The following is a 288,358-nucleotide window of genomic DNA, read 5'->3' as shown; positions in this document are numbered from 1 at the left end:
TATCGCACCATACTTCACGTGCAGATGCTGTAATTTGTCAAACAAAGCCCCTGAAACACCCACCAAGGGGGAAAAAAAATCACACATGCACACATAAGAAACACAACACCTGTTGATTTACTCTTTCTGACTGTAAACTGGTGAAACACGACGCGAATAAGATGGAATGAATGCGACATGTGTGTGTCTCTGGGTGTTTAACAGAGCACGTACCTCTATTAAAGTCTTCCTTTTTTTTGAAAGATTAATTTAAATGCAGCTATAACTATCATGAAAGAAAAAATACACAAATCTACCTCCTGGAATTTAATATTTAAAGTAATCTTTATCATTTTGGCATCATTTTGGCATGTTTTCCCTAGAATTCTTCCAATAGTATATTAACTTTTTACCTTTTCTTGAAGTTCTAAAAACTCTTCTTATTTAATACATGTGAATCTGATACATGTACAACGAGAAGAAACTGTAATCATTAGTGTTTTTTCTTCCTATTGGGCAATTGCCCAACGTGTATGACGTGTGCAGATGCCGTCACGCAGACAGACGCTGGTTCTAACACCTGGTGATATCTCCCCTTCCGGCATGCTAGATGCTAGATATTATCACAGCCCAAACATCTAGGCTGACACACCAGAATGCTATTCTTATGAAATTCTTTCGAGTTCTGGATAATGCTGTCTTAAAGAAAACCTTTATGTCTGCTAAACTTTATTCACTTTTGGGTGCTCAGACATTTGTCTGTAACACAGCCTTCATCTCCTTATAATACTTGAATATAAGTGTATGAAACTAAGTGACAGGTTGCCCAATCAAATGTGCCAGCAAATAATTTGTCGAATAATTACAGCACCTTCTACAATTTTTTTTTTTTTTGCAGGAACATCACGTTAGATTGAAAACTGTGCTGCAATTCTCAGACTGTAAGATATTTTCCTTCCTTAACATTCTCCTCATGTGGTAACAATATAAATAAAAGTCCTTGTCAAGCCTTATTTGTCAAAGCTCCAACTGTTTTAAGCTTTTTAATTATTTCTTTTATTGTAGTTATGAGCAGGTTTGGGTGAGCAGATATCTCCTTCATGTCCTGACTTATGAAGAACAACAGAGCACTGCTTCTCTAATTTCATGTTCCTTTGTCTTTCTCAGTTTTGAATAAGTTTGATCATATTTTTATCCCTGTGGAAATTAAAGCTATGGATTGCTGATTAAGTGTTCCAAGACACACTTCATCCACCCATCCATTTTCTGTACACCTTTGTCCCTGACAAAAATGCTCATTTCTACGTTTTCACAAACAGAACCCAAAATCTCAAATCACGTTTTGAAGAATATCAGCTCAGTTTTTCATATACACTACATTATACCTCCAAGTAAGGCTTAGCCAGTTAAAATGTTTCAGATTTTGTTCCAAAAGAAATCAAATATGGAAATATGGTTTTGACTAATTAAAAAATGTTATAACAAAAGGGCTTTGATTCATCACAAAATAATAAGCTGCAAATCCAAAGCCAGTTTCAAAGTTGTCAGGTAGAAATGTCTACAAAAATATTGTCTTTCAGAGCTTCCACTCTGCACACTACAAGAGCGCATCATTTCCACAAATAACCAGAACCAAGACTTATTGCCCACATCAGTCCATATTGCCAGCACATGTAATTTTCTGAAAATGTTCACTTATTTGATTGCTGTGTTTTTCAAAATCATTTTGAAAATCACAGCAGTTCTAGAGACTCACTTTTTGTCTACAATTGTCTTGCATCAGATCCACTTAGGCAATTAAAATGGGACCATTATGTGAAGTGTGGACAAGTCCATGTTGGGGTGAAATGTGGGCTGAAAAGACAAATCTGTCATGGGTAAAAGTTCTGTCAACAGTTCTTCAAGTACTGTATTTAAACTATTCCTGATCTTCATGAGTACCAAATTATAATCAAATTTGAGTGTCTTTTTGAATTCTCAGCCTCATATCAGTGCTGTGACTCAGCAAAGACACAAGTCTTGCTTTTATTGTTGCATTCACTGGAATTCAAAGTAATCAAATTACAGAGGAAAACACTTCCCAAAGTAAATCCAGATATGCCAGAAGAACACAATATCCTCGCAGGCTCCTGTACTTTCAGAGGCAGTTTCAATCTTTCGTAATAATATTTAATGCTGGATTGGGTTTTTAGAGCCTTGGAATTTAACGTTTTGCCGAAAAAATAAAAAATAAAAAGCTTCAGTCAAAGCAGAATAAAAAATAATTGCTATAATTGCTCTTGCTTGTACAGCGTCTTCGATCTTCAGACGTTTGATTCTTGCATTTCTGTTTTGCTCTGCTATCTTTTGTCTGCTCCATCCACGTTTCCCCATATGTTCTCGTCACCATCTACTTTTTCTTTTTCATAACTCACCTGCATTTATCCAGCCCTCTCAGTAACACACACCTTGAGATTTTTTGTTCTCTGCCAGCTGCATTGTTGATATGACTGTTGTGAGAACATTTGTTTTACTTACAGAAGGGTCCAAGTGCATGTCTCAACATGCAGGAGAGACAAGTTCAAGAGCTTCATTCAACAAAAGAAAACAACATCAAAAGTAAACAGTAGAAAAAATTAAAGGGAGGACCAAATAAATCTGTCCCCTCAAAAAGACTAATTTATAGCTTCAAATGCTACAGATTTACCTTCAAATTGCTTTAGAGACCAAATGTTTTGTGGTCAGACAAGAAAAAAAGAACATGAGAGTATTTGTCACATTTTTACATAAAAAAACTATGTTTAAATTGCTCAAAATGCAGGCCTGCATATATATATAAAAGAGTCTATGGATTTGAGAGGATCCAGAAACTGAAACATGTAATAAATAATTCACATTTCATTTTCACATTGAAAAAAAGAAACCATGTCTTTAAAACACCTTGAATTACATGACATTCATGCTTCAGAAGCGTTTTCTCACCATTAAAGATCTGCAGTAGGATTACAAAAATACTGCAAGATTAAAAAAGGGAAACATTTTGTGAGAAACATTTCAAGCGTTTTGTACTTTGACACCTTTCACAACATTGAATGCCTCTTGAACATCTTGGCAAAAGTTTCTTTGAAGCCTGCTGACATTTCATGTTATTTGAACTATGAATGTAGGAGAGGCTTTATTCTTTAAGAACAAAGGTTGCTTCCTTTGACAGTATATGGACAAAAAGTGCAGCTACGAAAGGGAGGGTAAAATTACAATGGAGCTTAAAATACAATGGAGGTAATGAGCTTTACACAGGTATGAAGGGTGGAGTACAAACAGATGATGGGTTGGAGAAGTAATGTTAGGCTCATCACTGCTTCATTATTTTACTAAAAATATCCTTCAGTAAAACACAACTCCCCGTTTCTTAAAGGGGAAAACATGAGCAAAATGGGTCTGGAGGTTAAGAAAAAGAAACTCTTCCGAAATACTGGTTGGTGCAAATTGTGGTGTGTTCAGATGCTTAGAGATTCATTTGTGGAGGCGGCGTAGGCATGGTTCCTCATAATGCCTTTGTAGTTTTGGTTTTACGTCGATTCGTGATTTCTTCTTGCTGACAGTAAATAAGTCATTTTACTAAAAGGATATGAAATGTCACTGACTGATACTTTCCTCTTGCAACCTTTTAAAATGAAACTTTCTCTAGTTTCAGGTCTTTAGTTTCCTTTTCTTCACATCATTTGTTTTTCTTGTAATAGCAAAGCATATTTTTGTGTCCACAATTCCAACAGTGGTGTTTTAATATGTAGCTGTTTTACAAAATGAACAACAAACTGTACTTTTAAAAAAAACGTGATTAAAATTAAATTAGAAACAATAGATTGTTTTTTCCTTTGTGTTGTGTTTTCCTCTCCCTTGTAGTTTTACATTATGTACATTAAGACTAATTATTATAGTAACTAGCCTTAAAGAGCAAAAGATTTTGCTGTGACCAGCCTCTAAAATGTGTAATTCTCAAGTTAACTGGGTTGTTAGTACTGCTATCTTGCAGCAATAAGTATCATGTTTGTTATTGGAAATGACAATGAAGCAGAACAAACTAATGGAAAAGAATAATTTTAATATAACTTACGAAATATGGTAACACATAAAGTAACAAAGTAATGAAAAGATCCAGTGACAAACAATGAAAATCCAGGTGTTTAAATATAGGGGCAGAGAGGAAATGGAGAAAGAACCAGGAGAAGGAGAGGAAGCTGAGGGAAGGAGAGTAATTAACATACAGGAAGTGGAAAAAATATTAAATGATCTTCAAACCAAAAGGGGAAAGCCCAATAGTAATCTGAGAAAATAAATTCACATACTGAAAGGACAAAACCCAAGACTTAACTAAAAAAGATAAACACAAATGAATAAACTCGTGACAATGCCTTGCTGGCACTAATGAATTAAGAAAACTGAAAAAAAATATCACAACATCTATATCCTCCAAATTATGGATCTGGTCAACCAATCTCTCAATGCAATTGATCAAATTTTCTCGACCAGGAAACTGGGCACATTAGAGGCCTCTTGTCCTGCAGGGACACACCTGGCGGGATTCACCCTGGATTTATTTATGATAAAACCACGATTTCTGCTGTTTGGAGCTTGTGGATTTCTGGCTTATCGACACATTTGCAACAGACTTGACCGAACTAGTGAACACTCAGGCTGTCGGTGTGGACAGAGACCCAAGTTGGATGTGAGTCTTGCTGAGACTCACAGCCCAACTGAGGACTCTATTTACAGTAAATGTCTGAATGCGCCCCAAAAACTCACCAACTGGCTAGAATTGATCTTGGAGAGGTTGCTAGTTTCAGTTCAGTGGACCGACCAAACTAATTTGGATGATTGGGAACTGAGATGTATCGGAGAGACTTTAGGAAAGATTAAAATTTATAATCTACCCAACCTAAGACTTTTTATATCTGAATTGGCTTTTCCCGTGCTGCCTTGGAAGGGCTGCATGTTTCCAATCTCCTTGAAGATATGTGAGCAGATGTAAACACCCCCTCCTGTTATCCATGCAGCTGTGGAGCTGAGCTAACCCAAGGACATCATGCCTTGATTACAACATCTTATCGGACTTCTGCCGGCAGGCTGAGCAACGTGGTTTCATGGCCCTGTGATGTCACCACCTTCACTCATGTCTTTGTTTTATCCTTTGTTTTGTCTGAATGTTGCCATTTGCCCTAATGTGTCCTTTCCTCTTTTAATTTTATTAGAAACTGTGGAGTACTCACTTTTAACCCAGAAAAGAAATTAGAACAAACTTGGAATCCAGAGTCTCAGTTTATTGTGAGAAACTGTAGAGTACTCACTATTTAGATCAATATTAGATTATTTTTTTTAGATTATTATGCAGAGAGACTCCTATTATTGCAACCCAGAAAAGGAATTACAACAAACTTAGAATCCAGAATAAATTCTTCCAGAACATGAACACTTACTTTTTATTATTACTTAGAAACGGTGGAGTATTCATTACTTTTACAAATTTAGAGCACACTTACAAAGTCCAGAGAATAATTACTTATACTTATCTACCAACCCTGAACAGGAGTATCTAGTTTATTTACTTTGGATCAACATTATTAGCTTTTTCTTCTTTTGCTCTTTCCTTTGGTTTGTTATTTTGTTTGTATTTCCTTTTAATTCCTCTAAAGCACTTTGTATTGCCAGCTCAGCTTGCTGCTGAAAATGTGCTACATAAATAAAACTATCTTTACCTTTACCTTTATATAGAATCAAACCACATATAAATGATCTCCCATGATCCAAATATATGAATATATGTACCAAAAAGGTCATTGTGAAGGAATCTAGTGCAGGCACAGGTGGGTGCAAATATAAAAGGTCTAAGAGTTCAACAGAATTTTTTACGAGAACTGATTCCAATTACAAATCCAAACACAGAAACAGAAATTTAAACAACCTGTCCAGGGTGTCCCCCACCTCTTTCTCAATGACCTCTGGAGAGAGACACCAACCCATTGTGACCTTGGGTATAGACGATGGACGGACTCATCTGTCCTCAGCTAAATTCAATAATGGCATTTGGAAAATTCTTAGTACTTCTTTTACTTTCTGTGATTTTCCTTTTCTAAACTGTTACAAATTGCAGCTTTTCATCTGACCTTTTCTCATCGTAAAACAGGCACAGAGGGGAATATTATGAGAGCATTCACACAAGTGGAGTGTTAAATAGTTTGAAAACGTAAACACCCAGTCTTTTTATGGTTTTTGGACTTTAGCACATGTATAAATTTACTGTTTGTATATTCCTGTTCATTTCCAGACCTCCTGCTTGTTCTTTTTTATTAGATTCTAACTTGTTAGCGAAATCCCATTACACATTATGACTGCTTGATCACCTAGAAATAAATATGCATATGCATAAACCTTACCATCCAGTTCTTTTTGCTCAGATAATATACTGAGAATATAAAAATAAAACTCTGTGCAGATAGAACAGAAACGTCCACACAATCCCTCTTTATCCTGCTCTGGGTCATGAAACCTGAATGTCTCAGGCAAAGTTTCTGAAATGTCCAGCACAATGTGGCTAAAAACTACAAAATCCTACTATAACATTTGGTCAGTGATATTGCATAAATGAGCAGAAAGGCTGTGAGAAACCTCTAGAAAATGTGTTAACAGTGAGTTTACTTATCTTATTAAACACTTTCCCTTTGTTAAAGGCTTTTGCAATGGCCTTACGCAATATCTTATTGGGTGTTAATCTCAGTTTATTTTTCTGTTAAATGTCAGGGTTTGCCCTTAAAAACCAGATTTTTTTTGTTACTAAACAGGTGATTATAAAGATATTTCTGGATTTGTCACAAACCCAGAGGAGAAGCAAGGATTCAGTTTTTGTTTTACTCATATGGTTGCCGAATAGGTTTAACATAATTTTAACTTTCTGAAGGGTTTGGTGAGGTGAAGATCACCTTGGGGGATCAGACAGTGTTGCTGGCAGGAAGTAGCCTAACTTGTTGTGGTTTTGTTTGTGTGGGGGCTTGGGCCAAGTTGTGGCACGGTGTGTTCCTGGCTGGCGGCCCTAAGGTTTTGCTCTAGTGGGGGTCCCTTCCTCTTGGCCTTCCTGGGGTTGTTTCACCAGCAATGCCATGCTGCCCTTTGTCTTTCTGATTTCTGGATGGAGCCTCTGGTGGTGAAGGAGGCCCCTACTGGGTGCTGGGTGGTCTCGCTATACCAGGGGCTTGAGTGGGTGCCTAACCCCCAAGAGGACCAGGTTCTGGGCTTGGCCTGGACTTGGTGAGGTGTTAGCGGTGCCCTGTGTTTCTGCCTGGGGCTTTTTGGCATGGGGACTGCCAAAGAGGCATGGGGACTTTCTGGTATGCCTCTTTGTAATTCAAGACCAATCTACCTCTGTGTCGGATGTATGGCTATTCTGTTTTAAAAACTAGCATCTACCTGCAACCTGCAGAGGCTACCTGGCTTTCAAAAAAATTTAAATTTACTCAGAAATCTTCACACGGGTGCTGTGGTGGCACAGGGGTAAAACACAACCCATGTATGGAGGCCTTATTCCTCAATGCGACCACCACAGGTTCATGTCCTGGCCTGATGACCTTTGCACCCTCATCCATCTTTTGTTAGCCACTTTCCTGTCTGGCCACTCTCAAATAAAGGCCACTCAAACCAATAAAACCTTCTTTCAGATGCCTTTTGTGTTTTTTGACAGTCAACATGTGACTACTCTACCCTTTTGTGTCTGTACGTGTGTTTTTTTTTATTTCTTAAAGTTATATTTTCTTATTATTTTATTCAGTTCTGGGGATTTTCTTGCAGCAAAAACACGGAGGCTCCTCTCTGTTGAGGGTGAATCCCATGACCCTCCTGGAAATGTCAGCATGCCTGAGGCTGAGCTCAGTTTGGGAAATGTTGCTGCTGTCTTTTTTCTCACCCTTTACCATAGAAATTTATATCAGACAGCACAGTTGAGTCATTAACTTTTCGCCTGCAGACTCTTGATGTGTTTGTTCCCATGGGGGTTTGTCTGGAATCTGCAGAAAAAAAGTTCAGTCTTAAACAATCAGCTTTGGGACATATTCAAGGCACCATTGAACAGTTTCTCATTCAATGCCTGGAATATTCTGTCAGGGTTTCAAATATAGAAATGAAAGAAAAAGCAAATAACAATTGAAAGGAACCATATGACCTTGCTCTGAGAAAAAATGACTGTATTCCTGGGCTATGGTATTTGATAGTATTTAATGTTGTGAAAAGAATTATCGTAGCTGGACGCTGCCCTCAAAAGAAAAGAAAAGCAAACAGAAGGATCTAAATTACACATACCACACTCTGGATATCCCGTGTTTGCCCCAAAGCTGGTGCGTGAGTGTGAACCATTAAAAAAGCTTAAGACTGGTTCAGATTCTTGAATGGCTGTGGAAGGGGTGTTAGATCTCACACACCTTATAAACCATCTATTAAAGACAAATTTTGCCAAACAATCACCAAATAATTTTGTCTGACTTTTATTTGACCACTTCTGCCTTGATGGTCTCTGAAACAAGCTATGTTTTAGAAATGGTCAACAGGTTTAGAACAAGAAGGAAGAATGCAAGTGTGGTAGTCAGGGTGTCAGGTAGTAGCATATCTAGCACTCTGTCGTATGACCATGTGACCCACTGTGCAGGGAATGCTAGCTGAAGTGAAGATCTTTGGGTTTGGGAGGCCTCATGCCAACAGTCAAATGGAGGTAGCATTGAATGATAGGAAGAACTTTCAGTTATCAGCCTTTTCTACCGAGGAACTAGCACCCAGTTGTTGTCTGTAGGTTAGATATAATGTCTTCTTGAAGACTGAATCTAAAATTCAGTCTTCCTATTGTTCAACCTATGTCTGTGCTTGTGTGCTTTGGTTACATCTGTTGCTAATGCTACTTTTGTGAAGTAAAACGTAAATGTTTTTTGTTGACAGTGCTCTTTGGGGGTAGCTTTGTGGTCAGACTCTGCAGAAGAAACAGGATGACAGGATGGTGACTAGCGCTACAACCAGGAAGGAACGTTCAAACAAGAAGTAGTGGTTTTCCAGGGAGTACTGGTTTCCCATGATTTCTTTTTCCGCAGCTCCAGAGCTTGTTTGACTGGAATCAATAGTGAAAGAGTGAACCATTCAGGTTTCCAGGGAATTGTTTCACCCACAGGACTGCTTAGAGAATACACTGGAGAGCAGCAGGTAAAAGTCAGCCATGGACTGGCAACCTGTCCAGGGTGAACCCTGCCTCTAGCCCGAAATGTCTCGCTGGAGATAGGCACCAACGCCCCTCCCAAGCCCACTAGGGACAAAAGTGTAAGAAAATGGATGGATGGATATCGTCAAAGTGTCTAAATACATGACTAATTATATTAATTAAATGAAATTACATTTTGGGGTTTCTAAATTTATTTCTAAGGCTGAAACCTTTGCAAAATAGTCAAGCTTGGGAATCTTTTTTAAAAATAGATTGCTGAAGATGTGCATCACTGAGCATGCCAGAAGGAGAAACCCCAGCTTGTCCATAAGCTGACCTTTGGAGAGCAAATGTACTGTTTGACCCCTGGTGTTAGTTTCACAGGCAAGTTGTGCTTCTTAATCAGGCTGAAGACGTCATTTTATGTTTGTACAACACTGTATTTGTTTGAAGGACACTTTCAAGTGGTCTCGCTGGGCACTGCAGGGAGTTATGCAGTTATTTCTCAGTTCCCAAGGTCGGCATTCAGGTCACTTTCGGCAACATTTCGCAGGGCTCAGCCAGACAGTGTCGTACTTGTGTTCAAATAGGTCAAATTAGTATTCAGTTCTCAGCTAAACAGATGCATACTATTGAGCCAGCTGGAAGTTTTTCTTGAACGCTGCTTATTCATGGGACACAAATACAGTGCGTGGCAGACACATTTAAAACCCATTATCTCTTCATATTTTGTCACCTAAGAACCACAAACATATGCACCTTACTGGGATTCATATGATAAACCAATACTAAATAGTGTATATTTGTGAAGTGGAAAGGAAATAACACGTTGTTTTTTTTTAAACATTTGTACTAATATGAAAAACTACCTCACTTTCAGAGGTAATTGTTTGCTCTGGATTTTCTTTTGGGATATCGTTGAAAGGGAGTTAGAAAATACACTGACATTGAATCTGCAGTAAACTTTATCCTCACTACTTCTCAAATGTTAGTCTGGTTTTAGAAGGATTAGTTTATGAATACTGAGAAATTTCACACAGGTTCAGCAGATCTGACTCTTTTTTTTCTGAGAGTGAAATCCAACAGCAAGATAAGTTGTAGTTTGAGCATAGAACAACTGTAATGTTAGAAATGTAGCACAGACTGGTGAACTGTCAGTTTTGGCCTACTTAGGTTTGCTTTTGATTTAAAGCAGTTTGTGTGTTTTTCCGTGAAGGCTGGGAGAATTCACAAGATCACGTTACATACTGCTAACTTACAAGCTTTCCACAGAAGTTGAGTCAGTTTGCTTTCTTTCCACAAAATAACAATGAAAAATAAAAGTGCATGTCTGTTTATGCTTTCACGCAAATATCACATTCTCCACTTTGCATGCATTTTTATTCCCACAGCTTTAGACTTCCATCTTTTTAGAGTCTGAAAATTCTCCAATCTGCATGTTAGCAGGGAAGTCTTTGCTTCTGTCAGTTCATTTAGCACCTAAAGGAAATATGAAGCACTGAAACTGGACTCCTTCCTCTCCACACCGAGCTGCGACTAAATTAAGATTTACAAGGCCGTCCATCTGAACCCCTCAACCTGCAACCACACGCGCACAAACACTCGCAGACATGCACGTTCAGAGCTATGTAATGCCCCCACCAACTACCTTACTTTTGCCAAACTTTTCCCACATTTTTCTTTAAGAAATAAACCCAGAGCATCTTCACAGCCTTGTTAGCATTCATCAGATGCATTTAACAAGAATGGCCCCTCTGTTCCCTCCAATCAATCAGAGGGCCAAATGAAAAACCACAGCAGTCTGAACGCCAACACCTCTGCCTTCACTGCTCTTCTGGCGTCGGTGGGACTCGAAGTGTGATTCCGGATACCAACATATTCTGAACTGAGGGTGTGTTGTTGGTGCCAGTTTCCATGGCTCCCGTCTTTGTCACTGGGTTGTTCTTCCTCGGCCTCGTGTGCTTTTGTGGGGTCCAAGGGAAAAGATGGCTCTGTGTCCAGAGGTCTCGAGAGCAGAATTCCTCTGCAAGTCCAGAGCTGCGCTGGACAGAAGATAGGGGAGAAAGTGGGGGAAAAGTAACACAGAAGCAGCAAGTTTGGATCCTGGCTCAGGGCCGAGCATCACTAAGGAGTTCAGGGGGACTGGGTCACCGAGGGGGTAAGCAGAGGGGAAGTAAACAGGCCTAATCAATGCAGGAAACATATGGTCAAATTGCAAAGATAAACACTAAATAGTTGCAGTTAGTTGCAGAATTTTCAACTGAATAGAAAGTGTGTTGAATGAATCAACAAAATGTTTTAAGGGACGTTCATGAAGGTGAGACATAATTATTAAAAATAAATGGGCAAGCAAAAGGGAGCCACTCACACGTTTGCCATGAAGGAATAATGTTATGTTTGGAACACCAATCTCAGCCATCAGAGAGGAACAAAATGTCCAAGAGGAAAGTGAAGCGTTGCACTCCAATGTGAGTTCATGGGGTGAACATATATATGTTAATATACCCAGGGAGAAGGAAACATGTGATGAAGTGGCTGTAAAAAGCATTCAGAGACCTAACAGACTACCAATTGATTTAAAACTGTTCTATGAAGAGTCAAGTTCACTTGTAGTTCACCAAATATTGAGTGACCACTCAAAACTAACATGCTATTTGAAACAGATGCAGTTCTGGGATCATTCAGGTACATGTAATTTCTGCTTCAGATCTGACCTGCATTGTTACACTAAAATACATTAATGTATGTAAAGAGTTTTATTTATCACAGCTGGGTCACCGGGATACTGATACTGTGTGTCATAAATTTCATAATATGACGCACAGACAAGAATTATTATAACATTTACATTTATTTAATTTTTTTCTTGTTAAACAATCTACACCAGCAGCGAAAAAACCACTAAGCGAACACAATAATCAATTGTTGCTTATCTTGCAAATTGAAGAAGAAAAATGGTTCTCAGCTGCTCAAGTAATTATCAGTAGAAGCAGATTCTCCAGTAAGCAGCAAGCACCGGGTTATCAATAATCCAAACCAGAGTTACACTCCCCCAAAAACTTTATCAAAAGCAAAACAAAAACTCTTTTTCTGGGAATTAGATAAAGTGCAATCTGGATTTCTATAACGGCTTCTGGTTTTATGAAGAAATTACCCCACATCCGTTTGAGTGGACCTTTTCTGAGAAAACTGTGTCTGCTCTTTGGTCCATCTGGTAAAAAGCACACAAATACCAAGATTTAACTGGATTTGAGGATTCCTAGCATAGTATCTCATTAGAATGAGCAATGACCTTAGAAGCAATATGATTTTTTTAGGTTGAAATAAGAGAAGTGATTATTGTGCAACTTTTGCATTTCAGTGATGAGGGCAGTTTTACGCTTTTCCAGGGAATATTGATGACAACTCATTACTACTGATGCCAATAGTAATGAGTCAAACAAAATTGAGGAAATTTAACTCAGACATACTACCAATCTTACCAAATAAGCATTTCCATGTACATTTTTTTTTTAATTTAAAAATTCTTTTTCTTAATATATTTGATTCCTTAAGTGATAATTAGTTTGTTTTTAGGAGTAACAGCTCCATCTCAATGACACGAATGAAACTGGTCAGAGATGTTTCTTCAACACTGGACAATACTGAATTTACTCTGGGGATATTTGTTGATAAAAAAAAAAAGACATTTGACATTAATTAACATAATTTTGTCAAAATTACGCTGTGTTGATCTGGGAATCTAGATTTCTGGAGAAGATTGAACTGAAGGATGAAGGTCTTTGAAGAAGCTCGAACTGGAGCAATGAAGTGAATACAAAGTAAGTGCACTGCAGGCAACAGATATCTGAAGACGGCTATGCTGAGGAGGTCCAGGGAGCCAGCTCCTCTGAATGACTGCTCATGTCTGGAACCAGCCGGAGGCCGCACCCGCCAGTCTCACCTAGCAGGAAGAAGATAGGAACAAACATTCACTCCCAGCACACAAGAGAAATTCATTGCTAAAAAAAATAAATAAACATGGTGTCAGAAAAAGAGAACACTGAATATCAGCTGTGGTCTTACTCAAAGTCCATCCTTGGTCCTATAATATTTATATTGTACATTAATGACATCTGTAAAGTTTCTAAAATATAGTTTTATCTGCAAATGACGTTAATTTGTACAGCTCTTAGAAATACTTACACTTTTAACGCAGTGGAGAGGCTCGACTTCAACAGGTAACTTTTTATTAAAGGTAACTTATCGATGTTAAAAATAACATGGAATTAAAGGTCATGTAATAGACATGATTAAATAAGTCCATTCTGAGTTGCGTAGGAAAAGTTATGAAGTGTATGATGGAGCTGTGATATTTACAGCTAACGAACATTAACAGTGTTTATGAACATAGTGATTTGATCAATTTCCTTTCTCAGCCTGGAAAACTGTAGAAAAAAAATGTCATAACTGATTTCTCACCATGCTGCTATGATGACCTGAGGGCAAGTTTTCCAGCTGATAAACATACAGAGCAACGGTTCAGTTTTGTTTTCTGCAGCGTTAAAGAAATTATTGGGCTGAAACGCTCATGGAGCAACAAAAAAAAAGCCAGCCGTAACATTTTGTCAGTGCTTTTCAGCTTTCTTTTGCAACTAATGCATAAATGTAGGTTGACATTAGTGGAGTTTTGCTGCTTTGTGCTCAAGCTATTTTGCAGCTGACTGCAAAATACAAGATCATGAAGAACTACTTAGGTTTACACACGCTTCATGTCCTCGTGGAATAAATTGAGGCGCATGTTTAACTGTGTTATCTTAATACCGCTATGTATAAATTTATTGCCTGGAAAGATTCCAGTGTTTAACAGGAAACAGGTCAAAGCTATGACTTCTTACCACCATAATTGTTCCAGTTGGGGCTGACTCTGCTCATATTAGCCACTGAATGGCTGCCTTTCACAGAATTAGTGCATTTCCACTGTGGTTTTGTTTGAAAAAAAAAGAAAGAAAAGAAAAACACCTGGGACTCCCCACATCGTGGCAGATGGAGGAACAACCTCACACCCACTCATGGCTGGTTCCTCCGCTCCTTGTTGCCAAACACAATAATAAACCCTCGGTGTGGTCAGCAGCACTCATCCACTTCTCTGCTTTCCATGAATGTGCAGTGCTGAATCCAGAGAAACCTTTGTCCTTCTCACGTATTTACTGAGGTTTGGAAGTGATCGGCAGGCCTTGGTGAAACTAAGAGGTGTAATAATTGGAAATATTTCTGCAGTTATTTTTACAGCTTTACCTCAATGAGGCCACTTAGAGACAGCACATCTTAAACCCTTGGTGCTTTTTTTTTTCACTGGTGTGTGCTGATTTATAAAACCCTAAGACTATCAATCCCTGTTAAAATGTTTATTACTGTTATTAGCATTTCCAATAGCTTAGCAGCGGTCAGTCCTCCAGAGCCTGCATTCTACATGTTTTAGTTCTTTCCCTATTTCAGAACACCTTAATCAAGTAATGGCATATCAGAAGGCCTCTTTAAAACTTTATGGTGAGGACATAGTTGGTCCATTTGAATGAGCTGTGTCAGAGCAGATGAAGTCCATCTAAACCTGGCAGGACACTGGCCTTGAGGACTGGAGCTGGACACCTATGGTTTGGTGCATCTCATGTCTGTATCTTCTGATTCATGTTGGCAAAGTGTTGATTATTTTGTAATTTTTGTTTAAATTAATCATTCAATTTGAGTCATTTGGGTTCAAAGCTGAGTTTTTCCCCAATATTCCACAAATGTAAGAGGTTATCTACCTTAACTATAGAGATCAAAAGACGACATGTTTTATGGAAAATACATTTAATTACAGATGATGGAGATCTTCCTCCCCCTGCTGAATATTTGCTGTATGTGCTGCTGATTTCTTGAGCACAGGCTTACATGTCATCCTATTACTCATGATGCCTCTATCTGCCATTGTATAGGATTTTTCTACAAGGTGTGAAGGCTATTTTTCAGGGGGTGAAGGGTTGTTTCTTTGTTTGTTTTTTGCATTAAGGCCATTCGTTTTAAAGTAAAATATATTGTTGATTTTTGTGAGCTCCAAACAACCAGCATTTATCCATGACAACATATGAAAACATTTTCTAAATTCAACACACTATGCACAAACTTCCCCGCAAGTGTTATTTTTAACACATTTAAAATAACAATGTTATATAATAAAACAGTAATCAGCAAACAGCAGACAAATAAACAAAAAAGAAAAACAAGAAAGCACAACAAAATTTTGTTTACAAAAACAAAATTGAAGTTTTTGGAATAAAAGTCTGTTTTTTTACTTGGCTTTACGTTTTTTTTTCTTCTCTGTGTGTGTATGTGTATGTTTTTTTATCATTATTATTTATTTATTTCACCTTTTATTTGTACATGTAAACTTTAGTGAGAAGTGAGGTATCATTATTAAGAGCCAGCCAATTTTTAAACAGACAATAACGTATTAGAATACATTCAAGGTATTTTAACATGTAGTGAAATGCATTCCAACTTGATTGCCTGATTTCTTTTTATTCACAAAAACTGTTTCCGGAGCGCCAGTACAAATATAAACAAGCTCAAGATAAGTACTCTCTCCTTTTATATCTCAATTAAACAACATTTCCTTTAAATCTTACATTTTTGCAGATAGCTGAATCTGAGGGTTAAATATTTATTTTATTACTTTTTAAAGGTTTTGTTGGCTCTAGTGGCCTTTATTTGAAAGTAGTTTGACAGGAAAGAGGGGGAAGACATGCGGCCAATTTCACCAGGCTGGGAATCGAACCTGCAACCACCAGCACAAGGGCTAAGGCCTCAATAGATGGGTTGTGCTTTGCCCCTCCGCCACCACAACACGTCTGGGTTAAATATTTTTTAAAATTTCACTTTCATCTATATAATCCCTCAAGACAAGCAGATTTTAAATAATTTCAATTTACTTGTTACAAAAGTCTTTCGACCTTGAAACCTGAAGTGGAAGTTAGCAGAAGGAGACCTCTTGACAAATCTCGCGAGTCTTTGTTCACATATCAGTAGAAAGTTTAAGCTTGCTTTGGATGTGCTTTGATAAGGTAAGTCCTTCTTCTATCTATACATTTAAGGATTTACTAAATCTCTAACTCTTTACTAAATTAATTACTTCATGAGTGAGTTTCAAATAAAGAAACGTTGTTTTTGTCTGTCATATTTTTACTTTGGCTTTATATTTTTTAAGGAAAGTTTCACACAAAGACACATTAATCAGTTTATATTTCGAGTCTATCTCTGTAAGGAGAAACTAGTCCCTTGCTCTTCTTAAGTTTGATTTTCTTTTGTTTTTTTTGTCCTCACAAACTGTCTTTAAGTCCTGAATGCTATGGATGGGATGCCTTAAGGTGAACTCATCTTCAGTTCTTTCCATTGTTCTTCATTTAGATTGAAGGTGTTTTCACTGTATCATTTTAGCAATCCTAAGGGAAGTAAACTTAAAAAAAAAAATCATTGGGATTGTGGTCTTGCTGAAAACTTTGCCCTGAAAATTTTGATTCAGATTTAAATGTAATTTCAAATGTTTTAATCTTAATTTAGCAATTGATTTACTTGCAATTAAAGTCTTTTATTTAGGGTGAGATTTTTCCAAGAACGCTCATTACAATCCGATATCGAATATTAAATCAAATTTACTAGATGATAAAACTAGTTCAGTTGTTTGGGCCGCTTTACAGTGGAAACTGAATGTTCAGCTCACTGGAAATGAGCGGAGAAGTAAAAAAGCAGACATAGAGGTGTATTAATATTCTTCCTAATCTGCAACATGGACTGCCAACATTTTGGATGATTAATAATTTGTTTGGTTTCAGTTCGTTTTGCTTCATGGAGATTGTGACATTGTTGTTGTAGCTGATTCTTCTGTGAAGTCCTACGAGCTCCTCGCCTCTCTGTCTGTAAAGGTGTCGCTCCATCTGCTTGGTGGAGTCCACCACAATGAGTTGGTCATCGACCTCATGCTGCCACGCAGACCCTACTACCAGCCCATCTTCAAATGTATCCAACAGGAGTTCAGGAAACTTCTGGGTCCCTCTTAACCATTTATTTATAGTCTTAGTTTGTAAATAAATGATTATTACAGCACATTTGTTTTATTTGTAATTCTTGGACTGAGTACTTTTTAAATACAGCTTTGGGAAAAAATTAAGAAACCACTGCAGTGAACCTCATAGTTATCCTCCATATATTGATTTCTGAACTCCATCCATTTTCCTTACACCCTTGTCCCTTAGTGGGGTTGGGAGAGTTGCTGGTGCCCATCTCCAGCTGGCGTGCCGGGCGAGAGGCGGGGTCACCCTGGACAGGTCGCCAGTCTGTTGCAGGGCAACACAGAGACACACAACCATGCACACACACACTCACACCAGGGGACAATTTAGACAATTAACCTGACAGTCATGTTTTTGGACTGTGTGAGGAAACCAGAGTACCTGGAGAAAACCCACGCATGCACAGGGAGAACATGCAAACTCCATGCAGAAAGACTGGGGCCGGGAATCAAACCCAGAACCTTCTTGCTACAAGGCAACAGCTCTACCAACTGCGCCACTGTGCAGCCCGATTTCTGAACTCTTCCTGAGATAAAGCGTTAGTATTCTTGTTTCTAACTGAATATGAACTTGTTTACTTTGCATTATTTGAGGTCTGAAAGCATTGCATCTTTTTTGTTATTTTGACCATTTCTTATTTTCCGCATATAAATACAAATGTTTTGTTTGGAATTTAGTACTTAAATTCTAAATTATATTAACCATTAACTGTTATTAATGGTTAATATAATGTTTTATTTTAAACATTATAAGACATGTTGTCAGTAGTTCATAGAATAAAAGAACAATGTTAATTTTACTCAAACATAAACCTGTCAGAAGTAAAATCAGATAAACTGATCATTTTAAGTCGTCTCTTAATTTTTTGAAGGTGTATGAAGGTTAGTAAATTAGGATTACTTGTACATCAAATAATCCTAATTTATCCAGTTGTGGCGGGAGGGTAATGGTAAAAATAAATAATACATTTCACATTGAGCCCTGAGCGGTGTTTCTCATTCACACTCCAGTTCCAGCAGACTGTCAGTTTGACTCAGAGTTTAGTTATGAGGGTGTGGACTGAACCATGAACCAGCACGGCCCTGAAGATAACAATACAACCCTACCTGAGCCACTGCTGCCCATTTATGGAAACAGACTGCACTAAAAGAAATTAAACAGAATAGAGAGTGATAACAACCTCCACTGTATGTCTTTTATTAACCATAATAAGCACTAATACTACAGAAGTCCACATAAAAAGATGTAGCCATGACTTTAAATTGACTAGAGAAAAGCCTAAACACTTGATATTTGCAGTGGGAATAATATTTCAGTAGCTGACGCATTTTGAACAGACTGGATCTTTGTCAGGTCAACAGTGTGAAGTGGCCACAGGCCAGACCCTCACATAGACGTTTCACAGGTACAACAGGTGGTGTGGCAATCAGCATTCCCATCTTCACTGTAAAGACATTGCAAACACTGCAAGAATTAATTAATCAGATGTAGTGAGTAATAACACATGGTCAGAGTTCACCTGGATGGAAAAATAATGCTGAACTGAAAAAGAAGAAAAGTAAAAGTTTTGTTTTTCACTCAGATGTGATTTTGAATGACACACTAGAAAAGTTATATTTAATAAAGAATATATATTCTATTATTTATAATATATTTTATTTTAAATGCTTAAATGTTGAATTTATGGAATTTAATAGGGTTAGAGTCCGCAGTGTACAGCTATGGAAATCAAATATGATTTGCCTACTTAGTCAAAATGCCAAAATTGTGGGTGCATCTATATTTGAAAATTAATATCGAATCTTTTTTAAATAACTTACATATTACGTACTCCATCAGACTAAATATTCCAACGAAATGAAAGAAAATATTAAAAATATATTTTCAATATTTATTTTGTTTTTTTATGGGCACATTTATTTATTTATTTGACTGTGTGGGTATTTATAATTATTATTTTATTATTATTTATTGATTGAAACTGCTTTACATGGTAAAACACTTAATAGAAAAGATTCCATAGAGATAAGTTTGAACTTATTTATTCACCATCTCATTCACTCCAACAATGATTTCCGGTGCGCCAATACAGAGATGTGAATACGTTCAAGATAGTAATCCGCCTTTTCGTCCAGAATCACTAAATTACATTTAATTCATCCAGCGAAACCTGAAGTGTTTCCAGATTATTGAGCTGAGTGGAGATAGCAGTTTGAGAAATCCGAACAGTTTTACCGAACTGTGCGCAAACTTTGAAACACTGAACCGATGCAAAAGAAGGTAAATTCATTTCTGACCTCGTCCGCTTCCAAGCCGGAAGTTAAATATGATTTATCTATTGTCAGATCAGCCAGGAAGCCCCAACAACGGACTTTGACCGTTGACGCATCCTTTGACAGCTATTTAAGAAGTTACCGTGTATTTTGGTTCAGACAGTAGGAACAGTCTCTGACAGCAAAGAGTTATATTTAGTCAGCTCCTCGGGTGTTACTATTTCTCAGACGTGAGCCAGCGGAAGCTTGCAAACACTGAGCGGGAGATCCAACCGTTCAGTTTGTCAGGTGAGCCTAAACAGAGACCTGCTTTGTAAAAAGCAGGTGACGAGATTAAGTTACTTTTACAGAAACTTGGTGGCTTTTTTTTTTTTTCAAACTCCTGCTGCGCCTGTCCTTACAAAGTTGTAAATGTGTTATTGTTATTTTGTTAGATCTAACTGCAACTTTTAATACTATCTGTCCACGATTCACTGGATATCAGGCTGGGATTCAGAGCGTTTCGGTTCGTCTGTGACGGACACCCTTTCAAAACAATAGATTCATCTCTGAAATTAATCTTTCTCAGCAGGTCTCAGTTTTGGGGTCTGACTATTTTTGCTCTCCTTATATCATAAATGTAACATTTCATCCTACTTACTATAATACACATAGTTCTAATAGTACATTTCATTGTCATTTTATGTTGCCTCAGGGATCTGTTTGGGATTTAGGGTGTTATCCATCACTGGTTGTTCTCTGTTGAAATTGGAGTTCTGCAAGGCTCAATCAGTTTTAATTAAACTGTTCATTCTCTTACATCATAGATTTTATAAATATAACTTTTCTTTCAACTCTTCTGCAAATTATACACATCTTTAAATGTCCTTTGTCCTGAAAACACATCCAGGGTTGCATACTATCTGTTACATTGATCCACAGCAAATCTCCCATTTTGCCTCCAGAAAGAAAAGTTTTTCTGTTAACTTATCTCTACATTTATTGATAAAGCAGTTATAATCCCATTGTTTAACTACTAGATTAAACTGTAACTCATTTTATTTTAGCATCAGTCAGCCCCCCGTAGCCACAGTTGGTGCGTTGTTGATTTTACTGCTAGATTTCTTTCTGTGATTTTGTATTCATTTGGTTTTTATATTCCCTTTTGATTGTTGCATATTTTCAGATGCTATTCTTATTACTTGGACTAATCCTACAGAACTTTGGTCCACTGTTTGTTTTTAAATCTGCTGTTGAAAATAAAGCTGAATAATTTAACTGAAGAGATGGTTTGACCAATTCTTGTTTGCCTAGATGAGTGATAATGTAAAATACCGCTAGAGGGCATACTAGGGCAGTTTTCATCAAAGGTTAGGTTTTCTCAAACATTTTAGGTTCATTATTGCAGTCTTCTCTTCTTACCACTGATCAGTTAATAGACGTAATTAAGTAAATTATATCTCTCATTGTCCTGTTTTGTAGCCTCAGTTTTCTGTTCTTAGCTGACAAGAGGCACCCAATGTGGTAAACATGTTTTGCATTTTGATATAATATTCAAAAAAGCTTTTTTTTTCTTTTTTTTTATTGAGCTGCTGTCTTTCTGTCCTCTAGCACTCAGCTCATTCTCCTCAAACAACATCAAGACCGTGTCCATCTACCCAGCTGCTGCTCACAGGATATTTTCTTACCTTTGAACAATTCTTTGTAGATCTGAGAAATTGGCATCCTGCAAAAGCTTGTATAGTAGTACTCAGGTAGAGCTTTATCATGTGCAGAGGACCCCAGAGGGCTTGACACTGCATTCACATGCACATTCACACTAATCGTGGTCAGCTACGTTGTAGCTACAGCTGCCCTGCAGCAGTCTGACGGAAGCAAGGCTGCAATGCACCGGCTCCCTCAGACCACTACCTGCAGCCAAAGTGGGAGAAGTGACTTTAATTTTTAAAGTAAAATAAACAAATTGGAGAGCTTATCTCTTTATCAAATATAAATGATTTACTTCACATAAGTTGAGCCTGAAATTGCAATTGAAGCCATTTGTAAAGTTGTATTTTGCTTATTTCAGCTGCAGGAAAATGTTCCTGAATTGAATGTTCTTTGTCTTTTTTTATGTTTGCAGAAGAAGGAGTAGACTTATCCGCAATATGTAAGTCTTTCTAAATACAGAATGTTAAACATCAATAATTACTTTTGTTAAATAACTGAAATGTGTTTATATAATTATATTTCTTTGAAAGGTGTTGGTGTTTGCCTGTTATTGTGGGTTTCCTGGTTGTGGGCCTCCCGTACTTTGTCTGTTTTGTGGTCCAGTGGTTCTGTGGCTGGCCAGACATGCCTGGGTACAAAAAGTACATAGAAGCTCTAAATCCAAGGTAATTTGTGTAATTCTTTTTGTTTAGGGCTTAACACCCATCTAATGTCCTTTGGTACAACATTTTTGGTTGTTTAGAAGAGGTTTAATTGTATTTTTAAAATCTTTTATCATTCAATCAGGCGGATATACCGTTTGACCTTTGCTACGTTGGATCTTCTTAAATACTTTCAGTATTGGAAATTGCATTTTCAGATTAAGGCCTGGTATAGAAACGAGGAGAACATCAAGCACTGCAAAAAGGTGTGAACATTATAAAAAATGTACTTGTTAGTTTTGTACTTAATCGTAATGAATATGGTAAGTTTTTGCAAAATCTTATCAGTAACCTCTGGTTTTCTTGCTTTCCTTTTGGAAGGGCATTGTTTATGGGCGTCGAGGCAACAAGCTGGACTTGTATTACCCCCCTATACAGAATACAGATGAGCTTCCTCCTCTGGTCGTGTTTATCTATGGTGGTGGATGGAGCACTGGACACAGATCTACTTACTGTTTACTGGCGAGGCAGATGGCTGAAGAACTGGATGCAGCTGTTGTTTGTCCAGATTACTGTACTTATCCAAAGGTAATAAAGGCACGATGTCAGTTTCTGATCATTTTTTTTGTGCAATAAATGCAAATGAAAGGCTCCAACTGCAACATACTTCAGTAATAATGGCTCTTTGGGGAAGCAGCAATAAACCAAGATTCGTCACTGAACTGGTTTGTAATTTCAGGGAAATGTTCTAATGATGATTCAAGATATTGCAGACTGTTTGATTTGGGCACAAGAGAACGGACAGAAGTTCAGCTTTGACAAGGTAAGATGCTCTCTAAGTTTCAAAGAAAGCAGATCAGACTTGATAATCCTTGCATAAATCGTAGAATATCCTGACTCCATATCTATTTATTAAATTAAGCTCAGGTCAGATACACTTATCTTGGCTAAGGATCAAATTTATTTATCATTTTAGTTGAGAATGGTAAAAAAAAAAGAAGCATCAGTGATGTCAAAAACAGGTATTCGGTATTTGAAATTACAAAACCAACACAAAGTGGTTTTCTTTCCATTTTATTTTATACCGCAGCATTCATTAAACTTGACAAAGTACTGAAAGAAATTTCCAAGAAAGTTGCAGGAAATTGACAAAAACATTTCATTGACTAACAAAATAGAGAACATTTTACCCAAATGTTAGGAAACTACGGAAACTACACTTTTCTTCAATGTAAGCAAAAACCTTGTGTCAGACAGATTTGTTCCATTCTTTGTTTCATTGAAAGATTACAGCAACAGTAAGTGGTCCCGCTGCAGATTGCTGCGTGTAACGTCTTTGAGCAACTCGGAGAAAACCAAAAACAAATTCAAACAATATTTATTCAATTCTTGTTTCTAATATTTGGTGCAGCTGCAACAAATGCCACAAAAATAGTTTAAATAAAACAATAAAAGTATAATGACAAAATTATATTCATGTCCACATTTTTGTAATTATTTTCTCTCAAGTAGCATGAGTCCTATTTGATCTGTTATTTATCGACAACTTCTAATACTGATGTTTTCTTTGAGAGTTATTATAGTTATGATTGTCATAATATATTATGTTAAATTCAAGGGTCTTGATGTGAAATATGCTTTAATAAACCCTGTTTTTTGTCTTTTTAGGACAACATTGTTTTAGTTGGCCATTCAGCAGGTGCTCATTTGGGTGCGATGACTGCACTATTTCTCCTCGACACACGAGAGGAGCTGGTGATAGAGTCAAAGAAACAGCAGCAGATTTTACAGTCAATACGAGGAGTTATTGGTATGACCATCCGTATGTCTTTTTTTAAACCAAATATGTGTTTTAAAAGGAGCCAAAATAAAAATAACCATCTGACTATTTCATGTTTTTATATTTTTTTTCTGCAATTGACATCATTATGAGTTAATTATAAGTCCATTTTAGTAATTTATTTCTTTTTACCTTTATTATTTCCCTTTTTATGCGTAACTGTTTGTCTTTTTGTGCTTACTAAATAGGGATGAGTGGTGTTTACAGTGTCATGGACCATTATGAGCATGAGAAGAAGCGAGGAATTGAGTACGTCTCTTGTATGTCAAGAGCCATGAATGGGGAGAAAAACTTTCCACACTACTCACCCATGCATATAGTACAGAACCTTAGTGGTGACAAGTTGAGCAGGTGAGATGCAAACTCAAGAAGTATCCTGAAATGTGTTTCTTGTGTTATGTTTTCGACTGCTGCAGCAAAAACGTCTTTCCTGACATTTTCCTTTCTCCAGAGCTCCGCGGTTCATTTTGCTTCACGGGAATTGTGACATCATTGTTCCGGTTGAGTCTTCTATAAAGTTCTACAAGCTCCTCTCTTCGCTGTCCGGAAATGTGTCGCTCCACCTGCTTCCTACCATCAACCACACTGAGATGGTTACTGACCTCATGCTGTCAAGCAGGCGCTTCTACCATCCGATCTTCAGATGCATCGAACGTGAGTTCAGGAAACTCCTAGGTACCTGTTAACAGCCTATCAGGGCAGTGTCTGGGTCTGGAAACATCAGCTGCCAGGGACACGCATATTGCACAGCATCTGCTCTAATGCCACAAAAATATATATATATTTTTGTTTTGATTTTATAAATGTAATAAAAAGAAAATTATTATTTAGCTGCTTTCTATCCAAAATCAGAAAACCTGAAGAATAAATGGTCTGTTTGTGCCTTCACAGCCCTAAGCAGTGTTTCTTTTTCACGCTGCATTCACCAGACAGCCAGTACGTCTCAGAGTTCAGCACAGAAAACGTCCTTCACCACCTGAGCCACAGCTGCCTGTTATGAAATCAAGACTGAAAAAGATTAGCTGAATACAAAGTGAGGTCAAACTTCACATACCAGCTGTTTTATTAAGAGACGTGCGTATAATACTATGTTAAAATATTATTATTATTATTACTACTGGAGTCAAATTGCAGAAGCAGTACCTCTTATTCTTAGGCTACTGGTTTTGAAGTGAATGCAGATGCACAACATTGATCATATTATTTGTTGTGTTAAATATAATTTATTTTGTATGGTAAAATCAGCTTGAATGTTGTGATGTTTAATTTAATACCAATAGAATAACATTTATGTTATTGATATTAAATGCACCTTAAGAAATGTTGAAGATATTTGTTTTTTGTTTGTTTTTTATGGGTTGTGCTTTTTTTTCTGTGGTCCTTCATATTTATGTGCAGTTAAGCTCAAAATTGTTGATACTCCATGCAGAATTAGTTTTAAAGTAACCAACATGTTTCTTCTGATTTGAAGTAATATTAATGTTTCAGTGGGGCTCAGCCAGAGTGCATACTTGAATCTTGTGCTAGGATGATGAAGGCCATCCGGCCTCAACAATTTGGAGTTTCTTACAAAAGATAAATGAAATCAAAATACCAGTGAAAAAATACAAACACAACGTGAGCAATGAATGCTTTGTTACAATGACACCAATAAAGATTTTTTCTATAGATTACTGAAAAGGGTATAAATGATTTTTGGTATGCAGTTTTTGAGTAAAATGTAAGCGGTTTTACTACGACATTTAGTTCATGAAAACACAAAATTCTGTTTCTCAGAAATGTAATGCAGACATTGTGGAGAAGACTTCTGACTTGACAGTTTCCCAGCAGACAGTTACTGACACTGTCCACAATGAGGGTAAGCCAGGAAGGGTCACTGATAAAGAATTTGACTGTGTTCAAGAATATTAAAGAACATAGAAAGTTGCGTGAAAAGAAAAAATGTCATAGATAAGTCTGAATAAGTAACAGGTGCTAGCAGGATTGTGAATCAGTCCATTTAATAGTTTGGAGGCATTTCAAGATGTATGGACTACAGATAGAGTCAATGTTTCTTGAGTCATCGTAAATGGATGTGTCAAGGACATGGGCTGTACTTCTCATGTTTATACTGTCACGGCACTTCTGGATCACATGTATTATAAGTATCTTATGGCTAGTCAGGAGAAAATGGACAGGACTCTTCTGCAGCTATCCAAAGATTTCTTTTCGGTTGAAAGCAGATTTTGCATTTCATTTGAAAATCGATGTTGAAGAGTCTGGAGGAAGAGTTAAGAGGCACAGAATCCACAGAAACACTTCCATGTTTCCCTCTACTGACAAGCTTTATAGCTTGTCAGTAGAGGGAAGCTACATAGATGAAATCATCTATGTAGCTGATTTCATTTTCCGGCACGACTTGGCTCTTTACACTCGTAAAACTACCAATATCTGGTTTAGTGACTATGGTATAATATCCTTGTGCTTAATGGTGTGACCTAAACCTAGTGGGGAATCTATCCTGTGTTGTCAAGAAGAAGATGAGACACCAGCTGACAATATAAATGAGATGAAGGTCACTGTTAAAACAAGCTTGGCTTCCTTAGCAGGCTGATGTGGCATATACTAATACTACACATTAAACTGACCTATTTTCTTAGTAGGCCAATGGATCCTTATGGTTTTACATAATACGGATTTTTTTCCTAGTTTTTTAAATAAATCTCAGTAATCCTTCGTGTTTACATCCTTGCTATTTGCACAGAGTTGTTTCTTTCAAACATTATCCATATAGTTGTTGTTTCAAATAACATTCTTGATGGTATTGTCGTTTTTTTTTTTTTTTACATTTCTTGGAAATAGTCTGTTTTATGCACAAAAAACATTTTGTACATTTTTGAACAACTATTTAATTGCACATTCCTTTCAAACGGAGCTATTTTAATGATAACTGTGCACTCTCATTCTTATTTTTCAGCTTTTATGGGTATATTTTTGATTTAAGTCTGAATGTGCAAGCTTCTATTTACCTTTAATCTGCTGCTGTTACTTCTGAATTTCTATTCTATACTATTCCGCTTTTATTTTGAAATTTCACGCCTATGGTTCGCGCACGAGGCGGAGTTCTGAGAGGGTCCGCTTCTGCAGAGCTGCGAAAGGGACATACACTCCATTCCGCTCTGTTTAAGTGTTTTGTTGATCATCTGGACGGAACCGAAGCACGAAGGAGAGAACAACATTCGGTAAAAATGTGAATACAAATGTCTTTGAAAGCAACTGTGTCCAAAGAGACAGTAAACATGGACTCTAGTGGGAACAACACCAAGAAGAAGTTGTGGTTCTGCGGTCTCCTTTGGTGGTCGCTCCTGCTCGAGCTGTCGTCTGGAGGTAACAATATTCCTACTTTTAGACTTTTCTGTCAATGAAAACAATGACTAAATTAGACACTTGGTGTCACATTTAGAGTCAATGTGTAAAAATGTATGTTTGTGCTAAAAAGTTTTACGTGTTTTTTTTTAATTATTATTTTAATTGTCAATGCGTTACATGAAAATGCCTGTTAAAACTAACTTAAGCATGAAAATAACCAAACATCCTCCAAAACAAAAGTGATAATGACTTTTTTAAAGCACAACATAAATAAGCTTGTCTCCAACAGCAGGTTTATCATTACAAAAGATGATTAAACGATTTTTGTTGCTATTGTTTATTGTTTGTTTTTTGTCGTCACTGCAAAGGTTCACTGGACTTAAATTGTTGACCTCAGTGTTACCAAACAGGATTAAGTGAAATATGTATGGAGACATGTTGGTGGGGGGTAAGGCTGCAGTCATTAGTCCCTTTCCAGCATCAGCACAAACTCCACTCTCTTTCTTAATTTGGATGTTATGAGGGCTAATAAATGCAGTTTTCCTCTCCTGTAAAAACACATTTGGTGATTTTTGCATGCATGGATACCCAATGTGCAGAAATAGACTTTCAAATGTAAACGGAGTCAAAGGATTTCCTAGTTTTTGCACTGAGACATCTAAGGGAGAGAGATGTCTTTGTTTCACAATTGAGCATTATTAAATCTATGTAGGCATCCCTTAGCTATTCTCCTTTATTTGAGCCTGACATGTGTCATCTAAATTCAGCTTTCATCCAGGCACTGCCCTCGGGGGATCATCACAAATTATTTCACTTTGTCATTCATTGAAAATGGCCACAATGGAGGCATTTCCCTTCATGTCATTGTCTTTCTGATTCTGTTTTGCCTTTGCACCATGTACCAAGCCTTTGGTCAAAAGATCTGCATCTCGGGGTTTTGACAGTGCATCGGCTTCAGATACAATTCAGTCATGTTGCATCTCCGGTCTGCTGAATAAACTGAATGCACAGGCAGTGACAAGCACTGGTCTACCCCTCAAATTAACTACAGGCCTGTGTTCTGTAAAAAGGTCACAGGCTTTGTTGTTAAGGTAGATGTTTGAGAAGTGTTTCAAAAAATGTCACTGCTGCAAAGAAACTTGCCCCTGTTGACATGTAGATTACAGGATGGTGCTCCAAACAACCTCCTGTTTGTTCTTGTAAGGGACACATTAAGGTTGGTGGGTTTTTGTCTGATCTGCTGTGTACTCTTTCATTTACATACCTGCCAAAAATAGACATGTTGCAACACTTCTGTCATGTGAAAAAGTCTAAATTATGGGAAAGAATATGGAGGAAAGAGCTTCTGTCATCACCAAATATTTTTGTCTATGCAAATGCAGTTTTAATGGCGACTCCAGAAGACACAATTAAGCATGCATTTCTGCCTCTGTGAATTTAGAGCAAGACATTTTGTCACCTTCTTCTTGACTAGTTTAGTCTTTATTTTGTACATAAAGCCACTTTTATGAAGGAAAATTAAGTACAAATAAAAAAGGACAGGCACCCACAGCGGTGGTTACGCTTTACTCATTTATTTATGTTTTTTTTAATGCCTGCAAGCCTGATATTTGCACATACTTCCAGCCACATTAACCCATCTAGATGATATTATACCTAAAAAAACAAAACAAAGCAAACATTGTGCTCTTAAGTTATTGTCCTGATCCAAAGATCAGTGATATGGGATACTGCCTTGCAGCAAGAAGATGTGGTATGAAGTGAGTGAAGCAGCTGGTCAGCTGAGGTCTTTCTCTGTGTAGTGGTGTATGAGGCTTTTCTCCAACTGTCTTTCTCTCACCGTCAAGTTCAGTGTTTTTTAGTTGATTTTGTTTATACTAAATTGTTCATTGTGCATGTTTGTTTAACCTTTAGCACATTACCTGCTTCTCTTTTAGTGCACACATTTTAATGCTCACTTACATTCTAAATGTTTCTAACCACACCAATAAATATGAAACCCTCTAAGTATTTCTGAAGTATTTTTGAATAAATCAATATTATCTTGAATATTCTGGTTAGTGCAAAATATATCCTTCCGAACTATCTATGAAGAGTAATACGGCATGTTTATTTATTGTTAACTTGATTTTTGTAGATAGACTTAACCAAAAGTATACAGCAATGTATACCAGGTTAATTTATTAGTAGCTTTTAAGTACTTAATTTGCAGAATATTGGACCCTATAATAATTTTTCTCTTTTTAGATCAGCAGTAAACATAGCATTTTCTACATGTCCACACATGTAGAAAATGCATGAGACAATGCAAATGTTGTAGAGACGTTCCTGCAGACTTGGAAAGAGAGTGAGATGTAATAGAGATAACAGGAAGGATAAGTATAACAGTAAGGGTGGTCTGCTTCATCCTTTATCAGATTTCAACATCTGAAATTTCAACATGATAAACGAATCAATCAGTTTATTTATACCAATATTTGGAATTGAATTTGGAAAAGTTGGCTATGTTTTGGAAATATCAGAGAAAAGTAAGGATCTGTATCCTCGGGGGCAGTGTTTCCCAACCCTGGTCCTCAAGGCACTCTCATGGGTGATTAACAGGCTTTTGCTGAACTGCAATCATCTCAATCAGTTAGAGCACAGAAGCATCTAAAACATGCAGGGTGGTTCGTGTCCTTGAAGACCAGGGTTTGGAAACACTGCCCTAGGGAATAGATCCTGGAAAACAATGCAAGCTATGCTAATATGCTCACGCTGATTTAAAATGTCTGCTTTGTTATGTTGAAAAATAGTAAAATATATTTGATGTTTGTGAAAAAGCTTCATTCCATTTGCTTGTAATCTCAGTTTGTACAACAAATTGAAGATTCTGTAATGTAGCTGGCTTAAATGTCAGTTGCTTTGACTTACAGATGTTGAGATTTTTATAGATCAGATTATTTATGTTTATTTTTTTATCTTTCCTTCCATGTTGTGTTGGGTCCTGTAATTGACATACCTTCATTTAATCCTTTCCATTACAGACTCAGCTGTGCTATGAGATTGAGCTTAGAAACATTGCATGTACCCACACTAAGTTTGTCCAGCCCAGTGATTCTCTCTAACCCATTATAGACTCCCCCCCCCTGGCTTGTAAACTGCAAATGAATGAAAATGTGAAACGGGCGCTTTTCTCCACAGAGGCAGAGATGTATGTTGACCTTTCAATATGTGTGGTGCTCCGCAGCTTGTTAAAAACTGGTGGTGCCTGGGCATGGAGGCACATGAGAATGCTTCAGAGCACGTTTGTGCAGATTACAGAGCGAGGAAAATGGCAGGGAAGTGAGGTAGAAGAAACAGCTGGGTCCGTCTGCCACGCCATTTCTAGAACAAGAGGCCGCAGACAATGTGGGGACGTCAGAGCCTTTTATGTTCCAGTTGATGGTTTCTGTCAGTGCAACGCAGGCCTGAACATGTCTGACTCTTTCCAAGTCACTTCCACTTCCAGTGTGTCCCTTTGTTTCCCGCTATTATGGCATTAAAGTCAAATACTTTAAATATAGCATACATATGTCGTCCTTACAGCACCAGAGAGCTCATGAACAACTTTCTACTGAAGCTACAAATAAAACTGCAGTTCAGTCTCGAACTGTGTTTATGACAAAGGTGCTTATTAGTTTAAAGGTAAATCCTCAAACCAGTATTTTAATGCATGTTAATCATAATGGTTTTGCTCAAACATTAAGCCCAACTGGCCCACCTTGAAGGAAAAATTTAGAAAACCCCCCTATAAAAACTGTTTTTAAATCAGGAACGCTGTAATATCTGAACAGCCTATGTTGTAACTCTCAGTGAATGTGTCTGATTTGTATTTACAGTCTCTGCTTTACTTATCAAGTACTTACTAACAATTATAATTAGCCTGGTTTTATATCTAAAGTAGGACTAGGCTTCCTCTCAGTTTGTTGTTGTCACTCTGACTCTGCCTTTTATATATATATATATATATATATATATATATATATATATATATATATATATTTCTTGCAATTTGATCTCACTTTTCCTATGATTGTGTATTTATTTACTTTAAAAAAAATCTACCAAATGTGTTTCTTGCAGCTTCCTTTTATGGGGATGGCTTCATACAGCTTAAGGCAACAGAATCGTCCGACCATAACATTCTCCGTGTTCGCTTCCGGACCTCCAGCACCAACAGCCTGATGTTTCTCGCTGCTGGCCAGGCCAACTACTTCCTGCTAGAGCTCCATGCTGGTCGCCTGCAGGTCGGTACAACTGTGGCTGCAATACATCAACATATGTGTGCCTTTACATTCTGAAAATGCATTTCTTTGGGTTTTGCTACAATCAGCCCCCCCAAACATTGGCTACTATAAGCTGTAAGTCTCTTATTTTTCTCTTGTAGAAAAATAAAATTATTTTGCTTTTTGCTCCATCATCACAGTGTCTGCACCACTTTATTTGATCCTTAGCATCTTTATCACTGATATCTGTTTAAAGTGTAATAAGGAAAGAAAGTCCATCTATTTGACTGCATAGCCCTTGAAACATAATCTGTATATGCAAGTAATTGTGATTGTGATATTACTTGATTACATCAACTTGTCCAGAAGCTGCAGGTGGAATTTAGCATTTTTTGCTAGAAACTGGTGCCATGCATCTCATCTTAATAAAATGTTCTACATTTTCTCTGTAAATAAACGATATAAACAGTATTGCACATATTGCAATTGCAGTCACAGTTGTGACTTGATGTAGTTAGACTTACTTTAGTAAACAAAAGAAACTCTGGGATTTACCTGACAGTTTTGTGCATTTGACTAAAATATCCTTAAGACTAAGCTCATATTAGTTACATTTTAACTGTTGTGAAAGAATCACACTGACAAATGTGTTGAATTTTTGCACTTCACTGAGCACAAAGGGTGAGCTATACTTCATGGGCTGTACAGTGGTAGTGTTGACCATTTTTCAAGCTTGGGGTCTCACTGTGTGAGTCAGACATGAGTTGCTCCCTGGAAGCTCATACATGTTTAGCTCCCCAGCAAGCCTTGACAAGCATGTCATCTAAATGCAGCATTATTCTGAGACAGTGTTGTGATGCTCGGCGGTCGTAGCCCAGGGCAAATGGATAATGGTGCTCTTCCTGTTCTCAAACCCAGACAGAGTTCACTGTTTTGACAACAGGTGACATCATAAGCAGTCTGAATCCTACATTTCTTATCCCAGGTGTCACTGTATCTACAGCTTATCTTTCTGCAAACTCTTGCAATGTATGCTATTATTCTTTATATAAGAGTGAGTGTTTTGATATGATAAAATTTAAGAATATAGATGTCATCTTGCATTTGGTAAAGTAATTCCATTTCATCAAATACTGAAGCATAATCTGTTGCATATAGGGCTGCAGTGCCTTTATATCACTGAAATTCTAATTACAATCTTCAATGTATGGGATTAGATTTACTCCACTGTAATTGGAAGAAAAATATGCAATAATATTTAACTTTGTGTTTTTAAAACACATCTTTCTTTGCTGCTATTACCGTTGTAACCCATTTCAGACTGAAATCTTTTGTCTGTTTTTCTCAGTTGAAGCTCAGGCTGATTAGCCAAAGAGCATCTGTGTACATCAACTTTCAATCCTTGCTCCATGTTTTCAGTAGTAGATTAATCATATTATTTAAAATTGTCTTTGTTTCTTTTAGGTGAGATTGGATCTTGGATCAGGGGAGCAGGTTTTAGAGTCAGAGAGAGGGGTCCAGCTCAACGATTTGGCCTGGCACTCAGTGGAGGTCCACCATGTGCAGCTAAATGTCACACTGACTGTCGACAAAAACTCTCATACAAGTGTAAAGATGCCTGGCTCTCATCATCATCTCCACATTAAAGATGGTCTTTTTGTTGGAGGCTCAGGAGGTTTGGACAAAATCTACCTTCCCAGAAACTTAATCGGCTTCCGAGGCTGCTTGGATGAGCTAGTGTTCAATCAGCATGACTTGGTGTCATCACTGAGGCCGTACACTGGATACAAAAACATTTATGAAGTCTCTTTAGGCTGCAGCCCCCAGTTCTTTGCTACTGAGGAAGATCCTATTAGTTTTTTCAGTTCCAGAGCCTATATCTCCCTTCCAACTTGGAATCATCATCATCATCAGGCTGCATTTGAGTGTGTTGTGCACACCTCAGCCAATGAGGGTGTAATCCTCTACAGTTCAGCCAGGGATGGAGGCTTTGTGGCTCTGGAGATACAGGAAGGTTTTCCAGTTGCTGTTGTAGGGAAGAATGGAGTCAAAACTGAACTACGTTCTCAAACATCCATCAATGACAGAAAATGGCATTCTCTCAAGTTGCATTTTAGTTCCAGAAACCTTGAGCTAACCGTGGACAAGGAAATGGTGAAGAGTAGCCTTAGTTCTCACTCAAAGAGGCTTCATCTTAAAGGTTTTCTTTATGTTGGAGGTATTGATGATGGTACCAGATTAGAGGTGAGAAAGGTCGGTCTTGCCTCTGTATCAGGAAGGCGTGCCAGAGGAGGTTCCTTCAAAGGATGTTTAAGGAACATTGAAATAAACAGAGTTAAGATGGGTCTCTCTAATGCAGTAGTCACCAAAGATATTTCAGTAGGTTGTGAACCAGAAAAACCGTCAGAGGAATCAACTCATGTCAGTCCTACAAGTACACCAAGATCAGTTTTGTATTTTGTAACTCCAACATCGTCTCTTCAGATGTCCACCCTTGCAGTTGGTTTGGACAAAAGGTACGGCTCAGATTTTGTGCATTTCAAAAATCTTGTTGTCCAGGAAGGTGGTCGAGCCTCTCTTGACGCCAAACATATCAAGGTATTCCTGGACTTCAAGGCACTTGGCATTCGACAATCTCAAATTATGTTTAGAATTGAAGAGCAGCCAGTTAGAGGTCAGATAAGACTTGATGTTGATGATGACCAAGAGGAGAACACCTTTGGCATGTTGGATCTTTGGCATGGAAGAGTGATGTATGTCCATGGAGGCTCCGAGGAGCCAGATGACTTCATCATGTTCTCAATATATTGTAGTAGCAGAAAACTGGTTCCAGATTATCTGAAAAGCAACAAATTATACCGCTACAACATAACTGTGACACCAACTAATGATGCACCTGAATTAAGCCTCCCTGAAGGAAATCTCTTTGTCTTATTAGAAAGATCTAAGAAACATCTCACCACAGAGGTTTTGAAAGTAACAGACATAGACAGCAATTACACAGACCTTGTTTTCTCAGTACTAGGAAATCTGAATGCTGATGCAGGCTATTTGGAAATAGAGGGCAACCCAGGCAAGGCAGAGACTTCATTTTCATATGTTGACCTAGATGAAATGAGGGTATATTATGTCCACACGGGTGTGAGAAACTCAAGGATAGCTCTGAGAGTTAGCGATGGAGACAAGGTCAGCAACACTGTGGTTTTAAGGATCATGGCCATAGCGCTTGAGTATAAGATTGCCAACAACACTGGTCTTGAGCTCACTCAAGGAGAAACTGCTATTATTAGTTCAAAGCAGTTGGCCATGCAAACAAATGCAATGAAACAAACTGTAGACATTCGCTATGATATCATTGAACCACCACAGTTTGGAGAACTCCAGAGACTTCACTCAAGTGGTGAATGGAGGCACACGGAGTCATTCTCGCAAAGACTTCTTGAGAAAGAGCGCCTTAGGTACGTTAGCACCTTTCAAGACATCCAGACCTCAAATATCAGTGATTACTTTAAATGCAAGGTTAATGTGGCTGCAAGAGCAAACACTGAAATACTTTTCCCAATTGCTGTTAAGTGGGTGAGGTATCATTTGACAAGGAATGTCATGATAAATATGGATAAAGTTAGAAAAGTGACTCTAAGCTCGGAGTGCCTTGTGGCGAGAGCTGATGGTGTCACCCTCCCAGATGAGGACCTTTATTTTCGGGTCCTCACTACACCAAAAAAAGGAAGACTCCTGCTTGACTCCACAGTCTTGATGAAGAACTCAACCTTTAGCCAAAAGGATATATCAGATGAAAGAGTCCATTATGAGCTGGTCGACAGACCTCACGAGGACACAACGGACAGATTCAAATTTCAGCTGATCTCCAAACATGCTCAGTCTGAAAATTATGATTTTCAGTTTTCAATCAAAGCCGATATAAACACTGTGTTCATGAAAAATGAAGGCCTCTCGATTCAGGAGGGAGAGAGTAAACTCATCACCAAAGATGAGCTCTTTGCAGAGACTTTAAGCACAAGGGACATGTTCTACACCGTCATAAGCAGTCCTAAACATGGAAGGCTGGCACGCATTAGTCAGTCAAATTCCAATGCCAGCTATGATAAGATCTTGACCTTCAGTAATCAGGATATAATGCAGGAGCGATTAATGTACATCCACGACGATAGTGAAACTACACAAGATGATTTTGCTTTTATAGCCTCTACCAACCAAGGATTCAAATCTTCCATTTTGGATAACGAAATTGGCTCCAAAAAAGGAACATTCAACATCACGGTTCAGCTAGTGAATGATCAAAAACCGATTCGAATCATTGATAAAGTTTTCCATGTTGTAAGAAATGGACAGAAAATACTCACTACAGAGGATTTGCTTTATCACGATAATGACTCTGACTTTGATGACGACCAGCTGATCTACACCCGACGTGGAATCCCAATTGGAGACCTCGTGCTGGTCAATGACACAACTCATCGGCTGTTTCAGTTTGCACAGAAGGATTTGGAGGAGAAGCGGGTGTTGTTCATTCACAGAGGTGCTAGTATCGGCAGGTTTGTTCTCTTTGTGTCAGATGGAAAAAATTTTGTGTCAGGTCTTTTAGATGTTAGTGCTCATGACCCTTTCCTGAAGGCTGACAACAACACAGGTCTGTTGGTTCAGAAAGGACAGTCGGCAACGTTTACCAACAACAATTTCAGCGTTGTATCAAATATGGATATCCGGGATGACCGGGAGGTCATTATCAAGTTGGAGGAGCCTCCCAGATATGGCAGTATTTATCGTGATAAGACAAAGGTTGAGTCATTCACTCAGTCTGACCTAAGGGACGGGTTAATCTCCTACAGCCACGATGACAGCAAACACCTGGCAGACCATTTCAACTTGACTGTGAAAGCTAAAGTTCTGCAAATTACAGAGAGAGTTAATGTGAAGGTTTATCTTGAAAGTCATCAGAGGCCACCCATCATACAGCATCAGGAGACTTTACTGGTGGAAGAGGGAAAACCAGTGAAAATTGATGAGACTAAACTGGAGGTAAGTGGTACGATAATACACTTTTCTGTCAGAGATTGGATTTGTCATAACTTTTAATAAATGTTAGGGGTTTCATGGATTTAAAAGAAATGAGAAACATGTTAGTGTTAATAAATTTGTCAATGTTTGTAGATTCATCCATTACTTTGTCTTTGGCCTATTCTTGTCACCCTACCTAAAAATATGGGTTTTTAATAGCAGCGTAGGAATAAACATTGAGCCCAAAAGGTTTTTGCACTGAAATTACTTGATGTATCCTTATAAGGATTTCAAAGAGAAGTAAATCTTAGTTGGCAATGTGACATTTTAAATCTAACCAGGGAATGTTTTTGGATTGGGACAGGTCACACACGAGGACAACCTGCCATCTGAGATTGTGTTTGCAGTCAAAGTAGCTCCATCTCATGGCTTTCTCCGGCGCTTTTTCGAAGCTGATGAGCGCTATATCGGAACCAAGCAGTCGCCTGTCAAGACGTTTACCCAGGATGACATTAACAAAGGGAACATCCAGTATGTTCAGGTGGAGCCAAACATAGTAAACGACACCTTTGTCCTGGATGCCACCAATGGAATCACTGACGTCAGCAACATCAGGATAACTGTTGACATCATCCCACTGCTCATTCCTCTGCACGTCACCAATTTCACCATTAATGAGGGCGCTTCAAAAGCACTGACGGAGGATGTACTGAGAGTCACCAATAGACACTTTTCTGGATTGAACTTCTTTTATAATTTGACAAAACCCCCTCTCCACGGTCACATTGAGCACTCTCGACATCCTGGTGTGCCTATAACCACTTTCACCAGGAGACAGGTGAGAAAGGTTACAATGGCGAAAAAAATGTTTTATACCTCTTGAACATTTTAACATTTTATGTCTCTGCAATAACAGGTTTTAATGCATTTCGGAAATAACTTTGATTCTACATTTAAAGTTTCATTTTTAAAATCTTTTTAAGGATCTTTTTGCTAACACTTCACAATTATGCACTACTTTGTGCTGTTCATTCACATAAAATCCCATTGAAATGCATTGAAGTTTGTGGGTGCGAAGAGAGAAAATGTGAAACGGTTAAGGAGTATCAGTCATTTTTTGCAAGGCTGGCAGAAATATTTTCTAAAACTGGATAAGATTTTTTTCTGTCTTTGCTATATCACTTAAACATCCTGCTATTTCTTCAAAGTAATTAGACTTCTAGTTATTATTGCAGTAATTACTTTCTTAGCTTAAACTGTGGAGTTCTTATCTTAAATGCTTGCATATTTTCAGACTTGGAAACAAAGCAGTCTTACAGAATTAAATTACTTCAGTGAAGAAAGCTGTTGCCCTGGCTTGATCTGGCTTATTTGACATGACCTCCTGCTCTAGCTGGAATTTATTCACCTTAATCATTTAAACTAAAGATTATGTGCAAAATAAGTTTCTGAAATGCCTTTTGTTTTCTTTTCCTTTTTTAAAGTGTCAACTCTTCCCTATATTTTGACATATTTTCGTTTTTATATTTTGTTTTAAATGACCAGTACTTTCCATTTTCCTAGATGATTTCTTTGACTTTGTCCACAGGTGGAACATGAATTTATTTACTATGTCCATGACAGCAGCGAAACCATAGTGGATAATTTTACAGTGGAAGCCAACGACACAGGCTTGAGGAAGCACAGTGCCGCCCAGACGGTTTACATCGAGCTTACAGCTGTTAATGATGAGTCTCCTGTCATTACCACCAACAGGGTCCTCAGGGTGAGTCTGTAGCTCTATATTTAAACTCTGCACACTTTTTTTCTGCCAGTCGATCTGGCACCACTGTCAAAAGATTTTCATGGGGTCGTTTACTGTAGTTGCCATGTTTGGGGTGTGGAAGAGCAGGGAGGCGTACTATGTTTGCTATCTGGGATCCCACGGCTCTGCTAACACAGAGCTGATAATGACATGCATAAAGAGGAGGCCAAATCTTGTGGGGAAGTAATAAAAGCTGTTTTACATTAAAATAGTTTATTTAACGTTAGTGGGCTGGACAATACCTCTTTATGCTGCATGATAATCCAAATACAAATCCATCAGATTTCATAGGCAGAGCTGGATGGGATCCATCTCAAAAAATAATTAGTATTATTAGTATTGTGTCTTTTGGGACCAGTTTTGTCCCAGTTGCAACAAATTCCTTTGAGGTAATTCAGAATAGAGCCACCCCTGAAATTTCTAATATGAAATATTATATGAAAGCCAGTTTTTATGTAGTTAGGAAACTCTTACAAGGGCACAGTAGTAGTTTTATTTTAGATTTTTTGTTTATTTTATTTCATAGTGATTGAGACCTGATTTTTACATGACAATTTAACACTAATAGATATTGTGTTAATGCTAATGAAGGTCAGTTTTCAACATATCATGTTTACATTAGTAGGTGGTGAAAGTCAAACTTTTTAGACAGAAATAATATATCAGTGGCCACAAGGTGGCGGTCTGCCACTGTCTGACAATAAACTGTGCAACAGGACTATGTACTATACATGCATAATATATATCTTCTTGATGCTGTATATAGCTGTTCACAATTGAGGCTCAGTTTTAGTTGAAAGGGCTTTGCCTTGGAATAAAAAAAGAATGATAAGATCAACCTGTAATTTGATAAAGTTACGGTATTCTCTTTACTGCTGGTACAGATGTGAAGATAAAGATAATTAAAACCGTCTCTCAACAACAACGCATCAAAGCTGTAAAGGTTTAGCAGTTTAGACTTGCTCAATTGCAACAAAAATGAATCCAAAAGTCAAGTATAGTCACGTCCTTTGTGCTTATTATGCTCTCCTCTGAAGATGTAGCCTGATGAACATCAAACATCCTGCTGTAATTAAGAAGCAATCTTGACTCCAGGAGGCTTTTCATACAAACCGATCTCATGTGTCGTTTTTCTTTTAATCTTGTGAGTCATCCTGGTGCTGTTTATCAGTCCTGCTGTGACTTCCTGCTAAAGGTGGGATTACCGGAGGTGTACTTGCTCCCCTCCAGAGCAACACTCACTCATATGTGAGAAAAGCTTTCTCATGTGGGGGGCTGTTCTGCTGTAGGGCTGGTGCGACAAGTGTGATGGGTAGTTGTGCATGTCCTCACTGAAGAAGTCCCTTAGGCTTCTATTCTGATAATCTGCATATAAAACCAAGTTTAAGAGCACTTTACTGTTGGTAATATCTGACAGTTTGTGTGTTTAGAATGTAGTTTATCCCAAAATAAACTACATTCTAAACTACAACATGAAAAGTAAGTACAGGCTATGGCAATAACAGTTTTTTTTTATCAAATAAATCAACCAGCAAAAATAGCTTGGTCCTCACCACATGTTAATCTGGGGTAAAGTAAAAAAGCGTAACATGCAAATATCAGAAAATAACTCCACTTATTTATCTAATACTATAATGCAACAGTTTAAGATTATCTGAAAAACTGTTTAGTATTCAATGCCAAAAAAAACAAAAAAAACAAGACCTATATGTCAAACTTCAGAGAATTCATGATTCAGCATGTTAAATACAGTCAATAACAGTACACACTAAAAATTTTATGTTTGACCTTAATGCACAGTGTCACTTTTGGTAATATAGACGAAAATGGTACATTAGGACAAACACACCATATCAAGCATGGTGGTGGAGGGATGATGATTTGGGCTCTTTTGCAGTCACAACACACCTGAGTGTTTTCTTGACCAAAACTTTCTCGATAGACATAAGTATATTGGAGTCAGTATTATGCAATTTAAAATTGAACTGGAAAGCATGGCACTCGGTGAGACTGTTTGGGATTCCCAGAGATTAAATGATTTCTCAAACATCTATGAAAGGCAACACTCTAGGTATGTTTTTGATGAGGGAATAACATTATAACATGATGTAAAGGTCATAAAAGTCATAATATTGCCCCTTTAAAAGACAGAAATCTAAGGAAAATCAATCACAACCACTTGTTTTTGATTCCTTCTGACTGTGTCTTCCTGTCTGCTGTATCAATTGTTTGGGGCATTTTGTATTTATCACCAATCACACTTCGTCTGTTGTTGAAGTTTCTCACTTTACCCACCTGTCAGAAATCAGGCGATGCCTTGTCACATCCACAAGCTTCCAGTAAACTTGCTGTTTGCTAGGTGTGAACAATGTGACAACTGACAGATCAGACTCTTAATTTACAATGTCACACTTTTACACCCTGAACTTTTTCAAATTTTGTCATGCAAGAAATGGAAACTTCTAGCGTTGTGGCACTTGAGTACTTTAAAAGTGTTGAGTACCACATTTTCATTGTCTTGTCTCTGGATGTGCTGCTTTTCCACGATCAAGACAACAACGTAGTGTGAAACTCCTTCCTCCGTTCAAAAACAACCAATGAAGTTTTGCAACGCTTTTATTTTACTGCTGCAATCTGCACCCTTACGTGCTTCAGATGAGAGAAATGAGAAGATAAGATGGAGAAACATTTTCCAGTTCCAGGATATGGATGTTTCTCTGACTGTGGAACACACAGAAAGAACCCTATCCTCCCTTTTTCACTTGTTGCCTCCATTCACTGTGTCTGCACCTAGTTCTAAGTTGGTTATTTTTTACCTGGATGTATACACTCTTCAGAGTTATCTGGTTTGTCTGTATAACTTATTACCTGCTTGTCAGATTTAGCGGACAAGCAGCATGTTGGTTTGCAAAATGCCACAGGAGCTCCTTTATTGACTAGCTTGCTAATGAAATTAGCTGCTACAGACAGTGTGGTTTTCTTTTTTTTTTTTTTTTTTTTGCTGTTTATATTTTTTTTCTGATTGCTTAAAAGTAAATTGTGTTAACAGTCTAATGAATGATTTAATTTTTTTTCAGATTTTTCTTAATTTCAGGATTCTGGCACCATTACGACAATTCTTACATATTTTAACCATTGCAGTTTCTTCGTTTCATAGTTTAAATGATGCCTATGCCATTTTCCTTTAATAATATAAGCTGATACCCTGGCTCCTGTGAAAATGGCATAATGACTGAGTTGCAGGGATTTTTTTTCAGGCCTACATGCTGTTTATATCACCCTGTTGCATTAATTTAGGAAATGACAACCTGTCCAAGCAACAGTAGCTCCTCTGGCTCGAGGTCTACAGGCTTATTCTTCACTGTCAAGGACCTGCATGCTTCAGTAGTTTTGTGCTCTGTGTGTCAGTTACTTCCTCTGTTACTTTGTGGTAGCCCAAGGCTCTTTGGTGTGCATGGAAGCAGGAATTTACCTCAGCTTGTCAGCACTCTGAAGTGCTCTGAAAAGTGTTTACAGTCTGTACAGCTATTTTTAGTCTGGGGTGTCCTTGATTTAGGCAGGGTTCAAGTGTTTTTATCATTTTTTCCTTTTATTTTTTGCCTTAGGCCAGTATTGCTCTAATATCTGTATTGTCTAAGTTAGAAATTATTTGTATAGTAATTAAACTGCAGTACATGCTGTACTTGCAAATGTATTCTTGTCCTTTTTATGTTTTATTTTACCTTGATGCCAAATGTCAATGGACCTGTTGGGATTTCATGCAACTGAACAACAGAAAGCAGTGTCTAATGATGAACTGGAAGTGAAAGGATACTGAAGGAGGAGCAGAGATTCACTTTATGGAAGAGTAGTAAGAAGTAAGACATGGTTGTAAAAAGACAGATCCAACAAGGCACAGCAAACATGATCTAGTCAGATAAAACCAAATTTTGACTTTTTCTCCAAAATGTCAAATGCTGTGTGTGATCACACCATCCCCAAGCTGAAAGCACTTTGAACTGCCTTGTTGCTGAAATGTGCTATAAGCATTAAACTGACTTGAAAGATAGTGCTGGCAGCATTATGCTGGGTGCTTTTTTTTTAAGCAGGGAAAGAAAAGTAGGTCAGAGTTGATCGGAAGATGGATGGAGTTAAACACAGAATATGACTTAAAATGAGTGTTTATAGGCTCTCTTCATAAAAAAAGCCATTTTTAAGAAAAAATTGTAAATTATTTAAGTCTCTATTATTTAAGACTAAAGCTGCAGGAGACATGTCCAGATTGGGTTAGGGTTAGGGTTAGAGACATGTCCATATTTCCTATATGCCAGTACTTTTACCCGACTGCTGGAGATAGGCGCTGCCACACTAAACCCTACGAGATTATTTATAGATGGATGGGTGGATTTCCAATCAGCTCATTTTATTTCAGCTTTATCCCCTCTTAAGAACCAAATATAGTTGTAAATAATAGTAGTTAAATCATGTAGGGCATAATGAGTCACATGAAATGAAACTTTCCAAGTAATATGGCACTTGTTGTTTGTAATCTCTCCAGGTGTGGGTGTCGTCGATCACAGAAATCAGACCGGAGGATCTTAGAGTCGAGGATCTTGATACACCAGCAGATGAGCTACAATTCATGGTCACCCCACCCAGCAATGGACACCTGGCCCTTAAAAGCAGCCCCATGAAGGCAGTGTTGAACTTCACACAGGCCCACATAGACCAGGGACAGCTGCTGTTTGTCCACAAAGGTAAAGTGATTTAAAAGACAGAGAATGACTTCTTTAATAGCTTAGTTTTGTTTTGTCTCCCATCTGCACAGTATTTCTCACTGTGAAGTTGTTAGTCCAAAAACTGATTTCTGAGTTGTTTATTCTGTTCCTTTTACCTCCACTAGAGGGTGCTCTTGGAAGGTCTGATTTGGTTTTCACTCATATCAGGGGCAGCTGATCTAAATCATCATCAGTTTTTGTCATGATGTTTATTGTGATTCCTGTTTTGATATAACTTCTTACGTTTTGTTTTCTTGTAAATGCAGAGAAAGTTGAAACCTTACCTAAACATCACACTCATGGAATCATGTTTTAAAGGTTTTGTTTGGGGGATTTAAACAGATATTCTTGTTTTTTCTTGACAGTTTCTGACTTTAATTGATGTTTTGATGTCTTTTCTAGGAGCCATGTCTGGGGGATTTAACTTCCAAGTCAATGACGGTGTGAATTTTACTCCCAGGCAGATCTTCAGCATCACCGCCAAAGCTTTAGTTGTGAATTTGGAGAAAAACCGCCCACTCAAGGTGTTTCCTGGTAAGCATAGCCACTGACTACAGCAAAATCAGCAAATTGCCTTTTCTGCTCCTCCTGTACAGTGACCTCACTGATAATAAAAAAGTAAGTGTTTTCATAACGTGAGTGAGCAGCTATTACATTGCCTGCAGTGATTTAAAGCATAATTTAATTAACAACGCTCTCATCATTAAAGCACTCCCAGAAATACTTTATTGATGCTATGATTACTTGGATTAAAAAGACAGGTGTTGCAAAATTAATCATTATGGCACGACAGAAATAACTGTTTTAGGCTTATGCAGTTATACAGATGGTATTGTCAGCAGAAATATTCTAAACTCAAAACTTGTTTAATTTCCCAGTTATAAAACAATACCATCAAATTAAGTTTATAATCCAAATTAATCAACAATTTTAAAAGGACACCCAGCAGTTTGCAGTGAGCTGACCTTCCAAACAGTGAAGTTTGTTTAACTTTAAAACAGTCCCTCATACGAAAGAAATCATGTGGTGAGAGTAGAAAGGAACAATTTCCTCTCAACAGGAAGAAACCTCAAACATAACCAGGCTCAATATGAGTCGTATAATCATATTTAGATTCACTTACATACTGTCCAAATTCATTAAAATGTGCACTCTGCCTCAACAAGAAAGGTAAAATAAATTATTTTTGTCATTTACAATTGAAACATATGTGTTGGTCTGACACGTTTGGTCTCTAGTTAGCTTTACCTTTTAAACTATGACACTGTCGTGTGTTCAGCCCGCCTGCTGCTGTGCTTTTCAGATTTCTTTTGGTTTAATAATTCAGCGCCTTTCCAAGAGCAGGGTCATTAAATCATTAAATGGGTGTAGTCTGTATTTGCAAACGCTTTTCATAGTTTTCCATAGGTTTCCACTACTTCTCTTTGTGAATTAGAAAGAACTGATATTGTTCTGTGGGTGTAGCAAACAGCCAGCTGGCACGCTTTACTGAGCCTCTCAGCCACAGGGTGAGTGGGTACTTAAAAAACTGTGCCACTGTCTGTTCCAGGCAGCCATGTTGGTGCTTTGTGCCAACCAGGACAGACGGGGGAAGCTAGGATGGCAGCTTTGGCTGACAATTAGGGGTTTTTTTTGTTTTTTTTAAAGGAGAGAGTGGCGACGTAAAGCCCTTTCACATTGCGGTGGGAAAATGAATGTTTTTCCCCCTTTTTCTCACAAACATCTAGACTGTCTGGGGGATTTTTGTCAAACTTGAGAGAGGAAACACTGCTTTCTAATCAACTGCATGTGTCTCTTTAAATTAGTTCACTAAAAAGGTCATGCAAAATACATGTTTAATATGAGTAAGATAAAAATTGTGGAATGTAGTCAGGACAAGTTGGTTATTCTAGCTATATTATCCGGAATCTACCGTACATGTTTATTATTATTAAGAGCATATAACGCAAAATTATTTTCCTGCAGCGCGAGTATAAAAGAGGGATTTTTACTTTAGTATGAAACCGTTTCTCTCCCTCTTCCTCCAAGGTAGACGTTTCCCTTGGGTGATGAAAATGGTGGGAGCGCAGCTTACAAGTGAGGAATGAATTTCCTCTATATTTCCCTGCCTTCCATTATTTATCAGCAGCCATTTTTCAAAGCCCTCAAAATATTCAGAGTTGCCACAGGAATCTGCACTGCAAAAAAAAAAAAATCTTACTAGATAATTTTGTCTAGTTTCTAGTGTAAATATCTTTGTACATTTGACATAAAGACAAAACTAACTTATATGTAACATATTCAGCAAGATATAGGAGCTTGCTTTAAGTCAATAATTCCTTCATATTTATCAAAAGAGGTAGTGCTTCCACTGGCAGACTATTTTAATTTTAACAAGACATCTATCGTATTTTATAAGTGAAATAATCTACTAATGGAACAAGTACCTTTTCATCAATATTAAAAAGTTATTGATTTAAAACAATCTCCTATATCTTACTGAAAAGTTACGTGTAAGTTAGTTTTGTCTTATTCCAGGTGTATGAAGATATTTGCGCCAGTAACTAGACCCAAAATGCTTGGTAAGATGTTGTATTTTTGCAGTGTACACAATTTATTTTGGAATAAAACTTCTTGATTATTCCCAGCTGTTTTTGTTGATGTCTCTATTTTTTTTTCCCCAAGTGGCGTATTTGTGTCTGTGAGGAGCTTTTAATGTGTTGTTAGGGGTTTATGTAACACCCCCACTCTTTCGTTGGACATGGTGTTGTAAAACGTCTCTGGTGTCTGCGTGGCAGCTTTAATTTAGCACATCAAAAGGCGGTCGTCACTCTATCCCAGGCTTTGTTTTTAAGAGTTTAAAATGTTGTGCGGCACAAAGGAAGAATAACACAAGATGTAACTGCCTTGAACGGTTCAACACTACCTTTTACAAATTCTCTCCAGGATCTTCCAGCCCGATCACCAGTGATGATTTACAGGCTGTGACCAATGACATTGGAAGCACCTCTAACCGCACCATTATGTTCAATGTGATTCGCCATCCTAAACTGGGACACCTGGTGAAGAGGCAGCTTGATAACTCTACTGTGGAGATCTCAACTTTTACACAAGATATGGTAAGTGCACACAAGATCACATAAAAACTGTCTTGTTTTAAAACATGTGCGTCACTGAAATAGAAATCAAGGGTGTGTGTGTGTGTGTGTGTGTGTGTGTGTGTGTGTGAGAGAGATTTTTTATTAGGCTTCCTCCATTTATGTGGAAGGCTATGCCAGATTTCCACTGTTCTGCATGAATAATGCATGTCCTCCATCCTTGTTGAAGATACTGACTCTCCATTTTCTGCTGAATGAGCCATCGTAAACTGTTTTGCTTTGATTTATTATGGATTTTGATCTGACATAATTAAAGTCAAGATGATTGTTCTGTATTCACTGCAGAACAAATAATATTTAAATTATTAATTATATCTGATTCATTCATTCTTAGTCTGTGGGAAAATTGCTGAGCAATTCAGTCCCATAGACTCAACTTATACAGGTGCATCTCACCAAACCGGAACATGAAAAATAATGATTTATTTTACTGATTCAAGTTATAAAGTACAAGTTCAGTTTTTCAATTATTTAAGTTTGAAGAAAAGAAAAAAAAACACAAAAATATGTCATAACACTAATTTCATACATCAGCAAGGATACGCCACAAAAAGTCATGGCCAAAGAAGCCGTTAATATCCAAGCATATGGAAAGTTAAGTGGAAGGAAAAAGTCACATGATTGTTATTGGGATAACCTTGTATGTTTGAATCAGTCACATTTTTATTGACTTGAGAGCTTTTCCACTGTGCGGACCACTGCAGTAACTGAAATGTTTCTGTATTGCAGGTGAACAGAAATGAAGTCACCTACATTCAAACACCCATTGAGTCGGTGGGCTGGGAAGCTATGGATTCAATAACCTTTTCTGTATCATCACCGCCTGCCTCTATAGATGGTCAGACTTTCAAAATAGACATTTCCTATGAAAATACAGGACCCGAACACAATACAGTACTCCTCAAAAACACAGGTATGAACTATATTTTCAGTTCATTAGCTACTATATTTGATTACACCTCATTAGGCCTGCATTTTGCTTTACATTCGGTCAATAGTTTCACATACTGATCTTTCACATTTCTTTTGGACTCTATCTCCTTTATTGAAAGTAATCTTCTGTCTTGTCCTCAACCATGATAGCAGGGTTGGTGGTGTATGCCTAAAACAGTGGAGGGTAAAATAAGTATCAGACCTAAAACACTGTCTGTAGCAGATAAACATAACAGTTTTTCCTGTCACAACCACATTACAAACCTAAAAGTGTGTCTACTTGTGTTTTTTGCATATTTACATGATGGGACCAAACCAAAGTTGTGCACAATTATAAAATGGAAGGAGAACGACACATAGTTTTCAAACTTCTTTATAAATAAAAACCAGAAGAAATATGTTGGGTATTTGTATTTGTATTTAGCCTTAAGCCATTTTTTAAAATAAAAAAAACAACCAAATAAATAAAAAAGAAAACAATACATCCTAGCTTAGTTTGCCAAGGTTGGGGTGAAAAAGGAAGCTACCTCTGTTGGGGATTTTAAAATTAGCTCAAGACCTGTAAAGAACCAGACACAAGACCAATGAGGTTTTTATGCCTTCCTTTGCCAAGGGAGAAATCCACAACCTCTAACCCGCTCAGGGACCAAAGTTTGGTGAGCTCTGCTCAACTCTGCTTGGAAATTGGCTTTTATTATGATGACCTTCTTCAGTGGAACAATGCTGAGATAACAAAACAGATGGACCCCTTGAGTAGGAAATTACATTATAGATAAAGAAAGAACCTTAAAGAATAACTGGTCAGAGCCAGTTAGGTAACTGAACACATTTAGATAAAACACTCAAATAAAATGATAAAACAATGATTAATTTTACCCAACAACCTCCTTGCAGATGTAGGGTGTCGTCTGGCAGCAGCATTTTAATAAAGGCGTAAAACATTTATTGAAATCAATGAATGAAAACCAAAACGTTTATCTAAAAGCAGTCATGTTCTGTACAGAAAGCTATGACAAAGCAGCATGTTTGTGAAAGATCACAAAAATTACATTATAGAGAAAAGAAAGAATGGTGTAAAACTGCAAATTCTGCATCCAGATTTACTCTATGTTTATTTTGTGGTAGGTGCTGAGGTATCAGAAGGGGAGAGTGTTGTCATAGATGAATTCAAGCTGGATGCCTCCAACCTGATGTCAAAGCTGTCCACGCCGCAGCGGAGCTCCTATGAGGTCTGGTTTCAGGTGACGGATCTTCCCCAGCATGGCGTTATCGTGGTAGGTGAGAGAAATCTCACCAAAGAGAAACCAAACTTCTCCCAGTTTATCGTCACCAAATACGGCATCATTTACAGCCATGACAACTCTGAGTCGACTCGTGATTCTTTTGTGTTCAGTGCCTGGCTGAACCCAAAAGGCAGGACTGCCCAACAGCCTCAAGATGAGAAGGATGTTGTTGTTGAGCGTTTTAACATCACTGTCAGGCCTGTGAACGATCAACCACCTGTGCTAAAAACTAAAGCTCCAGGTCTAAAAGTGGTACAGGGAGACAAGGTAGCTATCGGGCCTGAGGATCTCAGAGTCGAAGACTTGGATGATCCTCCAGAGGATATTACGTTTTCTGTTATTAGCAAACCAAGCAACGGTTACATAGCTCTGCAAGGAGGTTTGAATGAGTCAGTAGTTGCCTTCACTCAAGCTCAAATCAACAGCAGAAGTTTGTACTTTATCCATGATGGAAGCTCTGCCTCAGGCGTGTTTTACTTCAGCGTCACAGACGGACATCACAAACCAGTATATAAACTTTTTAACATAGATGTGTCAGAGATTACCATCACTCTACTCAATTACACTGGATTGTCACTTCTACAAGGGAAGACAGTAGTACCTCTGACCCAGGACAACCTTGCTGCAGAGACAAATGGCAAAAGCGCCAAAATTCACTACATGATTACAAAATCTCCCACTTTTGGCAAAATTCTGAAAGAAAACCAGGAAGTTACACATTTTACACAAGAGGATCTTCAGACTGGAAGCTTGGCCTATCACATGATCTCGCTGTCCTCCACAGAGGACAGCTTTGAGTTCACCGTCTTCACTTCTGAGGCAAATCTTACCGGTCAAGTCCTTAATGTGACAGTCAGACCTCTAATCAACATTGGCCAAGGATTGAAAATTCCCAATGGGATCACTGTCAGGCTCAACACTAGCTCTTTTAATGCCTCTGAACTGGCTGCTGTAAGTGACAATGACCCTGTCTTTGACATTTTGTCCCATCCAAAGTACGGAAAGGTGCTTCAGACAAGTTCTAAAAGGTCCAGGAAGTTTGCCCCAGCTGCATCCTTCACATTTCAGGAAGTGGTGCAGCAGAAAGTTGCAATGGAGCTGAATGCCAACATGACTGGAGTAGAGGAGCTGAATGATTCCCTTGTTTTTGTGCTGAAAGCCGATAATGTCCAACCTGCTAAAGGGGAATTACACTTTACAGTTGTCCCATATGACCCAGCAGTTTTTCCAACCTCAAAAAGCCCAGTCCCGACCACGTCACCCATTCCTCAGACACCAATCAAGATCTCTAGGAATGGAACTGTCTCCCCAGTCCCGTCTACAGTTCTCCATTCCACCCACCAACCGAGCAAAAATCAGCAAAAATTCAGGGGCCGTAACCGCTGGGGGAACTCAAACGGAACTAGCTTTTTCAGCACAACACTCGGGAAGCCGCCTCGAACGGAGGAGTTTCCCTTTCGGAACACACCGGTCCGTGTGGAGTCCTACCCTCAGAAAACCTCCAACCCACTCCTCATCATCCTGCCACTTCTGGCCCTCCTGCTGCTCATTATCATCTTTGTAGTTGTGGTCGTCTATTTTCGACACCACAGACAAACGAAGCAGAACACCTCTTCACCTCAGGAGAATCCTCCCACTGCTTCACCCTGCAGTGAGTCCCAAAACGACCTAACCCAGAGGAGCACCACAGTTCCCACTGTTACCGTCACTCCTTTAAGTCCCTCCTACCCTTCCAGCCCTGTGCTTAGTAGGTTTTTGCCACCGAACCAGGCTTCACCTTTTGACACAGCTCACTCAAATGTACTCGTCAGTTCTTGGAGTAACAGTTCTCTGGAACCAACTTCCCAAATTGTTCACACCGTTACCCCAACTTTGCAGAAGAATCAGTACTGGGTATGAAGACAGTGATTGATGCAAGATAATGTTGCTACATGTCTATGTAGTGAATGAATGATACAATTGATTACTTGCTGTTGCAGTTACTTGCTATAGATTTTTAGAGCTGTTTTGACCCATTGTGTGCTTTGTTCCATTAAATGGAGAACTGTATCGTACTATCTATCACTTTAACTCTCATGAGCTCCCTTTCTGGAAGGCAGCAGCTGCTGAAAGAGGAAAGAAACAGCTTTTATAAAGTGTTTCTTTTTTTGTTTAACAGGTCCTATATATTTAGAAAGCTGCTAATGTTCATGTCAGAGAAAGTTTTCCCAAAATCATAAGTCACCAGCTATCTTTAGGCAAGATGTCAGTCTCGTCTAAAGATGGGGTTGTGTCTATACATGTTAGTGCCACGTTTTTGCTGTGCAAACACTACTGAAGTGAGCAGCTGGCTTTAGAAGAAAATGAGATGTTCCCATTTTATTGGCGGATGCTAAATCATGACCTCAAAGATTACCCTGTGCCCAGGAATGCTTGTGCATGGATGTTCCAAATTTGGGGGAAATAATCCTGCATGTGCAGCACTTTTGACACTTATTGGCACTTCGGTTTGAGAAGTGCATAAGTAGCATAATCTGATACTATGACATTTAGATCAATACACCATTTTGTTAAAACACATTTTAAAAGTCAGGGGGGGGATCTTGCATCAGGAAAAGCTTGTGTTCAACAATCATCAGTGGCACAATTACTGGTACGCCAACCAGTTCCTTTAAGATGAACGTTGTGATAGCTTTTTTCAGATTTGTTCTTTAATTAGGAACTTCCTATTAATCTTGCTTCCCTGGTGTAAAAATATGACATGACAGAGGTTTATCTCATTTAGAAACTGGCCATTAAGGATGTGAAGGAACCAAGTATATCTTATCACCGCAGACATTGAGGAAGTTAACAAATGAAATCAAAAGCTCACTGAAAGTGGCAACTTAGGAACTGTGTGCTCCGATCAAATCAGATTGAAACCTGACCTTTTCTAAACATCTGGCGTAAAACACAGGATCATATGTGGGAAGCACCTCATTAACATAAAGCATGGTGGAAAACCTGTGATGCTGTGGGCCTCTTTTTTTCCAAGTGCTCTAAAAATCTGCACTGCAACATGAACTGTTTTTTTTTTTTTTAAAAAAAAGGCTGTGTCTCCGAGAATAAAACTGAAAATAGGTCATTTTTGAGTATTTAAGTTGATTGAAATTAACACAGTTCAAATCAACACAGGGAAAGTTCAAACTTAAAGAAAATCTGTGGACTGATGTGAAATGAATCCAGATCCCTCTCAATATGCTCCAACCTTTCTTAAGTTATTTTGTGCACTTGGTGAAAGATGGTTTGTATAAAATAATACCGCCAACATCACAGTTTATTTTGTAAAAAAAATGTTTATTGAAGTGAGACATTTTACCCCCCATTAAATAAATTAAATTAAAAGTTTAACTTTTCTTACTTTCACAGTGCAGGATCAGGCTGTTGCAATAAAAGAAGAGTTTATTTTAAGGCCATTTACCCATTTTTACCAGAGGTGCCGATAAGCGAGGACAACGCTGTACATTGAATGAAGCAGATTTCAGTGTTCCTTCAGTTTAGTCGCTCACTGAAAACCTACATGTACCTCTTCTTTATATCGGGAAGAAATTAGACATTTATGGAATTAAATATTAGAGGGAGATTAGCATAATAACAACCAGATACTGTGAATTACTGAAGCTGGCATAAGATTTATGGTCAAAATATTTCAATCGATTGTTTAGATTTATATAATTTCTATGCATTATACAAGTATATAGAAGTATAGTTTATTTTGTTAGCTCTGGGTTTTTTTTTTAACACAAAGTGTGCGCTACATTTATCAAAGGCAGCATGTAGTCAGTAATCATTGAAGCCTACATAACATAATTGGCAGGTTTTTGCAGGTATTCTATAACTTAAATATGCCCATTAATGTGGTTTTACAGTTTTTACCTCTATTTCAAAAGCATATAGGCACTGACCAAATCCTGCAGATTTAACCTCATAGCACTACACTCCTATTTAAAAATAAATATCAAAGTATGATCCACAACTGGTAAATAATCTTTACATGTGGGGTTTTATATTTCTGTAATAGAAAAGGATGTTTTATTTAAATGAACAAAACTACTGAAACGTCTTGGCGAGAGAAAGCGGAAAGAAGCCTTTGATGACTGAAGGGAGCTCTTGTTTCATCTTATTTTATCCAAGTCGGGATCAATTCTGTCAAGTTCTTTTCTGCGGATGAACTCTGACCGCTGTAAACTAGCGGTTCTGCTGTGATCTGCTCTAAGGCGAGTTGTGAATTTTCGGGGAAAGGAAACCACTGCAAATATATTAGTCGTGAAATAATTTTGTACTGAAAAGAATCACTTGTGTCCCAGTCTAATCTAAGTGTTAAAATTTAATTTGTAACAGAAGTGTTGTATTTATTTATACTGTATTTTTTAATAAACCACTTTAAAAATCTTCTCAGTCTCTGCTTTTTTTTTTCTTTCAAATCTCATTCAATCGTCTACATTCTTTTATCTTGTAGAAGATTTAGCATCCCCTCACTGAATCCCTTTTTCTTCCTCATAGACATTTTGTGGCTCTCACTGTAATTGAAACTGTCCTGCTGCCACGACAACAAAAGACCCATTACAGTAGGGGACCAATTAAAAAACAAAAAAAAAGATTATCATCATTTCTCCCAGTTTCCTGCAATTAGCTCAGCTTTAGTTTTCGCACAACCAAAAGTCACTAAGCCTGCAGCACTTTGTTGTGATCGGCACCGAGACGCGTTTCCACCCCATCAGCAAGACAAAAACAAATTGTTCATCTCCCCGCCAGCAAATACTGGAGACTTCATATGTGTAAACTAAAGCTGACTGAGCAGTGCTGTTGGGGTGTTTTAGTCTTTCACATAAAATTTTTTTTTTCCATTAATTTTATCCACACCTATAATAAGCTAACTAACAATAGTTTGGCTTCATCCACACAGGTAGCCTGAACCTGCTGCGTTTCTCATTTCTCATTTCCCAAATAGCTTGTCTGTTTTTTAGAAATTGTGATGGTTACACTTCTTTTTCAGACATGTTCAAGTTTATTCTGTTGGTCCTAATGACTGGCTCGGATACTTTGCTTTGTCTTCTCCTTGACTCCGTGGAGCGCTTAACACAAAATCCTGTATTTTATCCTTCAAATGATTAAAAATATATTTTTTTCTTTTATAACAGAAGGAAGTATTTCAGAGCTATATGGTTTAATAGGACCTGGAACTAATAAAAGAGAAACCAAACCTTAAATTAAAATTTAATTAAACTGCTTTTTTTTATTTAGATTTATGTCCCTTACGAATTTAATAATTTGTACAAACAGGAAATTGTATGTGGTGTAAACCAGGTTCTGCAAATTAAACCGCAATCATCAGTAGGTTTTTTAATGTATAAAACACCTTTTTTCTTGTACTCATTTACCACTTCTTGATTTTCTTCGTTTTAGTGAAGAAACATCAAACATCTACTTTATTTTTTTGTTGTTTTAATTGTATGACACAGTCAGACTTGTTGAATTTTTCCAAATTAAAGCAGTGATCTTACCTCCGTCTCACAACTGGCGAAGCAACGTTGTTTCTTTTCATGAAACGCCTTTTTTCTTGGTTTCTTTCATTCCCACAAGAGTAAAGATGAAATCATAGAAAAACATTACTGGTGAGACCACCCAACATCATGGAACAATTTAGAGTTCCCTTATGTGTTTAGAAATGCTGATTACCTAAAAGAAAAATGATACACCAACAGATAAAACTCTGTTGATTGGAATAGTTTGAAGCAAATCCGTTGTGAATATTTTAAATATATTTTTATAATATAACATAGATGTGTTTGGTGAACTACATTGTGGTGAGTGTTTGTCTGGGCTGTATTGTAGCAGCACTGGTTTTCTATTTATGTCATGTGGCGTGCATGTATTTGCATGACTTTGACAACAGAGAATCTTAGGAAGTGATCACGCTGGCCTCTTCTCAAAGTTACAAAACTCAACATACCCAGATCAGGCTTCAGTACTCATCAGTAATCATCTTAACACTGTTGGGAGACGCTCTGTCCCTGTGCCGCGCTGTGCACATCGGGTTTTGATACATTTCTGGAACATGTATATTTTCATGTAACGGTGAAGTAGGAAACTTAGAAGTGGAAAAGCACACACACCTCCAAATTGTACAAGGCCTTGTTGATTGAACTCTGATAGTCTTTTTGGCAGGGTTTATGAAGTAATTACACAAAACCTAGGGTTTCAGAGACTGGTTTAATTAACATTAAGGCTCATAGCCCAATGTGAAGGAAGCCTTTACAGCTGAGCCTTTATAGCTGAGCTATAACACAAACTTTGAAGTTCACACTCAACTTTTGGCTCTAAATGAGAACTCAGGGTTAACAAATGTTATTTTTAGGATTTAATATAGTATTTATGCACCAACAATCCCCCTGACTCTACAGAATTCAGAAGCTGTCATTTTATCCTTTACACAACCAGGGAAGACGCCAGGATTAACTTCACATTCATAATAGAGGCCTGGTGTCAAGACTGAGGAGGTGAAGAAATAGGTAACCAATACCCTGCTGACAAGCCTGACTGCAAAGCATGCAGATAAACATCACGTCAGAGCGTGACTGAATCTGAGTAAACCCGCATGAAGCTCCTACTTTCCCGTGATAACTTATCAAATGTGTTTGATTGTAGCTCAAGATGATCTATTCATCTTTTATCACACATTTCTATTACAGCATTAAAATTATTAAACTTATTTCATTACTCAGTCCTGCAAAGGTCATGTTTTAAATACTCCAAAAAGTTTCCAGTTTTAAAAAACCATACTTGAAGATCTACCCAATCTTTGGCAGGCTTACATTTAAGATAAAAAAAAACTGCTGGCATTAACAAAACCAGGGCATTGCCCACTGTCCTGTCATATTATTACTGTCATATGAATGTCATGTCTAACTTCACAACTGTTTTATTTTTTATTTTTTTTGAAGAGGACTGGTGCAGTGAAATTGCTGACACCAAGTTTCAAACAAATGCCTGAGAAGATGTAGCCAAGGCTTCAACGATCTTTACGGCAAATGTCTGGAGTGTTGTGCTTTCAGTTTTTCAGTCGAACATTTAAACACCAAGATTTAAACGGGAGCTAATGCATTCTGTAGCACAGCTATTGTACGAGTGAGGGTTAGATACATCTGATAGGCTCTTGGCGTCGATAGAAGATCTTACAGTAATCGCTGTAATTTGGGGGCTGGAAATTGTGGGCCTCAGGGTTTAAGAACAATGGCACCCTTCCCTTTAAGACAAGGCTGCCTGAGACAATGGCTTCTTGGTTCATTTGTTGTAATAGGGTTCCATATAGATGATCCCAGATGGCTAATTAAACCACAAAGTGCATGTTTAAGTTGAAAAGAACTATTTTGTAGTGGGACTGCAAGAGGAACAACGTCGATGCACCAAAGAAGGAACCAAATGACATTTACTGTATTTGTTATCGCTAATTGGGGCTTGTAAAATTCAGTCTGCGGTGTTAGAATTTGTCACAATGGTGCTGAAAAGTTTGACGGTTCTGTTGTTAGGAGGAAGCCTTGTCACGCAAACAACATAATATAGCAAAACACCTTATTGTCGTCCTGCTGAATGGGATGCGCTTAGTGCTCATTGTCTGACATTCAATCAGACTAAACTTTTCCTAACTGCCCGAAAACTGGGAACATTTAATTGTGTTTAATGTAGTTGTGTCTTCTTCTCTAGGGTATATAATCTGGCTTCAATTGGTTTAGGCCTTCTGTTAAACTCACACATAAGCTTTTCCAAAGCAACATCAACACTGTTTTGTGGATGCTTTATGTGATCTAAATGAGTAGGAAAATAATTTGAAATGGTGAATTTGAAGCATATTTTATATATAATCTTCATCTGCTGTTTTTTTTTTTTTTTTTGCTGAAAGCAGAAGGCTATATTTTAAGCAATTTTGTTTTATTAGTCAATTTAGGTGTAATTTTCACTTATTTTGCTTTTCTGTGATGTCTAACTTAAGTTAAATAATAACTTTATCAGCATCCTGACAGATAGTCTCACATACACTGGGTGTAGTAGTTATCTTCCACCCACATTGTTCTGACAGGCATCTAAGGAGTTATCCACTACTAGGTCATAGATAAATGTCAGACAGCAGAAGAGAAGTCATATGATTAAACTGGAATAATAATGTGGGAGAAGGATCACGGACAAAATGCAAATTTGGTTAAAATCAGTTTTACAAAACGCCAGTTTACAATACTCAAAGGTTTTACAGTTGAAATTGGACGTTTTCATGCACAAAATAACAAGATGCACACCCATTTGTTTTTCACTGTCTGAAGTTTCATCAGACCATGTATCTCTCTTGTTTTAGGTCAATAAGAATTATGAAAAAAAATTCTATTTGCGAACTGTCACAATAATGAGAGAATATGTCAGATTTATTTACTTATCACAGTATAATTATCTCTTTAAAAAATGAGCATAAGGTCAGAATTGTGGAGCAGCACAAGTCTGGTTCATCATTGGGAACAATTTAAAGATGCTTGAAGGTGCTGCTGCATTAATCAGTTCAAACAGTTATATGCAAGCATAGACGTGTTGGGAACATCCAACCATCATACTGCTCAGGAAGGACAGGAGGGGGATTTTTATCCAAAATGTCCAGAACAGACCTTGTGAAAATGCTGGCTGAAGCTGGTAAGACAGCGTCGTTATCCGTCATTATGTGTCCTAATCTTGTCAGCAAGTAGTGGTCTGACAAATGTAAAGTGAAACCATCTGGCCACAATGACCGTCATTACATTTGGAGGAAAACCGGTGGACACGCGCAAGCCTGGAAACACCATTCCTGCTGTGACGTATGGGGGCGGCAGCATCATGCTGTGGGGCTGTTTTGCTGCATGAGAAACTTGTATACCTCAAAAACAGGTTCCATCACGAGGGATGGATATTAAATGTGAATATTAAAGCATCGTCTAAAAACACAAATGGGTTATTGAAATGGACAAAGATACAACATGAAGCAGAGATCGGACTGAGATTGAGGAACTGTAGGATCTCAATCCTACAGAGAATTTGTGGGTAGATCTGAAAAGACAAGCCTGACTCAGTTACACCAGTCCTGTCAAAAGGAATGGGCCAAAACTCCAGCAAACTGTTCTGGGAAGCTTGTGGAAGGAAACCCAAAACGTTTTGACTGAAGTCATACAGCTTAAAGGCAATGCTACCAAATACCGAGGAAGTAGAAGAATCTTTTCACATAGTACATGAAACCTGATTCTGCAGGTTTTAATCTTTTAAATATTGCATGAAATAAGCCTGATTTTCAGTCTCAAATGTTTTTAAGTGATTAAAACGTGAAAAAAGTCAGAGTTTAAAACCTATTTGACAAACTTATAAAATCTTTGTGTATGTGGCCTCTTCCTCTTAAATGTCCTCTTGTTTATTGTAATCAGAGCTGTAAATGAATCTCTGTGATGCTGGGGGAGGGGAGAATGTGCAGACACACACAAACCAACAAAAATGTATGTTGTGTATCTGTGTGTGTGTGTATGCGTGTGTGTGTGTTTGTTGGAGGGCAGCCAGAGAGCCGATGGGGTGGGAGGGCAGTCAGCGTTTTTCAGACAACATGAATGAGGCCCCGCCAGAGCGAGCTTCCTGTGTGAGGGCTATAAAAACAAAACCAGAGTAAAGGCTCTCACATTCCTGAATACTCTGCCAGGTACAAGATACATGACATGTCTTCATCAAGTTTTCTTTTTTTTACTCCTAGAAGAAGAAAAGGAAAAAATGCAACACTATATCGCCTTGTCATGAATATGAAAACACTTGAATGTCCATATATGTAGGTCAAAGCTGTAGCAGTGTTTGTTTTGATGTTCCTTAGAGGCTCATTAGATCTCAAAAACACCAGAACGTTTCACAGGACAGAAATTGGGATCAGCTTTCTGAGCATTAGTGGGTCAAATAATGAACCCACAAAGAAGACAACATCGTGTATGTGTGCGTCTACAACCATGTCCATTGATTATATCTATTACTATAAGCTGTGGGAAAAGTTTCTTTGGAGTGATGAAGATTTTACTGTTGCAATGCTTAACTTGACTGGAGGCCGAGATTCTTATGAGTGATAAATATTGTGTGAGAACATGTTTAAAGCCTTATCAGGATACTTTTACTACTAGGTAATATTTTGTCTAGACCATCCATGGATCCTTCTTAAAGAGAAGGATCCATGAAGTAAGGTTCACTCAATATCTCATTGATTTAATACTTTTGATGTCTTTAGAAACAAAACTCTAATTAGTTGGTCCCAGAGGCTGAAGCTATCATCTAGTTCAAGATGGACTGACATCAAAGCAGATTTCCTCAAGACAGGACAGTCTCAAAATAATCAAAGCAATTTTATACAAACCCTCTTTTGTGAGCTTTTTAATGATACTCAACTTTGCAATTGATGGTTATTTAGACAGAAGAATGCAGGTAGGAGGCGGTGCACCACCAATAACCTTCCTGTTTGAAACATGTAAAGCATTTTAGATCAGAGTGATCATCTCAACTGCCCCCATCTTGGATATTGTTCTTCCTGACTTTGCAAAATGAACATCTCAATATGATTGTTCACATTTTCTAGATTAAGAGACAGATGACAGTGAAAAGGGTTATGAACATCAAAAAGCACAGAATTCCAGAAACACAATGCATGTGAAGAAAGTGATGCAACATTGTGGTGAGCTTCTTTAAATAGATGTTTTTTTTTTAGAAAAGCAAAGGTCAGCAAAAGCAGGTTTCTTTCCCAAGAGCTTCTGGAAACGTCACTGGAAGAAAAACACAAGTTGCTACTTGAAGAGACAAAAACAACTCAGATAACAGCTGAGTTCAGACAGTGTGGCTCTGAATCCTTTAAACAAGCAGAGATTAGTATTAGGGTTCAGTAATAATAACAACAGGCGTGGCAGGATGCCGATTTCTCCACACAAACCTAAAGGGGGCATCTTGTGTTTGTGTTTGTCCTATTTCAAACCGCAGCCGCCCATAGAAACTGCCATAACAAAGTGGTCTGAGCCCTGTTAAATACTGTCTTTGCTGTATAAAATTGTGCTTTTAGCCAACAATACTCATTTCTAACACTGGGTGTAGTGTGTATTTCCCGGTATTAGAGGTCTCGCCCTCCGGAGAGGGCTGCACTGAGGTCAGTGGATGATCTAATGGGAGCTGCTGCTGCTCACCAGACCCACATTTTTGTCTAATCTTACTTCCTGCATGGCTGACATGGACTGGCAGTGCCGCTGCATTACAGCAAAATTAAACAGGATACCCAGTTTACACCAAACAAACTCGCAAAAATAGAGGAAAACATTTTACTGGAAAGTGAAAAAGTATCTACCCGCTTACAGATTTAATTAGTTTTTACATTTTTGCCACACTTAAATGTCTAAGTTATTATCAAACAAAAATAATCTTAATAATTACAATGGCAGCATTCAGAGTCATTGATGAAGTCCTGGAGTAATTTGGGCATATTTTCAACATTGCTCCATCATCCATTTCTGGATAAAAGCTCTTTAGAAAGGCTTTAGAGATGACTTTATGACCATTTCCAGTTTTCATTTCCTTCCGCTCTTGAATTTCTTCAGATTACAGAACAATGTGTTGCTTTTCAGGACCATTCAACCTACTTCGTGTCGTCAGGAAGGTTCCATTCAACCACTTAAAATCTGGCAGTAACCAGGCCTGGGTGTGGCTCGTGAAATTTAACCAAACACATTTAGTTAATCGCTCTGTGATTGAGTGTATAAGAGCATCAAAAAAGTTGACTCTGACGGTTTTCAGACAGGCATCCTGTTTCCTGGGTGTGACAGAGTTCGATTTACTGAAAACACACAGCACATGTTGTACATTCGACCTAAGAGCTTAACAGTTAGTTAGCTTCACGTTGTTTTGTAAGAAGATAAATATCTCAGGTACAGGGTGTGCTAAGCAATGCACAGCAACAGGTCACCGATGCTATCATTCTAAAGGGAGGAACTTGTTTGACAGTTCTCCACTCGTCAGCAGATTTCTGCGCTGACAAAACCTTCCAGGGGTCACGAGACAAAAAAGAGGGGAGCAGTCATGTGAGGACGGCCTGGTGTTTGTGACTCAGCATGAAAAAGCTGAAGTGAGACTCTTTTGGTTGTTTTGAAGTGGCAAAAAGGGAAACAACCCTAAAACAAGACAGGTGGAGGTCAGGAGGAGCTGAGGGTTTTTCACCCCCGGCTGAAACATGAAGCCTGTGAAAACGGTGCTCCGGCTGTGACTGCTCTTTAACCCTGTCCGTACCTGAACCTGTCGGCTGCGTCAGGAATCTGTCAGGACTGGGTCTCTGTTTGCCGATCAAACGGCTGTACGAGCTGGGCCGTAATTAAAAACAGAATCAGACAGAGCCCCCCTTCAACCACCCATCCCTTCCCCGCCTTCAGCAGGGAAATTGCTGACTGCAGGCAAACGCTGCACATTCCTAAAGCATGAACTCTGAAAAACAGAAGACATTTTTCCCCCTGGTCATACCTTCACAGACAAAGGGAAGGAACAGCAGTAAATGGTTGTATGTTTTAGCACACAATGAGGATGCGTGTAATTGTTTTTGTCGCTTTGATGAAGTGAAGTCCCGTACGTGACTGAGCCGTCTGATCTGATGGGATGACGAGAACAGATAGGAACTAACTCAAAATAACCTGAATCAGTTTGGAAGAGCATTTTACTTGTAGTGGAATTCGTGACAAGAAACTTAGTAAATGTAGTGTCTTGAATTATTTTGAAAATATGTTTAGATGTAAATATCCCGGTAGACTGGGATATTTCCTGTCAGTCTGAGTTTTCCTTTAAAATACAGTTTTTGAAAACGTCTGGTCCTTTTAAATGACATGGCAACCTCCTGACCTGTGTTGTAGCTGGGGAATTTCAAGAATGGCATCCAGTTATTCCTACCAAGGAAACTTTCCACTGAGCATGTCATATATTTCTATACATTGTTTGTGCCACTTTTCACATTTGTGCTCTGCTAAAATTTGAGAATAATTGAGATCCCTTCTAAAATGCTTAGAACAGCTCGTTTTAATAGTTCAAACTTGAAATATATCCTAATATGCATTAATTCTCAGCTAATATCTAGAGTCTTCATCTGTGCTCTTGCTCTTGGGGATACAGCCAATCAGCACCAAGGAAAATAAATTACACTCCTGGTGTTTCAGATTTCTGCATTTTCTTTCAAATCCCTCAGATTTGCTCTCCAAAAATTCCACAGACAGATTATTCTCAAACAATTTGAAGTTATGTTCCACAGAAAAAGCAATGAATATGTGGATCCAATAATAAAGAAGGGTCCACTATATCCTACTGTACTTGCATTTGCTATGGTTGTTTTTACCCAGAAAGCCTTGTGTAGTTTTGTTCCTGTATTTAGTTCACTTGAAGTGGATTGAAACCTGTGATTTTAGGCGGACCGGTGTTCTCATGTTTTCCACACCAAAGTTTGATTGCTCATTCACAAACCAGCTACAGTTCATCTCATACAGTTTGATATGGATCCATCCTCAGTCATTCCAAACCCCAACTTTAGGAATCTGTCTCCTGAAAGGCGGTAGTGTGTGGAAAACCTTTCATAGACGAGGAAAGTGCATCTGCTGTGCATAGGTTGATTAATGCATTCCTGTAACATGTCAAGTCATTACGCAAACTTATTGACAAAGAGAATAAGGACAACATGTCTCCTTTATGTAAGATCAGTCTGGCTATACTGACAGTTATTGCATAGGAGGTATTAGCAAACAAAAGGCAACACCAGACAGACAAACATGATTTCAACACAAGCAAGAACTGCACGTTCTTTTTCTCAAATCAGCACCTCCACTTGAAATATTGTTCATCCACCTAAAACAAACCATTTCCTTTTAACAGAAATCCTGTTTGGTCTGGTGACTTCCTCTTTTATTGTAGAAATACTAGAAGAAGAAACATAAAGGATGAAATCTTTTCGGTTGGACTCGGGTCATTTCCTGCCATTATAGCTTAACATTTGGAAGACTTTAATCAGCTGAGGCAGATGAGGGAAGTTGGGGTCAGTTACATAGTGGTGATTTGTGGGATATTGTGTCATAAAAATGGATATGATGTGGTTATTAGGAGGATATACTCAGGATTTTAAGCAACGTATATGTGGAGTTTCAGTGAAACATTGCATAAACTCACCATGAGCAAAAATGTCAGATTAATTTTTGAGCTATTTATAATTTAACTGAACTGTATGTTCTAGAACTGACAATAAACAGCTACAATAAATGTTTAAAACCAAGAATTAGGTGCACAAGTTACCCTTTTATTTTTGCTTGAATTGTAAAATGGGCTCAAATGTTCAGAAAGATCGTCACTACTAACTGGGTGAAAACCATTACCAAGTTGCAGGGAAACCACATACCTGACTTTTTTCTGCTTGGAGATTTGGAGGTTGTCATCCTTCATTATTTGGTTCATTTTATCCACTGTTACCACATGTAGTAAAAAAAAACCCAAAACAAAACAACAACTCTGTATGAGGCCACTACCAAGCATAACAGTTGCTACAGACTTCTTCGTTTTTAAATCCTTATCTTGATTATCCAAAACACACATCTTGACATTGCAGTCAGTCGGTCTTTGCTTTGACGGATCTTCAGACATTTCTTTGGAAGGCATTTGGTTTGTGGGGCAGCTGCGAATGTCAGTCAAATCTTAAAATGTTTAATTTGATTCAGGGAGTTGGCTCCCTCTTAGTCTGTTATCTAAATCATTTCTCTCTGAACAGTGAAACTGGATTTTCCAGAAGTTTCACAGCAGGCTTGAGGCAAGTCGGTTCTTGTGTTGATCCTGAAGATCCTAACCTATTTTATGTTTGTCTGTGGGTGACAGTTTTCATCAGATGGTAGAAATCTGGTCACAAGCAGGAATTCCAACATGATAATGATCCCAAACAAACATCAGAAATGCTTTTTAAACACACCAGGCAGCAGACATTTAACTTCTGGAATGGCCTCCTGAATATTACAAATCTGTGAGCAGTACCTAAAGGCATAATAGTATTCAGCTAGAAATATGATAGAAGTTTGTTAATGATTGGGGAAAAAATACGACTTGCCAAGAGAAATTATACCCAAAGAGGTTTGTGGGGTTTATATTAGATATGAATTATATGCATTTCTGTCCTAGGCTAATCTCTATTTTCTGAGCAGGAAGTGGGAGATTTGATACACAAAGTTATATTTTTCCATCTGATGCTGCCTTGGGCATTAGCCCAAGTAAAAAAATCTCTGCTGAGAAAAATCACGGCCATGGTGAGTATAATTCTGATGGGGACCGCATGTGTTATAGAAGAAGATAAGTCCAAAATGATATATTAATTAAATTCTTTGCAAAAATATTTGTTTCAAATCCTACATCAATGCTGTCTTATTAAAAGGAACCTATTTCCAAAACTGATTTTCTGCATCCGAGAAAACAAACCAGGACTCTTCTGAAAAGAGAAAACAGGTGAACTGTGCAAACTCTGCTGTTTCTCTGCGATATGCATTCATCATCCCGTCTCTAGAGGAGGCATGTGGAGATATTCTCATCTGCAAGGTATCAGCACTCTGATTAAAAATGTACAAAATGTTTCTGGGTTGCATTCAGTGAATTCCTGAGAGCTGCTGCGCATCCAAAAGAGAGATGAGCCAAGTCTCATGAGCGCAGTAATAACATTTGTGAACGTGATGTTCCTTATAAGCACTGAAAGGCTACAAGGGTTGTTTGTGCGCTCTGATGGGACGACTCCTGCAGAAAACCTTGTATCCTAATGTTTATCGCTCATCGGCAGTGGGAGCCTTATCAGGCTCTTCTGCTGAATCTGGAGGGCATTTCTGGTGTTGCTCTAATGGCCGATTCTCCTAAATACTCGACGTTTGTGTCTGTGACATGTAGCCAGCAGCTGACAGCGCTCTACCTCATAAATAAATCTGTTTCATGTAAAACTGTAGTTTTTTGCTAAGCAACACCAAACATTGTGACTGAAACTATGCTTGACAAACACTAAAAAATAGTCGTTCGCATAAGCATTTAATATCATGTGAAATTCAAATGTTGACACTGCAAATACCTTAAAAACATGTGACATTTCAAGAGTTTTACAAATTTAGAACAATGCAAGCTGTAGGCTGGAGAGAGCGAATGCATAAATAGGAGCACCCATTTCCTAAAGGGTTGGACGTGTCGGACATGAAGCCTGAGGGATGAATGTTAAAGTCTGCAAGAATCCAGTCGAATCTGATGAAGTGGGGAAAAAAAACAAAAACAAAAAGATCTGAAAGCAGCCAGACACTAATATGTATGTCACTGTGGCAACAGAAGGCTCATTAACTGAAGCACCACATTAATGAATCCACAAGCACTTCATATTTAATGTTTTTAAATGAATGTTTGATACTTATAAAGGTTAGGATAAAAAGAGTGACCAACAGAGCTTAGGCGAACCAGTTGTTGACAAGTTTAAGAAATTGTTTCCAGTCAGGATAAAGTAATTTCTCACTGCTCACATTGGATTTAATAGAGAAAGCAGCAGCCATATGCTACTTATCAGATGTTTTTGGTTAAGTACGACAGTAAAAGTTTCTATAGCACCTGGTTTTACAGACACACCTCTCAAAGTGCTTCATGCTTAAGAAAATAGTATGAAGCACTATTTTTCATTAACTCCTAGTTTGGTCAAATAGGCATATCTTCACCAGTGGAGGTTTATTAAAATGGCCAGCATGGTCATCAGCAGGAACCTTTAGAGAACCAACTGTTGCTCACCCTCAATCTGAAAGGAGTTGTATATCTATTTTCAAACTATTTGAAGTATTTTATTCTACAAGAACAATGGTTATAAGTGGAAAACATTTAAGGCGGTTGCTGATCTTCCCAAGAGATGTCCCAAAAAACTCACCAGTTTCAAAGTCAGATATGGTCAGAAACACAAGAGATCCTGCATTAACTTAAAACGAGCAGGAGAAAAACATTTACTATCTAAAAATAATAAGAATATTATAGGTTTGCAAAGTTGCATATGGATAATCATTAAATAACTGAGACTAAAATGAAGATGTTTGGCCATAATGGAGAGTACTATCTATAGAATAAATTAGCATATAAACACGTTCTGGTGTCAGTCAGACAAGGTGGTGAAGTGTTGATGATTTGGCCCTGTTTTCCATCCACAGTCACATGAATCCATGAATCAACAGTGAGGCTGTCTGTCTGTCTGTCTGACAGAAAAAACCTGGATATCAGCAGAACAATGATCCCAAACACAGAACGAGTTTAACAGCAGAATGCCTGAGAAGCATTAGGGTCAGTCAGAAACCAGACCTCCACCTGACTGTAAAGATGCGTCGGGTCTTCAGACACGCTGCATGAACAAATGTCTGAAAGTGAACAGAAGCAATGTGGCAAAGAGACGATGGTTATTGCTGCAGTGGTTCTACAAACTGGTTTACTTTGTTTTATATTATGACTTTATTTAATGTGAGACTGTTTATTTCTTCAGAGGCTGTTTATATGCAAGTGCTTTTGCCAGGTGGTTTTTAGTTGTTTGTGCATCGTAGTTGATAGGTTTTTTCTCCAAAAAAACAAAAAAACATTTTAAATCCTATTTTACAATTCCAGATCTTCTCGTTTCAAATGGCCTCTTTTTGAAATTCAAAGTCTCAGAACATTTGATTACCTTTATAAACACACTGTTTAGACTCAGAGTAAAATTTAACTAACTTGTGTCTGACAGGCTGTTTTTTGTAATCTGTATATAACTATGTCAATTATAATAACAAATTAACATAATTAAGATATTTAAAAGTCTCAAAACAACTTTACATCTAAAAATAACAATTTTACATTGATAATGCATCTATTTGTCCCATACGTTAGACTAATGAATGATAATTCAAAGCTTTTTCAAATTTTAGAAGACTGCGCGAGATCCAGAGCCTTTGTTTCTCTTCTAAATACTTTGCATTGCAGATTTACCTTGATAGTCAAGGTTTAAGAAATAACAAAGATCTTTTCACTGAGCAAATGTCTAAAATGAAACATCAGCAAGTTGAAAATGAAACTACCTGCCTGCTATGCTTAAGAAAATGCCGACATTGCTTCAAACCTTCAAAGTTATGAGATTAACGCCTGATGGTGCCAAAACATTGTCATGCAAACAGTTCTGCTTTGGCTTAGAGTTCATTAACTTCCTCTTTTAATCTCCTGCTCAGTGTTACATCTATGAGACTGCAAATATCATTTTTCAGTTCGTCATATCTTTACATCTAGGTAGCAAACCGAGGCCAGCAGGAAGAGCGAACATTTCTCCAATAACTTGTCATCCTGCACAAGCAGAAAATGTGAGGTCAGATAACCTCTTGGCTTTCAGTGATGGCGACGAAAGCTAATGAAAACCTGTCGGTGTGACCTTTTCCTGTTCACGCCGTGTTCACCGTCGTTCGCTCTGACATTTCTAACATGGACCAGCTGTCTCAGATGGCTGACCTCTGTGCTGTCAGCAGATCTGTGAGCATAACGTGAACCACAGACACAGCACAGCCGTCCTCCAGGGACAGAGCCTGCAAAAAGCTGTGCAGCGTTCTGCTGCCTTTGTCTTTTTTAGCGTCATAAAGCTCCGCTGTGACCACATTACTGATGCTGTTGTTTGCATTCATTTAATGGTTTGTTTGATTTGTACAAAATGTGTTTGCTTTATATTGTGAGTTAGAATAATAACTCATAATATGGCAAATAACTTTAAAAAAGGCTTTAGAATAATGCTTAAATGCATTGAAAGTGCTACCTTTGGATTCTGAAGTCTTCTAGCCCACTTAGACATCCAAAATGTTTTCAGTTTATTTTATAACTTTTATCTTTTTATTTCGTAACATTTCATGCTATTTGGTGTTTCCTGTTTTAGCTCTTTGTTGCTCTTCTTTGTTTTTCCAGAGTTTCTTTGTATTATTTCTGTTATTTTGTCATTTTCCATCAGCTTAAGCCCCTGTCGCTTACAGCTGTTGTTCATCCACCATTTAGACTCGCCTGTGTTGCACTTCACTAATCAGCCTCCACAGAATTTAAGCCCCTAAGTTCATGCAGCCCTTTGTCAGACCTTTCTGTTTTCTGCTTGTCTCATGCTGGTTTCTGCTTTGCGGTTTCCCCTCTTGCATCCTTTTTAAAGTTTGTTTTCATCATCAAACCATTTACAATGTTAGTATGCCTGTGTTGGGCCTATAAACACAGTTTTCAGCAGAGCACATTTTCTGTCTCTATCAAGCACTTTTCCTTATTTCCTCCTCTCCTCGACAGAGGACCACAGGGCTACCTACTGGAGACTTGTTTTTTTGCTTATGTACATGAAACTGAATAATGACAAAATTACTAACATTATTGCTGCTCCGGCTCTTACCAGAAATACTCTAATGACCAAACTATGAATCATTGTTTCTGATGTGTCAAGATGTGTAGGTAGCCATTCATGTCTTCCATTCCATTCAAGCTGTTGCGATGAAGGAATAAATTAATAATTTTTCCACATCTGTAACGGCGGTGCCAATATGTCATGTGTTTTTCTATTTCGAAAAAAAAAAAAATACAAAACAGGACAAGCTAATATATTTCTGTGAAGGATAAATTTAATCTGCATCTCTTCTACAATCATAACTTCATGATACAATCATCATAAAGTTTAAAAACATCAGTAATGCTGCTTTTAAAAAGGTCGGCATTATAGAAACTGGTAAGAAACGCTCTACTCCCAGCAGCCTGCTTCTGTTAACCTTGAGCCTTCCGACCAACATTTTTCTGACACAAATAGAAACAAACATAAGGTGTAAAAAGTGTTTACCATTGTCATTTAAGCTGTGCATGCTGAAACATGATATTAGTGCTTGCTGTGAGCAGGATGTTAAAAATCTAATCCCAGAACAACTTAGAAAAAGAAATGGCACAATTCGATAACATAGGCTGGAATTCATAGAGTGGAGCCTTGTAAAAACAAATGGATTGTATGTCTGCATTATCAGCACATAAGAGTCGTTAGAAATAAGTAACAAAAATGACCAGAGAGACAAAGTCAGAAGGCACAGAGAAGCAGCAGTGACAGTCGCTGCTCGGTGAGGAGCCTGTAAACATTCTGTCCTGTTTGTCTGAGAATAAATATTTCCTGAAGGCAGGCAGGCAGTGTGTTGGCCACAGGAGTGTTGCTGCTGCTGGAGAGGCGCTGAGACCAAAAATTGTTTTTGAAAACTGTCCTGTAAGGTTAAAAACTCCTGATATAGGAAGTCTTGCACCAGATGTCTAGGCAACAGTGAAAACAGGCTTCTCTCTCTGCTCTTCGTCTTCCCAAGATTAATCCGTTTATTATTATTATTGATCCCTATAAACTCTAGGCAACTGTGTTTGCACTTAAAACTGGCTTAATTTTCTAAAAATACACGTGTAAACGTCCCAGACAAAGAAATGCAAACGGAATTTCGTTTGGTGTCCTCCCCATAAACGTCCCGTCCTGCTCTGACGTCAGCTCCCAGCAGTCTCTGCGAGGTATCGCCCTTTTCTAGCCAAAACCCCACTGACCAATCACGGGAGCGGCACGGCCGTTTGTCGTCGAGACCCAAAAACGGGATCGGGTGATCCGTTACGCGTTGTCGTACTTTTGCAGAGCCTCTTCCAGTTTGCCCGTGATCTTCTGGAAGAAGGCGATCTGCTGCTGGAGATGGTGCTGCATCTGGGCCTTGAAGTCTCTCACGCGGATGTGGTGGAAGTGCTGGATCTCAGCCAGCGTGGCGCAGGAGATGATGTTGCAGCGGTCGTTGATGCCGTCTGCCTGCGCCCGGTCCATCTTGCCCTCCTCCACGTGCTTCTGGCTCTCCTTCACCTTCGTCAAGGCTCCTGTTAGGAGATGATGAAAAACACAAAAATTAGTATTTCTATGCTTGCTGGTTGCTCTTAAAACTAGAAAAAAAAGAAGAAAGAAATGAGCTGACTGATCCAACAGATTTAACATTTTCAACGTAAGTACCTGAAAGCTTTTGCTCCAAGCTTCCTGGGAACCAGGCAGAGCCTCATATCTGTTTATAGTTAGAAAATCTGGGGCCCACACTCAAAACATATAAATGACATGATGTCACCCTGGAGCCTTCAACCATTTAAGGGACTTTTTGCGGCATTCCTGATGCCAACTACCAGAGTTAAACAAACACACACTGTCCTTATTAGGGTATTCTGCAGCCAAAATCTATTCCCACTTTAGCTATCACACACATCTGTACATATAATCCTAATAAAATAACTTTGAAATGTGAGGAGGAAATTTGACAAGATGCAAAAAAAAAAAAAAAAAATTGCATGGAGTTACCAAATGTTTTACAGAACTACATTTTAGTCATTCTAAATGAAACTAAAATTTTACTTCAAGATAAAAATCCAATTTACTGTTATTGTCAATAAAATATAAAAGAGTTTAAATTATTATTGTGGTTAATTTAGTTGTGCAGCTGTACTTCGAGTTTTGTCTTTGCTTCACTGTTGTGCTTTCTGGCTCATTATTAAGTCTCAAAAACCACCGATCAACAGAAAAATTTACCACCTTCCACCAATGTCCTCGGGTTGAACGTCCTGCTACACTTTAACCCAAGGCACTGGTTGATGAACAGCAGATAAAAAAACACGTTGTTCTAAATTCAATAAATAGATGATTTCTGATATAATGAAGCTACCACATCCAGCACCTTTAACTCCTACGAACTTACAGAAACAAACTTTATCTTTATCCCATTAAGAACATCTGATATGTCTGTTTGATTCTCTTGAAGAGAAATCAGAGAAGTTATCATCAATATTGTGTGGCTCATTTTCCTACCAGAAAAAGTCAAGTATAAAACTAACAAAAACTGCAAAGGAGCAAAACAACGTCACCTGTTGCAGCAGCCTGAATAAACAGTCAGCATGCCATCGTAGAAATGATAATATATTGTCATATCTCTGTGCTTCCTCTGGCATCATTTTTGTTACTGCTTCCCACAGTAACGACTTTCTCACTGAAGAGTGTCGACAGCATGTCTTGGAAGGGGTTATGTATATATGGTGTATTCAGTGATTAGAAAATGTGATGATTTTTGACTTTCAGGTCAAACTATCAGCAGACCAGCTTTAGTTCTCACCGTTTTCCAATCTATTCAATTTAAAGTCTCTTGGACTACATTATTGTACTTATAAGGTTTTTTACCCTAGAACAGCTCTACAGGGAGTAAAAAATGCCCCGAAATCAACCATACAAGGATTGATAAATTTAGGAAAGGAAGTGAAAATTGTGAGCATGACACTCATGCTAAGAGACCGAGCAACGTTTGCTCTGAGTGTTCGCACATACTGAATGCTCCTCTCGTCACTGTGGTGGGTTCTTGTGGTGTAAGTGAACCGAGACAAAGGTTTAAAAAACGGCATTTTCACACACCGCCTCAAACTTCCTGCAGAGCAAGCCTTTAGATAAGAACGTGCAAACACTGAAAAGTTCCTTTCTGTCATTTTCAAAAAATCACAAGTTGTGCGAAACAAACATCACAAATGAAAACCTGCTCGACAGGAACATGACACTACCAAATAAGGCATAAATGTATGATTTATGAACTTTTCTCCTTATTAGAACTTTTCTGACGCACCTAAAACTGTGCAGGTTAAACAGAGGAGGTGTGATTGTGTTTTTAAATGTCTACGCCAATATACATAGTGAATTGTTTGTTCAAAGGGCAAGAGAAGAAACATGAGCTCACTCGGGGGTTGAAGCTGATGTGAAGCAATTTTTAAATAAATAAAAAAACGGCAGTCAACATAAATTAAGAATAGTTAACAATGACAGGTGAACAGGTTTTCAGAGGAGATTGGCGTCTGTGAGGCATGAAGCGAAACATCTCACATTGTCGTGGGATTTTTTTTTTTTGAGTCACCAGGCCTGAGCAGAGACTCTGACGATTCCTGGAACATGACGCCAGAGAATGCCTAACACACACACACATCACTTTTTTCCCCTTAAAGTTTGCATGCAAGTTCCTGTGTTGTCTTTTTTCTTTCCAATGCACAAGATTCTAACAAAAGGTAGCACGAACGACAAGCTAAGGACGTGAGCACAACAACAGAGGGATGCATGTGCAGGACCAAACTGATAAAAGAGAAACTTCATGGGAAGAAAAATAACTGAGGCTCAGAGGATGATGTTAGCACTTTGCAGTATGCTGAGCCACATCATGCTGCACACAGCTGCCGCACAACCTGCCAAAAAATACTTTGGGTTTGAGTATCTGTGAACCTCGAGCAACAGAAAAATACTTTAAACCATGCTGCATTTGCTGTATCTTAGATGTGGTATACCGAAACAAAAATCTTCATTTCTCTTGCTTTTGTTTTGCTGTCATCCACAGTTCAACCTGGCAGCTAAAATAAGCTACAGCAAAGAAACAAACCTCAACCTGAAGACTGGTTAAAATCCTGGCCAGATTATAATAATTTTCAATCTACTCTCTTTGATTTTTGTCACAAGTTTAAGATAGAATTTGTAATTTACATTTGCTCATCCCAGTCCTAACAAACTGAGGCCCTCTATAAATAGCTCAGCTCATTGCTGAGGTACAGCGACCGCCCTGTGGGCTCGTTGGACCGAATAAACATCATTCTGAGTGATCAACCCTGGTAATTGTATTCTTTTAATCATCACAGTCAGCTGAAACCTGGTTTACAAACTTGGAATGAGCAGCTTTACCCTAAGGCTGAGCATTCTGTTTGACAGACAGGGGAAGAGTTTTCAGCTGCACCTGAAAACGCAGCTGACTCTGTCAATCAAATGTAATTCAGGCACAAGTGGGACTAGATTGTGTCTGTTTAATTATGTAACTTTTATTAGCAACACTGGCAAATATGTCCAAAATAATCCTTAAATTAACCTTTAATCGCAGAACTCACCGTCATTTTATAGCAAAAATACTTCCATTTAGAAATATAAAGATATTTTTTGCTCTTTTCAGTGTTGCGACATTACGTATACCTCAAAATGTATAACTTACTTTATGTTTTTAAAAGGGTGCAAAATCTTTTACAGGTGCCACCTAATAATTTCTACATATTTTTGACAAAAATACCTGTAATGAAAACAAATTCAAAACTGAATTCCCAGACTCTTCTCTTTGACCAGCTGAGCTGTCTTTGATGTTCAACTGTAAAAATAAAAAAAACTCACTTCTGTTCCTTCTCTAACTTCCTCTTTTACAGTTGGCAGCTGTGTTAGAGATGCAAGCTGCTATTTTTAAGCACATACATTTGCAGACGTTTAACACACAAACGCAGTAGAACTACGTGCAGCGTGCAGATGAGCAGCGCTCCAAACAGGAGTTTTTCCTGATGACTGTTTTGTTAAAAAAGTTCTGACTGTGGAGCGTGAACGTGGCACAGAGTTCCCTTGCGCAGGGAGCCTTTTCAGCCCTTACGTAATCCCCATTTATGCAACGACCTGAGCCAGAGCGGACGAGCCAGAGACAATCCCCGTCTCATCGCTCCACCGCCTCTGGTGGAGCTGCAGAGGACATTCAAATAAGCTGCTATGATGCCTCAGGTGTTTACACGGCAATGTGAGGCTGACTCAGCAGGATGAACCAGCCTCCTGGTATATTGCTGCTTTCTTTCACTTTCCTTGTCGTTTTTTTTTTTTATCACTTCCTGTTCTAATATGACTGATAAGACATGAAAACGTTTGCTCGGGGTATTGGGGATCCCTGAGTGAATAAAATGTAGGAAAGTCTTTTTCTTGTTTTTTGCCCTAATTAAGACACATGCAAATGCAGCCATGTGTTCTAATGTTCCATTTGAAACTTTAAATTAAAATACTAGCTACACAGAAGTACTTTTCATTTTAGCAGCAGTTCTGCTGTGTCTTTTGACACTGCCATTTCTAAACTCGATCAATCTTCCTTCCACTTTTTCCACAGCTTAAAATAAAAAGGAAATGTCACACCCCAGTGCTGTCAGAGCCTCAAAATGATTTTTTAGACAAAAATAGAGAACTGAAAGGTTTTCCAAAGCCAGTCAATAGCATGAGTTGGTGTTGTCCCCTTAAAGCTGCAGGGTAATGACTAATGGGATCTTTGTGAAGGTGGAGATCAATACTATGACAGCTAAGGTTCTCTTGCAGGAAAGCTCGCATTTCACTGGTGACCAGGACATAAAACATCCTGTCTGATGTTTACGGGTCCACAAAGCTAAAAATGGCCACACTAAATAAACATTTCCGGAAACATGAATTTGAAGACAGAAAATGGACTTGAAACCCTGTGGAATATTTCAATTACATCTAAGTTTCAACGATTGTTTCCGTTAGTCATTGTCGTTGAATCATTCAATCCCCGACAACAGTTTCTGTTCAACCACTTATGTGGAGGAAATGTATACTTTGGTTTTATGACAAAGGATGTGGCCATGTTTCTCGACTTGTGCACAGATGAGTGTAGCAATAAAACCTCCCTGCACAGAACATTTGAACAATACTTGGGTGGACGCTTGCTTTGCATGTAACAGATGGGGACCAAGCTACAAACAAACCGCCATCTATGGGATTCAGAGTTAAAACAGAAACACACTCGTTTTAGCTAAGTACTTTATAAGAATCCTAGATATTGAGGCAAGTAGTAAACATGAACTGACTTCAGTGAGTTTACGTGGCCCAAAGTAATCCCATATGTCACCTTCATTGTGGAAACATGTTTGTTTATCACGTCCTAGAAGAGCATGTCTGTCTCTTGCCTCTTCCACATTCCCTATAAAAAGAATAGAATTAACAATGTGTTTCCACTTGCATAATGACCCAAACAAGAAAGGATTCATGAATGGGAAAAACAAAGATAAATGAACTGAACTCAAAGTAATACGAAAGACTAGACCGCCCCAGTCAGTATGAAAAACAAGAGATCAAAGTGCTTTTACAGACAATATGCTCCCTGTGGCGCACCTCTCTTCGACTGCACACACTGTCTTCTCCTTCAGTGCATGATGGGATTGTGCCTAAAAAGCAGTTCCCCAAATCGCTCAGTCGTTAACATAAACTTGCTTTAGCACAATAGCCTGTGCAGATAGGATGCACCGCTGTTTTGGTTACGTTTGTGAATCTGTGTTTGTAGTCTACGTGGCAAACTTGGCTTGAGTGGACTGGGAGGTTTGTGTGTTACTGCAGCCAAAACACAGTCTGTCCTGCTTCCTCTGCACAATCTATTGTGGAGTAAATGGTCCAATTTTTTGCAGGGACCCATCCGACGGAGGTATCCACAGGCTTTGTCATCAGCATAATGCAAAACACAAGGTATTCGGTGAGCAGCAGCAGGAAGCAAGAGGAGGAAACAAACTCAGACTGGTGCAAGTTTTGCATGGATTGATTGAGTTTAGACTAGGACAGAGTGCAAGCCTATACAGTCGCATGTTTTGCATCACAAAGATTTCACATTTTACTCTGTCACAATGGAATTACTTTAACAGTTGCATATATTGGGAGGTACTGATGTTCAGAAAACTGTCAGTCAAGTTTTACCAGGAGTAACGAGGAGTCGTTACGTTTAAACTGCGTGTTATTCAGTTGTCTATACAGATAACATCAAATTACTTTTCCAAGCATCTTCTAAAAAGTCATGCCAGTGAAGCAGGACGTTCTTCTCACACAAACTCTCTTGGTTAAATTGGACCATCTACCGCTACTCAAGACAACCTTCGCTTAATATTCTAAACATTCTCACTAGGGATGCACAGATTGATCAGCCACGATTTCCTTAATTTTGAGTGATAGACAATCGATTGATACTTATATGTGAAACCGCTGTTATCCACCAATCTTACGTATGGGTCTATGTCCTCAAAGGTTTGAAAATCTGCCACTGTCCTCTCTTGCTAGGCTGTGAGAGGCAAGAGGCGGACAGACCCACCCATTCGCTCATGTCTGCATGTGCTCAGATAACAATAGTGACCCCACAGTAGCCAACTTAGCGACTTTGTCGAATCCTGCAAACATTGCTACCACGGTCATATGTCCGTACAAATACCACAAGACTAATTCCCTCCCCCAGTCACATCACATGCACAAACGACAAGATATCGAAATGAACATTGGTTATTAACATCAGCACAGTTTCATCTAAGGGATATGACACCAATGCATTAAAAATAATGCTGACATCGTGTGCTGTCAAAATACAGATATATCCTGCATTACAAATAAAAACAGAACTATAGCGGCAAACCACAAGGACCAGATTTGGGTCACTGTGGTGTTATCTATGACAACTTTTCACATTAGATTTTCACCAGTCTAATCCGAAATATATTGGCATTGGAACTAAAATAAATAGAAATAAATTTTAAAAATGCCTAACTCATGTTGGTTTATATCCCATTTTAGCAAAAAAAAAAAAAAAAAGACATGTTACTACCAAACTATATTGTAGTTCATAAAGCAGTCCAACCAGTTTAACCTCCTGAGAAAAGGAGTGGTTGAAATTGTAAGTTTTTATGTTTGTTTTTTATGTGGAAATATAAAGAGATGATGTCACATTTGAAGACATTATTTCATAACACCCCTCTGCCTGCACACTGTGGAACACGTCGACATGGTGGAATATAGGCTGTCCTTCTTAACTTAAAGAAACCCTTTAAGTATGTTAATAAATAGATTCTTAGTGCGAGGTTGTGTACTTTCTTCATTTAAATAATTTGAAAGGTAAAACATTCCTTCCCCACAGAAAACTACACATTCACAAAGGTAGGACTTCACAAATCATCTTCAGAATATCATTTGCTGTAATGTTTTTAACTTGTCAGACATACGAGAGTGATTTGGTCTCACACTTACATTCTATTAAAGAAAGCTGCAAAGGTCAAATATTATTATTCAGATAATTTTGTACTTGATTTAGTAGTAGTAATAATAGCAGAAGGTATAAATGTTTTGCTTGGCACCAGATTACAACTCACATTCAAATTCTTAATATTTTAAGCAGTTTAAATCCTAAGCATTAAATAACACTACCATGAATCTTTAATGCGAAAATCTATCACAAAGATAAGCAGATTCATGTAAAAGGATATAATTAATCTTTAATCTATCTTACAAACTTTCTACTCAAAACTTTTTCCATTAACTTTAAATGGTAATTAAGTATGAGACGATCTCTCATCATTATTCTGGAGATAAACAGCTGGTACCATGAAATGGCTGTAGTGGAGGTAAAAGGGCAGAAAGGACTCAGAATACTTTGGGGAATCATTGAGTTCCTCTTTGCTACCAGAGAACGATAAACTCTTTCAGATAATTTCCATTCCAGGTGAATGGATTGGAAATTGTGGTAAATGTTAGGTTGCTACTTCCTACTACGTTGCACGCTTTCTGTAAATAAGGACTTTTTTTCAGAGATATGCCTCGAAAGTTTTTAACAATAGGAGAGTGCCCATGAGCAACCAGTACATACTAAGAACACAGGTGTTTACATCTCAGTTTTTTTGCTTCAAAAATAGAAAACAGTGGTTACTGGATTATCAAACACTTGGGTCAAACGTTTTGGGTGTCCTCACACTGAATCTCTGAAATTTTGGGCCATTTTCTCCTGACAGAACTGGTTTAACTGAGTCAGGTTTGTGGGATGCCTCCCTCTTACACACCTTCTGAGCTCTGCCCACATATTTTTTTTTAATGGGACTGAGCTCAGAGCTTTGTGATGCTCCAAAACACCGACTTTACTGTCCTTAACTCCCTTTGTAACTAATGCATAGGTACGATTAGGCTCACTGTCCTTCTAAAAGAACCATTTATGCCTAAGCTTTAGCTTCCTCCCTCATGCCTTGAGATGTTTCTTCATTATTAGGCCATAATCTTTTCTTTTAATATTTCCCCTTATGTAATGGCTTCTTCTCCACTGAGTGGAATTTCAGGCCAAGTCAGCAAGACTTGTTTTGTTTGGATCATAACACGTTTAGCAGTTTCAGTCAGCATCTACATAATTTAATTTGACTTTCTTCTGGGCTTGACACGGACAATTCGAAGCAAAGCAAATCTCTAGAACACTGAGCCTTTCTCCGTCCAGGATGTTATGATGGCTGGACATGTCCATGCTGTTTATACTTAATTTAATAGCTTGAACATATGAATTGGAACATTCAGTTGTATAGTATCTGAAAATATATATATATATATATATATATATATTGTACCCGAGGATGAACCAAACTGTTCAGAGTCCACAGTTCTCTTCTTGGAAATCCTGTCTGATTCATTCTGATTTTCCCAGAAAAATAATGTATAAAGCATGACATCATCGTATTGGCTTTTACAAATTGTTTAAAGGCAGAGTAATCTTAGTGTATGTAAACTTCTGACTTTAAAAGAAGTGACATGAGAGCCTCAAAAAAATAGAACACGTATATGTGCGTGTCTGCTTTATGTGCTTCTGCATTTTTAAAAAGCTTCAATAAAGCTAATGTCCATAGCATTGTTAGTATTTTCTCTTTTCTAAGAAGGAAGCAGGTGTTAGATGGATTATTAATACTTCTGCTGTGCCGACTATTGTCCTTCTAAACTTCACCTCAAATCATGACTGACACTTTGACACGTTGTGTTAAAGAATGAAACAGTTGGTGACACTTATATGGACAGCGCCCTAAGTCAGTCTGAAGTTTTAGTGTAGAAAACACAATCATTTGTGAAGGATAAACCTGCAAATATACCTGCAACATGTAAAATGACATTTTCTCAATGTCAATAAGCCACCGCCAGTCACAGAACATTAAGCACAGGTAAATAACTACCCTGTTCATGGAGCAGGTGAGTCAAACAGGAGCAGCAGCAGTTGCATGTTAACAAGTCTTCAAGTGCAAACACAACTTCTGTTTATTCTGGGAACTGACCTAAGTTCTGTTGCTGACTTGTGTGAATGACATTTCAGACTAGAAGTTATTTGTTTATCCAAATCTGACCATTAGAGACGCTTAAAGTGAAACGATTACTCATTTACAAATCATTTATAAACTATTTATTGGTGGTTTATAAATGGAATAAGACATTGGTGTTATGATATAACAACGGTAAAGTACAAATTTAACTATATTACCCAGTAACATGTAATATTTTACATCAGAAAAAAATCTGACCACATACGGTTGGCCATGTAATTCCTGAAATTGGGATGCATAAGTGGCCAAAAATAACCCTGAGAATATATATATATATATATATATATATATATATATATATATATATATATATATATATATATATATACATATATTATATATATATATATATATTTTTTTTTTTTTTCTGAAAAATATAGAGCAATGACAACATTAATTCCCTATCAATGTGTTTGAAAGGTGAAAAGATGTTCAGTTAAATGTGCTTCTTGTTGTCTGACTGTGGTTGGAAAGTTGTTGGGGTTGATAATGTGGGCTAGCCAACACCGGACTTTGCTAAATTAGGACAGGCCACATGGAATTAAAAAAGTCCAGACTTCAAAGTGTTCTTTTTGGGTTAGCAGAGGCTTAAAAAGGTCATAACAAGATGGTGGCCATAGAGGTCAGTTGTTTAGAGAGCATGTGTCAAACTCAAGGCTGTGGGCCAAATCTGGCCCTCCATGGACATTTCTGTGGCATTTATTATTTTATCAGTCAAGGCAAATAAACCGTTCATTTGTATAGTGCCACATTAACGTGAAAAGATGTTAAATCTTATTTAAAACTCCTTGTTTTGAGGGATAGTGCTGATATAAAGCAAGGTTTCTGACTTGAGCTTTGATTCTCCTCACAATTTTAGTAAATTAAGTAGGAGTAGTAAATCTGCTGCCAAGAACAAATGTCTATTTCTCTGAGCTACTGTACTGTTGATGCTAAAATTACAAGAACTTTATTCGGTATAGGAAAAAAGTTTTACAAATAAGTAGGCAGGTGCTGACTCATTTGTGAACCAAAGTGGGAAACTGACCACCGCAGCTTTAGTGTCAGATTAAGACTACATGATGAGTTTTAAACAATGCAAAGAAAAAAAAGGACTGATTACATATTTTGTTATTGAAATGAATAATTTCAATCCTTTAGAAGGGCTTTTTAAATTCAGAAAGATATATCTGTTCTAACTGTTTTATCAATTTCATTAGAAATGAATAAAGTCAGCAGTTGAACAAGGGTTTTGAAACTCCAGGACGGTATTAGTGACTCTTTTAATGTAATGTCTGTTCAGACTTTCAAATACAAAACCCCGAAGCCCATTAAACAAAACCACTCCTACTCTCTACAAGTTAAACCTGCTTACCTGCCCTTTGAACATCAGTGTGATGTGTTCATGTGTAATTTTGCACTTTGTAAGTTTATCACATAAACACAGCTACCACGTTGGGGGAAGCTCCTTAAAGCATTATTTCATTTTAAAGGATTGACTGAGTGAGAAGTTTGTAAAATGCCTCAGTGTAGTTGGTTTTACCTTTTTGGACATGGATGACATCTGGAAAGTTTGCCAGGTGACCTTGGTAAAGAGCTAACAAATCCATAACTGGGTCCAGATCTTTTCTGGGCTGTTCATAAAAATACTCTCCAATCGCTTCGTAGGTATCTCCAGTGAAGGAGATGGCGTGGTTGAGTCCTGATGAATATGTCTGCTGGTCCATCTCAAAGGCCTGGCTCAGAGCCTTAAATGACATCCCCACCTTCTGGTACTCCTTCTTAAATCCACCCATCTGCTTGCGAGCAAACTCATTAACGGTGGCGTTGAGCTGCATGGTGCTGTCGTCCATCCTCTTGGTGAAGGTCTTGAACCCGTCAATTTTGCTCTCCACCTCCTGGAAGTCGAGGGGAGCCGGTGGAGTGCTGATGGTGAGGAAGAAGTTGGCTCCCACTAGCTCGTCCTTCTCAGCCTTCCTCTTCCCCTGCTTCCAGGCCTTCTCGTCTGTGCAGGTCAGAAAGTGCTGGAAGACGTCACACTTGGACAGGACAGGGTGGCTGGTCATGTGGTTCATCCACCATATGAGACCCTTCCTCCTCTTGGAGATGAAGTCCTCCTCGAAGCGGCCTGTGGCCTGCTTCTCTGGGAGGTGTGGCACGGAGATGACTGGGAACTTCTCCGCCAGGCGAGCGTAGAGCCAGTCGAAGTGCTTGTACCTCCTGCTCACAGGGTTCTGGGTGTGCGTGGGGGTCAGCTTGTAGGAGATGTAGCTCTTCATCCCTTTGAACTTGGTCTGCTTGGTGGGATCGTCAATGGTGCAGGAGAAGGGGTAAGGATTCTCCTGCCACGCCGGACCGTACTGACCCATCACCACACACAGCTTGTCCCCATCCTTCACAAAGCCGGACGCCTCTCCGAGCACAAACGCCTCTCCTCCTGACTTCACAAAGGTAGAGAACCTGTTCAGGTTCCTGCCCACTGTGGCTGAGCTCTTCGCCTGCCCTACATTCCCTCTTGGACCAATGTGTGTTGTCATTCTGTATGTGGAGCCCTCGGAGTCCTGGTACCTTCCTCCCACATTCCCTGGCTCATCTGCTGCAGTGGAGCTGTCATCCCAGTCATCATCCCAGTCATCATCGCTGCCTTGGATGTGGTGTTTGTTGTTGTGATGCTCTTGTATCGGCGCCGTGTATGCGGTTAGCCCTACTGGGGGCGGCTTAGAGAAGTTCTGGAGTTTGTCCAAGCCTCCAGCTGGGATATTGGAGTACCGAGGCTCCGCGTTGATGTTGTAGCTGTTCAGCGCAGCCTCGCTCCTCAGGATCTCCACGTACGAGGCGGGTACCAGTCCTCTGTCCCCTTTGCTGTTGGAGCCCTCCAGCCAGCCATCAATGTCCTGCTCGCTGATCAAAGTTAGGATTTCGCTCTCCTTCACCGACAGCTCCCCCGGGTTTTCAGAGTTGAAGTCGTAGATCACTCTGGCTTGGAGCGCCATGGCTCACACGGCAGCTGGAAGCGGGACAGCGGGATCACTTACGGGGGCAGGAGGGGAACACAGCAGTCAACCCACCTCCCCAAAAATATGTCTTTAAAATCCTCCTCAAGCTCAACGTTGGAGCTTTAAACTGCCTTTCTGCCTCCCCTGGACTCCGACCTGATCGGAAGCGGCGGTGTTTTAAATCCAGCGGTTGCAGCGTGTGAACACGGACTGATCTGCGCTGCGCTGCAGCCTCCGTCCTGCTCCCACCGACGCTTCTTCTGCCTTTAAGCGCTGCGCAGCAATCCGACGGAGACCAGGCGAGACCAGTCGAGGGCGGAGCAACGACAACATGCAGCAGCTGCAGACAACATGAATCAAACCTCCTGCGCTGCTTGTGTTGGGCGTTTCAAACCTCCCAAACCCGCCACGGACTACTTAAAGGTGAGTGGTGGTAATGGTGACAACTCATTAAAAATGCATTCTTCATATAAATTAAAAATAAAATAAATTAAAAGAAAATAATAAATAAATAAATAAATTAATAATAATAATAATAATAATAATAATAATAATAATAATAATAATAATAATAATAATAATAATAATAAACAGATACGGAATCTATGAAATTTCCGTTCAGGGCCGGTCCAAGTATCTTTAAGGCCCTAAGCAGAATTGCGTTTCTTACTCTGGTTGAGCCCCCTCCTTTTTAGCTCATTAGTGCTGTGGAAAAAAAACAAAAAATGTTTCTTCTGTTTTCACTCTTTCGTCTTGCTTCATTTTTTTCCAGATCATTAAAAAGATTTTAATAATAAATAAATAATTTCCAAATATCTATGTTTGAGCCCATTACCAGATGATTTAGAGAGTGATCAAAAATAATTAGTAAGAATTATAATATAATTAATCTGAAGGAATTCACAAGGGAAATAATTTAAACTAATCTTTTCATGTTAAACCTCCCAAACCCACCACCCTGTGGATAAAACTGCTTAATTACAAATGCTAAATCCTAATTTAGGGAAATAATATCAAAATGCTGTCATTTGTCTGGTACGACCTCTCTCGTTTAAACATGAATATACATTGATTTTAATTAGACAAAACTTACTATAATGTGGAAAGTCATAACTTCTCATGTCATGAGAAGTTATGACATGACTTCTCATGAAGTCAATCATAACTTCATGAGAAGTCATGAAGTTATGATAACTTCTCATGAAGTCATCATAACTTCATGATGGCTACTAGCCATATCAAGTAGCCATGATATGGCTACTTGTTGAATTAATATTAAAACAGGGCATGGCTGTGCTCAACCACAATTTGACTTGGACAGTCGATCTTTGGTATCTTCCGGTTCCTTTCTTCTACAACTCTTTGAATTAAAACTATAGTAAAGAAATAATTTGGTAAGTCTGTTAGGTCTCACTTCAGCTGGATATGACACAAAATGTTAATCTTTTTCAATCTTGAGTTCAAGAGTTCAGTCAGTCAAATAGTGACTAGCTGATGTATTCGATTTAATCAAGGCGCAAGCTGACTTGGACTGTTCCCAACCTTGTGTCATCATTCATCAGCTCAAAGGAATGACAGACATCCCGATGACAAAGGAATTTTTCATTCTTCTATCCATTAGTGCAGTCAGGTGAGTTGCTGACTCAGCTCACTGTAGGTCACTGAAAGTCTATTTTTAAGTCTTTTACAATTACATTAATGAGTTAGGAGTCATCCTTCTAAAAATACACTTTTCATTCAATCAAGAGAGACGTAAATCTCATCTGTGTGTGGGGATTTTAGAGTGGAATTTCCACACTCCTCTCACATGGAACAGTGGGGTTTTTTTTCTCTGAGTATTTAATTTTCCATTTCCATCCACTGGAACACTGTCATGTTATTTGACAACTTGTTAATGACTGTAAGAGTGAGTGTGTATGTGCAAAGTTAACTGTTTCCATTGTTTCTGTGTTGTCTATGTAATGGACTAGAACTTCTGTTTCACAGAGCAATTGCTAATTTTTCCTTCTACAACATAAACAGAGGTAACTCCTTTAGGAAATCATACAAAATGAATGGAATAGCTCAAACCTCGAAACAACCAGATGTGTTTCACTTTGGTAGGTGCTTCCCCCTAGTGGATACTTTTATTCACGGCAAAAGTGGAATTCCTAACATGTTTAAGTATTATGGTTTTAAATATTTTTGAACATCTAAACAAACTATTTTGTGTGAATTATGATCTCAGTCTGTACTGTTTTCACTAAAGTGTCAGCTCTCTATATAATGTGAAATTTGACCTTTTTATACGTATGTAGAGTAGGTATTTCAGTCAAGAAGGTTATACTGAAACAAAACCGCCTTCAAATACATTCGGTATTGTTTGCTCAACCGCCATACTCCTAGTGGCCACCAGAGGTCTCCATTGTCACATTTGACTGATTCAGATCGCCTAAGGGAAACAAACTTCTCAGTTCAGTGACTCAAAACACTGTAGATGCTAAAGCTCATGCTTCAGCGTCTGTTGTCCTTCTAAAGGAAGCCTGTAGCTTTCAGATGTGAACGCATGTCACCCAGTTCACCTTCCACTTGACCTATTTCACAGAGATTGCATTTATAGAAAGTCCTATGAAATATTAAAGACCAGGGCACTCTTCAGGGAACAGGAATTATATCACACTGCATTGCCTGAGAAAACCTGTGATTTTCAGCCTTACGTAACCAGGGGAAAATAGCATGATTCTGTACTTTTAGTTCTAATTTTGTTCTTCCTGCATAACTCCTGCATACTGTAATTATCTGACCTTTCTGTCGACTGAATTTATCTGTGTTAGATTAGATTTGCCTGCAAACTCTTTTGAAGGTGATGGGAGTTCAGATCAGAGCTAACAATGATGCCAGTACTAGCACATCCAATAGGGTTGAAATCTTTTGCATACACATTCATCTTTCTATTTACCCTGTCCCTTCTATATTAACAATAGAAATACGAAATTAGGCTAATCTAAAACCATTTCCAGCAGAATTATACTCTGTAAAAGCCAAGTCTTCAAAGAAATGGGGAGTAGCTTCTTCTTACTACAAGGAGTTCACCAAAGCATATTTGGATGCAAGACACAAACACATTGGAACAAGGACAGTCAGGATCTGGCCTCAATAGAGCATAGGGCTCCACTGTAACAAAGCATTTTGGTAAGGAACTGAACAAACAAACAAACTAAAATCCAACAGAAAATGAAAACAAAACTTTTCTGAAAGATTGTTCTGAAGAATAACAGTTGTCATAAAAAAACAACGATTTATTAGAGCTACGATTAGAAAAACAAAAAACAAAGTCTTCAGCAAAAAGAAAGTCATTAATGAAAGGTTTGGCTACTAAAGATACATTACATTTGATAAAAACATTCTTATGAATTCTTTTACCATCGTCTAAAAAAAATGTTTTAATAAATAAATCTTCCGTGGCAGTAGCATATTCTTGCATTAAGAAATAATGAAAATTGCAGTCTTTAATTTGAGCATAAAAAGAATTATAATAATAATGAAAAAAAAATGCAATTTAGAAAATCCACAGTCCCAGAATTTTGGCATCCACAACAATTCCGATAAAAAAGTTGTTTTCAAAATCTCAATGTTAGTTCTATGTTCAATACACTTCTCTGTCTGTTTCCCTAGGGTCTAAGTCTCTTGGGCTGTTCTGAAAATGTGAAAGTAAGAGAATATGCCATTGATCATAATAGAAAATCATGGGTAAAAGGGTTTATGTAGTTTGAGGATCAAAGTCAATATTTCACAAATACTAACTAGCAGGATTTCACAAAACTATGAAAAAAGAAAGCATGCTGAACTCCCATTGTGAAGCTAAAGCAAATAAGATTGACAAAATCTGGTTTTAGGAGTTTACCTAAAACAGATTCAGGTATTAAATCTTTTTATTATAATGTGTCTAGCCCTATATTTCCATCTAACTGGCAGGATTTCTCAAGGCTCCCGTTCCAATTTGGGCCAGTCAAATTCAGCTAAATATATCCCTTAGAAGATTATGACCGCTTAGATTATAACCGCTTACAAACCCAAAAATAAGTGTGACCCTCTGTCACTGCATATAATTTGAAGACATAAACACGTCATTGCAGACTAGGCAGATTATAGAAAATACTTTATATTAGTTGCTTAAGCACGTGAAAAGTCTGTATAATGAATTGAAGCAATGTTCAAGTGTAACCCAGTTTAAAAACCTGCCTTTACCTTCCTTTACGTAAGGTAAAGGCAGAAAGAATAACATTGACTGGGTATTCTCACTCATTCTTCATATATTATATGTAGAAAAACACTGTCCAGTCACATCATTAAGTGCATTACATCCTTTTTAACACCAGTAACAACGACCAATCACAGGGCAGGAATACCATCTACTCAAACCATATTGACATCGACGTTCTTCTTACTCCGCTTCTTATTTTACAATTATTATTATTATTAGTAGTAGTAGCAGAAGCACTCTGTTTCTTTTAGTTTTGTAATAATATAAACCTAGAGATCAACTTTTATTGTTCTGAGTGTAATGTTCCACAGCTGTATAAATAAATAATTCATAATAACAACATCCAAACCCTATTTAATGTCCTCTATCGAAATGTTAGCGTTTTAGCAACTGATTTGTTATCAAAGAAACGTCGTATTTAATCGTCCCTCCTCAGATTGGGCAACGAAAATAGCCTCCATGTGTTTGGTCACGTGATCGCGCTGCGTGCGTAAAGAGAAAGGACGACGTGCGTGACGTAACGCGAACGCTTTCGTTAGTTTCCTCAACCAAACACTGTCTCTACTGATATTATTGTGTGATAAAAACTGGAAAGCAGCCGGTGGAAAGGGAGCTGTTTGTTCAGACAAAGACCAGCTAAACACAGCGGGGTTCCCCCCCTTTGTGAAGGAAACCGAGTTGCTGCTTCTGAAATGGAACTTGTCTTATAGAGGGGAAGGAGACGGCGATTTGTTTAAAAAAAACAACACTTTTTAAACCCAAGAAAAGCTCGTTTTTAGTCTTCTAGCCATTGCTGTCGGAAAGGAGGCGGGGAATACAAAGAGACGCCTGCTAAAACCCTCAGAAATTTGGACTCACTCAAGCAAAAACGGGATTATTACGAAGCTAGGTCGTGCTGCTGTGACTGGTCAGCGATAGTACATGGATTATCTGGTGAGTAAACGAATAAAAAGGTTGTTTTTGTTGCTCACAGCAATCAAGCAAGCTGCTGCTTCCAGTATCTTTGCAGCTGACAAGTCCAGGTCTAGCAACAGTTTGCTGTAGGTGTATTACTATTGTACAACTCATAATTAGCATTAGCTTTTATTAGTTGTCAAGTGAAGCTCCTAGCTTCCCTCCTCCATCAGTACTTTGGAAATAGGTCTAACTGGTTGATCCAGACCCCAACGTGTTTGTATGCAAAACAGCGTCAGATGTCAAACAGCTGCACACTTTGAACACCTCTGTTGCTGAGGATGAATCTGCGTCCTGTTTTTTATTAAGGTTATTTTTCAAATACAAGCCGTCTGCATGTTTATAACTGTCCTGTGCAAAACAATAACTTCCCTCCAGGCTGTTGGCTCCAGCTTTTGGCTTGGAGATCACTGGTTTTTGGGCCCTTTGCCCACATTGTGCAGATGGGATGGGTGCTGCTGGGGGAAAAAAAAACAACCAAAAAACAAAAAAAAAACAGCAACAATAAAAGAGGAAACTGGTGGAATTGAAAAGCCTTCCCTTGGGATTTATAAAAAAGTTTACCAGTACATTGTGCTGTCATTTCACTGGTGGGGACAGAGTGACACTGTGGAGTGCAGAGGAACTCGCCCACCCAGTGTTATCAGCTTGTTTATAAATGGGCCTCCCAAGACGTGAGACCTAAAAGAAACTTTGAACTTTGGCTTTACTGGAACTTTTTTTTTTAATGTCCTTAACATGACCAAAACTGCTGCAATATCTTGCATCACAGGGACCAATTTTCTCTGGAACAAAAGGAGTGTGTTCATAGTTAACTTAGGTTATAATGTAAACTGTGCCAGGCATGGATGGAAAAATATTGACACTAAAGGGTAAACCAATAAGCCAGTGATGTCAAAGCAGCCCCGTGTGACAGGAAACGAATAAAATAAACTGGTTGGCTTTCTGTACGGACAGACTTCACATTTATTCCTTTAATATCTATAATACATCCCAATAAGCGCAGATAAACTCTGTGAGCTTCAGTACCTTACTGACTTGGGGCTGTTTCTACCACACTCTTAACCCATTCTTTTGTAATAAATATTCAATAAATAGTTTTAGTGATTTTTGAAATATACAGTCATTTGTCCATATGACTGTATATTTTAAATCTATTGTGAATTGTCTTTTTGTATGTATAGATCAATATAAAATATTAATATTGCTCTTACATAAGATAAATATAAGATTTATACCTTATATCTAATATTAGATATATTAATATGTCAAAATATTAATATATCAATCTAATATTTGCCAATATTATATATAGAGGATAAATATCCTTACCAACAACCATGTGAAAAGATGACCACACTTTTCTTTTAGATTGCTTCTGCTAAACACCCCACAGTGCTGCGCTGCATCACTATCACTGTAACATTGTCAAACAAATAACACATGGCCAAACCCCTGTCCCTCCCTAAACACACACAAACAGTCACAAAGTTGATATGATTTCTAATATTTTAATATTGTCCCAGTTTTAGTTATGGGACCGAAACGATAGATATGTTAAAAAAAGGACTAGAAATGGCCGATATCGATGTAGATGCATCAAAACCTATGTGAAATTTTGTACAAGCTGTTAGTAAACCCAGTAATTTAAGTGCGAGTCCAAAAGGTTATCCAAAGTTATGTTTGGCCCTTGTTTATGGTATCAAAATGTTTGGCTTTCCTTTAACTCTCTAGAAGACATCAGTCCAAGTGCATGTATAATTTTGACCAAATGTGGGTTAGAGAACTGTAATTGCTCAGTGAATTCTGTCCACTGTGCCCAAACCATTTTGAAACTCATTGCAGTTTGTTTTGTGTTCAGTCTGTATTGAGAAAAGAACAGTTGGATTGTTTCTTTAAAAGCTCTAAATTAGAATAATGTTCAAGTTGGGTGTAGGCATCCTTCATTTTGACACACCTTCTCACTCTTAGCATTAACAGAAACGAGATTTTTTTTTTGCAGCCCGCATGTTTGAGGGGTTTTAGGATTTTCCATGGTAGTTTTTATTTTGTGTGCAAAGCACAGCTGTAACTCTGGACTGTTGGGACAGAGTGCTTGGCTGTCCTCTAAGGTCAGGCACTCAACAGGCGTCGGGCTGTTGCGATCCTGCTGTGCGACACTGAAGATGTGGTGCAAAGCTCTGAACCACAACTATAATCTCCTCAGATTTAATGAATCCTTCCTGTTCAGTCCTTTTTATTGATTTTAGTGAGGCCTCGTTTTGTGTTTGTGATGGGAATCACCTTTAAAAGATGGGGGATTATTATGTCCTATTAAATTACAGGCTAATCACGGTAGTTTGAATTATGACAGTAGCTGACATCTGATCTGGGACAGATTCTTTCAACTGGGATGTGGTGCATGTTAAATCAACTTCTGCATGCTCAGCATTGTGTCAAAAAGAACATTCAAAAACTGCAGCACCGAGACAGGGATTTGATCCCATGAGCTGTTGCCATAGTACAGCCTTACCAAATTACTGCTGCACTGTGTTGCCACCTCCTGAGACCTAACCTGATTTTGACTGACTCAGACAAGATGCTTTCTGGGGACAAAATATATTCTGTTTATTAATGTGTGCAGGCTATTTCAGTATCTGCACAACAAGTACTACTGCTGCTAAAGTAATGCATGTTTAAAACGTTTTTTAATCTGTAAAATGTTTGAACTGGGTGCACAGATTTAATCAGAAATATTGAGAAAACACATGCTAAGTATTTCAATAATTTACAACCTTCACCCTTTTTACTGTGCACCTCTTTATAGAGTTTAGAACAACTTTACCTTAAGAGTGATAGATGGGACTCTAGTGGTTTTCAATCACTCACAGTAATTACAAACAGCTGAATTCATCTTGCAGGTGAGGGAAAAGTGTAGTATACTCCCTTCAGCCAGCTGGTCAGCAGTGTGCAGCAACGAGAGATACAACAGTATTTTTGTTATTCTATTTCATATGGTCAGAAAACAACTTAACGTCAGAAACTATTAACAGTTTTTAATCCGCAGCTTTTTAAAACCTTAGTCCTGCTACTTTGTGCTTGAACCTGTATTTACTTATTTTTTTAAACTAAATTGGGGGCATTCAGCTGCACCTGCAGACTTTATGTCTATCACATTCTAGTCCAGTCTGTAAGGAAGTCAGCCTGTCTCAACAACCAGAAAGTTCCTGTTGTGGAATCTGAACTATGTGAAATACTCACTGACAACGATTGGCAGGCATTGACTTGAGGCCATGGTAACAATGGAAAAACCTAACTGAGCTGCTTCATCTGCTCAAATACTGCTCCACACCTTCATTCGTCTGGGTCAGGATCAGGATAAACAAACAGCTGCAACACAGAGAAATGACCTAAAAAGGTAGCTGCATGTTAAACCGCAGTAAAAGGAGTCAAAGTTGAGCGTAAAGTGCAGCTTATGTAACTAAAAGCCACACAAATATGATGTTATGAACATCTCATAAAATGAGATATTCTGTCATTTTATTGTTTAAAGAAACTTGTAGTTGTATAGGGATCATTTTTATATTCTGCTTAATCTAGAATTATATCAAATTGCAGTCTTATTATCCTAACTGTGGTTGTCAAAAAAAAAAATTGTGACATTTGGTTTAAATATTACGTGTGGAAAGGAAAAGACAGGCTAATGGTTAATTTCTTTTATGTCTAGGTGATATTTAAAACTGATACTTTGTCCTTAAACCATTTCTCCCCTTTCAGATAGCAAATTTGACACATTCAATAGGCGTAGATTTAAATTTTAACTTGCAGATAAAAGCCATGGTTTATCTTTCTGTATCAGCTACGCAGTACTTATTTCATGTTTCACAGCTGTAGTATCAAATAATAAACATTTGTGAGATACAATCATCTATGCTTTCTTTGCAAATTACAATAATACATTGCAAAAGGATATGAAATGTGAAGAACGCAGCCATAGTGAAGACTGATGACCAGACAGTTCTTCTGTGACACAATCCACAAGGAGGTTAGGCCACAAAAGACCATTTCTAAAAGAAGCTGACTGTTCAGAGTGGTGTATCACAGCATAGCAATAGAAAGTGGGGTGGAGGAAAAAAAGTTTGTTAGGAAAAGAATGCAAACATTAGGAATTACCACCACCATGATTCTAAAGCATAACCAATTTAAGTGTTTGGAGGCAAGGTGTGGACTGTGGCTAGAGGCAAAGCTTCCAGAGCTGCCACTTAAAGTGATGTCCTTGGGCTTATGACACAAATACCTGGACTGCTGATCAGTCATTCAAAGTCCTCTTTTCAGATGAAACTAAAGTTTGGGGGACCAACTAAAATGCAGTGTATGAGAATAAAGTCCATTGTGATGATTCGGTGTGGCATGTCACCTGCTGATGGTTGTCCATGGAAGTTTTATCAAGTCCGCAGTCCACATCTACCAGGATGATGTAGAGGAGTTCATGCTTCCCAAGCTCTATGGAGATGCAGGTTGGTTTTTCCTGCAGGACACAGCACAGTCCGCACTGTCAGTACCAGGTTTAATGACCACACAGTCACTGCTGGATTTGCCAGCAACCTGCCCTGACCTAAACCAGGCAGAAAATCCTTTTATATTACAATCTGTATGTAATCAATCTATATAATGTGAGTTTTTCCTGTCGAATTGAATTATTGAAGTAAATCGACTTAGTATGATATTCTAATTAATTGACATGTAATTCTATTTAGGGGGGTTCAAAAATGATTCGATGTTGTTTTGGTGCTCACCAAATTCACACGGTCAGTTATGTCTAATTTTTATTGTGCACAATGAAAACAGGTAGAGCAGAGCTAAGAGCAGACGCTTTAGCCATACTCCCATCCTGCTGGCAAACAGCAGATGTTATCTTTGTCCTCTACTTGACAGTGCTACACAGCTTTGCTTCTCCCGGTGTAGCACTGCCAAATTCCTTTTTCTGTTGTAAGCAACATGGTATTTCAGCAATGTGAATGGTTTAGTTAATTTGAATATCTGTGATATTCTAGGTACTGATGCTTATCAAGGATGAGTGCAGGCCCTTTACGTCCCTGGAAATATTCACATTCAAGGAATTTTGAATGTGAATACAGTTGAAGAAACATAAGTATTCAGCTTGTCGAACGTAAGAAGACTGAACTGGAAAAAAGAAAATCTAGACCTTTAAAGAGGCAGCAGTGAACCTTTTGTATTTTGTTGCTTTTCAGTTGTAGTTTCTTTTTGCTCACAAGTTCTATTTAGCTCTGACCTGCAGTGTTGTGAATTTATTTTCAAGATTTTATTATTTTACAAATATTTAGAATATATTTTTCAAAATGGTCTAGAACATATAAGATGTTTGAGTCCCTAAACACATTCTCTGGTGATGATCTTGCTGCATTGAACTGAATACATGTCCAAAGATGTATAAAACTGATGTACAATAGACTTTTTTTAATTTTAATTTTTAATTTTAATTTGATCCCTTTGGTGTTGTAGTTTCTATTACTAAACAAGGGCTGCCCTACCTTTTTTTTTTTACAATTAATCTATCGGCTTTATTCTAGTAATCTAATCTTATTATTTTTGTCCAAAAAAATCACAAATTTCTTTTTGATCACATCTTTTCATCATAATGGCCTCCCATAAAATGAAAACTAAGCACATATGTTCAATTAAAGTTGTGACATCTCCAGTATTACAAAATAAATAGAAGGAAGTTCGTCTTATTTATATATTTACAGTTAAAGAAACATAAGTATTCAGCTTGTCCAACGTAAGAAGACTGAACTGGAAAAAATAAAAACTAGACTGTGTTGAAGTCCTGGATTCAAGCATATTTTCTGAAACTTTTTAAACTTAAAAAAATAAAGTTGTCCTAGGCTATTACCCTGAGGTCCTTGTGTATATGAAGAATTTAGTGTCCTTTTTTTAAATTATAAGAATATAAAAGTTCACTATCTAACACATCAACTGTAATTTGTCAAAGTGTAAATGTGAAGCAGGACATCTGATGTAGTAAATCAGATGCAGGAGTGACAAGCATTAAAAGTGAAGGTTGCAAGGACACAGTTTCCCCTCCAATTTGAGACGAATGAAGCAGAGCAACAAAGCCGTACTAGTTTAAGATTTACAACAGACACCTTGAAAATCTCGTTTTTTTACCAAATTAAATTTTAAATTAAATCTGTAATAGTTTAGCAACCTGCCAGTGATTTAGTTCACCCACTACCCCAATGGTAGCTAATTTTAAATTGTATATTATACCTGTCAGCAGGAGGCAATGCCAGCCCCTACTAGACAAACAAGCTATTCAAACATGACTCACAGTTCTCATAAAGGCATTCGACAAGACGTCCCACAGCATTTGCTGAAATCCTTGCGACCACAGGAAGCTCAAGTGGTCAATCTTTTCATCCTACTCCATGCAGAAAGCAATGGTTTTCATACCTGCTATAGCTCTGCTTGCAGTACGGACATTGTGTGTGGGTGGGTAATGGTGACTAATCCAATTTGCAGTCTTATTCTGGATCTCTAGTTGCCGTTCAGTCCTTAATCTCTGTGGAGAGTGAGAGAAAAAGAGATACACTCAGTCTTAAGCTTGCGTCTGTCTGTTGATCCCTGTGGTAATAGTTTCTTATCTTTCTATGAATGAGCATGGTGGGTAAACAAAAGGTCCTCCTCATCTAACACTTGCAAAGCAAGGCAGTGTGAATGTTGGGATTTAAACGAAGAACCAGAGTGAGGCTATTGACAGCTGACTGCAAGACAGGGAAGAGCTGCGACTCATGCTGTCGGTCTGACACTGTTGTGTTCAGCTACTCCTGATCCTCCTTCGTCCATTCACTTATTCCCGAGGCTTGCTGGTTGCCGGGGGTTACGCTTGTTGTCGAGCACAATGTCGGAGCACATGCAGCTTTCCCTCGCCTTGTGCAGGATTGGGCTTTATACGGTAAGAAAATGCAAGAAATGTGTGGCTTTCTTCTCACTTTTACAGCAACACGGATGTGTTATATTTTTTTCATGTGAGCTGGATTTAACCCCGTCCAGTTTTAGCGTGGTTTAATCTTGTGTTTTGAAATGGGGACTGATCAGATAAAAGTGTCTGCCGCTTCTCTGCTGCTTGGCCCCTGACAGAGGATTTCGCTGCGTTTCATTCAAGCGGTTGTTGTCTATAATTTAACGTAAGAAAGGTGAAGGTGAGCGCAATTATATTCTGCTTTCTGTAGCAGCTCACAGCAACTGTCCTCAGGCAGTGTTGTAGGTGCCTCTGGATCTATTAATATTTTCCTAAGTGGGCCATGGTGGAAATTATTGTCAGAGTTTTTGCTGTGTTTTATTAGTAAGACTTGTGTAAGAGTAATATACATGTATTGGCATTGTCCAGTGAGAGTGCAGTATGCAACAAGTTTCAAATCAAACGTATTTTCGCTACAGCTGATGACTCAAATAACATATTGTGAGGTTTGATTTTTATTCCTGTAAATATGTTAAATGTTTTGGTCTACATCAACAAATCCAAATTGTGGAGCGGGAATATTACACAGGTAGCACTTGTTTGGTTTAAAATCTCAACCGTGACTCATCATTTTAGCCATGCAAGCATCATAATTTTCGCTGTCATGATTTCAGTGGTGAAATCAATTTAAGAGGAAGATTGAATGTGTGTCTTACTAAGTTGTTAGGTTCCACCTCTCCAACAAGCGAATGGTGATGTGACATCTTTTTTTACAAATAAAGTCACAATCTAACTGCAATAACAAAGGTTCAATGAACGGAAAATATCTTGTAAAGAAATGCGGGCAAATATTTCTCCTCTGTGATGTGAGAAACTGCAGTTGCTGAGAGGTATTGCTGTTTAAGGTGTTTCTACAAGCTCTTGGGTGATGTTGTGCACGTTTTGTTTTGGCTTTGTCATTGTTTAATCAGCAATGACAGTCTGGAGTGTTCTCATACTCTTGATGTCAGATTTAAGTGAGAATTTTGTTGCAGAAACATGTGGGGAACTAAACTGCAGGCTGACATTTCACTCAGAAGCAAAGTGATGTCTTGACGTCCCTTTCAGCCCACTGTAAAAGACATTGCGTGGGAAATCTTGCTGGTTTTGAAATTAGGACAATTGAAAGTACTGACTACTTAACAGAACTACAGAGGCATGATTTCTTCTTTTTGTGCATTGCAGGGATTCACTAAGATTTAAACCCTTGCTGAATCACCATCACAACATCCGGACCAGCTGTTTATCTGGCCTTTAACATATGTGTTTCTCTGACGGATTAAAGAAACATCACACTTGTATAAACACACACACACACACACACACACACACACACACACACACACACACACACACACACACACACACACACACACACACACACACACACACACACACACACACACACACACACACACACACTGGCCCCTACTTCCTTTTGGTGTTCATTAATACTGATGATCTTCCATTAGATTTTCAGCTTAATACACATATGTATTGCATCAAGATAAAATATATAGGATAAAATATATGGTTATTAATTAAAAAATAACATTTAAGAAATAAACATGTCAAGATTCATGGGCATTTGTTGATGGATAATGGATCTGTACTACAATTACAGCTCCAATAAAATAATTATTGTTGAAAACTATTTTGTACTCATTTCACAAAATAAAACTCATGAGTTACACACAAAGTAAAATGTTTCAAATCTTTAATTGTATATTTTCAACAGGGAGTTTGAATCTCCTGGTTGCTTAGATGTGCTACACAACAACTTGTAATTCGGTTGTTAATGGCTTTCAGCTAATAAAAACCCAAACTATCGCATGATGTGCAATGGAACATGATCAAAACGTCCCACGTGTAGAGGTTACTGGAACTGTTACCCTTTTGGTCTTTTAACTATTAGCAAACTATGTGATTGTGATTAGCCTCTTTGTGTTCCTCTCATTATGTCATTAATGGACTGGAAAGCGTTGACTTTAACCCTGAGGGGCTGGCCAAACCATCAAGAGTCTCAAGGCATGAGTAAGCATGACCTACTTTAAGTGAAAATGCAGAAAATGGCACTCTGCAGTTTACCTGAATTGGCTACCAGACCGGGCCACATTAAATGATGCAGAATTTGAAAAAATAAAAGACATAGTCCAAATCATTCACTGTGAATACAAATGAATAATAAAAATGTCCCTAAATGTATTTGCTACAAAAAAATGTTAGACATGATATTATACATTTGTTTTAATAGCCATTAACTGATAAATGGAGGTAAATATGTCTGCATGTTCTGTCTGACTTATTTTGATTAATTGTTTTGGCTGTCCTGGTTGTTTGGTTACAGGTTGTAAGGAGACTTTGATCTTGACAGATTGTGCAGCCCCTATCACACAGGTTACACCTTCACCCGCTTTCCCCTCTCAAGAGTAAGATATTGGATCATTAAATCAAAGCTTTCCGGTCTGGTATGTAATGTTTTTCAGAAATGCAACTTGCCACCAGTAAATCCTTTTTGCTTAGTGAAAACATACATTTTATGGAACTTCATATTTCTTTGTTGCTACATATAGCTAACACTTTTTCCCAGCTGATTGTTGCTTTTGTCATATTGCCAAACGTCCTCACTGCTTTTGTCCACAAGCTGTCCTTTAGGCTTGTGACAAGACCACTGTGGTGCAGTTCAACACTGTTCTACTCAGCTTGTGTATTATTCTTACTGATAAGAAAACATCAGAATAGTTTCTGCTTGTGCAGCGTTAGGTTATGGTGTTCATAATTCAGCCACTTTTCTGTGAAGTCAATAAATAAGAAAGTATTTGTGAATTTGATGTCTGTTTGCATACTCTGCAGCACTTTTAATATTCACTTGCACTGCTCAGTTCTCAGTGCAAACTGAGATGCTTACATTGAGAACTTAATTCATTCAGAATATTCAGATAGTCCTTATGATGGGTGCAACACTTCGTCTGCTTTTCTTCTTTAGCTGATGCCCCCATCTCTCTGGTAGAGGATAACTCTAGACTCGTCACACCTTCTTCCATTTCTCCAGAGACCAATCTTTATGGTCCCTGACATATTGAAAACATTTTCTCCAGTTAGCCTAAACCATTAGTGGTTTTCTTAAAGCTACGCAGTATTTCAGTCCCAATTCCTTGAATTTCTTTCACATTCTTTGTGTTTGGAAATGCTTTATTGTATTTCTCTAAATGTGTAATGAAATCTAATCAAGCTACCACTGATCACGATAATTCGGGATTTTTTTTCTGACCACATTATTTCCACAAAGACCGAGATTCTCCACTATCCTTTCAGTTTTTAATAATGTGTTGAACAGTTCGTAATACACTTTTAGTCGTTTCTGTGATCTCCTTCGATGTTTTCTTTGCTTGATGCCAATGTTTTGACCCTTCTTAAACAGACTAACAGCTTCTCCATGACCACAGGATATGTTTCAACATGTTTGTTTAGGAAATGAGAAGCTATTCAATGCATCAGTTGGGATTACATAACTTGTTGCTAGCTCAAAGATAATTGCCCATGCACTAATTATCCAATAGGAGGCTTGTACCCATGTGCTTAGTTAAATCCAGACCTGTGCAATTTTTTATCTGGCCAGGCAGTATATAATATATATCACTCACCGCTCTGTGTTCTTGACTTTCATTGGGCTACGACAGTCTTTTTTCCCCCAATTTTTGGTGACTAGTTAAGTCTAGATAGTTTCAATAATTATTGAAATGATCAACTAACACTTGATTGTATGTTTAAATTCTACGTTTTTAGAAATTTGAGAGCCATTTGTAGTTTTCCAAACAGTTCCACCATCTTTTTTTTGACAAAAAGCTTAATGCCAAATATAACCTTTGAAAAAAAGTTTCCAGTGAAAACTTCTAAAGGAAATCCTAAGGCTCATCCATGTATTTCACCCTGCTTTCAGATTTATCCTTTCAGCTTGGTTATCTACATATATTTTCACTCTTTTTATCTAGGCTGCACAATAACAAAACTTTTATTCAGATTATTTTAAGTTTTACAGCTTCTAGGAACTCTGATAGACTGTTACTCTTCACCACAAATATTAATATTTAACTGAAGTTATTTTCTAGCCCTTGGGACTCATAAATATGTTATTGTTTTTTTTCTTCTGGTGCCTGTTATGTCACCGTAAAGTTCTCACACAGCAAATAAACCTTTCTTCTTGTAGCGTGTGAGCAGCGAACATATCCAACCTGCTTCCGTCTTTTCTGAAAGACAGGATGGGAGCAGCCATTGCGCCATCCTGGGCCACGAATATCCCACATTTCAAAATAAACATACAGTGAAATGATGACTAAGAGGCCATGGAAGGCCACCCTAGTGACTGTCGAGTACTGTTCACTGTTTCACGGCTGCCACTCTTCTGCAATTTGTTTTGTTTGTCCAAAGCCATTCTGAGAAAGTGTTTGGCTCTGGTCGCCAAGGAAAGAAGAAAGGGAAGGTTTCTGTTGGAAATTCACTAGCAGGCAGAGAAGGGCTATGCCACATTGTACTTCTGTTTAGACCATGGCTAGAACAATTCAAAATAATGTGCTTTTGTTGTAAACAATATTGAGTATTTATATCAAGGAGCATCGGATTTTGTGTTTAATTGAAGATGCAATAATATTGGCTGGATTTTCTTTATGTTGATGATCAGTTATAGAAAAAGGATGAGTTGCAGAACAGATTTAAAGCAACATTTTAAAAGTTTGGGTCACTGGAGCCACATAATGACTGTTGCATGCTTGACTAATCTGCCTACCTTATTAAAGCTGCAGGATGTAACTTTTATTAAAAAAAAAAAACCTATTTGTTGAGACTATGTTGTGACACATTGGTATGTGATAGATGGTATTTGAGGAAAATGAGCACCTTTGCCCCTTCCAGGTGCTAACTAAAAACAACCAATCAGGACCAAGAGGAGGGTCCTGATTGGCCCCTCCTCTGTCATTTAGGTGCTGTCATTATGACAGAGGAGCGCCGTCATTTAAGCTTGTGAATGTGTTGCTCACCCACCCATGCCACTCAAAAAACAATAAAAATTTTAATGTCAAAGAAAATCTGAGTGATGCAACATTCAGTTGTCAGAAAGGGAGGAGCTATTTTGATTTTGGAGTTTTCAAACATCAATGGACTATTTTCCTTAACTTTTTTTTTGAGACCATTCATAAGTGGATTTTCTAGCATGCTGTGGATCATTGTCCTTCTGCTTAAGCTCTCTACTAGCTGGCTGAGATTTTCTGGTACAAAGCAGATTTAACGGTTCCATCAATTACAACAAGTCATTCATATTCTGAAGCAGCAGAATGAGTTTGACTGTCATATGATGTTGTTTTTCCAGCAGATGTTGTGTTGGTTTAACACCTGACGTAACCAAAAACACTGTTCTGGGTTTTTTTTTGTCTTGGTTCATAGAATATTGTAAGATGTCTTTGTCTGATATGAGGCAGGCATTTGGCCTTGGCTTAGTTCTTGTTTTGATCAGCTTTGTTGGAACTCTCCCATGAATGGCATCTTTGCACAGTCTCTTGTGTTTCAGTGTTTCTTTTGTGACCTCCTGGAGGAGTTGTTGATGCACGCTTAGAGTAATTCTGGTGGTCCGGCTGCTCCATTATTCCGCATTTTCTCCATTTGGTGTGGTATGGTTCTCTGAAGACTCAAAGCTTTAATTCTCCGTAGGTTGTAAATGTCAATGTCTTCTCCATTAATTGACTCTTGTCAATTATTTCCTCAGAAATAATGAATGATGCAGAATCTTATTATAGTCTGCAGTGCTGCAGTGCATGGTTTTTATTAGGATGCCTTATCATTTTTTGTTCTTAAAATTGCTGTGTGTTCAATGTTCATTTGCCTTTCTGTTTTGCTCCATTAGTATAAAACTTTTTTTTCAAACCAAAAGGAGTTGTAAATTATAGCAAAACATCGACAGAGAGAAATAAGTTGCCATGATTGTGGGTGTTTGAGCTTGCGGTACTTTGTCAGTCTTGTTTATAACTTCTCCCTCACATTTCTGGTTGCAGGTGTTTTTGTCATTATTTATTTAATAATCTATTGGTGCTCTCATCTGAAATGGATAAATCATGGCTTTTAGGCCGTTAAGCTAGAACGCCACACTGCTTTGTTAAACTGATAAATAATGTAACAAAAATATGTATTTTATTTTTTTGCTAGACGGAAACTCTACAGTCAAATAAGTGATGGTGTAACGTCATCCTTGCAAATGGAAAGTTGCACTGTTGTTCAGTCCACTGTAAAAATATGTCTGTACAAACCTCTTCATTTTTTTAAGCACATGACATAAGATTGTGTACGCAAATGATTCCCATTGACAGAGTCACTACTCAATGTAATAAATGGAAAAATCTGGGGTTGCTAGATCGAGATAAAACATATTAAGGAAAAAAAAAGTGTTGCCAAACTTTTCTTTTGTTCCATTTCTAAAAAGATTCAACTCTACACTTTAAAAAAAAAATGCAGATGACTCAAAACAGCAACTCACACACACTGAAGTGAAAGGCATCTTGAAACCCTCAAAAAACATCATATATTTAATTCAGTTTGATCTAGTTAATTTGTATTGCCCTGATTCACCGCAAATCTCATGTTGAAGGACAGATCATATGCAGAGTGTGTTATCAATTCAGTCCAATCGTGGACACTTACTTATGGTCAACTGCAAATATTTATTAATTACTATTGCAACAATCCTGCATGTAGCAACAGGGGACAATAACTTGTCACAGATGATGTCTGTCCTTTGATTGCAGACAGATTAGCCAGAGAAACATCACATTTTATCAAGGCAGTCTCTATTTAGACCATTAACAATAGTATAAACTAATACTGATGTTTGTCCTTAAAGTAGATCTGAATAGTAGTTAAAAAAAAACTTAAGAAGAAACTTAAGCTTAACCTGCTTTTCATTGGTTATTTTGATTGGAGAGCATTTTTGCAGTGTTTTTGTAAGTAAATTTGACAATTTTTGCGCTGAATCATACTTGTTCCTTTCTGCCTTTAAGTTCAAGCTAATGAAATCTATATCTGCTATACCACAATAACAAAAAATCAAATTTCAGCTTGTTCATTCAAACATTTTTCAAATGCTACGAAATGCCAAAACGGTGGAGCTGGAGGTTCTCAATTTGCTGGCTGTCATGGCTGAGAAATGAAAATGTTGTGCATTCCTTGTGATCGAGCCAATCCTGTCCACCGAGGCCTGATCCGCCCACAAATGTAATCCGCTTTGATACGAATGGCGAGAGAGCGACACAATCAGCTTCCTTTTTCCTCAAATGCAGATATTTCTGTTGTCATGCAGGGGCAGCATGAGGAGATGGAGACAGCTGTGTTTTACCATCTGGCCATCAATGATTTAAATCACATTTAGCTGAAAGCAGTATTTTTAAAGATTCATAACAAAAAGCATTCAAGGCAGGAATAATTGCCTGCCTTGAGTGCAGGCAATTCATACATAAGGTTGATTGAACTGCTTTAAAAAGAAGAAAGACACTCAAGATTAAGCACTGGATAAAAATGATTAAAATGCAGATTTAAAATGAATAAAACCCTAAGACAAGACGGACGTCGATAAGGCAACCATTGACTTTTATAAGTAAGCTGCAGTGAACTGTTTTTCCACTCCAGATTTAAAGAAGCCAACAGTTTCTGCAAATCTTAGAAGTTTAAGCGGCTGTTTCTACAGCTGAAGAGCACAGAACCAACCTGTGTATTTAGGCCTGTGATTGTTCAGTGCTTTATAGACTATCCATAGGATTTTAAATGATTTCATTTGACAAACAGAATGTTAGTGTATTGATTTAATGACTGGCATAAACACATTCTGGTTTAGAGAAACCTCTAAAGGCACATTGCAATAATCTAACATATAGTAAAAATGAAAGAATGTAGATTTTTTTTGTGTGTGTGTATGTGTCCTGTTTTGACAGGAAACGTTATTGTGGTAATACTTGGAAGTATGGTGACACAAAAGAATAAAGTTGTAGGTCATTAGCATTGGTATAAGAGAGATGACAACTCTACACCTTTCCACTCTTAAGTTCAGAATGTTAACCGTCTTGAATGCGGTTTTGAGATCCAGTAAAATCAAGACAAATGTTTTCTTTTTAAACATTTTTAAACAGGTGAAAAGATGCAAGCCATTCAAAACCTTCACTAATAGACTCAATGCTGTTGTTGGCTCTGTTAGACCGTTTTCTTAAAATGTTTTTAAAATGAACATTTTTTCGTCTAAGATCCTTATCAGATCAAATCATTTAGGACACAATTTAGGAAAAAAATAAAATAAAATATAGGTAAAGTATAGCAGAATGAAACTATCTAGGTCATTCTAATTTAGTTATGTTGAAACCCTTTTTGTGCCACAAGAGTTTCTTATCTTAGATCAACTTTTCTCTGACAGCTTTATTGTCCTTAAACAGAAGAAATGCTGCAGATTCTGGTTAAGTTTTCAAGTCAGACATGCTTATAAATATCTAAAACTCATATTGTTTAGGATTACTGGAGATTTCTAAATTTTACTGAACATGCACCTTGACAATCTGATGCTTTTGGCTTCTTTATGCCAGCTGGTTATTTAAAGCAGCTGTGTCCAAACTCAGTCCTCGAAGGCCGGCATCCTGCAGGTTTTAGTTCTCTACCTGGTGGTGGTAGTAAGCTTTTCAGCATGTCAATGTTCTTCTTAGGCCTTTAATGAGCCATCATTTGATCCAAGTGCATTAAAACAGGGAGAGAACTAAAACATGCAGGATGCCGGCCCTCAAGGACTGACTTTGGGCATCACTGATTTAAAGAAAGGATAGTGGCGCCCTCTGCTGAAATTAAGCAGACACTGCTTCGGATTATCAAAACCAACTGACTGTAATAGTGAACGGATCACAAACATTACTGAAGTTTTGAGCGGAGTAAACTTTGTCAAATACAGCAAGCGGATGAAAGAGTGAGCCAGTTGCTGCTCACTCTTTCAGGTCCTACATCTTTAGGACCTGATGCACAGCAATAATAATTTAATTTAATTTAATAATATGCAATTATAAAAAAAAAAGACTTGTATGACTTTCATTAAAATACTGCATATTTTTATACAGCTAATAATGAAAATTCATATCAAAATGATTTTTTTACATTTTTACTTTAAAAACGTGTATGGTGAAGAGTACTTTAAACGTGAGGATTTTGACCCTTAAAAGAAAAAGTTGAACCAACTTAATTGAATTGCTTCTATGGGTAACAAGCAATTAAATTAAGCATATCCAACTTAATTTATTAAGTTTAACCAATTCAATATATTTAATCATCCAACTCAATTTGTTAATTTTTTAAACATATTTATTAAGTATGTTTAAGATAACAGATTTAAGTCAGTCTTACTCAAATCATTTAGTTTACTTCAAAAAATGGTAAATGGACTGAACTTACACAGCACTTTTCCAGTCACTTTGACTACTCAAAGCACTTCACATTAGAGTCACATTCACACACCAATATCCATATCGATATGTGGCAGGAGGAAGCTGGAATTGAACCTACAACCTTCTGATCTCAAGATGACTACGCTACCCACGGAGCCACAGTCGCTTACCAGGGAATCTGTCCCTGGTCAGCTTGAGTCATGGTCAGACGTGGGATACAAATCTGGCATTGAACTTAATTATTTCAAGTAAAAAGTTCATATAAGGAAAAGATTTGTAACTTTTAAATTAGAGTATATTTAGAGGACACTGTAAAAAGAGTTTTAGGCTGCAAACTAAGAAGTTTGCAGCCCAAAATATTTAGTTTGGAACTACTTAAAAGTTTGAGTTGACTTTCTATAGAATTAAGTCAAAGAGATTTTAAATGTTTATTAGAAGAAAATAAATGATTTGAGTAAGAGTCACTTAAATCTGTTATCTTAAACATGATAAATTTGTTAAATAAAATTAACAAATTGAGTTGGATGATTAGAATATATTGAATTGGTTAAACTTAATAAATTAAGTTGGATAAACTTAATTACCTATGGAAGCAATTCAATTAAGTTGGTTGAACTATTTTCTTTTCGGAGTGTAAGTTTTGAGTTAAATGAACACAAAAAAGTAAGTTGGCATAGCAAAAGCAAAAGAATTAAGTTAAATTAATGTAAATAAATCCATAAGATGAACTTCAGCCCAAAAACACTTCATGGCAGAACACTTGGACTCTATTGTCCTATCCTCTGTAAAAATATAATGCTATCAATAATCTTTAAAAAAATCCTGTTTTGCTGCCATCTTCAGCAAAACTTTGGGGTATTTCATTAAAAGATAGAAATTTAGGTCGATTTGCGTAGAATAAAACTGTCCAAAAATGTAAAATTTTTGATCTTATGTCAGATAACTGTAACATCTAGATCATTGGAGCAGCTGGACAATACCTGTATTAGCAAGGGAAGATTGTCTGAATATTTTCAACCTCAACAAAGAACTCAACCCAGCCCAGATTCAGATGTCACAGCTTCTTTTTGCAAGGGAACAGTAACAAAACTGCCACTGTCCAGCTGCTCTCTTTTATTGTTTTTGTTCTATCTCAAGTTAAATGTGGATTAAAATTGTTTGCTACATTTTCTTGGTAAACTAATGCACTTTGAATATCCAAGCTTGGAAACTCACTCTCTCTAGAAAACAAATAAGAAAACATAAAACATGCAAGACCTGATTAAAGTTGCTTTGCTCGTATATAATGCTTTATAATGTAGCCACCCTTTTGTAATATCTCCCAAGGTGAGTGCCGTGTCACGTTATAGATCTTAAAAAAATAGTTTAGACTGAGGACTTTCATCTAAAAGAAAAACTCAGGAGTGTTGTGTTTTTTTTTACATTCATCTCTCATGATCACTAATTTTATAATAAACCCATACTCTCCCTCACAAAAGTCTGAATAGCTGACATTCCTCATTTCTAATATAGAGTATTTATAGAAGTTTTCAGTGCTCATACTGATAAAGCTTTCCTTCTGTTTTTAACTTTGTGTAGCTATTTATCCAATGATTATCATCTGCTTTTCTGCGTTGTTTTGTGTGCTTTTTAAAACCATGAAATGTTTTATTCATACTTGAAAATTCTCAGTAATTTCCCGTCTCTAATGACGGAAAACAGGGAGAAAACAGGAAATTCTTCTGCTTCAAAGCCCGAAGCAAGAAATGTAATATGTGCACCTGATAAATGACTTACTCACATTCAGGCAGCAAAACCACTGATCAAATAAAAAAATAAAACAGTTCTCTTGGGGGATGATTGTTTATAAACATAATCAGTTTTGGCGCTATCATTCTTTCTCCTTTCTCCAGGGGAATTTGAAAGCAGCCTTTCCGGAAAGCTGCTGCATTGGGTAATGTGAAGCAATAAATATCCAGCCTTTTTTTTAATTTTTCATCTGTACCAGATCTGCACACACTGTTGCAATTTAGAAGCATAAGTACAGTAATCATCAGTAGTATTACCTCATGTGAGCCAAGAATTATTCAGAAAACTTTACTTATCTGTCCTCTAGGGGGAGCCATCTAATCATTGTTTTACTTTCCAGCTCATCTGTTCATTTATTGCTAAAGAGGATTACAGTAATATCTACAGAAAAAAAAAACAGTTGCTTCTGGATGTCCTGCATGATTTATTGTTTTCACAAGCCACACCACCCACATCTCTGCATATAGACTATTCTAATTATTACATTGTTATTGAAATATGTAATATTTACAGTAAAGTATTAAGGGGAAAATGGGACTGCATAAAAGTTGAATAAACAAATAAAAAAAACTTATTTGATCAAAAACCAGATTAAAAAACAGTTTTAGATTCATCATTGATGTAAATTGGGAATGCCTTAAACCTCTCCTGTCTGACCTGTTGAAGGTTAACCTTAGGCCCATTTTTTTTAGACCCTGCTTGACTTTTTGATGTGCAGATCTAGTTTATACACATCCATCCCGATAGATGCTTTCTCTTCATGAAAGCAGGCCTCAGGAAGGGCATAGGCTGCGTATGAACCACATTGGCGCTGTTCGTCGGCTTTATGTCGGCCTGTGATGGATCATGGCACAGTTGGCCTCTAACTGTTCTTTCCTGTTTTTGACTAAGTAAATGTTTCCCTCTGTGCTTAGTCATTTATGAAAGCTGCTTTGCGCAATACTTCCATACGCACAACATCTGTCCATCAGACTCAACTCTGACACCACGAGCGTGTGTGTGTGTGTGTGGTCACATATGTCTTTTTTCCATTCTTTTACTCTAGTGTCCGTCTCTTTTGCTACGTTTTTAGATCATAATCTGACTGGATCACATTGAGCTGTTTCAAGTCTCACATGGTGTTAATTTGCAGTTATATTATTTATGTAGTCATTTCCCTGAAGCATTGCATTAGTAGACTTTTATATAAGCTGTAAAAAATAGCTATCTATATGTACACATATAAATATATATTTCTGGCAGATTTGCTGTTTATCCTATAAAACATTAAACATCTTTATTCATAGTATGTGTAAGATTACTCAGATCAATTTTGAACCGCATGCAAAATTGCAAATCACCGGATTGGATCTTAAAGTACTAAAGTATTTCCTTTTTATAAGCAGCAGACCTTGATGTAAATTGGTGTTTCCATATATTGATAGTCCATGTAACGTGAAAATCTTTGGCTATATTATATGATTTTCTTTGGTTCCCTTTGAAGTAGAAGCGACATGTGGAGTCTATTTGCTTTAGTCATGCGCTGCCTGTGTGGGATTTAGTCATACATTTTGCATAGTTGCAGTCCACACACTAATATCCCCTCAGCCTTTTCGATCTTCTTCATGTTTCACACACATGCGCGCACACATGCATTTGGCTGTTAAAAAAGCATTAGCTCCACATGTGTTTGTGGTGTTGACTCTGCTTCAGTGCATCAGCTTTGAGGCAAAACTCAGACTATAGAGGTAAAGTTCTGAAGGTGACTGGAGGCGTGTAAGTGTATAGCTTATGATCCACGTCTTTGTCTTGATGTAAAATCTAATATTGGGCTAAACAGAAGAAGCAGAAGTTCGCCAGATTTTCACCGGTAATGATCTGCCATGCATTTTCTGCAGCCCTCACAAACTGCTGCTGAAATAGTATTTGTGTTTTTGTTTTCAACAGTACGTAAAGCGCGTGGCTGGTTCAACTGAGGCTAGGCAGACCACTGTGGCAAACAAAACATCTTTAATTTTGCTCTTGAAAATTAATAAAAATGTTGCTAAAGGCTAAGAGACCTCACATACCTGTAATTCAGTGTAACCTAGTTGCTACTCCAAGAAATCATTACTGTTTAAACTTAACCTTTAATAACATAAAGTTACCTAATTTTTAAAGTGCAATCAGTAATACTTTTATAACAAATTTATATCAGTAATGATTTATTGGTTAATGTCAAGTTGTCATAACAAAGACATTTTGAATTATGTCAACTTTGTATTAAAAGTATAATTTACCGAATGACGCTTTATGACAACAGTCATAAAGCGTCAATATTCATGAAGACTTATTCATGTTCATGACAGGTGCTAATGTCATGTTCATGACAGTGTCATGTCAGTCTTATTCACCCCCCTTCAAATAAAAGTGTTACCCTACAATCTAATATTCTGTGCTCAGTCAAAATGATGAATGTTACCTTTTTTTTGTCAAAGTCTCAGGTGAGTAAAGTTGTACCAAGCTCAATCCTGTCTTGTGACTGAAGCCAAAGTTTAGGACAAATTATTACTTAAACTCCCATCAAAGCTTAACTTGCCTTATTGAAAAAGTGGTTTGTATTTTGGTAAAAATGTGAAGAAATTAAGCACATTTTGTGAAACATCAAGTGCCACCATGTTTATGTGTATTTATTTATGATGTAGTGTTGTTGCATATATTTAATCTACATTTTGATTAACAATGTAAAACTGAATGCTACTTTTTGCCACAATATAACATTTGTTTTTTTTCCTCCTACATAAACAATGCTCATCTGACCATCTTGAGCTGAAAGTTCAGTCCTCTACATAAGGTCTGAGTCCCGTTAACTGGTGAAATAATTATTTGGCAGAACATTTAAGTTATGTGGAAACCTGAATGCTGCTTTTTCAGCCTCTCCAAGCAGCCATCATATCATGGCGATTAAATCTTTATTGGTGCAGACGAAGTGTCTACATGGTGTTTGAATAAGAAAATGTTTTATTTGGACATTGTCGCAATATTTGTGCAGGATTTTGTGGTAGCCTGGCTGTACAGGAGCACTATCAGATGCATAGAGGATTGGGATTGGCTTAAATCTTTACGCTCCATTGAAATGCAAGGCCTGCGCCCATCATTTAAATGGAGATGTTTCACCTAAAACATGGTCTTGAATCCAGATGTAGGATAAAATGCACAGTGAGACATTTTTTTCTGTCTTTTAGATTTTGATTCTATTAGATTTTGATTCTATTGCTCACACATGGTCATGTGTACAACAATTATAAGGCACCATGTCTTCTAGACATCCTTCCTCATCCTATTCTAGTTTCATATGGAAAAGACCTTCACATTATGTGAAGTACGTATGAATCGTTTTTTTATTTTTTATTTTTTTATTTTTATCTGGTTGTGCAAGACTCCCACTTGTATATCTAAATGAAAACCAGTCATGTGAGCAACATTGCTCAATTTGGCTTTTGGGGAACTACGGAGGTATAAACTGCTGAGGGTCCATGGGCTTGTTGAAAGATGCTCTTTCTTGTATCAAAAGAAAATATGACAATTGCATCACATGGTGACGGAGTAAAACCAGCCGGGATCACAATCTGGTGGTCGTTTTAAAATTACATAACCATTGTGATACTCTAATTTAAAAGAGAAAATGCTATGAAAAGAGCAAAGTAGGGTTTGGAGGCTCGTTACCAGTTCTCGGTTCATTTCAGGGCAAAGGTCACATGTTTTCCTCCCAGCCCTTCAAAAGCAGAAGGCGATAAAAGTTTGATAGTGTAATACAGTACAGGGTATAGCATTTTAAGAGCAACTTAAGAGCTAAAGATTGGGCAGTGTGGATCCCTGCAGTTCCTCCAGAGTTACCATAAGGTGCATATCTGATTAACCCTCATCTAGCCTGGTTTATAGCCAGTTTATAGCCATGATTTAGTAGGTTTGAAGTTGCCCCAAACTGCCTAAATATTCAGATTATGGGGTGATTTATAAGGAACAGTGTGTTCAAGGCTGCATGTAGTAGTAGTTTACCAAAAAGTTACATTTTGATCTCAGTTGATCCAGAGTCTTGTTGTAAATTGCAAACATGAGTTCTTAGCTTATTGTAAACAGTGGTTTCCTCGGGGCAGTGCGTGGTGTGAGGACATTTCGTGGTGTGAGGACATTTCATGGTGTGAGGACATTTCGTGGGAGCTCCATGTATGCAGGCTATTAGTTCTCACCGCAGCCACCTGTGGTTCCATTCCTGTCAGTGGGATCTTCGCTACATGTCTTTGGCTAGTTTTTCTCTCTTATCATTTTCTGTTCTCATTCCAGTCAATAAAACCAAGAAGTAAGTTGAAAAAAAATTTTAAAGAAAAAAGAAAAAGTTTATCCTCCCAGCCCTTCAAAAGCAGAAGGAGATAAACGTTTGATAGTGTAATACAGTACAGGGTATAGCATTTTCCCTGGAAAGTGTTTAGACATTTTGTCAAGTTACACACCAGAAACTTTAATATACCTTGTAATTTTGTGTGACATATCAAAAGAGTAAAGTAGAGAATTAATTCACTGTTTTCAAAAATCTTTTGCAACTTAAGAGCTAAAAATTGGGCAGTGTGGATCCCTGCAGCTCCTCCAGAGTTACCATAAGGAGCATCTCTGATTAACCCTCATCTAGCCTGGTCTGAGTTTATAGCCATGATTTAGTAGGTTTGAAGTTGCCACAAACTGCCTAAATATTCAGATTATGGGGTGATTTATAAGGAACAGTGTGTTCAAGGTTGTATGTAGTAGTAGTTTACGTGCAAAACACATGGTGTTTTGCACGTAAACTATCTATTGTGGATAGACCAAAAAGTTACATTTTGATCTCTTGATCCAGAGCACCTTGTTGTAAATTGCAAACATGAGTTCTTAGCTTATTGTAAACAGTGGTTTCCTTCGGGGCGGTGCGTGGTGTGAGGACATTTCGTGGTGTGAGGACATTTCGTGGGAGCTCCATGTATGCAGGCTATTAGTTCTCAGCGCAGCCACCCGTGGTTTGATTCTTGTCAGTGGGATCTTCGCTGCATGTCTTCGCTTAGTTTTTCTCTCTCATCATTATCTGTTCTCATTCCAGTCAATAAAACCAAGAAGTGAGTCAAAAAAATGTTTTAAAGAAAAAAGAAAAAGTTTTCCTCTTGCCACTTTCTCATAAAGGTCAGCTTAGTGGGGTAAAATACTTGATTTTTTTCTATTGACAGATTCTGCCACCACTGTTTCTTGGTTGCTACTTTCATCAATGCCTTCTGTATGAGCGAATAAAGGAGGTTATTAAATATTGACTGAAGAGTGCTCAGTTTTGTCAGATGTTCAAAGCTGTGGATATTGTCTTTTAACCTTACTCGGCTTTAAATATCTCCAGAATTTTATCTCTGACCTGTCTGACCTATCTATAAACACGGTGTGTGTGTGTGTGTGTGTGTGTGTGTGTGTGTGTGTGTGTGTGTGTGTGTGTGTGTGTGTGTGCGTGTGCGTGCGGGGGTGTGCATGTGTGTGTGCGTGTGTTTGGGTGTGTGTGTGTGTTTTACGCTACAATCAATCAACCAACCATATATAAAAAGGGCCTAGAGTATGTGATTGATAATTCCCAATGATTTCCAAGGCCTTAAAACTTCCACACGGAGGTTTTAAATATTAAGAAGTGAGTTGTCATTGTTAAACTACTCAGGCTTTGCTTAATTGGCTGTTTTAGTGCTGATTTGTTCTTCACATTTTAGCAACTTCATGATACCTTCTGCTCAGGGGTTTCATGGGACTCTGTTTAAGTATCAGAACCATAAACCTCCAATTTGGATCTTTAAATGAGTGAGGAGGGGAGGAGTGCTTGACTGACATGTGGGATGGGCTGTGCGCAGTGTTTATGGTCTCGCAGTACGGCGTGTTTTTTTTTGGTGAGAGGCCACAATGAAAGGAAGAGGCCATAGATCCACAACCTACAAGAGGGGTCTCCTAATTTCCATAATTAACTGTTGACACTAACTGTGCTTAATGAAGGCCTATTAAAGAGATTGACCCTTTTACTCAGCCAGTCCCTGGGAATGAAGCTGAAGGTTCTTCAGCAAAGGTTAAAACTATGTGTCTGGTTAACGTCTAACAAATGTGCTATAATGCTTTCAAGTCTTAGCTTCTGTCTCAGTGGAAAGGGTTTTGGGACAGAAAGACCTGAGATTCTGAAGAAAGCTCCACTGGAATGAGCAACACTTTCTGATAAATATCTAAGGCATGAATACAGTATTCTGGAAGAGCACAAGCACAATGGAATCCGAACAAGGTAATTGTCAATATGGAAATTGTCTTTCCAAACTTTCTACCATCTTTGCAAGATTTTCCTTTCATTGAGTTTGTTAATATGTTCATGTCCTGTTTGATATCTAGTTTATTTAAATTTAATTTTATTTATTCTTAGCTCGCTGTATTTTTATCTTGTTTGGTTTTCTTCTTTTATTCAACACTCTATACAGACCCTTTACTGAACTCTGCTAATGAATAACAGCAGTCTAGTGAACTGGAGTTCAAAAGCAAACTTGTCCAAAAAGAAACGGAAAATCTTCTGACATATCAAAGCTTCAAATCTTATTTATCTCAGATAATAAAAATGTTAGGTACTCATTTCACTTTCACATTAGAGCCTGGCATGTGCAAATGAATTATGGCTTTCAAGTAACACAGATGATGCTTTTTTTTTTAAAGCGCTGACATCTCCTGATTAAAAGAGAAAGTTTGAGAATGTAGCGTTTCATTTTTGACAATACATGGACTCAAAGTATCACTACAATATCAGTGTACAGGTTAATACATGAATATATACTTTGTATAAAATATTCAGTCTGTCAGATGTTGGCAAATAATCATACCCAAGAAACTAAATGTTACAGTGTAAGTAATGGCGTACGAATCATCATTATCGTTAATTTTCGAGTATTGTACAAACCTACCACTAAGCATATATTTACTGGGGTTCGAGGTAAAGAGTTTATATGACGTTTCATGTTTTAGTAAGGTTTGCCATACCATGGCCAATGCCTTCCTTCATAATTTCACTTGCTTCTCATCTCCCTTCATTGCTCTGTCAGGGATTCCTCCCATTGAGTTTGATTTCTTTGTTACATATCATTCACCCTTCTCACTCTTCCTATTTCTTTTTTAGTAACTATTCATAAAATCCCCTATTGGTAAAAAACAGACTGTAGTCAATAATATGGACAATCATGATTTTCATAATTTACTTTTCATTTTGTCTTATAGCAAATGAGGAGATCCTTCATTACATGTTTCAGAGGAAAGAGAGTTGTATGACATTTTTTTTCTATTTAGTTCGCTGTCAGTAGATTCATTCTGTATGAAAATGGGCTACAAATGATGCAAGTAAGACAGTACCCTCCCCACCCACTTATTGTTATCATGTCTGTGAGATGAGGCCCCTCACACTCCCCCGGTTTGGTTCATGCACACTAGTTTCAGGGCCTTCAAAAGGGGGCCCCTCAAGCTTTGATCCCTTGTATGTGTGCAGCAAAACATCTTTTTGCCCTACACTGTCCCCATGAAAGTTTTTGCTGCAGCCACATGCTAATGTAAGCAAGCAAATTGCCTGTCCCAATTTTAAAATTTATACATTTTAACATTCCCAAGGGGTACTTCTTGAACCCCTAAGTTCTATTTACCGTTTTATCTACCCTCTGGCTGTCTCATTGAGTAAAGGTCTCCCTGTCTGAGTGCAGATGCCTTTTCATTTCCTCAGATTTTTGCTTTCTTGTAAGCTGCTGTTGTGCTTTTCTCTATCTTGCTATTTATGTGGATGTACTGAAAACACATAGTTTGGTGGGAATAACTGTGAGGATATGACGGGTAATTTATTGAGTATTAAGTCCATGTCACATCTTCAAGCTATTTGTGTTCTCTGATGGGATCCTGTTCTGAACATTGCATGTGTAATTGGGATCAAGGGTGTGGAATTAAGTCAGTTAACTAAGGCTTAACCTGGTACATTGTCCTGCTGTGACAACAGGATCTCATTTTATGTATTTATTTGTTCCTGTTAAAGGTCCAACTGACTAACTGGCAAGATAGTTTAATGCAGGTACAGTTAAGCCCAAAACTATTTATATGTCTGACAGAATTAGGTCTCAGTTTGTCAGTTAACCAACATTTTTCTTTTTAACAGGAACAATATTAAGCTTTTGGAGGAGCTCAGTCAGAGTCCCGACTAAAATCTCTCAGAGAATCTGGGGAAGTAGCTAAACATTAGTGTAGAAGGAAGCAGGCCTTCCAACCTCAAAGACGTAGAGCTTATCACCAAGATAAATTGTCAAAATACCAGTGGAAACATGCACAAAAAATTTTCTATTATACATAGGAAAAAGTATATATAAGCTTAGCAATGGAAATTGCGCCAACATTTGAGTCAAGGTAGCAATTCTGTAGCATGTGCTAATTTCTGTTGTACAGCAACTTAGAGCTCTCAAACACCCCCAGGTGTGGGTCCCTTACTGCTGGTGTTCTTGTTTTCTGTCTGTAGTAATTTTCCAGGAAATGTCAGAAAACACAGTAGCTTCTAGTTGGGATACTACATGTACTGATCAAGACAAAGAGGGTTGTTTTGGTTGCTTGTTTTGACAGGATCTGGTCTCTGAATTTGTGCTGAATGTAAGTGGATCTGCTTCTTGCTTTGATTGCTTTCTCTCTGTCATGCACATTAAAACCTGCTTAATATTTAGCCTACTGTCCAGTTACCTCCATCTGTGTGACTTATTTTCATACATTGGCAAACAGCATTGCTTCTCTGTTTTTTGTTTTTTTTTTGGGGGGGAGGGGGGGCAATTAACATTTCAGTCTCAATTGTGTGGGAGATAGAAGGTTATGAACTTTGTTGATGAGGGTACACTTGAGCAATTCTGTAAAAAAAAAATAGGGAATGTAATAAACCATCATGAAAGCCCCCAGGCTTTGCTGTGACCCCCTCATGGCCTCACCGAAGGGGAGTTGATGTAGAACCCACACAGTTCTGGTTGGAATCTTGGATCAGACCCAGTTTCTCTTCAGGTGGACTCAGATGGCTTTGTTGCAAGAAAAAGTTATTTTGTTATGCAAACCCTGTTGTATAAGAAGAACACATTTAAGCCTGTGACAGCAGTTTTGAATCTGAATAAACTTCAAAGTGAGATACTTAAAAGCATCTGACACTGCACAGTTTTGTACATTTCTTTGATCCATGTCATTTATTCTCTTTTTGGATGCCAAATTGGCATCTGTAGCATTATCCTGTTTCTTATATCATGTCATGAACAGTTCATATCCTTGTAGACATGCAGAATTTGGAGACCTTATGTGGCTCATGGCTGCTTAAGTTATGGTTAATAGGTTACAGAAGACAACTTGTAATTCTGCTATCGTATGTCATCTCACTTTGCACTTTTAAAACCGTTTTTGTATTTAGTTCTTTGTGTATGGTTAGTTTATTTGAAATAATCTTGACCAAATTTTAGGAGTGCAACAAGGTTTTGTGGCAAAGGTCTTATTATATTAAATTGCTGTTATATTTTAGTGAATTGTTTTTTTAGAAAGCACAGTTAGGATTATAATCCACTGTTTCTGTCATACATTCTCTGGTGAAATAAATGTAAGATAATTATACAAACACTGACAAGACTATCTATTTGTTATTTAACTGATACATCCAACTCATGGGACAAGATAACGAGATGACAAGATGAGAAATAATTTCTGATTAAACTTTAGCTTTAATAACATAAAGTTACCTAATTTTTAAAGCGCAATCAGTAATACTTTTATAACAAATTTATATCAGTAATGATTTCTTGGTTAATGTCAAGTTGTCATAACAAAGACATTTTGAATAATGTCAACCTTGTATTAAAAGTGTCATGATTTACCGAATGACGCTTTATGACAACAATCATAAATATTCATGAAGGCTTACTGATGTTCATGACAGGTGTTATGTCATGTTTATGAAAGTGTCATGACAGTCTTATTCACACCCCTTCAAATAAAGTGTTACCTATAGTTCTTTAAAGAAATTGGAAAGTTTGAATCACCAAATATTGTGGAATTCTGACAACAAACTACATAACAAATTCTTCACATCTCATCTGTCATGCAATCAATGTTTTTTTTAATCAAGTATCCAAAATGTTGCCTGACAAATGATATAAAAGTATGCAGATGTCTTTATGTGGATGTGTGTGTGTTACCTGCCAGTCTGACAAAAAGCCTTTATTCAGCAAATCTGTCAATATAACAAAGCCACACCTCCTTCTTACTTGACAGAAATATTCTCAAACAGACTTAATTTTCAGGATTCATGCTTTATATGCTACACACGCTGCTTTGAACATCATTAAATTGAATTACTTGGTTTTCAGCTGCTCTTTGCATTCTTCACCAGGGACAGCTGATGTTATTTGAGGATAGGTAGGGCAAGTCACATGACACAGGGAGCTCCAGCAGTCAATTCAGTCTCTCACTCAATGAATGTCATTGTAAGGGATTCAAACGATATAGATTGTTGAGGGAAATCCCAGATTTGTTAGATCTTCAAATATATTTGACAGCCTATTACTTGGTTTTGTTAGATGTGTACATGAAAATAGTCTACATGTGTTCAAAAAGTGGTTTTCAAAAAACATGATCAAACAAGACAAGGCATAGCCAGACAATTCACAGAAAGCAAATCTAAAAACAGATATCAGGAGATGAGTTTTGACAGAGACTGATGGTGGTCATTTAAAAACACTGTGATCAGGTCTGGGATTGTTTAAGAAACCAAATTTTTATTTCTTTTAGGAGATGATTTATTTCTACTATTGTATTTAGATATCATTAGTTTACAGTCTTACGTATTTCAATACCTGTTTCTTAAGGACTGGAGTTGGAAACCCCCTGCTCAGATGCAGCTGTAGTAATGGCCAAATTACGTCCTCGGCAACAAACTCTGCAGATGTCTGGTAATGAACCATCAATTAATCATTCTTTTTTTCAGGACATGGATTCTTCAAGACCGAAATTGGACACCCTTGTTCTATACATCTAGTTTTTCCACAGCTGTGTTGACCAAATTCCAAAAGATTTACAGGAATTTGATTTTACATAATAGCTTTTTGAAAATTCTTACATTGGGCTATAAAAAGTCTGGGCAAAGACCCAGAAATACCACTATTGCTGTGGTATTGAGAAGGGTGTGTGTATGTGTGTGAACTGTAGCAGCGGGCACTTACTGCCACATCCAGATGGTGCAGCAAACTAACAAGGCTACACTGCTGGACCCCTCAATAGGAGCGTCTAGACTGGTCCCTTACCAGACAGATACAGCCTCCCATCAACCCGGCGTTTGTCAGATTTATGGTAATGGTCCTGCAACAGTCTTCCTGTTATTGACGTCCAGATTTACAGCACTGACAGCCGCCCCCACCCCACTGCCACACACACGCGCGCACACCCACACACACACACGCCCACGCACGCACGCACACACACACACACACACACGCACGCACGCACGCACGCACGCACACACACACACACACACACACACACACACACACACACACACACACACACACACACACACACACACACACACACACACACACACACACACACACACACACACACACTTACCGTCCTTGTCTCAAATACTCCCATTATCTTACAGACTTCAAAAAATGCACCATCCGCTGCTCCAGCGTCTTTATCGCTGCGTCCTTCTTTTCTTAGACACGGCATGTTATTGCCAGCATCTGTCCCTTGTCTGTGGAGCTGAAACCTAAAGTTGTGTGTTTAGGACTGTGCGGTTGGTAAGGAAGCTCAGGGCATGAAGTCCTCTAGGATCCTTTTCTGAAAACATCTCAAACCCTGTGGAAGAGAATAGATAAAGACCCTCTTGGGGTGGCAAAACCACCCAAGCCCCCTGTATCTCCTCCACAATAGATTGTGTCAGGGTTTCCTGTTAATCCTCTGTGATGAAGGATGAGCGTTTCTCTTTTTCTGAGGGTGGGGGGGTGAAGACTTTGGGAGCAGGGTGCACAGAGGACTTGTGGACCAGCTACGTTGTTGTGGTTTGGCAGTGGCTCAAAGATGGGCAGTGTTGGAGAAGCACAAGGGGGAAGGAGAGGAATAGATTGGTGGTGGAGTGCAAGTAGAGGACAGACATAGTCCGATGTATGTGGATTAGAGCATAGCCCCACTTTCAAGTCGGCATTTTCGGGGTGGTAACCCGATCTCTGGGCTCTAGCACTTGTGAGCCCAGTGGGAAAGGCTTCCTGACAGATATCCCGTCCATTCTCAGCCCAAGTGTTTTTCCAAGGCTCCCTCTCTGCCTTTGATCTGGCCTCCTCATCAGCCACACAGGGTCACAAGCTACCATGTTGGCCGAGATAGGAGAGGGCTAACCCTGGGACCGCTTATAGAAACAGGAAGCTCCAACCTGTTGGTCGAATTATCCACAATATAAACATGTCTTGGTTTGACATTTAAAATGAGATGAAGATTTTAGATTGTCAGTCGCAACAACTTTTTTTATCCATACTAATGTGGTGATAATATATTTATTTGGTAGAAGTGGCAGTTGTCTTTTTTTTTTGTTTTAGTTCTCTTGTCTAAAATTGATTCCTGTTGTAATTTTCTTTTATTTTCTGCAAGACTTTGTATTCAGTGTATGAAGAAAGAAATAGTACAAAGAAAATTCAATAATATATCTTTTATTTCCACTCACTTTTTTTTAAGATAAAACATTGCTTCTTGCCTCTTCAGCTTAGTTGATGCAGTGTGTTTCGTCAAAAAGCTGGGGGCGCTCTAACTTCACTTTAGGGCAGTGTGTGTGCGTGTGCTTGTGTGTGTTCAAGCTTGTCTCCTTGTCCAGACACCTTAGCGTCAGGGCAAAAGTGTTGGAGCTCTGAAATGAGGGCCAGACAGACAGAAGTGGGATGAATGAATTGGTTTGCAGGGGATGATAAAGAAGGAGGGAGTGTGTGTGTGTTGGGGTGGGGGGAGAGATGCATCTTGCTTTAGAATGAAAAGATGATGTGCCTGCAAAGCAGTTTTAAAGCTGGGTTTTCCCTTTTTTTGCACACGTTATGCACCTTGGGTTAGATTCTGCCTGCTGCACCACACGGGTGTTGGAGTTGCTGCAGACGGGGATATAACCACATTCTAAAATTATTAATATAGCTGCTTTACGTATTTGTGCATTTGTGGAGACGATCTATTTTTGATGTTCTGGGTAATGAATGAATGCCACCTGTTTGGTGTCCCTAACGTGTTTTTTTTTTTTTTTTTTTTTTCATTTTGTTTTGTTTAGTTGAATCAAAGTAAATCTTGGATTTCATCACCTGCGGCTACGGTTGAAGGCACGTCGGAGTTTATCAATGCCAAATCCACTTTTTGTGTTATTTATTCTGCTGTCGGGATGTTAAGAAAACAGTCTGTGGTGCCTGCAGTAACAAGCACAATACCCTCTGTGTCATTTTTTTTTTCTCCACCCTCAGGGAAATTCTCCTTTCAGGCGGGCGATGATTGTAATAGTGGTTTATAAAAAAAACTGCATAGAGGATTTTAGAAAAAAACCTGCAGATCTGCTAATGACAATAAAATGTATGGCAGAGATCCAGTCTGGTTGAAAACATGGGAAGAGTCCCGAGTGTCTACCATGCCTCTCTCACCCCTTAACGAGAATGGCATGCATAGTCCCCCCCCCAACTCCCACCCCTCTTCACTCACTGTAACCATACTGTGTCCCACCATTCACTCCCCCTGCCCCGAACTGGCTTCAAAGCGGCAAATAACAACAACAACTGAAGGGGGTGGGAGGTTGTTGGGGGGTGACTGAGGATGAATGAATGTTGCCATCCATCCTCCCCCCTCTTTCCGTCTTGCTCTCTCTCTACCTCTTCTGCCCCCCCCTCTACGTTTTCCTTCATCCCTGATAGCCTACTTTCTTGTATGTCCTCCTCTGCCGCACACCCGTGTTATGACTGTGGATGGTGTGTATTACACACATAGCTGTTAGCGCTGCTCCTCCGCTGGGAGGCCCATATAAAGGACTGTCATTTGCAAAGGTCAAGAGTGAGCCCTGCACGCAAGTGTTGTCCCGACACTTGGTCTGGAAAAATAAAAACGGCCTGCTCGCCCATCAGTGTCCTGTGTCTGTCTGGCTGTAGTGGCCATGTGTACTCGGGCCGGTGTCTTAGATGTCCTCGTTTTTTTTGTTTTTTTTATGTCTTCGTCTCTTCTTTCCTCTGTTGTCAGGAAGGCACATCCAGCAAGGAAACATCTGTTTGCTTTTTGTTGTGTTCTCTGGGATTGCCTTTGGTTCTTATGAAGTTGTTTGGATTCGTTAGCTTCGTTTCCACAGTGAGAACTAAATGCAACCAATTTAAGCTATTCAACACATGTGACATCGTCCTTGAATGTGTGAAAGAAATTCCTAAGAAAGATTCAACTTTTTATCGATTGATGCACATCATGTTGTTTATTGGAAATGTTGTCATCTTTATTCAGAAAACTCTAGATCTATGGAACTGTTATGAGTAAAGCTTTGTTTTTATAGTCTGACCAACTGATTTTATTTTTCTTTCTAAAGTCTGTTGAAACATATTTGTGTAAACTTTTTTTATTTTAACATACTGTACGCAGCAAACACTGACAGAAAAAGTTAATTTTTGGGGAATAGGGTAGTAGTTTGTATTAAAACAATTAATAAAGAGACATCAAAGTGTATCCATATAAATGACTGGTTAATTGGTTAACTATGTGGATACGTTAGTCAGTCAACTCAGCCAGCTTACCAAATTACCAACCAGACAACTAACTAATCATTAATCCAACTAACTGACCAAGCACCACCCACCCAGACAGAAGGTCAGTTAAGGACTCAATCCAACCCTTATGGTTGGGTTAGATCTGCTGGTCATCACCCTGCCAACCTGTCAGCCAATCACCAAACCACATTAATATAAGAGTTCATGTAAGGAATAGCAGAAACACTTTGACTTACCTATAGCCTCTCAGAGCCAATCAAGCAAACCTAGTGTTTGTTGCATCACTTTTAAAACCATGCGATAACAAATTGTTTACCAACATTTCTGTTTCTCCTTCTCATTGTGCCTTATTATTGTTATTGTTCATATTCAAAGGTAATTTGCGATCACATATCTTCTGATGTGGCTTTTTAGTTTAATGCCAACTCCCACAACTCATGGTATAAAATCATACTCATCCAGAAAATATGGGTTGATATTTTGATTAGTTTGGATGAGGTTTGCCAAACATCTGTATAAACTTACTATTAGTGAATGATTCTAATTGTCTGAAGTGCTTTGTCTTTTTTAATAGGAGGTCTTCTGTGGTTTCCAGCAGTATTGGTAGATGTCGTGCTTCAACAGAGACAGGGAAAACATAGTCCACACAATCTGGGAGCTTGTTAGGAGTTCCTCAGTTTGGAACATGCTGTCATCAAGCCTCTGCCTATATTCCTGTCCTGTGGTGTCTCGACTCCAGCCACAGAGTATGAGAGTGAAACATGAACTAGACTGCTGCTCTGGTGATTGTGGTTTCCCTCTAACCCACATTTATTACCTCTAAAAATACAGAGCGGTTTTCTCTAAAAGAGCCTGTCCAACTGCAGCCAATGAATTTTCACAATGATGGATGGCAATTAATTGACTTCATGTGAACCTTGTTTCTAAAGTTCTTAAGTTGATTTACTTTGGAAATATTTGTGGAATAATGTACGTTAGCCGCTTTTGTATTGACAGACTTGAGTTCCCAAGACTCCGCCATGATTGAAAGACATCAGTGGCGGTAGCCAAGAGACATGTAACGACAGCGCTCATGCCATCTGTGTCTTTCTTTTTTAGGTAGTAGGTTCTCCTTTGTTGAAGCATTGCCATGTCTTAATAAAATCAGCGTCTACTTGATATCTGGTTCGTTGCCAGCAAGCTCAGTTATATCACCCATTAAATGTCTTGGAACCCAAGAGCTCATTTTTCTTTTGTCAGCCATGCATCAGTTTCATTCAGAATATAAGGGAGTAGAAAACACTTTGCTTTTGGCCTTAAACAATATGATTCTCATTTTCATTTAGTCCAGCGAATAAGCTTCCACAACAGTGAGGTAATGTCTCAGCAGGTCTTTCAGGGAAGTACGGGTGAAACAAATCCACAAGAGGCAGCTAATCAATAATGTCTAGGGATGGCAGACTTTTTATATGTGGAGTTGTTTTAGCTGCATGGTTGTCCCTTCTTTATTGCACTCTCTTGCTCTTACAAGGGTTTGATAATAGCTTCAGTAAAGGCACTTGATTTTCAGTTATGCTAAATCATTTACTTTTGGCAATGCATATTTAATTTCTTTTGATTTCACATAATAGAATAACAAAATATTGCACACGTTGTTAAATGAAAGGAAATTATATGTTTTTTTCCACATTTAATATATTTTTGATTAAAAAAAATAAAAGTATGAGAACTGTGGCTTCCCCTTTTAATCAGTTTTGACTTTTGAAGCAAATTCAACTACATATTTAGACACAGAAATGTTTTATTCCTTGCCAAATGCTTCATATTCAATTAATTTGATTATGAACATGATATTTTAAGTCCTTCATCAGATTCTCAATAATGTTTAGGCTCATGAAACAAAAAAAAACTTCAGTTTAAATGTTTCTATTTTAGCCCTGGCCAACACTTTTGGGTTGTTCTGCGGAGATGTTAAACCTCTATTTCAAGTGTTTTTCAGTCTCTAACATTTTTTTTCTTTTAGCACTACCTTGTATTTAGCTCTATCTGTTTTCCCATCAACTCTGACCAGGTTCTCAGGAGCTGCTAAGAAAAGCATTGCCACAGCAGGAGGCTTACACCACATTTAATGGTGGGGATTGTTTCTTCAAGCTTTACGGGTAGGGTAATATTTCCGTTCCACTTAGTGTGTTTTCAACGTAGGCTATTTTTGGTCCCATCTGAGCGGAGCACCTTCTTCCACCCATTTTGCCGTTTCCCCTACATGGCTTGTTGGCAAACTGCAAAGAGGACATTTTATTTGTCCCAAAATGAGAGGTATGAGCTGGGGATCTCTGCACCTCCTCTATTGTTAAAATGGATCTCTTGACTGCTTCTCTGATAAAGCCTCTCCTTACCTAGCATATCAGCTTGGTGGACTGCCATGTCTCGGCAGGTTTGCAATAGTGGTATTCTCTTTTAATTTTGATGTGGATGATTTAAGAATACTCCACGAGATGTTCAAAGCTTCTGAAAGTTTTTTTGACTGAATTAAAATCTATTGGTGGTTGTGAAAGGACAAAAAAAAAATCTGAAAGCTTCAGGGGTTTGTGTACTTTTTCAAGGCAGTGTACACGTTGCATATAATCTCAGCTGTTTGTCTGGATGACTTGGAGATTTATGGGGGTAGTTACGGGGCAGACTGATTTGAGCGCTCTGTCTCGGTGACACAGCACACTGCCTCTCAAATCATCAACTGTGGGGGTGACGGGGCAGGGGCAAGCCTTGAGGTAAGCAAAAGCCTTTCGACATATTTATTTTTCCCCTTTGAGGCTTTTGAGCAGCTCTCCTCGTCAATCTTGTGCTGTCAAAGAAGGCCAGAGGTGGGAGCTGCCATCTCTTTCTCTCACAGGGGCCACTGTGTTCATGAGGACCCCAGGGTCAGGCCCTGGAAGCTCCTTTAGTTACTGTTGTGAAATCCTCTCTGTTTCCTCCCACGCAGCCAGTAAGGCCGCAACCTTCTTTGTTGCCTTTGTTGTGATTTACACTCGAAGGAGGGTGGATAAATAAGTCGTATAGCTTACTATACGCCTACCACCCTTTTCCACATTAATGTCAACTTTTGGCTCACAGAATTGACATCAGAGAAGTTGATTTAATCTTCCACAGAAGCCTGTAACATGTAGCTGCAAGGAAAGGGGGTGACACTAAGAGGTGAGCAACCAACAGAGTAGAAGGACCTAATTAAACCAAGTTTGTACATGTGCTCGCCCATCTGACATGCGTGTGTTTCTGATCTTACCCGTTTTCTGGAACAGGAGAATGTTTCCTGTTTAAGCAGACGCGTGGGTTCACGGAGGAGTCGGGGGGTCGGGTTCCTCCGCCGACGTCTGGTTCTGCTGAAGCAGATTCCCCACATCCCCATCAAACAGCAGCCCTGAAAACTGACCCTGGTGGGTGCTGATATTTTGGGGGGTATGATGAAGAACCGAGGGTTGGAACACGGTTGCTGTTGATCTGTTGCCGCCTTCTGCATGCCACATTTATCTGAAATCGAGATTGTGCATTTTCCAAAATATCATACTGATCAAACACAGTAAAGATGTGCATGCTAAGTTGTTTATTTTTTATTTTTTGATATTTGCCTAATTTCTAGTCACTACTGGTCATAAACAGGAGCCCCTATGTGGCCCTGGAGACGGATGGACAGATGTTAGCAAATTTATGGTAGAATTATCCTTAATAAATAGAGCTACACAAGTACCATCACATCAGCTTTTACGTGCACAGAAGTTCACGTGCCCTTATGGGTTTTTCTTCTTGTTACAGTCTTTGGTAGAACAGGGTCATCTGCTGACATGAGCAGTAAAAAACCCGTGTTGATGTTCCACCTGAAATGTGATATACAAGATGGATGGGGTGCTGTGTGTGTGTGTGCTCTGCCTTGTCCAGACCGGTTCCTGTCTTGCTAATAAAAGAGATCTCTCTTTAGTTTTGGATACTGATCTCTTCACACACAAGTTTAAGGATCTCATTCACGGTTCTCACTGCGTTTGCTCCCTAATGTCTCACAGCAGGGGACTCTGTCCCAGGCCGTGATTCATGGAGTGACAGGGTCTGCCCTCAGTGACCGTAATGGTCCAGTCAGACAGGGTGCAGCATGCAGATGAAAACGTCTTGGGTCACCACTTAGCTACATCTGTCTTAATGGTTGGTTTGTTCTTGTGTATATATCACCAGGTTATAATAATTTGTACAAATTAAGTACATATTTTTCATTATGACTTTTACTGAACTTTTAATTTAACTGCCCTTGACAAAATTTTCAAGTTTATAACACATTTCAGCAACAAGGCAGTTCAAAGTGCTTTACACCATAGAAACATAATAACCAATTATGACACAAGTCATAAACAGACACAAAATAAATGGAATTTTGTAAAATTCTATTATCTAGCAAATATACACTAAATATTTTGATTAATGCCCCGGTTATTATTAATCAAAACCAGGTGAGTTTTAAGATTTTATTTAAATGAACTCAGTGTTTTGGCTGTTTTTCAGTTTTCTGGAAGTTTTGATCCAGATTTGAGGAGCATAAAAACTGGAATCTGTTTTTCTGTTTTTGGTTCTGACTCTGGAGAGGTAGAATAGACTTGAACCAAAATACTTGAGTGGTCTTCAAGGTTGATGTAACGACAACAGCCCTATAATGTATTTTTGTGCTAATCCATTTGGAGATTTATAAAATAATACAAATATTTTCTCCCAAGTCTATTCTCTGAGCTGCAGGGAGTTCAGAGAAGGACTTTATAATTGGGGTGATGTGCTATATCTTCCTAGTTTTAGTGAGATTGTGGATCAGCTGCGGCTGTCTGATTCATTTTTTGAGGAAAACTTGTGAATAAACATAAGAACGAGTTTCTCTAGATCTTTTTGGGACATTAGTCCTCTAACCCTAGAAATGTACTTCAGGTGATACGACGACTTTGCAGTTGTCTTTAAACATCTCTGAAGGTTCATGTCTGAGTTCATCATTGCACCCAGATTTCTGATCAGTAGCTTTGAGTTATAATTACTGATGCTGTGCACTGACTCGTGATTGTTCCTCTTTTATGATTAGGGTAGTTATACTAACTGAAGCTTAGTGTTGGTAGTTACTTATTGCATAAATAACCACATACAGCTTAAGCAAATACACAAATATACACAACAGCTCTTTGAAGCCCCTCACTTTGAAACCCTTTTTATTTGTACAGTTGCTATTATGCACAAATAAAGACCTGTCCAACTTCTTCTGCATTACAACTCATTCTAAAATTATCTAAAATATGACAACTTATAAATCTAGTTTTTGATTAAGGTTAAATTAAGGGGCCAGAGTTATGTGTCAGTCTTAGTTTTGTTGGGGAAGGGATCTGAAAAAGGCCTGGGAGTGGAGGGGGCCAGAGATACAACAGTTAGCAACCAGAGAAACAAAACATACCAGAACCTGTTCCTGATTCACTGTCAGCTGCTCCTCATTGTACTGGAAGTTCTTCAAATATCCCCCCTTTCATTTCTCTTTTGAAGAACTTTCTGATTAAGCAGAAATCAGTGCTACTCATTTTTCCAGTCATTGATGCTTATTAGTTCTTCATCATAGTTAATTCATTAATAACTTACAATTAACTCATGTCAGAATTGGTACTATTGGTAGATTATGAAACCTCCCAAAAGGGAGCTACGACTTGATAGCTATGTTTTTTGTAGCCAGAAAAGTATCGCACAAATCACCCAGCACCAAAAAGTACGAAATGGTAAAGAGGTGAGACTGACAGTATTTATTCCTCTCATTAAGACCAGCACCTCCCTATCTCCTCAGTGTGTACGGAATGCTTCACATTCTTTGATTTCTGTACTTTATTTCAGTGTTTTCGGGCACTGTGCTGTAAAGGACCCCCACCACCTAGACCAGAATATGATGTGGTGTGCATCGGCCTGACAGGAGCTGGGAAGACCAGCCTGCTCTCGCGGCTCTGCGGTGAGAGCACTGACAACATCGTTCCTACAACAGGTATGTGCTAAGTGCACATCACAGTGCACCGATGGAATATAAAGATTGTCTTGTTTGGGTGGGGAGATGCTTGTAGGAAATGTATTTCCCTTTTAACAGACGAGGGAGCTTTCCACAAAGGGAAAGAACGTTCCCAGTGTTTGTTCCAGGAGAGTATGCTAGGATGTCACCAGCCCAAGTTTTGTTTCTTTCTTCCAGTCACCTTGGAGGCTGGTGTTGTATGTGCATCTAGGAGGACAGGAGGATCTTGTCTTGGTACACATAATTTTCCTGGTAGTGAACGTCGCTTTCCTTATATGCATTGCAGTCCCTTAGGAACAACGACGTTCCCTCCCACCTCCCTGTGTCTTTGACAGCAGCCACGTTGAGCTGTTGCAGAAGTCCCATCTTAAATTTAGTCTGTCCCATTGAAGTTAAACATAAAGCAGCTCCCAAATGTGCAGCTTATAACCATAAGTCTCTGCTTTTCTGGGGGTTTGAACCTTTGTGCCTCCTGCTTGGTACCCCGCACCAGATCAAGTATGGTAATTATCTACCTTAGCGAAGAGACATTTCAGTGAACGTTTCTCAAAGAAGAGTTAGCTGTCGTTGCCTCCTGCATCTGCCAACGTTTACAAGAGCAGAAACATGAAGACAGAAATCTCCTGTGGCTTTGCTCACTTTTCACTCAAATATTTCTCTCTGTTGCAATTTGCTCTGAAATGAAACTTGGCAATAAATTTAGCTTTGTAGAAAATCATAGTCTTCGATTTCCTGCATCTCTGCCTCCATGTGTTTGAGTTGTTTTGAAAAGTCAAGTTAAATCTATTTCTTGTCTAAGTTTCTTCACTGGGCTCTTCTGTTTCCCATTCACACCCACAAAGAAGGACCACATAACTCAGAGAAATGCTTTAGATATTAACTCTGTTCTTCAATAAACCCAACATAATGCTTTTCTGCTTGGCGTTTCATCTCTCTTTCTTCTCTGGACCACCAAAAATGGGGTTCTTGTTTATGACTCAGATATGTTTTTTTTTTGTTTTTTTTGTCTGAGTGTAGATTTTAGAAAAATCTACACTCAGCCTTCTCAGCCAATTTGATTATGTAGTGAGTTTCTATTATTAGTATTATTTATTTGTAAATAATGTAGCAAAATTTTTATGTAGAAAATCTTAAACGACCTTTTCTGTTACATGTTTCCTGTTTCCAGGTTTCAGCATCAAGGCAGTGCCATTTCCAAATGCCATCTTAAATGTAAAAGAACTTGGAGGTAAGGAACACATTCTCCTTAAGAGCCTTTAAAGTAAGGATGTACGATAATTATCAACCCAATATCAAGAAATTATGACATCATTCCTACCTGTTCAATATCATAACGAATAGCAATGATGACATGTTCGGTGGTGTGGGTGATTTTGTATTTTTTTAAATGAAGGGCTCCCACTCCTCTAGATTTCCTCTGAAATCTGCTCGGAGTTTAAGTAGCGTCAATATAATTGCAGAAAATACATTTCTGACTGGAAATAAATCATTTTAAAAGACCCTCATGTCAGAAAACAACTTGGTCATAAGTTTTTAAAAACATAACAAGTACCCCGCGGTGTTACACACAAACAACATAAATATAAACATTAAAAGGTCAGAATGACTCCCAAACTGGGAATTCCCAGCAGCATGTGAATGCAGTCCAGCTTGCCAGTAAACAGAAAACATAAAGGCTGTATAGTTTAAGGTTTTGGAGGAAGACAATATGCTGGCTTTGTGTATCAAATGCAGAAAGAAAGTTCCATGAGGAGAAAAACAGCACACCACTTAACGCATCATATTTCATCAGTCACTTTAAACACAACCATCGCTTTGACAGAGTATTCAAAGCGTTTGAGAAGGCTTGCAATGCTAAAGACGGTAGCATTAAGCCAGTCTTCTAGAATCCATCAGGACTCAAATCCATTGGCAAAAACGTTTGATGAAACAAGGAAATTTGCACAGGAGGACACAAGCGATTGAGGATCTCATAATGCTTATCTAGCCTGTGGTCAGGACGACAGCCTCTCTTGCTTCGTCAGTACTGCAGTCAGTCTGGCACTCACACCATATCTTCACCAATAGTCAGAGTAGAGGAGACCCATTCGACTCTGTTCACATTGCAAATAAATTGCACATTTTTAACTCTTAAGGAAAGCTATCGATTAATGGTTGCCAGTCACCGTGGCAGCCCTTGCTACTCTAACTGAGGGGGGGGGCTGTGCTTTTATTGTGCAACTTCTATGATGAAGTTGTACCAAGCTGTAATGCTCCAACCAATACGAAAATTCAACCAATACGAAAAGCACTGTTGGACAGAAGGAGGCTAGTAGTGAGACGGTTTTAAGCAAACATATTGCCAAACTAAAAGAATTGCATAAGAATGTCATAATTCAGATTTTCTTTTTCTAAAAAAGTTAAAATAAATAAATTAATTAATTAATTGTGACCACTAATGCACATGCAAGCTTGTCTGTAGCTTTGGTAGAAATTGAAGACCCACCTTCTGAACAGGCATGTGTGCACATGCATCCCACCTTGTTAGGGTTTTCTGAAGTGGTTGTACAATCTGCACGCTGTTATTCCTGGAAATGTACAGCTTTCACAGAAACTGTTTAACAAGCGGAGATGCAGGTTCAAATACACGACCAAAACAAATGCAGTTTTTCAAGGAAGCCTGAAGAAAGTTCGGTCTCTCTGAAAAGCACCACAGCTGGAAGATAAATTAGATTAGTTAGTTTGGTTCAGAGTTTTAAAAAAAATAGTGTTTTTTTCACTGTATGACAGGTGCAGTGGATATTTATATAAGACTCAACTTGAACTAGCCTCCTGAATAGAAAGGGTGAAACTCAGACTCGCATATACACAAAGAGGCACTGCAGGGACCACCAACAAGGATGCTACCAAATTTGGACAGAGCACATTAGGCGGTTTTCAAAAGGAGTTTTACTGGATTGAGTTGAGCCTAGTCTGGTGGTGGTAACATTATTGTGGTTGGCAAAACACTCATTCCACGGATGACAGTTCTGATTTAGAGATGATGGTATAGGCTGCCACCACAGCAAAGAAAGATGAAATCGGTTCTCTTTTTCTGTTTGCCAGCCCCCTGCTGAATATCCACGGTTCTGCTCCTCCTCATGTAAATAACACAGAGCACAGAAATTTCGGGGATTTATGGTGCTGTGTGTGCATTGGAGAGAGTAGAAGCAAGCACATGATGCACATGAGTATGACAGCTTAACTGGCTACTGTTTATTTGGAGCTGACTGCTGGGTTTAGTTTCAGTGTGAAGATAAATGTTGACATCTTTTGCACACACTTCTTTTTCCGTTTGTACGTGACGTAAATGTGAAGTGGAGAGTGTTGGCGCTGTTGCATAACGTTCAAAAAGTTTTCACAATGAACTCCTCAGGCTGTTTTCTGACTAAACGGACGTGTTTTTGTACATTTTGATGCTCAACTCTCGGTGTACTACAATGTTCTTGTAAAGCAAGCGAGATGGCAGGTTAATTTTATGCTGTTTTGCATTTCAGCAAGTATAGGAACAAGAAGTTCATACTGAAGTATTCCTCAATGTGTTTTTTTTTTTTTTCCTGACCCACTTTGAGAAAAGAAGGGTGGAAGGGTTTCCGAGGTACGGAAAAACAGAGTTTTAAAAGCAGTGTTTTTTATTTTTTTTTATTTTGTCACACCTATTCTACATATGTTTTTGTTTTAGATAGAATAAAATAGTGGACACAATCTAAAAGCACTACAAGTTAATGGCTGGCATTGCACCCGTGATCCGTGACATAAAGTCTCTAACCGGGCTCTACATCTGTTTTGATTTGTCTTGGAGTTTTTAGACTCTTCATAGCTTCTATGATGGCAAATCCAATCTAATCCGATGTTTGAAAGACTATTGAAATACTCTGTTTAAGATCTTTGATCCACATTAGCTTTGCAAAGAACCATTTGTTTACATATACGTGGGAACCCAGATATGGTGTGCCAGCGTGCATGTTTTAAAGTGAGAACGTATTGAAAGCATCATAACAGAAATGTGTATTTTGCTCTAATATAGTTACCCATTTATACCCATAGGTAACGGTCCAACAATAAGAAACGGATATAAATTGCTTACTAAATCAAAATGAATTTATTATACCATAAAAAATTTCACAATGTGAATATTTTACACAACTTCAACATAAAAGCTTAACATTCTTTCTTCACATCTTCACTTAAGATGGATTTAAAATATATTTGTCATAAGAATCAAACAATATTTTGAGAAATCAATCTCAATTAAGAGTTTGTGGGTCAAATATAAACGTGTACATCGCAGAAGAAGAGCAGCTAGGGAGGCATGGACGTATTAACATTTCATAGTGTTGACGCTCCTGAAACTAACAGGTCCAAAAGAAATGGCTGCCATGGAGGTCAGAAATCTTTGATCAGAGCAGCTATACTCCTTATTAACTGCTCTAACTGGACACATGTACATATGCTAAAATATTAAGCAGAAATTATTTGGTTATTTGTTTATTATTATATTTTACATAGATTATAATGGTAGTACTGGTGATTTTAAAATACCAGGGCTAAATAAATGTACGTAATTGAAAGGTGGAAGTCTTTATTTTTCTCAGTGTAAGGTTGTGTGCTTATGTATTTTAATGCTATATGCATTCTGTGAACATTTGTACTCGTAGAAGACATTTGGATTTTTCAAAAATGTTGATCTTGATCTAAGAAAATTTTTTGAACAATGTACAGCTGCCATGTATCTTTCATTGTGTTTATTTCATGAAAATTTAATTTGATTGTTTCATTAGCTTCACGCTGAGAATTTGAATCTGCTGATCTTTTGTCCCACAAGCATTTGTTACTCTGCTGGTGTCAGGTATAAGGATTAGGTGGGAAGGGCACCTCTGGTGTGAGTGTGTGTGTGTGTGTGTGTGTGGGGATAGTGATATGACGTCAAGTCTAGACGGGCAATTTCACAGTGTGCATTCATGTCACGCAGTGACAGCTGATAACGTGGTCCTAATAATCACAACTCACTGCTGTTGTTCTTTAGTGCTGTGGCTGTGGTTGGGAGTTGCGCTCTGGGATTTAAGGAGGATTGATTTGTTTAAATAAACCCCACAATATTTGCACCTGGTTGTTTAAGAAAACATTTGTAGGTAGAACAAAATAGCTTTGCCATGTCATTTTAAGCCTGTTATTTGATTTTATTTTTGGATGAACACATGCATGTCTGATGTCAGTGAAGAATGCATTCAGGGCTGGTGAAGCATACGGAGTCGGAATATGTTAAGACTTAACTTGCCACTGCAAATCTAACCACAAAGAACACAGGAAGAGACGAGGAGGATGCAGTGAGATGACAGACGATCCATCAGCTCCCTGTAACTAACAGCAGGCGATGAAAGTATGCAGGCCCGTCTTTAAACAAAACCAGTGCAAGGTAGTCATCACAGATCAAATGTGACTCTTTAACACTATCATGTATCCTGACAGTGTGGGCTCGTATGCCTAGCAGGGAAGCTATTCAAACTGTAAAGTAATTTGTAAATTGCCACATTGGTTTAAAGCCGATGACTAAAGTTGCTGTTCTGAATTTCACAGTTCTGAGGATTTGAACGAAACTGATCTCAGTTTCAGGGCCTCTCTCAAGGATTTCGTCGTCTTTGATGTAGTTCACCCTGTTGATGCTGACCGAATGATGCGAGACAGATACTACTATTATTACTACTAGTATCTTGGGAGGGATTTGTCAAACCGGCTCTCGGTGGTCAGATTTCTGAAACATCCCGAAACGGTGATGTTTCAGGTTTTGATGTTGCGTCTGCAAGGTTTAAAGTTCAAATCACGGGAAACGTGTAAACGTGCTTTTAATTTTCTGTCCACACTGGCTTAACAGGAAAAGTGTTAAATGGAGCTGTGTAGCATGTTTTATAAATATCAATAATGTGGTGAAGTATCATTACACTTTCAGCCGGTCACATTTCCTAACTACGAACAGCTGTAGTAGTCATGGTTACACGTGATGAAAATGGCTCAACTTTGCAGAGTTGGGGTTTGAATGACGAGCAGTGAATAAACAGCCAAATTGTTTGCATAAACAGTTGTTGGCAGTTATGTGCATGGATGAGAAGGACTGAGGTATGATCTGAGCTAAGCTCCGCTCAGGAAACGTTTACTCTAAATCAACTTGACGTCTGAATCTACAGCTGAGGTGGTTTCTCTTCACTTTACAAGCAAACTTTGCTTTATTCCAAATTCTCACTAAAAGTTACCAGCTTTTCATCCATTTTTCATGTTCTGTGGGAAGCAAATCTGGTTTTCATTAAAGTGCCTGCAGTGTTTTTTTTTCTTTTTTTTAGCATTTTTAGCTTTTGACGTTATAAACATAAAGGCATTTGCAGCATACTTGTTAAAGTAGAAACGGCCAAAAACTAGCACTTGGAGGCAGAGTATTGACTTAGTAAATCTCATTTTGAATCTAAAAAACAGCTGCCAGCATTCCAGCTTGTTATGACTTTCAGAGTTAAGCAAAGTTTTAAAAAGTTATGCTTTCAGAATCTTCAAATGGTTCCCAACTGCTTAAAGTCCTTTTTTCATTATATTCTAGAAAATGTTAGATTAACCAGCACACGGCCCTACCCCTCACAACATGTCAGCACACCGCTGGTCAGCTGACTGAAAAATATGACAACTGCATTTTTTTCCCTCTCTTACAATTAGACTCTGTAGTGCTCTTTGTTTTATTCTGTGCTGTGAGATCTTCTCAGGTGTGAAAAACAGGGGAAGGGCAGTGTTGCTCGACACTAAATACAGCAATTCTAAACTTGGCTCTTTTGAGTAACATGTCAGTGAAACCAAATCTTAAACAAAAAGGAAAAATGTTATGAAAAAAGCTTTGTTTTTGAACCATTACCTTTTCCAACCTTGATACCACTAAGCAGCAACCCGTGCTTGCTGGCAACAAATGTTTCAACCACAGGAGTGACAGCATGAAGGGAGCCAGCTGGAAACCAAATGGTGTCTTGTTTTTTTTTTTTTTTTTTTGTTGTTGTTTTTTATAATAGACTTTTATTTATTTAAACTACTCAGACAGTCCATTTTTTGTGATTCCACATTTGTGAAATTTTGCGAAAATCAACCCACATTTTCTCGCACTAATCCATACTTGTGGCTTTATTGCAATTTTTTTTTTCACAAAAATTGTCAAAAACATTGGATTTAAGTGACTCCTAATGCTCACCTGAAGGTGATGGGTATTTATTTCTTTTACTCAGAAGTCACGTATTTTTCAATCAAAAAAAATAAAAGAAGAAGTCCCATCTTGGTAACATTTCTAACCTGAACTCAAGGTATCTCGCTATCCGGGATCTGACTGCACGTTGAAGAGTTATGGACAGGAACATTTGTGCAATAGGAGTCCATACTACAGAATTTCCTCCAGGGAAGTAGGGGTGAATGTTATTACCATTTCGTAAACTGACGGGCAAAAATAGGTTATCATGGGTTTTTTATTTAATTTTTTTAACCGGTCAGTCAAAATGACAGATAATGAAAAAGCCTAGCCCAACCTCTGCTTCTTTCATGCTTCTGCTTCAGCCGTACTTCAGCTGCCACCAGTTATACTCCATGATCAATACGGCTATAAACAAAAAAGTTACATTTACCGTCATGCAAAAGCAAAAGCACAAGCAAAACAGTAATAACCTTTAGTTCTCCACTGCAGTGAGGGAGAATTATTTTGCACACCTTGCAATAACTTACAGGACCAACAAAGGAAGACTACAATTGACTTTTTCTTATACAGATTTTGAATTCCTTGCAAATATTTCTAATTTAGCACCAGAAAAAACCCCCTTGCCCCTCCACCAAAAAATCACAAAAATCTGAAATGAAATGGAAAGTTTTTCATTTTTAAGACAAAGTTCAGTGGGTTGAATATTTCAGTAAGACAGCAGAAGAAGCAACACTACAAGATGATTGTTGACAAAAGCAAGCGCGCCTTAACTTTTAGTTAAGACTAAGTAAGATGAAACATGTGTTGTGGCTCAATTATATAACTGCAAGGAGGGGGGTGCCTTTTAGCCAAAAACCGTTGGTGAATCTCATTATCTCACTATGGATTTAATCCATATGTGCATTCTAAAAGATTTACAAACAATGATGTGTCAGCTATTTTTTTAAATACGAACTATATTATTAAACGTGGTTAGTTAACATAGGTTTTTTAAATATTATGCTAGTATTTAAAAAAATAGCTGACACATTATTGTAGTCTTAACTAAAGGTTAAGGTGCCCTTGCTTTTGCCAACAATCATCTTGTACTGTTGCCCCTTGCGCCCACATTTTAACCCAGGAGCTTAATATATCAAGTCAAGACAAGTGCAAAGGCTGTTGAAAACCACTCTTTGAAACACTCGCCTACCTGACGGCTTCACCTCATGGTGTGCGGTTCTTTTAGTGGCCAGATGATTGCAATAGAGTTCATGTTTTTCCTATTTGTTAATGTAATTCTTCCAACGTAGTTCATGTCTCAGTTAATTTATCACTGGAGAGCCGCTCATTATTTAATTTGTGCGTCATGGGTCGAACGAGATGATGAGTTTTTCATTTCATGGTTCGCTTCTTCTTCGAACAGTCAATAAGAAGCATGCCGTTCTCACTTCTCCGGTGGCATTTTTGGCTTTTTCTCCCACTTAAAATAAAAACCTCTACTTTAAATGCATTTTCAAGCAGTAAACAGATTCCTATTACTGAAAGAAATTGTCCAAAAGATGAAAGGTCTTACTCATAACGTGCCTGTTTGATTAAAAGGATGCTGTGGCATGACATCATCCTCAGAAATCCTCTCTGTCAGACCAATAGGTGGCAGAAGCTGCCAACAAGATCCAGAAGCATGACAGACATTCCACCATTTCCAGGCAAAGACGAAACTTCCTAGACAATCTCTCAAGTGCCACTTTGTCTGATAGCTTTTCACTCCAGTGAGAGGTGTGAGTGGATTGACTGGGGGAGGAAACGGGGAAGGGAGGGGCGAGCATGAAGGGAAGGGAGGTAAATGTCAGTGAGAGGACTGTGTGATGTTTAAACATTTGACAGCCTCACAGCTCGTCATTTCTTGGCAGTTAGAATACTATGAGCAACTAAAACACAAAACAACAGTTCGCAAGATTACAAAGGAAGTAACCTCAGTGAACGGAGGAGGATCGTTTTGTCCAAATATGGTGCATTCCTCTGATAAGGATCACACTTGCGTGTGCAGTGTGACGGGACAATTTCTGAGACTACGCATCAAGCTTTAAGATCCAGTCAACACAAGAAAAAAAAAAAGAAAGTATTTTCTTGTGAAAAAAGCATTGGTCTTGGCAGAAAACAATCAGGCAGCTAAACTAGTTAGCAAAAACTCTCCTGTGTCTGTTTTAGATTTTCGCAAGTCTTCTCATTTTGCTTTGAAAGTTGATAGAAATGTGCTGAAGATCAGCAGCTGGCTTTGGTTACTCACAACAGTTTTGAGGGGAAAGCTCTTCCAGTGCTCAGAGGATGAGTGCCACTGAGGATATGAACGTGCAAGACATGGTTCCTATTAGTGTAACTTGGATCTGAAAAGGTAATGGCTATCAGCACTCAGTCATTGCTGTTTTTTCAATTTGATTTTTAAGTAAAATTACAAAATTGTTATATATATATATATATATATATATTATATATATATATATATATATATATTGCAGCAAATTATCACATTGGCATACAGAACTTTGTTAAAAGCAGTAGCTCAGTGTTCATTTCTAGCAGTAGAGACTATAAAAAAAGCATTTGTTATATCAGACTGTAATGGTAAGCATAACTGTGTCCATTTCTTAACTGAAATAACTGACAGACAATGTAAGAAAAGCGTTTCATAGATTTTCAAATTCTCCGGCAGACGAAGCAGAGCAGTGAAACTGTTCTCTGCTTAATTACAAACATATATATATATATATATATATATATATATATATATATATATATATATATATATATATATATTTTTATATATATATATATATATATATATATATATATATATGTATAGCAGCAAGAGCACCATATATATATATTGCTAGTAAAAAATGTGAGAAATGGGTGTGTGCAATAACATTATTCCAAAAAGCTGCTCCAATATTTGTAGTATGTCAGATTCACACTACAATTTAAACTACATGTTTAGCCGTTGAAGAAACCAGTAACCTCATCATCATCAGTAGCTGTTCTAAAACCCATGAGGGTGATTTAGATATTTTCAAAAAAGAATTCAGTTGAACAGAATTATTTAAAACAAATCTCTTTACCTCTGTTTCATAGCCATGACAAATAGACTTTGGGCTCATTTTGTTTTTTTCTGTTCATTAAGTTATAATGTTATAAGGGTTTTCTTGGTAATGGACAAGTAGTGAGTGCTGCAGGTAAGGAGTGAAAGGCATTTGTTTTTCATTTTAAACTTTATTTTAAATTTGTAAAAAAGTTTTAAAAAGCCTTATAAAGTTAATTATATAGAGTTTGGGATCTGCATGAAAAGCTTTAGTTGCTTTGAACAATATTAAAACATGTTTTCTCTTGTGATTTTACTGGACCTGGATTTATCACTTTTTTAACAAGCCAGAATATCTGCTTTGAAAGAGTTTAATCTCCTAATTTGGCCATAAACTATATAGTTATGACTGCAACTTTTCTTTGCTGATTTTTTTTTTTAATGACTAATACTTTTAAAGACAGACACCTGCATATGACTGCTGATATAAGAAGAAGAAACAAAGGGAGTTTTGGTGTGGTAACAAGTCTAATTACATACAGCCATATGGTTCCTAAAGATGACTGGAATTTTCCATAAAAGAAAAGCTGGAAAAACTTGAGATAAAAACCTTTTGGTGCTTTGTTGGAAGGTTGTGTTAAAGACCTCAGAGAACTTGCCACAGTTCTCTTGTGGATTTAGACTGTCTCGGTTGCTTCTGTCTCCTTTTATAATCCCAGATTGACTCCATGATGTTGAGAGTAGGGCTCGGTGGGGGCCATGCCATCTGTTGCAGGACATCTTGTTCTCCTTGTCTATATAACTCTGCTTTGCTAACTCAATTTACTAGATGCAGAGAGAGCATTTTTAATTAAAAACTATATATTTTAATGGGAACTAGATCAAACTTAATTTACCTGAACATGTAGTGCTTGTGAAAGTATTTATATCCTTTGAGATTTTTCACATTTTGTCACATGACAATTGCTGATTTCACTTTTCTATATTTACTCTAACAGTGAAACTGAAATAAACAATACCATAAATGTTGTTTTTTTTTTTATCTGAAAAGTGTGACCTGTATTTGTATTTTCTTTCTGGTGCCCTTAAAAATTTCAGCACAAACATTTTACTCCTAAGGAGATAATAGTTTTTTATATGTGCAATTTAATCTCAGTATAAATCTGAGGGCTCAGTGTTTTCTTTTCTTTTTTTTTAGAGAATAATAGTGACCAACATCATCATGAATATGATGTAATAGAGCAGACTAGTCGAGGAGAAATTAGTGAAGAAGTTTAAAGTGGGATTAAATTTATCCCTAGCTTTTAGTACTGTTGATTTTTCAGAAAATGCAACATAACTGCAAACCTACCACCACATGGGTCGCCTCTTAAACTGGGAAAGGTTGGCAAGCAGAGAAGACACCAAACGCAGCCAAGAGGAAACATTGTTGTTTTAGAGGAGCTGCAGAGTAGCTTAAAATAAAGCAAAGACACATGTGTATGGCCCAGTGCAAGCACAGAGCAAAATCCAGTTAGTCTGTGGCAAGACTTAAACATTGTTCTTTAGATGTTACAACTCTTAAAATTCTTATTTTAGAAACATTCAGAAAACAGTCATTTTCTCTTTGCTCCCACCTTTAGACTGCTCTGTGTGGGTTGTGTGACATCAAATTAAATAAAATATGTAAGGTTGTGCTTGTAATGTGACAAAATGTAAAAATAAAGTTAAGTTGGTATGAATACATTTGCGATGTGATGAGATGTCTGTATAACTACACTAAGTCGAAAACGGATGCAGATGGCAGCTCTACCTTAAAGCTTCAAGGCAATAAAGTTGCAATGAATCATTATTATTTGATGGTTTTTTTCCTAGAAAATGTTAATAGTTGTTTTTTTATTTTTTATTTTTATTTCAGTTCTTTTATTAAATACATCTCAGGTCAGAAAACCACATAAAACATTTAGGTGTTCAGACTTCAGCATATTACACCTACTTTGGAAAAGGTCAAAATTAACAGAATTTACTGTAAAAGACTTGAAAACATTAACCTTTTATTGTCATCATATGTAAAGGTTGCACCAACTGCCTGGTGTGAAGTTTGGGGTTAGAACTTAATAAAAACCAGCAGCAGATCTGAGAACTGCTGCTGGTTTCTGGAACAGTTTTTACTGCTTTAGTTTAATAGGACGTCTACAGAGGTGAAAATGTCTCGAGATGTTAAGCTGTTTAGTATCCAAGAGTTCCTGTTCTTGTATAAGCATTTAAATATGACCTAATAATTTAGAAAACTTCTTGTCCATTATCAGAATTAGTGTAACCTTGAGCAGCTGCGATCCCATGTTAGTAAACACACCGATTCACCGTTCTTCCATGTGTCTACAGGAGCTGACAACATCAAGAAATATTGGAGTCGTTACTACCAGGGGTCACAGGGTGTAATCTTCGTACTGGATAGCGCATCATCGGACGAGGACCTTGAGTCAGCGCGGAATGAGCTCCACTCAGCTCTGCAGCACCCCCAGCTCTGCACGCTGCCGTTCCTCATCCTCGCCAATCACCAGGACAAGCCTGCAGCAAGAGCACCAAATCAGGTGAACTGGGCTGATCCCGTTGTTGCTGCTGGTTCTTCTCCTATGCACAATCTTTATTTTGTCTTTTGCATATACATTCTACCCCCTACTACATATTTGAAAGGAAGACTACATCATGCATATCTTGGAAGTTATAGCAGAGTAACATCAATGTTGCACTTTTTTTGTGCCCTTTGGCACAAGTTCAGTGTAGTCTTAATGTTAAATGTGTTCGCACAGAAAAATCAATTAGGATTGTTTTAGAGAAAACAATCCATGTAAGGCACTGTAATTAGAGGTTTTCAAAAAAAATTATCTAAGATTATCTGTAGATGGAAAAAAATCATGCTTACACTCTGAGTCAGGCCTTGAACAAGAGCTCTCAAGTGCTTATTAAATAGAGCAGAGTAAGGTTTAGTCTCTTAAGCAACAGTGAGTACTGAAATGTTTGTCAAAGCTCCTAAAGTTTAGTGGCATAATTATAATCAATTTAATTCCCTCTTACTAATTTCTGTTCTAACTGTTGATTCAAATCGCTCATTGGTATGAATGTAGAAGGATGATTCTGTTTTTAAAGTAAAGCTTGAAGGTGCAGGAACTTGTTTCTTGCACTAAGGACTTGTCTGCATGGACAAGAGATTAACAAAATTAATAAATTTTTAAGGTTTTACAATCGTTTTTGTGCTATTTTTACAATAGCTTTTTATAACATACGTAACCTTTTGAGTGCTCTGCAACTGTTTCCACTTCAGACACAATTCAAAGATTCTGTTAAAACTTCTATGTCCCCTTAAGTGTTTTCTTTCTTAAAAATTTATTTTATGATATAGAAACCTTTAAGCAGTATCCCTTTTTCTTAAATAGTAAAGTAAGGAGACGTTTCTTAACGAAACAACACTGTGATATCTAGTTGAATACGTTATGTCTGACATTACACTCATTCTTCCTCAGAAAGAATCAGTTCCTTAGCCGAGTTAACAAACCTTTGCATTATGAATGCAAGGTGCAAACCAGACATGTCAGGCATGAAGCTAAAAGCAGGGATAGGTAACACAGGAGTATTCCAGGCTTTGAATGAAACACAGAGCACTGTAGAGTTCATCACTTGAAAAATGAAAAACCATGCTGCTGGCTTGGCTAATCGTAGGATCTACCAAGAGGCCCAAAGTACCGCCAAGATCCACAGCTCAGTCAGGATAATCTGTCGATGGGACAGCTATTCGTTATTAACACCTCAAAACTGGCCTCCATGGAAGAGTAGTAAGAAAAAAGTTGTTAAATGAAAGCCAAAAAAATCATGTTTGCAATTTGCTGCAAGGTACACAGGGAACCTTTTGGCGTACATGCAAGCCAGTCCTGTTAGTTTGCAAAAGACTGGCTCAGATGTTCACCTTGGAGCAGGACAACTATCTTAAACATAATGTAATGGTTAAATCAAATCCTATATGCTAATGGGCTAACCAAAGTCTAAACCTAAGATAAATTGAGACCCGATCTGGCAGAATTTAGGTTTATTTTCTAAAGAAAGTTTTGCAACATTTTCTGTCCCTATGTGTTTAAAGTTTTTAGACACACATCCTAAAATATTTGCAGCTGTATAAGGTAGCTCAGGTGGCCAAGGCAAAAATTGACACCACGCTTTTCTTCATTTGAAAACTTTTAAAAACCTTTTGTCAATTCCCTTCATTCAAAGCAGACTTTGCCTTGCTTTGTGTCACTTTATCAAATGCAATTCCAATGAACATGCTGTAATGTGTGCTTTTTTTGTGACCAGATATGATTAAGGCCAAGAGTAAGGCATTGTATGTGGTTTTTTTCTGCCCTCCTTTCTGTTTTCCCATCAAGCTCTACCAATAATTCCCTCTTAGAAGAGGAGCCCTTTGTTGTTGGATGTTATGTCTAGCATTCCCTGAACAGTTGCTCACACATGTGTCTGTAACCTCACTTTCCTGCACTCTCACAAACTCCCCCACGCAAACCTATCTACACACAAGCATCGTCTGCAGGCCTATTGAACGTTTTAGATGGATAGCTCTGAAGGATGCCTGGAGAGAAGGCCATCTGTATTCCCCAGCCTGGACCACCAGTGTAGCTGTTTTACAGTAATGTGAAATCTGCGATGGGAAGGAAATGGGAGAGAGAGGTTGTATTCCAGATTCTGTTGTGACTCTAAACGCTTAATCCCCCTGATATAGTTCATATGAGTTTAAGTAATTATTATAGACATTATGTTCTTGAGCAAAAGCCACAATAGTTATGGAAACCCCCAATCTTGTTCTATTTCAAAAAGCAGCTGCCTGCTTTAAGCTCGGCAAGACTGATCTTTTGTTGTCCGATGTTAATGTAGTCAAATAATACTGTCTGAGCCCCCCACATTAACCACTGATCTTACCACGATGTTTCCTCTGGCATATTTTATTGCATCAGTCTTAGGAAGTATTGACTTTGCAGAACAGTTCACAAACACTGCTGACACGTGAGTCCACATACGCATGATGGATTGGCTGTTAGGCTTTTAATTCATGACATCAACACATTATGAAAAAGCCCCGTAAAAGTTTGTACTGAAAGTTGAGTTACGCCTAATTTAATCAGTCTTCATCTTTGATAATAGATCCTACTACTAAGTCCACTTCCTATAAGAAATACAACCAAATGATCCTCTCAGGATGTTTAGCGGTTACCGATTGCACATGTCCATTGACCACGTAAAGCACTCGTCTGTCTCTATCATGATGTCACTTATCGACCATGAGGAGAGCAACAACAGCCGCAACCCAAGCATTTTGTTAAAGAAAGGATGGGATGAATGTCGTTATTACACCTTTTGTTCCTGTTGAACACTTTATCTTCTGAGTCATGCCTTGTCACTGAAAGAACCTCATGTTCAGTGAGTCATGGATGATCTTTTCTTATATGAAAAAAAAATTGACAAACTGTAAAAGATATCATTGTCTCCAGATCGGTTTCTTCTTTTTGTTTAGTAACTGCAATAAGGCATAGTAGAAAACAACAAAGCAAGTACTTTTGTTACTGCAAATTGATTTCACAGTGGTGTGAAAAAGTATCTCCTCTCCATCCTTTTTACTTTGCCTACAGATGAACAAGTTTTAATGTCAGACAAAGATAACCTGACTAAATACAAAATGAAGTTTTTGAAGGCATTGTTCAAACCAATGTTGCCTGTCTTGAAATATAATTAACACATTTTGCCAATTTTTTTTTTTTTCGTTTCACTCACCAAACCCATGCTCGAATACAGCCAGACTTGTAGAATCAAGAAACTACTTAAATAGGACCTGTCTGACAACATGAAGTAAGCCAAAATATCACAAAAACTATGACATCAATGGCAGATCTAAAGGAAAGTTGACTTGGGTTATTTAGCAATATAATAATCCAAAGCAAGTCTGTCTCTAAATGACTCCAGAATGAAGCAAAATCACAGTTTTGGATTGGCCTAGTCAAAGTCTGGACTTAATGCAATCAAGATGTGGTATATGGCCTTAAAAAGTAAATTTCTGCTTGTGAATTGTCCAGTATTGTTGAATTAAAATAAGTCTGCAAAGAAGAGTGGGTCAAATTCACCAGTTACTTTTTCCAATGGCACCAGATTAATTTGTAAAAAAAAAAAAAAAAAACTTTCTGCAATTTTCTTTTTTATGAAATTACATTTCAGGTAATCTGAAATATGTAAATGTGATATTCAGGACATACAGAACCTTTTAATTCTTTTTCCTGTAATGGTGTACAACACTTTGATCTTGAAATTTAGGCCTATACATATTCTTGCTGAATCTATTTAATTCAATAATTTAAAACTTGTTGGACTGATGAAAGACTGCTTGCCTAAATTGTGTAAACGCCCCTGTCCAAGTAACTGAAGATCCCGTAAACGCAAATTAAAAAAAACTGCAGCCCACAGTCTCATTGCTACACACAGAAAGGCATTGTAATATGAACACTTCACTTAAATCTTTATATGGGTTGAAATATTTGCAGCCACATTCTGTATCACTGGATTTCTGAATGTCATTTTCATTGCATTTTGGAATCGGTTCACCGATGAGGCTACAATGGCATCAACATGGATGCGATTTTTGTTTTTGCAAATACTCCTTCCTTGTCGAGCTCTGCGGATCAGTAGAACCAGCAGCTGCTTTGCAGGTTCTTGTTTCTTGTGAATGTTTGACAAGCACCACCCAAGAAACAAGGTCACATTTTAGCAGGTCTGAATTCTTTTGGCAGCTCTTTTGGCGATGACACGGTTCACAGATGACGCAACCATGCTGACCCTCCCCTCGTAGCAACAACTCTGTTCATAAAACAAGGCGGCTTATTTCCCCAAGTAAGCACACATAGTTGGTTTTCCCAGTGAAGTTTTCTGCAGAGCTCCTTGTTCACTTGGGGTGTTTCTGGCCTGTTGCTGGGAGAAGGTGGCAGTAAGGTTGATGGTAATGGGCCTCACTGGGGCCCTGTGTGCTGGAGCAAGTGTTTTTTAGGAGCAGCGTTTGGTCTGGAGGAGGCAGAAGAAAACGTGGGACCAAAATTCCTTGTTGACATCAATCTCCTGCCGTTGGGGGGCCCAAGGAAGCTGGGGAGGAGTAGAGGGGAGGTCACCCTGTTGATATAACACCTCAACAAAGCAGGTCTGTTTGTGTGGCGGGGGCCTAATGGACTGCACGCATGAGGGGCTCTTGTTTTAGAAAATGCTATCGGTGTCGTGAACAGAGTTAGAGTTCTTTTCGGTTCTGTTGGCATTTGTGTTATCTGAAGAAGAGATAGAAGACAGAATGAAAGTGATGATGCACGCCGTGATGGGTGGAAAAACAATGAACTGAGTCATATTGTTTAATGTGGGAGTCAAAAAACAACAACCCCACAGAACACAGGAAAAACGGTCAAGCTGTAACTTCTAACCTTGAAAGCTACCAGAACAGCTTCACTCCCGGACTGAAGACAGACACCGAAACATCATCATTTAGATGATTTAATGCACATTTTTTTCCATTCCCCTCTCGCTCTTTTTTTTTTTTTTCTTTTCACAGTTTCAGTCTTCTACTCTGTCCCTCTCACACTCTCCTATGCACATACGCACACACACATAACGTAAGTCAGTCCAGTCCTTAACAATCCATTTATGCTTTCTGTCATTGTAAGAAAAGCAGTGCCTGGTAGAAATTGGAGCACATCTGTTTTGAGTGTACCAAAACTGAATCTGATGTTACTTATTCATCGTGACAGTGTCACTTCACACTAATGAGCTTCGTTTTGTACAAAGGTGATCAGATTTTTTTTGCTGAATTAAGTCAATTACAGTAAGTTAGTGTCAATCCAATTGTTTTCTTAAACAAATGTTCCAGGTTTTTGCTTCATTTTGTGTAAAAATCAAATGCATTTTTACCTTTTGTACTAATAACTTTTTTGGTCCTCTAAGTGGGAGGGTGGGCAGAAATCTACGTCCAAGTAGGCGGGTCCTGGCACATCACTGCTGGTATCATTTGTTTCATATTTGCCATGTTCTGTGCCTTCAGCTGATCCTATGATTGAATTTCCTGACGGAGTAAATATTTTCTTTTGGCTGCTGCTGAAGTCTGTTGAAAGAAGTCAAATCAAGTCGTAAGCACATTCTACCATTTGTTTTTTCAAGATCTGCATCAGAAAATTCTGTTGTGGGCTTGAAGCAAAGACTCTGGGACATCCAGTTCTAATGTAAAGCACTTTCCCCATAAATCTTTTTTCTATTATTCTGTGCCTTTAATGACGCCAAGTAGGATTTTTTTGTGGCATAATGCCTTTTACATAATCTTTTATATAATCAGTACAACCTATGGTAGATGAATGGAGATATGGTTCATACTAATGCTGGGCAGAGTAGAAAGAATGAATGTGACTTCATCTACACACTTTTGTCACACATCCATACTGTGGATGTATGAATGTGACACACACATGGTGAAAGGGTGACAGACGGTGGGAAAAGCATCATGTATGTCCTGAATTGCCATCTGATGAGTGGTGAAGTGAAATTTAGCATCTGCACTGACCAGATCAAGTCATCTTTGGCTGGATGCCGTACTGCAAACCATTTAGCTCTTTGTTTTATTACTTAGTTTTAGTCTCTTTTAAACACTCTTTTAAATCCCTTTCTTTTATTCAAACTGTAAGATTTTCTTTCATTTGTATTTTCTCACATCTAGGTTTAACTATAGTGATTTAGATTAGTAACAATTTACAGTCTTGCCTGAAAGGATAGTTGCTTCAAATGTAGAAAATGTTTAATAATGTGACTGATGATTTCCAGACTTTTCTACTTATAATGGGGCATCTATTCTTTTAATTTAATTTCAGCTTTTAGAAGATGGTATGTTTTCCGACCAAACAAATATCCAGACTTTGATAAAGTTTTGTGAAAGCTTGTGGGTAGGGCTGAAACGATTCCTCGAGTGATTCGAGTACCTCGATTATTAAAATTCGTCGAGGAAAATTGACCTGCCTCGAAGCTTCGTTAATTTATGTTTTATCATTTAGCGCACCGTGTTTCAGCCGGAACATTATTTGCGTTGCGCGGAGCTCTGACTTCCGCCTCTGAGTTGTTGACGGAAGCTACGTGTTAGCGGCATAACGTCCAATCTTCAAGTTCGGCCCGCGGGGATTTTACTGATTGGTGATAATTCCGGGTTTTCATCGTTTTTGTGGGACCAATAAACATCCTTAAAATGACCGGCGCGATGCCGGGAGTTCGGCAGCCTTTCTGCTCCGGAGCTGCTGGTTGAACGGCGGGAAGAAGCTGAGGAGGTTTTGTAGAGGTGAGCGGAGAGACTGAACACGGCGGGCGGCTGAGGGTTGACGCTTACAGGGTAAGAGGAGCTTTACGGACGAACCGCACAATAAACTTATATCATCCCGGTCTGAACAAACGGGAGGCGGAACATGGCTGGTAGATAAGTTTCTGAACGGAAGAGCCGTAAATATCCCGTGTTGCTCCCCCGGTCTACAAAACAGTAACTGGTAGGGAAGCTCAAATGTGGAAAAAATAGACCGATGTTCATATCCGATAGTAACACTGGTGTTATGGAAGATTTACCAATATTTTATTTCATAATTGTTTTTATCCGATTACTTGATTAATCGTAAGAAAAATCTATAGATTACTCGATTACTAAAATAATCGTTTACAACAGCCCTACTTGTGGGTGAATCTATGATGGTCTCTTTACACAGACATTTGGGGCCACATTTGTGCATTTGGAACATAAAAAACAGCAAGATAGCCACAATCAAACATTTCAGTGACAGCATCTTGATCTGGGGTTACTCCATTTGACACCTTTAATCAAGGTGGATGAGTAAAGATGTCCTTAAAGCAGTCAAGGTTGACCCAGAACTGTTAGGTGCCTATTAATTAACTGAAGATGAAGAATGATTTCATTTTTCAGCAACACAATGAGTCTAAACACATCCAAATCAACTAAATAGTTGCTTAGTTTATAAAAAACCTAGTGTTGGACAGGCCAAGCTGAATCCATAACTGAATGTCAAGAGTTGTCCTAATCATTGTTTTGTTTTGGTTTGTAGCTTCTGCAAAAACTAGTGGGCAAATATTACCAAGTCTATGTGCAGTTTGCTGATAAATGCCCACCAAAGAATGCTGGTATTCTGAAATTGAGTTATATGTTTAACCAACATTTTGGTTTATGAGTGTAGTTTAAGAAGACTTTGTTTATTTTACTTTTTAAGTTTATCTTTCAGTTCACAATTTATTTGGTTACATTGCACTCATAGGATTTTCTAACAGGAGCCTAGATCCAAATGTTTTATGGAATTAAGCTATCTGATTAGAAATCGACTGGTTATCTACAGGACGTAAAGCTCAGACAAGTGAAGTAAATACCACTGATTACCTCAGTGTATTGACACCTTCCTTCAATTGTCATAGACTGAGTGGATGTGAGACGTCCCTTAGAGTTCTTTTTTTATTGCAGACAGTAAAATGCATAGTCTGCATTACCAACTTTGGACTCTGTTCAGAGAGAAAAAAAAATAACTATGGGGTTCATCGGATTCCCAGGTGAGTGGATATCCCAAGTGTCCCAAGAGAGGATGACCTGAAGAGTGTGAAGAATAATGGCCACTTCAGGGCCCTTCATGCACAGAGGTCAAAGTCTGGGCAGTGTAGTCTGATAGTGGAGCGTCTGCAGAAAAAGTCTAAGCGTCATGGCTATACACACTCTTCTTTCTGTTTTGTAGTGGTGTTGTAATGGATGATTACAGTAGTTCCCAACCTTTACTTGGTTCAGTATTTGCAGATTCAACTGTTTGCAGATTATTCTGGAACATAATTTCACAGCATTTGTGAAAAGTTTCACTATTTGCATTTTTTTCCCCTAAAACGTGAAAGATTTCTTTTAGATGCTTGCAAACTAATTTGATCAATCCGTTTTCTTGTGCCATTGACTCACTTTCAGAATGCATCATTTGGAAAACTTTATATTTGCCAGCTTTTAATCTCTCTCCCTTTCTTCCTTACTGTCCAGTGCTGCATTGCAAACAATACATTAAATGGGTATTAATCAAATAAAGTGTTGCACCCTCTTCTGCAGTAATGGGCTCAATATGACTGGCAGAAATTACTGCTTACACTTCACCTTCTTGTCTTTACATCACTGTTGACAATGAGCCAAAAGCAAAAAGAAAAAAATCTGCAACCACTGCAGTCATTTGACTTTTGACTGAATGCTAGTGCCCTGATGTTTCTCTTTACTGACTCTCACTCGGTGGAGTGTGTTTATAGGCAGTTTGATTATCCATTTGTGTACAGAAATGTGAATAAAAAAACTGATGAAATTGTACTTTTAACGTTTGCGCCTTCTTTTAGTCTAATCTTGGATCCTCAAAGCAGAAAACTCTTTACATTTTTGTATCTCATCTGTAAAAATGTACTAAATTACTCATGTTTCACTCACCCCTTCTTTTAAGTCTTAAATACTCTTGTGAAATGTGTTGTTTGATTTGTTTTTAATGTGGTGAAGGATATACACCTGAGACATTATATTTTCCTTGTATTCATAATATATCTGTTGATGTGATTGAGTTTAGCCTTTTAATATTTGAGATTTGACCCCAGTAGACATGTTCTGACTTGCCCTCACCGAAGCGGTCAGTTGACAGCTAAGGACGAGGCCACCTTCAGAGATTAAGAAGGTGACTGGGTCATGATGTGGGGAAGTAATATTTAGCCAGCCTTTTTGTCTCTATTATCAGGCTTTCTGAAATGAAGTGGGTGGAGTGGGGGGCATGGTGGGCTGGTCCTCACCCTCTGTTTGATCATTGATCTCCATGACCCCATTTGAAGGGTCTTAATCTCTCTGTTGACCTCTTCAAGGATTTTTTTAGGTAGGGGTTACAGGGGTGTATGTTGACTGGGAACTATCAGGAGAGTGGGGATGCTGTATTGAAACTCGGGTGGGGGGCTAGCAAGCTTTTCTACTTGAGTGGAGACGGAGACGTGCAGTGAGTCTGGAGGATGTGTGATTTCACACCTGTTTTCAAATGTAGAGATTCCGGCAGAATAATTAATATTAAATCCAATATGTTTATTTTACAGCGCTGTTACTGCAATATCTGAGTTTTTTGTTGTATTTGTAATGGGCCAACTGATATATGTTCACAGCTTTGCCTTCCTGATAAACCAGCTTAATCCATGGTTATACCTTGGCATAGCAGTTGTCTCGATGGCCATGAGAAACTGCCTCTTGGCTTTTTTCTCTCTTTTTTGCCTTCACTTGAAATTAGGAACTGCAGTCCTTATTTTAAAATGTACATAAAATCTGCCTGTATTTAACACCTGACAGTAGAAGAAGAGTCTATAGATGGAGTACATTCCAACGCAACTCTAAATACAAAGTTTGGGTTCATGTGTAGCTATTTAGCCATTTGTTTGTCTATCTACCATTTTGAAATATTTACTACCTCTGTGTTTAACCTTGCAAAAACTTGTAAAAAAGGAGAAACCTTCAGACTTGTTGCTGTCCCTGCTTGCTGGGCGCCACAGGCAGACTGTTACACAATTGGGGTTTTTGCATAACTGACTGAAATGACAGAACATGCTCCACAAAACAGCGCATGGTTGTGCACATTTGTGAACAAGATGCCATTTGTAAGCATAAACACAGAGATTTTCTTTCCCTAGGTTTATAGCTTGAAGGACTGCAGAGATCATTTAAAAAGACATTTTAAGATTGTTTTTCTTTGTTTCTTAATGCTAAGAGTTCCTTTGAAAATGTTCTGCTGCCATGCAAATGTCTAACTCTGACCATAAAGAAGGTTTAACGTTCATTTTACTATACAGTCCTTATCTTCAGAGGATAAATGCTGTGTCTGTTCCCGGGGCTCTAACTAAATGTTGTGACAAGACAGACGGACTGCACCTTTTTATACACATCTGCACTACAGTAAAGGTCTGGCTTTTTGCAAAGTCTGGAAAGGGCTGGAATGTCAGTATTTACCAGGACTGGAAATAGAAAATAAGAATATGAGGAAAATATTTGTATTTTCACACTTTATTTTCTCTCTGATATCTAAATATTATTTTCTTCCATACCTCCTTTGTTCAATGTGTACTTTCATTCTTCTTCCCTCCCTTTGTTCTTAATCATTTGTTCCTTGTGTACTTCTTTGTTTGCTTCCTTAAATTCTTTTCTTTCTAAAGCCCTTCCTTTTTTGTCTTTGATTTCTTCATTTTTACCATTTGTTCCTTATTCCCAAGATTCTTTCAATCCTTTTTTGTGTTCTACCTGTTGTTCTGTCTTTATCTTTATTATCTTCATGGCTTCAGAGCATCCTTTCTTTGTACTTTGTGCCCTTCCTTTCTTGTGTCTTGCTGTTTAACACTCAAAGCCCACTCACTATGGAAAATATTAACTTGAAAGTGGAGACCCACGCCATTGGATTTCTAAGAAAATCTTTGTCCTTGGCTTTATAGGCAGCATGGTAATATTTTACTGTACAGACCCAACAGATTGGACCCTCCCTCCTCCATATCAACTCACATGCTTCACATACTTCCTTTCTAATCCTTTCACTCCATGTCTTCATTCGATACAACTGTAATGAAGGACGCATACACAGACTTAGGGGTTTTTCAAAATAAAACCGCACACACAGTTTACTCACCAATACTGCCAGTAGCACTACTACACCAAATGCATGCTGCCACATTGGGATTCGACCTCTGAACCAATCCACTTTTGGGTAACAGCCACAGGGCAAAAGGTCCGAGGCTGATTGATGTATGTGGGGAGTGAATGCTTGCCAGTCTGTTTCGATTCAATAAACATGCTTCTATAAATTGCTTTGCCAAAGAAGTTGATGCTTGTTCTGAAATAAAGATGTCAGACTGTCACTGTTTGTTGTCCCAAGAATCGTTAGAGATCATGTTCACCTTCATTCAGGCAGATAGCTGTGACCTCCCTCCCAAAAAATGTTATGGTATTGATTTGAGTAGTCCAAAAAATATTATTACCAATTGGTATATTGAATGTAATATTAAACTGATCATCTTATAGATCATGTTATCTTTCTGTTTGAAACCATTATTTTCATTTGTATGTTTTGGCCAATGACTGTGCTTCTATGCTGCAACATGTAGTAAGATGTAGTGGATCAATTTCAGGACTAGCATTAGACAAATTCAGTAGTGAAGTACTGTTCACTGGGCTTTGTCCTCCTTTTACTTTTCAGTTTGGGTTACAGTTAATCCGAGAGGTTTGGAAAACAAGGATAACCGATTACAGGCAAATCATCAGCTACTTGCCAGTACTTGCAATGGAGGAAAATACTTATATCATTTTTGTAAATATCTTTCCATATGTATATATAATTTTGGTGGCACATATGTCTGATTTTATCAGGAAAACCACATGTATAACTGCCGTCCATTTGATTTTTGTTTCTCTGCTTCAAATTGCAGTTGTGTATTATGGGTTATTGTGGTAATTATGGTTTCCTTTCTCAGTATCTGATCATTCCCAGTGCAATAACAGCTGATGATAAGGTGTTGGAGATGGCGATTAATCAGACTTTCATGTAGATTGCAACATTTTCCCTTTTTGGGCTGTTTTTTGAGAAGACATACCATGACAGCAGGAAGAGCCTGTGTAGAAGAGATGGAGATGTTTTCGTTTGAGAGTCTTTGATATTCAAGCCAGATAATTAAGTCACTCTTTTAACTTGTCTCCTCTTTAAGACCTCCAGATATGCCTGAGTGTTGTCAGACAAGGTGTGTTGCAACACGCTTGTCCATGAGCAGCTGTGCGGATGTCCTCATTTATGCATGGAAGTGCACACCCGTGGAAATCAAACAACTTCAGATTGATAGACTTTTTCTAGGATAGTTTTTCTCCTCAAACACACAGCATTTTGCTTTGTGGTCCATTTCCAGCTCACCCTCAGGTATGCAGCTGCACTCCGGCTAAACCACAAGTGAATAACTTTATACGTAGAACCTGCGGTTTACTTCTTCGCTGTCTTCAGCTGGAAAGTTTTTTTCCTAAAGAAAATACTTAACTCCCACAAATTCTCTGGGAAAGAAACAATAAAAAGTGAATTTGTTGTGACGAAGAAACCCACTGTAATGGGTGAATTGTGCTCATGACAGATGGAACACTTCCTGGCTTCTTGTTTTGAGAAGAGATAGTGATCTCGAGAAGTGTTACCTTAGAAACCGTAGCCAGGCACAGAGATTACCCTGACCGGGCTGAAGAAAAGCGAGACGGCTAAGGGAAACACAAGGCTGCAAATGAGAATGGGTGTTGTGGAAGAACATCAGTGCCCTAGACCTCCCCTTCTGCTTATCTCTCTGCCCATCGTCTGGCTCTCTTTCATCCACACGCCAATTGTATCCAGGCCGCAGGGTTTTCACTGTTCTGTTTTTTTCTTGAACCACCTCTGTGTGGTAGGCATGTATGAACGCAGCCTTTTCAAGCTGTGACATAAGTGCTGAGAAAATGATGGACAGCTGCTTTTAATTTCTTTCGAGCTCGTTATAGTTTTCCTTAAGATGTGCTCAACATTTTGTACTTTTAGAGTGAGCGGCCTCTAACAGCCAAATACTGTCTGCAGCTGTTTACAGTACTGCTTTTCTAGGCCTCATTATCCTCACCTTTCAGATGTATGCATGGTTTTTATTCATTTGAGATTTTTTTTTTATCAGCATGTGCATAAAAACTATTTGTTTGTTGCTAGAAAATAATCTTTCCACTTCTCTAAAAAATGTTTTAATTCTCACTGAGACTTTTAATGGGTAAATAAAAGAAACTGCGCTCTTAAGTCTGTAAAACCATCAAAGGCATAAAACAATATGCTTGCCAGTGAATGCCTCAGATGGTTCTGGTCAGTTCACTCCATCAGTTCTTACCCATTCATATGTCTGTTTCATATTCTGAGGTGCTTGGAGAGAGGAGTGGAGCTGTTAGGCTGGTAAAATATTTAATGAGGTCTTAGAAGAATTTTGAAATCAACTATTCCATTGTGTGAATTATAGTCTAAAGCTGGAGATTCAGAACTCCAATATACCCATGTCCAGTGAGACAGTGTGGGTTGTTTAAAATAGGCTGTGCATATGAGGAATGCTTTAAGCATCTCACAGCTGGAGGTGAGGAGTGAGGCCAACATTCCTCCAATCACAGTCAGACTGGTAGATGGTTACAGGAACTGATGTTTTGGTCAAAAAAAGGTCAGACTAGCAGAAATGGTTTCTTAGCTATAGCAAAAAATTCAGTCACAGCCAAGAGAGATCACAAATATAACAAATATGCACAATGTATTTGTGTTTATTTGCATATTTAATTTTAAAAAAATGCTCCAATCATTGGACAACATGGGGCCACTGATAAATGGTGTACAGAGCATTTAATTCTCTATCCAAAGTGGTCAGTATTTTGAAAACTAAAATTTTCACAAAATCTACTTCATTACTTCATGTTTAGAACTATGTAAAGAGTGTTTTTGGATACACCCTTAGAAGTTACAGCTTTACACACTGTTTGCATTTCTTCATGCTACAACTATTTCCAGATGCTGTCCTACTGTACTATATCCACATAGTATTTTTTGTCCCTAAATACAGGGAATCCTCCTTTGGGTTAGATTTCCCCCAATAAAGTCACTTTATTTGACGATGTTTTTCAACTCTTCAGAAGGCTTTAACATGGGAGCCCCTCAATTAGGTATTCTGGATAAAACGTTAGGAGTCCGAGCCTCACAAACCAGCCTGGACCCTGACTAAAAAAAAGGCAAATGACAGCGGCAGATATACGACTATGTCTTTTTATAGAAACCATGAGTTAAACCTAGCAGACCCATTACAAGACCAACTCTTCCTTAAGATTATAATCTGTCTTTCCAGTGACATTCAGACCGGAGTTTCCCCTCCTAAATTAGTAGCATCTGCTTCTTTGATTTCAGTTAAACACGGCTGGGTCAGTAAAATGTCCTGCAACTTCATCATGCAAAGTTTTCTTTTGTCATTAGTGATTTTACGAAACTCCATGAATACTTTAAGTCATCAAGTGCTTTCTGAAAATCTTCATTTTTTCATTCATTCTGAAAACGTGTCCTCCCTTGTGATAGCAGCTATAATAGATCTGCTGGCTTGTCAGGTAACATCAGCGTAAAGCTGGTGCCATGTGATGCCCTCGGCGGCTTGCCAAAAGCTAATTGTGCTAATTGGCAATCGCCAATCCTGTAACGAGGCTTTGAAGGACAACCCACCGACACAGATAAAAGCGCTAAGATTTGTCTTGTGTCAAGGACTTGTTGGTAATCGGTGCGTCTGCTGACCCAAAGGCCAGGAGGGCTGGATTGTGATGAAGTTTGTGCGGAAATGGATGGAGATCTAAGAGAAACCCTGCCTTATGGGTGTTCTCAGGAACTCTGAGCTAAATGTATTAATTTTTTAAAAGGTTCCTCTTTAAAATTGTGAAATGCAGACTTTTTCAGAAGAGTTTTTTTTTTGTCTCTCTTTTTTTTTTTGGTCAGAGCTTCTTCATGTGACACTTTTGTTGTTTTAAGTAGTATTCTCTTTTAGGTGTAAAGGTTTAGGCTTAAGCTTCACTCAGTTTGCAGCCAAGTAACAGTGGTGTGTTATAGTCCAGACTCCAAAGTGATAGATGACCCCAGAAACCAGACAGAAACTATCCCAAGAGCTTTACCAGTCACTAGGTCATTTTACTGTTGCAGCTTTAGTTGTCTGATAGCCTTAACTCGGAGTGCAGGCTGGAGGGGCCATTTGGTGCACAATGCGACAGAGAATCGGTTTAGAAACCAGTGAACATATGTATTACTGTGCCATTTTATCTGTCTGATAGCATTTACAAAGAAATAAAAACTTCTAGTCATTTTTTGAAATGTTTTGTAATCTGTTGAAGTAAAAGTCTGGCTGTAAAGTATTGAGTTGTCAACTACTGAAAAATTGTTTTCAGTAGTTGACAGGCATTTCCAGTTCCAATTTGTTTAGTAGTATTTCAGTTCAAAAGTAAAATTAATCATTTGGACCAATATTTGACCAATATAAGACTGTAATACCCCGGAGAAAATTCTCCTCCAGTATTAAAGTATTTTCAGAAGGTAAAGAAAACATGTTCTCATAATGGAGTTGATTTAAATTAAAAGAAGAAAACCATAATTATTGCTACTGATGCAAGAGATAAATAAACAATACTTAAACACACACAGTAATACATCGTTTGCTCAATTATCTGGTTTTCTCTGTACTGTATTGGTTGCTTGTTTATTAAGTGCGCCACAGAAGCCTCAGCCTAACCCGCCATCAAGCAAGTAATTCTAGCCTGACACCGCCCGGATTTCAGGTTGGGCTCGGGTCATAAATCTAACCAAAAATCCACATGGCAGTATTTGGCCAGTTGCATGGGTTTCGCTGACTTTTGATACTTTAGCGACATATTGTCTTTTTTTTCTTAATTTAGATGTTAAAACACATGAACAGTGGTTGGGACCTCAGCTCAATAGAAATGATAATGTTGGGGACATATTTACATAAATATTGCAGTTGTTTGTTTTATTAATTCGGTGCAGCCTTGGAGATTGTGTTTGTAAACAGTAGGACTTGAGCCGAGACTTACTGTGACTTTAAATGACACTCAAGTACTTTATGGTGCTAATCCAAACTGGTATGTGAAATTTCATTCAGCTTTGCATCTCTAATGGACACTGGGGAAAATAGATCAGACCTTGCTGATAGAAGGTGGCTGAGAAACGTGTTGTATATATATTTTTTTTCTTTTTATATTCTAATGACCTTTCCTTGGATATTGGCATTCAAGGACTATTTCAGTTTCTCTTTATCCATCTGTTCAATAGGCAGATATCCAGAGGGGGTTTTGCAATCCTTAATTATCTTGCGGCTTTGTATACTTTGCGGTGTTTGACTGAAACCGAGTTACATTTCATCTCAGTTTAAACAAAACAATAGAACTGTCAGTTATCTGAAGGACTGGGCTCGTTTTCAAGAGATTTAATTAAAATGTTTGATCTTAGTGACTGAAATGAATTTGACTAGTATACTGTACACAATTATCAAGTGTGAAATCCAATATGACATTATTTTATGCATTGTTTTTTTTTTTCAATTTGTTGACATTTGTGAATTCTGTCTGGAACACGATACTTTTCTATATATTACATTCTTTTTGGTATGATAATATTGTTACACCAATTTAAGCCTTGAGTATAGCTTTTATTGTTATTTTGCACTTCAGCAGTGTAGAACAACATTGCTTAGTCTGAATTATTGAAAAAGATCTGCTCTTTAAGTTTTATACACTTGCACTATTGCATGTTGGTGGGGTTAAACTCACCAGAGCCAGAAACCAAATGAATGCACCGAATACTTGGCAATTCTCTTCCCCAGTGCAATGTAGCTACATGAACATGTAAACTGTCTGAGTTTTGCAGACATTGCTGCAGGGCAGAGGGAATTACACTGTCACACAGAGGATATGGAGCTGCTGTGATATCCTCTTGGCACATAGTTGAAGACCATCCAGGTGGAAACTGGTATGCTCTGCCAGGAGCGAGGAGAAGAGTGAGGTAGCTGCGTGGGAGGTGCTCATCTGCATCGGCAAACAATTTCTTTTATGTGAACTGGAATACTGCCTTAACTGATGTAGCTATCGAACACATCTAAGGATTACGAGGTTAGGAGTGAGGGCAGTAAATGTTTTGGAAATTTACATGCATGTAATTAAGAAAAGGTGTGACCTATCTACCAAAATGATTTATAATTGGGTTATAAAGCATCATCGTATAGTCAAAAAGGGCTTAATAAGGTCCTCATCTGGTTTCAAGCCTTAAAAATCTTGTTCTTCTGAAAGAATTTTAACTAAAATTATTTACATATGTTTGGACTAAGAAAACTCGTCTGTATTTTTGTTTACATCCTACCTTGTTCCACGGTGGCCAATCTAAAAATTCAAGGCCTGAAAAGCAAAACAAGCTCTATTTAAATGTGATATTATGCAACCTAAACTTGAAAGTTGCTGATTAATAAGTCTACTGGATTGTAATATTGATAGTATTAAAAGTAATATTTGATAACAGGCTGGAGAACTACAAACATTGTTTTACCGCAGGTTTGCTCATTTTTAAGAAATAATTCATTTAAATCATTTACAAGATTTCACTATACGGCGGTTTGGATGATTTCTACTATATACAGAATTGCTGGGGATTTTCTGCCTTTGCAATTTTATATTTTTGCAGTTTAACATTTTTCATTGTGCCCAACCTTTTTGGGGTTTGAAAAGGAGTCTGCCATGAAACATCTGTACTGATTCTGTGGATGTGTTACAGCCGCTTTCAAAATCTGTTCCAAAGTTGGAATTTTTGAGTATTTTTTTATGTTTAGACTTCAGTACAGCTGAAGGCGTGGATAAGTGAACTGGTTCCAGTCGACCCACAGTCACTCTAGCTACTTGGTGATCATTTAACAGTGGGATGCTGCAGTTTTATCAGTCTTAACAATATCTGCAGTTCTCAAAAATCAAATGTCTCCACATTGGTCCTCTGCAGGGACCTCTTCAATGTATTTTTGTTGACAGATTATCTGGTTACCTTTACTGCGTTCTTAGGCTATACATTGGAATACCCCATTCTGTAAACTAACAGCTTCTCTGATTTCTCAGAGTGACATGGATAAAAGGAGAGGTTGCATTTCATCCAGGTAAATAATGGCTCATATTTAAATGACAAAACCTAACTCTGTCATTTGGTTTTTGGAGGATGAACTATATATTATGCATTTAATTTATTTTAAAAAAACCTCTTCTGTAAGTAAATGACTCTGAGTCTACAGAAATTAAACGTGTTTTTCCATAAATATTACTTACCAGCAAAAGGCGGCTAAAATGTGTCACTTGGCTCAAACAGCCACAATTATTGTAAATCATGTGTCAAATAAAAATCTTGATTAAATCTTTACCTAGTTGTGTACAATTAAATAAAACACACAAGAGGTCAGTATTTTCAACTAGGGGTTTTCTTTGGAAATCCTTATCACAAGCCTAATAAGCAATTAATCAAATTGGTACCAAATGATTTGATTACAAGTATGAAATTGTAGAGGGATCTGACATAATAAATCAGATAGTTCATTCAGAGGCAAAGCTATTTATGTCAATTAAATAATTCAGTTAGAAGTATGACTAGACTTAAGCACACAAGTTGCATGCTTTTGTCAATTTGATTAAACTGCTAAGTAAGCACTCATGATAAAATGAATGACAAAGTTGGACATTATTTTTTATCTTTTTACTTTTTGGTCATGGCTTCAAGTTTTGCTTCATGTCAAATAGCCTTCCAGCATTTGTGAATCACTTCAGTTTTGCCACGATGGAAGCCACTCCTCCCCGGATGTTGCTACGTCTGAGGTCAACTTGGAGCATTTCTGGTTTTGCTTCAGTTTCTTTTTTTTTTTTTTTTTTTAAGTCTCTCTGAAGCCCCAAGTGGAGCTCATCCACATTTCTGCACTTATTGCCAATGGCAATCACTTAAACAAAAGCTGCAAAAGTCAACTGCCAGCACCATATTAATGCCAGCAAAGCTACAGAAAATACTGTTGACGATTTTGTGCTGAGCATCTTGAACAAATATCGCAGTTTGTCCTGATGTAATCCACTCCTTAATCAGAAACAGCACTCTTTTACTCTTATATAGCCTGAAAACCTGGTAAACAAATTTAGCCAACCTGTGTGCAGACACGCTTAATGGCTCTGACAAATTTCTCCCAGAAATGAAGATATGTTGCCGATAGGATTTGGAAACCAGGTGTCTGAATGCCACAAGGCCGCCTGGGTATGATTAAAGCCGGAGTTTTATCTGAAACATTCTTCAAGCGAGATAACGTGTCATGCTACAGGGTTTACTGAACCATACCGACTATTGGTTTTTCTGCTCAATGAGTCTGAATGCCTTTTACCTGTCTCCACGTCTTTGTCAACTTCAAAAAGTCTTGTACTGCCATGTACATTTTGATTAGAGAAAAATTAAAAATGTTTAGACAGAATTTCAGTGTGGTCTCCTCGCATGTGGTTGTTGTTTTCAGTTGGCCGGTACACATGGACCCCACACAATCCACGGGTTGAAAATGTGATCTGCCTCTGGTTACACTACTTGTATAATCATTGATTCATCACACCATGTGTGTTTACTCAAATTATTTGTGTTGTGATGTCTGGATACTGTTTGGATCATTTGATCATTCTTCACGTCTGATGGAGACCCCAGAAGATGAGCGTGGAGGTGGAGGGGTTTTTGCCCAGAAATTCTGTTGACATTTTTATTGGGACCCACATGGATAAAAAGCAAACAAAGGCATTAAAGAAAATAAATTACAGCCCGAATAATTTGACTACCATAAGTCACTTATGATAGGAATAATGATAAAATACGGATAAGAACTTCTTGATCAGTCTGGTGTAATTGCAAATTTAAATCATTTGAGGTGTTTAGATCTGAGCAACATCATCTTTATTATGACTATGACGAACTCATAGAAATTATTGCCAGAGACATCTCAAAGTGTTGCGTATAGGGCAGTATAACTGTTCCAGCTCGTTTTGTGTGTTAATAGCCACAGTTGACAGATGAATCCCCTGGGCTGTCTCTTCCACAAGAAACAATCCTCCGCAGCTTCCTGTGATCTGGATTACCCCCCCTCCAAGAGGATGACAACATGAAAGAATACTATAACACTATTATCGTAAAATAAATTTTAACGTGGAGTTATTGAACTTCACCACATCAAACAGAACGTTATCTTTTTTTAATTTTTTTGTAGCGACAATAACAACATTGATGTTGCATTTCCACTGTTTGAGTGCCTATAGGAAGCATGTTATTACAGGTTCTCTTATCTGATTTATAACTCTGATTAATACAATACAACTTATTGAAACTGCACAAACCCTGCAGGTGACTCCGTCATGATGACTTTTCTCTCTTCTTGAACCACATGAATGGAATAACACAATAACGTTTGGCTGTTTTTGTAATCGATCCTCATGCTGCTGCTAGACGTGACGTAATATGAGATCCATGATGGCCTGGAATAAAAGCATTTAAAAGGTGTTGGACATAATTTAACAGATTTTTTTAAAGTTTAAATAGAAAAGCAATTTTTAATACAGCTGTTTGAATCATTCTTATGAGAGGTAAAAATGAATCACCCTTCCTTCAGCTAGCTGGCTAGAAGAGTACAGATTGGATTGTTGGGGCACTGAAAATGTTGCTTTAGTTGTAGGACTTTTAGCTGTACGATGGTATCACCAATACTTTACTGCTTTTCTTTATTTTTATTTTTATTTTTTTTACAGAATTTAAACCAGGCAAAGCTAAAACTATTCAACCTGAGGAGTTCTGGGAACATATTTACAGACAAAGAAGTTTATATATATATATATATATATATATATATATATATATATATATATATATATTTATCTTAAATTCAAAATGTATACATTTTTGTACAGTTAATTACTGCTCAGAATATGTTATTTCACTAAATGGCCTTTAAAAAAATCTGCATACTCTAATGATTAATCAATTACTAAATTAGTAAATTATTTCAATAATCGATTTATCAGGATTAAGATATCAGGTCTGACACTGTCGCTTTTAAGACCTAGGTATTCATTGATGGTGATCCATGTCCAACAATAACCGCTGCCTCTGAATCACACACTGAATTGCTAAACTAATGGTAGTTAGTATATTGCAAAGTTAATCTTTGTTCATGGCTTTCAGCTCAATTGTCTATTTGCAAAGGAAAAGAGAAACACTTCATCAAAAGCGGAATTCCTCCAGTTTACTTTTGCCAAAAATCCTAGGATTACAATCATTTAATAGCGTGATAAATGTGGCTTCTTCCCAGAATCTTTCCCCTATGGAGAACTTTTCCATTCTGTTTGTCGAAGCTGAAATTGTGTGAACCATGCAACCCGGCCACCCAGCTCCAATGTCCTCGTCTGTCCCTGTCAAGCCTACCCTCCCCTCTGCTTCCCTCCTGCGGTGCCCTTTCTGAGGGCCAGCTCCCCTGAACCCAAACAACAGCACCATTTGTTCTGCCAGGGCTGGGAATGTACTCAACCATCTTTCACTGCATCTCTGCCAGCCCTAGTAGATGCCAAACCTGTGGGCCAGAATGTTTCCTCCCCCTTTTTTTCTGTGTTGTATGTGTTTATCAAAATATTTTCCTGTGGAAAATGTCGTCCAGAGACCACTGGACCTTCTATTAAGGTCCAGTGGTGTTTTTGTTTTAATTGTACTGTTTTTACTTAAATCGATATTTATGATTTCCTATGATGTAGGGTTTTTTAGCCTTATTTATACCAATTAAAATATCTATAAAACAGTTAAACTCTTCAACTCTGCGTTCATTTCATAGATTTGTAAGTTTATGGAAAGTGAAAAAAATATGACATGTTAAATTTTATTGTCTTTTTTGGCAAGTTCTTTAGAGTCCCAGTGTATTTAAAGCATTCAAGAACGTCTAAATGGTTCCAGGGGAAAAATAAGTCACCGTCTATATTTTGGTGTACATTATTCTACACTTTGCCGTTGCCAAGCTACAACATACTTTATTATTTCATATTTTACATTTCTGTTATTTTTAACCTGAGCCAAAAAAACAAGCAATGAATATATTTTCAGCTATTTGCATTGGGACCGCCACTGCTCATTGGAGACAAACAGGCCATGGATGAGATGTAAATGCCTCATTGCCCAGCGGTCCTCCATCACTGTTGAGTGAGAGACGGATGGGTGAGATTATGTAAACACAGGGTCGGGGTCTAAGCTTCTTCTCGCAGTGTGGAACCACCGTGGAGCTCTTCAGACTGCCGTTGAAGGACTTAAAGAAAACAAAAGTCTCTGATGGCGATCACTCAGTCTGAGAGATCCGGTTGTAGCCGTTACTTCAAACAGTCCTTGATGACGAGTCGCTCACTCGGAAAAACAGACGTTAGAGTGAAAGCTCAGGGCTCGACCAGGCAAATACGTTTTCATGCATTTATCTTGTTTAATTCGAATTAATTATGTTTTATTTTAATTACTTGAGTTTTCAGAGACTTGTTTTAGTCTAATTTTAGAGAGCCACTTTGAAATCAGAGAAGTTTCATTATTTTTACTTCAGTGAACACACTATATAGAGCTACCAGGTTGCGCTGACATGTTGACTCTTCAGTGTGTGCTTTTTTTGAGGCGGTTTCATTCTAGCTGCGAGAAAGAACGACACTTTTAGCAAGTACCAGAAAGGCTGGAGGAAGTACTGCTGTTTCATCCTTTTGAGTTGTCAACATCTTTTTGGAAATGGGCTGGATTTCTAAATGTTGGCAGCTCTGTTATAGTCTTCAGGAAATCCAGTCTTAGAAAAGCTAGCATACTTTTCATTAATTAAAGAAACTAAGGTCGGTTTGATATATCAACCCTTAATTTTATTTTATTATTATTTTAAAATGCAAAATTTTGTATACTGAACATAGACTATAGCTGATATTGGCTTATTTACAACTCAGAAACTGGGTTTGACTTTTTAAAACCCTGAGCATCTGCTCTTATACTTTCAATATAAATAGTCATGATGGATGGCTAGAACGAAATGTTTTGAAGGCTGCATTTTTGTCTTTTTATCTTATTTTCAGACAAATAAGAATCAACAGAATTCAGAGATTGGAGAGTCAATTTTACTGCAAAGTTCTGATTAGAGCATCTGTTTTTTGTGTGTGTGTTTTTTTATTGTTATTACTATTTACAACAAAATAAAAATTCCCTAACTCAGACAAGCAAGTTGCATACTACTGAGTGTGACAAACGGGACGACAGAGAGTCGGCTTAGGAGGGCTTCCTTGGCTGAGCAGAAAGAATGTAGATCAAGGAGTAATCGGCTCTATCTGCTACATTAGCCATGAATGAGGTCTGAGCACATGAAGGAAGTCTTAGAGGATGCACCCCGGCCTTACAACTCAAAGAAAAGATTTTAGTATTGCTCTCTTGTTTCCATAAATGATGAATGCCTTTTTATTTGTTTTGCTTCTTTTTTAGCTTTTTGAGTTTTCCATGGATCATTTATGACGCATAAACAAATATTTGACCATCAAAACAAGTCTGCTATTAATTTCTTGTGAAGTTTGGCTCATTTTGTGAATCTTTCGTCTTAGATTCCTTTGAAACCTTCAAATCAAAATCACATTCAGATGAAGATTCAGTGTGTACTTTTCAGCTCTATAAAGTTTTATATATTTAAATATGAATATATCTTGTAAACAACTTAATTTGATCCTTGCACTCCATCTCTTTCCAATTTTAGAACCAAGAGGCCCTTTTAATAGGGATCTCCCTGCTAACGTGTCCAGACTTGTCGTACACGTTTGCCTATGCCCCCCGTAAATCATAGCCATGTCTTTGAAGGGATATGGTCGTCTTTCAAGCAAACCGGGAAATGTAATTCTCTGGGTCTTATTCTTGTCAACAGTTACCATGACAGATATCTTAATATAGTTATGTTCGAGCTGCTTGCAATTTTTTCTGTAGTCGTGATGCCGTGTAAACAAGATGAGTGTCCATGACCCCAGTGCCCCACATTTGTGTCGCTCTTGCATTTATCCAGAACCCCACAGGACAGGGTATTTTTCCTAGTATTTACTAACGCTGTTATGACATGCAGCACAGACCAACTTTTACATGTTCATAAGGTATTGAGAACCTAAATTATTTCATTCCCCTCCCTTTTTGATTTGTTTTAAGCTTAGCATGATTTGTTGAATGAAATCGGCCTGCAGACCTTAAACTGGTATGTTATATTGTTCTTGCGACATTTAGTAATGGTGCTTCCACCTTATCAGTCAATCAATTAATCAATCAATAAATCAACTTTATTTGTATGGCACATTTCAGTTCAAAATACTTTACATTATAAAGAAACTAAAAATGTTAGAACAAACATTCCACGATTGAAACATTACATTTTGCCAAGTTCTGTCATTTCCCATCTAAATGTTAATCAGTTTTATTTAGTAACTCTTAACAGGTGGGTTTTAAGTCTAGATTTAAAGGGACTCAGTGTTTCAGCTGTTTTTTACAGTTTATGTGCTCTGCTTAAATATTGTTTCTGCAGGTGTATCGGTTTTGTGTTTCTGCAAAATGAAGTTTTTCCACTGCGGTATCTGAAGTTAAAATAAAAAAAATAGCTCTGTGTGGCGTCTGTTGATTTGGTCTGCCTTAATATGCACCTAGACATGCTAAGATATTTTGTTCTGCACTGCAATTCAACGTTGGCTGCAGACAGTATTGTGTGGGACTTGGCAGACACCCCCTGAAGCGTCTTTTGAAAAAGGTTACCTTGTTTGCCCCTTGAGCTATTTTCGCTCTGCCTTTCTGTCTGGACTTGCCGAACTGTGAAAAAACTCCTCACAAACCTTACCTCCCTTTCGCCGCCTCCCTCCCCTTCTCTGTCTGCCATGACATCACAAACGGCAGGTATCCAAAGCAGACCGCAGTGGAATGGGTGTTTGCTTGAGACCGTTATTAACACACCTGCTTTTGAGCACATTCCTGAAAACTGTCCAATTAAGGTAGATTGTGGGATCCCTGAGGAGGTTACACCTGAATCTCAGCACTTCTCTTCTATGCAAATATGCACCTATTTCACAATCTAGTACCAAATCAAAAGCTGCAGAAGGAGACTTTTATGCAATGTTTTGAATGGTAAGAAAATATCAGTTTGCAAAATAAACTGATGTTTTATATGTAATTCTGAAATAAATTATCCTGGAAATCCAACATAACATGTTTTTGAAAATTAGAATAGCACAGAAAAGAAAAGAAATGCTAGCAGTTGTAAATTTGGCAAAAAAAGACTTAAATTCCTGTCAGCTCAGAAGTCTTACTGGTGTCTTGACATGTATTTTTTTTTCATCATTATATCTCAATTATTTCAGTTCTTCAATTCTTCATCTACAGCTCATATTTCTGTTAACTTTAGCTGTGATAGACTTTGAGCTATTGATAATGAAGCAGTTTGTGCAAAGTAGATTTAAGCTGAAAAGTATTCATATCCCTATTAAAATAATAAATAGTTTTGATTCAACCAAAATCTATTTGTCATTTTTGGTAGGGAATGATAGAGGAACCTCTCTGTCACTATAAATAGAAAAAGGACAATCAATTAAAAAACAAAAATCAGGTTTTATACATAATTGAGTAAAAATGGTACATCGATGCATTCTGTGTTAATGTGGTTGCTGTTTTGCTTTGGGTTCTCACAGACTTTAATTATCAATTAGCTGTTAATGCAAACCTCCTGTGACTTTGAAATGATTTTAATTCGTAGTAATACCACTTTTGTCGATTCAGTTAATGTCTTTTGAAAACTAGATTGTTCTACTAACTGCTGTATCTGTTTGTCTGTTACGGTTGCATCTCTTTGTGGTGACTTGATTATAGATTTATAGCTCAGAATCCCGTTTTTGTCTTTTTTTAAATTATTATTATTAAAATAATAATAATAATAATAATAATAATAATAATAATAATAATAATAATTAATAAAGGCTTTGGTTTCATAACCAAAGCCTTTCTGCTACTCGCTCCACAGTTGGAAAAAAATATCGGTCAACAATTGTAGGGTAGGTAATCACCCATTCAGCATCAGCAGAAGTAATTTCTTGTTTTGACCCCACAGTGTCAAAACAAGGTGCACAGGTGCGGTTCTTGTTTTAATGGTGTCCTGGGTGACTCCATAGGCCACGCCCTTAACCATTAAAAATGCAGGAACATTAATAAATCCAATAAAATGCTGTGCTGTCCCTCACAACACATGTAAAATGCTCTCTCTGTTCAGTGCACACCCATAAAAGAAATAAACAGCTTGTTTAAGAGACAACTGAAAAAATTGTGGTTTGAGTTTTAAGAGCATTCTGTGGCAAATGCAGTCTCTGTATTTTGCCCCAGGGGCAAATGGTTGCTTAAATAAAAAGTAATTAACAAAAATTGAAATCCTGACAATTTGGAAGATGTCACTGTCTGCCATGACATCACAAACATCACGTATCCAAAGCACCAAATATGTCGCAATGGAATGAACGTAGCCTTCTGGAGCACATTCCTAAAACTTGGGACAGGCATTTCAAAGTAGCCCTCAGGAGGTTACATCTGAAACTCAGCAGTTCTCATTCATGCAAATATCAACCTAATTTATAATCTAGTGCCAAACAAAAAGCTACAGAAACAAACTTGTAGGCAAAGTTTTGAATATTGAGATGTATTTCTTACACATCCAATTATGTTTAAAATCCTAAATGTTAGCAGTTGCCACTAGTTCCTTTTTGGTTCCAAATAATAAAAAAAAAGACCTTCAGCTTAAACTATGCTATAAAATACTCTCAAATTAGGTTTTAGAAACCTTTTTGGCTTCTTAAAAAGTTCTCATTGAACAGTCCTTTTCCAGGAAGACGCGTCACAGTGGTGAATGGATGCTTGTATAAACATTTATATATGTAAAAAAAGAAAACTCTGGCAATGGTTTTGGAGATGTTGCCATTTCTGCTCCAGTTCTGACCAGTATTTTTCTGCCCTGCTGGCATCTTTTTCACTGGATAACTGCATTCATAGAATCATCATAGAATCCTTTTTATAGGCCAACTGTGAATGTGTAAAACAAAGCAGCAGTGAATAACCCCAGTAATATCTTATCCACATTATCAATGTGTTTTGCTTTACTTCACCACAGTAATGCAACAGTGATGTGTCATGATGTTGTTCCAAGGACACCATCTGACACATTTGGACTTATTACCTCAAGTTAATGTTAAACATGTGGTTGATAAAAGGCGTTAAATTACTAATATATATATGATTATTTGGCTCAGACATTGAGGGGGCTGAACAAAGTGATTGCTGCTGTTAATTATCATGGGTGAAACATTACAGGAAAAGTTGTTTATTTATATGATGAACTCACTTCCAGATATTATTGAACTGACAGATTCATAAAAGTGCAAAGTAGAGTAAAATTATGTATTTTCTCAGCCATTCAACTTCTTTATATTGACCATGTTTGGTCACTTTTGTAGTCAGACGAAGTGAGTGTTGTTTTTTTTGTTTTTGTTTTTAAGGTTGAGATGCTCTTTTTATTTTTAGCAAATCTTACTCTCTTTGCGGGCATAACTGGATCCTTTTGGGAACATGTAGGTGCTTTCTTCTTTGTTTGCAACATCAGTAAACAGAAACATAAATTGCAACAGTATCTTTACAGGTCTGCCTAAAAAAATCTGACAGCTGCAGCTAATCCAGAATGCTGCTGTTCAAATTCTCACTAAAACCAGGAAGATAGATTACATCACCCCAGTTCCAAGGTCCCTACACTGGATCCCCGTAGCTCAAAGAATAGACTTTAAAATACTGTTAGCTTATAAATCACTGACCAGCTTAGCACCACATTACATTTAAGATCTGCTGCTGTGTTTGTATCAACCTTCCAGACTCTCGGGTCTTCTGGTTCTGGTGTGCTCTGCATTATCAGAATCAGAAAATAACATGGAGAATCAGCATTCAGCTTCTATGCACCACAAATCTGGAACAAACTGCAAAACAGCTGAAAACTGAGTGCCTTTAAATCTAGACCAAAAACCTATCTGTTTAGAGTATCATTTGAAACATTATAAAACATCAATCAACATTTTGATGTGTAATGACACTTGACAAAATGTAATGTTTCAAGTGTTGAATGTGTGTTGTATGACTTTGTATTTTTGTGTTTTTATGATGTAAAGCACCTTGAACTGTTTGTTGATGCGGTGTGTGCCACACTGAACATGGACCACATGAAGCAAAGGAGAAAGTTGTCCCAGAAGATTAGAAATAAATTATAGATGATCAAGTTAAAGTTAAAATCTATAGGACCATCTCCAAGCAGCTTGGTGCTCCTGTAACAACAGCTGAACATATTATTCAAAAGTTGAAGGTCCATGGGACTGTAGCTAACCTCTTTTGGCAAGACTCATCAGCTCAAGGTTCTCAGGAGTTTCTAAGAAAAGAACACTGTCCCTACTGTAAGACTTGAAGGAGACTAGGTTGTGTTCTGGGGCTGGTTTGCTGCATCTGGCACAGGGTGTCTTTGAATCTATTTAATAAAATCTCAAGACTATTGAGGTTTCCTGGAAAGAAAATAGCCTGCCTATTCTTATTAACCATCTTGGTCTTTTTGATAAGACCAAGCTTATCAAAAAGCTTGGTCTCAGCCGCAGGTCAAAAGACTTCCGACAGGATAATAACCCAAAACACAACTACCAGCACCAAAGAATGGTAAAAAGCAAAACATTGGACTATTCTGAATTGCTCTTTCATGAGCCCTGATCTAAATCCTATTGAACATATGTGGAACGAGCTGAAAACAGGCTGCCTGGAGAAGGCAGCCTTCAAATCTGAGACAATTGAAGCAGTGGGCTGAAATACCTGTGGATACATGAGGACGTGTTATCGACAGTTACAGAAATGTTTGATTGCAGTGATCACATCAAGAGGTTGTACAACAAGATATTAAATTACAGGTACTATTGTTTTTGTTACAGGGACATTTTGTTAGCTTGCTTTTGAAATGTAGTTCAACAAAATCATGTATGATTTTCATTGGTTAATTTTCAGTAAGTTATTTTGTTATTACTTCCAGTTTCAAGTCATTCAGTGACTATTGTGGGCTTTTAATTCACTACAACAATTTTGTCTGTGTGTTTGGCATATGCCTCTGGTGGTCACTCAGCCTTTACTCCAAATGTAGTAATTGTCCTAGTAAAGTTTTAAATATGCTTTTGACAGCACAATACTCTTGGTGAGAAAAAAAAGTGAGTTTAAATTTTTTTGAACAACTTTCAAAACCAGTTGAAAGAATTATTTGGATTGTATCAAATAGTACATAACTCGGCACTGAAATATGGTAACATTAGGGATTTTTTTAATGTGCATGACCTGCCTGTGTGTGCTTTTTCTGATGTCTGCAGATGAAAAAAAATAAAAAACTTAAAGATGTGCTGGTTTGTAGAGTTGAATTATGTCTTGAAGTTTGGTCGTTACTGCTTGAGTTGAAACAGTCGTCCTTCAGAGAATCAACAAAATGTCTAGGGATGTGACTAAGCCCCCTTATTCCTAATGGGAGCTAATGGGGAAGTGGTAATAGTCTCTGATTTGACGTGACCAGAATGACCCTCGCTTTCCGGGAGGTGGCTTAGAGTCTGGTCTTTGCTGCATTTTCACTTCTTAGTGTTGACGTTCTCTGAGAGAATTGTCTCTGTGCCACATAGGTGTTTGTCTGTCAGTGGGTTACATAAATTCCCCTTATGTCTGATGCTGACCAGCTCTCTAAGGATGTGGGTGTAGATTTAAAGTACAAGCATTGTACGTTTCTGATATTTTGTGAAAAGACCCGATGATCCTATTTTCCCACAAAGCAAGACAATTAAAGCCTTTTTTTTTGTCCTTCCTGTTTCCTCTAAATGACTACTTAAACGTCTGTTGTGCAGACAGGGGTATCAGCCATTTAAAATTTATATTGTTTCCTTTTTTGTTTGATAATCCTAGCCTGTGGAAACTTGGCATCCGTTTCTCACCTGTGGAGATGAGCTGCCAGTCCCTGACAATAGAGAGGATGGCATTCCACCTCTCACAATTATCACTGAAATCTGGGATGCTTAGCGGAAAGGTCATGATAATCCCTTGTAATTGAGGCCTTTTGATGTGATAAATCTGTGTTGAGGGATTTTTATTGTGTGCCTGACATGCACACCAAACAGCAACACTCACACCACAACTGGAGTCTCTTACCCACAAATTATCCGTCAGAGCCATATATATTTTCAGCATTGTTGTGTCTCGTACGGTTGAATGGCGCAGGTGATAGCCCTGTAGTATTTCCATGCAGACAACACACCCAGTCTTAAAAAGGAAAAATGAAAGGTTACGAAAAGCAGTCAGACAATAAATAAGCCACTGTCAGGTTTCAGAACGTCCAGTACCACCATGGTCCCCGCTCAGCAAAACTTACTATATCCTCATTGATTGGACTTTTTTTCCATCTCTTTTTGAAAAATATTTACTTTCCTCTGAGAATGGCTCGGCTTAATGACTCCTATCTAATTTGCTGGTAGAATTACAGACGTGTATTCTTTCAAGGCTCTCACCTTTTCCTCTGCTATTAGATACTGTAAATGTTGCACAACAAAATATAATGTTACCGTTAACCGGCAGCTTCTGCTCTGAGAGAGATGTCGTCACCTCAATTAAATACTTCATGGACTCATTTCCCAACCAAAAACATCTCCACTGACACGATGACAGAATCACTTGCATTTTATCTGGGATTCCCCCCCCCCCCGGGTGGATCATCTTCCTCTCTAATTATACATCCTCAGCCATATAAATAAACAAATGAATTAAAAGTATAAGTTATGCTTTACTTCCTTTGGTTTTCCATTATTTTTGAGGCTATATAATTTAGTAGAATAGTCGCGCCAGGTGTTTTTTCTTTAGAATTGAATCCTTTATTCTCCCACAATGGGAAAATTTGTGTGCAACAGCGGCAACGTGATAACAGCAAACAGACCCAGACAAAGATATTATATAACATAAAAAAACAAGGTAAAGAATAAAATAAAACTTCAATGTAAATACTGTATAGTAATAAAAATACTCCATTCTCGGGGAATGTGCAACTGAGTTGGTTAAATAAAAACTTTACAAAATGTGAGCATTAAAATTATTAACTAAATTAGTTTTTAATATTAATTAACAAGTAATAATTAGTATTGATGGTCAATTAATGTTAATATTAATACATTGCATTAGACCAATGCAATGTAGCACATATGAAGTGGAAGGACAGCCGTGACTGTAAATCAGGCTTGTCCAACTTCAATCCTTGAGAGCTACAATCCTGCAACTTAAACATGCACCCATTAGGGTTATGTAATTAAATGAGGGGTATAATCAATAAATAAAGTTACCAGGTTGATGTGTAATCTTTAAAAATAAACCATAAACCAATAAATCTCAAGTATTTAGACCCTGCCAGATGGTCTAAACCATGGATCTGCAAATCAAAGCCTTAAGGTCAAGTGTTCTGCAACATTTAGATGTGTCTTTGCCTCAACACACCCGAGTCAAATAATCAGGTTATTAGCAGGACTCAAGAGGACGTCACCACGTACTCAGGAGGTAATTCAGTCATTTGATTTAGCTGTGTTGGAGCAGGGATACGTCTAAAAGTTGCAGAACATCGACCCTTGAGGCCTGGGTGTGAGGAACCCTGGTCTAAACATTTGGAGATATTAACTCAGCAAATGTATTGATAATAAAAGGATTTATTGCTGGAATGTATCTATTGCAGTAATAGACAAAGTTGGCAAAACAATTGATGTTTTGTTTGAAATATGACAAATCTTCCCAAGATGCAGCATGTTCTCCTTCCACACAAGAACTCTGTGTTCCTGCATCCAGATGGTCACTTTAAAGTTACAACTACTTCACCTTTTTATTTTGGCCATTATTTAGTTTGTAAAAAACGGCCAGTTCAGAATTGCTCTAAGATTCTTTTGCTGCACAACTTGGCAAATTAACCATATGTTAAGTCTTGCTCTCTGTTCTTATCTGCTGCATACAGTAGTTTAGATTTATACTTAATGACACAGAGTTCTGTAGTTGTAGTCAGACAAGGTTGATTGGTCTACATTGATTACTCCATTGAATTCAACACAAGACCAACCAACATCAAGATGTATTAACCTTAAAACATTCAAACTTGTACAATTTATAAAACCTATTAAAACTGCGTGGTTACTGAAACCCCTCCAGAACCAATTTTTGGGTTTGCCAAAAATAACTTGTCTTCTGCAAGGTAGGGTTTTAAACGACTAAAATCATTTTCGCAAGTCAGTGATTTTTGAGAATAGGGACAAAATGGGGTTTAATTTTCCCATCTTTTTTTTTGTTGTTATTTCTCTACCTTATGTATGCAAATATGACAAATAATGTTTTGGAAATGTAAAGATACTAAGGTACAGGATCCCAGTTTCAACATTTATTTTTAAAAATTACATTTTTAATCGACCTGACCCAGACGTTTGTCATCACCATCTGACAAAAATAAATATAAAATAATTTTTTAATGACCCTATTAGTGATATTTTTACTCATTTTACAGACAAATGTTTCTCAAGAAACAAAAATAAATACTATTTAAAACAAAAAACAACAAAAAGTCCATTTGACGGAGTTGACGCTGCATGACGGCGTTGACACAGAACTGAAGGTGGTGACAAACTAGTGAGTAAAATGAAAAACTTGATACATGTTAAGTAATGCAATTTATGTAAAATACATTAAAATGAATTAATTGCACATTTAAGTGAGATTTGACAACAATTTCACTGAAAGAGTCTCAAAAACTGATGGAGTTGACATCTGACGGTGTTGACAAAATGCCAAACTACCTCAATGTATATGATGTTATTCTGAAGGAGGCCATGTTGTAGCTCATCATGTCCATGAAATCTTTATAATATACCAAAATTAAGCTTTTATTTCACAAAATTTCATCAAAGTTTTGTAAATTGTTAGTTATGGTGTTGACACATCATGGTTGTGACGAGCAACTTAGGAATAAAGAGAAGAAAAAACTAAAGAATAACATGAGCTAACCAGAGCTAACTAGCCCTCTTAGCGAAGGAAGAGAAAGGAAAAGGTAATGGGGTCCTCAGAAGTTCTGGTGCCCCCCAATAATGCCTGATTTTTTTTACATTCTTTTAATTTCTGACGGTGTTGACAAAAACTAGGGAGAAATTTCAATGGAGTTGGAAAATAAATAAAAAAATATTTTTAATTCAATGTATTGATACCTTTATAATTATTTATATGACTACTTATACTTAATTGTCATATTATATGATTTTAGTATTTCTTTAATTGTTTTAAACTATTATAATATATTGAGTTCTGCTCCTGGACAAGGGATTTTACAGGCATCATCCACAAACTACAATGTTTAAAATAAATACCTGGAAAATATACATTGTTGTGCTCACATGACCCAGGTTAGTTTAGTCAGATATTAGAAAAAATTATATTTTGTGTATATTTTATTCAGATTTTGTGCTTTATCCATAGGACCTGTTTTGTCCCTATTCTCAAGAATCACTGAAATCATATTTAATATATCCCTGGGGACAGAAGTGAATTCACCCCTGTGTTGTAGAGCAATAAAGAGTATTTTTGTCGAGACAAAAGTGACATGTATGTCCACAAAATTCCAAAGATTTTAGATTAATAATTTCCTCTAAGCATTTCTCTATTTTCATTGTCCACTGCAGTCATTTGCCTTTTCAGAATATGCCATCTTAACTTTTGTTCAAACTGCGCTGGGCAGTGTCCAGGACGGAAGTGGCTAGTCAACCACTGTCTTCTGTCACATTTTCACACATGGTGAACTCGCAGGTCCTGGCACACATGGGCGGTGGCTGTGCTCAGTGACTCATGTGGCGCCCAGTGTCTGAAACTTTCGTCAAACGTCTGGCACATGGTGCCTGTGTGTCATTGTGGCCTCTGACGCTGGTGGCTCTGAATTACCCAGTAGATGCTGATTGGCTGTGTTGAAGATGAGGCACAGGTACGAGCCAATCAGTGAGCCTCGAGAAAGAAGCAGCAGAGTGTGAGCAACTGCAATACCAAATGGCTCTAACTAACTTGTTAAGATCACCCCTTGCATTGCCGTTCACTTGCGTCATTACTGAGTGGAAATGTCCAAATATTGCCAACTCATTTGGAATAATTATCAGGATGAAAGTTGGATATCACTTGTGTTTTGGCACATTCTCTGCTCTGTTAACCTTTTTATAACAAATGCTGTGCATGGCAGCCTCTCTAGTCCTTTTAAAGTCTATTTGATGATTTATTAAAGAATTTTATGTGCTCCGGGTAAAATGCTAAGTTGCACACATGGAGAGGGGAGTGGGGATGTTAGGATTAATTTGCAAGTTGCAGGTGTTTTAAGGTAAAAAGAGATTTCTATCTGTTGTTTTTCTGAGAATTTATGTTTGGTGGCTGGTCAAAAACATCAATAACTTAATCCATCCAGTGGGGAAAATAGAGTTGAAGCCAAAATGGAGACGATACATGCGGAAAAAATTCATATCTACTCCCTGTTTCTTTAGGATTTTAGAGGCTACCTCTGTAAAGCAAGTGTTTGTTTTTTTCAGTTTGCTGGGATGGAACATACAGCAAAAAAGGCGAACATGAGCAGTCAATCGAGCTTTATTTCTTAAGCTGTGGTGCACAGTAGAAAGGTCTAACTCAATGTGGTGAAAAAGGTAAAAGTCATTTGACCAATACATTTGAAGCAATAATAATGGGAAACTATTAGGAAGGTTGTCAATCAGGGAAATGCTAGCCCAAGAGGTTTTACAGACCAGGTCAACATGTCAGATGTTAGAGTTCATCACATAACGGTCTGAAGAAATTGAATGTGAACTTTAAAGAGCTGAAGTTTGTACAGTTCACAAAGCTATTGATGACCAAATTATTTTATGTCCAGAGAAATAAAATGCTGTGGGTGGTGTCTATGGATGTCTGTTGTCCATCGGGTTCTCAATTTTTACTGCTATCTGACAGGTGTTTCATAAAGTTTCATAAAAAGGGAAAACTTTACTTCACAAGTCATTGTGGCGTGTAAAGATGGGCGTCCTTATTCCTGTTTCCGTTTCCGTTTTTTCTTTTTGGAACGAGGCAGGTCTGGTGATATTAACGCGCCCAGAGGGGGGCCTGATTGCTCAGCTCATCTAATCACTGATATTCATGACAAAAGCGATGCCATGCTTAACGCTGCACAGCGTGTCAGCGTAGTGTTGGCTCGCCCTTTGGTTTTTCACATACCTCATCGCCGGAATAAGCTGTGGTCAGTGCTTAATCACTGCAAGGGCGGTCTGTTGGGTATGGCCTGCCTCCATCTTTTCATCTAAATTTAATTACAGACAATCAGTAACAGAATGCTGCAGGTTTGTTAAATGCTTTTCCCTTCAGAGATAAGTAATAATGCTGCAAAACTAAAAGTGAGCCAGAATCATATTTCTTTTTTTCTCTGCAGAAAAATAATTAAGAAATATTCAACAGAGGCTCTTTGCCAGTCTTGGAAGGATGAGGTCATTGTGTTTTGTCAAATAATTTTATTCGGTTTGACCGGCAAGAGCTGTGACTAACGAATACTGCAACTGAATTGCAGCAAGCATTTCAAAAAACATTTTAAACTCTACAAATGCCCTAATAAAGGCTTTCTTAAGGGTGCCAAATGAAGATAAATGGGTCCTAAACTCTGAAGTCCAGCTGCAACATTCAAATAAAAACGGCATCTTCAAAGAGACCACAGTGTTTGCATTAATGTGTGTAAGCACTGGTGTGTTTTGTTCATTAAACAGCTACGTGGCTGCCTATTAAATACAGATATCATCCTTCCCACTAATAGATAAAATCTACCGTTGAAACCACATAATATATTTAAAAAGGCATTTTTCACTCAATGTCTGACATTAAATCAGACTATGCTTGCAACAAGCAAGCATAGTCTCTTTAAACTTAGTCAGGATTACCAAAATTATTTATATTTCCCAAATGCCAGAATAACAAGAGGTGCAATGTTTTGACAGATTGTAAATTTAGAAGTGGACATATAGTATGAGGTAGAATTTTTCTTTTAAACTGACTTGGGTCCCATGCTTTGTTTATCCTTTCACAAACTTCTGAGATTAGTTTGGTACAATTGTGACCCATTTCCTCTCTGCTTTTCTACAGGATTGAGATCAGGGATTTGTGATAGCTACTCTAAAACACTGACTTTGTTGTCCCTAACCCACTTTGTAACTTAATTTGGCGGTCCATTTAGTCACTGCTCATTTAAAAGACCCATTTCTGCAAAACCTTTTACTTCCTGTCTGCTGTCTTGAGATGTTAGTAACATCTCCATTTGTGTGGAAAGGACATTTCCACACAATGTCCTTTCTACATGATGCCAAATATTTTGTGAAGTGCACCAGTCCCTCCTGCAGCTAAAAACTCCAGCAACATGAAGATGCCACCCCCATACTTCACAACTGGAATAGTGTTCCAAGAGTGCATTTGGAGACTGTATGCTGTGTATTAGTATTGCTTTTGAAGTAATGGCTTCTTCGTGATTTATTTATTTGAGGATAATGATAAGTCTTACCTTGTCATTTCTGAGACACTGAACCCGTCTCATTCACTGAGCAGGAACATACCTGAACCTCTAAAAAACTGGAGGCTGTAAATTAAGCTATTGAATGTGTACAAAGTCATAACTTCATTTTTTAGGCTTTCCCAAATCATTTAAAAGCATTTTAGTTTCAGTTTATGTAACCTAAAATTCTATCCCTGAGTGTTTTTAAATTTGCTACGAATAATTGAATTATACCTAATCCTGGAAAAGTTTGGTCACATGGTGAGAAAAAGGAGGTTGTGTGTCTTTAAATACAGTGTATGTAAATATATAGTTTCAGCTGTATGTGGAATAGTGTTGCTATCACTTAGATCATATTTCCTCTGTGTATGCCGACTGGCTAGATGAGTGATGGAGGTGCTGTGCTGGAGGAAAGGGGATGAACAGCAAGAGAGCAGACAGGGGCGTGGAGGGGGCTCCGCAGCTCACTGACCTTGACAATGGAGCCACAGCCAGTGACTCCGATAGCTCTCTCCAACACCCTCTCCTGCTGTCTCCTCCTGTTCTCCCTTTCTTTATTGTATTTTTTTTTCTTATACCATCGTTTCTGCTCATGCACTCCTTTTTTTTCGTGTTATCTTTCCTCTCTTTGCTCACTCGGAACAAATCTACCCTGCCAGTGGCTACGGCGGGCAAAATACACCACTGCCACTTCTCTGCTGCTGCTCGCCCCCCACCCCTTACCTCACGTCTGCTCTCTTTCCAGACAAGCGGGTTTAAAAAGTCAACTGCGTATTGAGCCGTCTAGACTGAAGCTGGTCAGCATACCAGCCCTCCCCACCCCCAGCTCCCCTCTCTAACGCCAGACTTGTGAGTTGCTGGCCACAGATGAAAAGTGGACGAGGAGCATGTGCCCTTGCTGAGCTCAAGTGCTAAATGGCTCCATGACCGCATTCTGTATGTATATTGACCCCAATCCAAAAGGAAAACGTGCAGGTAGAATGTCGCAGAGTAGTACAGTGGCTAAATTCAAAAAGTGAAACTTAAATCATTTATTGAGTCATTACAAAGAGACATATTTGAAGCATTTATTTTTCATGATTTTGACAAATGTAGCTTAGAACTAATGAAAACCCGAAATTCAGTTTCTCAGAAAATGTGAGTATTTAATAAAATAAATAAAACCAATAGTTTTTAATACAAAAATATTATCTAACCAGTTCTACAGAGAGTTATTGGTAGCCTCTGGGATAAGCCGCCAAAGATCATTGCTAAAGAAATAGGTTGTACTACAAAGGGCTGTAGACAAGAATAATAACGGAAAGTTAAGTGGAATGAAAAACTCTGCCAGAAAAAACGGTGCACAAGCAACAACACAAACTCAACTTTAAGTGGATTTTCAAGCCTAGCGCGTTATAAAACCAAGTTTGGACTGAGGCTTTATTAAGTGATTAAGGAGGCGGTGCACAGACATATCAAGGACATTGGCTACACGTGTCGCATTCCTTGTGCAAAGCCACTTCTGAACAAGAGACGATATCAGAATTTTACATTTCATATGAAAAATTAAGGTGTTGGAGTCTGAAGAAACAGCTGAGTCTCAGAATCCAAGTTGTTTGAGGTCTAGTGTGAAGTTTCTAGCAGAACCTGGCAAATATCCAAAGTCTGAACAGTACCAATACCTGATGTAATGACCAGATATTCCAGTGAATTCTCTTGACTCATAAAACCTAGGATGGACTGATGAACTTGAAAGCCGCAGAATGATCACTTTCACACTGATCACTGATTCAGTGTGCAAAGGTAGCACCCACATAGTATTAAGTGCATGTATTGAATATATATTTTTAATAGGCTGATATTTTCTGGAAAACTATAGTAAATAAATCTGTGCTCAATGGTTCACCCTGACCAGCTAAATTGTCATTATTTCTTGGTTTAAATACACAAATTAACAAATTATGATAACATATCTTATGATATGTTATCATAAGATACTTAAGACATTAAGCTAAAGTTCTTATCTCAAGATAGGGATTAAATGTAAAACTATTCACAAAACAAAAAGGTGAAAATTGTATCATTTCCTAAGCATAAGGAAATTATAACAAAGTGCTTTAGGGGTTTTGTTACTTAGAGATTATGAAGCTGTTATCAAGTTTATGATATTTTTTTTATTATCTAATAAAAATCCACGTAGTTTGATCTATAACAGGTGGCTTTTGTGAACAAAAATTGTTCTACTAAGTTTGTAAAATTCAGATCAGAGTACACTGAGGCTGAACCATGTACACAAAAAAGTAAAATACACCTCTTTAAAAATGTAATTGTAGAAGGTTTAATATTTTATAATAAAAATATGTAAAAGCCCTGATTATAATTTAATCCTCAAAACAAATAAAAACAAATATTTTTGCACTCTTAGGATATATGTGAAGCATCTCATGCCTGACAGGCTAAACAAATTCACCCAGGGCCTCTTTTCCTCTTTACAAGGTGTTGGCTTTTTAAGTAAGGGCATTCCTTTCCTCTAGATATGTAAAGTACAAGTGCTAGTTCAAGTGTGAACTTCCCATTCTGGTCCTTGCCTTCCTTTTGATGTTCAGTTTTATGAGTAATTTTTATCTTCCTGTTTGGACTTTAGGTGCTTTTTATGAATGTGATTTGTGTTATTTTTTCTGAAAAATACAAGTAATTACTTACAGTAGGAACTGGAACCGGGTGGGAGTGGAACCGAGTTTCCAGGGCAGCACTTTCATGTTTGAGAAGCTCTCCAAAACTCCAGAACGTGCTCTAAATGAAGCACCTTATCAGACACCGACATCTTTGTAGTTATTATGCACAAGCTGTGGAATATCCGGTACTGTCTGTGAGCGTGTTTGCTGTTGCCTGCTGTCAGTTGATTAGGTGAACTGTATGGCACCCTGAAGTGTGACATTCCATGTAAAGCAGCGCGTGATAGTTTTTTAAGAGGTGTCTCCAGCGAGCCTGTGGCCTCACCATGTGCAGTTAGATGACTCTCTTCTGCCTGTTAAAGGCAGCGTTGACAGCTTGGTTTTCCAACAGAACACTTGACTTTAACAATTAAGCTGTGTTAGCGACAGTCTGCCCTTCAGTCTTGGAGCATTGCTCCTCTTTGTGAAGTTGAATAATTTAATAAGGTAACCTAGAACAGTTTGTCTGAGCACTGTCTAAACTTTTTTGGGGGAAGTCCCGAGGGTTAGGTTTGTCAAAGATTCAACAGGTTTAGGGTTTTTTTTCACACACGTGAGAGTAATTTATCAGAACTGTTACAGTTTTGTTTCATCACAGCAGTTTATGGTTTATGCATTTTGCATGTTGGAGATCCCAGAGTCCATCTTAATGGTCATGTCCTCATCATTCTTTAAATGGGGATTATGCTGCAAGTGTGCCGATCTAGAATTACTTTAAAAGTTTTCATAGCCCTTGAAGTTTTTTATACACTTCAATTTTATGTCCAAGACAAAGTAATGCATGATTGCATCATCTCAACATGGGAAAATTACGGCTAACCTGGCTGGCCAGGTAGGGAGAGGATTATCAAAAGAAGCAGCCAAGTGGCTCGTTGTAATTCTGGAAAAGCTGCTGAGATCCACAACTCGGGTGGATGAATCTATTTGTTTTTTTATGATAGCACCATTATTGTCACAGCAATCTGTTTCTCTTACATATTTGATAGATTCCCATTGGTCAAAAGCAGAAATGAACCCCAATTTCAGTTTATAAACATGGAAATGTACAACTGCTTTTATTTTTGAACTGCAATAATTATGAGGCTGAAATTTTATTATTACAGTTGAAATGAATGTTGTCCACTGTCCCCATGATGAAACATAGTGGTGGCTGCATTCTGCTGTATGGACGCCTTTCTTCGGGAGGTATAGTAAAAGTGGATTTGATAGAGTTGGATATAAAAACTGGTCAATTTGGCATAGAAAACCTGAAGGAATGGCTTAGATCAGAGCATGTTCATGTTTCATTTATGCTTGGACTTTGACTAGGCCATTTTTGGAGTGTGCAGCAAAACTTGAGAATCCCTCTTCTCAGATGTTCTTAATCCAACCTGAGTGAGTTTACAAATAGGAATAAATAAAACTGTCGGTCTTCAGGAAAGACATTTTTATGTTTATCTGTCATATAAATACCCAATAAATTATGTTGAATTTTGTGGTTGCGACAAGTTAAAAAGTTCAAGGGTTACGAAGACGTTTACTAAGCACCTGAAAACACAGAATAGATGACCTGTTTTGTGGGATTTTTTTGTGTTTGGCATTTCTACACATTCTCTCTAAGTCTCCCCCCACTCACAGCTGAGAAAAAGAACATTGTGTCTTCAGATGGTTCAGCTTGTAAATATAGATAATAAAAGATCCTGTGACAGACACTTCCACAGTGCCTATCAACTTCTGTTTTCATGTGTAGTCTGTGATTGATTACGAGAAAGAACTGCATGCTCTTAGTGTCATAAGAGATCTTACAGACCTGTACCAAGTGTTTGCTCCATACTGGCCTGGGAGGCAAGGGTTGGAAAATCAGTCAAGATGCATAATTACCCTCTTGAGAATGTGTGAGACCTTGGAAGCGCAATATGTGAAGTTACTTAGAATCTCCTGATTTCTTTGAAGGTTTATCTCTCTTACATCTTTGTCTATCCTGCCAGTGCACTCTTCCCGCCCACCTTGATCTCCACTTTCTTTCCTTTTCCCACCCATACAGCCTTTCTCGTCCTGTCATTCCTGGGCCGGTGGTCCGTCCCCATGGGAGGTTAAGGGGCACTTTGGGTGAGAGGGCAGTTGGCAGGTTGTGTGGGCACTGTGCACGCCTTTTCCCATAGCCGGCGTCAAATGCCGCTGAACCCTGACCCCAACGGGTCTTCACTCTCAAAATCGACGTGGAACGCAATTCAGGCTGCCAGACCCTATTCAGGACAGGACTTTCCACTGGAGGAGAAAGGAACGCCCCCACCCCAATTGTGGATACTGGCCTTCCCTTTGTCTGCTGGTCAAGCAGGGTCGGACGACCGGCCGCCACTAGCTAGAACAAGACTTCCGAAAAGCCTATTCAGCATGTGATCTGACCCCCAGGATCCAGTGCTGACTCACATGGATCAAACGCTGGGAATCTCCGGGGGTTCTCTTCCATTGAGGTTTTCATCTATTGAAATGTACTCTTTTCACAACTCAAAATGACAGTTTTTTTTCCCCCTCAAGTTGGATACCATGGCACTGGCTTCCAAATTCAGGGATCCTGGAAGAGTTGCGTCTATCTCCTTTCAAAGTTAGGTCATTTCAACTTCAGTTTCTTATTACCAATCTGTGTGAACTTTCTGGTGACAATTAATAGGCAGTAGCAATTCCTCCATGGACCAAATTATTCATTTATAAATATTAACATTTTGCTGAAAAAAAAAACATTTAATCTCTGCCTTTCATTCTCAGACTATAGAGAACTATACACATGCACATATACAAAGACTGCATCAGTTATTGGACTTTGCCAAAAGTGCTGGAATTTATCATGGGCTGAGGGTTATGAACAAAGGCAGCGGTTTCATTATATCGCTCGGATCACCCATTAGGGCTGTCACGTTTTATTAGAAGTTCAAACATTCGCTGCAGCGTGGGGAAACTTTGAATTTCAATGACCCTCTCCAGTTCGCTATTTATATTCAAAAAGCTCCTCAGATCTGTAAATTTTAGCAAAAAAAAAAGTTTCAGAAGTTTTTTGTATTTTTGTCTTGCAGAATTTGTGGAAATAATGAAATTAAGTCGTTCTGACTTCTTGTTAATTCAATTAAAGATTAAATATTGGTAATGTTATCCTTCCATCTAAGTCAGAACCGGTCAGCTTCAACCACAAAATTGTGAGGAACTGTGAGCCACACTATTAAAATCCCAAACTGGATCAACATATCACTGCATAAATTTCACTCATCCATTCATTAGTTTAGAGCACAAACAAAAACAGAGCCAAGCATTGAACCTGGGAAGGAAACACATCAGAGAACATGCATATTAACCAAGACAAGGAAGCTTCTCATTACATCTGTTATGAACTATGAGAGCTACTTAAAGAGAGCGGCTCAAAAAAATATCCTTATCATAGGATCAGCGTGCACAATAGTAATATTGCAAGGGATTCGTCAAAATGCCATAGATTAATATCTTATTAAAAAATCTAATCCATATATATAGAAATTACCTAATGTAAGAAAGTATGTTACAGAAAACAAGGTCAAAGAAACGTTGATTTTAAACTTCTGAGACCCCCATTGTATATTATTAGTATTAGTACGGGTGGTTTTGTGTGAATGTGTTTTCAGAGTCCAACCCAATGCATGGTTAAATCACTGCAGAAGAGCAGCAGCACTTTGATTGTAGTGCCGCGTGCTGTGTGCTAAAGCAGGACCCTGCTGCAGCTTTCAAGCTGGTCAACTGTCAGGACTGGAGCGTGAAAAGGGGGGGGCCTTGGAGTGAAAGGGGTGGAGACCGAGGAGGAGGGGTGGCTTGTGACAGACCTCCTGGGTTTTGAGGGCCCTCTGTGTGGGCTGCCACAGCACGGCAGGCTCCTTGAGAAGGAGAGGACAGAAAGGGCGGGCTCAAGTGAAGGTGCCAGCACATTGGCCCCTACAGCAGGGAGCGCGGGCAGAATGCCAGCTCACCCGTTCAAGTCCCATAGACCAGATGTTCCTTGTCATGGAGCTGTTGGCCTTTAATAAATTGAGTTACTTTATGTGTAATACGGCAGGACAAACATGGGCACCCTGTTTCCGTCTGCGCACATGTCCCATTCTCTTAAATCTTTTATTGTAATGGGTCAAATAATGGTGAAGCAGCAATGCCAAGACACTGAATCTGCTAAGTGTTTTTCATTTTAAGCTGGTGAGAGCATGAAATCTTTCCCTATTGCCCTCAACTCTCTAAACTAAAACTTGCATTGCAAAAACACAGAATTATACCAAGTATTTTTGTCTGGTTTCTAGAGCAAATATCTGAGTACACTTAAAATAAGACAAAAATAACTTACAAGTAACTATTTAGCAAGATATATAACCTTGTGAGTTAGCTTTGTCTTATATTATAGATGATGTGAACAATTTTATGTAAAGCTCATTTGCAGTCTCAGTGAACAGTTTATCAATGAAAATAAACACAAAAATATTTAATTTAGTTCAGTTCCAAATATTTAGCTGTTCTTAATTTCACATAATACAAAGGTTTTTGTTTGCTACTAGATTAATCAAAACTGCTAACTTAAAAAACAGAAATATGCAGAAGAAAAACAGAAAAGTTACCATACAATAATGTTGGAATCTGCTGAACCAGATGACAAGTTATTATGTGTCACTTGCTACCTTCTTCTATTAAAGTCTAGAATCCTACATTCTGTTGAAGGGATGATAATCTATTTCCATCCCCATCTTCTAAACATTTTTTTTTCTTTACTATAAAAGTAGAGAACATCATTGTGGAGAATAAATGCAGTAGCATTGTTCCACTTAGCTTGCTGTAGAAAGCTGTTGGTGTCTCTTGTGTATCCTTGATTTACAGCACCTGGGAGAACGGATCTGATCTGGCAGCCAATATTTCCCTTTGAAGCAAAGTATTCTGCAAGTGAATCACTTTGAACCCGCACCAAGGTGAACCCAAGGGAGAACCCGCGGTCTCACCTGTGTGGAACAGAATAGTAAATCCTAAAGGCTCCTCATATATTTTTTTTTCTTTTTACTGTGACACAGGGACTTGGCTTGCAGGGCAGCCACAACTCTTTTTACATACTTCCAAGGCCTTCCAAGTTGATTTCCACAGCCAATGAAAAATGAAACTTATGCCCTTCCTCTTGTCATGCTTCTTCATTTACAAATGCATTGCATGTTTTATAATAGGCCAAGAATCTTGAATTCTGTTTTTAGATTTAGCAAGAAGCCACTAAAGGGGAGCTCAAATCTGATAAATATTATCTATCCTTTTTTTTTTTTTTTTTTTTTTTTTGTCAGAACACATGTAGAAACACTTTGGAGACTTCTTTAAATAGAATGACATTATAATCATGTTGCAGAATTGAAGAGAATGCAAAGACAATTTTTTTGCAGCACTCACATCACAAGGTGCCACAGGAATCTATTACATTGTAGGACTGAAAATACATGTCCTGGTCTAAGATATTTATGCAGAAACAGAAAATCAGTTTATCCAGGCTTTTCTGTTTTCAAGACACAGTTTGTAACCCAGTTAACTAATGCCATTAATTTGGATTTCTGCATAGATTTAACTAAAAACAAACATTTTGAACTTGATATTTCTAGTTTGGGAAAATGTATAATTTACTTGACTAAACTGGATTCTCCATAGTAGCTCATATGGAGCTTGAACATACAAGCTGCTGTAAGGCCGTACTTTGGAAATATATAGCAAATATTTGACTTTAGAGACCTCAGATATTCTGCTTTTGTGAAAACTTGTGCTTCATGCACATCACTATTCTACAGCAGAAGTCTTGTTCACCTCATTACAATATGATTTTCAAGTAGTTGGATATATTATTGGAGAAATATTGTTTTTTTTCATTATTTGATTTTGTTTTGTGAACTCAATTAAAAAGTTAGATTTGACAAAGTTTAGGAAACATAATTTATCCCAGAGGAAAATTTGAATATTCAAAAAAGTTTGTAATATCTGGCAGATTTTAAGGTAGTTTTGCGAATCACCAATACTTTTGGAAATGTAATCAGATTTTGCCTAATGGCAAAAAAAAAAATTGTTTTATTAAAAATGTCTAAAATGTCTTCTTCATGTTTTCTCATCATTTTGAAGTACAATTTTTAAGATTTTTTTTATGGTTAGTTAACACATTAGAAAAGTTTTATATTTGTGAGAAGATTGTAATGCCTTGATTGATGAATCACAGCATAACATCTAAGTCAGTCTGATTAATTACTCTATGTGATGAGAGTAATTAATCAGAGGTAAGTTAACTAGAGAAAACACCAAAAGGTGGTGCTCTTTCTTTCAGTACCTCCACCAAAGGGAACACTTTCACTGAACAGGTGATCAAGTCATTATCTATGTTGAGTAAGACCTCTGACAGTAATCCCCTAAGATGCAAAACCTTTGGTCCATAATTGAAGGTGTTACACTCGTGCTTAAATAGGCTTTAAGTTTTACTTACTGGCCAGTAGGTCGTTTCATTTGACACCTCTGTCAGTTTGTGGTGCAGTGTTTGTTTTTTCACGAGCTTCCTAAGTGTTCCTCTCCTGGGGACCTCCAGGCCCTCTGATGTCTTTAAGACTCTTTAGGTTATCCGGAAAAGCAAACAAAAGAACATTATTATAAGGTGAGGGGATCTCACATTACCCTTCCATTTCAATGTAGCTGCCAGTGTGGGCCACTTTCCAAGTGACTGATATCTTCACAGGGGCCAGCATGTCAGGGGATGGCGTAATTGATTGTCTTGGATATTTGAGTATGCCACTTTCCCTTGTGGACAGACCCACTAATGCTTTCTTCCCAGTCATATAGCTTCCTTGTACTGTGAGGCTTTGACACAATGGTAAAGCTAAGGAAACAAGTGATCACTGGACATCTAGTGGTGTATAAAAAGGTTTTGCCCCCTTCTTAATTCCCCCCCTTTTTTTTGCATGTTTGTCACACCTTAGTATTTCAGAACATCAAATCAGTTTACATATTAGTCAAAGACAACACAAGTAAACCCAAAATACAGTTTTAAATGAAGGTGTTTATTGTTGAGGGGGAGGAAAAATGCAAACACACATGGCTCTGTGTGAAAAAAACTGATCACCTCATAAACCTAATAACTGGTTCAGCTAACCTGAACATCAACAACTCTGCAATCAAGCGTTTGAGATAACTTTCATTGAGTCTTATCCAGCTGTGGAGGAGTTTTGTCCAACTCATCTTTGCAGCATGTTGTATTAATGGCCTTCAGGATGATTTGGTAGACAGCACGATTTTATAGTTCTGTGTTTGCTCAGGTGTGTGGACGCGTTCAAGAGCTGGATGACCATCACCGCATTTTACTGTGTAATATTATTTTTCTGAAAAGCCGTGTTACTATTACAACAAACTGAACAGGACACAGACCTTCTCTCTTCAGTCCAAAGAATGTTTTCCCAAAAGGCTTGGGGATCATCAGGGTGCGTTCTGGAAAAATTTAGATGCGGGCGTAATATTCTTTTTGCTTAACTCTGCCATGTAGGCCATTTCTCTTATGGTGGAGGCATGACCTCTTACCTTCACTGAGGAGAGTGAGGGCTGCAGTTTTTTTGATCTTGTGGTGGAATCATTTGTGACCTCTTGCATGAGTCGTTGCAGCTCTCTTGGGTTAATTGTGCCACTCCTGGGAGGTTTCATCTCTGTGATAAAGACTTTCACTGTGGTCAACTGGAGTCCCAAAGCTTTAGAAATGGTTTTGCAACCCTTTCCAAATTAATCATTCTCAATTCTTTCTCATTTATTCCTGAATTTCTTTGGATCTCTGTATGGTGTCTAGCTTTAGAGGATCATTTGGTGTACTTCACTTTGTCAGGCAAGTTTGGTTTAAGTTACGTCTTGAATGTTTGTCACATTTCTACTTAGTTTTAACTCCTAAGCAAGTTTGAAAAAGAAAATTCTTACAACTAAACATTTTCTAAAAATCATTTTATAATCTTATAATTTCAAAAGAAATGGATTTTTGCTTATTGTGATTCAATTTAGCCCTGGCAGTTTTTCTAGGCTTTTGGAACCTAAGGCGTTTAGCAGAGCTCAACTCAGCAAAACAGCTTTTCCCAAATGAGAAATTAAGAGCTGACAGTAGACGTCATTGAGGTCTCTTTCGCAATATCTTTCTGCCGTAGGAGTTTGTCCAGCTAATATGCATCTGTTCCATCTGGCTTCACTGTTACACTCTGCAAGAACTAACTCTAGATTTCCCAAGTTTGTGAACATAACACAAAACCACTGAACCATAGTGGGAGCTTTTATGAGTATGAACCTGAACATGGTATGTTAGTCATTCTATTGTCTTTGGTCTCTGCCGTTACTCTCAAAATTTACTCATCACAAATATTTCTGCAAATCTGACTTGGAAACATACATGGCCCTTCCGAGGTTTCAAGGTTATTAGGGTTTTGGCTTAATAAAAAAAAAATCTTGTGGCACCACAGATTGCCAAGTTGTCACTTTATCTAAAGCCTAGTTACAATCTCCATCTAATTCATTCTGGTAAATATTAGACCGAACAGGTCCCCTCTTACAGGGACATGCCTGGGGAAACTCCAAAAGAAGGTTTTCAGGAGACTAGCTGGTCAAATTCCTGAATATCCTCAGATGACTCCATTTTAAAAGGAAGCTACAAGATATTTTTGTCTGCCTAACCACTGAGGTACAGGTTTTGCTAAATGCTGAGATGCCTGGTTACATGTTAAGATCTTTGTGAAGTTTTTAGTTTCATACAAATGTGTACATCAACCTTTGACATAAAACACAATTCTTGACAGTTGACCCTGTAATGTAGGGCTTTTACATGAGTACGCTTATTAGACTTTCTTAGGGCCTTATTATTTTATGGAATTGGAGGCATGTTGTATAAAGTGCTCTGGGATAATTTAATGCTTGAAGTTGGTTCTGGGATGCAAGGAAAGTTGATTTTGTTTGTCAGAATCAAGAACAGAGACGTATGGGCCCTGCAACACATTCTTGGTCTGAGATTTGTCTATTCTTCCCATGTATTTTCAGCAGACATCATCATATAACCTCTAAATCTATAAATGAGCTTCCTGCCTGTTGACTTCTTTTTCTGCCCCCTGTCTCTGGTTGGCTTAGTTAGTCAGATGGCCAGAATAGAGCTCTGTAGAGAACTATTAAAACTCTTTTAATTCTGCCAGGATATCCTCTTGACTTGGCATGATGCCGACTGCGGCCGTCACATGAAGTAATCTGGCATAAGTGATGGAGCCACTGAAAGCACGTGCCATGCATGCCCCTTTGCCATCTTAAGAAGTCTGAGGTATTCCTGCCACAGTTGGAGCTTAAGCTTAGCTGACTAACCATGCAGTTACTGGGTCACAAACTATCGAACCAAACAATGCATATCTAATGAGGAGACATTTTCCACAGACCCGTTTTCCACCATGGTCATTTCTGGGTTGACTATTTTAATACGCTTGTAAAATTTATGATGACAGTTTTAAATATTTCTTGAAGAAGCTTACACAGTCCTCAGCCAAGTTTATTTCAGTTGCTGTCCTGCAGATACCCCAGTTACATATTTAGGTTACTTGACATACTTTGCCAGGTTGCCTAGCACCTCTACCCCATTCTTTGAAGTCAGGTGTTTATGTGACAATAACTTGTAGATAACTTTTTTCTGCATTGCCAAACTTTACTAGTATTCTGGTGTTAAAGAGATTAAAACAGAATTACAATATGTCAAATCTCAAACCTTTTGCCGGTTCTAAACATTCGCTTAGTAAAGTAGTTTCCCTTTATTACCTTCTGTGAGGATTTTCTTGACTTTAATGTCTCTAAAATCAATTTGTTACTATCAGAGATTAGTTTAAAGTTTTGGACGCCTTTATCTATGAATAAATCTCTTTCTTCCATGTGCATTGTAAGGCCCTACATGGACTGTATGACCTAGAAGAAGCTAGATTGGATGACCTAATGGTCATCCTCGAAGCCATCTGGCAACCCAGGTCTTGTTTGGCTTACCCATCCTGCTGCCTCACGCAATTCCTTAAGCAAGCATAAGTGTGCTTAGGAGGACTTAATCTCAGGGAAACTGGTTTGGGCGTCACTTGTTGACTTTCGGAGTGGGTAGACACCGGCTGTTAGGTCATGGGGTTCCTTCAGACACGTAAAAACTGAGGCTTGATTTTAACAACGTGTCCTCTCAGTCTGTTGTAGGATTTAAATCTTTGGGTTCTCATTGAAATCCTGCCCTTGCAAAGTCACTCTTTGTAAGCTTAAACTAATCAAGTAATTATTTAACACTCCAGCTTCTTGAGTTGTACAGTATCATTAGTTGTGTTCTGTAGAAGGCTGGCAGATACGTACCGCCAGCCAATTATTCAAGCAGGGGAAGTTAGAGAAGCTCTAGCCTGCCTGCACACAGAGGTACGTAACTCTTGGCCTTTTGACTGTCTGTCAGTGCAGAGGCCAGTGTCTTCCAGAAGAGGGCCTTGGTTACAGGCACACGAGTCAACCAACCAACCAACCAACCAACCAACCAGCCAGCCAGCCAGCCAGCCAGACAGGCAGCCAGCCACACCGTCTGCAGTCCAGGTCTGGGGCTAGAGCCTGGACTAGGGCAGCTCAAGTTACCCAGACAGATTTGTTAACACTGTTTGGGTCCACTCAGCTTTCTAGCCAGGCTTCTGAGCCAAACGCGGCTGAGGTGACTTAATCTGTCATTAAACTCACATTACACCCGAACACAGACTCTGCTCAGGGGGGCAGAGACGGCACTCACTCTCCCACTCGCTGGCACGGCTGGCTGGGTTTAGGCAGACACAAAGAATACATCCCCCTTCCTCCTCCTTCCCATCCTCTTCATGCCACACACCATGGCACAGCTAGACAGCACTGCACAGTCTAGACAAAAGCAATTTCACTTGATGTTGAAAAGTCATTTGGCTGTGTGATGGGTGTCCATGTGGATTTCCTGGTCTTTGCTGTATTCTGCTGGTATACATCTGCTTTTCAGAAGAATGTGCTGTCAAAAATGTTTTTTTTTTTTTTTTCTTCAATTCCATGCTGCTGAACAAAAACCAAATAAAACACACATTTTATTGCTTGCTTTAAAGGACCAGATTTGAATTCTGCTTGCTTTCAATTTGCTGAAAATGAGAGAAAAAAACTCATTTTATGAATCTTAAATAAATTTCAGTTTTAAAGAGTTTTAAATACAGCCAGATATTATATAGCAGGTCTTAAAAAAAATGTAAAAATGTTAATTTGTGGCTTCTGCCATCAATGTTTTTGAGGAATATGCTGGTGTATTTTTTTGTGTATTTTTTATTTTTATTTTTTTTTCATAATTTCTTCCTCTGGTATAGGTATTCCATTTTATATTGTGGAACAAAAGTACTTGTGACACTTTCGAAAAAGTATTTACTCCTCAGAGTTCTGTTTTTTTCTCTTTTTTTTTTCTTTTTTTGTACAAATTAAATATTTCACATTATCAAACCAGTTTTGATAATCTAAATAACCTCAGTAAAATTCAAAGAACAGTTTCCCAAAAAATATTTTATTTAGAAAGCGATAAACAAGACAACCTGAGAATCTATGAGAATTGATTGCTCCCTTGTTAAATCATACATTTATTGTGATTAAGATTTATTTTTTGAAAAGTGGAGTTTAACTTCGTTAGAGACCCTGTTACCATCTCTGTATATTAAAAAACAATCACTAAAATACAATCCATCTGACTTCATGAACTAGGCCAGAAGATTTTATAAAAACAATATGTCATATTCTAAATAAAAAAACAAAAACAAATTCAAGTATAGATTGGAAAGTGAAATTATGTACAGATGGGGGAAACATGAGGCAGTGGGAGACCTTCTCAGGAATGCCCAGCAGACCACAGTTACTCAGAGCGCACTGACAACTCTTACAGGTCATCTTTGTAACACCTGGGGTTACAGCAAACCCCAGGTGTTTATGGTTCAACAATAAATCCTGACTGTTTGGGGGCAGATATTCTGTGGACTGACTAGACAAGCTTTGCACCAATCCATTGCCATAAAACTATTACAGCATGTCAGACAAAGAACATCGTGAAACCAGTTCAAAATGTTTTTAAGGTAGCTGTTTCCAGCTGCTTTGCCTCTACAGAATCTGTCTACTTTGGCGTAACAGATGCAACCATGAATTCAGCAATTTATGGTTGTTCTGTTCTACTTGGGTTATGCAGCATAACAATGATCCAAAGCACACCATGAAGTCCACCAATGAATGGCTCTGGGAAAACAATTGAAATTTTGCAGGGTCCTAGTCAAAGTCTGTGGTTAAGACTATATAGCCTTAAGCAGAATGTTAATGGCCAAATCCTCTTCAATGTAACTGAATTAAAACAATTCTGCAAAGAGGCCAGAATTTATCCACAGCAATGTTAAAGATCCGCAAACACCACATGGCCTCATCATTTGAAAACAGCTTTATTTGAATTATCTTTGTTGAATATTAAAAAGTCTTTCATGATCTAAAACATTTAGGTGTGATAATAAAGGCGAAAACAAGCACTTTTTGCAGTAACAAATGTCATTTTAAGTTGACAAAGTTGTTTAAGTTGTGTTTTTAAATAATTCAAATTAGAATTAGAATGATTCTAAAAGTGTCTTGAAATACTTAAATTGAGCTTTTTGGGACTATAAATTTTCTGATCTTGTTTTTTGTTTTATTTTAATTTCTGCTAACTACTTCTATTTATGACTTCTACACTATTATACAAAACTACAGTGTTACCCAAATAGTTCTAAAAATATGCATGAAAAAGTTTGACATACTGCTAAATTATTCAGACAGTTTTTAGGATTTTGCTCTGATGCAAACATTTGTCTCTGCACATTTTGTCACCTGTCATCAGGCAAACAGGAGGAGATAGCTTGAGCAAAACCTTCTTTTACTCTCAGCTTGAAAATGTCAAATTCCCTCACAACATGCAGGACGATCAGTGGAGGTCTGGGACATTGTTTCCCTCTGCCTGAGATTTGTTTTTACCTAACAGCTGGTTCTGCTTCCTCCACAAACCTTCCTGCTCCCCTGCTGTCAAGAGCTGCCAAAAGCCAACATATGAACTTTATAATCAACCGTTACACAGAGCAGTGCCAAGCCAACATGCCAAATATTTTTCACATGAAGCGGCTGCTTTGTTTCATTTAGTCCTCATCTGTTCGACTGTGTTGGTTTTATTTGTTAGTTTACATCGTCGTCAAGACACGTCTGCAGAAATCAAAGCTGATTTTAACTCCTAATTGGCTGAGATGAGGTGACATTGATATAAACATCTTAGTCTTATTTAAACTTTATTTTACTCAACTTCATTAAACCTCATGCCAGCTTCTACCTCCAGGGTCCCTGTACAGTGTTCAATAGTCTGGAAATTGACTTTATAATTTTCTGGGATGAGCAAAAAAGATGTGTAAAGAAAAAAAAAACAAATTGATTTTTCTCTTGATTTATATTTTACATCTGTGTAATTTGTCACAGCATGGCTTACATTTTTATAAAATTTGTTTTGCTGTCCCAAGAACGAACAGATAAATGCTCCCGGTGCACTCATTCTAAAATTGAAAAATGTCCATTTTGCAACTTTTCAGATCACAGTTTAAAGCTAAAACCATGGTTCTTCACTTGAATGTGGTGTAGACTCCAATCTCATTGTAGTTAGTCTAGATCAGTGGTTCTTAACCTTTTTTGAGGTACCGAACCCACCAGTTTCATATGCGCATTCACTGAACCCTTCTGTAGTGATAAATAAAATATGATTTTTTTCCCCCAAATTCAAGACTCAGGGGTGACTCTAGTTGGGTCACCCCTAACTAGAGTCTAGTTGGGTCACCCCAGGATCACTAAGTCTACTTAAAAGGTAGAGTCTCTGAGAACAGTTCTTCAAAATATAGTCAGTGTTTTCAGCAAAGTTGAGCTGACTGTCCAGGAATGACCCACGGTATTTAAAATGTGCCACAGTTTAAACAGGCTGGCCATCGAGAGAAACTGGAACCACTTTAAGGTCTTGTTTAGATCATTTAATTAGCTCTATATTCTTAAGAGAATGAACAATTAATAAGAAATACTTTGCGGTATTCTGATTATATTTATATTATAATCAGAATAATCATATTTATATTAGTTGTGTTACCACCCTCACGCCACTAGAGGCAGTACCAACCCCGAAAAGATGCGACTAAAGAGAAGATTTAGAAGTTCACCGAAAGCTACAGAATTTGGTAAAAACTGTGAGCTTTGCTGAAGTAATTAAAGACACAAGTTCAAATCCATGCTGAGAGTGGAGCTCCTTCAATCAAGGCTCCTCTGCAGCTCTGATTGGCTAAGCAATGTAACGTGATCCTCTGCAGCAAGTGATGGCAAAGCGGCGCGTCATCACGACTTTACACAAGTGTGTCTTTACCTCCGCGGCAGAGGCTCCGCCGAACCCCTGAGACCGACTCACCGAACCCCTGGGGTTCGATCGATCCCAGGTTAAGATCCACTGATCTAGATGCAATGAAATAAATAAAACAGTTTCTTTTACTGCACTGCTAAATTGGAAGTGTTGTACTCTTTGATTGATTTGTGAAACACACAAACATTAAAATCAATCAATTACTTGTGTTTGTAAAAGCCCAGAATATAAAAAAAAATAATAAAAAAAGATAAAACTGAAAAATGGATGGAAAATGTTGGAATTGTGTATTGTGTGTTTTTAACCAGATAAAATATTTAGGAAGAAAATCGATGCTGTTCACCTTAAGTCCTGTTTCTTATACAACTCTTACAGTTTGGAAAAGGGAAACATTTTGATATTTTGAAATGCAAGTCTGGAAAAATATTACATTTTGAGATGAAAGATGTCTTTTAACTAAAGTACCTCTGATGCATTTCATTAGAAGATTACTACACGAATATTATTTTGTCTTTAAAAACAGACACAATCACATTAATTGCAATTAATCAATTATTGAAATAATTGACTATTTTACTCATCAAATAATCGTTAATTAGCATTTACTAACTCTAAAATAAACCCATTGAAAAAAACACTCAGAGCTGAAATTAAGCCTGAACAACTGAACAAAAATATACACTTTATATATTGGATGAAAACACTTCTTGGCATGTAAATATGTTCTACCCACTGCTCCTCAAATTGCATAGTTTTAGCTTCACCTGGTTCAAATTCTGCAAAATTATTACTTGGTTAATTAAAAAAAAAAATCTATAAATCAGCCCCACACTACATTGATGTTAAGTGAAGCAGAAATAGTTTATTTCAGCATTTATTTAACTGTATATGCATTCTTTGTTATCTTATTGTGCTTTTGGCAATTACATCTTCATCTTCTTAAAAAAAACAAAGAATTGAATTATTTCTGCATCTGCATTTGTACATATATTTTGTATTGTATTAAAAGAGGTTAAGTGGTTAATTGAAAAATCATCAGACTCATCGATTACAAAAATAATTAACTCCAGCCCTAATATCAATTATTTGACTCTTTTTAATGCGACAGAACGGTGTAATTTGATCTCCTTGCACTTCTGTCTGCAGATAAAGAAATACTTTGAGCTGGAGCCGCTGGCGAGAGGAAAGCGATGGATCCTGGAGGGCTGCACTGTTGACAACATGGAGTCAGTGAAGGAGAGTTTTGGTCAGCTCATCGGCCTACTGGAGGACAAGGAAACGGAGCCGGCGAGGATATGATGTTAACGCACGTCAGCGGCTGCCGACCGCCGCGTCCTGCCGGTGCCCACTTCCACACACCTGAGCAAGCACAGACACAAATCACACAGGAAAACGCAACAGATGTCGGCCACTCTTTGTGATGAATATTGTATGTTGTCCTCCCTCCGCCGCGGTCTCGGTTTTCACATCGGAATAGTGAACCAGGGCATCAGTCGAGCCCTGCAGACTGACAGAAGAGAGCCACCCTTAGAGCCACCCAGACTCAGAGAAAAGTCTCTGAAGTCTGCCAACAATGGAAACCTTGTTTACTACTGTTTGTGCCATTGTTATGTGATCAAAGGCGTTTAGGACATTTAGAAAGTCTGTAGTCAGCATTAAACACTAACACACACTCTAAAGCACACACACACATACACACCCACAGAGACATGAAACTAAGTGGAGCCCAGATTGATATGTTTAGCATCTCCACTAATTGCTTTGCAAGATGTTTGAGAGAGCACGGTTGATGTTCTTTTCCATTGAGAAGTACTGTATGCTGTAAAGTCTGCTTCTCCTTTGACTCTACAACAACACATGTTGTTGTGTGAAGGGAGTGCATAGCCTGAAGCCCTGTGTTCTGTACGGTAGTTACCTGTAATCCGAGTAGCGTAGTCTGAGTATCTCATGGAGTATTATGTAGATGCAAACAAGCAATTTGCTGTGTAACCGCACACGAGTACAAACTACTAACCGAGTGACCGAAAGCAACGCTGGGAGGAAGTCTGAGGGCTTTTATAAATGTGCGATTTAGGTTATATTTTATAGCTTCTGTATGTTAATCTCGTAAAGCAGCGTTCTGATTTGTTTTTGAAGTGTCTGTATGTCTCAAATCAAAGACCAAAAAAAAAGAAAGAAAGAAAAGTTGATTGACTGAGCTGGTTATAGCCACAACGTGGGGCAATGTAATTAATTTTGTGTCTTTTTAGTGTTGAGCAATGTCAGATTTGTTTTTATTTTATTTGTACTGCATCTTCTTTCCTTTCCTTTTTCTATTTGACATAACCTCTCAACACTAGCTGGTGACTGGAGTTTCTCATCATGCCCCAATACAAACTATCAATCAGCCGCAGCAACAGCTGCATCTGACAAGTCCCTGTCCGACACCCTAATGCCTTCCAACTGTCTGGAGACCCCCCCTGCCCCCCCCCAACCCCCGTCTGCTGTTTATCGCGCGTACACCCCCCACCTCGTCCCGAGCAGCTCCAACCCGACTCTGCTCCACATTCCCGTTGCCGCTCGATGAGCTTTTTTATCTCAGATGTCATTTCAAGTGAACGGCGTATCATTTAGGAAGAGTCGCCTTCACTGTGCCACGAGTGTCGGGTTATCTCTGAGAATAACGCTAAAAAAAATCAGCAGGTTGTTTAGTCATCATGTTTGTTTTTTTTTGGTTGTTTGTTTTTTAAGGGGGGGGGTTTGTTTTGTTTTGTTTTTTGTACCTGAATGGAGAACTAAGTGAAATTGTTTGCTTCAATGCACATATGGATTTCTTAACCAAGGATTAAACCAGAGTCAGACTTCTCATGTCGTCTGCTCACCAAAATCAAAAATATGTGCATTCAGCTGTGCATCATGATGTCCAAGGTTGAAATTAAACTTTTGAAATTGAAAACAAATGTTGCATTTTGAGCTGTTAATGTGGATTTGAAACATGTTAAGTCTACCACTTACGTGTACAGGTATTCCAGAAGAAGCACTATAAAATTAATGTCACTTGTCTTTACTAATATGATGTTTAAGGGTTTAAAGATGATGTCGACCTATTCCTACATGAACGTCTTTAGAAGTAGTCTGAGTGAAACACCTGGTTACCTGAATGGGTCATTTTCTCTCCATTCCTCTTATTAATTCACCAAACCGTCTTGTGGGAATCCGATACCCTAAATAATAATCAGAAAAGTCCAGATGAATGAGAGGAGTTCAACCCAAAATAAAAAAATAAAAAAATGTGGTTAAAGAGGAGCAGCTGAAGAAAGAGCAGGAAGTTAACCAACTGAGTAAAATGCTTCACAATGATTCAGGCTTGTTTGTCACAGTTCCAGGAGCCTCATGTGCAGCCCGAGTGTACCCATAAAAACATGGCCCTCGCTTTGTGAAACCACATAACAAGTCAGATTTATTATTAACGATATAACAGTGGAAATGTGTGCAACCCCACGCCAGCCTCAAGTCTGGCCTTCCCACATTTCTGGGGTTTTTACCCCATGAGTGACACTTAAAGAGAACACTGGGAATCTATTAATGACCGGACAGCCATTATGCACACCAGAAACACATGAGAAATGATTATTACATCTAAGTACATGAATGGATATAAAAAGTATGCACATTGTGGTGCAGGAATTACTTTTGTAACACAACAGCTTTAGCTTTATGAGAGTATATTGTAGACAATATGGTGCGAAGAGCAGGGTTGCTAAGTTACTGAAAATGTCTGGAAAACTTTACAGGGGAAGTTAGCTGGGAAATTAAAAGTAGCTTTAAGGTATTTTAGAGAAACTAAAATGTCTATACATAAATGACACCATTGTCATTGAATTAAATTCATAAAGACTTCATTTATTCCAAAGGAATTCATCCAAATATCTTCTAAAGAGTTGTGGATAATGATGCTGTGGGAAGGATATCCAGAAGCAGTCAGGCTTGCAGTGAATCTGGAAATGCCTCTGACTGAAGAATGTTTTTGTACAACAGTCTCATGAGTGTCATGACATACCAAGAGCTCAGTTTGTGGGCAACAGAGATAATATTGCACGGTAACATGTCCAGGATGATACCATCAATTGTTGGCAAGCGCCGCTAATCCACCTCATTTGCTTTTGCCACTTCTCTTTAACTCTCTGTCTATATTGTTGATCCAGGCAGAGACATGTAGTCGCGAACATGATGGTTTCTTTTTGATTGTGGTTCTGCATCCACAAAACCTCTTTTTTTTTTTATCAACTCCTCTGAGAGACTCAGAGTCGAGGTTTTAGTCGAACCTTTTAGATGCTAATTAGCTGCTACCAGTTGTAAAACAAAAAAAACCAACAACGGCTTGTTTCCACGATTACACATCACCACAACCATCCGAAAGTCAAAAAGCAGGAGCAAAAATTACATCATACAAATCCGGAGGAAATAGTTGTACAAGCGTCTAGTGCCTCAACCAAAAACACATGAAGAATGTCTGCGAAAAGAATGAATCAGAATTAACACAACAGGGCCAAAATGCTGCAACTAAGACGAGTGGCGCAATAGTAGAAAAATGATGGTGTTCAAATTTATTTAACAAGTGGTGTCCAATCTTCCCTCACTTTATGTAATCCATGGGCTCAAATATGTGATCTGAATTGTCATCTATGTATGTGGCGATGAATTACAGATCATGCAGAAGATGCTTCAGTAGCTTCACCTCATCTAAATGCCATGTTCTCTTACTTTTCTCATCTTGAAGAATCGACAGGGGGAAAGAGGAGGTTATGGATTTATTGCTACGAGTTTCTAGATAAAATCACAATAAGTAAGGGTTTGATGTAGAAATTAGTCTTTTTTTATTTTTTAAAGAAGTTATTTCTTCCTCTGTTTAATAAATGTGCTCACTTTTTTTTTTTTTTTTGGTGAGTGATTATGCCACTGCAGGAAAAGGAGAATTTATTTGAATGTTTTTATACATCTGGATATGTTTACAAAAGAATATTTTCTTTTCCTGGATCAGCGCAGAGTATATCCTGGGTTTCCCATTTACGTGAATTCCTGCAGATATCCCCCCCCCCCCCCTCCCCCACCGATTTGTGGACCAAGGTGTCCTGTGGAAACCTGAGACCCTGAAGGACAATCAGAAAAAGACAGATGAACCAGGGGAGTTCGAGCCAAAGTTCGAAGGTAAAAGCGATCAAAGTGGAGCAGCTGAAGAGAGTTTTGAGTGTAAAGTTAACCGAGTAAGACAGGAGTTCCTGATAAATATACTCGACTCTGTGCTGCGTCTTTGTCCCCCCGTCTCAACTCCCCCTTTCTTCTCCTCTTGCCCTTCTTCCCTCTCTTTCAAATTAACCGTGTGGCTTTAATACAATGTGTGTCAAGCAGGTTGCCCTGGCGACTCTTTGATCCTGTTTTCCAGTCTCTGCCTGTGGGGCAGACGTGCCTCTCTTCAGTCTGCTGCACATCGGCTCTGGAAGCTGTTGCAGCCCTGAGACAAACCATGGGCTGCTGCGTTCATATCACCCCCCACCCATCTCTTTTTCTTCACTTTCTCTTTTTTTTTTTTCTTTTGGCTTTTGCACACGCAGGTTCTCTCCGTCCTTCTGTCTCGCTGCCCTCCCTCAACGTGGGCATCCAGGATGCCCGAGGGAAGGGCAGCAGCCTGGATCTCGGTGAAGCCGCCCTCCCACAACAAGGGAAGAGAAGACGTCTGTGTGTTCAACGTATTTGTTTATTTGCCTGAAGAGCATGCAGCCGGTCCTCTCCTCCCACTCACAGCTCTTACCTGCTCTCCACGTTCTAATTGCTGGTGTCTGGATGTTCAGCGATGCCGTCTGGTTGCACACACCCTCAGGAAGACGTTCTGCTGTGTGATGAAGCAGTTTAGATTTTTCTACCGAGTCTAAATACCTGAGACGCGCTGTTTATCGCGCTGGATACAGTATCTAAAGAAACATTCGAGTCTCTGCGTGCTCATTTTTACAAATGACGAACATGAGCGGTAATTAACAGCTACCTGTAGGGCAGAAGGATACAGAGAACTAATTGTTGGCAGCGGTATAAGGGAAGTAAGTGCTCTGAAGGGCCATTAAGAGAACGAGTGAGTCAGAAAACCGCAAAGAAGCAAACAGAACTTGCGTAGCTAAGATCAAACCTCCAAACTGTGTGGTTCTGCCGCCTTCATCGTGGTTTATCATCCGTCTCTCTGGTTTCAAGCTTCACACGTCACTATCTCTGCTTTTTTCCCCCTACTGTTTGTACACAGTGTGTACAGGTCACACACTTAACAACAACAGGAAGTCAAGTGTGGACCGGATTTTACCCGAGCTGCTCTCCGTCTAACGCTGTAGGGAATCCATGGCTTCATGTAGCAGCTGATGATAAGGTGATAGTTTAGTAGGTTCAGGGGAAAATGTTTCCTGTAACAACATTCTGACTTTTTAACTCGACAAAAGGAGTGCTTAGGTAAAGCTAAAGATTCACTTGTATCAAAAATATTTTTTGCTTTTTCTTTTATTAAACATTGTTTTGAGGAATTTAGTGTTGCATTACGTATATACGAATGTATACCCACAGTTTTGTGACCCGTTTTGACCCATATTGCATGAATCCTGAAGCCCTTTTGTCTGGCAGAGGTCTCCAGATTTTGACTTACAATGTTGCGGTGTTCTTAGGAAGCCGTTCCTCCACATATTCAGTCTGCATTTTACACCTAATCCAAATGATCTGTTTATTTATTCTGAGCTTAGTCTTTGATTATGTTCACATTGCAGGTAAAAGTGGCCAAAATCCGACTTTTATTGCCCAGATGGTATTAATATCTATAGTTTTGTTGTTTCCTTTTAATGACCCAGGCCATTTTTATGCAGCATGTGGTCCAAACTCTGATGCATATCTGATGTTTCCTTAATGCTCGGATAGTCGCATTGCATTTCATCCAGATTTTACGTCACTGAAGTCAGACAGATGTCCCAGTTCTGCGCTGGCGAAGACTCAAAGTTGGAAGTTCAAATGTAAACCATAGACAAACATTCCAAACACAGTTGATTCAAATGAACTACAATTTAGATTGCAATTTCATAGCAATTTTTGTATGTTTTCAATTGCTGTTATCCGTTCTCCTCTTGCACGTTTACAGTTGGCTCAAAATGCTGCAGCAAGATTTTAAATGGCACAAGTAAACAAGAAGAAGACACGACTCCAGTTTTAGTTTTACAAATAAAATACAGTGTGGTATGCTTCCAGTTTGTGGAGTTTAACAAACTCCACATGATTGTAATGGAGAAAGATGTTGCTGCTGTTTCCTAACAGTGTAAATCCTGGTTTAAACTCTTAAATTTATTTCCTTGATTGTATGTAGGTGCAAGGCAAGACGAGAAGCTTTTTTACTGGAGCCTTTTGATTACACGTTACTTGGATGGCATGTTCTCTTGTCCTGCCCAAGTGAGGATGAAAGAAATGCGTCTCTTTGTCACGGCCCAGTTATACAGCAGGAAAACAGGAAGACACGGCTCATTAGCGAAAGGTTCCCAGTTTTGTTTTAACGAGTAAAGAATTTATAAGAACAGTTAAATTACATTGGCTTTATATCAATTATTGCAAGCTGAAAAAAAAATAAAAATGTGCCACCAACAATTTCCTAAATATACAATTTATTTGCATGGGAATAAAGTGACTTAATTGTAAAGCTGGGATACGTTTTTTTTTTTTTTAAGTGTAAGATTAAGTTGCTGTAGTAAAAGAGTAATGGTGACTCAAGCAAAAAAAAAAAAAAAAAGAAAAGCAAATGGACAATCCTGGTTTCTCAAAATGAAAGCGTTTCTCAGAGAACAATAGACAAAAACATCTTGTAAAACAAAAAAAAAGGACTAATTTGGAACTAAGTGACAGAATTTAGAAAGCAATCATCTGGGATGTTTGATGTTTTAAGATTAGAAGAAGAACCGATGTGTTTCACACACACAATAATGACGTAAGCTGATGCTGTGATGCTTTGTGAAATGCAAACGAGCGACCCGACGGGGAACCCGCCTCTGTTTACACGACAAACAAAAAGCGGCTATGTTTTCTTAAACTCTGCAAAGAAGGCCCCCGTCTTCCCCCGTCCACTGTGTGTCTATTTGTGTGTGTGGTGGCATTTTTCTGCCGATAAGAGCCTGTCAGGAGGTGCAGCAGATGCTACCCTGACATCCATCTGGGCCTTGCACCCCTGCGCTGCCTCCCACGGCCGATGCTCCACGAAGGGCGGTGGGACTCTCACCATTTAGCGAGGGTCTGCTCCCAATAGACAAAAAAACAAGAAACCGCTCTGCCCCTGATGCTGAACAGAAAGCAGCTCTGGTGCAGTTTTCACTCCCACTGGACACCTGACTACAATCAGACGAGACCTCTGGGTTCCTTTAAGGTGTTTCCTCTTGGTTTCAACACTTTCCTGACTTTAGTTCTTAACAAAAAGCTTTTTGATTTTTGTTTTTTAAATCAGCCATCTCCAGCGATTCATATTCCTGTGTTTAGTTTTTGCCCTCGTCTAGTTTTACTTATGAAATGACACAAACATGTGAACCTAATACATTGTATTGAAGCTTAAAACGTGTTTCACATTCAGATAAGACTGCCACTATTAAGTGTTTATAGCTTTGACTTTCTAAATCAAGAGTAAGGACAAACTGCTTTTCAAACTTTGCTGCAAAATCTCTACTTGGCAGGAAAATGTTCACTTTTTAACTATTTTCTCTTGAACTAATCTACTAAAAATGCATATTGGTGTATAAAGTCTTATTAACATTCAGTAAGAATACAAAGGAAAGTGTTAAAGATAAATGTGTTTTTAAACAGATTAAATTTTCATGCTGAAAACATTAAAAGTCAATTCTCCTAATATACATATTTATGGACAATAGTGCAATTTGCATTTATTGTTACTCCTCTTGCGGAGACGTCGTCCGTCTCTTACAGAAACTTAAAAGCGTTGCTGCTGTCATTTGTTGTGCCAGATGAGACGAGTTACCAGCTCCCTGCAGGAGGGATTTTCTGTCTGTCTTGAATCTGTTTTCGTGTTTTCAGACATGCAACAGGAGATAATCCTGTAGGTTTGTGGTTGAAGCTGTAAAACTAATGAACGACTTAGCCCTGATAGCGTCTTTAACAACTTCCAGCCCTGCTAAGCAGTGAGCGCGCGATACGCCATCTCTATTATTACCTCTAATTTGTGTTTGTTTAAGCTTTTTTTTTTCCCTTGATGGTATTTTGTGAGTCACTGGATTAGATTTTTTATTTGTTTGAACTTGACTTTAACCTTTTAATAAAGCATTAAATTCTAAGGTGATGCGAAACTAAAACTGCTGTCGTGAGAAGATATGTTTCTAATCTTGGAATTTCATCATTTATCTGAATTGTTCCTTCCTAAGGTGGAAAGATTATACAAAAAACAGAACATTTCAAAAACAAAAATCTGATGTTTTTGGTGTATATATATATATATTTTTTCAAACATCAAAATGATGCACACAGGCTCAAATTTGTGCATACATTCAATTCCACTAATATTTGGATAAATCTTTCTTAGCAAGTTTCAATGAACTCAGTTTTGGTAGCAACAAACTTCTAGCGTAACTCTGAACGTTTCTCCTGATCAGAAATAGGATGAAATGTTGCCAGTTCCATGAAACTGGTAAGTTTCTGACAGGAAAAGTTTAAACTTTTCCAGAAGCTTATTTATATCCTCCCTTATGCTTTATTTAACTAGCTTTGATGAGTGTTTGAAATATTTTTTTCTGTTGGAAAACGGGTGAAGAAGTGGGCTTCATTCTTCATTCTTTATTATTTATTTCATTTTATCTGAGCTTCATATCGACTCTTCCAATCAATCTTTGTCTTTGACTGCAAATCTTTCCCCAAGAAGACATCCAGTTCTCGTCTGTCGAGCTTAAAGATGCTGATTTCGATGCAGATGCGTTTTCATTCATCCCACCCCATCTGCTTAGGTTGATTGACAACAGTTTTTCCAGCATATTTCATTTAACAACATGCTTAAGCCCTGATGGTTCTGGGATTGTTCTTGATCATCCTGGTCCTAGCATTTTATCTGAGGCTGAGCCGGTGAAATGTCTGACACAACTGTTCCACTGGGACAATGATCTCAAACACTCATCTGAACTGAATGTGGGATGGATAAATGAGGCGATGCGTCTGGAACAAATCTTTCCAAAGCCTCACCCTGCTGAAAATTAGTGGACTTAATGGTGGCTAAAAGTGAGGTCTACACCGAGTAACCAACCAATTTAAATGAGCACAAACAGTTCTACTTGAAAGAGTAGTCAAACATCCTGCACATGTTTGACTACTCTGAAGAATCAAATGCTTGTGTGGAGTGCAGCGAAAGTAAACTGTATCTCTGAGCTTCTTTGTATATTGACAGTGTAGATTAAGGAAAATCTGCAACAAATTATTATTTTTATTTTTTTTACAATTTATTTTTTTTTTAAAACATCAACAATATAGCAGAGGAAATGTGCATCGTACCAGGTTGTAGCTCCGGTGCTAAATTCCACCTGCAGTTCCCCGACCCAGCTTGTCATTTTTTTTATTTAGATTTTTTTTTTTTTTTTTTAAAGAAATGCACACAAACAGTCAGAATGCTATTCAGTAAATTCAAACTTGCAACAGTTTTTAGAAATCAGTACATTTGTTTTGTTATTCTAGGTTCAAATGAACTATTAAAATAAAAATGTAATATTTCATTCACACCCACAACTGTTGGTCTGTTTTGGAGGAAATTATCCAAATGAAATGTGTGAAGTTTTCGATCCTGAATGTAATTCAGGTTTCAGTTTAATTTTGTTTCCCCATGTTTGGTGAATAATTCATATGAATTCATGTTTTCCAGTGGATGAAATAAAAAGGAATCCTTTTAGATTAACCACATAAATTATTTCCATTAATGTTGCCTTTGTAGTGGCTTTAAAAAACACGTTTCAAGAACTAAATCTATATTTCAGTGGTTCAGCTTACAAAGGCTTATAAAGATATCAGTTAATAATGTGCAAGGCTCTAATGTTTAGACAAAAAAAATGGCTTCTTTAGCTAATTAAACTGATTAAATGAATTTAAATTTAAATTTATTTGAATTATATTTGTTAATGACCAGAAGAAAACAAGCCGCCTGTCTGAGGCCACCTCGGCTCATCTTGTTTTTCCTGCGTGTTTGAATGCCTCGTCTGTTTTGGTGACTTCCGGCGGTCTCGTCACTCAGATTGTTTGTCCTGGAGACGGGATCTCTGCTTTTCTCTTCCCCTGCGGCTCGGCCCGAGTGCTGATGGAGACCCACATCCCAGGTGGCCCACACATCAAAACAAGAGGGGAGCGCGGCTCTTGGTTTTCATGACAAACATCACTCACTTTCTTTGTTGTGTGAGGGATGTGAGTGGGGCGGGTGTTTGCGGGGGTGGAGGTTTATCTCCAGAGGATCTCCCGCCGCCCCCTGTCGCTATCGCCTTCCACCAGCACACCGCCCCATCCATCCCACAGGAGCTGCTAAAAGCAAATGTCAGTCAAGGAGAAGGTGTTGCATTCCTTGCAAAGGTCAATTAGTGGTGGCCACTGAAGGATCCGTTGCATACGGGAAGTGTTTGGGATTTTAAGGAGCAGCTTTAATGTTTTAACTGTCACATTACTGCATCTCATCTCGAATCCCTCAGCATGACACCTCCGTTTGAGCCCATGTTTACTGCTCTTCTCTTTATGAACGCACACAACGCCACAGATTGGCAGCTGGCTGTGAGTGATTTAAGACAAATGTGGATTTTCAAATTGCTCCATATGAAAGTCGTTCCCAGCAGCCACTTGTCCTGCAGCATCGCCTGGATCCTTCAGGAGATCCCTGCTCTGCCTCCTGGTCTGTAAGGAGAATCTAATCTGATTCAAGCGGTGTAGACTCGGCTTTCCCTGCTCCGCTGATAGCCATCAGACTCTCAGCTCATTACAAGTGACTCTGTTGTCATAACTCTTTGAACATGCACAGATGTGACGCCTCGCCGCTGCGTCTCGCTCTGCCCCTCTGTGCAGGAGAAGGGATGAGCGCGTGAGGAGAGGGCGCTGAAGCTCTCATGTAGAGCAGATGACAGATATAAAGACTTAGTGACATGAAGTTTGAGCTGCAAGAATGACAGATTACATGGGTGAAGAGCCTATGAAAATAAATGAACGTTTTGCTTTAAAGGGATACTTCAGAAATATCTCAGTGGGATTTCTCATGTTCATGTTGCATCAGCGCTGATTAGTTGGTATCTGTAGCTGAAGCTTACTGCAAATCCAGGAGGGGAGAGCAACTGGTTGCAAGTTGGAAAACAAAAGAGATGTGCTATTTGTTGTGCAGCGAATTTTTGTAAACCACATCAGACAGCAATGAAAAAAGAAAAATTCAATTGTACACATTAAAACATAAAATTAGCATGATCACAAGAATCACATCAATCTGTGTGCCTTTAGTTTAAATGAGACACAAACTATTTGAAGTTACAATAAACAGCGTATTAGAACAAGTTTAATAATAATAATAATAATAATAATAATAACAATAATAATCAATTTAATTCGTACCGCACAACACAGTACATCTAAAATCATAGATAAAGTCAGCATCATAAAAATAGTGTGGAGGCAGAATAGGTTTGCTTAAATAGAAAAGTCTCTAAGCATCTCTTAAAGTCAACCAGTGGTTGCAGAGCTCTCAAATAGTCCGGGAGAGAGTTCCAGAGACGGGGGGCAGCCACAGCGAATGCCCGATCTCCCATGTAATCTGGATCGAGGAGGAAGTTGCAGACTTGTGATGGTAGAAATCTGGTGGATGAATGTGGAATGAGAAGGTCCTTCAGATAATCCGGTGAGGTTCCGTTTAAACACCGATGGGTAATGAGAGTTATTTTGTATTGAATTCTGTAGGTGACAGGAAGCCAATGAAGATCATGCAGAATAGGTGCAATATGGTCAGATTTACTACATTATGTTTTGGTACAGCCATAATTTGTACAAAGCTCTTGCTCAGAAGAACCAGCATGAACTCAGGAGGAGTTCATGCTGGTTCTTCTGACTGGGAACTCATAAAATACAACTTCAGAGTGCAAAGAGATGGTGACAATAATGTGAAACTCTCCACATCAGCAGACACGCTATGTCTGTATTTAATGGACTAAATAATTCCCTATAAAAGGATTTTTCCTGTAAAGTGCCTCCAGAATTTATTTATTTGCAAAGTAGCTCCATTCAAATAAACAGAACTTGATTTAATTGAATTGATAAATCAAGACAAAGTAGTTTCTTACTGGAGGAACTGTGTTTCTCTGCTTTGGGATTCTCCTGGAGGAACTGTGTTTCTCTGCTTTGGGATTCTCCTGGAGGAACTGTGTTTCTCTGCTTTGGGATTCTCCTGGAGGAACTGTGTTTCTCTGCTTTGGGATTCTCCTGGAGGAACTGTGTTTCTCTGCTTTGGGATTCTCCTGGAGGAACTGTGTTTCTCTGCTTTGGGATTCTCCTGGAGGAACTGTGTTTCTCTGCTTTGGGATTCTCCTGGAGGAACTGTGTTTCTCTGCTTTGGGATTCTCCTGGAGGAACTGTGTTTCTCTGCTTTGGGATTCTCCTGGAGGAACTGTGCTTCTCTGCTTTGGGATTCTCCTGGAGGAACTGTGTTTCTCTGCTTTGGGATTCTCCTGGAGGAACTGTGTTTCTCTGCTTTGGGATTCTCCTGGAGGAACTGGCCCAAGTGGCCAGGCAGAGGGAAGTCTGGACTTCTGTGATGGCCTGCTGCCTCTGAGACCCGACCCCGGATTAAGTGGTAGACAATGGATGAATGGATGGAATCTGAAAGCTGTGTTGTTCATAGATGATCGGACCCCTGATTTATTAGTTGGTAGAACTTCCTCTAATTGCAGTTAAAGTTGTGAGAGTTGTGGCTGTTAGGCTGTGCTGCACCATTCAAACACCTAATCTGAACCATCTTGTTGTGGCTGTCCCAGTATGTTTAGTGTTTTCTCTGCTAAAACACTAAACAGGTTTTCTTCCAGGATTGTCCTGTGTTCAGCTCTGACCAGCCTCATTCCCACAGCATGATTCTGCCACCACTATGTTTCATAATTTATGTTGGGCATGGTGTGACCAACACAACTTCTGATCCCCTACATGAATACAAGACTTGTGACTATGGTTTCTAGGCCATGCAGTCACAGTCGTATAGTTGCCTATAAAGAAATAATAAATAGTTCTAATCATCACTTCACAATATTTCCACAAAATATAATAAAACTTTAAGTCTGTATCGCCCACTCCTACGGCTCTGTCTTTGCTTTTAATCTTTACCTTCATCCCTGACTTGTTTGCTGTGTTTCTTGGTCTTCATGATGCTGTTTGTTCACTTTTTGCTGCTCTCCCATGTCTGGACTCCATTGTCTAATTAGGTGACTATAATTAGGCAAGTGGTTGTAGTGGATTTTATGTAGCTGTTGTTACAGAAACCTGTGGACATATAAGTTTAGAAGGCCAACTTTCACTTCACATCCTGCTACACCGGATTTAAGTCAAATAATGGTCAGATGATGACTGACTATAAATCTTTTAACAGAACCTCACTTTTAATAATTCAGAACTATGCCTGTAAGTGCCATTTTGTGAACATTTGCGAGGTAATTATATTTGCATAGCACGTTTTAGTAACAAGGTAATTCAAGTGCTTTCCAAGATTAAAAAGAAAACAATAAAAAAGCAGAACATTGAATTGCAGCGGCAAAACAGAGGAATGTGATAACAGTTTCAAAAACAGTTTGCACAGTTTATGATGTTCCAGTTGTATTAATCAAAGGCAGCTCCAAACAAATGGGCGTTTAGCTTGTGTTTCAGCATTTTTACACTTTTCTGGAGGTTTGTTCCAAATTAGAGGAGAAAAACTAAATGCTGCTACTCCATGATTGGCTCACTCAGAGCAGAGCTGAGCGGTCTGGAAGGTTGATGCAAAGACAACAGGTCTGATCCTTCGAAAAACAAACAAGCTGCAGCAGGGGAGGCCATTTATCAGCTGATAATTTGTAGTAAACATTAAACGGTTTCCATCGGTGTGACCAACCTTTACATGTTGGGCCTGTCTGGCGTGCAGCATGGCAGCCGGCCAAGCTCTGTAGGTGGATTAGCTCATTGAATCTAAACAGTTTATGAGGAAAGCGGCTCCGGTGACGACACTATGTGGGCAGCTTGCAGCTCTCAAAAACACAAACCTTCCACGTGAAAACAAAAAAAGGGGAAGAAAAAGTGAGTCTCTGGCGTGTGTGGACGCTGCAGTAAACAAGGCCGATTCGCAGAGAGGGAACACCTGTGTTTTACCAAACTTTTTGGCAGGCCAGGAGTCCCCGATAACCGCCGGGGGCCATATTTGGTGGGACTGCATATTTAACGTTGCGCCCACAGCAGTGACAGGACGCTCCCTGACTCACACAGGAAACTGCAGAGTCAGTCACAAATAAGATCAGAGTAAACAATGGGAATAGGAGAAGGTGCCGAGATGATTCAGCTCCGCTCGGCGGCCAGCCGTGGATGCAAACACGGGTCAGGCAGCGCGAATGAGATTAGAGCCGCAGCCTGAAATAGTGTTTAAGGTGATGGGGATTAGGGTTAAATGTCAAAAAGGTCGAGTTTAGTTTGGCTTAAAGAGCTAGAAGTAGCTTGCTCAGCATTTGGTCATGACGCATCTTTACATCTATAGGTTTTTTTCAGAAACAAGAGGGAATAAAGCTTTTTAAGTTACTTCATTAAAACTGTTCATCTGAAACACATTCAATGTGAAGAAAATATGCTAATGTTTATTTAGCATGTAGCTTATACATCAGTGCCCATTAGCTAGGCGCTGATGTGTGTCCCAGTGTTGGTTTTTTTCTGCTTTGCTGGTTGCTCTGCTAGCTCTGAGGTGCCAGCAGTCGGGTCCAGTATTTGGTGTCATGTGGCAGCGTTTCCCATCTGTTTACTCCAGCGCTGAGGACATAGCCTAAACATCCTCTAATAAGATTAACCATCAGCAGAAGGAAGAAATATGTCTGCTCTTTGAACCCTTTTGCCAACAATTGTGTGGTCACAGGAATCCCACAGAGCATGGGTTGCTGGTTTTGGTCATTTAAACGTATTCAACCACATCATATATTTGATTTCATCCTTAGATAACTTTTAATGAGTTGTTAAACTGAATCAAGGTTTAGATTCAAGATGTTGATGGATATAAATTTAGGAGAGAAGCCTTAATGAGTTGCAACGTTGTGGTTTTAGCACGGCAACCACAAGCTACAAATGCGATGCCCTGTCCAAGTTAGTGCACAATTGCTGAGCTGAAATGATTCATGATTTAAAAATTTTCAGTCTGATACCCGTAATTAAAATTCATTGTAAACACCTGGCTGCTCTCTAAGGTGCTGCTCAGCGGGGGCACAGCTCAATGACCACAACATAATTTAAAACCATAAAACAAAAAACAATAAGTCATGCAATGTTAGTCACCCACTTATTTAAAAGTCCTCTAATAAAAGTGAGTTTTCGACTGGGATTTAAAAACCTCCACTGAAGTTGCTTGCCTAATTTGCAGAAGTAATTTCTGTAGAGAAACAACGACCTTCCCCTGAGATTCAGCCAAGTTTTCAGAACCGAGAGCCACAGACGAAACGGAGCGAGAAGCTGAAGCAGGTCTGATGCTTCAGACCTGAAGCATCAGATCTTCAGGTCTGAAGCTTTAAATAGATAAATTCCATTTATCTATTTAAATGGAATTTAAATAGATATGCTTAATAGAAGCATATCTATTAACGATATGCTTCCATATCGTTAATAGATATGGAAGCAATTTAAAAAAACTTAAATGAACCCTAAACATCTTCTTTTAAGTCACTAGTTAAAACTTACTTTTATAATAAGGCTTTAAATATTTGAATTTATCTTAAATTTTTTGTATTTCATTTGTCTTCAATTTTTGTTTCTTAATTGATATAGCATAGTTTTTGTGTTTCTTGTATCATTTATGATGTTTTTAGTTGATTTTTTTTATGCAGGGCACTTTGTAACACATATGCACATAAATTACTATTTTTATTAAGCTGAACGTGGAAGCTGGCGCAAGAATTAGAATTAATTATTACGAAATAATTCACATTATTCAGTTTCTTGTATGTTGACAAATGGTTAGATAAACTTGTAAAATAAAATGTAAAATTACTTTTTATAAATGTGCAGCAAAACAGAAGATGTACAAAAACCGAATTAAACATTCACAAAGCTCCTTTAACCTGCACAGAAAAAAAACATCAGTGCCCATTAAAAAAAAAACAAAAAAAACAAGAGCATCATCTGCTAAACGTTAACAAAGTGACATTCCCGCATTCTTCACAGTTTGTCTTTCGTGTTGTTGTCTAGAAGACACACCCCCAACCTCCCCAAAACCTCAGCCCCCCCCTGCCTTCTGAATCAGCCCGGTTCACATACACAAGATTAAGTAGCAAAAGTGACATCCAAGACCAATCAGGCCACCCAAGAGAGCCGCAGCCAGCGGAAAGGCTGTCAGAGCCCCCTTTGGCGGCATTAATCTTCGAGCCTCTCCTGCCCTGCCAACTCACATCTCCTTCAAACGGGACAGAGGTAGAAAAGTGAACTTTTCCCTCCCCAAAGGTTTTTCTCCTCTCCATCAATTAACTCTTTGGGGGACAATTCATCGCCACCCGCCACCTTCAAACGCCGGGCTAAATGAATTGCTTTTCCAGACATTTTTACAAACTTTTCCCTAATTTAGCAGCAAAGACATTAGAGTAGCCATTAGGTTAATACTCCAAGCACCTAAATGCTTCTTCAATGACACATAAAGCAAGCGTTGAGGTTGAAAAAAAATGGAATTTAAAGTAATTTATGCTCAAGAAAGCTACTTGTCTTCAGAGGCCTGCAGAGGCATTTGAGTGGCCTGTTCCGACCATTAACGTCAAACTGTGGACTTCAGCATCAGAGAGCCATTAACACAGACTCAGAGGACTTACTTGTAGCATCTTTGATCTCCTCCAGGAGGAGGCTTCTGTTCTGGGTTGGTTTGTGTGTCCAACCTGATGGTTGTGTGAGTGGGAAAGCAGAGGAGATGAATACAGAACCCGGTAAACGGCGGAACATGAATGCGTCATGGTGCGGATGCCTTCAGTCCCAGGAGAGGGGCTTCCTAACCCCAACCTTTCTCCTGCCTGAGACCTGAGAGGCAGAGGTGGGTGGGGGCGCTGTACCAGCGAGCGCCGTTCTTTGAAGAGAACAACACTAACATCAGCAGAGTGTATCAAATTGTTTCTGTCTGTTTTTCAGTGAAGCGGTTTTCGTAAATGCTCTCTCAGAATGCAAATTGTTCAGAGATCAAGCTTAATAATGTTTGATCTTATGCCTTTTTTATGTCTTGAAATGTTTCATAAAACCTGAAACTGAAAATTTCAGAACATAAAAAAACAACTTTTAAACACAAGAAGTTTTTTTTTTAAATTAAATCCCACATATATTCATAAAGATCTGCTCAATCTTCTCTCCATGCCGGTTCTTTAAACCTTTTTTATTCGTTCCTTTAGTATTTTAGGGAGCTGTTTCCTACTTTACAACAACAACACACATCTCCTCTATTGAAATGAAATCTGCTGGAATATTTCAGTAAATTGGAATAGGATGAGGCTCGTTTGGGAAATTAAAGAAACTTTTGATAATATTGTTTAATAAACCTACTTTTCATTAAGTCCAGAAGACCTGAGTGGCTTGGAAAGTTGTTACACTAACAGCAGACCTTTAATGTATTTTGGTTCTAAGCTGTTCAGTGATTTATAAACTAACAGAAGTATTTTGAAGTCTGTTCTCTGAGCTATAGGGTGTGATGCACTCTGTCTTCCTGGTTTTATTGAGAATGCATGCAGCAGCGGTCTGGATCAGCTGCAGCTGTCTGATGAATTTTTTCTCATTTAATATTCTAATATTACATGTTATGTTGTCACTTGCTGTGAGCAAAAAAAAACTCCAAGAGAAATAAAAGTTTTAAATAAGCTTTTCAATAATGCTGAAATGTTCTTCTTTCCCATGAGGATGGACTGAAGGGCACAGACTGTTGCATCGTGTTTAGAGAGACTCTCAAAAGTCTACGCTAAAAAACAAAATCAGGGTTTTGTGATAAAAATTGCTTTGTTATGTAAAGTGACATTTTCCCCACAGAGTTTAACTGAAAAACAAGAACACAAATCTGCCACAAGGTGTTCACTGAATCTCATACATTTGCATCTTTTAGCTGAATCCACAGTTTGCAGAGAATTTACAGCCAAAATGATCTTATTATTCAAAGGTATCAGTCAGGGTTATAAATTTCAACAGCATTATTTATAGCATAGTAATTGCAGTCATCAATAGTTGGATAAAATATGAGGTGATAGTAATGCTACAGAAACCACAAGTTTCTCCAGAGTAATATATATAAAAAAAAATTAGCCAGGGAAGCCGCCAACAGCAACACTGAAGGATCTGCAACATTTCCCTGTTATTTTCCAACTGCGACTATAATCCTCTGAAACTGTCATATTCCTGGTCTAAGCTCTAGGGTTGTGACACACAAGATTGTTCTTCCAAAATCAACATCCAAAACATCCCAAAACCTGAAATAAATTACACTTATTATTATGATGATGATGGTAGTATCGGGAAAAGTTTTAATTAATAGCCAATTTTGAACCTAAATCTTCAGCGGTCTGCCTTATGGCTGAAGATGAGGAGGGATTTTATTTTCATCAGCACAATGAGCCCAAGCTTAGTCACATAAGAGGAAAATTGAATTAGCAGGTTCACCTGAAGACGTCTTTGGACAGGCGACCGTCTCACAGTCAGACAGAATCTGGAGAACTCTTGAGAGGTAGAGGAGTCAGATTTTGCCAAATGAAGATTTTGATCCTATAATCAGTTTTAAAATAATGAGAAAGAGACTGAGATTCTGCTAGATTAAAAAACAAACAAACAAACAAACAAAAAAAACTCCTAGAACAATAAAATGAGTTCAGCTTCTTTAAATTTTATTCTGAAGTTGATTTCATGCGGAGTGTGCATCAAAATTAGATTCAATTTTTGCCAAAATCAGTGCGGAGACTCTAAACAGTCATTGTCATTTTTAGTAGCCTGACTCTGTAGTTGACTATTTGCACTATTTGCACACATTTGTCAGTTTTTTATGCTTTGGTTAAAATGAATTTCTTTTTGCTTTCAGGTACCAGTTATCTTGGAGATGCAGCTGGAGAGCAACGCAGGAAAGAATAGCAGCTGATTTTGTTCTCCTTGTATTGCATCACCTCCTCAGCAGGTCATAATTAGTAGGAAGAGGGGAAACTTGCTGATTAGTTAGATTTTCTTCTGTTCTGGGCAGATGGTTCTGTTCCAATAGTTCTTGTTTTAGTTAAGATTTATATATTAGTACTATTTTGTAAGTTAGTTTGTTAGTCATTTACTCAGCAGTGTGCTGATCAGCCACTATTTAAGTTTCCCTCATGCCTGGTTTGCCAGGTTGGCGATATCACATCTAAACATTGGCTGTCACCCGCCATAAAACCCAAAAAGAAAAAGAAGAAGAAGTAAGAAGTTTGTCAGGTTAGCTTGTTATTTGTGTTATTACCTGAGGTAAAGTCTGTTTTGTTGACTTCTGCTTGGAGACCAATTTATCAATTTTTAAAAACATTTATTTATTTATTTTTGACATTTTTGAAAATAAAATAAGAATACTCTTTGAAACTATCCAGTGTCTGTCTGACTGGTTAGTGAAAATCCCAGACACGCAGTTAAACCTCAAGATTTAATGACAGAATTCAATCTGTCTCTTCTGTATTTGCATTTTTCTAATATATGCATTTTGTTTAATGATCTGAATCATCATTAAGTGTGACAAATATGCGTTAAAAGAAGAAAACAGTACGAGGTAAATACTTTTTCATAGCACTGTTCATTACCAATTGCTTGTCATGGTTTCTTTATTTGAACTTGTATAAACTACCAAGGAGGATAAGATAAAAATTACTTGCAAGATAATGCATCTCTCAAGTCTTTACTGGATCCAGCAAAGACTCAGTGTCTATATCCGTTTTCTAACCAAGTTACTGTTTCTTCTGTCGTATTTTGTCCTTCTGCATTTTCTGCAGAAACGAACCGCTCCACTTTCACGGTGAGTTTTGCTCTGGTCTGGCTTCTCCGATTTGAGGAGCATTGAGGGAGTTGAGAGTTGACCTCTCAACTTGTGGGATTAAGTTTTACTTTTCTTCTCAGAGTGTGTTCTCGCTGCACAGATTGCTTTTACACCTGTCTGAAAGTCCCATCATGATCCGCGCTCAGCCAGCTCCAGCTGCGGTCTGGCTTATAAATCATACAGATCACATGTAAAAGACAACATGTAAATGAGGTGTGAGATTTCTCCCGTCATGTCAGAGGTTTTAATACTTCTGTTTCTGCTGTCCCCATCATGACATGCACGTATTCACGTCTTCTTTCTGAAGAATCCTGGCAGGTAGGTTATTCTTTGATCTCACCCTGTAATCCCAAACAAACAGCAGGATGTTCTGATCGGGACTCCTTGTTCTTTTTGTGGAGGATCTTTTTTATTTTTTTTAAATGCCTCTGGCTGTATGTTTTGGCTTTCCTTCATGCTGCAGAGTGAGTATTTTAGCCTCGCCGATACTGTGACTTGATAAATATTTTAGGTGTCTACTACGGCACTGCATATGATGACAATGCAATGCTTCAGGAAAATCCATCAAGGAGGTTCTTTTGCAAAGAAATAAGCAGACAGGAATGTGTTTCAGGGGCCAGATTAAACAAATTAAAAACCAGCGGAGTCAGAAACATCATCACTGTGATGAGAAACTAAAATAAACTCGAAGTTGTGGATTAGGTTTTTCACATAACCCCCTTGCACCCTGAGAGGTCTGCTGAAAGAAGCACTTTGTCTTATGCTGTAAGCAGCGTATTGTTCTGTCTTCAAGGTGACACATTTCTTCTGAAAATAGGAGAAAAAAACAACAAAAGCTTTTAAAATAAAAGTGGAATATTTTCAAAGTCATTTACTCCTGATGTTGATGTTGAGGTGGAGCTGAATAAAAAACGACGGATTTTCAAAACTGTTTACAAATAGAAATCTGAAAAGTGTGGCGTGCATTTGTATTCAGCCTGTCACCTCAGGTCATTTCAGCCTTTCTGAAGTGACATTCTCTTAGGACAGGCTTACATGTTTAACTAAAGCAGCATTCAAACATAAAATAGTTTAAAATAATGCAAAAATTGATTGTTTTTTATTATTATAGGAATTAAGACATGAATTGAATGTTAACATGGGTTTACATTATTTATTGGTTTTGGTTTATTGTTTTTATTTACTTTGCAAAGGAATTCATTAGTTGTTTATTGTTATTGTTTTAATTGACATTTAATTTAATTTGAGTAGAACATAAAATGGATAAGGGGCTGAGATGATAGAGCTGCTTATTTCTGTCCACTCCTTTTCATAGGAACTGAGTGATGATGGGCAGAGGGATGTCTTGACGATTTTTTTTATTTATGTTTATTCATTTTGCTTTGTTGTCTTTTCATGTGGTTATTTTGTGAAGAGTCAGAAATAAAATTTATATAATTGATATTGAATCTGCGTGACAGATTGTTTTAACTTAATTTTTAAGTATCTTAAGACAATATTTGTTGTGAATTGACATCAACGTCTTATATTTTGCCGCAGATTTTGAATAATAGTTAGATTTGGATTTTGACTTGGTAATTCTAACTCATAAATGTGTTTCAGTTCAGCTGGATGTTTAGGGTCAAAGGTGAACCTCCAGCCCAGCCACATATTTGTCATCCTGTAAGTGTTCGTCCATCTTTACTTCTTCGCTTCTTACCATTTTCCTTATCATGGCAGGTTTATTATGCATTACTGGATGATGATTGAACAGTGTGCTGTGAAATGAGAATGGCTTGGGATACTGTTTTATAATCTAACCCAACTCTTTAACCAGATTTTATGTGACAAAATGTAAAAGAATTCAAGTAACAATATATTTGCAAGGCCGAATAATCAGTGATGAAAAATGATTTTCATCACTGATCCATTTTAGATCAAGTACTTCTGGGTGTTACTTGTCACCAGATTTTATTTAGAAGATCCACAGTTGATATTCATTCTATGATCTCTGATCTTGAACACAAGTTTTCACAACATCCTGAAAACCCTCAAACATTTGCAAAGAGTGACAGAAAGGTAGCCTATGAAAGTAAACGTGTGCGTGTGTGTGGGGGGGGTGTGGGGGGGCGCGTGTGTGTGCGTGCGTGTGCGTGTGTGTGAGTGTGTTATTTGGCGCGCTGATAACAACTAAGTTTCTAGGAAACGTTTAAACTCAAACTTTTGACACCGGCAGCTGCTGAGTCGAAGCAGAGTGCCGGGTTTAATGATGCTCTGTACGAGTTCCAGAGGACTGTTTTTAGTGGCAGAATCGCAGAGTCTCATTTGTTAAAGTAAATAAAAACAATTCAAGATGGATGAGCAAACCTTTTTTTTTCCAAATACACAAGCCTCCCACCCTCAGTTAGTGCAGTAAAGTCGGGGGGGAAACGACGGGAAGCACTGGAAGCAGGACGACCAGTGCCCCATTAAGTTTTTAAGACCACACATAAAAAGAAGAAAACCTAACAGTACAAGGGCATACCTGATCATATTTTTTTGTTTTTTACATTTTTTCTGCTGATCTTTCAGCAAAGGTTAAGTTATTTTATGTATGCTGCCTCTGATTCGGCCAACACTAACTCAGGACTGTACTTAGCTTAACATTTAGTGGCTTCTTTTCAGCTGACATTGGCTTCTTTGTCTCTCTGCGGTTTGTTGACGAAAGTCACTGCTCAGTTGCAGGAGGCAGCGAAGAGTTTTCTTATTATAAAATAATCAAGAATTCAGTCAGGAGAAACACTGGAGGTCCTGCTTGCAGCATCTGTTCTCAACAAATGCAACAGATTAGTTGGTCATCATCAAGTGTGACCACCTGTTCTTCTCAGAAACATGCAGGTTTTTATCAACGCAATTCCGAAGTAGAAAGAATTCAACAACAAACTTTAAAAGAAATGTTTGCTTGTTCTTTTTTTTTTTTTACAAGAAAATAATGATCAAGCAGAGCTGCCAATCTTCCCAGGTGTACACACCCCTGCAAATTCATGTCTAATTGAAAAATTAAGAAAACAAACCTCAGTCGGGATGTTACATTTTAAAGACCATAGCAGGGAATGTTAGGAGCAGACTAGATGAGTAAGACTTTTTCAGGTGGGTGGCGAGGAGAAAAACAATCCTCTCTGAAAATGATATATAAGACGTTTGTTTGGGGCTGTATGGTGAAGTTATTAGCAGTCATGGCAACAACGCTCTTGGTTCGGATGCCAGGTGGAGGCTTCGTTTATTGTGTTTGGATGTTCTTCCAGTGTGTGCATGGCTGTCTGTCCTGTGTGCTTCTGGTCCCACTGTTATGAACTGGCAACCCGTCCAAGGAGTTCTCTCACCCGTTGTCCGCTGATTGCTGCAGATAGAAACCAGCCCATTGTAACCATGCAAGAATTCAGCAGGGATAGGTTTGCACAGTTACACATGACTCGTGGAAGTATGTGTCCCTTTGACAAATGAGATGAGACTAAAGATGTCTGATAAAACTGAAAACAGATCATCAGCGCCAAATGCAAACATTCAGTCATGATGGTGATGGTTTGGGCTTGTTCTGCTCATAGGACCTGGTCACTTTTCAGTCACTGAGTTGACCATAAGCTCCACTAGTCAAATGTCAAATAGAAGACCGTCTGTCCAAAGCTAAAGCTTTAGTGCTGGGTGTTTCAGTGGTCCAGTCAAAGTCCAGAAATTCTGTGGAAGGTGATAAGGAGAGCTGTGCATGTAGAACTGTCCGCTAACCTTAATGAACTGATGCTATAAAGAAGTGGGGGGAAAAATACTCACACACAACAATATAAGAGGCTAACGGGTTCAAGGCTGTTGTCCTTTCCGCATTTCTCTCCACAGCGCTGCCACAAAGCAGAAGCCTCACAGCTACGTACACACCGTTTTTGAGATTTCAGCCTGCTCAGTTCTGCCTATGCTCCTGCTGTTGGCCACGCCCCCTTACTCAAATTTCACACTAGCATGTGAAAATGGCTGCAAACAGATGCACACTTATGCAACTGTACGTCTCTGAAAAGCAGATGTCGAGCCTCCTGCACAACCAACAAGAATGCAGCAAGTGGCTTCTGGATGATAAGTCAACAACAAAACACTTGTCTTTTCCAGCAGGCATTGTACAAAGCATGAAACCAGTCGACCAAATATGCTGGAGCTCTTCTTGGGTTGCTAGGTAGGTGGTTAGGCTCCGCTGGTGTTGCTAGGGGAGGAGCAGTGTCTGCTGTTTTGTGATGCTAACATTCCACGAGTTTTTGAAATGGGACATTTTCCAGACACCAAAAAACAAACAGGCGGGGTGTTTTTTTTTTTTTTTTAAGGGCTTGGGTTGCTTTAAAAACAGTAGAGATCCAAATAAAAGTATAAAAATGTGCAAAATGTGAATTTGGCTTAATAGATCCCCTTTAATGTTGAACAACTGTCAAAAGCTCTTCTCCACCGTTCCATGTCAACGTCCAACCCAAAGATCTTCTGATCTCTCATACCTCTTTAAACTTCTGAGAGGTTAACGATGACCCATAAAAGCCTCACAAACACTGATCTCCTGTTGACGGTAGATGTTTCAAGGATTGCAAGAGACTTTAATCAGCGTAGCAGTGGGTGAAAACAGCCCTTTGGCAGTACATGATGAGCAGCGGTAAGCTCAACTTGTTTTTTATGTCTTAATCATATTTGAGCTGGAATATTGCATCACCTCGAGGGTGTTTCAGCAGTTGACGGGCCGTTCGGCGGTGTCTGACAACAGCCCATCACCCTTTGCAACATTTTATTACATCTCCCAGCTGGTGAGGCCAATTTTTACTTAATCCATTAAAGCAGTTAAACTTAAAGACTGCTTTAGTAACTGAAAACACTATAAAACACTGTCATAACGAGCAGGCCTGGCTTATTGTTGCTGTTGCATGAATCAAGTATGGAAAAATGTTTTGCTAATCTGCTAAGCACATGTGGATTCCATATGCGGTGTGCAAATACATTAAGAACGCAGAGAATCCACTTAAATTAACTCTAAATTCTGTTTATATTTACAGGTTAGCTGCCATTCGAGGTAAGCATTTATTTGTTTGCTAAAACATGATCCATTTTAATTTAAAAAAAGCCACTTATAGTTTAAGTAATTGAATTAAAAAGTGATATTACAAAAGCAAGTCAAATATAAATCACTTATCTATTTATCTTTGAGAAGGAAAATAATATTTAAAAACAGGTGCAATGGCCTGGTTGCACAGGTGTAAGCCCTAAACTAATAGCTTGTTAAATCAATGTTAGCATTCAAAAGTTCTCCAGTGGAATATGTGGGCATCTCATGACCTCTTTTTCCTAACCCTATTCCTTACCCTGTAGGAAAATGGCAAACGTACGTGGAACAATGTAGAACAGAATCAAGTCTGAGAAGGTCAGCTGCAGCTTAAGGAGAATCAGATTCAATAGATGTGAACTCAAGAAGACTGAATCAGAAAATTGTTTGACAGAGCTTTAGTTTAAGGAAGTGCACATTTATGGAACCAGGCTTTTGCACTTTTTCTTTTGCAATTCCCACCCAAACTGATTATTTTTTTCAGCTGTATTGTAAAGATTACATGACATGTTTTATGGCACTTTTGGGAGTCTTTATTGATTTTGATTGTGATTTACAGCTAATGGAAACCCAAATATTAGTTTTCTTAGAAAATAACTTTAAAGAAAACCAACAGAAAATGATATTAATAAAAGGTTTCAGCCTTCAAAGTGACGGGGAAGGGAGACGTAACAGGGAGACATTGACACCCTCAACAAGGAGAGTAAAACACAGAACGACATTGTTGAAGAAGCTGGCGGGGTTATAAAACAATACACAAATGAAAAGTTAAGTGGAAGGATAAAGCGTGGCTGAAAAAGGTGCAAAAGCATCTGGTGTCACGGTAATATTTAAACATCTGCGTCAGGCTCAACTTTTGATTGAATTACTGAAATGAATTAATTTTTGACTCAGTATTCCACAGTACAAAGCTTAAAGAGTGGGCAGCCATGGAGAACCACCACAATGGAAAACTACCACACATGCTGGAGGAAAATTCCACTAAATCAACCTCCAGAAGATGCTGACAAGTTTGTCAGCACGCACACTGTTGCTCTTAGAGGAAACATCACAGAACACACAACACATGTCCCGATGTTCTGCATTGAATGTGATTGTTTTTATTTGTTGCTGCTCTTAGCTCTGGCACATGTGATCTGACACCACTGGTTTCAGGCTCTCATTAGATCCTAGTGGGAGGTAAACAACTGCAAACGGCACATGGTGACGTAAGTGTGTTTTCCAAAGCAACACTGACACCGATTCTGGAAAGTAGGGAGGCTGAGGAGTGTTTTTTATGTTCCAAGTGGCATCTAAAATAATGTGAGACACTTCTATTGTGACAGAGGGAGAAATAAACTGAACCAGGCTGCATCGGAGAGAACCACAAGAAACTAAACAAGAGCATTTAACGCAAAGAATAAATGCACATTTTGAATGTGATGAGCATCTTTGCAGGTTCAAGCAGTTTTTCCGTGGCTGTGTATTGCTTCTAAGGCTATTAAGCTGTTTGGACTGAGTGTACTGCTCATCACTTGGAGCCAGTGTTCAGTGTCGGATGGATCAGAGCAGCTTTATCGCCAATGTTTGCGTTGTAATGATGGTTCTGAACAATGCCACTGCGCTGCCATTCTCATTTCACATAATTTACTGCGCTTATAGGCCAAGACGTGTGGAATGCTTTCAACTTTTATGACACAAAGTTGTGCCAAGAGGGTTTTTTTTTCCCCTCTTCTCCTTCTTCTCTGAGGGCTTTTCAAAGGGGAAAAGCGATTCATGCCCTCGCTGTTCAGATGGGCCATTACGCTCATATCAGATCGGTGCGTTTGATGTGCTGAGAGATGGAGCAAAATAAATAGCGAGCGCAAGGCTGTGAGAGACCTGCAACGCAGTGCGTTAATTAACGAAGGTCTATACCAATTAGGCTCCCATGATTGGTGTGTGAATGTCAGTGCAGTCACGCAGTTCGGGATTCAGAGCAACACCACTGTTCACTGAGCACAAAGAGCGTAAACAAGAGCTGGCAGCGACTGCGATGCTGAGCGGCTTTTCCAACGATTTCAACTTTTACCCCAGCAAATTGATGAAAACATGAAGCAGGAAATAAAAAGTTTTTATGCTCCAAGTCCGGAATGGAAGTCGGAGTGTCATGGAATCGATTTATGTGCAAAATAAAACTCGACTGATCTCCTTATCCTCCAGCATGAGTTTGTTTTCTGGAAGTCCTTTATTCCCAACTGGGACATTAAAAGACGATTAAAAAAAAAAAAATCCTTAAAGGGACTTGTATCCTGTACGAATAAACTGAAAAACAAATCTGTAATAACTCAGTTGTGTAAGTCTAAAGTTATATTTTTGTTTCAGGATTCAGTCACATTTGCCATCAATTATAAATGTCATTTATTGAATTGCAATGTCAGCTATCCTCTAAGGATGTTGACATTTTCTTATCTACATCTTCTAGCTAAAGCCAGACGCCAGAAGGAGCTTACGGTTTAAAGGTATCAGTCAGGATGTTATGTCACGGCACTGTGGAAAGTTGCAAGAAAACATTTAGGCCTGGTGAAAACTAACAAACTTTTATAGTTGTATTCTGGACAAACCAAGCAAACATTTTGGTGTTTGGAACAAAACGATCCTTCTGAAAGAAGACCCTGCCCAAGGCTGAAACATAATAGTGATGTGATGCTTTTAATCTTGGCTCTGGTTTAGGAGTGGGTTAGCATAATAGCATAGCCCACGTCCCACACACATCCTCAGAACACCTCCACCTGAGTCCGCACCCGGTGAACCTCAGAAACACTTAAATGGGCTTTACATCAAACTCCTTTCAATGTTGCAATAATCCCTGTTGCTTCTTCATCTGTTTCTTCCAAACCCTGTCCTTCCACACAACGTTCCATTCACTTTTTCATATTATATTTGCTCAAATATTGAGTTTGTTTTAACCGTTTGCATTTTCCCTCTGGCCGATTTGTTCCTTTAGTTGAAAATTTTTATTTTATTCTATAAACCAGAGATGATACGAGTGAATTACGTTTATGACTAAAAATGGATGACAATCACCAGAAACTCCATCCCAAATAGTTAAACATTTCCTCACATTGTAGGACCTTTAGAGCCATTAACATGTTAATTTGTCAATCTCACCTTGTCGAAGGTGAGATTTCAGTGTTTCTACTTGGGTTACTTAAAGTCCTCTATGTGCGATTTGGCCTCAGAAGTTAATAGATTTTAGCCAACTGACCGTTTCTGTTGTCAAGCCCAATCATGTTAAATATTCAACTTCCCCTGACAAATGAATCAGTACTTGGTAAGACAACACCAGCCTTTGGATTTTAACTCTTCAAAGCATGATAAAGCAGATTCAGGAGCAGGATATGCGGCTTTATGGGGGAAATTGAATATTTGGGCTTTTAAGTTTTATGAGAGTGTAACAAAATCCAAATTACAACAATCAAGCAGTGAATTTCTCTAAAATACATAATAAAAGTTACATTAGACCTAGAACAGAAAATCTTGGTTTATGTCGGATCTACAAAACAGCTGAGACACAGAGCTCCTTTAAATCAAGGCTAAAACCCCCATCTGTCTACAGTTACCTTTAATTCATAATACCGGGAACATTAACTAATATATTTGACAATTATGGTGATTGCATTTAAGAAAACGTCACACAATATTGCTTGTTTTATATTTGATTGTATTGTTTTTACCATGTGAAGCCCTTTGACTTGCCTCGTTGCTGAAGTGTGCTATATAAAAACCTGACTCGACTTTGAAGGTATGAATGGAGACTATTAATTGTAGGTCTTTTTAGGACATTTTAAGAACCTGAAGAGAACTTGTTTAATCTTCTGTCAATTTAAAACCATTTATGCTTTTATGTAAAAAAAAAAAAAAAAAGCATCAAAGGAAATCAAAAGTTACCTTTAAGTGTGCCAGGGTCTTTAAAAGCCTCCTGGGAGTTAACAGTTTGGGATTGTGCTCAATGGTAACCTCACTGAACAGATGTTGTAAAAGGACTGTTCAAAGCTCCCATTTAAAATTCCACTCTTGCAGCTCTCCAAACAATGAAACAATCTGGGAAATGGGATAAAAACAATGTCCCCGGCTTTGGCCTCCAGATACATTTATCTGTGTGTTTAAACAATGAAAATGAAACGTACCACTCTGTTTCGCCGTTGCACAACTCAACCGGGAGATCAGACACCTCATTAATCGGTGAGAATGCGTCGTCGGGTAGTCAATTAATGAGGTGAATGTTTGAAGAGCGAAAGCAATAATGACCCAGTTGTTTAGTTTTCTTATATATAATTATGCATTTATTCACAAGAATGAAATAAGTCCGCAGCGGGACGCACGCAGGTCGGGACAGGGAACAGATGGGGCCCTTCGGTTTACTTTGCGGACCTCCGGGTCCTCTTGTTCCAGGAGAAGTTCGCCCCGTACGACTTCACCCGGGGCTTTGAGGTCCTCTTCTCTGTGACTTCGTAGCTCCAACCTGGCGGGAAAAAAAACGACAGTAAGTGAGAGCGTACCGTGCGTTCACTGGACGGGCTCCAGCGCCGATGAGGTGTCCGGCGGACATTTACAGGCTGCGTGTATTCAGAATGACTCTAATCGCTTTTGTGGCGCAATAAACAGAAGAAGCCAGTTTCCTTTACTTGGTTTCAAGAGGCCTCCCCAGATGGTTTGGTTCTCTGAGTCAGAGTCAACTTGACTGCTGCTAGACAGAAAACACATCACTCATGTTTAACTGCCTGTTCAGCTCAGATTGAATCATTCCAAACTTTTTCTCTTTTGTGACTGTTTTTCCGGAGGCTTTTTTATTTTTATTTTTTTATCCGGATTTAAACAGGTGATGTATTATAATCGTCTTTCTACTCTCCAATGACAGTCGCTGGGTTTACAACAGCAAATCAGCTGAGCAATAAAGAGCCAATATTATGCTCATTTACACATGAGTTCACATATTTGCGCCCCTTAAATTTTTCCCCAGTTTGTCATGTTCCAACCGCAAACTTTGTGATTTTATGTGATAGAACACGATGGTGCATCTTTGTGAAATACAAATACATATTTTAAAATGTTTTTTTTTTTTTTATTTCCTACAAATGAACATCTGAAAAGTGTAACATTTCAGTCCCTTGGAGTAAAATCTTTATAGAAACACTTTTCACTGCAATTCCAGCTGCAGGTCTTTTAAAATGTGCCTTTAACGACTTTATTTCGTAGCCAGTTCCTGCTTGAAAAAGCTGGAACTGAAGAAATGTAGCTGAACAGTTTTTAAATCTCGCTACACATTCTCAACTAAATATAGATGTTGACTCTGAACAGACCGTTGCCCCACATCAATATTGTTTGATTGAAATCATTTTACTGTTGCTCTGCTTGTATATTTAGAGTGATTGTGCTGCAGGAGGCGAACTACCAAATATATCTAAAGTGTCTTGCAGCCATTATCAGGTTTTCTTGCACTATAATTAGATATGCCTACCTTCCCTGCAGCATGATGGAGCCACCACCGTGTAATGAAAGTGCGAATGACGACTTGAGGTAGTTTTGAGCCATATGCTGCATTATTCATGTGGGGGAAGTTTCATTTTGGTCTCATTAGGCCTGCACACGTTTCATTTCCTGTGGCTAACTAGATCTCATACAACTTTCATTCATCGCCATTTCTTTAGTCACTCTTCCATAAATGCCACTTTTGTGGAATGCAGAGTAATAGCAATCATCATATTCTTCCACCCGAGCGGTGGATCTTGGAAGCTCCTCCACAGTAACCAGAGGCAGGAGATGTGACTGAGATGAGATTACACAAAGATGGAGAGCTTACTAATGAGGGAACTTCTAAGGGCAGCTAGTCAACTAAATTTGATTTATTAGTATCAGAATATAGTGGTTAAATTATTATGCACTACACACTTTTCAGATTTTTAGTTCAAATGTTTGAAAATCACACATCAGTAGTTCTTAATGCAGCATGTTGAGCTTTTTGGAAACGTTAAAGGTTTGAGGGGAGTGAATACTTTTGCAGATCGCAGCACACAGAATAAAAAATTTGACCCGCGAAGCTCTGAAGTGGGAAAGCATTTAAAAGTTTAAATATATTTGTGAAGCATAAAAACTATTAAAAAATGTTTCATTCACACATCTAAGTAAATAATAAATTCTGTAAAGTGCCATTAGGTAACACTGAAACCAGAATTTTATTAAAGTGAAGTTAAAAAAACAATGAGGGGAAAAAAAAAAAAAAAAAAAATTAGTTGCTCATGATCAATTACTTAACCGAATGCACTATGAACCAAAATAACAAATTAAAAGTTTATACTGAAGCATAACATTCACAATCAGTTTAACCAACCGTATCACATACTTCGCAACCTTTATTGTTCTGTTTTGTCACTTTTATGGATCTCACCATTTTTCTCAGCAAAAGCAACGGCGTCTTCCTTTGAGGAGAACGAGAGCACCATGTTGGACAGAGGATCGGCCCTGAGACACAGAGGACAGAAGACATCCCAGGAGAGAAACGTCAGATGACACAACTAGAACGGCTGTGGTCCCACTTAGCAATGATTCAGATTCACTCAAAGTGGTGGACTTACGTTGAGGCCCAGCCCATCAGCGGGTTCTCCCACCGCTCTCTGGTGTCAAAGTCCATCTTCCACTTCTTGGTGCTGTTGATGCCAGACTGCATGGCCGTTTTGGCGGGGACAAAGATGTGAACCTTGCGGGTTTTGATGTGCTCCTCCGGGACCCCCGTCAGAGTCGTGATGTCCTAAGGGAAAAGGAAGAAAAGAAAAACAACAGACGGTGACGAAAAGCAAGCTTTCGACAGGAACCAAAAAGTAAGGGTCAGTTTTAGTGGCTGGTGGAAAATGTAACTGTGACTTTGGTCACTTTTGACTGAGCTTAAAAGAAACAGCTGAACCTTTTTAAACGGAGAAATATGATTATGACCGAATAAAAAGTTCTCTTTTGGCAAGGATTCCTGTCGGTTCAGGATGAAGTTTCAGCAGTCAGGTTCTCTGTGTTGGGCGTTTTACATTCACATTTTTGGCTCCCTTGGCAGAACACGGACTTCCATATAAAATTCGACAGAAAGACTTCTCAGTGATTTTATGGAGGGGACGGTAAGTTGATTTGTGGGTCAAAAGACGACCAATGAGAAAAACAACAGCTAAGTTAGGTTTCATCAATCTAACTGAAATCAAAACTTCTCCATTTAAAAAAAAAGAATTATATATATATATATATATATATATATATATATATATATATATATATATACAAAACAGATGAGTCAATTTGTCCCAATGATCCAACTTGAAGCTATAGATCCTCCACATCATATTAGATTAATTATTAGTAGATTTTTGGAAAAAAAAAAAAGTTGGAAAAATGGGTTGATACTGAGCAGTAACAGAAAGTTTTTGTTGCCATAGTTACAGACATTTAGTCTTTCCTGAAAAGCATCAATGATGGCGCCAAAAATATGAATCTGACTGCTCCAACAGGTCATCTGGAGGTAATCCCAAACTTCAGTCCCAAAAAAAAAATGGTCTTGACTTTAGGAAAATGTTGGTTGGCAGCCGAAATGGAAATTTGCAATCAACTGTGTCATGTTTTTCTTGTCCATCACCAGACTAGAGAGAATTATTTCCACTTCAAATAACAGGGGCGCTGAAGAACAGCAAATTGTTATAAATCTGAGCAGTGAACATTTTTATAGACGCCATAAAGCAAGCGAAATGTTTTGGTTGTGTTTTTATCGTTTCATTGATATGATGGATCTTTTTGACATTTCTCATTTTGAATCTGCCCCATTTTTGTGTTTTGACCTGCCAGGATTTAAACTTTACTTTCTCCATTTTCATCCCAACATACCAGATGTTTATCACCAGGCTGAAAGAAAGTAGGCCAGTGTGACAATTGGAGTAGGTGGGACCTGGGAGCCCCTTCAGGCTCCTATCAAAGATCTGGTCCAATTCTTCAGGGAATTAGCAAACAAGCACTGGGAAGTCGGCGACAAAACACAGACGAACCTCCCAGCACGCCGGCAGCAGCCACCCAAAGACTGAGGCCTTTCCAGGAGGTACTCCTTTCAATGCAAGAATTTTACACATTTCAATGGCCATTACAACTTCAAAGAATCTAATTTTCATCATTGTCTGTCATCTGCCAGTTGATTTGTAGAGAGGGGGTCATTTTCCATGAACTCCACACAAAAGCCCGCCTTTCTTCTTGCCAAGGAGCCTCCGATGGCATCTAAGCCCAGTAAATTACAGGTCTAACTGCGAAACTACAGCTTGTTTTAGTGAAACATCTTTTTGCTGCGCTTAGTACAGCCTGAATTTAATCATAAGCAAGATCTGCACATTGAAAAGATTGTTAAAATGAAAGGAAAAGGACAGACAAAAGGAGGAGGGATGGTGGGGGCTGGACTTCACAAGTGCTTGGTAATTATTTCCGGCTGCCCTATCTACTTAACCTTAACAATTCCTTCTTGTCACAAAGAGGAGGAAAACATGTTCTCCTCACCCAGAGAGGGTAATGGTTCATGACACAATAACACACAACATAGTGTTGCATAGCAGCAAAAACGACGTTTTTTCATCAGGTTGGTGATCGGAAATGTGTCTTGAATTTAGTTTTTATTTTCAAGAGTGTTCAAAGATCTGCATTCCCATAAATGGGAGGATAGAAACCTTTTGAAAGTCTTGGAGCGGAGACCAAAACCTAAAACTCACCCTTCTGTACATTTAAACATGAAATAAATCATATCTGCAATCAGAAACTTTCTTTTTGCCGACTTAGTTCTGGTGGCTGGACGCAGGAAAATCTTTCTTTGAGCCACACTAGAAATGATGCCTCTGGGATTAGCAGGTCAGACTATGGTTCCGCGTATGTAGTTACATAAACCATAACTGACACATGGGGCCCATGCATGGTACACTGGTGTGGTAATTTGTCCAGATGTAGCAGACCTTAAATCATATCGTAGGGAGTGGATCTGCACATAAACAGAGCCAAAACAAGAACTCTGCCAAATCACTGAAAACCTTCTGCTCATTATCCGGCTTTGCATGCAGAAATACAAGTCTAGACCTCTATGATACTCTTCTTGCGTTACACCCGAGAGGTAGGAGGGTTATCGGCATAGCAGGCTCACCCACAATGCCCGGATTCACAAAGGCGGGTGGGGGGGGGGATGATTGTGGCTGGAATGTGGTGTGTTCCCAGGAGGACTAGAAAGGGTCGTCACAAAAGGAAAACCCACACGGTGGGCACTTTTTCTTCTGCCATGTACAGGAAGCAAAATGAGAACTATCAAGTTTGACACTATTCAGAGGGCCTTCACAGGGCCCTACAATACCTGGCTGGGCAGACAGAATGGCGGGCTTTAAGAAAGGAGGGTGGGGGAGATTGGCTGGCAAAGTCTTCGTCACGTGAAAGCGTGTCAATATTTCTGACACCTCCTGGCTACGGGCCAAAAAAAAGCGCATAGGAGGCTGTCGCTGTGGGGCTGCTGGCCCACCAGACTGCTGAAAGCTGGTACCCCTAATACTCCAACAGAGACCTGGAGCTGAACACTTCTGGGTAAACAACAAAGAAATCTCAAAGTGCTTTAGTCTGGAGGGGAAAAAACAGCTGGAAATAAAGGTGTTGATAATATGAGCTTTAAACTTTGAGAATCTTGAGCTGACGGTGCTAAACGCTAAACCAAACACCTGTAGCACTTATGAGTAATGTTAAAATCTAATTAGCTAAGGTTTTTAGAAACAATTAGATCCTCATGTTGCTCAATAAAACTGAAACTGCATTACATTCCCTGTCGAATGTTTGGAACGTTTGACGGGGAATGTTTGGAGTAAAAGTCTGAGTTTTCTTTCCTCCTTGAATGTCGTGCTGGTCCAAGTTGAAAAAAAAAAAAAAAAAAAAAAAGCTCAGCTGGCTCACGCTTTTGGACGCAAAGCGCTCCAGGAAATTCATTCTCTAGTAACAGACATGTGAACAAGTGTCAATATGAAGGCTGAAAAATGCTGAAGGCTGTCTCACAAAATAAAAACCATGAAAATACACAACATGGCAAACAAATAAAATGACAAACGGAAACAGACCGAAAAAGCATATATGCAAAAGCACATTTTGATTTTCATTTAATTAGAAAAAGGATCAACTGTGAATGATGAATTGGACATTGAGAAGATGCTTTTAACAGAATATGTTTTAACGAAGGAAACCGTGAGAGGGAGAGCAGTTCCAACGGGAAACTTTATCGCTTTAGAAGAGTCGTGAGGTGGACTTTCGATAAAACTAAGGAGAACTTAACCGTTTACTTCATACAAGTTTTTAACGCATCCTAGACAACTTTTTAATGTGACATTAAAAATAAAACAAACAAAGCAGACCTAAATAAGTCCTTGATTTATCTTAAGTACCTCCTAAAGTGTCAGGAATACTGACCATGGACCATAATGCAATGGGCTGAGTGAGCTGCAAGTAGAGAAATTATGACTGCAGTTCAGATATTCACTCATTTTCACACCGTGCACAATTACCAACCAGTCAATGCATTGATTATATTACAGAGAATTTAGTCAGTCGCTTAAACTTTCCCTATGATGTTATCATCATTCGCAAGGAGAAAAACTAAACTTTTAAAGGTAGATTCTCAAAGGCGTTAAGCATGGTTGGACACAAAGTCAGCGGATGGGACTAAATGAAAATATTAACATGTAACCAGGCATTCAGCAGAGGTTCCTATATCTACAAAGGGTTCAAGTTTTAAGGTTTTGCCTTGTTGCAAATCTGTTTGATACCTTCATCTGTGTATAGTTGAACAGAATCCAGTGCCTCTGCCCATGTCTGTCTGTCTGTCAGTGTTCACTCACTAAATTTTCTTCAAAGAGACAACATAGAAAATGTGCAAAGGGAAGACTGACATGCAGGCATGAGACGATTAACTGCCGTCTGCTTGGAGGAAGTAGGGATCTGTCTGAAAGAGGGAGTTAGGAGACAGGACTTTACCACCTAAATTCTCAGAGTCGGTTATTTTATTTTTAGCTTCAGGGATCAAATGGCAAACAGCAGAAGTGTTGTGTTCAGGTTTCAAAGTAAAAAACAGGAACGTCCGCATAGATCCACTCAAACAATGTTTGAGAGAAGACAAAAGCAGCAATTATTCCTCCACCTTTGTAAATCAAGACATGTGATAGCCTTACTGATGTGCTTCATATCACCTGCATGAGTCTCTCAGCTGTTTTATTTGTCCGGTTAAAGAAAACAGACAACAATGAGCAACTTGACTCTGAACAGGACACATAGGCAGCCGCACTGTCCTTTCCTCTAAGTGTTCTTCCAGCCACCATTACCCTCGTATCGTTTAACACATCTTGTCAGCTTCAGATGATTTGCAGGTGAATATCCGCGTTTCCTGCAGTTCACTTCCCACAGTTTATACAAAGGAATATTAAACCCAGATTTCTTCCTCTCAGTGATCTAAAACATGGCCTCCTTAGTCCTTCCGATATTATTTGCAGACCGGTCCAAATGAAAGAGGAGATTTTCTGTGGTGTGTTATGCTTTTCTGTAAGCGACTGAGCTTCGCCAAGACAGCAAATGTAATTTAGCCCTGGAAGTAGCTTGCCAACAATAAAACATATGGAAAAGGAAGAGAAAGTGAACAATCAGATATCACTTTTGGATGTGTGTTTGAGAAAGTCTTAATACAAATCAGATGAATTACTTAAAAAAAATTATTTCGATTGTGGAAATGTCTACTGGAGAAAAACTGAATCAAACTTTCAGAACTGTGAGACTTATGGCTTTGACTTTTAAAAGTCTTTTACATTTTCTATTTAAGTTTTTTCTAACTTTTTGGACCAGTTTTTTCCTTTTTTTTTAATTTTCAAAACTGTCAGAGTAAAAATAAAGTTATTTTCTTTTACCAATATGTTTCTTTCTGACTGGAGTTAAAGGTAATTTTCCTGGCTCAATGTCCCGATCAGAATCCGATGGAGAATGTTTGGAGGGAACTAAAGATGAGGGTGATTGCGCAGAGACCTTCCAGCCTCAAAGAGTTGGAGCTTCCTAAAATAAAGCATCACAATTGTTAACAAGGTAACAACTGCTCAGCTTTTACATAAAAGGTTTGATTGGCCAATAAAGAATTTATAACTTATTTCTACCAGAAACAAACTTCATAATGGTTGGAAAAAAATCATCTAAACCTGCTGTGGTAGTGAATAATTTTGGTCTCTATTGTATGTGAACAGAAACTGTGCAGGTTGTTTGGTTTTATTATTTGTGTTCAGCAGATCATAAAACAAGATGAAAAGGTGAGGTAAAGAAGCAATTCACAATTTTTAAACCACTTATAAAATATGTAATGCTTAGTTTGGATTAAAAAAAAAAGCTAATTATATATCATTAAAAAAAATCCAGAAACAGAGAAGTGACGATGCTTTGTTCAGGGTTTATAACGACCAAAAAAACTGCCTCAAATTGCCCTGTCGTTTTTGAATGATTGTACTTTTATTTCTACATAGATTAGGTCAGATTTTTGTTTTTAAATACTTGATCATATTTAAAGAATATTAATGATATAAGTATTACTTTTTCAGCAATTCAAAATGTTTTTACTTTTCCATATATAAAGTAAAACTACAATATTTTTTTTAAAATTATAACTATATAATAATGTTCTGTTGCTTTTGTATGGTAAAAGCAACTGAACTGAAATATAGTAATTCTGTTGGAAGTTTATTACATCGCATATTAAAGGACTGGATTCTTGAATTAAGTAAGAGTTTTAACTCTGTCACTGTTTTTATCCATAAAAACAATCAGGAAATATTCTGACAGTCAAATGTGTCTTTTTTTTAATAAGCTATGAAAAGTTGTAGCAATGTACTTTGAGCCAGCTGACTGGCAGTGCAAAGCAACAGGTAGGAAAGGAGAAATGCTGCGTGGCTCTGGGCTCCTTACAGCCAACAACTCTGGCCACTGTGGAATCTCATTAAAAGGGAATTTAAACCATAGAAAAAAAATAGTTTTTAATATTTAATGAAAAATTTCTATTTAAAAAAATAAAACTGCATAAAAACTTTGCTGTTATTTCCCCGAACTTACACTATAAAGTGCACTTTAACGACCAGAACTCAAACCACTAGGAAAAAGCAGAATTTTGTATCCAATTCAAAACAAGTCAACATAATTCAACGATAAATCTTCCCATCTGCTGACCCTTGAAGACAGCATTATTTGTTATGATGATTGTTACCTCTCCATGAACTGCAGCTTATTGGGGTAAAAGAAAACACAGAGGAATAATCCTGACAGAAACAACATGATTAACATGTTTGTCTAATAATTTTACTGGTTTAGATCAGTGTTTCCCAATCCCAGTCCCCAGAGGGCCATTGCATTTTAGATGCGCCTCCGTTCCAAAACACTTTATTCCGATGATTGCACGACCTCCTTTGGATGCCATCAAGCGCTGCAGAAGCCTGTTAATCACCCACTTATTCAAGTCAGGTGTGCGGCTGAAGGGAAGCACCTAAAACATACATCCGGTCCCTGATGAACCAAATAGAGAAACACTGGTTCAGCTAAATGTTTTATAACGGACATTACATTCGGCATGTACCATTCTGAATATGATTTTTATGTGATTAATGCCATTCGCTGACTTTTCTTTAAACTTCTTTAACATGAGGATTTGATAGGGTTGTTTGGATGTGGCCAGCTGTTTATCTACCTTTCAAACAAATTGTATTACTGGCAGAATAGCAAACTTTTATTCCAAGTTTAAATTGGAGCAGACACTAAAACTACAACAGTGCTGGTACATGGCTGCAATTGCTCAACAAATGTTTCTCAGTTGTCCAACTTTTAAAACCCATTAATTTAAGCTTTCCAGCTGGCTCTGCAGATAGAGACAAATAAACACGACCAGCGACATTTTTTGCGGACCTCGTACAAGAGTGACTCCTCTACCAAGCTGCAGCCTGTCACAGTGCGAACACCTGTACACCAAAACTGCAGCTCAGCGGCCTACAGGGGGCCGTAAGGTCAGCCGTGCTGAATGATGTTGAGTCAGCATGTGCTGAAAGCCCAAACACGTCACCCTTAACCCCACACCGGCCGGCCCACACCCAGACCGAGAGGCTCACTCATCAGCCTCCGCCGGTTCCCACCTTCAGACGACTTTGAAGAGTAAAAAGCGTGCCAATTACTGATTGGACATAGGAGGGGGGCGCGTCTAATAGAAACAAATATTATGTTGCTTGCTCATGTGTGGGAGTGATCCAGCACTGGAGCAAGAAGCAGCTGGCTCGAGGGTCATCTCGGATCTCGCATTACACAGCCTAGTGAGAATCGGAAGAAGGGGACAAAAGGAAAGGTCATTCAGGGAAGAGTTGCACAAAGGCTGTTTGTTTGGGGGAACATCTTAATAATATATAGGAGGTGAAACAACTTACTTGGAGGTGATGGAACCAAATCCTGGAAATGACACTTTTTCTGTTTTGCATATTTTTTATTTGTAGAACTTTGGGGGAACCGACCCAGTAGCCATTTTTCAGAATTGTTTAAAATTATGTAGCAGCAGTATTTTAGTTAAGTCATGAGATTCTCAGGCCTGGAGTAAAAATTTCACAGCATTTACCCCACAGCGTAAGGGACGATAGCCGGAACTAACTAAAACCTGCAAATACTTAAGACCCCCTCTAGAGCTGCCTGTTCTTAACAGCTTAGACATCAAATATACGTTAATGTAAATTAATACGCACAGCAGAAACCGTCTTAGGACTAATGCAGGAGCATTACAGTCTTTGCTATTTATGCTCTTGGTGGTACGGCCAATCAACACAGAGGAAAATAAGTAGCACTCCTGGATTGGCTGCTTTGCAAACGCCAGGTCAATAGCATGTCGCATTTCAGCTTTGCAAGCTGCATCATGAGTATTTTAGATATACTCTATAAAAAATTCTGTTAATAGGTGGATTTTCACAAGTAATTCAGAGTTACATTGTAGAGTTTTCTTCTTTCTTTAAATAAATAAATAAATCAGCAACTATGTGAAACCGCTGTATAATTTTAAACAAAGCTGTATGTCATCTAATCAGTTATCCATAGCAAAAAATAGAACAATTTCTCCTGTTACCTAAAGTAATTGAACATAATGACTAACACACTTGCAGAAGTGTTATCCATAACATGAATAACACTTTATGATGAAGACAAAATGATGAATGAAGTCCCTCTAAATTTATGAGTAGCTTTTATGTTTGTATTACTGAGAATATGGCATATTATGCCACGGGGGTTTATGTTTATAGTGTTCAAATCATGGCTGTTTGTGTTTTTTTGTTTATTTGTTTTTGCAGTCACTAATATCTCCAAACAGCTGAATACATCTTTCTTTTAAATGTTCTGTCCACCAGTTGAACAGCAATGGACAGCAACAAGTGCAGGAGGGGCAGCGCTGCATTATTCCGCTGTTCTGTCCAACCAACCAACCAAAATAACAGAACAGAACACAGCTTTATGAGACCTCAGTTCACCTCCATACAATTAATTACTATCAACCAGGTTTTGTTTCCAAACTATTATTGTGATTGGAAACATCTTTCAACAGCTGAATATCATATTTCTTGTAAGAGTGCGAAAAGATTTGCAGTCCTCTTTCAGCAAGCTGACTTGCAAAGGGCAGCAGCATGTTGAGGAAAGGTTTTATTATGAAGTTAAAGAAAAGTCCTGTTATTTTCTGGTATGTTAACAGGATTACATGCCTGGAATCAATAAGATTTATCAGAAACGATGGAGCAGTTCTCCTTACCTGCACCCTACGATGGTGCAACAATCATATGAGTCATGCATCATAGCTACGATCCGTTCGTTTCTGTTACTCATTTAGTTGTTTACCTTCTTACTCATGAGAAAAACTTCAGAGCACATATTTGGAACCTTTGTCAGATTTTGTAAAATCGAGAGGGAACAAACAAGGCGGTCGGTTGCCTTTATCACTAACGAGCAAATGCAAGTGTAGGCAAACAGAAGTGACACTCCTTTTTCCACTTCCAATCCGCAAACACAACCAGACACTTCCAATATGAAGCCCTCACTGACAGCAGAAGAGTCCTCCTAAGAGGCTGGTTCTCAATGGAAGCGAGTGCTAATAAAGGAAATACCTTTTACTGAATGATGCATAATAAAGCCTCTTGTCTGGTACTCTTCAAAGACTAACATCCTCTGACCCTCTACACTCCAAACTTGAGCTGTGAGATCTTTTTTCCCCCCTTTTGGATAAACGCGCCGTATGAGAGGTTCAACCAGACAAAACAGACACTTAAGTTGCTGTGTGCAAAGGAGGGAGGAAGGGTGGGAGAAGGGTAAAAACGGAGGGGGGAGTCGGGGTAGTGAATGTGGTCTGCTCCATGGTAGGTCACCCCGTCTGCAAGAGTGGTCTGAATCTGAAAGTGTTCACCTCTGTACTGTAGACTTCAAAGTGCTGCTGCGACGCATATTTACATGCATGAGTTACCCGGACTGCGAGCGGGATGCAAGGAAAGTTCACGTATATGGATGGGCTTTACTCTTTTGTTTACAAATAACATTTTAAAAAAAAGATTAAAATTTTAAAAAGTTTAAATTTATCCTCCATTTAACAGGCTGTTCTTTTGAGAAAAGATTTTTGTGGCATTCCAGATTTGGGTAAAAAAACAAAAAAAGTGAACCAAAACTCCCAGTTGACTCCATTTTGAGGCCAATTAAAATCATCCTACATGAGAAACCCTGTCAGTCAAGATAAATGCTGACTGACAGGCGCAGGATCCCTCAATCTGATTCTAATTTAGGTCTTTAAAAAGAACCAACAACATGCCTTTTGAGTCAACCACCTTACCGCAGTCAAACCCAACATCTTGTGCACAGATGTTATGTCAATTGCCAGACAAGTGGTGTGCACCGAGATTCACTAGAAACCAAGAATTTTGCACTGAGCAAAGCATGCCAGGAATAAAATAGCCCTACCAATCTAATACACCCTCCTCCTCTATCCACCTTCTTTCCTCTTCGTCGATTCCTCGCGGCCTAATAACTGTCCTCCTCCGCCTTGTAAAACCCCACAGCCTTTAGAGAACTCTATAACAAGGCTTCAACAAGCGCTTTAAGATTATGGAGTTGTCTTTATGTGGAGAGAGAGAGCGGAGCGGGCCGTGGCTGAAGCGGGAGTAGTAGACGTTTGGACACTTGTGAATAAGCGGGGGTACAAAGTGCTGCTTATTGAGGCAGCTGTTATGGTTGTTTCTGCAGAAGGGGGCCGGAGTGTTAAAGCAAAAAGGAGCTGACTCTAATTGACTGAGGTCACAGACATTCCCTGTAAAAGCTGTGTATCAGTGGCCAGCCAGCCGGACCCTGGGAGCTGCCCAGCATGCTTAATCAAACAGTAATTACAAACAAAGGCGCGTCGGCCCGGGCGCTCCGGGGAACAGCCCCGGGCACTGGAGCTCCATCACGCATCTTTTTTGTTTGGCCTCCGTCCAAAACGTCTGACAATCACGTCAAAGTTTAGTTAGTAATAAAGTCATAATTAAAATTTTACATTTGAGAAAGTGGGGTGGGGGGGGGGGCGGGACGTCAAACGCTTAAATTAATTCAAATTAAAATGGCAAAGAAAGTATTCATAGGGGAATTAGAAATTCTTTACATTGACGCAATAAAATAAAGGCAGAGTTTGGCTTTTAAAATCCTGGAAAGAAAGGCTGCTGCAGCATTAGTCTTGAAAAACCCTAAATACACAGCCAGAATTATATTTTTGCGTTATAATGGCCTAGTCAAAGATACAACATGAATCTAGTTGAAAGTGTTCTCTATCAAGTCTATAGCACCTGAGCCAATATTGCAAAATCCCATCACACCTTTCTTGTTTGTAAAATAAAATTTGAAAACCATTTCTTTGTTGGTAGCTTATAGCATAAAAACCCTAAAAATAAGTTTAAGTTTGAGGTTTGAAAGTTATAAAATGCTTAAAAACTTCAAGAGGTTTTTACTTCAGTATATCAGTATAAATTGCTTGATGTTAGATGCTTCGCTGACTAATTATTGTTCTCTGTAACAGTCAGTATCGCGTGAGCCTTTCCAATAAATTTGTCCGCATTCTGGGAGAGATGGAAGTTTTTGTCCTTCACCTCCTAGATTTGAGCGTAACAGAGAAGGACAGAAAACCTGCGGAGATGCGAGTTCCTGTAAGGGGTTGCATTTTATTGGACAGATGAGAACAAAGGACAAGATAAGCGAGTATCACAGACAGAAACAGTCAGACGGTTTCTGGAGCGAAATCAAAACATCACTTGCCCTGCTCAAAAACTGCAGCCTCATCTAAATGAAATAAGCAAAATGCCACATCCTGCTCTGGCTGGCAAAGAGAGGGAGCGCCCTCACCCGACATTACCTCTCAAAAGATCGAGATCTTTTTGCCGATTGTTCTCCACAGAAAGCAATTTTCACTTATCGACGGGCTGACGGCCGACTAGAGTGCCGACGTGCTCCCAAATGCCCGACAGGAAGAGAACTCTTGCTGCCCTCTTCCATGTGAGATTGAGACCACTGCACTGTAAACAGCTGAGGCCCTCTCTTTCTGGCCCGTCTGGGTGAGCATTAGGGTACTTCCCGCCGTCGCCAGCAACAACACGCCACAAAGGAAGCTCTGTGACCAACAACACTGAGGTGGCCACTGTCTTTTTTTTTTTTTCTCCCCCAATTGAGTCTCACAAACTTTTTTTTTTCTTTCTGTGCAAACTCCTTTTCTTTAAAATCCCTCACTGTGTTTTGGAGGCCCTTTTTTCTCGTCTCTGCTGGTCCTCTCGGCGGCCCCTACTGAGAGGACAGAGACAGACACTCCGCCTAGCCAAAGGTTTGTCTGCCAGTATGGCCAGCTTTGCTTTGAGACAAAAGCACACCGATGCTGCTCACACCGCCCCCTGGCCATTCAAAAAAAAAAAAAAAAAAAGTCCAAAACAGACTCCCTCATTCCTCCTAAACTCAATTTTGTTTGCACTTATTTTCTATGTCCTTGATGCTTCACTAAGACACCACAAACTTCAAATGCTTTGTTTTAAGCGGTTGGTACAGCGTTAACTTTGGCCACTTCAAACATCGGTTTATTTTGTGTTCAGGTCCAAAAGCTGCATGTTTTTATCCGTCTTGTATTGTTCTTCTTTTTTCTTTTTCAGCCAACATTAGATCCATACGTGCCGATGAGAAAAGAACCCAAAACATAAAACATGCAGAGGTGAGTTCATGTTTTAATTCAAAATGTAGTAAAGCTCTGAGCTGCCCGTTTCTTTCCTGAACACTATGAGTAAAATCTGTTTTGAGTAAAGTCACCAGATGTTTGTGGTCACATTTACTATGAATCAAAACAAAAGCAAAACATTGAATGTAAAGGATGGATACTTTTGTAGTGAATATTTAAATTTTTGTGTAAAAAATCTTTACCTGAACGTAAAAATAAATAGTGTCCAACTGCATTCACTGTCTCTGAACTATTCTTGAATTGGTCAAAGACACATGCCTTATAAAGTCATTTCGAGAGCCACAAATGGTGTGTTGTGTTAATTTGTTCTATCTATAAGCAAAATTACAGATCCAAACTAACCACAGGCTATAAAATCCTAACATACATCTATCCCATAGAAGATTCTGTGTGCCATGGATTGGTCACCTCTTTGGTAACTCTAAGGGATTACCGAGCAGGAAATGTAACAGAAGATAAATCTCTGTTTTCATTTATCAGTCAGCGAGAGAGCAAATGTCTCAGAAGTCAAATGCCAAACCGAGGTCAAATACTAATTTACTAATTTAAATATTTACAAGTTTGCATGGAAAACTTGCAAGTTACATGTGGAACTACGATGATTCCCTATTGACCCTGGTTTCATCTGTCCACAGATTGAATTTTTAAAATCTAAATGACATTAAATCAAATCAAATCAAGCTTTCTAGTCAATCTGATGTGCATGGAATCGTAGTGCAGTAAAGTAAAAGCGTGTCTTTCCCGGGTCAACATCACTAAGTCAATAAAGGCCACAATTAGGCTTGCTTGGTAGGTATCAGATCAGTAAGCTATTTTAATAGGAACATTTTTTCTTCCACAAGGATCATTTCGATTTAATTCTCGTAAACGTCAATTTATCTTAATTCTAGCTCCAATTCTGCACATTTCAAGTAAATTTCAGTTATCTTAAACCAGCGCAGTCAAGTCACAGTCTGATGGTGCTTCACCGACCTTTTCCATCTAAAAGATGAGCTATGAAATCTCACATAAACTGCGTACAGGCTCACAGGCTGCTCATTTGTGGCCTGATTAGTGGAAAAAAAACAACAAAAAAAAACAAAACACTGAAGCAGTTAATTCACGATTACATGAGGTTGGTTTTCATGAGTTTCATAAATATAACTATTATTTAAACTTGCATTTTGTATTTAATCGAGTTATGTTTGTCGCATATTCAAATTTGGTTGATGATCTGAAACATTTAGTGAGCTAAAAAACCCAGAGGAAATCAGTAAGGAAGCAAAATATTGTAGGTCACGTAAAAAAAAAAACAAAAAAAAAAAATCATAAACATGGCAGAAGAGCGACGATCAGAATACTTCATATACGAATAAACAACAACAAAAAGACACAGCAGTATTTATCAAACTTTGCATTTAGAGTTGTGGACCAGAATTTCTCCACCGGATTCGACTCTGGCCTCTTAGTTTGTTTGTGAGAATCTGCTGAATGCAAAACGTAAGGCTCAAACAGACAATTTATTTGTTGGCCTATTTGATATTCATCTAACACCCTGCTTGACCTGTAAAAGAAAAAGTTAATTTCAGACATCGAGTGACACTGCTGATGATCACAGCCGATATTTAGTCATTAATAACCTGGGGTAAGGCACAGTGGAGCCAGGAAAGAGCTGCTACTGGATGCGATGAACCAATGTTACATTTCTCTCCCTCTGTGCTCAATGTAACATGAAACCTTATTGGTTTATGTAATGTTGGACAGCCACAAAACTGTACAATATCAACATATATTTGAATAACAAAGAAAACACCATAAGGGTCAAGAAATGAATGATCTGTAGTTATTTTGTTGCTCTACAAACTATATTTTTTCCGTTATACGTGAAACTAGATTTGAGCATTACTCGCAGCAATTCTGCCAAATTGCTGCCCAAATTCCACTCAGTAAGCTATTCAGTAGTTGTAATAACAAGGACGGCTGTGCCAAAAGGATTAATGTGAGCGTTGAGCATGCACACTAATGACAAAACCTGCCATCAAATTGTTGCAAAAGCCTACTGTCCTGTTGAAGCTGATTAAGAGTTTCCAACTGTTTACCAAGAAAATAATTGGTAGACGGCAGATCAGACAAAAAAAAAAAAAAAAAAAGGCAGCTATGTGTCACGTTGAAAAGCAGGGATTCTTACCAATTTCTCATCAACGGTAATAAGTTGCGTGTCTTGTTCTGCTTTCTCTGCCAGCCTTGATGCTGATGTGCTTGCAGACCTGAAAAATCAATGAATGGGCATTACACTCAACGGCCCACTACAAAGCAGGAAATTACACAAACAAGTGGCATTCTGCAGCCACCGACAGTCTTGGAGGACGCGGTGGGGTGAGGGTACAGTGAAAAGGAAGCGGCTAGGAAGGAATCCCCCCCGCCACCTATTAGTTCTGTCTGGTGAATCTCTGGCAGAGCCTCGCTCTCATCCTAATGACGGGACGTGCTTACTGCTGGCTGCTGGGTGACTGGCAGGCGGGGACTGTGGAGCTCTTTGTGAAAGTGCAGCCGTATCCTGACACTGAGCGGCGCAGGGCCATCGCCACTCAGCCAAGGAAGGGCTCACTCAGCATAATGTCCTAATTATCAAAATATGACCGAGACAATTTGTAGGAATATCGGCTACAAAAGCGTAACTTTACTTTTCACAAAAGAGAACGAAAAAGGTGTGCTGTGCTTGATGAAATGCGTTGATTGTTTGGCCGGTAACTGCAGATTTTTACCTCAACTGCTTACATCAAACTAATAAACCAATCTGTACCACAGCAAAGCCGCTGCACATTGTCACATTAATTAATCAGAAAGCTTAGGGGCGGCACAACTTGGATTTTCTTTTTTTTTTTTTCCCGTTAGGCCTTTGATGGTAACAAATTTTGCTGGATGATAAATTGTCCCAGAAGTTATTGTGATATATTGCAATGTTGTTGTTCTGAGACCATTTTCAAGTAATATAGTGGTAATGATAAGATAATAATGCAAAAAAGCATTCTCAAAGATCAATGTAATTTTAATTCTTATAGAAATGTAACACTAGAACTGGAAGACATTTTAAATATCCAAAATAAACTAAACAATAGAAACAAAAAATAAATAAATGAATTATGAACAAAATTGTCCTTCGAATGTACGGCAAGTATTAAATACATTTCTAACTGCTTTCTGATTTTGTAGAATGAGCGATATTCTAATGTTGTTTTGATCTGTCATCTGGTATTAAATAATTATTATTTCTGGACGCAACTAGGCAAGGTTTCAAAACAACAACAAGCTTTGAGCTACAGTTTAACATCTCTTATGAGGAAACAAAAAAGAAGTTTGGAGATCAGGTTTTCATTTTTTGTTTTTCAGCTGTAAACAATGAGCACAAGGTCCTGTGAGACTCTTCCCTCCACTTGTTGCTGCATACTGCCAATCAGCTGTCTGAAAGAAGCTTATTTACACTTTTCCTTCACTTGCAAGACTGGCACATTAGTTTGTTTGAAAGATTTCGATCACAAACAACACGGATATTAAAGGAGCTAAAGAAGCACCACCTTCCATCTACCTAAGGAAACACTATTTTGAAATTAAAATCACTGTGAACTGCATGTCTGTTAGCAGCCGACTGCAGCCTGGCGATGATAGCTTATACCTCATTACATAACTCATGTGGTGGGATTAAAAACAATTCCAAATACTAGTTAATGTTTACAGAAAAAGCACAATAACCAAAAATAAATAAATAACAACAAGCTGTCTTCTACAGAAGAAAATTAAAGTATTGGAATGGTCCAGGTAAAGTCTGACCAGAGTAATTTGAAGATAGCTGTGCAACAGATATGCCCTCACAATCTGATAGATTAGGAGCACCCCCCCCCCCCCCCCCCCCAAAAAAAAGAAAATAAAAAATTGTATACTTCTACCAAAAAGACTGCAAAGTGCTGTAAAAAAAATCAAAAACTGCTTCAAAAAAACATAGTTCTATGTTTTAACAATGTTTTGTTCTCTGTTTTATGTGGTACGCAACCACATAAGTTTTATAAGTTATATGTCATATTCATGGTAAAATGTGACATATTAAATTATTTAATTATTTTTCCATCACATAGTCCAGGTGTTAAAAAAAAAATAGGGTAGACTATTTACATCTACTTTGTAAAAGATAACTTAAGTCAAGCAAGACAACACGTTTCTTTTTAGACAGATCATAGAATGTCTCTCAGCATTAGTCAAAAATCAAACCAGCCCACAGCCTGTTCACTTTACCGCCTCTGACAAACAACACAAATGTTACTGCTGGCTTGCCAATCGTGAGATAATTATTTTTCTTGAGACAAAATCATGAGACATTCATAATATTACAGTAAAAGAAAACTGTGTCAAACTGCGCAAAATCAGACTAGACCGACATGCCTTACACTAAATGAGTTAAAGCAAATTTTTCAGTGGTTAAAAACTTGGTTCCTAAAATTGATATACAAAAGTATGAATACTGGTGAAGGCCATTTTTAACAAAACAAATGATCATAGCATATATACAGCTTGTTACAACAGGATCTAATGTGATGAGGCAGATAAATATTGAAGATAATGTCCAATGACACGTTCAGTGCCGCTTCAACTTGCTACCTTACTTGACTGTAAGGTTGAATGTTCTGTTGAACTTTGCTATAAAACTGCACTCTGTCCCATAAAGCGCCTCATTAAAAGAAAAGTTCACAATGTCGCGCCGATCATTACGGATGGTATTTTGAGGTACGCAGCAGCAAAGAGTGTTTAATTGCGTTTGCTCCTAAACTGATTTGTAGCTTAGCTTCAGCTAATTAGCTACCTCGCAGTTTGCGAAAGGACATTGACATTTATCTGATACACTAGAAAATGTAAAGACGAAAAGAAGTCGATAAAATATTTTGACATATTACTAGCTCCCAAAAGATAATTATTTTGTTCATCTATGTTTTTTATAAATGATTAGTTGCCAGGGTTTTATTTTAGCTTAGGGCAGACTAGATTGGTCGGCCTGGGAGGTTTTTCCACATCTGAGCTGAAAATTCCATGAATAATCCCAAAAATAGTAAGACAAACGTTTATAAAATCATATGATAATCAATATTAAATTACCTGGCTGGATTCAGTAGGATCCTGGAAGCTACATTGCTGAGAGACAAACGACCTAAACCGAGAAGTGACATTGAGGACGCCATGTTTGTTGTTAACAATTAGGTACGGTAGCCGCGATGGAACAAGTAGAACGAAAGAATATTAAAAAATTACAGAAAAATAATACGTATGGGTACATTTACATAAATTTAACCTTTTTGAAAGATAGTAAAGATAGTTCGTTAACTATATATTTAGATATCTAAAGATATAGTTGAATTAATCTTGGTTAATAATAATAATAATAATAATAATAATAATAATAATAATAATAATAATAATAATAATAATAATAATAATAATGTTATAATTTCATTTCAATAATTTCAATACCTGTCACTTCAGATTACATTTCTATGAATGAATAATAGAAAAATAGGAAGTGATTCTACTGTAAAACAAGGTGACATTACTAAATATATTTCTTATCAACACACAATGCTATTTTTTAATTTGTTAACACTGCAGATATGACTGTTAAAACATGAAAAACAATATTTTTGATAAGAAATACTTATGTCTATAATCAGTTTAATAATGGCTTGTAAAAAAGATTCATATTGTTTTGTAATTGTGTTTTATTATGAAAAACAATGAATGCTTTTTTTTCAATTTAGAAATTAAAAATGTGTCAAGTAAAAAACGGAGCAAGAAGTATTCCTTTCATATCATTATCCAAATTGTAACGAAAATATTTAAGTTAACCTTCTAGAAGTTAAACTATTACTTGTTGGTCATATAGAAAAATACAACAAACTCAGAAAAAGTTATAAGGAAAAGATTTTATTGTTTCACTCCTCATATCTGTACAAATACCATCAAACTTTGTATGTACATATGACATTTACATAAAAATACAAAACTATATATTCATAACAGAATTTTGTATTTCTCTAGTGATGTCTGAAAATAAAAACAAATGCAGTCAGAGGGGAAAAACGGAAAAACAAACAAGGTAAAGGAGTCTGGTACAGAGTAGAATACTGCAGAGAAGTAATCCTACTGTCACTCTGTGAGAGCAATACGGAGCACGTTGGCAAGAAGACAGTTCACAAATGTTAATGGCACATTGTTTCCAAAACGATCAAGTATTGTCCAAAATATTGACTATGCTTCAATGTTGTGAGATTACATAAATGCTGTGGAATCATGTTTTCAGGTCAAAAAAGAAATCTAAAGGGCTGAAACCACAATGAAAATATTCTAAGTATGAGAAAAGAAACACAATTGGCTCTCTTTTTTTCTTTTTCATTTCATTCCTGCGCCATTTGCAATGCTCAAACCAGTGAGAGAACCCCTTTGGTCAGTTATGATAGCTGTAAACAAAGAAAAAAAAATGTATGTACATAAAATGATTGATATATATACCCAATAAATAAACACACAGCCTAAACATGCATTTACGTATGTGTGACATAAACATCTGTGATAGAGATTTGACAGAAACAAGCAGGTTTTTTACAGCTCAGGGAATGCAATTTACAGCTTGTAGATGACTTATACTTACATGGTAAAATGACAAATAAATAACACTGTTTTTCTTTGGACAGATATAATTCTTCATGGTAAAAAAGGAAGTAAAATAACAACAACAAAAACGGGAGGGAATATATGGTGATAAATGAAAGCCGGACAATGTAAATGTATAAATTATAAAACACAAAAACAGTATAAATAAACATCTAGCAGACTGAACTATATGTATACTTCCTTTTTTCATTAAAAAATAAATAAGCATACACATAATGTACAGTATGGACATGATTCCTTGTCCTAAGAAAAGTTCCCCCCTCTAATCTGATGGGAGCTTATCCATCCAGTAGAGAAGATAAATGGACATAGGCCTTGTAGTCTGAGTCCCCATCTTCCTCATCCTCCTCCTGGTCTTCTGTAATGGCTAAATGGGAGAATACATGGTAGCTGTTGTATGAATACGGACCACAACAGCGCAGAATATATCAGTGAATGTCAAAAGGTTCACAACAAAACATCTTACACTTTCTTTTTATGTTTGTTAGTTGTTGTTTAAATGGTCACTTTTATGAAAAAGAGTTTGTGTTACTTGGCTGCAAGAATCACCAATTATACAACGTCCATTTATATAACCAAGCACGTCAGTGCCACAGAACGGGGTAAAAAAGGTTGAAAAGGGAATCACAAGGAGGGATATACAGATATAAGGACACTGGGGCTGATGTTCCAGTAGCTCTGTTCTGTTTTTGGCAGAATCCTGAAAAGCAAAAACACATATAACACCAAAAAAAAAGGAGTTCTTCTGCTCTCCAATTCGCTTTGCTTTTGTTCTGACTAAGATGGAAGGTCAGGGTGCAAACGTCCAGGGCCGTGGCCAACGCATTAAATGTAATCAACACAGTTCTGAGGTATTTTCTTCTGCTTTTATACATAGATTTACATTTTTGAGAAAAAAAAGAAGAAAAGCACGCAAGCAAGCGCAAAAACGACAATACAAAATAAAAGAAGGGTCCCTCATTATCTTAAAGTGGATGTAAAATATCTGATACATTTTCTTTAATCACAACAGTGCAGACAGTAAAAGCCAGCTAAAAAAAAACAGCTTCTCCTGCTTACAGTAACAAATCACATTTGTAATTAGCTCACAAGGTGATCATAAAGTTGGTCACCAGTCCAATACATACTTTAAATACAACTTAAGAGATTTTTTTCAGGTGAAAGAAACTAAGAAGAAAAAAAAGACATTCCCAAATATTCGGAAACTGGAATGTACGTTAGATATTTCGGGTTTCTGAGTGTCCAAATGGTCTTCTTTTAAGGTTCTTTTTCATGCGACACCAACGTTACTATCACCTTTCGCTTGTTGTGAGCTAATATTTCTAGGGTGTTTGATCGATTACAGCCAAAAGCAATACAAAGAAAAACATCATAAAGAAAGGTTTCTAAGAATCGAGCAGTGCGAGCGTGGAATTTACAAGCTGCAGTAATGTGATCTCTAAGATGAGATACTGCATGAAATTTAAGGCTTCCTGCTTCTGCAGGCGACTAGCATGACTACGACTCTAACTAGGTTTAAGTTTCAGGATATTCCAGAGCTGGCCAAAGGTTTTAGGAGCCCAAAGCAGAATGTGATTTGGGGGCCCACTTACAGCTAAGACCGTTACCCACTGACTGACATGTCACCTCAGATATGAGGTATATTTATGCAATATATTATATGTCAAAACAAATGCATTTGAAAGCGCATGTAATGGTCTTTTAAATGACATCATCATTCAGGTTAAAAGTGAATAAAGTTACAGCATTTTACAACATTAAACTGGGCGGCGTTATGCTCTTCCTTCTGTTTCTCTTTGTCACCCTGTTAATACAACAACTAGAAACTTTAACTGGTTTTGAAACTTGCTGCTGGAACGTAGTTAAATTGGGTGTTATTTCAGTCCCAGATCCAAAGTTCAAACGTCGAAGCAAACTGAGACTCTCTTGAGGGCCTCCTGCTGGCCTGGATGTCCTCAGCAGCAACTCAGTTCCCTTACGCCTTGGGCCAGCTCTGGGGTTGCGCCACAGCAAGCAAACTAGGTCTCTTCTAGTGTTTGAGCTTATTCAATAAGATTATCTTTCCTCCCAGGCTTTTAGCGACAACTTACATAGGATTAAATCGTTCAGTCACTTTTCTCTTAAATTGCCTTCCAAAAGGAGTACTTAAAAAATGTGAGAGAAAAAATAAAAAAATCAAGAACACAAGAACAAAAAAATCGGCGACAAAGACAAAAGTCATGCAAGTTCTTCCATTTCCAAGTCCTTTCTGCTTCCTATAGCTGGAGTGATGTAGCTGGTGAGGGAAACATGGGAAGAGTTGGGATGAAGGGACACTTTCAGGAGAGGGTATTTGTTTTGGAAAAAACAAACAGGGAACATTGTCTCTTGCTTGGATGGGGTGGGGGGAGGAGGAGTTTTATTTCTCTTGTTTCATATTTCACTTTTTGTTTTCTTACTTACAGTTGCAAGATCCTGTGTGCTTGACTTCCAGCAACACCCCCATAGAACAAGCAGCCTGCTTCATGGCACATTCGCTGGGATATGTGGTGTTGTCGCTGGCGCACACCGACTCGTCCGTCCTGCTATCCGGACAGGACTCGTTGCAGAGCGAGCAGCGACCCCGGCTCATCCGAGCGTCCCACAGACACTTCTTCCCTGGACTGCACTGGATGTCCTCACATGACTTGGCCTCTGGACAGAGAGAAGAGGAAATCAGCAATTGGGGCGACCTCCAGAAAATTTTGTAATGCATGGTCAGAAGGGGACTATTGAAAATATTGAAGGGTGGGTGAGTTCAAAATGAAATCAAAAGCCTCAGCAGAATTTTGGAGGTTTTATTATGCCTTCATCATGAATTTCTGGGTTGCTAGAAGTGAGTGGCCCAAGGGCACTGTCAGAAAATTATCATAGGGGAGGTCAAATGAGGGTCACCAATAACCCTGAGGAAAACACAAAAACAAGTGGCATAGCACAGTTTCAGGAGTTTCACAATACTATTGTTCTGTGTAGGTAGTGAGGGTAGATGGAGCCAGTAGTGACTGACAAAAGAGAGAAAGAAAAAACAAGAAAGATGGAAAGGGAAAGAATAAAAAAGAAACAGAGACAGACTAAAAAAAAGTTGTATAAAATACATGATACACCGCGAGAGTGTTTTGAACACAAACTGTCAAGAAAAACTGATTGATAAAGGAAAAGAAAAATATATAGAAAGATCAGTCCTGGGTCAAACCTTGCTTAAGATCAGCAATGTATGACCTGCTGATCTCAAACAAATCTAATTTCAACAATTCAATTGTGAAGATTTTATTTTCTTTTAACACAAAGAACCGAATGAAATGTTCCCAAGTGGAAGTTGCAGTTTTCAATCAAACAGGAAATTAACATTTCAGAATTCTGTGATATTTGACCAGTCAGCAATCAGACATCCAAATAACTTGCCAATTGATTGTTCTTGGCTTATTAAAATAAATGTTGATAAAATAGCATTTATAAAGTGTAGTGGGATGGATTACTGACAAAGTGGCAGTCTTTAAATGGACAATTTACTCTGAATAGTTTTCAAGCAGGAGTAGAAAAATCAGCAGCTTTTCTTGGTTTACTATCAATGGAATAGAAATACAATCCAACCTTATAGGGTAAATAGTTATGAAGGGAACAGAAAATTGCTTCAAATGAGCATTTTTCAGAGTGCAAGACTTAGACTGACTGCTATCTGGATAGGAAATGATTTGGTTAAAATCTTGAAGTATGTCTTCATGGCCCCCAGCACTCTTCCTTCCTCCCCTCTCCTCCTCTCTCTCCCTTATGAGATAGTGTTGCCAACATCAGGAAATAATAAGATGTCTATCATTTGTTGAGCAAACACAAGCAACTACCAAACACCCCTCTTTCCCCCCTTCCCTCTGTCTAAGCCCCTCCCAGCTGGAATGTTGGCAGTGAAAATACACAGTTGGAAGAGAATAATGCACTGAAAGCATGTTCAAAGTCAGAGACTGTGGAGGCGCAGTGAGGGTGTTAAATCTCACGCTCTCACATCTCCGGTTGCACACTTACTGATGCATTTTCCGTCATATGCCACACCGATCGACCTGCCCAAGAGACAGGTGGCCTTTCTCAAGTGACAGGCGCTGGCGTAGGTGATCCCGTCGTTCCCACACAGGTAGTGCTGAGACGACGCCACGTCGGGGCAAATCCGATTACACGTCACGCAGTATGCGTTGTTCGTCTGGTCCACGACGCAGGTGGTGGTTCCCGGGCACAGGACACCGAGACAGGTTTCTGCCGTCACAAAGAAAGGAGAAAGATGTTACAGGAGACGAAGAGGAGAGACGGCAGTCATGTCTTTCAGACAGGACTGAACAAAGCGTTGCACAGGGTCTGAAGCAAAGTCTGATTTAGGAACCCAACAGCCACCGCTCCTGCACCAAGCAAATACGTTGACGTGTTTTAGCAACAATGTTAACGCAACGATTTAGCAACGTTTAAGCTGTTTTAGCAAAACAATAAATTTCCTGATATGAAAAGATAGGTCTTTGCTTTAAAATCCTTCACTTAGTTTTAATTGTTTGCTTACATAAACTGCATTTAGTCCATAAGAAAAGATGGCATATGATTTTACTAAGTAATATCTACCATGAGGAGGAAGCTTCTAGTTCTCAGAGAGATGAGAATCACAGTCAGTGGGAATAGAGTATATCAGGTTTTCAGATAATATGGAAAATGACTGAATTAATTATAATATGAGGATCACAAAGATCACATGTTCCCATTTATGAGTGATTATGAAAGCGTCTCCATATAAGGATTACATATGTATTAATGTTTATGATATTGCAACTACATATTTCTGCTTACTGTCCATTTCCCAAGTGGTTGATTGGCAGTGAGGTTCATTGTGCTACTACAAGACTTTTCAATGAAAAAAGTTTTTTTTTTAATAATTCAATTGGTCAATATTTCTATTTCAAATCGTTTATTTATTTAATCCAAATTGACCACATCCTACTAAATTAACTTCTGAAGTGTTTAGTCAGTCAATCAGAGAGGGTTGTCATTGTGAATCTGCTGTTTGTCTATCTTTATGTGTCAGATTGTTGACACAATATGTAAATACTTAGCTTACAAAGCAGAGATTCCCATCCCCAGTCCAGAAGAAAAGATAAGCACCAAACTGTCAGCTACTGACAGCCTGCATGGGAACGACCCCAGCTCAGACGCAGGCACCACAAATGATCAAACTGTTAGAATAAATTACAAATAAATTCTTATTTGAAAAAATAAAGTAATGTTTTCATTATGTTCACATGTAATTTAAATCAATTGGTTTGAAAACTTAAGGATTAAGACAGTCTGCTCTTAACTTCAACCTCAGAATATTTAGGCTAGTTGTATATAAAACTGAGAAAAAACATTCACTCATGAGAGTCATGGTCAGCAGAAGAGTAAAATGCGACTGCTCTTTTGGATGCCTGCCCCCTGCTGGCCTGGCACGTCCTGTAGCGGGTGGCTTAGTTTGGTTGTGCCTTGGTCATGCCAGCACCTCCAAAAACTTTTCAAAAGGGGTGAACATATGGGAGCCCTGATCATTTTGGAAAGTCAGACCAAAGCCGTACAGAGCAGCATAATTTTTATGAAGTTGTCATCACATATAAGCAAAAAAGCAATTACTTATTTATTTTAATATTTCAAATTGGCACGCTACTATGTTCACAACAATTACATGGGCATAAATATATATATATATTTTTTTAGTAAATAAATGTCGCCAATTGCGTCCTCTCCGATCGAAATTCTATTAATCATTTACATTGTAGACTATCTGGCTTGGCGGGAAGCTAGCAAATTTAGCCCCGGCAGGCTTCCCCTTAGTGGCGCCGCTGAGTTAAGCCATTTTTAAACGTGACTTAGAATATGTACATTTGTTTGACTTACTCTTGCATTTTCCTTGGTACTGCACGTCCAGGTCGGGCTGGCCTTTGCATTTCGCCTTCAGGAGTCCGCATTCGTCTTTGTAGGTCTTGCCGTCTGAGCCACACACCGGACCTTTCCAGGTGATGTTGGAGCAGTCTGGAGCGCAGACGCAGCGCGGCTTACCTTTCCTGTTCATCTTGCACCTTTTACCGGGTCCGCAGTCGACATTTTCGCAGCTTTCTAAAAGAAAGAGAAAAAAAAGTTTTTATTAGATTCTGAAGAGGATTTTGGCTGTAAGCTTGAAATAGTTCGACTGCTATAATTTACGCACGCTGGCATGCGCCAATCAGATCGCCTGCGTGCATTTTGTGCTTATTATGAGGGAAAACAAAGGAAAATGAGTGCACCTCCACCTTTGCACGGTATGCAATTAGGAGCTCCGCCATTGAAGATCATCCACCTAAAGAGCGTGCTGTTGGGGACGTCCTCCTCGGTCCAGGACGTCCCCAGTCTCCCGCTCCGACAGCACTCCTCTCGGGTCATCCCAGGCATGTAGAGCACCTGGCACCTCCCGTTCTTCCCCTGCTGCAGCCAGCAGTTTCCAGCTGCAAACGACAATTCATTATTAACTGGAATATCGCACGTTGAGCGCCTAACCACTGACCCAGACGCACCAGACACACACACACGCAGACCGCATTATCCGAGACGCGCCCTCCCTCCTCTTTCGCCCTCCCGGCGGTATTTTGTCTGATTTTTTCTTTTTCCCCTCTTTCTTGCTAGACAGTTAACACTTGCCTATTCCAACTGTGACTGACAGCCCTTACAATGCAGCCACGAACCTCAAAAAAGTGAGAATATTCTTTTGAGGGAGTGGGAGGGGGGGTTCTTTTATTCCCGGAGTCTCCTTGTTGTCACCGGACAGAATCTGGAGCGTCTAGACGGCGAAAACCACAGTCTTTAGGTATATAGGCTGCAACAAGACTGAACACACCGCCTTCTACTTTATCCCAGACATGCATATCCGCCAGACATTGACACGCTCATTGACAAAACACAGATAAACGTAATTCTAAGATTTAAAAAAAAAAAATCCTAAATTGGTTAGTGGCACAGGAAAATAATTTATCCAGGCACAAGATGAACGTTTAAAGCGACGCAGACACGCATGACATTGTGTGTCGGGGGGTTTCTTATATTAAATACAGATTTCTACTCGACTGATTGGAAGCATAAACCCCGCAAATGACAGAAAAATCCGCCCTGTTCTTGCTTTTGTCACAATCCAAAATCTAAATTTGCGATTTGGCGCACAAAGCTGGAAGGGTGTGTGCGGGGAAAAAAAATAAAAAAATAAATACCTCACCCATTAACTCAGACCGAATAGGAATAAGTTTTCTGTATGATAGAGGAAAACACAATGAAGTTCGAACTGTTCACGAAAAATCGTCTTTAAAATGTCTTTGGGTAAATTTGGCACGGACGCCTGCTTCTGTGCGCGCGGAAAGGGCTGCAAAACTTGCCATTTCTCACTTTGAAGTGTCCCACACTATAACACCTGTTTTATATATGCCGAATGCACGCAACCCCTGCAGAAGAAGAAGTTTCAATAATACAGGGGGAAACGAGAACTCTATGAAAAGTTTTCAATAACCCGACAGCCGCGCGTTTTTGCGCATGACAGCAAAGTTTAAAGAGAAAAAAGCAACAGAAAAGGAAATAAAAAGACCTTACCTTGAACTTTTTGATCTTCCATGAGATGGCATAACCATAAGAAGAAGAAGAAAAGAACACCCGGGTGAAGGTGGTGCTGGAGCATCCCAAACATGATGGATGTAGGCAAAGTGAAGCACGTATTTGACACAGGCGAGCGCAAAAGTAATCTGCTTAAGGTGGCAGTGTTGAATAAGTGTCAGTCTGAGAATGCAGCCTCTCTTTTTAAATCTATAAGGGGTCTCGGGTTGACTGTCTCTGGTGGGCGGTCTCCTCTTCTGTGGGGGTGGGGAGATTTTTTCTTTTTTTTTTTTCTTCTTACCAAAGTTCTTTCAATCCCAATCAGGTGACACACAAGTAAACTTTCTCTTCCTGTGATCACCGAAGAACACGGAAATGTGTGTTGGAAAACGGAACAGGCTGGGATCATTGAAGCAGATTTGCGAGGAGACTAAAGATAGCTGAAAAATGTGGCGGCAGATATGGATCGGAATTTTGATGGACTAATGTTTGTGTCAACTTATGCATTTTTACTTATTAATAATTTATTATATAAAAATATATTTATATAAATATAAAAAATAAAATATTTTACATGTTGTATTTATTATCAAGGTAATAATAATAATAATAATAATAATAATAATAATAATAATAATAATAATAATAATAATAATAATAATAATAAATAAATAAATAAACGGCCTTTATTACTGCACAATGCAACAGGCCGACAGCCAGCAGATATATCCGGTCATTCTACCATCATAATATTAAATGCACCACTTGGTGAAAACTGATATTTCTTTCCATCAGCTGTGGGGACCAAAGTGCAAATCTTTTGGTGCGCGTTGCCTTCAGGAGCACATCCGAGCCTCGGACAATAATAGAACTCATAGTAGTCTGCAGCCAGCCGCGCTGCTAATATTAGATCAGACAGTTGTTTGGGTTTCTCTCCCGGGTCAAGCTTTTAAATACAATCAAACCTGTTTCCGAAGGCATCAGACGGAGGAGAACAGGGGTGTTGCATTTCATTGAATGAAACTCACACACACACGCACACACAGGTCTCCAATCACACGGGCTCACACACGCTGAACTCCTTCAGAAAGTCCTTGCGCGACCTCTTCAGCGGAATTCTGGTCACAGCTTTCCTGTGTATAGAGCAAAGCGTTTGGCAGCGAGAACCAGACACCGGGGAGTTCATTATCCGTTTGTATACCCAGCAGCCAGGCAGAGGACGGTGTGATCTTTCTCTTTAGCAGCGCCACAATATCTCGGAAGTGTCTTTTATTTAAAGAAATAGTCGTGCAAATGCAACAAAACTGTTCAAACGCGGGACTGCATGCAGAAGTGATGCGTAGAGCCACATGAAACATGCTTCAACTTCTTTAATTCTTCAAGTATTACTTTGTTTCACCTGCTCACATTTATACCGGCTTTTATTTGCTCGTTTGTAATAAATGTGCAGCGAATTCATTTCGTTCAGTTGTTCGATTTAATCAGCTTAAATCAATTTAAGTTCGGGTCAATTACATTTAAGCTGCATCGCAAATTTCAAGCAAAAGTACAACTCAAGGAAAGCTAGACAAAGATACAAAAACAAACTAATATTGCGATAGGGGACAATTAAGACATGAGTCAGTTATCATGAAAAAGATCAACAGAAACCATGAAATTAAAGAAAGCATAGCAAAGTGGTATAAAGCCAATAAAACCAGAGGGTTTTAAAAGTGTATAAGAAACCATCCAGTAAAATACATTAGAAGAATGAATGAAAGCTCTTTCAATTGGGAGAGTATTGACTTGTGTAAGTGTCCCACATCAAAAGAGGAAGCTGCTCCACTGCAGAAGGAGCCGGAAAGTAAAAGCTGCCTGTGGCTGAAAATTGTGAGGATGTCAAACAGACCTCCAAGTTGAGAGCAGAATATGATGTTTGGTGATTAGCAACAAATCCTGCAGGTTAGGTAGTGACAAGATATTCAGGACTTTGAATTTAAAGGGAGCCAGTGTAATGAGGGTGATAAAAGAGACATGTGACCCCTTTTCAATAGTGTCACCACACTATTCTGAATCAACCTGAACTCTTTGGACACCTATTATCTAAATTTCAACAAACAAGTCTGCATGCTATATTTAGATGAAGATGCACTTAGTGTCTGAGATATTGAGCAAGTGAAGGAATATAGTTTTATAGAGATTCATCAATTTGTAGAGGGAGATGGGACAAATACTGGAGCATCAGAGGGACATGGGATTAAGTTTGTGATGATAAAACTAGACAAAAACAGAATTGAGGATCAATTATAAACCAGTTACTTTGAAAATATGGTTTGTTTCATATTGTTAGGCATAAAAAGAAACCACTTTACTGCTATTAAACTTTGCTGCCTTTCCAAAGGGTGGATCCACACTAAACCATAAAGCAAAACCACCAATAATAAAGTAGACAGCCTACACACTTTTTGTAGTTTTACCACAGCATCTAATTCCACTGCCGAACGTTGAGGTCCCTTTGACTGATATTCCTCTTTTGTTACGTTAACCAATCCTAACCTGTAAGCCTCAGCAGGTGCCTGCTGAATATTTACAGAAGGTGCGTCCGGATTCAGTTTTTATGGTTTCCAACAAAGAATCATGAGAAGCATGGACTAAAAATTTAGAGTGGAAATGACCACCAAAACAATATGTGTTTGATCCTTTCACTACAGGAGATTCACTTATCCCAAATTTTGGTTTGACTAAACCAATCACAGGAGAAGAAATCTCATCTGCTGAAAGAAATAAAAAGTTTGCTTAGAGCTCTCCGGCTTGATTTTGGATTGAAGAAATTATGATTTCATAAGAATTCTTTTAGACTTCTGATGGAAGTTCTTTCCCAAGTTTTCTTTTTAACTGTAGCCAGATGCATACTCAACACGAGAAATTGGTGGAAAGTTCACTGTTGCTACATGCATTTCCAGGAGGAGACAGGGCTGCGAGTTAATGACTCGATGGGAGTCCACTGGGTTTGCAATGATAGAAACATTTCTTCACCAATTTGAATCATAAACTGAACTTCATTCTTTGATAACTAGGTTTCATTTGGAATGGAGACTGTCTGTATGACTGGATTGAACACCTTTTTTTAATTTAAACATCTTGTGGTGGTATTTGTTGAGAATTGGCGCTGTATGAATAAACTGAATTGAACTGAGTGAATATGCTAGGATGCATAATCGAAGACCATTTCCTCAGGTCATTTTCACAATCTCCCAAAGTAAAAAGGGAAGCTCTAATTACTTTATATGTATAACAGTTAATATCACCACATATTTTTTTATCCATATTTGCCCTGTGGTATTTTGTAGGAATGCAGGTCTGGAAGTTTTGCACATAATTTTCCTGGATGATAAGCAGATGAATGAATAAGATGAACAAAGGTTGAATCGTGGAATATTTTGGGGACATGAACAGTAATCTCAGTTTCAAAAAGTAAAGAGAAACAAGCAATTTTAATCCAAGATTTTATGTCTCTACCACAAGTTTTCAGACTATACTCCTGATCAGACTCATCTGGCTTGAAGGAGAAGTGAATCTTATTTTCAGAGTGATCATGGTATTGTTGGGTAAATATTAATTTGACCAAATTAGTCCTAAGACTGATCATTTCAACTGTAATATAAAATATATTCATGAAAATGAAGTCAATCATTGTAACCAATGCAGACTTGCTTTTGCTTCTTTAATTATACAATGAAATATTTTATCAGCAATAAATGACAAAAACACCTAATCAGAAATTTTTAAATAAAATCTTTAGTTTGGATAGACACGGCTGTGAGAAAAACTTTTACCCCCTTTGAGATTTGTTTTGTTTTTGCAGCCCTGTTAGATACAAATGTTTCTGATTATCAACCAGATTTCAACATTACACATAACTTATTTATACCTTAAAAGACAAAATATGTAATTAAATACAATTAATAATTTTTTGCAGAGAAACATTTTTTTAAATGTTTCCCCCCCCCATTTATTAAAGAAAAAAAAATCACACGAAAACTACGTTTTTTATTTACTCAGGAGAACTTTAGCTGACAGTAAAAGTTACATGGTCTAAAAATTTCAGTGAATCTCGCCGCCTCAGAAAAAAAGAAAAAGTCATTAAGGGGGAAATGCTTTTTCACATCGCTGCAGAATGTGTAAGAAAAAAAGTAAGAGTGAGTCATGATTGGTCGTCACTGAATTGACTCCAACTCCTGTCAATTCTTCCTCTAACACAGCAAACAAGGAATGCGCAAACAAAAGAGGAGGCAGTTTATCCTCTCTGACCTCTTGCTTGAGACTTACTGACTGGATTGTGCTGTATTGAGTTAAAATAAATTGGACTGATCTGAACTAAAATACGACTGGATACGATTTTATATGACTGGATATGAATTAGACCTGTTTGTCTTTTGAAGTGACATTTGCTTTGCATTACATTAAATTCAAGCTATGTTTAAAAAGTTCTTTTCTTCAGTGCCCCAACACTGATTGTGCAAGAGCAGTCATCTGGACCCAGTACCGCATATCACCATGTGGATGTGTGACCATTTGTGACAGACAGATTTGCTCAAAAGCCATTTGAAATGCCATTGCAATCAGAAAAGCTCTAGATCAGCTCAAACCCTTGGAGTATATTTTGTGTGTCTGTGTTTATGGCACAAATGATTGAAGAGACAAGAGACTTTGGAATGGTGAAGGGTTGGAAATACTTCCTGTAATCTGAACACATTTCTACTCTGCTGCAGGTGGAGGAGTCCATCATAAATTTGCAACTTCTCTTTCAATGTTGCAATGTTGATTTAGGTCCACATCAGGTGGCGAGTCCCAAACCTGCATAATGTAAGGTCTATGTAAGACAACAGGATATTAAATTGCTGAAATATGTCTATGGTTTTAGTTTTTTTGTTGGACCCCAGACAGAGACCCCTGACTGTCTGACCTCCCCTTTAAACACTTTCTAGTTGTTGCGGTTTTAGTGCTAGTTGTAGTGCTGAGATGATGAACACCATACAAGCAAATGGAGTATCAGAGCTGCCAGTCCTCAGACTGAAGGTACACTACATAAAAACTATGTGAATGCTGATTGAAAAATGCCTAATTACATTTATCACAATAAATTGCAAAATTATTCAGATTTATTCTTAGAAATATATAAATAATCTGCAAGATAACTGCTTCACATGGTACTTTAGAACCAAAGTGGGGATTCCCACACAGCTATTAGGTGCTAAATAGCTATTAAAACTAAAGACTGGGGATCCACTGAAAACTGGTAGGGGATCCATTGAGCGGTTCTGCATTGTTCTGGTTCTGTATTAGGTCTTGAATGGATTTTTTCCCTCTATGTGTATGTCAGACATGTCTGTCATTCAGTGTTCTGCTGTGGTAGCCTGTCTTGTCCACTTTCATCAATTCATAAACAAACTGCAAGGTAAGCTGTCATGGTTAGGTGCAAGGATTAGAAGGGAAAATGAGTAGAAAAGACCTTAGAAACTCTAGAAATGTTTAAACTTAGGTAAATTTGAAAAGTTGATAGGAAGGTTTGTAAACTAAATGTCAAGAAAACAGGAAATTCAAAACTTTATGCTACGCTTTTCAAGCATCAGTCTACATGGATAAGAAGTTCCTGATGGAAACCAAGTGACACTCACGCTCATTCTGGAGGCTCCCAGGGTATTCCCAGATTTAAAAAAATGGGATTACATGTCCTCTCCAAACGGAGACATTGTGATCAGAAGCTCAAATCATCTTAACCGACTCCTTTCTACATCAAGGCGTAGCAGTCAGTTCTGCTCTGAAGCTCCTCTAGACGACACATTTTGTAACCCTGGCTACTCTATGGAGACAGTTTATTGCAGCTACTCATTTCTGGTATCTCATTTCTTCAGTCATGATCCATGCCTCACGTCTGTAGGTGATGGACTAGAAAATCAGAAGCTTTTCAATTTAGCTCAGATTTTTCCTAACTTTGACCTGCAAGAGTGTCGCCAACATTACTGCAGATGTTGACTTGTACATCCATCCTCTGCTTCATTCAGCTGTCACTCTGATACCCGGTCTCCTCCGTTTGTAACAGAGAGCAACCACCATCATCTAAAATAAGATAGAACTGTGAAGTTACAGAAGCAGACGCCCTCCCATTTATCTGCCAATTGTAAGTCACCTCCCAATTTACTGAACACAATCTTCATCTTAGAAGCCTTAGAATAAGTAAGAAAAAGATAATTTAGGGGGAAAAAACAAATTCAGGACAGCAGTTAAAAAATATGCAGTGATATCATCTCTGATTTACATTCACATTGCAACAATTCAGCAGTAATCATCCCACTGTGTTGGGGGAGCCAGTTGTTTGGCCCTGTAGCTGCCAGTCATCTAAAGAAAGTCCCAGAAGGATGAACTCACAAATGTGCTCAAAAACCTTTCCTGTATCTCATTTCACCAAGTATTTCCACATTGCTCCCTGTACACCTATACATAGAATCTAACAGCTGTTTCACAACACTGCGCCGTGTGAGTAATTGTGAAACAGTGCAGCTCAGCCATTTATCAAACCTTGTATACCCCCCTCTGACAAGGAGAGACTTGGAGCCCAAGATCCTGGAGAAATATGCAACTTATAAGATACGAATAGCATATTCTATTTGGACAGGTCTACAGAAATGAATATTAAAGACTGCTGGTCGCTGATGTTGACTCTGTGAGAAGGAAAACAGTTAGAAACACATTCCAGCACTGTCAAGGGAGAGAATAACCTTACAGTGGGAAAACATGGCAATCAAAATGTGAGGAACGTGGTCGTTTTAGATATAGATGTCAGCACGGTGTTTCTAGAAGACAAAGGACTGCTGAAGATGTTCCAGTCAGAAACAGCAGGGGAGACACTTAAGAAAAACGAGGATATTTTATTTAAAAACGGCACCAAATCACAGGGATCAGACGTTTAAAACTTTGGGAGGAACTATAATTAGCTTTTTGCTGCCACCTCGTGTCGAAGATGTGAAAATGCATGTTTTCAAATTAATATAACAAAATATCAAATATGTCAAATAAGCCATGTTCATAAGATTAGAACAATATCAATAAATATATTTATTTTAATGCATTACATTAGTTAATTACACACAGACTGATGTTTGAAACCTTTATAATGATTTTCTGTTTACAGTTTATGGGAAAAGGACAGACCAATACAAAAAAATATATTTCTATTAGAATCTATGTATTCAGTATTATATAACTGTTTCAGGTTGCAGATTTCCATCAAAAATGTTCAATCTTTTTTTCTACTCCTCTAAATTTCTTTAGAAACAGTTAATGCCCAAGCACTATAAAACACAATGCACATAAATGCACATTGGCACATAGACCTCTAATAATAACAATGACATGATGCACCATCACAGATAAATTAAAGCACAAGCTTTGAGATCTGAAATAAAAAAATATGCACGTAGAAGAGCTTAACATGGGATTAGTTTGATATAGACCAATGTAATGTAACATTTGGATGTGTTAAATTTGAATAACCATTTGTTGGTAATGAAAGAACTCAATATTAGTACTATATTTATTCACATATTATTTGACTATCTAAATAATCAATAAATTTAATAATTTAACTGAAAACTATGGTGAGCTTTCATCAACAAATGACTAATAAATGATGCCTCTAATGATAAAAATCAAGTACCACAAATGTAATCAATAGCAGTGTATCAAGTTCCAACTCCACATAATAAAAAAACTCTGTAAAATCATACTTTTAGTTCTTACAATACATACAGAAAAAAATAAAAATAAACACAGCAACAACATACAGTACGCTCCATATTTATGTTCCTAAAATACATCCATGTTTTATTGCAGCAGCTGAATCTCACGCTGAAATGATTTGAAAAACCAACTGTTCATTTGAGACCAAATAAAGGTTCGCTAAAGGAACTTTTATTAGTTCCCAATGATTACCTGATTCCCTGGGGTACAAATATGATGTGGCACAGCTTTATTCTCTTACTTTTCCAAATGGAAAATATGAGAGAACAAGCCATTCAAGTTGATCCCCGGAAATCAGAAAATAGCAGACAGAAAATGGATATTTACCTAAACTTAACCACATTATCAGGGCACTGATAAAGCAGATGAAAACAACAGGAAGTGTGATCAACTATGCTTGATCACAAGCCACCAAACTGTCAGGAGGATGGATCTCCAATCTGAGGAAATAGCAGCAGTTTTGTTCAGCGGATGATACAACTGCAATTAGATGAATTTATTTGAAAACCTTTTTCAACATCTGTATCAAGAAGTTTTAATAAATGAAGAGGGTGTTGTAAATTAAAACTTATAGGATCTCATTCTTTTTTTCATCTTGTTTTTAGACCATTACTGTCAGTACTTTTAATATAAAAGTAGCCCTGAGTCAGATGCAAAATTTAATCCCCAAGTCAGTTTGTGGCACAAACTGGTTAAAGCAAAATAGGAAAACAAAACAAACAATTCCCTCCCCAAAAATCATCCAGGATCCGGTTACAGTGTAAAATTGCAGATGATAATTCTGCATCTACTTGCAAAGTCCATCCATAACCTAAAAAAATTATTATTTATGATGAAAAACAAACAGTGCACATCTGTCACAAATCTCTACAATTCACAAAGCAAAGCACAACAATAATCCCCTGTAAAGAGCTAAAGAACTTAATCTCATTCATCCACAAACTTACAAAGCATCTGTTTCCTTAAAGTGCCCAGTTTCCAGTGAATAAGTTCTGATCCGTTTGCGCTACAGATGTGCCAATACCAACACTGGAGCTTTACAGACAGAGAGATGGCTGAGGGGTACCTCTTCACAAAACTCCATCATCATGTGCATCGGTCTGTTTGTCCAGATCATCCTCCTTCTGAAGCTGCTGGTACTTTCTTTTGAAAAATCCAAACTAGAGAGTAAAAAGATGGAGGTTATTTTGTGCTAATGTTAATCCAAGAAAAAAATGCAGTTCCAGCACCCAGTGTGCTGTGCAAAGGTTTTAAATGACCCCTAATTTCTTGATTCTTTCTCTTCAAAAGACTGAAACTTTCTTGTAATACCAGGGCTTTGGTAAAGCAGTATTAATTTTCAACCTTTCTTTAGAGAGAGAAAAAACAATCTAAGAATGCTTTTGAATGTTGCAGATGGCATTGATGCATAACAAAACGGCCACCCAATAATAATGAACTATTTACCTTATACAGCAGACCAACAACCAGAGCCAGCAGCACCAGGCCACCTATGGCGCTACCAACTATCACACCAACTGGGACATCGGCTTTCTCTCCAGGTTTGCTGACAGGCAAAACCACCTAGACACAAAGAGGTTATGGCAGGGTCACTGCAAGATCTGTCTCCAAAGAGTGCGGACAAATAAACGTTAAACTTATGCTTTCTTTTATGTAAAGTTGCCACAAATAGAAAATGCCTGAATAATCCCATCCTGCATGAGTAAAATTTCAAATGCTGCAGATTCACATGAGGTGTTTTGTTGTGAGATACAAACAGAAACATCTTAATGTGAACTTACATCCAGATGCTTGTGTTGGACAATGAGAAGATCCGGTTTGGAGGTCTTCACATCCAGGTTGGAAATTAGATCTATGCTCTGATATGAAGCCTAGCAGAGCAAAATTGTGGACTTAAGATATTAGTATGATTTCAATTATCACTAACATGAAAAAAATTGAAGACATACGAGGTAGAGATTTACCGTAATAAATGTGCCATTCCAGATTCTTGTTTTAACCTTTATCAAATAGTCACTCTTTTCTTCAGTGTCTTTAAGGATGCATTCTATTTTCTCACATTTTGCACTTGTACAGTCCTATCAGGTTAAAAAGAAACAATAAAACGATTACAGCTACAACAAAAAGGGAAAAAAAGCAGATCGATTTGGAATAATCACCACAGGAACTTCATCTACATGAAAAGCATACAGGCAGAAAAAAGAAAATTAAACATATTTGTTTTGTAAGTTCAGCCCTAGTGGTTAAAATAATAAGACTGGACTAAACTACTGCATTGTTTTTCTACTGCATTGTTTTTGTATTATTATTTTGTTCTAAAAATCATATACCGTATTTTCCGCACTATAATGCACACCGGATTATAAGGCGCACCTTCAATGAATGGCCTATTTTAAAACTTTTTTCATATATAAGGCGCACCGCATTATAAGTTGCATAGAATAGACGCTATAGTAGAGGCTGGACTTATGTTATATATCCACTAGATGGAGCTGCACTAAATGGAATGTCAACAAAACAGTCCGACTCGGGTCGGCAAGGACAGCCTTCCGCGACTGGGCCGGGGCGTGGCCGGACGATGGTCACCATTCTCCGTTTGCGCACAGCATGTTCATGGAGAAGGTGGTGCTACATGACCTGCAGACAACCTGATTCTAGACCAGGGGTGGGCAACTCCAGGCCTCGAGGGCCGGTCTCCTGCAACTTTTAGATGTGTCTCAACTTCAACACACCTGAGTCAAGTAATGAGGTCGTTAGCAGGACTCTGGAGAACCTGACTGCACTTAGGAGGTGATTCAGCTGTTGAAGACAGGGAGACATCTAAGAGTTGCAGGGCACCGGCCCTTGAGGACCAGGATTGCCCACCCGTTCTAGACGATCGGTAGTTAGATAGGTCAGTCAAACTTTATTAATAGATTACAAACCAGGTTTGTTCTGACAACTATCCCAGCATGCATCGCGTGCTTCTTCTACGGGCGAAAGTGATGTCGGCGGCTGCTTACTGCAGTTGCTAGACCTGCTGTGGCTCAATATTGGTCCATATATAAGGCGCACCGGATTATAAGGCGCACTGTTGGCTTTTGAGGAAATTGAAGGTTTTTAGGTGCGCCTTATAGTGTGGAAAATACGGTAATTCGAAATAGGTCATAAATGATACAAAATGTGTGTCCTGGAAATAGTATTTATAGTGGAGAATATGTAGTTTCAATAAGCTGACAGATCTCATAGAATCACATTTAAAGCTGCAAGCACTGTGTTTGCTACCATGTGCTAAATAAGGCAAGTATAAAAAAAAACAGATTTAGGATTTGATACTTTAATGTAAACATATTACTGGAAATATCATAACCACACCATTAAAACAAGATAAACATTGAACAAAGTCACCAACTTACCAGTGTCTTTGTACCTTTAAGATTCTCCTCTCTGAATGAAACCGTCTGGGTTTGTTCACCAATATGTGGAGGATTCTTTAGGCTTGTGGAACAGCTGACAGATCCTCCCTGTTTGTGGACATGACCATCAATAATGCAATTATCAAAACCCATTTACTGTAAATTATATTGGCAAAAAAATAATATGCATGTGGTGGTAGTTTCATTATTGCAGAATAGGAGCACTCACAGCTTGTGGCTCCATGCTGGTTAAATACAGGAGTGGATTTTCACCTTTTGTTTTCACTGGCAGACTTATTGTGAGAAAAAGGAGGCTGAGAGGGAATATACCTGTTGAGACCTTTGAACACATTGTGCTTTAGTCATTAAACATAATAAAAGGAGACAATAATCCTGCATAAGGTGGATTTGCAAAATGCACCTTCACTGTAAAGGTAAACTCCGGTCCTATGTCATCCAGAGACTTCACCGTGGTTACCACTTGATTGGTTGAGTCTGCCACATAAAAGTTGATATTTGACTCCCTGTGAAATGACAGAAAAAGTATTTAACGTATTTCATGATGCTATTCTTTAATTTCATATTGCTGATAAACTGAGTAAAAGAAAAAACACAGACTCACGTGGACAGCATAACTCCTGTGTCAAATTGCACAGGAATGGATATTTGCACAGAATTGTCGGCAGGATTTTCCTCTTTTCCATCACTGAAAATCACATCATATCAATCAGTCGTCTCATTATCATCTCATCAATGTTCATTTAAAGAAAGTCAAAGTGGAATTAAAAGGATTTCCAGGTCTTTGTACCTTTTGGCCTCAAATTTCACAACGGCTTGGTTTTCCTGAGAATCAAAACTGTAATCAAATGTGATCTGAAAGTTAACCTGTAATGAAATAACAGGGTGTCAATCATAGCTGTTTGAGAAACGATTAATGACACCAAATCCAGCTCAGAAAACAGTGTTCATATTTACCTCTTGGTCTTTCTTTAATACTGTCACCTGACAGGTGACTGTATTTTTTAGGGTTGATGTGCATTTGACTTCATCTGTCTGCAAATACAAAGTGCATACCAGACAATAACATTTATAGCTTTGTGTTTTATTACCATTGACTTTGAACACTTGATAACTCAGCAGTATTCCAGTGAATACAAAGCAGATTTTGTTTAGTTAGCTCATAATAATACAAACATGACATAAAATAGCCAATCATTTTTGAACAAACTCAAATACACAGAAACATAAAATACTCACAGCAGTGGCAGAGGAGTAGTAGAGGTTGTTGGAGAACGTGGCAGAGATCTGTGTGTTGTATGCGTTCTCATTTTTATTCTTCACAGCAACTTTGAATTTCAGCTCTCGGTTGTTGGCGCTGAACAGAACGGGACTTGAGCTGTAAAAGGAGCGCACAGAAAACTTTATTGAATCAGTTTTTTTCTTTTATTTTGTGACGATAATTGAATAAAGCAGAGGGAGTTATAGGGACTGAGCATACTCCGCACATTCAGAACAAACACAGAGGCCAAAAAAGCTCTTAAAAGCTGTGGTAAGCTCTCTCTGAAACTGTTGCTTTTATTTGAATTAATTCAATGCCTTAGTCAAAATTGGCACTTGAAGCTTGAAGCTTGAAGCTCACCCTCCAAATACTTAACAGACTTTAGGTCTGTAGGTCTGCTGAAACACTGCAGGTAACCTGCAGTGTGTTTTATGCTACGGAAACATATTTTAAACCCTTTTCCACATATTTACCAGGACTGCCAGTAAGCATGGAGGCTGCTGTCCGTCTGTGCTACTACAAGGCTTCTTGTCATATAATAACTGGTTTACAATTGCTGTTCTGGTAAAAAAAAAAAAAAATTACAGGGATTTAAAGCTGTTATTAAAAGAGATGCTTCAATTTGTACCAAAGGAATATGTCAACACAATGTTTGAACCCATGACTCATCATTATAGTCAGCACTTTGACTGACTGCACCTGCTGCAGGACAATCATGATGTAACAGGAAACAATTATACATTAATTATCACAAAACAATCTTTTAATTATTACTTAGATCCTCATTGGGTCTTTTTGGATGCTAATCAGTTGGAGATATAAGTCAACAACCAAAGCACTTTGTTAGTAGAAAATAGGTCTGAGAGATGGAGGATCTCTGCACACCTCCAGCCAATGAGAGCAGTAACTGTTAAGTCAAGTTGCTGTGCTATATAGGAGTGCAGTAAGCTGTCATTCTTACCTGGACCCCTGCCTGTCCGCCTTCACTTTCAGCTCCAGATCATTAACACACACTTCATCAGACCCACAGTCTTTAGTAAAAGGGATCTGAAAGAGTGAAGGATCAATAAATTCATCTGGATGCGGTGCTGCAGTTTTAATTAGCAAACTAATTTATTATCGCTTGAACATGTTTTAAAGCTTCTTACTTACAAAGAATTCAAAGGCTTTTGGAGAAAAGCTGTCAAGGACAGGGTTGACGTCTGGATTTTCTTGCTCAACTTCTACTTTCAGACTGAGGGAATTTACCAAGTCTGGTGTTTCCTGTTTGATGTATTAAAAAAAAGCAACACAAGTCTACATCTCCAGAATTGGAACAAGAGAAGCCAATTATACTCAGATAGATTTGACGGTGAACACTTACCTGAACATGAACCCTGCGATCTACACATTGGGATGTGGAGGATACTTTTATCTTCTCCTTCAGGTATCGTTCGTTGTTTACTTCAAAATGTCCTCTTGAAGTTACCCGTGAACCCTTCAGGTCAGCGTCCAGAGTCAATGTGTAGGTTACATCTGAAATTAAAGAAACAAAATCAACAAAAAAAAGGAAAACAATATTTGAGACTCAAATATTGAACCGCTCCAATACGTAGACATTTTGGCATGGATGTTTCTGAGAATTACTTGGACTATAAACAGCTACTTAAAAAAATGAGACTGGAATAAATTGTTCCTTTATTATTTACACATTTAGAGTTTGACCCATACATACACCCATCCATCCGTCACATCAAATGCATTTTTGATTTGATTTCGATCAAAAATAAAAGTGCTTCAAAACTATGGCTAGTTTGCAAAACCCACACAATCTCTTTAAGAAGTTCCTACTCTTTCTGAAACTCCACCTTAGCACATCCTCACAACAATGTTTCTTCGTTATGCCATTTGACAAGCTAAGCACATTCATAGTTCACCAGGTGTTTGGTAATTGCTGCTGCTGCTAGTTTGGAGGAGTTGAGCAGGGAGTGGGTGTTCTCTGAGGCCGAAAAATAAGAGGAATGCTTTTTAGTCTATACATGACACGACATGCGACTTTAATTTTAAGCATATCCTTCTTAGTTAGAAATCCTTGAAGTTTTATTCCCAGTGCAATGATGTTTGGAAGTAGGAGCTGTCAGGGAAAACTTTCAACAACTTTAAGGTGTTTTTATAGCATTTTGAAAGCAATTCCCTCTTACATTTTTAGAAATGTCTGAATTCAATTCTTTATACCAACTGGTAACACATTTTCTCCTCCTTTATTGCTTGTTTAATCTAAACATTTCTATCCTAACTTCATTAGTTTTCCAAATCTGGCTCTTGTATGTGGGATCTATTTCTTTTCAGCTTACTTCTAATCTATTCAGACATACTTTGGGTATCCATGTAGTTTTAGTAACAGAAATAGATACATTTTAATGAAACAAAAAAGCTAAAGATCATTAATAAAAGTGACTGTGCAAAAAAGTAGCGTAGGTCTATTTGAAGATACAGCAATTTCCTTCCTCTTAATGTTTTTTGCAGTCTCTATGCTCCTTCAAATCTATTCTTTAAAGTTACTTTGAGGAATCTAGCTTACCTGCAGGTCCTACAGGATTTGTGGGTCTGAATGAAGCACTAAAACAGATGTTCACGTTGAAGCAAGACACCTTGCGTCCACCACTGTCACAGTCTTTGTTTAAAATGCTGATCTTATCCGGTTTGAAGGAGGTTTTAGCTGTAACAACTGCCACTCCTCTGGACCTGCAATCAAAAGTAATATCAGTTGCATGTTCGCATGTTCACAGTGTTCCCACACAAATTTATTTCCGTAACTCACCAGAGCTGGACAACGGATCCATAAGCACCAATGGAGATGTCAGGAATGGTATCATCATTCAGGTCTTTATTGCTGTCTAAAGATCTTCCAAAAAATTTAAGTTGAGGATTCAGTGTGGAGCCTGGGATTCTCTGTGAAACAGTAAGTACAGTTAAGTCCAACACTAGTCATATCTCTGGTCAAAATAAGCTTAAAATTATTCACGAATAGACACACAATGATACCGAGTTACTATGTGGTACTGAACGTCAAAGTTCTCTTGGAAATGGCCAGGTGCACTTTATCATGCCACATTAACTTTTGACAGTTCATTTCTTCAGTCATAAAAATCTAAATGAATCCACACTGACTTTACGTAATTCTGGTCTTAAGAGTTGGGTCTCAATTCAAAGGGAGGAACAGTGGCTGGAGCGTTTCAGAGTAATCTGACTGTCCATCCAGCCATGAAAGAGCTGGAGATGATGGACCCATCGGAGCAGAAACACAGGTTGGTTGTGGAAACTAAACAACCTGGTCTGACACATGAAGGCAGTCTTCCAGACTCTATTCCTGGAGCTTCAGGCGTTGGAAACTGATGGATAAAAAACTGGTTCAGGATGTGAATTTGATTCTTTTTTTTTTCTCTCCCAGTCCATCGCTCTCATATTACTGTTAGGGATTAGGTACTAACCACTACCAAGAACGTTTTGTGGGACCTAAAAATGTGAGAAATGCTTTATTACAACCCAAAATGAAGCCTCTTCCCCTTTTCTTTAAACTTTTGAAACATAGGTAGACTCTTGACATGACATGACTCTTGACACCTTTAAGTATTTCTTGAAAAACATGTGGCTTCATGTTCCTGAAACGTACCTCTCCGAGTAGTAGAGAAGGGTTTAATTAGTGTTAGTATGTTTGTGTTAATCTTTGTGTCTTCCTTTATCGTATTGAAATTAGTGATAAATCAGTCTTAGTCTGTTTGTTGAGTTGTTTGGCTGCATTAATTATCATTTCTCATTGATTTTTCTAAGACAAATCTTTAGTGGAATATATTATTATTCTGTGTATACAACAATCTCCTTGCTTTGATAGAAGTCATTAAATGTGAAGTAAATAAAAGCATCCTTCAGATGTATTTTGAATATAAGAGAGTATTTTTTTCATGCACATTAAAATAGTTAACAAAGCTTATTAGTTTAGCACATACATAATTTCAGCTCCAAAGATATATGAATAAAACCTCTATTCTTCATGTATTTCTTAAACACAAAAGTCGTGTGTGGTACCTGTGAGAAGTCTTTTTTTAGACCCTGGTTGTAGCCATTGTAGATGTAAATCACACCCTTCCCCTGGTCCTCCAGGGGGGCTCCAACCACAACATCACTGAATCCGTTGAGGTCGAGGTCAGGAATGACAGAGGTAGCAATTCCAAAACGAGCATTTTCATTTCCAGAAGGACCGTTGAGGAATCCCTGCTCACTCAGTATTCCCTTCAGAAGAAGAGACAAGCAAAGTGTGAGAATTATGCTCAGAGGATGAGACTCTGGAGTTAAAAACGCTAAAAATGTAAAAACAAATTTTTTGAATCATTGTTACCTTGGTGACAGAAAATAAGTAGACCCTGCCTTGTTCTTTCTTCAGCTCATTCATGTACATGGGAGCTCCAACCAGAAGCAAATCCGTCACTTTATCATCGTCTACATCCAGTGAGCACAGGACGCTCCCAAAGTACGACCCAATCTGCAATGAGTTCCAGCTGCTTATCCATCACATCGTAAATCTGATCCGGTTGCAGATGAAAGTGCACATTTTCCACTGAATTTACTAGGTGGATACGAGGGGGTACCCAAAAGTTTCCGGAATGACGCTGCTGCACGCACAGTTTTTGTAGTACACGATTCTGCCGCTAGTTATTTGTTCAACCACGCCTTCTCAATCAGTGTGCCAAGCAGCGTTGATGGCTTCACAGCGCGGCTGTGAAGTTTTGCTTCCTGCTCCGGAAAAAAGCGAAGTTCTATGAGCCGCGCGCTGCTCATAAAACGTCTCCATGAAGAAAAACGATGGCTGGACAAAACAGCTCTTACAAGAAAATTCACTGCGGGTAGATGAAACCTTCCACATCAACGCCGCTTGGCACACTGATTGAGAAGGCGTGGTTGAACAAATACCTAGCGGCAGAATCGTGTACTACGAAAACTGCGCGTGCAGCAGCGTCATTTTGGACACTTTTGGGTACCCCCTCGTACATTATTTAATCTCCATACCTGTTTCCCTCTTTCTGTATCCACAATAGTCGGTTGCTTCTGGGGGTTCACAGTGTAAATGATGACTTGTCCGGAATGGTTGGAGCGAGGAGCTCCAGCTACAAAATACTCTGTAGACCCATCAGTCAGCGTGGTGAGAGCATAACCTGCCCAGGAGAACAAGAAAAATATATACTTATCCAAGTGACTGATTGTGTGTTACCATTTTAAAATTTTCCTTTCCTTTGTATGTTTGCTTTTTTCTTGTTTTACGTTGTGTTGCACATGCGACAAGTCATGCTTTCAGCATGAGTGCAGCTCATGCTGAAACCCAAAGGCCAGCACCTTTACCTTTGCCAGCAACCCAAAGGTAAACAGCAGTGGAGGGAGGAAAGAGATGCTTGTTTTACTACACCATCACTATTTTGAGCTAAATATGACAATGTTAAGGTTTGCTGTGCACTCTTTGCAGGTGGCAAAATTTTGTTTAGTTTTAAAAAACAATAAGCTAATTTTAAAGAAAAATTGTCAGTCGCAGTGTGACACAGAAAGAGAAAGTACCACCAGGTAGAGTGAAGCAGACAGCAACGACTAATGCAGGTGGTCCTCCACACACCAGTTGGTGTGTGTTTTTTTTTAAAAACAAGTATTTGTTTCATGTTCAGAAAGACTGCGTTTATTTAATTTTTATAAAAACACATATTTCCTGCAGAAAACAGTTTTTAAATTAAACTTGAAATGTCTGACGAACATTGTTGATGCTACTTTTACAAAAGCACTTTCTATAAAGTGAGTATTTAGCAAGACTGGTTGTCATTTTTAGATCGAGGCAGCAAATGACCTTTTCATGGTGAGTATCCAACACTACTACTTGTTCTATTTTGTCCAAGTTGGGGTTTTTCTCTCTTTGTATTAAAAAAATGTGCTATGAAAAAAAAATCTAAAAGCCTGACTTTTCAGACAAATATTTCTTGTTTCATGTTGTAAATGATTATTTAGATTACAGAGAAATAACATGAGTCACAATACTCTAGTGAACATTCGTTGAAATCTAATATTGAAATGAAACGTATCCCCTAATCTTGAACAACATTTATGTGGGTACTAGAAACATTTATCTTCATTGACCATTCAGTCATCCAACACAACATCTGTTAAATATGAAGACTGAACTGCAGTAACGCCATGATATGGTGCAGAAATACAATTTGTAGGATGTGGCAATAAAAACCTCAAAAGCGTACCCAGCAGTGAGCTGTGATTTCTCTCTTGAAGCGTTCCCTCAAAGGCGGAGAAAGGGAAAATAGTTGCTACAGATCCTTTCTGATGGACAACAGTCCCACTCCAGGCGTATGCTCCCACTGCTCCCAGCATCATCATGTCCTAGAAGCACAAGGGAACCAGTAAAACGTCATAAACATCAACACATCGTGGTTCATTCATTTACCAGCACAGAGTTTCCAAATAAAACGTGATTAATTTAATGAGAATGACAAAAAAGTAACACTGAAAGGAAAATGGTTTTTAAAGCTGTGGCGGTTCTCTAACAAAGATACTGAGCCTCTGTGGCCACATTAATCACATTAATTCTTCTTTTAACAAGTAGAAAGGACCAAATGGAGATAGATCCACTAATAATTACTTAATATATATTTCTTCTACAATTGTATTATTTCTGTACCTGCTGCTTGGAGTAGTATGCACTGAATCCGACCTGGGACATCTCCATCTGGAAGCTATCTCCCCCTTTTCCAGTACCTTAATCAAACAAAGCACGATAGAGAAGTTAAAAACAGGATGACAGATCAACGATAGCGATGAAATGTGCACTTTCCACTTCTCATCTCTGCAATTGTTTCCTACAGAACATGTACATGAGCAGAAAAACAAAATGGAAATAATATGCACCCTCTATGCTGAAGATGCGTTTTCCTAAAGTCCCAGCGATGGTGGAAAGGACTGCTTCTTCTGACACATTGAAGAAGTGCTTCTCTGTGGGCTCACTGGCAATCGATTTGATTTCCTGGATGAGATTTTTTGTATCTATGTTGTTTCTGGTGTAGTAACCCAACACCTGAGGAGCAAAAAGGAAATACTCAACATTTACATATTGATATACAATTAATCAGAGAGAAACAACAATAATCAATGCAAAGGTCCAGCTTTCAACAGGGAGATTATATTTTTAGGATTTGTAATACCTATAATTTTGTTAAATTGTATTTTTACGAACTGAACAAGTGTAGTCAAATTTCTCTAAATTCTCTTCGGGATGATATTATTCTACTAACAAAAATGTTTTAAAGGCCTTTTACACACATTTACCAGGGAGTAGGGCTGTCGCAATAAGCAATAAATCAGTTAATTACATAAGTTAAAGCAACCTAAAATTTCTATTTGCAAGATTTATTGTTTTTCTATTTCTACTAAAAATTGGATGACAAAAATCTTCAGTCTGGTGTTTTGGTCTAAATTAGAACTTTAAAAAAAAAAAATTGTTTACAGACACTAGGTAGTTAATTTTATTTGTTGTTTTATTTGTTTATTTTGAATATTTGAAATGTTTTCCAGCTCCAGTGTAAAATGTTCATTAGAATTTGAAGTTTATTCATCTTTGAGAATGCACTTTTCCATTACCTTTATCTTACTTGGAATTGTCTCAAAACAACAATATTATAATTTATTGCAATAATTTCTGGAAAAAATGATCATCTAGTGACATTTGTTATTGTGACAGGCCCACCAGGGAGGCCGGTAAATTTGAAGCCACCGAACGCATTCCAAGCTTCTTATTTTTCTTGTTTCAAAGAGTCTTCTGATGTTTGTCTGTTTGAAATTTTAGCCTATTCAATATTTAGAGTACATAATAAATCACATACCGCAATACCAAATCGAATGATGCCTTGCTTGTCACACTCAGCGATGACGCTGTCTCTATTGTAGCTATCGTGCGACTCCCCATCAGTAACAACCACCATGACTTTAGCAGCTTCAGGTCGACCACCGTTGCTTGCAGAAAAAGCTTGTTTACTGAGGTAGGGTTACAAACAAAAGACGTTCTTACAGTGAGATAATTCAGTTCAGCCATTTCTTTAGCTCCGATTTACTATGTGATGCCAAGACACTTAAAATGAAAAAACAACATAATGGAAAATAACGGTAACCCTTTATGTGACGGGCTGTGCATAAGACTGACATGACACTGTCATAAACATGACATAACACCTGTTGTGAACACGAAGGAGTATTTATGAAGACACTTGAAGACTGTTGTCATCAAGTGTCATTCGGTAAATAATAACACTTTTAATGCAAAGTTGCTTTAAAAGTCCATTAAAATTGCCAACTTTAATTATTTGGTAAATAATGGCTCTTTTAATGCAAAGTTGGTACTTTTAGTGGACTTTTAATGCAACTTTTAATGCAATTTTGCATTAAAAGTGTCAGAATTTTCCAAATGTCGATGACAACAGTCTTAGACATTCATAAAGATTCCTTCATGTTCATGACAGGTGTTATGTTTATGACAGTGTCGTGTCAGTTTTATGCACACCCTGTCAAATAAAGTGTTACCAAAAATAACCCTTAAGAAAAGAAGAAAGGAAGAAATGACCAAGCCACTAAGTTAAGAAGCAAAAACAAAACAGACTCTGCATGTATTTTAAAAGAAAAAATACATAAATACTGTCAAACCAACCTGGCAAATGAGATTGCGGCGAAGGTATTGGTGGAAGTGCCATACTTCTGACTGATTTTGGATGCTGCATTAAGCATCTGGCTCCTGTCTGTGTAACGATTCAGTTTGAATTCAACCTTTTGGTCATCGCTATACTGAATGACGCTCATCTATTGTGAGATAAAAAAACAAAACATTGAAAAAGAGCATTCAAGCATTGTTGTAACTCAATTGCGCAAGAGTCACCTGTGTACTTTGAGGTCCGATATCTAAAGAGGGTATCAATTTGAGCAGGAACTCCGTCATTGGTGGCCATGGATAAATGCTGTTTGAGCCGTCCAAAACAATCACAATGTCCATCAATCCTGTACATTCTGTAGATTAGAGGGAAGGCTGGTTAATGCATCATTAAAAAAAGAAACAACACTAAAAAAATTGTCTTTAACTTTTACTGAGTCACTGGTTTAGTTTTTTTTCCATTGACAAAAGCAATATTTGTTTGATGGTATTTTGCCCACGCTAAAGACATGACCTTATGGTGCCCAACCATTTTATTTAGCACTGTTGGTCGAGATTGTGTAAGTTTTGACTAAGATACAAGTATTTTTTGATATTTACAGGCCTGCTTGTGTAAGGTTAGTATTACTTTTTGCAATGATTATTTTAAAAAATTACCTATTAAGTTTCCTTGAACAGATTAAGATAGAACTACGAACTCTACAACACATGTTCATTATATACTTTTTTTCCACATAATTATAGATAATGACATTTTAGTCTGGTCAGTTGTGTCTATTTTAAGCTCCTTTCAGGATTAGCTGTTTTCGGGCCTCACATCATTTTAAATCCAAATAAACTGCAGCTGGCCACGCTCCCCAACCCAACATTTACACCGATACCTGAAAATGGCTGCAAACAGATGTGCGGCCATCTGTTAGAACCATACAGAACCATACAGATTTGAAAAGCAGAAGTTGAGCCTCCTGCACAAGTGCTTGGGCTGCTTTTAGAAGCGGTTGAAACCAAAATGAAAGTACAAAAAAATTAGACTTTAACTATCTTACATCACCAAAGAAGGACAGATGATAGAGGTTATTAATAATGGAGACTTAAATGACTTTTGCTATGAAAAAGAACTAGCCTCCCCTAGGATTTCTTCTTCACTTCCCTGAGCTAAACTCTAAGTTCAGGACTGAAGCATGAGATACTAGCTTATAATGTCAAAGCTTAAAATTCACCCAAAGTCTTTTCTTTAAATGCTCCCTCTAATGCATCCAAAAAATAAACTGTTGGGTTCAGTAATTGTTCTGACTGAGAGTTGTGAGAAACAGGAGACAGGTTTGTAATAAAGTGAATTCAGGGAAAATATTGCTTACTCTGAATGGCAGGCGAGAAGGCAGGTTGAGGCTGAAAGAGGGGGTTGAGTTTCGAGCAAATTCCTGGATAAAAGTTCTGATCACCACACTGCTGTCCCCAAAGAGGACCACACATCTGTAGCAGGGATGACAGAAGAAGAAACAAGAGACCTGATTAATACATTTACTTGGTTTTCACAGCAGCCAAAAGGCTCCAGAAGGATGCAGTGAGTAAAGTTGTGTGATTAAATAAAAGTTTATTTATACAGGACATTTTTTACAGTTCCGTTGCTTCACAAAAACACAGAAAAACACAACAACAAAACACTATACAATCACGAATGCCTACCATAAAAGTCAATTAAAGCAACAGCTTGGAAATATTTGTCTATTTAAGTCCTGAAAAGGTGTGGTGAAACACTAAAAGGCTCTGAATTTATGATCTAAGACAATGGGAAGAGGTGTTAATTTGAATCAAGTTATAGGAATGTTCATTGTTATAACTGCTGTCAGTAGGTGCTGGCTTGTAACGTTTGTGCATTAAGCTGTGACTGGTGGGCAGAAATACTGCAGTATGCTACCTAAGTTAGATACCACTTCCTGTACACTGGTTATGGGTGTGAATGCTTATACATCTCTATATATACATCTGTTTCTTTTTCCTGTGTATGTTGGTTTGGTAGTGTCATTTAAAAAAAAAGTTGATTCCCCATGAATTTCTTCCCATTCTGAATATTTACAACAACAAACTGGTTTTCTTAAATGATAGTTTTGAGTTCAATTTCTACAAACAAAACAACAAAATGTGCCATTCATTTGCATTCAGCACCCCTGAGTCAATATGTTGCTTAACCACTGTTCGCTGCAGCTTTGTTGTGGTACATGCAAAATAGCTCAAGCTTAGGCAGATTAGACAGAGAATATGCAAACACATCAGTTGTCAAGTGTCACAGATTCTGAAAATGACTTTGAAAAGTCCATCCTAATACATGAATTTGTTTTGATTTAGAGCATTACATTCTCGCTCTGGACTTTTGTTTACGATCATTGTCCTGTTGAAATCGCAGTCTCAAATATTTTGCAGCCTATTTTGTCCAGGCTGCAAAATAGGATTAGCATTTAATTGTCTCAATGTTCCCATAAACACTGATCATATGAATAGAATAGAATAGAATAGAATAGAATAGAATAGAATAGAATAGAATAGAATAGAATAGAATAGAAACTGCCTGTTTTGGCATCTTCAAAGTTGTGACACGCTCTTCACAATTTTTAAAAGGATAAGCTGAACAGTGCTCTGTGAGATGCCCAACAACAACAACAACAGCAGAAAAACTTACCAAAAAATCATGGCCTGTATGGTTGGGAGCAAGAGTCAAACCCAGAGACATATTGGTGTTCACACCTGTAACATCTGGAATTGTAACAGAATCTGCGAGGGGGAAAAAAAACATAAAAAAAGGGCAAATTAGGAATATGTTACATGAATTGCTTTGTTAACATGATCCTTACATTTCTTATGAAGGAAAATTCAAAGAGAAAGATTTGTAGACTTTATTAGGCATTTTTCGAGTACAGTGGAGAGGGTGGAAGTTAAACAAAACCCCGAAGTTTACCTTGAAGGTTGAGCTTATCGCATCTGTTACTGGATCCCTGGACTGGGCACTTGTAAACATCTCCCTTCCTGTTGTCACTCCAAGGAGCTCCAACCAGGAGCCTGAAGAAAACAGGATTATTAATCACTAAACCTCCAATAACAATGAACTATTATGAATTCATTCTTACTTGAAAATGGGAATGTGTTTTAATAAAAACAATGTAAAAATACAAGCTTACAAGTCAAGAAAAAGAATGTGTCAATTTGCGATCAGAAGGGGTCCAACCATCATGCAATTTTAAGATAAAAGCACATGCTAAGTATAGTGAAGAAGCTGAATTCTGAACAAGATTCCTCCAGGATAGTCGGATGCTCTTAAAGTTTTAGGGAGTGCCTCGATCCTGTCAAGACCTGGAGCTCTCACTTGGGAAATATTTTTCTCTAGTTCTTTGATCACTTTTGCACTTGGAGCACTGCAACAGAGAGAGGTCCAAACTGCATGCATCTGCAGTTTGGACCTTATAGCAGTGCTCGGATGCTTCTGTGCAATCCACACCATGCATTCACAGCAGAACTAAATAAGAAAGAAAAAAACATTTGGCAGGGAGACTGAACGTCTTAGTAAGTTCTCTTTACTGCGTATCAGCATATGGCAGAGAATTTGTCATATCTTTCCTTTTAATTCTCTGAGATAAAGATATAAGTTGGTGCAAGTAATTTCACCATATCTGAAACCAAATAAATATTCAAGACTGTAAAAAGTGACTCTTTAAAGACTTGATGACAGGAAACATTACGTATACTGGTGTGTCATAGGGGGGCTTACAGTCAGGGACTATGATCAGAGACACTGGTTTTCTCTGAGTTACACAACAAGGAACTTCTCCAGACATTAAATTACTCTATGAGCGTGACTGACTGTACAGACGGGGAGTGTCACTCTGGCCTAGAACAAGGAGTTTTACTACCATTTAACTAAACATTAAACAGTAATGTGGCATATTGCAACATGAATTGCAAGAAGAAAGCTATTCATGTATTCCCCCACGACTTTTATGTGCCGTGGGAGAATTAACAACATTTAGTGACGATATCAAGAAGACGTACAAAACCCAGATGACCCAAGGTACCACATTCATCTGTTAAAAATATGATATGCCAGTGTAAATACCATGGAAATGTTCTGTCTTGTTCGTTTGTTTTTGTCGGGAGGTTTTTGTGTGGAAAGTGTCAATCAACCACAGAGCAAAAGAACACGAACTTGTGAAAATAGGGTTGCACACAAGGCTAAAGAAATGAATTTTCATCAGACCACACACTCTGTGGTCTACTGATGGAAGAACTTAGTCATGACCTGTGAGTGTTTATCTGGTGATCTTCACAAAAGACATCATGAAGAATGTAGTAATCTCTAATCTGTAGTAAAATCTCAAAATAAACTGGTATTTGAAATGGACCATGTATATTCATTCACCCATTTTCTAACACTCTTGTCCCTAATGGGGTCAGTAGGGTTGCTGGTACCATGTACATTCAAAGTGGCAAAATATGTACCACAGAAATCCCATGAAAATCTTTGTTGACTGAGTTGAGAAGGTGTGTGTGACCAAGGCAGCCTACAACCTGACTCAGTTTCACCACTTCTATTCAACCCACTTCATTTGTTTTGTTATACTCTGGTAGTTCAGAGTAGGAATTATTAAGGAGGAAAAAAACATCTTCAATCTCACTGGTGGAGAACTGCATTCATCAGAGTGATAAATGCATTAAGAAATGTATTTATTTGAAGACATTTCATAATTTTTTTTTCACCATGGGAGGCAACGATTGTGTAGCGCGCTGTAAAATAAATAAAAACCTGTAAGATCAAGTGAAAAAATGACTAATGAAGTAAACTTTGGTATCACAAAAAAAAATAAAAGTGGCTGAAGCGAATAAAACTGATGATGATTCAAGAGTGTCAAGACTTGCTTGCAATGTTGAAAGACAACCAAAAACCATGTGTGCATCATTCTGCAGGCAGCAACAGGCTTTCATTTCCAAACTGAGAAAAACTATCCCTGACATGAAGCAGGGGTGAAGATGCTGCTTCATGTCAGCAGCATCTTCACCCCTTAGTATTGATCAGTTCATCAATACTGATCATTCTGCATATTTATAAGTATCATCATATTTTTCCCGTTTTACTGTTTTGATCAGATTAATGAAGTTCTACAAGAATGCTGTTAAACCCTTTTGGACATGATAACTTAAAAATTAGTTTAGAGTTTATTGATCACATTCCTACCATTTGTCCTGATAGTTTGGTGCTTGTTGGACTGTGTAGCCAAATTCATCAGAAGCTGGGCCGAGGAAAATCTTAGCTCCTGCAGTGCCAACATTGAAGGACTGCGATTGGCTAATCTTGTCAGCTGGCAGAAGAAACAGAGAAGGTTCCATTAAGACTTATGAGACTCTTACAGTTCTTACAATGCCTTGAAGAATTATCCATAGCCCTTTTCTTGCACATTTTGTCACACTACAACCACAAACCTTAGTGCATTTTATTACACAAATGAGGGAATTTGTGTAACAAATAAGAGGCATTTGCACTTAACATCTTTAATATCTGCAAATAAGATGCAATGCAGATATTCACAGCTCAAGAAGGAAAATCTGTCAACAAGACATCTATTGGTTTTGTCCTTCACAAATCTACCCTATATGGAAAAATAACAAGAATAAAGTTGATATTGAAGAAAAGCTAGAAGTTTCATTTAAAATTTGCCACGAGCCATACAGGGAAAATAGCTATTACGTTCACGTAGAATAAGGAGCTCTGGTTAGGCGAGACCAAAGTTGACATTTTTTGGGGCTGTGTACATGGTGTAAAATGAGCAATGCATATCAACTCAGCATCGTGCTCCACATAGATGATGTACAACACGATGCGCGGTTGTTTTTCTTCAGAGCTTTCTCAAAGCTGGGGCAAAGCTAGATGAAGCTAAATATAGCACAGTCCTAGAAGAAAAGCAATTAAAACCTCAAAAAACTTGTGATTGAGACGTTCACCTCGCAGCAGGGTGTGTACCAAAACACACAGACAGCTACAATAGCAGGTTTGGGTCAAAGCATTTATATGTGTTAGAGTGGCCCTGTCCATCCATCTGACTGAGAATGGCCGGCTCTGCAAAGCAGAATGGGCAAAATGACAGTCTCTACATGCAAAGATGACAGAAAAATTCTAAAAAGATTTGTGCAAAAGCAAAAGGTGAGCTGGACCAGCCGAATGCAATAAATAAATAAATAAATATTATTTTAAAAAATACTTTTTTTTTTTGGTCTTTGCAACTATTCAGCAATTTGTATTGCCCTATCAAAAAATGCAAATAAATAGACAGAGAACAGGTTTTTAATAATTTTGCAAAAAATATATTGTCATATATTGTCATAGTCAAGCCAACCCATGATTATAACTAAACATTTTCATAAATTTTGCTCTCATAAGAGAGACTTGACACGTAAAGCCACCACTTCCCTCCATGAATCAAAAGTGGGTTAATCTTGCACAGTAACAAAAACATAACCAACACCAGCAAAGCCTGATTCAAGGAGGCAAGAAAAAACACAGCAAAAGCAGCAATAATTATTCATTTAATGAAGGCTTCTTAGAATAATAATCAAAAAGGCTCCTAACACCTTCAGGTGGAAGCAGGTTGAGTCCTCCTGCTTTATCAGTGTCACAAGCCTAAACAGGCAGAGCTGCGCTCCCCTCTGCAATCACCAGGACCAGGAATGTGGATATTGAACTCGGGAAAACCTTCACAAACACCAACCCTTTCCTGCCACGCCTGTTTTTACCTGCAGCGCGCACCAGCCACACTCCTTACGCAGACTGCGCCTTTTTTACTTTATTTGAGTATTAGAAACAATGTGCTCATAGCGAAGGACAGTATCTGGCGGCATGTCTGCGACTTATGAAGCTGTAGTACGAGCGAAAAACAGAAATACTGGAACTTTTTGCCACGCGGGTCACAATTCAAGTTGACCAACACATATTAGAGAAGTTAAAATAAGACATTCATAATCAGTTAATTAATTTTACACTGACGTTCACCCGATGCGAACAGAGTCTATTAGAGAGAGAGAGAAAAAACTGCCATCAATTTCATAATTAAAACTCAAATCCTTAGAAAACGATAAAAAAAAACTAACTTGCTTCTTGTAATCCCATGCAAATTATGGGACCTCGACAATGCGATGCTTAAAAAGTAAAAAGTTTAATGTCGAAGAAAAAAAACAAAAAACCACATGATTTATACTTACAGATAACTATTATAGCAAAGAAGATTTTCCTCCAGACGTGATCCATCCCGGTCATTGTTTCATGTGTGTATGGTGATCAAACGATGCCTCCGAGCGCGTCAAAGGCTCGGCTCCACAGCTGTGACGAACCGGATATGTTTCCCTTATAAGGACTCGAGCCTTTTTTCTGACCTGCAGACACAAACTTCGCAAAAGTTTGTTCTGAGAAGAAAGTTACTCATTCAGCATTAAGGAGCAGAGCGGGAAGCGACAGAAGAATCAAACAACAATGTTTAACGTTGCATTATTCATTATATTTAAGTGTGTGTTGTAAATTAGATATTAAGACAACTTGATCTTATTGGACTAAACTTCACGCTTCTTGTACTTCTTGTATCTTACAGCCTTTTACCAGCCTCTGTCACTATGGGAACTTAATGTGTCACAGATCTCAGTGAGATAAAGATCTGGGGTTTGACTTTCACCAGAACTTTCCATTTATTACTCTGTTAGCCAGTTCGTTGTGGTTTTATTGGTATTTTTGGGGGGTCATGGTCATGTTGCAGACATCTGTTCTGGTTCACCTTCAGGTGTGAGATAACAGTAGCTCCGTAATAGGACGTTAAACAGGCGTTTAAGTAACATACGCAGTGACGTAGAGTGAAAGACCAACAGTTATTTTCCTCTTGCTGGAAAAACAACTGATGTAAGACCTTTCATTAAACTAAAGCTGGGGCGGTGAAATTTAACTCTCAATTAGTGGTGCCAGTTCAAAATAAGAATTTGGGAAGAACGTTAACTGGACTTGTTGCTCAACAGACACAATCAGCACAGCATGTTGTATAACATACCAGTGGCTTGTGTGTTAGTTAACTTAGATTAGACAGACGAGACTAGATTTATAGATGCATCTTTGGCAACAGCTTTAACATCTTTGCAGATTTCACACATAATTACCAGTAAAGCAACATTTGAGGATTCAACACAGATTCTGAGGGCATTTTAGTGTTTCTCTGTGGGTTTCTTAGGAAGTCTCAAAAATAGCCTCCATGACATCACCATGGCTTCATACATTACACAGAAAGAGTTCATTGTAATCTACGCTTGTGGAATTTGATGGCAACATGGGTCAAATGAAAAATTATGGTGGGAAGTGTTTAGAAAAACCAGACTCAGATGTTTCATGGTTGTGTAATATTCAGAGGTGAGATGCGTTTCAAGGGCTATGAATACTTTTGAAAGGTGCTGCGTTTTGGTAACAGTAATAAACCAGGAGAATCTAAGCTAGTCTTGAAACAATGAGTTTGCGTCTTCTTACTTTGACATCGCAGGGAAACTGAGTCCATGCATTTCATCACTCAAATAGCAGCTGAACTCATAGCACATCTAAGTCTGTCTTATTGCTGTTTTAATTGTCTGTCAAATTTAATAACATTTGTTCCACTCTCCCAGACTCTGACTGCTGCCAATTGACTTCCAGTTTAACAGTCTTGGAGCTTTTTACTTGGCATTGTCTTTGAGGTCAGTGAAGTGACTCCTGAATAACTAAGAAGATTACAACATCATTTTCCAACCCCGCCCTTTGGAGCAGGCCACATCAAATCACAGATTGCAGATATTTCAGTGGATTTATTAGCTTCTAGAGGCTTTTCACACCACACATTTTAAAGACTTTCTTTGGACATGTAAGAGGATTTGTGAACATTCACTAATTTAGTCACCCGCCGGCTGTTTTGCTCATTTTAACCCATCCATCCATTCATTATCTGTATCTGCTTATCCTTGAAGGGTTGTGAGGGAACTGGTGCCTACCTCCAGCGGTCATTGGGCAAGATGAAGGGTTCACCGTGGACAGGTCACCGGTCCATCACAGCACAACATAGACAACCATCCACACTCACACCTCAGGACAATTTAGAGAGAGCAATTAACCTGACAGTCATGTTTTTGGACTGTGGGAGAAAGTCAGAGTTTGCAAACTCCATGGGTTCAAGTCCAATGCTGGGATTTGAACCCATAAACTTCTTACTGCAAGGCAACAGTGCTACCAACTGTTCAGCTTTGAGAGTAAATGTTCATTCCATCCCCTGATAATTTTGAAGAAATTAATTAATATATTTTTCATTTCAATCAATATAAAGATCTAATTTTAACTTGATATTTAATGGATTGTTCTTAATAATTGTTGATGTTCTTTGTCTATGATCAAAAATGAAACTGTCAACAAGAAATTGTTAGCAAGAGGTAAAAAAATACAAAATCAGCAGGGGTTCAAATACTTATTTCTTCCTGCTGTATATTACCAGCACATTGCCACAGCACTGACACTGAACTTTGAATACATTGTGAACTGAAGTTGTTTCTGCTGCGATTCTCTCTTGGTCCTGATTCAGATTGAGGATATGAGTCATGATAAAATCTCTGTACAGTTAGAAACCTGAACAATCTGAGTCCCCCACTTTGAAAACACACAGAAGGGTAGCGGACAAATATAGAAAAGAAAAATTCCCTTTTTAGCAGAAATCCAAGGGAGGACCAGACACAGAATTAAGGAGTTCTCTATCAACAGATCCAGGAATCAGAAGATGAAAGAAGCATGTAAACAAATACCAAAATTTAAGGACAGTGTTGCCTAAGAAGAGCAAAACCAGAAGGTAATATCGTTTACACTGTTTTTAAATGGTTTTACAATACAAAAAATACATTTTAGATAAATAATTGCACAAATCTGTGACATGTACTCAGTGCATTCCTATTAAAAACAGACATTTAACTGAGCCAAAATTTGTGTAATGTAAAACTAACTATATTAATGTACATAAAAATCTGCAAAACCCTGTTTAAATAAATGCAAACTAGAAATTAAATTCAGCTTTACACATTTTAAGCTGAATGGTGCTTTAAGCACCATTTAGCTTAAAGTTTCTATGTAGAGGTATTACAAAAGTTTAATGTAACCTTACAAAGTTGTCAATAAGGATTGGACATGACACAAATCTTTTTTATTATTATTTTCGATCATTTTCATCCAACCAGTTTTGTTTCTGATAGGAACTGAAACAAAAGATAACAAAATCATGTAATATTATGATATGATCAATGTTACATCCTGTCGTCTTGGTACAATTTAAAAATTACTTTATACCTAACTCTGTCAGGAGTATGAATCATTTTTGGGCTTAGCTTCATGGCACCATAAAGACAACAATAGGGGAAAGTATGGGACCACAGGGACATTAGAAAACCCAAACTTGATGAAAAAATGAGACTGAAAATGATCAGAGAAGCTGCCAGGCGGCTGTCAGCAAAAGTGGAGGAGAAGCAAGAACTGGTTAGAAATCCATTGAGACTGATGAGTGATGCTTCACTGTGCAACATGAAGAATGGCTAGTAATTAGTTGTAATTACTTGCTAATAAAAACACATAAAATATCACTGGTCCAAATCCAACTATTACTTAATTCTGTAGACCCTTCCTTCCCTCTACTCTGGGTTTTTTTTTCAGTTGTGACTCACATGTTAGTCATTGACTGAACAGAAAACCTTGAGTTTTCCAAAAGGAGTAAGTCCTAGTGTTTGTGTGGAAGTGTAGCAAAGCAGTTCCTGGAAAAGATTGAGGTGATTTTCTGAATCTTATGTTGACAAACTGACTCATCTTTCTCTAAAAACACAGATTCAACAGCGAGATAAATCTCTCTTCTTTCAGAAGGATCCACATTGCTTAGATTGAAATGCTATTTCCTTTAACAGCAGCACCATTGTTTAGGGCTATTTCCTTGAATCATATAGAACAATCTGAGGAAGAATCTTAGAAAGAATGCTGAAACAGATTAGACTGGAAACTTTGTTCTTGCTTGCCACTTGGAACGTCATCAAAAATCCCCTCTGAGGCGAAAAGAAAATAAATTCATGTTGGTCAGGATGTTTGGAGCCCTTAAAAAACCAACTTCATTATGTAATTTAAATTAAACCCTATTCACCTGTATTATTAGCCACTGACAGCATATTGTCTGACACGGTTCATTTTTTGAACTGAATGCCTTTTTCTCATTTTGTTACTTTACAACTGAAAATAATCAGTGTATTTTATTGGGAGATATTTGGTTTGCAAAATGTTTAAAAAAAACAAATTGTAAAACACAGAAGCCCTTTTAAGATTATATATAATCTGAAAAGTGTGGCCTTCACCTATATTTAAACTTCACAAGGAAATACTTGGAGGAGCCAACTATTGCCTTGTCTTTTGGGTATTTGTTTATGGGCATCTACAGACTGATTGTTTTTCCTATTCATCTATAAAAATCAAAGTCAGTTTGGATGAATTGTGCAAACAACAATTTTTAATGACTCTTTGTCTTGTTGGTGGGCAGCCTTTCAGGATTTTCCTGTATATATCTCCATTAATCAGCTCTGATCAGCTTTCCTGATGCCGTTGAAGAAAAGCATTCCACAGAATAATGGACCATGTGTCAACAAGGAGAATGTTTAAGCAGAAGGGAAGTTCTTCCTTTCTACCAGACACATTGTTTTTGGGTCCCAAAATGTTTAATTTTGGTCTCATCTGACCAAAACAACTTCTCCCACATTTTACACGGCCTGTGTCAAATTTTAAACATGACATGGAGTTGTTTTTTTATACACTCAGATCATTAGACAGATTCTTCTGACTGAGCTGTGAATATCTGCAGGATCTCCAGAATTTCCATGAACGTCTCGCTGATTAATCCCGGCTTCTCCTGACCTGTCACTTTCAGTGGACGGCCATTTCCTGGTGGGTTTGCATCTGTGACACTCTTTTCAGATTTCAACAGTGCTGCAGAGCTTTTTTTTTTTTACATTGCTTTGAACTATTTATAATTTCATCTTCATGATGCTGTTTTTTTCTCTAATGTTCTCTAACAAACACCTGATGCCTTCATAGAAGAGCTGCATTTATGCTTAGATTAAAAACCAAATTTATTTACTAATGAAACGAGTATCAAAGACAGTTGGTTGCACTGGATTTATTTTGGTGTGTGGTAGAGCAGGTTTCTTGTGAAAATTGTGTATTGTTTTAATTTCACTCCCCAACAATTCAGTTCTTTGTACAGTTGTTTCAAGTGAAAGCATTAGAGATGTGTAAAATGTCCAACATGTAGAAGGATGTGCTCCTTCTTCAACCCTACAAAGACTAAGTGAATATGAAAGCAGATGGCCTGATGGTTGGCTGGATAGCTGGCAAGTTTCAGACATTTCCAGTCTTAATATGAAATTTTTAAAAATAATTAAAAAAAACAGAACCATCTTATTTAATAAGCACCACTATCAGCTGTCTTTTATATACTGTTCAATTTGTAGCTCTATTATAACTTTTTTAACCTAATTGTTGCAGCGTTTAACTGACCAAAATCTAAAGGTGCAGAGCAAAGCCACAGAAACATCACGACGCAGACAAATGCAGAAGTGGAGTTTATGGAGTTTTACATTTTTAATCTTTGTCACATCTGTTTTTTATCCATTGCAACATTTACAGTATATGGTTGTAAAAGAGATCAGATGTCTTAAACTAAACTTGATGAAGATTAGCTTATTTGGAAATGTTTTAAAGGAACGTTCTCCCAGGAAGACATTTCTGATTTGCTGCGCACTGTGGAGAAATGAATGGAGATGTACAGGAACACAACACACCCACACCCACACCCACACACATCTAATCCCTCTTTTACTCCGATGTGCTGAGCATTGAGAATCTACGCCTGTTGTTTATCCTGTCGGTATCTCTTTTTTTCCGTTAGTCTCAGCATCACATGCAGCAGCCATGACGTTTCACAATTCACCAGCTGCACAGACAGCGTAGTAATGAGCAGTATATTTATTTTCTAAAGAAGTAGAAGAAACAAATGTTGCAAATGCTGAACTGATGCTTTGATTTTGGCCAGTCATCCGTTTACAACTGTGCTTTGCAGATTATGATATCGGGAGTGTGAGGAGGGTTTCTTCCAGAGCGGGCAGTTTGTATGAATTCACACGTAACTCCCCTTTGGTTCTGTTTTTCTCTTCAGAATGAGAACATCTATATAAAACATTGCAGCACAACAGTAAGCCCTATTTGCTCTGCGGTTTAGACAAACTACAACTGCATGTTGGCTTAAAAATTGAAGACAGACATGGGGGTGAGGGTTCCAGAAAAACTGTAACAACTGACAGATGTGCACATTTAACTTTAATCCATTTTGTCTTACCTTGCTTATGGTAAATCAGTATAGACAAGATAGATTTAAAATGCAAAAGAAAAAATATATGCATTATATTATTATATATTATTATTATATTGAGTTTTGAAAGCAGCAAGAAAGAGTCCACCGCATTTGCAGAAGTGGACCTAACTGCCACGCTGAGATCACTGAGGGTAAAAACGGTTCTGTTTTTTTGGAAGAGTCCCAATGACACATAATAAGTGTGTCATTGGGACATGCAAACCTTCCAGTCTGCATGTCTGCTTCTGTATGGAACCATGTTGGCTTATGAGCTGTTTTGCAATTTCCTTTCTTTATTAAAAGAGAATGCATTCCGTTGTCTCTGCATTGGTTTATGTTTGGAAAACTGTCATGTTGGCATAAAGAGGCCTTGAAGATTTTTAGCGGTCGGCTTTGCTGAGAGGAAGATGAGAATAACATTCCTCTTAGCTCAACAACAAGCCACAAATATTCTCTTGTAAGAGAGCTGTGCTGTGCTTTGAACTTCTAAGCACCAAGAACATATTGGGCTCCGTCTATTTTAAGCATAAATGAGAGTTTTTAATTTTTGTATTTTCGTTTGTTTATATGTCAATTTGGCGCTGGTGCAAGGCGTTAATTCTGGACTTTTAGTGTTTTATTTGTTATTTTTCAGAGTGCTGATTACATCACCAGCATTGGCGGACAAGTTTGGAATTATTTCTTTAATCCATATAAAGTGAAAATTAAATATACAGCTTCAAGCTCTCCTTGGGCTGCCACCTTATCGTGGTGGAGGGGTTTGAGTGTCCCAATGATCCTAGGAGCTATGCTGTCTGGGGCTTTATGTCCCTGGTAGGGTCACCCAAAGCAGACAGGTCCTAGGTGAGGAACCAGACAAAGCGCAGCCCGAAGACCCCTTATGATGCACAACAACCTTGGATCTAGCGTTTCCTCGCCTGGAAGGGGGTCACCGGGGCCCCACTCTGGAGCCAGGCCTGGAGGTGGGGCACAATGGCGAGCGCCTGGTGGCCGGGCTTTTACCAGGGCTCAGCCCGAAGAGGAGACGTGGGTCCCCCTTCCAATGGGCTCACCACCTGTCGGAGGGGCCAAAGGGGTCGGGTGCATTGTGTTACGGGCAGCAGCCGAGGGAGGGGACCCTGGCGGTCTAATCCTCGGCTGCAGAAGCTGGCTCTTGGGACGTGGAACGCCTCCTGGACGCCTCCCTGGTGAGGTGTTCCGGGCACGTCCCACTGGGAGGAGGCCTCGGGGAAAACCCAGGACACGCTGAAGGGACTATATCTCTCGGCTGGCCTGGGAACGCCTTGGGGTTCCCCCGGAGGAGCTGGAAGAAGTGGCTGGGGAGAGGGAAGTCTAGGCTTCCCTTCTGAAGCTGCTGCCCCCGCGACCCGACCCCGGATAAGCGGAAGAAAATGGATGAATCGATGGGCTTCAGCACACTGCCTGTCTAAAAGCTAAATTGGCATCTGGATTTGACAAAGCAAATAGACAGGGGTAATGACACTGGATCATTACCCCTGCCATGTGGTGGTTCCTGGATTTGGTTGACTCTTGGACAGAACTTTCTCTTCC

The 288,358-nt window shown here is 38.2% G+C and overlaps 7 protein-coding genes across 15 annotated transcripts; 3 read left to right on the top strand and 4 right to left on the bottom strand.

The window, feature by feature from the left end:
* Positions 1–19,221: 19,221 nt before the first annotated feature.
* On the top strand, positions 19,222–25,039 carry LOC103469989 (uncharacterized). 4 transcript variants are annotated; one of them, XM_008418089.3, is made up of 12 exons: positions 19,892–20,890; positions 21,003–21,044; positions 21,132–21,274; positions 21,643–21,669; positions 21,761–21,895; positions 22,017–22,137; positions 22,253–22,459; positions 22,611–22,694; positions 23,540–23,681; positions 23,900–24,062; positions 24,163–24,386; positions 24,603–25,039. In XM_008418089.3, coding segments are annotated over exons 4-12 (1,167 nt in total). In that variant the 5' UTR covers positions 19,892–20,890; positions 21,003–21,044; positions 21,132–21,274; positions 21,643–21,667; the 3' UTR covers positions 24,692–25,039. The 4 variants fall into 4 exon arrangements, with proteins under 4 accessions (XP_081466926.1, XP_008416310.1, XP_081466927.1 ...); XM_081610800.1 differs by lacking the exons at positions 19,892–20,890; positions 21,003–21,044; positions 21,132–21,274 and adding an exon at positions 19,222–19,548; XM_008418088.3 differs by lacking the exons at positions 19,892–20,890; positions 21,003–21,044; positions 21,132–21,274 and adding an exon at positions 19,574–19,829.
* A 1,498-nt stretch (positions 25,040–26,537) lies between these two features.
* Positions 26,538–51,289, top strand: cspg4ba (chondroitin sulfate proteoglycan 4ba). The gene is made up of 10 exons (XM_008418091.3): positions 26,538–27,077; positions 31,161–31,324; positions 32,768–36,343; positions 36,687–37,160; positions 37,911–38,087; positions 42,664–42,862; positions 43,286–43,417; positions 45,809–45,981; positions 46,750–46,933; positions 48,079–51,289. The coding sequence occupies exons 1-10, from the start codon at positions 26,951–26,953 to the stop codon at positions 50,133–50,135; spliced, it is 7,263 nt and encodes a 2,420-aa protein (XP_008416313.1). The 5' UTR covers positions 26,538–26,950; the 3' UTR covers positions 50,136–51,289.
* Positions 51,290–67,899: 16,610 nt separating this feature from the next.
* On the bottom strand, positions 67,900–81,533 carry snx18a (sorting nexin 18a). Its single transcript, XM_008418095.3, has 2 exons — positions 79,774–81,533; positions 67,900–69,176 (listed from the first exon to the last, which is right to left on the bottom strand). Exons 1-2 carry the CDS (start codon positions 81,221–81,223, stop codon positions 68,923–68,925), a joined length of 1,704 nt encoding a protein of 567 aa, XP_008416317.2. The 5' UTR covers positions 81,224–81,533; the 3' UTR covers positions 67,900–68,922.
* arl15a (ADP-ribosylation factor-like 15a) lies at positions 81,509–195,180 on the top strand. Of its 3 annotated transcripts, none has more exons than XM_008418092.3 (5): positions 81,509–81,649; positions 125,312–125,456; positions 126,646–126,705; positions 138,125–138,333; positions 193,388–195,180. In XM_008418092.3, exons 1-5 carry the CDS (start codon positions 81,578–81,580, stop codon positions 193,538–193,540), a joined length of 639 nt encoding a protein of 212 aa, XP_008416314.1. In that variant the 5' UTR covers positions 81,509–81,577; the 3' UTR covers positions 193,541–195,180. The 3 variants fall into 3 exon arrangements, with proteins under 3 accessions (XP_008416314.1, XP_008416316.1, XP_008416315.1); XM_008418094.2 differs by lacking the exon at positions 81,509–81,649 and adding an exon at positions 85,970–86,402; XM_008418093.3 differs by lacking the exon at positions 81,509–81,649 and adding an exon at positions 92,991–93,378.
* Positions 195,181–222,832: 27,652 nt separating this feature from the next.
* Positions 222,833–243,124, bottom strand: ndufs4 (NADH:ubiquinone oxidoreductase subunit S4). Its single transcript, XM_008418096.3, has 5 exons — positions 242,990–243,124; positions 240,036–240,114; positions 225,153–225,325; positions 224,966–225,039; positions 222,833–223,042 (listed from the first exon to the last, which is right to left on the bottom strand). Exons 1-5 carry the CDS (start codon positions 243,070–243,072, stop codon positions 222,939–222,941), a joined length of 513 nt encoding a protein of 170 aa, XP_008416318.1. The 5' UTR covers positions 243,073–243,124; the 3' UTR covers positions 222,833–222,938.
* Positions 243,125–243,795: 671 nt separating this feature from the next.
* Positions 243,796–252,508, bottom strand: fsta (follistatin a). Of its 3 annotated transcripts, none has more exons than XM_008418097.3 (6): positions 252,185–252,508; positions 250,858–251,055; positions 250,472–250,690; positions 248,594–248,818; positions 247,001–247,231; positions 243,796–244,925 (listed from the first exon to the last, which is right to left on the bottom strand). In XM_008418097.3, exons 1-6 carry the CDS (start codon positions 252,276–252,278, stop codon positions 244,837–244,839), a joined length of 1,056 nt encoding a protein of 351 aa, XP_008416319.1. In that variant the 5' UTR covers positions 252,279–252,508; the 3' UTR covers positions 243,796–244,836. The 3 variants fall into 3 exon arrangements, with proteins under 3 accessions (XP_008416319.1, XP_008416321.1, XP_008416320.1); XM_008418099.3 differs by having other exon boundaries at positions 243,796–246,833; positions 252,185–252,506; XM_008418098.3 differs by having other exon boundaries at positions 250,864–251,055; positions 252,185–252,505.
* Positions 252,509–259,072: 6,564 nt separating this feature from the next.
* On the bottom strand, positions 259,073–280,722 carry itga2.2 (integrin, alpha 2 (CD49B, alpha 2 subunit of VLA-2 receptor), tandem duplicate 2). Of its 2 annotated transcripts, XM_008418100.2 has the most exons (30): positions 280,593–280,722; positions 278,575–278,698; positions 276,307–276,407; positions 276,031–276,122; positions 274,712–274,826; positions 273,582–273,709; positions 273,357–273,505; positions 272,539–272,689; positions 271,568–271,733; positions 271,341–271,417; positions 270,904–271,042; positions 269,681–269,826; positions 269,013–269,156; positions 268,703–268,906; positions 267,438–267,568; positions 267,198–267,361; positions 266,001–266,152; positions 265,790–265,900; positions 265,599–265,684; positions 264,616–264,754; positions 264,334–264,411; positions 264,167–264,243; positions 263,981–264,064; positions 263,780–263,882; positions 263,588–263,698; positions 263,359–263,466; positions 261,928–262,041; positions 261,745–261,834; positions 261,410–261,526; positions 259,073–261,123 (listed from the first exon to the last, which is right to left on the bottom strand). In XM_008418100.2, exons 1-30 carry the CDS (start codon positions 280,645–280,647, stop codon positions 261,034–261,036), a joined length of 3,546 nt encoding a protein of 1,181 aa, XP_008416322.2. In that variant the 5' UTR covers positions 280,648–280,722; the 3' UTR covers positions 259,073–261,033. The 2 variants fall into 2 exon arrangements, with proteins under 2 accessions (XP_008416322.2, XP_081466925.1); XM_081610799.1 differs by lacking the exon at positions 278,575–278,698 and having other exon boundaries at positions 280,593–280,688.
* Between the last annotated feature and the right edge of the window lie 7,636 nt (positions 280,723–288,358).

The sequence above is a fragment of the Poecilia reticulata genome, chromosome 9 (genome assembly GCF_904066995.2).
Source record: "Poecilia reticulata chromosome 9, P_reticulata-male-v2, whole genome shotgun sequence".
Classification (NCBI taxonomy): domain Eukaryota; kingdom Metazoa; phylum Chordata; class Actinopteri; order Cyprinodontiformes; family Poeciliidae; genus Poecilia; species Poecilia reticulata.
The sequence above is the reverse complement of the archived record's forward strand: the minus strand, read 5'-3'. Positions and strand labels throughout refer to the sequence as shown.

Excerpts from the sequence above, each read along its gene's own strand:
- LOC103469989 (XM_081610800.1), top strand. Across the intron at positions 22,695-23,539 it reads AGAAGTTCAGCTTTGACAAG|GACAACATTGTTTTAGTTGG; the intron begins GTAAGATGCTCT and ends TTGTCTTTTTAG. Across the intron at positions 24,387-24,602 it reads TGAGTTCAGGAAACTCCTAG|CCCTAAGCAGTGTTTCTTTT; the intron begins GTACCTGTTAAC and ends GTGCCTTCACAG.
- cspg4ba (XM_008418091.3), top strand. The coding sequence starts at position 26,951 with ATGTCTTTGAAAGCAACTGTGTCCAAAGAGACAGTAAACATGGACTCT. Across the intron at positions 31,325-32,767 it reads TCCATGCTGGTCGCCTGCAG|GTGAGATTGGATCTTGGATC; the intron begins GTCGGTACAACT and ends TGTTTCTTTTAG. Across the intron at positions 38,088-42,663 it reads CCACCAACAGGGTCCTCAGG|GTGTGGGTGTCGTCGATCAC; the intron begins GTGAGTCTGTAG and ends TAATCTCTCCAG.
- snx18a (XM_008418095.3), bottom strand. The coding sequence starts at position 81,223 with ATGGCGCTCCAAGCCAGAGTGATCTACGACTTCAACTCTGAAAACCCG. Across the intron at positions 69,177-79,773 it reads TGTCATCCATGTCCAAAAAG|GAGCCTTGACGAAGGTGAAG; the intron begins GTAAAACCAACT and ends ATCTCCTAACAG.
- arl15a (XM_008418092.3), top strand. The coding sequence starts at position 81,578 with ATGAATCAAACCTCCTGCGCTGCTTGTGTTGGGCGTTTCAAACCTCCC. Across the intron at positions 81,650-125,311 it reads CCGCCACGGACTACTTAAAG|TGTTTTCGGGCACTGTGCTG; the intron begins GTGAGTGGTGGT and ends ACTTTATTTCAG. Across the intron at positions 125,457-126,645 it reads CAACATCGTTCCTACAACAG|GTTTCAGCATCAAGGCAGTG; the intron begins GTATGTGCTAAG and ends TCCTGTTTCCAG.
- ndufs4 (XM_008418096.3), bottom strand. The coding sequence starts at position 243,072 with ATGGCGTCCTCAATGTCACTTCTCGGTTTAGGTCGTTTGTCTCTCAGC. Across the intron at positions 240,115-242,989 it reads ATCCTACTGAATCCAGCCAG|GTCTGCAAGCACATCAGCAT; the intron begins GTAATTTAATAT and ends TTGATTTTTCAG. Across the intron at positions 225,040-225,152 it reads CTGATGGGCTGGGCCTCAAC|GGCCGATCCTCTGTCCAACA; the intron begins GTAAGTCCACCA and ends TCTGTGTCTCAG.
- fsta (XM_008418097.3), bottom strand. The coding sequence starts at position 252,278 with ATGTTTGGGATGCTCCAGCACCACCTTCACCCGGGTGTTCTTTTCTTC. Across the intron at positions 251,056-252,184 it reads GGAAGATCAAAAAGTTCAAG|CTGGAAACTGCTGGCTGCAG; the intron begins GTAAGGTCTTTT and ends TGTCGTTTGCAG. Across the intron at positions 250,691-250,857 it reads CATACCGTGCAAAGGTGGAG|AAAGCTGCGAAAATGTCGAC; the intron begins GTGCACTCATTT and ends TCTTTCTTTTAG.
- itga2.2 (XM_008418100.2), bottom strand. The coding sequence starts at position 280,647 with ATGACCGGGATGGATCACGTCTGGAGGAAAATCTTCTTTGCTATAATA. Across the intron at positions 265,901-266,000 it reads ATCGCAGGGTTCATGTTCAG|GAAACACCAGACTTGGTAAA; the intron begins GTAAGTGTTCAC and ends TACATCAAACAG. Across the intron at positions 265,685-265,789 it reads CAAAAGCCTTTGAATTCTTT|ATCCCTTTTACTAAAGACTG; the intron begins GTAAGTAAGAAG and ends TCACTCTTTCAG.